Source organism: Mastacembelus armatus, chromosome 10 (genome assembly GCF_900324485.2).
Source record: "Mastacembelus armatus chromosome 10, fMasArm1.2, whole genome shotgun sequence".
NCBI lineage: Eukaryota > Metazoa > Chordata > Actinopteri > Synbranchiformes > Mastacembelidae > Mastacembelus > Mastacembelus armatus.
In genome coordinates this window covers 12,757,293-13,017,555 of record NC_046642.1, presented here as the reverse complement: position 1 = coordinate 13,017,555, position 260,263 = coordinate 12,757,293, and the positions used below count along the sequence as shown (strand labels likewise).

Here is a 260,263-nt window from a genome sequence, read left to right as displayed (position 1 = left end):
AGGCTGCTAATAAAAGACAGGTCCCCACCACAACAAAAGAGCACAGCGCTGCCTTTGAATAAACAGTTTATTTCACTTTTTTTTTTCTCTTCATCATACACCCTCCTCTCCTCTCCTCTCCTCTCCTCCCCTACACCCAAACCCCACCCCACCCCACCCCACCCCTGTGTGTGTTTTTTTCGCTCTTGGCTAAGGGGGAAATATGTGCACTTGCTATGTTTTTTTTCCATGCGATCACAATGCTCTGGAACAGATTAACAGAAGATGAGGGAGGGAGAGAGAGGGATGTAAAAGAACAGAGGAGGGAACGGAAAGAGAGAGCAGGTAACTGTGGCAACCTTGGCCTTCAGAGTAGACAGGTACTCCACGTGTGTGTATGTGTCAGTGTTTATCTGTCACTCGATCTGCGTCTCCGTATCGCCGTGCTGACTCTGACCAAATTGCTCAGGGGTCGTGGGACACATGCTCTCCTCCCACCTCAGCATCTTATCTTCTGAGAACTGCAACATACTCCTACAAGCACCTGTAGTCTGCACTCTGAGGTAAACTCCCAAAAACCACATTAGGCATGTGTACACTGGCAACACCTGCCTTTTCCCAAGGGGATTCAAATAAACACTGGCTTGAAGAGAGACCTGTTTTGTTGGATGAACTGGAACAACCTGGCTTCGAATCTGAGCATAATCCACCACATCCAGGGGAATCACGTCAAAGTTGAGTTGACAATTTGTCCTGTTTACATGTGTAGAAATATTTCTCTGGCTAGAAATGACTTTTAAGGCCTATTTGAAAAGGTGTATTTTCCCCCTGAATGTAAATAGGTTCTCAGTGTGTTGGAACTGGACCCAATGTAACCCTGCTAGATGGAAAGACACTGCTACTGAACGGAGCCCCGATACTCAGGCCAGGAACAGGCTGGGCAGGGCAGAGTGATCCCTCCAACAGACTTGGACAAACATAAATATAACTAAAAATATTTGAAATGCTTGAGGTGAACCTTAATTTCTCTCATCAGACACTTGCACAACCTCAACATGGCTGAAAAATCGCTTGGTAGATAAATTTATTAAACACCGGTAATGTGTGTTTTTAAGAGGTATGAGTGAATTCAGCTACTTTTTTTTTTTTTTTTGCCTTGGTTTGTTTGCCTGCTTGTTTCAGCCCAACCCACACAAGCCACAGCCAGACTGTTAACACAACCAAACGCTGCACCGGACCAGACCACAGCTCATTGCTCCACATCCACCAGCAACCACTCTCTCTCTCGCGCTCTCTCTCTCTCTTGCTCAACCTGTAGCTGTTCTCATTTTTTTTTCTTGTCTGTCCACCATTCCTCTGTCTGTCCACTTCATTTGTTCACCTACCGTTTGCCTTCCCACTCCCTCTTCTGTTCGCTCTTTAACTCTGTCCTTTTTTTTTTTTTTTTTTGCTACTGGCAGGCTGTGTTGCCGCAGCCCTAGAGCTCAAAAGTAAATAAATGGTCATTTTTCGGCCTCTTTCTCTTGGAAGAAAAATAACAGTGAGAGGAGAATGTGTGTAAAAATTTGTGTTAAGGGTGTAAGTTTGCGTGTGTACTCATGCAACAGTGTGTACATACGCGTGTGTATATATGCATGGGTATATGTACGTGTGTGTGTGTGTGTGTGTGTGTGTGTGTGTGTGTGTGTGTGTGAGAGAGAGACAGCAAACCACAGGCTTATTGGAGCTATTAGAGAGCTGGCTGAGCAGCACCAGATGGGCAACTAGCAGAAGACACACACTATAACAGATACAAAACACACACTGCATGCATTCATGAAGCCCACACTTTGTACACAGACACATGGTGCACATTAATATTGACAGATTGACAGAAGGATTATTAATGCGTACAATACACACGTGCATAAACAGACTTTGAAATGTATGCAAACACATTGATTACGCACGTACACTTGCACACAGCTGGCATGCACAGCTGCCACATGCTCTAGGATTCTGGGATGCTCCTGATGAGCGATGGACAGAGTGAGCGTAAGGATGGGTAACACCAGAGAGTACCCCTTCATGTCTGTCACTCAGCTAATCCCTCTCTCCTCTCTCCTCTCTCATCCATTACGTCACCATACCTCTCGCCAGCCCCCGTCACCCTAACCCCACCCCACCCGCCCTCCCAAAAACCCTCATCCCGCTCTGTGCGTCAGTCGTTTACTCTTTCTACTAGTTTCCTTCACAAGATCTTTCTCTTGATGCCCCTTTAATGCTGCTTTATTCGGTTCTGATTTTTAACAACGGAAATCTGGTTTATGTTTCCAGTTTTTGTGCATGACATACTTTAGACTGTGTGTTGTATTAAGCATGGTAGTGGAGGAAATACTCAACTCCATAATTTAAGCAGCACTAAACTGTAAAAATACCAAATTACAAAGTAAAAGTTGTGCATTCAAATTTGAATATGTATGAAAGCACATAGGTATTCCCAGGAAAATGATTACAAATTGTAATATTAATAAACTAAAATACAATGACATCATTAGCATTAACATGTCAGCAGCATTTTAGTGCTTCAGCTGGTTGAGGTTGAGGAACAAGAACACATCATAATTTATAGCTAATGGTACATTTTGAATATTAAAAACTTCATGTACAAAGTAACCAACAAATGTTAAATAAAAATAGTAAAAAGGGGGCGTGGAGTACACATTAAAATATAAAGGAAATATTTAATAAAAGTATATCAATGCTTGAAGTATACTACATGAATATATCATTACTTACTTTCCATTATTCTACTCTCATGGATATACATATTTGTATCCATAGATACAATAGTCATATAGTATGACTCCAGATATTAACATAATGCCTAAAAGATATTTCCTCCTAACTTAGTTTTTAACTAAAATTCTTTTACCTTTTCTTGTTTTTAGCATTTGTATCTGTTTTTGTACTGACTGCATATTTTATTGCAACTATTTTGTCCAGCGTCCAGCACTGCTGTGAAATTCATACTTCTCAGAATAAATAATTTATTCCCTCCACATGTGTGTTTTACACCTCGCAGAGGTGTCCAAAACCTGTTCAAAAACTTGCCTTATTCAATCCCGGTGTTTTGAATCCCACCAAACAGTACAGCTCATACATATTTGCTTCCCAGAAGTCACAGCAGCTTGTCTAGAATTTCATATTTTTTCTGCAATATTCCCTTTGCATCTCTCTTGGCCGGCAGGAATTTACTACAAGCTCCAGCGTTACCCCTAATGCTCTCCCATTTGCCATCCATCAGGCCCAGCAGTTATTGGAACATTGCAGCAGTGCTTCCCATGGCGTGGATGCGGCCGGCGGGCACGTTCTTGGGGTTGCAGTAAAACAAGCATCTAATGACACCCCCTGTAACCACAGCAAACGGGGGGGGGACGCGTCAATAGTGCTAACCCAGGAAATGCTTTGGTTGGCCACAGGGTAATTGGGACTGTCCCATGTAATTTGGGCGAAGAGGCAGGCGAAGTTTGGCCGGCACTCTTGCACTTGTCTCTCCCTGGCTGTTGGTCAACCACACAGCACCACAGAAATGACAAAGGGATGGAGGGAGGGGGAGAGATGGAGGAGATAGGGTACCAGAAAGAGATAAGGTGAGAGTAGAGGAAATAGGGAAAATGAGTGGAGACAGACTACTGAAAGGCTGTGTGGAAAGAAAGTAGCGAATAGAAAACAGAGGGAAACTGTGGAGATTTACAGAGTGGATTAGCTGTGTGTGTGTGTGTGTGTGTGTGTGTGTGTGTGTGTTTTTTTTACAGACTGTCACAGCAAGAGTAGCGAAGTGTGGCATGTGTATGGTGGGCATTATTTTTCCCCACGCAGGTTCTCCTACGCTGAGGCAGATGGAAAATAGGAAAGGGGAGCAGGGAGAAATTCAGCTTAGTCAGGTCTTCTGCTCCAGCAGTGTACTCATCGCAGTGTGTGTGTATGTATGTGTTTTCTCTTTCTGTCAGGTCCTCTTCACAGGCAGTGTTCACTCTAAGTGGGACAGACAGCTCAAAAACTAAAGACTTCTCTGTGTGCATGCCTGAAACCACAGGTGTGTGTTTCTGTGCACGCATCTGTATGTGTGTGTGTACATTGTCTTTGTGTATGCATTCCTTGTTTTGATCTGAGTAGGTTTAAATGTGATGTTCATGCATCTGTGTGTTAATACTAGTTTGTGTATAGCATGGGTGTGTATTTGGAACTGTACTCCATGCATGTGACTAGTTATCAGATGTTTTGGGGTGTGTGTGTAACTGATATAACTGCATAGACGTGTATTTATGTGTTAGAGTTGAACCTTAAACACTGCAGAGTATGTAATGTCTCTCTTTGTGTTTGTAGTGGCGGCTGCGTCATACTTGTCTGTGTCTGCAGATTTCTTCGTCTTAGTGGAATTAGACGGCTTCTTCCGCATCTCGTCTGCCTGTGCGTGTTCTGTCTGCCCAGCTGTCTGTGTTTTCTTGGCTCACTTGTGTGTGTGTTTGTGTGCACAAGCATGCATATAGAAATGAGCAAGAATGCGTGTGTGTGTTAGATGCTATGGGGTCACGGGCAGGTCCTCGTCTCCTCAGACCAGACCAGACGACGAGGAGGGGAGCAGTTCAGCACGGTGCAGAATACAGCAGTGTGTAGCAGTCTCCAATCTGGGACATGGCCTTAGGCTGCGACTAAATGAAAAATGAAACGGCGCAGCAGCGGGGCCTTAAATGTTTGTAAATCAGAGACTGACTAAACCGTGCTAAACTCAAAAACACACACAGAGAGCAGGCTTTCAAACAGATCTCCTGCAGAACAGCAACCCTTGACCTGCTTTCTTGGTCTGGTTCTGGCCTCAGGCCAAAACCTGGTCAGGTACACACTAAAGGCGATTTCTCCACCTGTGGCCTGCCTTGGGTTTATTTTCCTTTCAAATGCTGCGTTGTTTTTATGATTAATCAGAGTGACGGGTTGTCAAGCAGGATTCGTGACCGCAATTGAATGCATTTTTAACTTCAATAAACAAAATGTTTAGCAAGTGTTGTTGTGCTTTGCCCCAGATTCTTGCATAACAGTAATATGTTTAACAAAGCACAGATGCTGTATAAGCCCAGAGACATTGGTCTGCATTACAAAGAGAGCAGAAGACAGGGAGAGAGACTTTTTTTAAAGAATGCCCGTATAGTTCAGCCACTACAAATATATCCTCATGCAGGCAGGGCCAAGGCTGGCCAAGCCCCAAAACACTCTGACCTTTCTTTGGACAATGCTGACCTATTAAATCGGTATCATATTTTCATTGTGACATTTGGGCTCTCCACACGTGGACTGGTGGGGGTTTTGGGATAATAGAGAAATAAGCTTAAGTAAGAACACACGGGAGGCCCGGAGGAGGAGGAGGAGGAGGTGTAAAATGTGATGAAACAGCAGATGAGGAAAGACAAAATGGGAGAGATACACAGCGTTCAAGACAAAATTGGGTGAGGTGAGGGAGAGAGGGTCCTGCCATAAACAAAGGAGCTACCAATCCACTTTACACTAGAGACCAATAGAATTTTAGGTCTTTTGTGAAGCAGTTGAGGTTACGAGTCGTTTCAATTTGCGAGGGACTCTCTGAGCCAAAACAGTTCCAGTATCCTTGCACCAGTAGAGCAGTCAAAGCCAAACCTCTGCACAGCTGGGAAAGTCCAATCTGACTCATTTGTGGATTCCATTCAAAGTCTATGCATCTACAGATGGAGAAATACTGCTGCAAATAAGACTAGAATAGTGAAATACAACACCATGCAGCCCGTCCTCTCTTCTCATCCATTTTGAAATGTTAGCCCGACTACCAGTAGCTGCTGACCAAATGTCAATCGTGTGTGACCTAGACCGCATGACTGACATTTGAACTGGGTTTCCCCCTTTAAAAAAAAGTGATTTACCAGAGTCTTTAATGAAAACACTGACTAGCAAGGAATTGCTTAAAGAATAACAGTGAATCAAGCAGAGGGATGGTGGATGGTGAATGCAGGAGACCACTGAAGCTTAAGCTGTAGCAGTACTGACTGTTTCGCTACAATTATTGTTGTGAATGAAAAATAATTACCATGTTTTTTTTTTTTCGCTTACTTTCATTCATTCTATTATTTCTGAGGAAGAAAACAAAGACTTAAGTAGCAGTGGGAGGAAAAAGAATGAAAGCAATGACTGGGACACATTATGTGAAGTAAACTACTGATGACACTCTTTCAGCCAAGTGTGTTCCCATCCATCCATCCATCAGTCTGTATAGTCCTCACTCTTCTTGGTCTCCTTCTCTGCTCTCCTCCCTCCTGCTCCCTCATTTTCTGTCCTCTTCCTCTTTCATCTCAGGCCAGACATGCCCAACTGCAGCCAATTAGCATTTTTCTCCCTCTCCTCTTCTCTTTCTCTCTCCCCCTCTCTTTCCCTTCCATTTTTGCCCTTTTTTCTCTCCTCTCTGTTTGTTGTGTAAATTAGATTTGGGGGCTCTAGACAGATTTTGTACTGTTTAAGCTCTCTCCTTCTTCTGCTCTCTGTCTCTTAACATGAATAAACCTGCTGGCAATTAAACATTTATGGAACTGGCATGCCCCCATTTATCCCATCTCGGCCCGTCTTTCTCTCTCTTCCCACCCACTCTCCCTGTCCATTCAACTCTAACATGCTTTTATCGCGCTCTCTTTCTTTCTGGGTTTTCTCTGACACTCACATTGTCCCCTGCCTCCTCACCTTTCAACACCTGCTACACAGGTCGTCCAGTCCCTGCGCTCATCTGTTCCCATCCTTCAGTTCTCCACACCGCTTTTTTCTCTCTCTCTCTCTCTCTGGATGGAATAGGGGAATGATTAGTGAGAACACATTCAGATTTTCCTTCCATGTGTTGTGCCAGTGAAACGCCCGTGTGCCCGCAGCATTTGGGACAGCTGTGCCAGGGAAGAAGTGGTGTTTGAGCGTGTGTGTTGTGTGTGTGTGTGTGTATGGGGAGAGGGGATGCATGCATGTGTGTGTTAAAGCTAAGAAAGACTGGAGTTAAAAAGCAGAAAAGTGTGATACAATAAGCAGCACTTGCATAACCTAAATGACGAACTGTTTAACTGGTTGTCCAATGTGTGTGGTAGGACGAGTGTGTGTGTGTGCATGTGTATGTTCTGTGAAGTGGTGTCTGTGGTGGTGCTGAATGTGCACATGCCCGCTGCTTACACATCGCAGATGTTTGTGTACGGACTGCGGTTTATCAAGGTGTGTTCAGATTCGTGTGTGTATGTGTAGGTTATGTGTTTTCAGTCGTGGGAACTCTAATTCTGCTCTCAGCCCAGATGTGCTGCTTGGTGCTATGAAACCTGAACTCCCCCCTCCCCACACATACACACACACACACACACATCCCCACCATCACCACCACCACACACTACAGCAGCCCCCTCTCCTCTCTTGTCCTCCAAACCCGCCCAGAACTCTGCATTAAGACACATGTGGAAACAATTCAGTCAATGCCCTGAGCAGGGTAGCCCTCACACACACACACACAAACAGACATAAACACACACTTCAGTCATACACACACATACAAGATACACACTTATTTCACCCCTCTCATATGCTAAACACAGATATACACACGCCCAACATACGCTCACATGCTGCTCTCATCTTTCCCCCTGTTGAGGTGCTCATTGCATGGCATTTGACAGTGAGTTAACTCCGCTGTGATCCTAAACTGCTATCAGGTTGTCTACACTCAATCAATAAGTCATGTGTATCCCCGGGATAGCTGTGGGTTTATGAAGGAGGTGAGCAGAGGGTTACACGCCCAGAACTATACATGCAGAAGGGAAAGGTGTAGTGCTCTGGGGGTGTTGCAACACTGATGTCATATTGCAGGAGATATGATATGAAACTGTGGAAAAGATTCAGTTGTGTTGCTGACATATATCTTGTTGCTTGTCATTACTAAATATACGAGACAGAATGTAAAGGACCTATTAATTTAGGGAAAAAATAAGATTTTTTATTTAGTTTGTTGGTAAAATATATATATATATGTATATATATATACATAAGTTCTCTGCAGTAGACTGACATGGTTTTAAACTTAAATAATCAATCTAATGTCTGGTCTAGGACTGTTTATATATTCTATTTTGTATATTTTTAACCTGTCTTGTTTCAGTCGAAGATCTGTTATCTTTCTCAATCTCAAACAAGTACCACTGAGGATCTTATCTAAAAAACAAAATGTAAAATCTTCACTCAGTACCAAGCCTGAGTGTTTCTGACTTTAATCTGTCTTTTTAACTGGAGTCACTAGTAGTCATTGTGGAAGACTGGTTGCTTGCCTTTTGAACTGCTCTTGACTTGTCATGTGTTTTATATCAGTACTCATCAGCAAACTTTTACGCATACTGACAAGTGGCTAGAAAAAAAAATAAATTTGGTTTAGGAGTAGCAGTGATGGCCAAATACATTCCTGAAACATTGTTTTTTCTGGCTGTATTGAAGAATATACTGACTTCAAAATGTTCCTCATAGAAACCATTCCCTGTGTGTGTGTTTAATGCAACATAGAACAGAACCCGTGACATCATAATATATTCTGTGACGTCACAATCACATCATTATTCTAATTATTTGTGCTATTCATCTTTATGTAGATAATTCAGCGTGTACAGCCTTGCTTTGGTAATAGTTTTCCACATTTTCCACAACCAAACTCTTGACAGTGTGCAGCCTTTAGGTCTTAATGTTTTGTGAAAATATGCTCCTTGTTATTTAAAGGTCCAGTGTGTAATATATAGAGCCATCTATTAGCCAAAATGGAATATAGTATTCATAAATATGTTGTCATTAGTGTGTAAATACCAGCTGCTGCACTTTTTTAGATTGACCCTTTTAAATCATAGGAGTGGGTCTCTTTTCATAGAGGCAGCCATGTTGTGCCACCACATTTCTACAGTAGTCCAGAATAGACAAAAGAAACACTGGCTCTAGAGTGGGAATTATTATTTTTGGTGATGGACACTGTACCCTCCCTTGCACCTTAAATATTACAGATTGCACCTTTAACTAAAATGATGTATGGTAGTCTGAAATTATTTGCCAAAAAGGCAACATGATTTTTTTCATTAAACAACCTCACTCTTAGCCCTGTGATAGACAGTATTACCTGTCCAGGGTGTGCCCCACCTCTCACCTTGTCATGAATAATTAATATACAGTAGCTAATGGATGGAGGGTCAAGCTCACAGTCAGTGACCATTTTGTTAAGCACACTGGTGGAATCAAATGCAATCCAGTATAACTTTTGTTCTTTTATAGTTCCTTTACTCTTCAGTTTTTGTTGACATTGTCATAGCACTAATGAATTATATGTTTTATACTGTAATTCTGGATGGTGTTTCTGTACTGCACTGCATTATATGCATTAATTCAGAGGCGTTTCTTCCTTCATATGTTGATATGAAGGACGAAAAAAAGTTCGATTTTTTCAGAGTTGAGTTTGATAATCACGTTCAGTTCCCTTTAAGACTGAGATGCTGCTGAAATGTATCACGTTATATAAGACAGGCGTTTCTGTTATTTAGCTTAGTCTCACTGATATACTGTGGATAAATCAAGCAGACATAATAATAGAAACATGTGTCAGTGTAACGCAATACAAATCATAAACTACCCTAAACTGTATGTTCCAAAACGACCATACAACTGGATCAACACCTCTCTAAACAATCTGAGCAAAAACTGGAAACTGAATCATTGCTATTAAATGGAGGATTTATTGCAGGACCTGCATCTTAGCTTAGTTTACCAAATAATCAGCTAACAGAATAGTATATATATATATATATATATATATGTTATTCTGAAACATGAAACACTTTGAGTCCAATTTTAATTCCTGTCAGCTACCACGCTCTAGCAAGAAATAAACATGGACCCATGTGAAATGTTTTGTTGACTTCAGTATAGTAAAAGTTTTCCTAAAACCAGCATCTAGTGGCGTTTAGAGGGACTGCATCTCAACACAGTTTTCCAAGATCCATGTGGTGGTTGTAGAGTTTGTACTGTAAAACGAAGTGAACATGAAATGTTTTAAAATTGAAAAATATGTGTGAACCCACAGTCAAACCACTGACTACACAAATATTAAAAATAGACCGGTGCACTCTTTAAGTAACAAGCAATACAGAGCTGCGCTCCCTTCACCTCCATACACAGTTTCAAATGTGATTATTAAAGTGTGAGAAAATGTGTGTGTGTGTGTGTGTGTGTGTGTGTGTCAGGTCAGGAGAGAGCAGAGGCTGGGTTGTTTTTGATACAGCCAAAGTGCAGAAACAAGCCCATTTCTGTAATTTAATATTTCACCGCCTTCACATCTGGAGCTGCATGTAAAAATGGAAAATAGAGGGGTGGGATATAACAGTGACATGGAGAGAGGGAGGAAGAAAGAGGAGAGAAAAAAATACACACTCTTCTCCAGCACACACGTTCATAGTCCTTCGCTCACTCACTCGCCCCTCACACCATGACCACATGCTTGTCCGTGCACACACACACTTTTGTACAATAGGATGCATACTTGCTGCATGCACATATACTACATGTCTTTTTCTTTCTCTGCCTTCATCAGTCTCCTTTTTTGTTTTTTTTTTTGTTTTGTTTTAGACACACACTCACACACATACATGCACCACTCTCGGGTGACTGGTGTTGTAAGTTGGCGTGAGCGTGTAGGTGATCTGGGTGTGATTACTGCTTGGCTCTCCGACAGCTCTGATGATGACATTCAGTGCTTTGAGCTCCTCTGGCCTGGGCCCGCTCCAAACACAACCAGGCAGTACACTCTTTCTACCTCACAACCATGCATACATATGGCCTAGATACTGCTGAAACACGCTCTGTGTATTCCACCTAATGTTCAGCTGCACATTTTATGTCTTTGTATGAGAGTGAGGTTCAGAGACCAAAGAGAGCTTGATGTTGTTTACTTTGTGCCGAGCGAAGTGTGTCTCTAAAGGTGAGATATAGCTACCTTCTCTGTGATACCTTACACACATTTATGCGCCTGTCCTTTTTATATTGTTTCCTGTATTTTATTTTTATATCCCAAGCATAAGTGCAACCTGCTCTTGATTCTGCTGCTGATCCTCAAATCTCTTCTGTGTTGTCACCGCCTCTATCTGTATTCCATTTGCTCCAATTGTCTGTTTGCCTCATTTAAATGCCAAGCTTAGAGAGCAGCTGTGTCTTGGATCGTTGCTATCAAGACAGCGTCAACATATGTACACACACACACACACGCGCACACACACACACAGAGTTGTGGGGCTTCATGCCCAGATTGTGTTAATCCTCTCTGTCCTCCACACATTTCTCTACACCCATCAACGTCAACGGCGCTTTGATGAAGACGCACACACACACACACACACACACACACACACACTTACTACTCTCCATCATTATCATTGTTTCAGCTGGAGAAGAGTCAGCGCTTTTGTTTGTAATTACAGGGGTTTGAAGTGAAAGGGAAGAATTTTCAAGAAGAGAGCAGAGGATGGATGGAAAACGGAAAAAAAAAAGAACGAGTAGGTCAGAAAAAAACATACCAGAATGTCTGTGACATATTAGTCACATTTTACCGTAATTGTTGTTCGACCCCATCCCACACTTGTAAAAGAAGAAAAAAGAAATAGTTTGGGAATGTGATTTGCAGTGGATGGCTTCCAAGGTTTTGTCTGGTGTGTTCTGTGCAAAGGGCAAAAGGAGCTTTGTGGTTGGCTGGTATGGCTTTAAAAACATTACAGCTATGGGTAGAGGCCTGTTTCACTTCCTAAGCCGGGGGCTTCAGTTAGGATTGACCCCATCAAAGCAGAATAGGTTGTGCCATTTGTAGAGGTACTAAGAAGTCTTCAGCTGTAGTCTTTCCCTAAAATCAAAATGAATTCCTCGATGCAAACCCCAAGATAAAGGGAACATAAAAACTGACTTAGTTCCCTTCCATCTGGACATGTGGTGGTAAGCTAACATGAGGATCTTACAGAAAATCCAGCTGACTGATGGACTGATTGATTTATTTTTCAACAGCTCTATCTATTCAACACCAAGAGGAGTAAGCCTGTATGTCAGAAGCATAAGCTTGTTTGACTGAGGCACAGAAATGTTCAAAAACAACAGCGGTGAATGATGACAGGCACGTGGCTCACAGCAACATCCACACAGCTTGCTGCAATCCCTCAGGGTTCATAAAACACAAGCCTCATTAAATTCTGCAGCCCCACTGTGATGAGCAAGCTAAGGTCACAGTTCAGTGGTTAGGGTCGCTATGAGTAAAATCAGAGGACGAGGCTGACTTATTGTAGTAAACAATACTCGTCTGTCTTACCTTTTACCCAGCAATGTTGAATCTCTGGGCTGTGGACATGATGCTGTGTGCTCGCTGGATCCCTTGTTTCGTTGACAATATACACACACTCCTATGGCGCCTTCAACACACATTTTTCATGCAACATCTGTGAAATGAGTACTGCATTTACTTGTTTGTGTGTGTGTGTGTGTGTGTGTGTGTGTATGTGTGGGTGCGTTTCTAGGTGAAGCATATGCACGAAACACACAAACACGCTTACACACATTCACACATGCAACTGCTTTCAAACTCGTAGAGCTCAGGGAGGCGTGTGACCCAAGTGCGTCCTCTCCTGACTCCCAGTGTTGCCCAACAGGGAGTGTTTGTGTGGTATCCAAGGGCAACGGGTAGAGAGGGTGGGGGTGGGGGGTGGGGGAAGCTGATGTAGAGAGGCAGGGCTGCAGCCACACTTTCTCCTCTGGTTTGTTTGCATGTCTGATTGCACTGTGTGTGCGTGTGTGTGTGCAGAACATGCAGGTGGGCTTCTGCACAATGTGATTATGTGGCTATGTTTGTGTATGGCTGTATGTGCATGTGCATTAGTGCATGCATCTGTGCGCAAGTCCTGTGTGGAAAGCGTTGTTGTCTACACGCTAACGTTACTGACAAGCACACACTGACTACTGGAGTCAAAAAGTTAAACGCACTCTATGCTCTTTTCTCTCCCCGGAGGCTCCCTCTTTCTGCCTCTCTCCTCCCAGTTTTATTTTCTATATTTTTCTCTCTGTCATACTCTCTTGCTTTTTCTCTCTCCCTGACGATTTCTTTCTTTTGCTCCCTCCTCCCTCCCTCCATCCCTGATGATTTTAGCAGAGGTGTGACTCATTGGGCATCAAGCCACAATGTCAGGTAGCGAGGGGAAGGGAGGGCAAGAATGAGGTGGAGAGAGAGAGAGAGAGAGAAGGAGAAATGGACAGAATGAGAGTGGGAATGAGAGTTGTTTTAAAAGTGGTGAGGTGGTGGTGGTAGCGGGGGGGGGGGGGGGGGGCAGTCAGAGATATGCAAAACAGAGTGGAATGTGCAAGAAGGAAACTGAGAGGGAAAGACTGGGGAGAGAGGGGTGTACAGTCAGCACAAGGAAAACATAAAAAAGGAGGGAAATGAATAATTTCTGCAAACGGTTTCCGTCACAATTGAGTTTTTTTCCTCCTTGCATGTTTTCTCGATTGCTCCTTGTGTTTTGGCCATGTAGCACATTCTGTGAGCTGACCAGCGTGTTTATGTGCAAACCTGCTCATGGGCAGGCCTCCATTCATGACTTTTTTTTTTATGCTTTAAAGTAGGTAATTACCAAGGGGGTCATTAATATATACCTGCCTCACACAAAAAAAAAAAAAAAAAACTCGAGAAAAAGAAAAATCGAGACATGGAGGAAGGAGGGATGGTTAGGAGAAGGGTGTAGTGGATGAAGAGGGGAAATGGAGGCATGGATGGGTGGAAAGGAGGGACAAAAGAGGAGAAGTGGTGCGATTATGAGGATTTGATAGAGAGAGATACACAGGCACATTCATGTTCATGTGGCATGTCAATCAAATGTGTTCATCGCCCCTAAGGCAGGGCCTCTCCACTCTCATCTCAACCTTGGCACTCACCCATGCCCGCGCACACACACACACACACGCACAGACAGACACACATACACAAACATAAACACACACACACACACACACACACACACACACAAACATAAACACATACACACACACATAGCCTTGGCTGATATGAGGACAAGTTAGTAATTTCTTCATTGTGATGAGACATTGTACTGAATGACTTTTTTTAATATGTCTTAAGGTTCAGGTCACAAATATACACAGACACACACACACCCGCACACACGCACACACACACACAAACTTGATCTTTGACTTCTGTCCTCAGTAGACACTGCATTTGTGCCAGAATCATATCTCTGTCTCCTCTCTGTCTCCCTTTTCTCTGCCTTTTTTCCTTCCTCATGTTTTTCTTCCCTCCCACAAATCTCATCAAAGATCATGTTGTTGACAATTACAAGAAATTATAAACATTACATGATTAAATGTGCCTGCACTCACCATGATGAGGCCTGTCGTTTCATTTCACCCGTCCAAACCAAACGTTTCCATGATGTTCTTTGTAATGTTTCAGGTGCAACGCAACTCTCAGGAGCGTCACTCAACACTAAACCATTCAGATAATTTTCTCTCACTCAACACGGCACTCAAAACAAGGAGATGCCACCGCTCCTCTATCTCTGCTTTACTTTGGACTGAACACAGGGAAGCGTGGGTAGACAAACAGACAGTCAGCATTTCGTTACTAAGAATGCATCTAAGCTTCATTTCAGCGTGCACTGTAAAACCTGATGTGCACCCGCTCCATCAAAAATAACATTTTACTTAGCAAGTACTTTGGTGCGGTGCAGTTATTACATCTTGGCATGCGTATGAACATTATGATTAAATAGAGACCGGCCTGATCCATCCAGTGTATTTCAGTGGTGGTGACAGAGGCATGGAGAAGATCAAAGTCATCCTGATAGATTGCTATCGCCTCTCCCACCTGTTCCCTCTGGAATTTCCTCTCTTCCCAGCATGTGTGCATGCGCGTGCACGTCTGTTATGTCTATGGGACTGTTTGTGTTTCTGCATGTGTGCCCGAGTTTGCGTCTGTTACCAGGTGGATGTGGATCTGTTTGCGTGCGTGTGTGTGTGTGTGTGTGTGTGTGTGTGTGTGTGTGTGTGCGTGCAGTCTGTTTCAACACGTCTGCAACTTGCGGGAATCTTATAATCTGGAGCTGGAATATGTACTCATGTCTGTGTCTGTCTAGCCCAGCTCCACCTCTCTCTCTCACTCTCTCTTTCTTTCTCTTTTTCTCTCTCTCGTTTCTCTTCCTCTTTGACAGCTCTAATAATTTCAGTAGATCAGGTTACACCCCTCGATACATGCCAACTTCTCCCTGTTTTTCTCCTCTTTCTCTAATTCTGTATTCTCGCTTCTTTCTTCTGCTCGTTTCATGTAAATGCTAAGTCTCACCAACAGACAGTTTCTCACGAACATGAAGTTATAGACACACACATGCAGCAGTCACAGACACACACTGACAGGCAGTGAGACACAGCACATGTACGCACTGTCTCTGCAGGCCTCTCAGGTTGCTGACATTTTCCATTTTTGCGCATATAAAGTAATAATAATAATATTAGTGGGTGTGACAGAGCAAGGGTCCATTCACTGCCACTGCCAGTCTCCTATAAATATCCCCCTTCTTCGGGGGAATCCGAGAAGCAGCAGAGCTTTTCAGTTTACACAGCTGAGGAGCATGTGGACGAAACCCTCTATTCTGTCTCTTTCCCTCTTTTTTCCTCCCTCTACTTTCCCCATCCCTGCTCTTCATTTTCCTATCACTTCACCACTTGGTCTGCTACTGTGTGTCTTCAGTATGTTTCTGTGTTCTTTCTTTGTCTTGTCTCATCTCCTCTCCCCCGCCTTCCTCCCCCATGACACTTTTTTTTAATCATCTATCTCGTGTGACCTCCCACCTTTCCTCTCGCACTTACATCTCTCCTTTTACTATTTATTCCTGCTGATAGATACCATGGTGACATAGTGGAAACAGGTCAGCGGGTTATTATGGTAACCGCACAGCCTGATGACGTGAAGCTAATTGCAGGTGGACGTCACCCTCCCTATCATGAAGTCTCTGTGTTTTGTTGTTTCTTCCCAAGTCTGTGCTTCTCTCTCTCTCTCTCACACACACACACACACACACGCACACACACACACGCACACACACACACACACACACACACACACACACACACACACACACACACACACACACACACACACACACACACACACACAGTAACATCTGCTGAAGTAATCAAAATAATCTTTGGGGATACACATGCACATGTATTTACCACAAACACGTACTTCACAGCAGAGGAGACTAGTGCATATACACAAACAAATATGACATTATACATCTGTGTGGCAAGAAATACACACAGCTGCTTCGTCATGTATGTGGGCCTTAATTCGTATGTGTACATCACTATTGGAGACAAACTGAGAGGAAGTTACACTTTGGCCTGTGTATTATTGGTCTTTAGCTCCTCCTAGTGGATTTTCAGTGCTATTGTGACAGAGCGCCTATTACTTTTGACAGAGAAAGAGACGTCATTCAGAGCTCAATCCGGGTAAGATATGAACTCTCCCAGTTTCACCTTTAATATTTCGCAATGTAGTGAACTAAATGATGACTTGGTAGTAAACAGTGTCAGGCATGTTTTTGGTATAACATTTAAAGAACTGAAATAAACTCAAGGGTGACAGAATAAATAAACATCTTTTCTGTAATCTTAATTATAGTTAATCCTCTTTCACTGCTCACTTATATTAATGTTATTTATTATCAGTCAGTAAGTTAAAAAAACACGATAACCAGGTGTAGAGCGACTTATAAGCACGTGATCTGTAGTCCGGAAGTGAATCACCTCTTTGGCCCCTTTGTGCCGGGTAAATCCTGTTTTTTAATCTCTATTGTGCCTTTTGCACTGTTGTGTTTATTCATGATGTGTTTGTTAAACCACCCCCATTCAATTCTTGACATTGACATGACCAATGGCCGAAAATGTTACTATATAAGAAAGTTGTAGCGTTTAGTTTCCTGCATCGGTTTAGCTCAGTGGTTACTTCCTACCATAGAAAGTTTCTAACTCACGGTCTGCAGACTATGAGGTTCAACCACGGGCGCTGTCCGATGCGTTTTGTCACATTCGTGTCGTACTCCGGGATGGTCTTTATTTTCTTAATACACGTCTAAAAAAACTTTTGTCACAACAAAAAGTGCTGGAGAAATAATCTGCTGCTCACAAATGCCTTTTTATTGTTCGTGTCTATGTATCTGGTGACGGCAGCTCAGACATTACCAGCTTGTCTCCAATAGTAGTCGCTGTAATATGGGTCAGCAGTTTAGATTTCCTCTGCTGTTATGGATTCAGCATCTCTCCAGCACTAAAACAAAACGTCTTCAAGTGGAAACTGCACAAAACTGCCAATGATAAACCGATTACTGATAGTCTGATGTAATTTTGTGTAGTTTGGTTTTGCTCATTCACCAACATAATAGAAAATAAAAGTCAGATGTTAAGTCTAAAATTGTACATATTAAGTAAACCTCTACAAAAGGAGCATAATAATAAACACTGTGCACAAAACTGTACTACACACACTGTAATAACCAGTCAGCATTATAATAGACTACCAATAACAGCAATAGGTCTGTTAACATCTACTGAAGTAATCTGAATAATCTTTGGGGATACACATGCACATGCATTTGCCACATACACAAACAAATATGACAGTGGTCTGTGTGGCAAGAAATACACACAGCTGCTTCGTCATGTATGTGGGCCTTAATTCGTATGTGTACATCACTATTGGAGACAAACTGAGAGGAAGTTACACTTTGGCCTGTGTATTATTGGTCTTTAGCTCCTTCTAGTGGATTTTCAGTGCTATTGTGACAGAGCACCTATTACTTTTGACAGAGAAAGAGACGTCATTCAGAGCTCAATCCGGGTACGATATGAACTCTCCCAGTTTCACCTTTGACCTTCCGGAATATAGTGAACTAAATGAAGACTTGGTAGTAAACAGTGTCAGGCATGTGTTTGGTATTAAATTTAAAGAACTGAAATAAACTCAAGGGTGACAGAATAAATAAACATCTTTTCTGTAATCTTAATTATAGTTAATCCTCTTTCACTGCTCACTTATATTAATGTTATTTATTATCAGTCAGTAAGTTAAAAAAACACGATAACCAGGTGTAGAGCGACTATAAGCACGTGATCTGTAGTCCGGAAGTGAATCACCTCTTTGGCCCCTTTGTGCCGGGTAAATCCTGTTTTTTAATCTCTGTTGTTGCTTTTGCACTGTTGTGTTTATTCATGATGTGTTTGTTAGACCACCCCCTTTCAGTTTTTGATATTGACATGACCAATGGCCGAAAATATTACTATATAAGAAAGTTGTAGCCTCTGGTTTTCTGTATCGGTTTAGCTCAGTGGTTACTTCCTACCTCTGTAATGTTTCTAACTCACGGTCTGCAGGCTATGAGGTTCAACCACGGGCGCTGTCCGATGCGTTTTGTCACATTCGTGTCGTACTCCGGGATGGTCCTTATTTTCTTAATACACGTTTAAAAAACTTTTGTCACAACAAAAAGTGCTGGAGAAATAATCTACTGCTCACAAATGCCTTTTTATTGTTCGTGTCTATGTATCTGGTGACGGCAGCTCAGACATTACCAGCTTGTCTCCAATAGTAGTCGCTGTAATATGGGTCAGCAGTTTAGATTTCCTCTGCTGTTATGGATTCAGCATCTCTCCAGCACTAAAACAAAACGTCTTCAAGTGGAAACTGCACAAAACTGCCAATGATAAACCGATTACTGATAGTCTGATGTAATTTTGTGTAGTTTGGTTTTGCTCATTCACCAACATAATAGAAAATAAAAGTCAGATGTTAAGTCTAAAATTGTACATATTAAGTAAACCTCTACAAAAGGAGCATAATAATAAACACTGTGCACAAAACTGTACTACACACACTGTAATAACCAGTCAGCATTATAATAGACTACCAATAACAGCAATAGGTCTGTTAACATCTACTGAAGTAATCTGAATAATCTTTGGGGATACACATGCACATGCATTTGCCACATACACAAACAAATATGACAGTGGTCTGTGTGGCAAGAAATACACACAACTGCTTCGTCATGTATGTGGGCCTTAATTCGTATGTGTACATCACTATTGGAGACAAACTGAGAGGAAGTTACACTTTGGCCTGTGTATTATTGGTCTTTAGCTCCTTCTAGTGGATTTTCAGTGCTATTGTGACAGAGCACCTATTACTTTTGACAGAGAAAGAGACGTCATTCAGAGCTCAATCCGGGTACGATATGAACTCTCCCAGTTTCACCTTTGACCTTCCGGAATATAGTGAACTAAATGAAGACTTGGTAGTAAACAGTGTCAGGCATGTGTTTGGTATTAAATTTAAAGAACTGAAATAAACTCAAGGGTGACAGAATAAATAAACATCTTTTCTGTAATCTTAATTATAGTTAATCCTCTTTCACTGCTCACTTATATTAATGTTATTTATTATCAGTCAGTAAGTTAAAAAAACACGATAACCAGGTGTAGAGCGACTATAAGCACGTGATCTGTAGTCCGGAAGTGAATCACCTCTTTGGCCCCTTTGTGCCGGGTAAATCCTGTTTTTTAATCTCTATTGTGCCTTTTGCACTGTTGTGTTTATTCATGATGTGTTTGTTAAACCACCCCCATTCAATTCTTGACATTGACATGACCAATGGCCGAAAATGTTACTATATAAGAAAGTTGTAGCGTTTAGTTTCCTGCATCGGTTTAGCTCAGTGGTTACTTCCTACCATAGAAAGTTTCTAACTCACGGTCTGCAGACTATGAGGTTCAACCACGGGCGCTGTCCGATGCGTTTTGTCACATTCGTGTCGTACTCCGGGATGGTCTTTATTTTCTTAATACACGTCTAAAAAAACTTTTGTCACAACAAAAAGTGCTGGAGAAATAATCTGCTGCTCACAAATGCCTTTTTATTGTTCGTGTCTATGTATCTGGTGACGGCAGCTCAGACATTACCAGCTTGTCTCCAATAGTAGTCGCTGTAATATGGGTCAGCAGTTTAGATTTCCTCTGCTGTTATGGATTCAGCATCTCTCCAGCACTAAAACAAAACGTCTTCAAGTGGAAACTGCACAAAACTGCCAATGATAAACCGATTACTGATAGTCTGATGTAATTTTGTGTAGTTTGGTTTTGCTCATTCACCAACATAATAGAAAATAAAAGTCAGATGTTAAGTCTAAAATTGTACATATTAAGTAAACCTCTACAAAAGGAGCATAATAATAAACACTGTGCACAAAACTGTACTACACACACTGTAATAACCAGTCAGCATTATAATAGACTACCAATAACAGCAATAGGTCGATTAATAGTTACAGAAATGACGTTTTAGAGGACCAGCTGTCTGAGTCTTCAGTCATTCTCAAATGACGAGAAACAATTTAGAAAGCTATTTTGTTATTTTGTCAGCTGAATTCCAATTTTGATTAAAAAACATTTATTGCCTGAGCGTTCATATTCTTATTTTTTCACATTGGCTATTGTGCCGATAAATGCCCAGTAGATGGCGCGCTAACATCACAGATTGAAAACAATGGGTGCAGCAGACAATAAATAAATGACTGTATGGGACAAAATAAAAACTAGACAAACTTAACTGAGCAGTCCTGATTTGTGCTGCGTGGCATTTCAATTAATGGCCTTTTATTGAGCCTCCTCCTATTTGTGAGAGGCTTATTTTCCTTGACAGTTGTATTAAATCTTGTATATTCCCATAATAAATCTCAGCAGTGCAGACTAATCCAACACTAGTACTAAAACTCATCCTCACTGAAATCAACAAACCCCATGCTTGGCTTATTAATTGTGGTATGTTTACTGTGTGAAAATCATGGCCTTTAAAACATGTCACTGGAATGTTTTTGCATGATATTAAATATGTTCTACATATTCAGTGCTCTTTCAGTATGATTTTTCCAAATGAACCTGATGCAGGTTGCATACTGATGCATACTGTTGAAACACACTGGTTCTTCATACTCTCATGAACCCTCAGTCCTCAGTTTTGACTAGTCAGCATCCTCAAACAGCTCCACATTTAGAATTAAGGGCAGCAGGTCCTGTGTAGAAGGGCTGCATATCACGCAAGAGTGTTTTAATATTTTGTATAAGTAGTACAGGGCTACTTCTTTCAAACAGTGGTGGCAATGTAAATTGTTCCTTTTTCGGCAGCTAAGCAAAACTGATTTTCAGTGAAAAACCTGTTGACACTCAGAATCAAACTAAATCAAACTCCATAGGAGTGACACTTCTACGCTTGACCAATAAAGTTACATTCTTAAATAATGTAATTGTATTGCTCAGCACCGAGATCACAATAGGCCTGCTTATTCACATAGTTTTACAATATCAGAAAACACCCAGTAGATGGCGCCACAAGATCAAGAACGAAATGAAAGGATTCAGTTCGTCTCCTTTGTGCACAGTGTTGGTTAAATGAAAGAGGATGTAACTGAAAACCTTGAAGAAAAGAAACATATGCATCTTCGTTTTAAAGTGTGTAAAAGATTAAATAAAAAGGTTTCCAGGCAACATTTAGCATCTTTGATCCGCCACCTCTTCACCCTGTGACACCCACGCAGACAGCAGAGCAGCTTCACGGGCAGGTGGTTGCTGAGCGGTAGTTCAGAGAAAGTAATGGCTGTCTCTCTGTCGGACAGCGGGGTGAGCGAGGTGATAGGGGCGGATGAGACCGGCTTAATGCTCCGTGTAAGGCATGTTAATGTAACAGGCACCGAGGGACCGCCGGCCGGAGTGCTTTGGGATTATTTATCACAAAACATTTGTATTCTTGCTTCGGAGAACGGTTGATCCCGGATAGCTGCACACTAATCCTTCACTCCGTTAATTAAAAAGAAGGGGAAAGCAATGGAACTGGTGGTGGTGATTTTTTTTTTCTTTTCTAGAAATGTAATCATTTCTGGAGAAGCTTAACCATCTGCTTGAGGTTAAGTCTGCAAGCAGATTGTGTTTTCTGCTTATTTAAACCTGGGGATTTTCGTTTTAAAAAAAAAAAAAAAAATTCTTTCCTGAAAAGGGGAGGGGTTGTTGCATGTCGGGGGGCTGCTTGTGGGAGAGATAGGTCGCAAACAACTCTTGTTCCCAGGCAAAGTACAAGTGGCACTTATGTAACATCTTCTTCTCTAATGAGCATGTTAATTATTTGATAGCATGTGCAGGTTTTATTAAGCAATAAGCTGTGACCTTTGTTATAGCCTATTTAAATACCACGCTGAACATAAATTCAACAGAAACTACATCTCATCTCCACCCCCTGATTCCTAAAGTAGTTATTCTCTGAGAGGAACAAGTAGAAGTATTCCCACTAGCCCGTCTGATCTTTGCTCACAACATTAGACATTAACGTCGGATCAGTCTCATAAAGGAACAACTACTAACACCATTTAATACAGAGGATGCAATCCCTGAGTTTTAGGGGTCAGTTTAATAAAAAAAAAAAGTGGCGTCTAGTGTAAAAGATAATGCTGCCCCAAGGTAGTAGAAATATTTGGTTCTTTTTGTTTCTTTCTCTCTCTCTCTCTCTCTCTCTCTCTCTCTCTCTCTCTCTCTCTCTCTCTCACTCTCTCATCTGCCTCTCGCCTTTTTCTCTTTTGTTTTTTTAGTAGCTAACAAGCCCGGCGCTGCCCTGGGGCCAAGGACGTGTCGTCAGTCCCAAGAAGAGACTTTAAGATTTCAGTCACAGTTTTGCATTAGGATGCCACTCGTGTCTGTGTGGAGACGAACCCGAATTGACAAAGGCATCCTTTAGTTTCTCCCTCCCCTCATTCTGTGGTTCAGTGGCTGTCTGACACACCGGGGTTAACAGGAAAAACATTAACAAACACTCGCCGCGCTGTAACGAAGCCTGATTTGTCCTTATTGTCCTAGACTGGTGCGGTACTTTGATCAGTTATTGTCTGGTCAAAGCTTGTAGTCCTCGAAAGCACCGCGAGAATCCACGCACGCCTTTTTTCCCCCTGCTATTCCCAAACTGTAAACACATCATCTATGTGACATTTATCTAATCCTAAGTATAATACCTGATTAGAGACAAGTATGATTATGGCTTCATGCTTTTATGTTGATTGTGTTTATACGTGTTCAGACCTACTTAAGTGAATTACACTCGTGTAATGCGTGTCCTTATGAGTGTGTCGTCCTCTCATGATTGTCACTGTAATCATGTTAAGCTCCAAAAAAATGTAGCTCCCACTCATTTAAATATTGATTAAAACTGACTATCTAGACCCATCAAAGATTCTTTTTGGAAAACGCAACTTCACGCCTGATGATTAATGAATGGGGCTATTTTTTTTTTTGCAATATGGGCATTTATCTTCAAAGGGCTCTCATTAAAAAGCATAAAAGACTCCCCAGGGGCCTACTGGCTGAGGTCACTAGCCCAACTGAGGCCAAGCGAAAGAGTGTTCAGGTCTATGTGTTTTTGTTTTCTGCATTGCAACATGAAACCCCGGGAAAAAATAGTTTAGTCTCTTCTGAAGCTAAAGAGAGTTATGATAAATCAAAGTAAAATAGTGATAGACCTGTAGGGCACTGTGGTCATCAGGGCAAATTCCTCATCTGTTAAATGCAGCCTAATAAACGACACCCACAACATAATTTGTCTCCAGATCCAAATGTGGCTCTGACGTCTGCTGTCAAACTTACGCCTTCTCTTCTCCTTAATGGGTCAGAGGAACAGACAGGAGGATGTGAAAGGGTTAAACGTCTACAGTAATTAGAGTCGCGCTTCGCGTCGGCGTCCTCCAATACGGAGCTGCGAGAAGCTACGTCCACCCCCTCAATCTCTCTCTCTCTCTCTCTCTCTCATACACACACACACACACACACACACACACACACACACGCGCCTCCTCACCAGCTCCTCCGAGTGTCTAACACACTGGAAAATCAAAGCGCCAGCCTCCCCCGTTCACACACCACGGGTGTTGCGCGTGGAGTACAACAGAGAGAAGTGCTTTCTCTCCCCTCTCCTGCCTCTCAACCTAACTATCCAGTAAAGTTATATATAGAAACAGATGTTGCAAACTTGTAGCTGAAGACTTTTTTTTTTTTAGACTGGGGACAGGCTGTGGTTCTACATATACTTTTTAAGTTGAATGGCTTTATGAGGTGAAAGATGTCTGCGTGAGGCGACTTTACGCACGGCGCTGAAATGGATCAGAGATTTTCCAGAGGCAGCTGGGTACCGGTGACTGGGCTGGTTATATGTCTGCTACTGTGTGCATGTGTAGTGGACTTGGTTCTTGCACAAATTCGATACTCCATCCCAGAAGAGCTGGAGCACGGGGCGTTTGTGGGCAACATCGCCGAGGACTTGGGCTTGGATGTGGCCAAGTTGTCAGCCCGGCGGTTTCGCATAGTCTCGGGCGCAAAGAAGCAGTATTTAGAAGTGAACTTGGAGAATGGCATTCTCTTCGTCAATGAGAAGATAGACAGAGAGGAGCTCTGTGAACGAAGCCCGAGCTGCTATTTACACTTACAAGTGGTTATTGAAAACCCATTAGAACTGTACAGAGTGGAAGTGGAGATTTTAGATGTGAATGATAACTCTCCCAGTTTCCCATGGAGCGAGTTTAATCTTGACATCACAGAATCGGCTGCGCCCGGCTCCTGTTTCCCGTTAGAGAGCGCACAGGACCAGGATGTGGGCATGAATTCTCTGCGTTCCTATCAGCTAAGCGCGAACGAACACTTCATACTAAACATCCAGACGCGCAATGACGGAAGCAAGTTCGCTGAGCTGGTGCTGGATACCCCACTGGACCGGGAACAGCAGAAAAAGCACGAAATGGTTCTGACAGCATTTGACGGGGGGTCACCGGAGCGCTCCGGGACAGCATTGATAACTATTACAGTGTTAGACGCAAACGATAACGTGCCTGTGTTTGACCGCTCTGTTTATCGAGCGAGCCTGGTGGAGAACGCACCGAGGGGGACCCTGGTGCTAAAGCTAAACGCCACAGACCTGGATGAGGGCGCTAATGGAGAGGTGACCTACGCGTTTAGCGGGCACGCACCACTCAAGGTGCGCGAACTGTTCAGCGTAGACCCGTACACGGGTGAAATCCGAGTGAAGGGCATTGTGGACTACGAGAAAGCCAGTGTATATGAGTTGTACGTGCAGGCAAAAGACAGGGGACCCTCGGCTGTGGCAGTGCACAGTAAAGTGCTGGTAGACATCCTGGATGTGAATGACAACGCGCCCGAAGTCATCCTCACATCAGTGTCAACTCCTGTCCAGGAAGATGCGCCACCGGGCACAGTGATAGCTGTTATCAGTGTCATGGACCGAGACTCGGGAGAGAACGGCAATGTTGACTGCCAAATCCCCAACAGTGTCCCCTTTCAGCTCCATTCATCATTTAAAAACTATTACACGCTGGTGACAAACGAGTTCCTGGACAGGGAAGCGGTTTCAGAATACAACATCACACTCACAGCCCGCGACCTGGGTTCTCCTTCGCTCTCCACCAGGAAAACCATCCTCGTTCAAGTGTCTGACATTAACGACAACCCCCCGCGGTTCTCTCAACCTTCATACACGGTTTATGTGACCGAGAACAATGCCCCGGGCGCTTCCATTTGCACTGTAACTGCATTCGACCCCGATTCTAACCAGAACGCCTATCTGTCGTACTCTATTCTCGAGGGTCAGATTCAGGGCATGCCCGTGTCCACTTATGTCTCCATCAACTCTGACAATGGCAACATATATGCACTGCGCTCTTTTGATTATGAGCAACTTAGAAACTTTCAGATTCTGGTCCAGGCACAGGACGCTGGTTTCCCCCCTCTCACCAGCAATGTCACCGTTAATGTCTTTGTCTTAGACCAGAACGACAATGCACCTGTTATTGTATCCCCGCTGCCCAAAAACGGCACCGTGGCTGCGGAGGTGGTCCCCCGCTCGGTAGATGCTGGGTATCTGGTTACCAAAATAACTGCGTTAGACGCGGACGCCGGGCAAAACTCCCGGCTCTCCTATCAGGTGTTGCAGGCTACGGACCCGGGGCTGTTCAGTGTGGCTCTGTACACAGGTGAAATCAGGACTATTCGCCGGTTGATGGAAAAAGACGCAACAAGACAAAGACTAGTAGTCTTAGTCAAGGACAACGGGCAGCCGCCACTCTCCGCCACGGTGTCTATTGTCCTCACAGTGGTAGACAGCGTGCCGGAGTCGCTGTCAGATTTCGGAGACCTCACGCTCAGCCCACAGCCCCCCTCAAATCTCGCTCTCTATCTGATCGTGTCACTGAGCACGATATCTTTAATATTCCTGGTGGCTATTATTGTGCTGGCAGCAGTCAAGTGCTACAAGGACAGAGAGACTCTCAGCGGGTACAACCTACCCCCATTCGCCTGTTGCTGTTGTGGGGGATTTCAGCCAGAGCCGCCCCCGGAGGTGTTCAAAAAATCCAACCTCAACCTACAAATTTCATCTGCAGCCAAAGTACCCACGAACTGCATGGAGGTGAATGGAAACAGCAGTCTCACTCAGTCATATTGCTATAAAGTGTGCCTCACCCCCGAATCTGCCAAAAGTGACTTTATGTTTCTGAAGCCATGCAGCCCTGGCAGCACACCTAGGAACAACGAAGCGAAGAGCGCTGAACACTCGTGGAACGGGCAAAGCCGGAGCGCATCAGTGAACAACGGAGCAACTACTCCCAGTGAGGTACAGTGAAATCACCGTATAGTAATAAGACAAGAGGGAGTGTGCTTTTCACTGAAATCCGTATGTTCCACTCCCTGCCACAACAAAATCCATCTCACTTTTCTCTCTGATGAGACTCTGGCCGGTGACATTCTCCCATGAAGGTCAAATCACGCATGACAGACAGATTTTTACACAACTTGAGCAAAACTGAGCAAAGCCACCATCTTCTTCTCTCCTCTCTTTTGTTAGTAAGTGCGTTCACGCTATGTCATTCTGACTGTTTTTTATAATTAAGCTATAACAATAACAGCGTGTCCTAATTGTCCTGCCTATGCTGGTGTTTCGCACCCGGGAAATAAAACCAGACGACGTGAGATTACATTTTAATTGACACGTTAATGAAAGTGTAAGGCTGTATCTGCGAGCAGCATATGCTGTGTGCACACGGAGCCTTACGTAGAATAAAGTAAGATATCAGTTACTGTGTGAGGGGAAGACGGGGTGTAGTTCAAGTTGACCCCCCTGTTCAGCCTTAATAACATATCCAGGTACCTCACCACACGTTTTTGCAATAAGTAAACAAATAAATAAATACAATTATAGGAAACATCCTTCAGTAACGTACTTATACTAATAGTTTTTGAGCTATTGTCTAAATCATTGTTACTGCCATATACTTTCATGCAATAAGGGACACACGCAGCTGCTTCCATCACATCTACCTGAGTTTGGAGGAAAAAAAAGTCAAGGTTATGTATGTGGCAGAATGAATGGCAGTTATATGAATGAATGTGATTTAGGTTCAGACAATTCCTGTTTGACCAGTCGAGATCGCGACGCGCCTTCTTGTTCTCAAACTAACAATATAGGACAGATAACCTCACTAAGTATCCCTCAAGGGCAAAAGCACGGCCGAACCATTATACTACACACAATGTGGCATATTCGCTGGGGGTGGGGGGTGAGCTTTCCATTATTGATGAAAAATGGCAAATGGCCGGTTTTGGGGAGACAGGGGAGGACATCGAAAGGGAAGGGGGCAAGGAGAAGGAGGGGGCGCAAGGACATGGCTGGACTGAGACGTGGGCCGCCTGTAGATCGGCTCCGGCGTTGTCCTCTGAATGCGAGGAGAGAGAGAAAGAGAGAGAGAGAGATGTGGCTTCGTATTTGTAAAGCCAGGGTGGGGAAGAGGAGGGGTGACATAGAAGGAAGGGGGATGAAGGAAACAAGGAGAGAGGGAATTTACGGAGGCAGGATGTCCACATCAGTGTTTTCTAATTCTAACAGACGGGGCAGTGGACCGTGAATGTTTGCGCATTGCTCATTGTCGGCTGCCTGTTTTCACCAAAAGGCAGAGGGATAAAGACTCAGAGCTCCGATACCAGACTCCACCAGACAGACGGAGAAATGTCACTCCGGTCACCGCCAAATGCATCTCTGGCCACAAGGAGGATTTCGAGGTCGTGGTGATTGTTGAGCCTGCAGCTATGCTCCGTCAGGATAAAGTGTCCTCGCTGTCGTTAATTGGTTCCCTCTAATTCACCCACTGGTGTCCCTCAGCGTCTCCACATGAGTAGTCGTGAGGTCGCCAGTGACACATTAAATCTCACACACAAAGCATCAGATTGGAACCGCTTTCCACAAAGCAAGCATCAGTCGATGAACTGCAGGTGAAAAGAGAGATTAAACGTAGATTCAAGCGTGCAACCCACGCAGGACAGGTGCCTGCACGTAGATGCAGATGAGATGCTTCGGGCTGCGCATATAGGCCCTACAGCTGCAAGGACCGCAAACTTTTCAAGGATCTCTCTGAGACTTTTAATTAAAAACCTTGCTCGGGGAGCATCAGGCAAATATTAATGTAAAATGATGCATAAAATCCACAAAACAATGACGTGTGTAATTTTCTTAATTTCCTCCCTGGCGCGGTTTCCTTTGAAGATTAAAATCATGTTTCGTTTCATCCCGGTGGGGTTCTAATTGGTTTTGTGCGTATAGCTGGCGTGCAGTATTTTTTTGAATACCGACTCTTAACACGCTTACGTCGCGTTGTCCTTGTTAACAGCTTTAAGTGAATTAATAGAGCGTGCAATCCATACTATGAGACTCGGCCCAAGCAATAAATACCACTCGGGCGCTCTCCATCACCCCTCCTGCTGCGCCACAGAGGATAAAAGCAAAACTAAGTGACAGGCGAGTCTTAGCTGAAGGCAACGGCAATGTCGCTCTTAAAATGCCTACTGTGCCAAACATCCACAGGGCGGCAGCCACGATCCGCCTTCAAAATAGTCATGTATCTATTTAAGGACTAGGATAGACTGCTCCTCGTGTCAGCTATCACTGACCTCTACTGATTCAAGAAGGTAGAATGAAGAGGGATTGTTTGCTACCATGGAGTACTTGACTGAGGAGAGAAATACATTGTGATCTTGTGCCAGTGTGTGCACTGACACGAAATGTTGTTTAATTTAAATTGTGTGATTCTGTTTTTTCTTCTGCAGCTGAAGCAGCCGAACACAGACTGGACTCTCCCCAAGAATCAGAACTCCTCTATTAAGAGGTACCGCTTGAACTTTGACCTTTCCATTCTGCCAGGCTAATGCAGTTAAAGTGGATAGAGTTGAATTGACATATGAGTGAAGGCTGTGATCACAGACCGGAATCTTCTTTGCAGTTATAACTCTATCAACATGGATGGGACCCTCATGCGTAAGGCCATGCATGCAGACCCAGAAAACTATGTCACATCCATGGCCCCTGGACAGTACTGGACCTGGGGTACACACATGAAAGGCATGAAAGGTAAAGAGAGGCCAGACATCTCATCAAAACCACACACATTCAGGGATACATATTGCTGTGTACACCCAGACGCAAGTAACACTGCACACCTTGGTGCTTCTATGTAATGACTTTGTTTTCCTTTGTTGTTCCCTTAATTAGAGGTTACTGTAGCTTTACTTCATCTCCAATATCACCAGCATAAGCAGGGTTATATTCAGCATTATTAGGGCTCTGTCTCTGCATTTTTGCTGTTAATCTCTTGTTAGCTAGAGAACTAGATGAACTATTGTCAGTGCCCATTGTCCTGACCGCAAAGTGCTCAACTTAGTTTTTAAAAAGTGTAATGCAATGAAAGTATTGTATAACTGAACAGTTGCTCTGTTTTATTACAGAATATAAGATGTCTCCTTCAACCAGTGGGGTCCATTCTCGCCCCTGGACTCCCCGGTGCACACCTCCCCCCCAACAGCAGCAGCCATCAATCCCACCCCACCCTCACCCACACCCGCCACCCGACTACCACCACAATGTGTACATTCCCGGGACACCATCAGGCTTTTGCACACTGAGGCCCACTGCACAGCGAAGTGAGCTAGATGTCCATAATTCCTTCTCCACCTTTGGCAAGAAGCGACGTCTTCAGATGTCTCCCCAGGGAGAGGCTGCGATTATAAATAATGATCTGTACAATGACTGACTTTAAAATGACTGTCTGAATGATTGAGTAACATGATGGATATCCCCGTATGAATACAGAGGGGGAGAGACCTTTCAGTACATAAACTAATGAACATATGATTTACAGGCGGTACAAAGAAAAACAGAGGATGTTCAGTTCACAGAGAAATGATGAACGAACAATCCATTTTGGCTAAAATATTGAAAGGAAAATAAAGTCTGATGGTTATTTATGTGACATGCCGCTGCAAAGTGGTCAATGTCTGTCTGTCTATTATTAATCTTATCATTATTATTATTATTATTAGTATTATTATTATTATCATTTTCATTATTATTATTTAGACAATCAAACTGGAGCAGGAGTTACATCCAAAATGTTTTGAAAAACATTCGTGGACAATAATTTTGCACATCCTTATGAATTTATATTTTCAGGTTTTATGAAAAGTTTTTTATGTTTGTGTGCTAATATGTCAAATAGTCTGATAATGTATATGCAAGCTGCAACATAATGCAGAAAACTGTAAAGACAGGGGAATTCCCCCTCACATGTACTATATACATTTATGAAAATAAAGTATTTTTTTCACATGGTCTTTTACATGTTTCTTAAATGTGCAAGTGTGGCCTGTTGTGTTTTGTAAAACTCTATGCCTATGCACCCATTTGGATGATCAGCATTCATAAAGCATTTAGATGTAAGTTTTCTAGATCTATGTTTAATTAGTTTGAGTCAATTATTTTGGGGTGGAAAAGTTCCACAGCCACTGTTATAAGGGTGGAAAGCTTTTCGCCATGGTAAGCTGTTTTCCAGGGTAAGGAATAAACACAGTAAAATGCTAACATATGCTAATTGGAGTGCTTGCATTTCCATTTGCCCGCAGAGAATAGTGGGGTTCATTAACTGAACAAACAGAACCTCCTCTCTCGAAATATCACTTTAATTAAGACCACGAACATGAATACAAGCATCAGGGAAGGGAGGGCTCAGCTCCAAATGCCACACCTGGATGTGAGCTAGAGGGGGCTGTGGTTTCTCTCTCTGTGCCCTTTTACATCTTACTTCTCAGGGAATAACTGCGTACCATCAACAGATGAGAGTTGGCCACTGGCCAGAAATGAGCAGGGTAATTAGGTCGTCCTATGGCTCAGATTGAAAATAATTTTTTTAATAAGGATACGGGCGTCCATGGAGAGCATAGATGGGAGCTGGCTAACCTTTTCTGTGGTAAGGTGATCCATAGGGAAGGGTGTAGGGGCAGCCATATTTAGGTCAGCTTGACTTACTTTCAGCTGAATGGGGAATGGAGATCTGTTCTGAAAATGTTATGTAGGATTATTTATAATTTCTGCTACAAGAAAAACCTTACAGTTTAAAATGAGTTATTTCCGGGTCATTGAAGAAAACACATTCAGAAATATCAAATTCATGTATATGTTAGCACCTGGGAAACATGGTGGCTTAGTGGTTAGGCCTGTTACCTCACAGCAAGAAGGTTGCTGGTTCAAAACCCAGCAGGGGCCTTTCTGTGCGGAGTTCGCATATTCTCCCTGTGCTTGTGTGGGTTTTCTCAAGTGTTGTGATTAGTGAATGGAGTCATGAAAAGCGTAAAATCTTTCACTCTCTCACTTTTGAGAGTCGAAAGAACACTGATGAAGCTTTGTCAATTCCTATAAACATGGCTTATACAGGAGCTGTCCATCTCCATGGTGCTGAAATTGCTGTGACCAGTCGTTCTTTTTCAGCCACCTGCAAGATTTTCAGATGTCCACCAGAGGGCGCCTCCGACAGGCCTAAATGAACACTGATGCAGTATATTGAATTTTATGTTTTGGTGGTACTCCTCTACCTATATACGACATGCATTTAAATTTTAAGCACAGATTAAATCATTCTTAACACCTTTATCACCTACTGTACATGTCTTAGCTTTTTTCTTTTATTTTAAAGCAAACACAGCCATAAAGTAGTTATGTGCATAGATAATGAAAGTATATATGGTGGGAAACGCCAGAAATGAAAAAGAGGTGGATCATTTTATCTACAAAGAAGTACAACAGCAAAAAATAACGAAAACTCTTTTGCACTACAATCTTGAACTACAATTTCCTAAAAAAAACATTTAACCATTGCATAAAGTATAAAAAGTAAATATAGTGATTATGCAGAAAAAGTACCTGTTAATATTAATCATTAATACATGGTTAAATTTGGTTACTCATGTACTGTCTCTAGAGCCTATTTTCAACTGCTTTATATACTGTTAGATACTTGAATCTATAACAATGCTTACATTTTTATATGCTGATGTTTTGTATGAAAATGTTTTTTCTGTGGCGCTTCCTAATAAACATCACCCTGACATGTACTGAATTAGAAATTAAGTAAATCACTGCAAATCTTAATTTAAGTACTTGAGTAAATGTATTTAGTTACACTCCCCAACTGTTTGGAGCCCAGACCTGTTATATTAAGTGATGTTAGGCCTGCCATATGGATCCCAGAAATAACCTCACAGCATGATAAACAGTACAAAGATATGGTTAAGGGGTATTAATTTCATTCAGATAATGTATATGCTTTGGGTTATATAACAGGTGAATATTACATAGTGGAAATTGTATCCAGAATTGATTAATACTCAGCCAAAATAGACAAACCTATGATGAGCATGTTCACCTCATTTTAACACTGAGTTGGCAGGTTTCCCCAGCAGAGGGCATCATTGAGAAAGAATCATTTCAAATCAAATACAGAGGCCTAGAAGAGTAGATTCATTTTAGACTTTAAAAAAGAAAAAAAGGGAACTTGGCTGACTACTTTATGGGAAGAAAACCTGAAGGGGGAACCAGGACTCATGTTGCTTTCTTGTCTCTTTTTGAGTCCCTTGTTGAATCAGATACGCACAGACAAAAGAAAAGTAAATAGCATTTCATTAGTACTATGGTTTGTTGCAGGATCCTACTTTTACATATGAATATAGACCATAAACACCTGTAAAATTTTTAGATGTAGGTTTATACACATTCAGATAATGCAAATGCAGACAACATTAGAACGACTGGCCAGATGTTACTAGCTCGCAGTGTAATTGATCTCAGCTGAGTCACTGTAGCTGAGCTGCTTTATTGCCACCTAGCGACAATAGAAGGTAACTGCAATTCTAGATCTTGGTGAATATAGATGATTTTGGTGATTTTCTTAAATGCCTCCCAAACCATAATGTGCGCCCTTGAACTTTTCCTAATATTTTTTTGAACAATCACATTGTTAATGTGGGTTGTGCCTTGGTTGTATGAAACTGAATATGAGTTCAAAAAATGTATATGTTTTATATTCAGAAATATTGTTTTTTTTCTCATTAACTAACACATTATTTCCAAATTCAGCTTCATGATGTGGGAGCAATTTGCTAAATTTTGCTAAAATTGGCTAAAACTTTTCAATTAAACACATGCAAAAGCAGAAGAAACTGGAACTAAAATCTTCAGTACATTATAGAACCCAAGATAAACATAGATCTGACTACTGTTATCTTTGTTAATAGCTAATATGAACAACAATAAGTGTCTATGTAGAGATAAGACAAACTGAGCATAGAAATCACACAGGACCCAGTGAAATATCCAAGTGTGACGACCCCCCCCCACTTTGATTTGACTGCATGTCTTGCTCTGCTCTGTTCTCCCTCTCTACAGGCTCAGGGCGGGGATTGCAGGTGAAGTGGGCAGGTCGTCTGCATATGGGCATGGCCTGCAAGGCTATAAGAGACTGCCCACCTGCATTGTGTCTGTCTTTCTCTGTCAGCCAGGCTGGTTGCAGGCCTGCTCGCCTTTTGCTTGGTTTGCAGCACCTTACAACACACATTTTACCACATGTCCACTCGTCCATCCACTTCAGACATGACTGACTGCTCTTATACTGTCACACCCTTGAGTTTGAGTTTACTTTTTGTGATGCTTATTTGGTTTAAGAGTGCTGAGGCCTGTTTTGTTCTGAGTTCTTTTGGATAAAGTGCACCTTGTTGTAGGCCTGTAGGTGAAATTGATTGTTTCCACTGATCCTTTTTTTGTTTTAGCTTGTTATTTCTGTGCAGTGAGTAGTTAGAGCTTTGCTTCAGGGCACTTCCATGACTAACATGACATGGCATTGAGCATTTGGAGGGTTTCTGCACTTTGTGCTTAATCCATACTACAGACCTGCATGAAGACTAGGGTTGACAGAGTTGGCTAGAACTGGTTAGGCAGTTAGCTAGAGGGAAAATTCAATTCAATTCAATTTATTTGTATAGCACCAAATCACAATACAAATCATCTCAAGGCACTTTACAAAAAAAACAAACCAAAAAACCTCACCAAATCCCTTATGAGCAAGCACTTGGCGACAGTGGAGAGGGAAAACTCCCTTTAATGGAAGAAAAAAACTCCAGCAGAACCGGGCTCAGTTTGGGCGACCCTCTGCCTCGACCGGTTGGGGTGAGTTGATAGAAGAGAGAGAAAAGAGGGAGAGAGGGAGAGAGCACAAATTATGGTAATTAATCATTATGGTATAGACCTTCCAAAAAAGCTAAACAAAGATGAACTGCTGGCTACATCATGTCTGAGAAGTTAGCAGAGGCATGAGGCTGGTCTGATGGTGAATGCACCTTACTGCTGCCCAGTGTGTGCTCACTGGAAAAGCTCAGGAGGCTTTTTCAGCTTTGAATGTGGCAGACAGTGGTAGGTATTGCGTTGGTTGGGTAGTTTCAGTGGTACTTCCAGCTGCTGTTGTGACTCGTGCCATGAGGCATGTTCAGGCTGATTCCTATCAGGACAGCTCTGATAAGTAAAAGGCGTTTGTATTTCCGGTGCCTAACTTTTTCTTGTGCCTTTGTCTCATAGTGACTTGGTCAAAGAAAAAGATGACCCTGCACTGTTGGCTCCTTTAAAAGAAGTTGTCCCTAATAAGATAGAGTGTGCAGTCCATGGTTATTTTCTTTAAAATGGCTTGTTGGTGAGAAAATGGGTTCCACATAGTGAATGTTTCGTGGGGGATGAAGTCATTCAGGTAGTGGTGCCCTTTAAGGTAAGATCTGCTGTACTCACAGCAGCTCACAGTAAATTGCTCACAACAGTGTTACTGCTCATTTAGGGTTGAGGAAAACATGTGATTGTGTTCATTTTTGATTGGCCTCATATGAAGACATTGTTGCTTTCATTAAAACATGTCGTACATGCCAGTTTACAAGAAAGCCAAATCAGGTAATCAAGCCTGCTCCTCTTTGCTTTATTCCTGTTGCTGAACAACCATTTGAGCATCTGAACTCTGGAGAGGTTTCATCAAACCTTGAAGTCCCTTCTGTGCTTAAACTACCTTTACTGTGTCAGCAAGCCTACCTCTCAGAAATCACCTTGACATATTTGTTAAAATATAATATATAATAATATATATGCTCACTGACAATGTATTTGATCATAAAATACAAAATCCTTTTGCAGTGAGCAGCAGGATTGAATGGAGAATATTTTAGGTAGAAAATTATGAATGGTTCTATATTTCACTGCAAGTCACATTTCATATTTAATACATATCAGTCACACTGCATGTCATAACCTACATGGACTTCCTGTTTGGGGGACTTTTATTGTGTTGCATTTCCTGTCATGTGATTCTGAGCTATGTATATATACCTGCCATTTTCTGTCTCACCTCTCGGTTTGTCTCATTGACTCGTTGTCTTAGTTGTTTCACATTCTCTCACTTTGGATATTGTCACTGTCACTCAGGTCTTTGTTGGACCCTGCTAAACACTCTGGACTCTGTTGGACCGTTTTCTCTGAAGTCAGCTCGGACTCATGTGGTGTGTGTCAGGTTGGTGTTTTGTCGAGTCTCTCACCCTGGTGTTGTATTGGAGTCCTGTGTGTAGTGTTCTGGCCCCCTCCTGTCCTGGAATAAAAGCTGTGTGTTCACCACTTGCCTGTCTATGTTGTCTGCATTTGGGTCCTACTCTTTATATAAACTTCGACACTGTAGCTGAAAATGTTAAGTACGTGAATAATCTACACACCTTCAGTACAAGCCAAGAACATGCATTAAATCACTCTCTGCGCCTGCAGGCCTAACGTTATTCTGTGGGCTCATTTCTGGGTTTTAATGACTTGATTCACTTTGAGGCGGTTATTTAATTCTTTATTTGGTCGTTCCCTGTAAATGGGACTTTAAAAGAATTGCATGATTGGAGTTTCGTGTTTTTGCACGAAGATTAGTTGAGAACAGCATCTAGACCATTATAAGATAATGACATTCAAAGAAATTATTCCTCCATTAATTTATTAAAGCAGAAGAAACAAACTTACAATTTCTAAGGGTATATTACTTTTTTTAAGTGGTACTTAAATGCAAGAAAGGGTTAACGTTTATCACTTTTTTCCCCTAAGATCCACATGCCTTACTTTGCTGTAGGTCATCCGACCCGCAGCAGCATCTCTGTTATTGTTGTATTTTTCTGCGGCACACTCTTCCAGATTAATAATTTTGTCCCACAGTTTCTCCACACCCCCTAATGTGCTTTCTTTTGGCCTATTTCCACGCCTCCATGCTTCCTCAGATTTCTGCAATTAAGACTAGAGAGGACAAAGGGTAAAGTTCGGGACATTGAAGAAAATGGAATTGTACAACAGATTACTAGTCCAGTCCTGGTACAGTCTGACGCACGGTGTCACTGTTAACCACTAAAGCCTAATGCAACGCGCTCGATGAAGTCATGACACAGCCCATTTGTAGAGGGTGCAGGACGCAGCTTTCTGAGATACAGACGTTTATTTTTTACAAACAATACCACCCTATGACATGCCTTGAGATATTTAGTCAGATCATAAGAATAAACAAAAACAACAAATGTCTTTAGAAACTGGATTATTTTTCCCTGCAGATGAAAGGATGCCTTTTTGGGCCACTGTCTTTGTCTTGTGTTCAGTATGGCCCAGTGCTTTGTCTGTGACAAGGTACTCCATAGCCGAGGAGATGGAGAGGGGCTCTGTTGTGGCGAATCTCGCAGCGGATTTGGGAATTGAGCCCGGAGGTCTGGCACAGCGAGAGGTAAAACTTGATATTTTCACCAATAAAAAATACCTAGACGTTAACAAAAAAACTGGGGAGCTGTACATCGTGGAAAAGATGGACAGAGAATATCTTTGCCCGGCGAAACCTACATCCTGTTTTCTAAAGCTTGACGTTATCATAGAAAGCCCCTTGCGCATCTTCAACATTGAACTGGGAATAACGGACATTAATGATAACGCGCCACATTTTCGACGAGACAGAGTAGAGCTCGACGTTTCGGAATCGGCAACACCGGGGGAGAGGTTCTCTCTGCCTAATGCTGTGGATCCAGATGTCGGTATTAACACAATTAAAACGTACAAACTCAGTGTCAGTGAACATTTCACCATCGAAATTCAGACGGGCAGTGATGGAACTCAGTATGTTGACTTGGTGTTGACCAAATCTTTAGACAGAGAGAGGAATGCAGTTCATAATTTAATATTGACTGCTATAGACGGAGGGGTCCCCGTGCGCTCCGGCACAGCCAATATTATTGTGAGAGTCCAGGATACAAACGACAACCCTCCACGGTTTGATAAACAGACCTATACAATTAACATGACAGAAAATAACCCGATCGGAACCTTAGTGATGAAGCTTAACGCTACAGATCTAGACGAGGGGCTGAATTCAGAGATAGTGTACTCATTCACCCTTTACACATCAGAAAAAACACAAGATGTATTTGCATTGAATGTCAACACAGGGGAGATAACTGTAAAAGGAACAATAGACTATGAAGATATGAAATTTTACGAGATGCACATTGAGGCCAAAGACAAAGGAAACTTTCCCTTAATGGGGCAGTGTAAAGTAATAGTCCACGTTACTGACATGAATGATAATTATCCAGAAATTACCATTCAGTCCGTTAAAAACACAGTGGAGGAGAACATACCAGTAGGAAGCGTCATTGCACTGGTAGGAATAAGCGACAGAGACACTGGAGATAATGGAAAAGTAAACTTACTCATTCACCAGACAATGCCCTTTATTCTCAACAAATCATCAGATAGACCAATGTTTTATAATCTCATAGTGTCCGAGCCTCTGGATCGTGAAACTGTAGCCGAGTATGACATCACGCTGATTGTGACAGACGCAGGAACACCCCCGTTATCTGATAATGAAACAATAACTGTGCATCTACTGGATGTTAATGACAACGCGCCACAGTTCCCACAGTCTTTTTATACCATACGTGTGATGGAGAATAACGCACCTGGGGCCCTGCTCAGCTCACTCACTGCGTTTGACCCTGACCTCCATGAAAACCAGTATCTAGTTTATTTCATCTTAGAGAAGGAGATAGCCAACACCTCCATGTCCATGCTGTTCTCCATCAATCCAGAGAACGGGAACCTTTACGCGCTGAAAACCTTTGACTACGAGATCGAGAAGGAGTTTCTTTTCCACATCGAGGCCAGAGACTCTGGTTCTCCTCCCCTCAGCAGCAACGTGACCGTCCACATCATTATTGTGGACCAGAACGACAACGCTCCTGTCATCGTGTCTCCGTGGCGCGCCCACGGCTCGGTGGTGGAGGAAAAGATCCCCAGATCCACCGATAAAGGCTCTCTGGTTGCTAAAGTCATCGCCTTAGACACGGACTCTGTGCACAACTCTCGGATCACCTACCAGTTTCTGCAGGTGACCGACGCCACCTTGTTCAGTTTGGACCAGTACAACGGAGAGATCCGGACTATGAGGATGTTCAGTTACAGGGACCCGCGCCACCAGAGACTGGTGGTTGTTGCCAAGGACAACGGGGAGCCCGCTCTCTCTGCTACAGTCACCATCAAGCTGTCCACAGTGGAGACTGCTGTTAAGGCCTACTCTGACATGACTGAGGTGCCTCTAGAGTACGACATCTTCTCAGACCTCAACCTGTATTTGGTGATCGGTCTGGGCTCGGTGTCCTTCCTCCTGCTCATCACCATATTGGTCACCATCGTGCTCAAGTGTCAGAAAGCCAAGCCCAGCAAAGCGGCTCCTCCCTGCAGGAACAGTGTGATCAGTGAGAGGAACTCCACCATCGCAGACTCCACTCTGGTCTCCAATGATGCCTACTGGTACAGTCTGTTTCTAGCAGAGACCAGGAAAGGAAAGCTGGTGGTTAGACAGCCTGTGCCAAAGGGCTCCAGGTACATCGTGTCCAGTATACCAAGAGGTACGGGACTGACAGAGACTAGTGACTCAGCTGCTTCCACTCTGCAGGTAAGATTTAAATATGTATTTGTATTGGAATATACTAATTATCAGAATTATGACAATGTATTTGTAATCATGGAGATTTTAAGTTTTCAGATTTTTATTAGTGTAAAGGCTCTTATAAGTTATATCTAAACAATTACAGTCATGTAAAAAAATAATTTGATATAGTTTTTTTTTAAACCTATGGTATTTAAAGTGCAAAGGCGGCGCTGTTCTCTAAATAAAAGCGAGGCAGTGAGCGCCATAACAGACTCGTCAGTAGGACGAACTGAACCAAGCGGACAGCTCCGTGGTACTGAACATTTATTCTGAAAACGCGATCAGCAAATTTCTGCGTCTAAATAATCTGAGGATTAAAATGAAATGAACATGAGGGAAAGAAACGGCACATAAACAGCTTCAATATCACAGGAAGTCTGCATTATATTTCCTGATTTGCGGTGAACCGACACACAACAACGGGGCCTTTTGTAACAATGGAGTCTTTCAAAAGGTACGTGCTGCTCGTTGTGATTTTTTCTTTTATTGGCGACATATCGAGCTCAGTGACTCACTATTCAATACCAGAGGAGATGAAGGAAGGATCAGTCGTCGCTAACATTGCTACTGATCTCAGCCTGGATGTTAAAACACTGAATCAGAGGAAGATGCGTCTTGACATCATCGCTAATAAGAAATATCTGGATGTGAACAAAGAGACTGGTGAGCTGTATGTTGTTGAGAAGATTGACAGGGAATATATTTGCACTACGAAGTCATCAGCGTCATGTTATCTTAGACTAGAGGTCGCCCTAGAAAACCCATTAAGAATTTTTAACATAGAATTAGAAATTTTAGATATGAACGACAACGCCCCACAGTTTCGAAGAGACGTCATACATTTAGACATATCAGAATCGACGTCAAAAGGGGAGAGATTTTCTCTCAGCAACGCGGTAGATCCTGATGTTGGAAGCAATTCAGTTAAAACATACCATCTGAGTGAAAGTGAACATTTTAATATCGAAGTTCAGACTGGAAGAGAGGGGTCGAAGTTTGCTGAATTGATATTAACAAAACCTTTAGACCGAGAGCAGCAGGCTGTTCATAATTTAATCCTCACAGCTGTAGATGGAGGGACACCAGCTCGGTCTGGAACTGTTAGCATTATTGTCCATGTTTTAGACACAAATGACAACGCACCTAAATTTGACAAAAGTATATATAATGTTAAGATAATGGAAAATTCTCCCATTGGGAGCCTTGTTCTTCATTTAAATGCAACTGATTTAGATGAAGGCTCAAATTCAGATATAACTTATTCCTACAGTTTATATACGTCAGAGAAAACCCAGGAAACATTTAACCTGAATCCTTCTACTGGTGAAATTAGTGTGAAAGGGATGTTAAACTATGAGGACTTCAGGATTTATGATATGGAAGTTATAGCAACAGACCATGGAGCCAATAGTTTATCAGGACAGTGTACCATAAAGATTGTGGTTGAAGACATGAATGACAACCACCCAGAAATATCCATCAAATCATTTCAGAGTCCAGTCAATGAAAACATAGAGCTGGACACAGTGATAGCAGTAGTTAGTGTGAGTGATAAGGACTCAGGAGACAATGGAGTGGTTGACCTTCATATTCCACATAATATGCCTTTCAGACTGAGGGAGTCCTCTGATAACTATTATGAATTAGTGGTGTCAGAGCCGTTAGACCGTGAGAAGGTTCCTGAATATGACATCACCTTCACTGTTACAGACAAAGGTTCTCCTCCTTTATCTGACAATGAAACTATGACTTTAGAGCTGCTGGATGTTAATGACAATGTCCCACAGTTCCCTCAATCTTTTTATACCATACGTGTGATGGAGAATAACGCACCTGGGGCCCTGCTCAGCTCACTCACTGCGTTTGACCCTGACCTCCATGAAAACCAGTATCTAGTTTATTTCATCTTAGAGAAGGAGATAGCCAACACCTCCATGTCCATGCTGTTCTCCATCAATCCAGAGAACGGGAACCTTTACGCGCTGAAAACCTTTGACTATGAGATCGAGAAGGAGTTTCTTTTCCACATCGAGGCCAGAGACTCTGGTTCTCCTCCCCTCAGCAGCAACGTGACCGTCCACATCATTATTGTGGACCAGAACGACAATGCTCCTGTCATCGTGTCTCCGTGGCGCGCCCACGGCTCGGTGGTGGAGGAAAAGATCCCCAGATCCACCGATAAAGGCTCTCTGGTTGCTAAAGTCATCGCCTTAGACACGGACTCTGTGCACAACTCTCGGATCACCTACCAGTTTCTCCTGGTGACCGACGCCACCTTGTTCAGTTTGGACCAGTACAACGGAGAGATCCGGACTATGAGGATGTTCAGTTACAGGGACCCGCGCCACCAGAGACTGGTGGTTGTTGCCAAGGACAACGGGGATCCCGCTCTCTCTGCTACAGTCACCATCAAGCTGTCCACAGTGGAGACCGCTGTTAAGGCCTACTCTGACATGACTGAGGTGCCTCTAGAGTACGACATCTTCTCAGACCTCAACCTGTATTTGGTGATCGGTCTGGGCTCGGTGTCCTTCCTCCTGCTCATCACCATATTGGTCACCATCGTGCTCAAGTGTCAGAAAGCCAAGCCCAGCAAAGCGGCTCCTCCCTGCAGGAACAGTGTGATCAGTGAGAGGAACTCCACCATCGCAGACTCCACTCTGGTCTCCAACGATGCCTACTGGTACAGTCTGTTTCTAGCAGAGACCAGGAAAGGAAAGCTGGTGGTTAGACAGCCTGTGCCAAAGGGCTCCAGGTACATCGTGTCCAGTATACCAAGAGGTACAGGACTGACAGAGACTAGTGACTCAGCTGCTTCCACTCTGCAGGTATGAAAAATCCCCAGTTAAACATGTTTTACTCAGAGATGTTCATAGAGGATGTGCATCAAATCCAGACATCACTGACCATGTCCAGCACTACATTTTACATTAGCTGCAGTTTGACCCCTGTAATGTGGATGATTTTGACTTATTAGTCTAGTTTTATTCCCAATAGTTCATCAAAATTCTTTAAATTAGTGACACGTTGTCTTCACTTCTTCAGGATTGAGAAAAATATCCATTTAACATGTGTCACACATACATTTACTTAATGAATGTCCATCAAATCTCCTAAGTGACTTTAGTAACGATGCTGATGTTGATGTTATTCCTTGACCCTTGGTACTGCCTCCTTTTTACGCACAAAGAGTAAATAATCTCCCAAAATGCATCAGCAATAAAGCTGCAAATGTGGACATTATCATATTGAATCAGACGTCTCTCACTTGTTACCAATATATTTTTTAACTTCAATATAATTTTAAGATCCTGAGAAATGGTTTGATACATTTTCTATATCTCCTCTTTCCCACATCGACCCTTATTGTTATTTCAGTCTGGATTATTGTTCTTGCATTAGCTACACGTCGCAGGAGGTGACGAGGTAAAATCTTTCGCACATTGATTTCACAATAAATACAAAGTAAATGATCCTGTGTGATAAACATTGAGTCAGCTGCTTCCACAGTGCAGAAGTGAATTAAAAGTATTTTATGGCCTCAGTTTAATCAGTCGATACTGAATTACGTTTCTTATCATTGAAATATTGAGATTATTTATCCCCTGAGTTACAATATTATATTGTGTCAACATGTGATTATTAATGTCAGCAATGCTGATTGAATCTCGAATGGATCTTGTTAAACATATTTTCAAGGTACACGTTAACACTGTTCAAAACAGTCGTATAAAATCTAAAAGGTGGCGCTGTTCATTTAGTAAAAAGCAACTGGGGAAACCCATGACCGTGATTTGACGCCATTTGAGCAGATCGTGAACCAAGCGGACAGCTACGTGGTGCTGAAAATCTATTCTGAAAACGCGATCAGCAGATTTCTGCGTCTAAATAATCTGAGGATTAAAATGAAATGAACATGAGGGAAAGAAACGGCACATAAACAGCTTCAATATCACGGGAAGTCTGCATTATATTTCCTGATTTGCGGTGAACCGACACACAACAACGGGGCCTTTTGTAACAATGGAGTCTTTCAAAAGGTACGTGCTGCTCGTTGTGATTTTTTCTTTTATTGGCGACATATCGAGCTCAGTGACTCACTATTCAATACCAGAGGAGATGAAGGAAGGATCAGTCGTCGCTAACCTTGCTACTGATCTCAGCCTGGATTTTAAAACACTGAATCAGAGGAAGATGCGTCTTGACATCATCGCTAATAAGAAATATCTGGATGTGAACAAAGAGACTGGAGAACTGTACATTGTAGAAAAAATAGATAGGGAATACCTTTGCCCTACAAAATCCTCAACCTCTTGCTATCTTAAACTCGAGGTAATACTCGAAAACCCATTAAGAATTTTTAACATAGAATTAGAAATTTTAGATATGAACGACAACGCCCCACAGTTTCGAAGAGACGTCATACATTTAGACATATCAGAATCGACGTCAAAAGGGGAGAGATTTTCTCTCAGCAACGCGGTAGATCCTGATGTTGGAAGCAATTCAGTTAAAACATACCATCTGAGTGAAAGTGAACATTTTAATATCGAAGTTCAGACTGGAAGAGATGGGTCGAAGTTTGCTGACCTGATATTAACAAAGTCTTTAGACCGAGAGCAGCAGGCTGTTCATAATTTAATCCTCACAGCTGTAGATGGAGGGACACCAGCTCGGTCTGGAACTGTTAGCATTATTGTCCATGTTTTAGACACAAATGACAACGCACCTAAATTTGACAAAAGTATATATAATGTTAAGATAATGGAAAATTCTCCCATTGGGAGCCTCGTTCTTCATTTAAATGCAACTGATTTAGATGAAGGCTCAAATTCAGATATAACTTATTCCTACAGTTTATATACGTCAGAGAAAACCCAGGAAACATTTAACCTGAATCCTTCTACTGGTGAAATTAGTGTGAAAGGGATGTTAAACTATGAGGACTTCAGGATTTATGATATGGAAGTTATAGCAACAGACCATGGAGCCAATAGTTTATCAGGACAGTGTACCATAAAGATTGTGGTTGAAGACATGAATGACAACCACCCAGAAATATCCATCAAATCATTTCAGAGTCCAGTCAATGAAAACATAGAGCTGGACACAGTGATAGCAGTAGTTAGTGTGAGTGATAAGGACTCAGGAGACAATGGAGTGGTTGACCTTCATATTCCACATAATATGCCTTTCAGACTGAGGGAGTCCTCTGATAACTATTATGAATTAGTGGTGTCAGAGCCGTTAGACCGTGAGAAGGTTCCTGAATATGACATCACCTTCACTGTTACAGACAGAGGTTCTCCTCCTTTATCTGACAATGAAACTATGACTTTAGAGCTGCTGGATGTTAATGACAATGTCCCACAGTTCCCTCAGTCTTTTTATACCATACGTGTGATGGAGAATAACGCACCTGGGGCCCTGCTCAGCTCACTCACTGCGTTTGACCCTGACCTCCATGAAAACCAGTATCTAGTTTATTTCATCTTAGAGAAGGAGATAGCCAACACCTCCATGTCCATGCTGTTCTCCATCAATCCAGAGAACGGGAACCTTTACGCGCTGAAAACCTTTGACTACGAGATCGAGAAGGAGTTTCTTTTCCACATCGAGGCCAGAGACTCTGGTTCTCCTCCCCTCAGCAGCAACGTGACCGTCCACATCATTATTGTGGACCAGAACGACAACGCTCCTGTCATCGTGTCTCCGTGGCGCGCCCACGGCTCGGTGGTGGAGGAAAAGATCCCCAGATCCACCGATAAAGGCTCTCTGGTTGCTAAAGTCATCGCCTTAGACACGGACTCTGTGCACAACTCTCGGATCACCTACCAGTTTCTGCAGGTGACCGACGCCACCTTGTTCAGTTTGGACCAGTACAACGGAGAGATCCGGACTATGAGGATGTTCAGTTACAGAGACCCGCGCCACCAGAGACTGGTGGTTGTTGCCAAGGACAACGGGGAGCCCGCTCTCTCTGCTACAGTCACCATCAAGCTGTCCACAGTGGAGACTGCTGTTAAGGCCTACTCTGACATGACTGAGGTGCCTCTAGAGTACGACATCTTCTCAGACCTCAACCTGTATTTGGTGATCGGTCTGGGCTCGGTGTCCTTCCTCCTGCTCATCACCATATTGGTCACCATCGTGCTCAAGTGTCAGAAAGCCAAGCCCAGCAAAGCGGCTCCTCCCTGCAGGAACAGTGTGATCAGTGAGAGGAACTCCACCATCGCAGACTCCACTCTGGTCTCCAACGATGCCTACTGGTACAGTCTGTTTCTAGCAGAGACCAGGAAAGGAAAGCTGGTGGTTAGACAGCCTGTGCCAAAGGGCTCCAGGTACATCGTGTCCAGTATACCAAGAGGTACAGGACTGACAGAGACTAGTGACTCAGCTGCTTCCACTCTGCAGGTAAGATTTAAATATGTATTTGTATTGGAATATACTAATTATCAGAATTATGACAATGTATTTGTAATCATGGAGATTTTAAGTTTTCAGATTTTTATTAGTGTAAAGGCTCTTATAAGTTATATCTAAACAATTACAGTCATGTAAAAAAATAATTTGATATAGTTTTTTTTTAAACCTATGGTATTTAAAGTGCAAAGGCGGCGCTGTTCTCTAAATAAAAGCGAGGCAGTGAGCGCCATAACAGACTCGTCAGTAGGACGAACTGAACCAAGCGGACAGCTCCGTAGTACTGAACATTTATTCTGAAAACGCGATCAGCAAATTTCTGCGTCTAAATAATCTGAGGATTAAAATGAAATGAACATGAGGGAAAGAAACGGCACATAAACAGCTTCAATATCACGGGAAGTCTGCATTATATTTCCTGATTTGCGGTGAACCGACACACAACAACGGGGCCTTTTGTAACAATGGAGTCTTTCAAAAGGTACGTGCTGCTCGTTGTGATTTTTTCTTTTATTGGCGACATATCGAGCTCAGTGACTCACTATTCAATACCAGAGGAGATGAAGGAAGGATCAGTCGTCGCTAACATTGCTACTGATCTCAGCCTGGATGTTAAAACACTGAATCAGAGGAAGATGCGTCTTGACATCATCGCTAATAAGAAATATCTGGATGTGAACAAAGAGACTGGAGAACTGTATGTTGTTGAGAAGATTGACAGGGAATATATTTGCACAAAAACTTTGACTTTGTGCTACCTGAAAATGGAGGTAATACTCGAAAACCCTGTTCGGATTTTTAACATAGAAGTAGAAATTTTAGATATGAACGACAACGCCCCACAGTTTCGAAGAGACGTCATACATTTAGACATATCAGAATCGACGTCAAAAGGGGAGAGATTTTCTCTCAGCAACGCGGTAGATCCTGATGTTGGAAGCAATTCAGTTAAAACATACCATCTGAGTGAAAGTGAACATTTTAATATTGAAGTTCAGACTGGAAGAGATGGGTCGAAGTTTGCTGAATTGATATTAACAAAATCTTTAGACCGAGAGCAGCAGGCTGTTCATAATTTAATCCTCACAGCTGTAGATGGAGGGACACCAGCTCGGTCTGGAACCGCCAGTGTTATAGTTCGAGTTTTGGACACAAATGACAACGCACCTAAATTTGACAAAGGTATATATAATGTTAAGATAATGGAAAATTCTCCCATTGGGAGCCTCGTTCTTCATTTAAATGCAACTGATTTAGATGAAGGCTCAAATTCAGATATAACTTATTCCTACAGTTTATATACGTCAGAGAAAACCCAGGAAACATTTAACCTGAATCCTTCTACTGGTGAAATTAGTGTGAAAGGGATGTTAAACTATGAGGACTTCAGGATTTATGATATGGAAGTTATAGCAACAGACCATGGAGCCAATAGTTTATCAGGACAGTGTACCATAAAGATTGTGGTTGAAGACATGAATGACAACCACCCAGAAATATCCATCAAATCATTTCAGAGTCCAGTCAATGAAAACATAGAGCTGGACACAGTGATAGCAGTAGTTAGTGTGAGTGATAAGGACTCAGGAGACAATGGAGTGGTTGACCTTCATATTCCACATAATATGCCTTTCAGACTGAGGGAGTCCTCTGATAACTATTATGAATTAGTGGTGTCAGAGCCGTTAGACCGTGAGAAGGTTCCTGAATATGACATCACCTTCACTGTTACAGACAGAGGTTCTCCTCCTTTATCTGACAATGAAACTATGACTTTAGAGCTGCTGGATGTTAATGACAATGTCCCACAGTTCCCTCAATCTTTTTATACCATACGTGTGATGGAGAATAACGCACCTGGGGCCCTGCTCAGCTCACTCACTGCGTTTGACCCTGACCTCCATGAAAACCAGTATCTAGTTTATTTCATCTTAGAGAAGGAGATAGCCAACACCTCCATGTCCATGCTGTTCTCCATCAATCCAGAGAACGGGAACCTTTACGCGCTGAAAACCTTTGACTACGAGATCGAGAAGGAGTTTCTTTTCCACATCGAGGCCAGAGACTCTGGTTCTCCTCCCCTCAGCAGCAACGTGACCGTCCACATCATTATTGTGGACCAGAACGACAACGCTCCTGTCATCGTGTCTCCGTGGCGTGCCCACGGCTCGGTGGTGGAGGAAAAGATCCCCAGATCCACCGATAAAGGCTCTCTGGTTGCTAAAGTCATCGCCTTAGACACGGACTCTGTGCACAACTCTCGGATCACCTACCAGTTTCTGCAGGTGACCGACGCCACCTTGTTCAGTTTGGACCAGTACAACGGAGAGATCCGGACTATGAGGATGTTCAGTTACAGAGACCCGCGCCACCAGAGACTGGTGGTTGTTGCCAAGGACAACGGGGAGCCCGCTCTCTCTGCTACAGTCACCATCAAGCTGTCCACAGTGGAGACTGCTGTTAAGGCCTACTCTGACATGACTGAGGTGCCTCTAGAGTACGACATCTTCTCAGACCTCAACCTGTATTTGGTGATCGGTCTGGGCTCGGTGTCCTTCCTCCTGCTCATCACCATATTGGTCACCATCGTGCTCAAGTGTCAGAAAGCCAAGCCCAGCAAAGCGGCTCCTCCCTGCAGGAACAGTGTGATCAGTGAGAGGAACTCCACCATCGCAGACTCCACTCTGGTCTCCAACGATGCCTACTGGTACAGTCTGTTTCTAGCAGAGACCAGGAAAGGAAAGCTGGTGGTTAGACAGCCTGTGCCAAAGGGCTCCAGGTACATCGTGTCCAGTATACCAAGAGGTACAGGACTGACAGAGACTAGTGACTCAGCTGCTTCCACTCTGCAGGTATGAAAAATCCCCAGTTAAACATGTTTTACTCAGAGATGATCATAGAGGATGTGCATCAAATCCAGACATCACTGACCATGTCCAGCACTACATTTTACATTAGCTGCAGTTTGACCCCTGTAATGTGGATGATTTTGACTTATTAGTCTAGTTTTATTCCCAATAGTTCATCAAAATTCTTTAAATTAGTGACTCGTTGTCTTCAATTCTTCAGGATTGAGAAAAATATCCATTTAACATGTGTCACACATACATTTACTTAGTGAATGTCCATCAAATCTCCTAAGTGACTTTAGTAACGATGCTGATGTTGATGTTATTCCTTGACCCTTGGTACTGCCTCCTTTTTACGCACAAAGAGTAAATAATCTCCCAAAATGCATCAGCAATAAAGCTGCAAATGTGGATATTATCATATTGAATCAGGCGTCTCTCACTTGTTACCAATATATTTTTTAACTTCAATATAATTTTATGAACCTGAGAAATGGTTTGATACATTTTCTAAATTTCCTCTTCCCCACATCGACCCTTATTGTTATGTCAGTCTGGATCATTGTTCTTGCATTAGCTACACGTCGCAGGAGGTGACGAGGTAAAATCTTTCGCACATTGATTTCACAATAAATACAAAGTAAATGATCCTGTGTGATAAAAATGAATGACTCAGCTGCTTCCACAGTGCAGATGAGACTGTGTTGTTGCTTCAGCTCTTCTATCGTTTTAAAACTAAAGTACATTTTTTTTACTTGAGTATGGGACATATTTTAATTCCAGACATAAAAATATATAAACTGTACAGCTTTTCTAGAAAATGTATCCTCTGAGCTATGCAATTCAGACCACGCAATGCACTCATCTATATCTCAAAGGTGTTTCTTCTTTCTGTTTTTATGCATATCACACACGGTGTGATGACAATTAATTTAAATATCAGTAAAGTGTTAAATTATTTTTGAGGCAACCACCCACGTTTTTTTTCTATCGCTTAAAAAACCCTAAACCCTCATTCCCATCGTTCACGTTTAATTAAGGTTTTTTCACGTCTATCATTGCAAAGAAGGATGAAATCGCGTAAGATTCTAAATACAATCAATACAATCAAAACAACAACAACCAAACATAGAAAAGGACAACAAAAAAACAGCTTATAGTCTTACATGGAAGATAATAATTTGATTATTATTCTGTTTTAATGTCAAAAAGTCCACTTTAGCGAGAAAGAGACAGTTTAAAAAAAGAAGCCAGCCACCATGTAACAAAATAAGACGAGTAGAAGAAATTTCGCATTGTATAGGTATATTCTTTCTCTGAAGTTGCCTAGTGGCTTTCCATAATACCTTACGTTTTTATAAGTCAACATTTACAATGGGGTACGTGTCTTAACCACAGCGTCGCTGTTCCCCAGTCATGTGTCCCTCCTTGACATCACTGTCCCCATGACAGTCAAGGTTTAAATGAAAGGGAGGAAACAGGGAATGAACAGCTCCTGGTGCTGAATCCACTTGCATTTCAGCGATATTTCATTTGCTTTACCGAGATGACTGGGAATTTAACGGAAGAGTGACAGTAAACTTAAATCGTGCGCCGAAAGGTTTTTACTACGCTGAAGAAAATAATATTAGAAGAGATTTTGGTTAACAATGGAGGGTTGTAACTGTGCTCAAAATGTGAAAAGGTATGTCACGGCAATTCTCCTTTTCATTACCATCTTAAATCTCACATCAGCTGTAACACACTACTCTGTTCCTGAGGAACTAGAAGAAGGCTCAGTCGTTGCCAGTTTAGCTGGAGATCTAGGACTAGATGTAAAGACGTTGGTCGAACGGAAAATGCGCATAGATATAATAGCGAGTAGGAAATATCTGGACGTGAACAAAGAAACGGGGGAGCTGTACATTGTTGAACGAATGGACAGGGAGGCTCTCTGTCTCGCCAAGACATCCTGTTATCTGAAAATGGAAGCAGTGATCGAAAACCCCAAAAGAATATTTTATATTGAACTAGAAATATTGGATATAAATGACAACGCGCCTCATTTTAGGAGGGACACCATAGATTTAGATATTTCGGAAGCTACGCAAGCTGGTGAGCGCTTCTCTGTGAGCAATGCAGTTGACTCAGACGTTGGTTCAAACTCAGTTAAAACATACCACTTGAGCGAAAGTGATTATTTTACAATAGAAATTCAAACGGGAAGAGATGGATCCAAATTTCCCGATTTGATCCTTAAAAAATCTTTAGACCGAGAGCAGCAGGCTGTTCATTATTTAGTACTCACTGCTGTAGATGGCGGCGTACCGTCTCGTTCTGGTACCGCCAGTATAATTGTTCATGTTTTAGACACAAATGACAACGCCCCTACATTTGATGAAGAGAGCTACCACGTCAGTGTAATGGAAAATTCACCCATTGGAAGTCTTGTTATTCAGCTAAATGCAACTGATTTAGACGAAAGAATAAATTCCGATTTAATATACACTTACAGCCTGTATACATCAGAGAAAACGCAAGAAACCTTTTACTTGAACCCTAACACGGGAGAAATTAGTGTGAAAGGCACGTTAAATTATGAAGATTTCAGAATTTATGATATGGAAGTTATAGCAACCGATAAAGGAGCGAGCGCGTTATCAGGACAATGTAAACTAAAAATTCTCGTCGAAGACATGAATGACAACCACCCAGAAATATCCATCAAATCATTTCAGAGTCCAGTCAATGAAAACATAGAGCTGGACACAGTGATAGCAGTAGTTAGTGTGAGTGATAAGGACTCAGGAGACAATGGAGTGGTTGACCTTCATATTCCACATAATATGCCTTTCAGACTGAGGGAGTCCTCTGATAACTATTATGAATTAGTGGTGTCAGAGCCGTTAGACCGTGAGAAGGTTCCTGAATATGACATCACCTTCACTGTTACAGACAGAGGTTCTCCTCCTTTATCTGACAATGAAACTATGACTTTAGAGCTGCTGGATGTTAATGACAATGTCCCACAGTTCCCTCAGTCTTTTTATACCATACGTGTGATGGAGAATAACGCACCTGGGGCCCTGCTCAGCTCACTCACTGCGTTTGACCCTGACCTCCATGAAAACCAGTATCTAGTTTATTTCATCTTAGAGAAGGAGATAGCCAACACCTCCATGTCCATGCTGTTCTCCATCAATCCAGAGAACGGGAACCTTTACGCGCTGAAAACCTTTGACTATGAGATCGAGAAGGAGTTTCTTTTCCACATCGAGGCCAGAGACTCTGGTTCTCCTCCCCTCAGCAGCAACGTGACCATCCACATCATTATTGTGGACCAGAACGACAACGCTCCTGTCATCGTGTCTCCGTGGCGCGCCCACGGCTCGGTGGTGGAGGAAAAGATCCCCAGATCCACCGATAAAGGCTCTCTGGTTGCTAAAGTCATCGCCTTAGACACGGACTCTGTGCACAACTCTCGGATCACCTACCAGTTTCTGCAGGTGACCGACGCCACCTTGTTCAGTTTGGACCAGTACAACGGAGATATCCGGACTATGAGGATGTTCAGTTACAGAGACCCGCGCCACCAGAGACTGGTGGTTGTTGCCAAAGACAACGGGGAGCCCGCTCTCTCTGCTACAGTCACCATCAAGCTGTCCACAGTGGAGACTGCTGTTAAGGCCTACTCTGACATGACTGAGGTGCCTCTAGAGTACGACATCTTCTCAGACCTCAACCTGTATTTGGTGATCGGTCTGGGCTCGGTGTCCTTCCTCCTGCTCATCACCATATTGGTCACCATCGTGCTCAAGTGTCAGAAAGCCAAGCCCAGCAAAGCGGCTCCTCCCTGCAGGAACAGTGTGATCAGTGAGAGGAACTCCACCATCGCAGACTCCACTCTGGTCTCCAACGATGCCTACTGGTACAGTCTGTTTCTAGCAGAGACCAGGAAAGGAAAGCTGGTGGTTAGACAGCCTGTGCCAAAGGGCTCCAGGTACATCGTGTCCAGTATACCAAGAGGTACAGGACTGACAGAGACTAGTGACTCAGCTGCTTCCACTCTGCAGGTATGAAAAATCCCCAGTTAAACATGTTTTACTCAGAGATGATCATAGAGGATGTCCATCAAATCCAGACATCACTGACCATGTCCAGCACTACATTTTATATTAGCTGCAGTTTGACCCCTGTAATGTGAATGATTTTGACTTATTAGTCTAGTTTTATTCCCAATAGTTCATCAAAATTCTTTAAATTAGTGACTGGTTGTCTTCAATTCTTCAGGATTGAGAAAAATATCCATTTAACATGTGTCACACATACATTTACTTAGTGAATGTCCATTAAATCTCCTCATAAGTGACTTTAGTAACGATGCTGATGTTGATGTTATTCCTTGACCCTTGGTACTGCCTCCTTTTTACGCACAAAAAGTAAATAATCTCCCAAAATGCATCAGCAATAAAGCTGCAAATGTGGACATTATCATATTGAATCAGGCGTCTCTCACTTGTTACCAATATATTTTTTAACTTCAATATAATTTTATGATCCTGAAAAATGGTTTGATACATTTTCTATATCTCCTCTTTCCCACATCGACCCTTATTGTTATTTCAGTCTGGATTATTGTTCTTGCATTAGCTACACGTCGCAGGAGGTGACGAGGTAAAATCTTTCGCACATTGATTTCACAATAAATACAAAGTAAATGATCCCATGTGATAAACATTGAGTCAGCTGCTTCCACAGTGCAGAAGTGAATTAAAAGTATTTTATGGCCTCAGTTTAATCAGTCGATACTGAATTACGTTTTTTATTATGGAAATATTGAGATTATTTATCTCATGAGTTAAAATATTATATTGTGTCAACATGTGATTATTCATGTCAGCAATGCTGATTGAATCTGGAATGGATTTTATTAAACATATTTTCAAGGTACACGTTAACACTGTTCAAAACAGTCGTATAAAATCTAAAAGGTGGCGCTGTTCCTTTAGTAAAAAGCAACTGGGGAAACCCATGACCGTGATTTGACGCCATTTGAGCAGATCGTGAACCAAGCGGACAGCTACGTGGTGTTGAAAATCTATTCTGAAAACGCGATCAGCAGATTTCTGCGTCTAAATAATCTGAGGATTAAAAAGAAATGAACATGAGGGAAAGAAACGGCACATAAACAGCTTCAATATCACGGGAAGTCTGCATTATATTTCCTGATTTGCGGTGAACCGACACACAACAACGGGGCCTTTTGTAACAATGGAGTCTTTCAAAAGGTACGTGCTGCTCGTTGTGATTTTTTCTTTTATTGGCGACATATCGAGCTCAGTGACTCACTATTCAATACCAGAGGAGATGAAGGAAGGATCAGTCGTCGCTAACCTTGCTACTGATCTCAGCCTGGATGTTAAAACACTGAATCAGAGGAAGATGCGTCTTGACATCATCGCTAATAAGAAATATCTGGATGTGAACAAAGAGACTGGAGAACTGTATGTTGTTGAGAAGATTGACAGGGAGTATATTTGTCCTGCAAAATCAACATGTTATCTTAGACTGGAGGTAATACTGGATAATCCAGTTCGGATTTTTAACATAGAAGTAGAAATTTTAGATATGAACGACAACGCCCCACAGTTTCGAAGAGACGTCATACATTTAGACATATCAGAATCGACGTCAAAAGGGGAGAGATTTTCTCTCAGCAACGCGGTAGATCCTGATGTTGGAAGCAATTCAGTTAAAACATACCATCTGAGTGAAAGTGAACATTTTAATATTGAAGTTCAGACTGGAAGAGAGGGGTCGAAGTTTGCTGACCTGATTTTAAAAAAGTCTTTGGACCGAGAGCAGCAGGCTGTTCATAATTTAATCCTCACAGCTGTAGATGGAGGGACACCTGCTCGGTCTGGAACCGCCAGTGTTATAGTTCGAGTTTTGGACACAAATGACAACGCACCTAAATTTGACAAAAGTATATATAATGTTAAGATAATGGAAAATTCTCCCATTGGGAGCCTTGTTCTTCATTTAAATGCAACTGATTTAGATGAAGGCTCAAATTCAGATATAACTTATTCCTACAGTTTATATACGTCAGAGAAAACCCAGGAAACATTTAACCTGAATCCTTCTACTGGTGAAATTAGTGTGAAAGGGATGTTAAACTATGAGGACTTCAGGATTTATGATATGGAAGTTATAGCAACAGACCATGGAGCCAATAGTTTATCAGGACAGTGTACCATAAAGATTGTGGTTGAAGACATGAATGACAACCACCCAGAAATATCCATCAAATCATTTCAGAGTCCAGTCAATGAAGACATAGAGCTGGACACAGTGATAGCAGTAGTTAGTGTGAGTGATAAGGACTCAGGAGACAATGGAGTGGTTGACCTTCATATTCCACATAATATGCCTTTCAGACTGAGGGAGTCCTCTGATAACTATTATGAATTAGTGGTGTCAGAGCCGTTAGACCGTGAGAAGGTTCCTGAATATGACATCACCTTCACTGTTACAGACAGAGGTTCTCCTCCTTTATCTGACAATGAAACTATGACTTTAGAGCTGCTGGATGTTAATGACAATGTCCCACAGTTCCCTCAGTCTTTTTATACCATACGTGTGATGGAGAATAACGCACCTGGGGCCCTGCTCAGCTCACTCACTGCGTTTGACCCTGACCTCCATGAAAACCAGTATCTAGTTTATTTCATCTTAGAGAAGGAGATAGCCAACACCTCCATGTCCATGCTGTTCTCCATCAATCCAGAGAACGGGAACCTTTACGCGCTGAAAACCTTTGACTACGAGATCGAGAAGGAGTTTCTTTTCCACATCGAGGCCAGAGACTCTGGTTCTCCTCCCCTCAGCAGCAACGTGACCGTCCACATCATTATTGTGGACCAGAACGACAACGCTCCTGTCATCGTGTCTCCGTGGCGCGCCCACGGCTCGGTGGTGGAGGAAAAGATCCCCAGATCCACCGATAAAGGCTCTCTGGTTGCTAAAGTCATCGCCTTAGACACGGACTCTGTGCACAACTCTCGGATCACCTACCAGTTTCTCCAGGTGACCGACGCCACCTTGTTCAGTTTGGACCAGTACAACGGAGAGATCCGGACTATGAGGATGTTCAGTTACAGGGACCCGCGCCACCAGAGACTGGTGGTTGTTGCCAAGGACAACGGGGAGCCCGCTCTCTCTGCTACAGTCACCATCAAGCTGTCCACAGTGGAGACTGCTGTTAAGGCCTACTCTGACATGACTGAGGTGCCTCTAGAGTACGACATCTTCTCAGACCTCAACCTGTATTTGGTGATCGGTCTGGGCTCGGTGTCCTTCCTCCTGCTCATCACCATATTGGTCACCATCGTGCTCAAGTGTCAGAAAGCCAAGCCCAGCAAAGCGGCTCCTCCCTGCAGGAACAGTGTGATCAGTGAGAGGAACTCCACCATCGCAGACTCCACTCTGGTCTCCAACGATGCCTACTGGTACAGTCTGTTTCTAGCAGAGACCAGGAAAGGAAAGCTGGTGGTTAGACAGCCTGTGCCAAAGGGCTCCAGGTACATCGTGTCCAGTATACCAAGAGGTACAGGACTGACAGAGACTAGTGACTCAGCTGCTTCCACACTGCAGGTATGAAAAATCCCCAGTTAAACATGTTTTACTCAGAGATGATCATAGAGGATGTGCATCAAATCCAGACATCACTGACCATGTCCAGCACTACATTTTACATTAGCTGCAGTTTGACCCCTGTAATGTGAATGATTTTGACTTATTAGTCTAGTTTTATTCCCAATAGTTCATCAAAATTCTCTAAATTAGTGACTCGTTGTCTTCAATTCTTCAGGATTGAGAAAAATATCCATTTAACATGTGTCACACATACATTTACTTAGTGAATGTCCATTAAATCTCCTCATAAGTGACTTTAGTAACGATGCTGATTGTGATGTTATTCCTTGACCCTTGGTACTGCCTCCTTTATTACGCACAAAAAGTAAATAATCTCCCAAAATGCATCAGCAATTAAGCTGCAAATGTGGACATTATCATATTGAATCAGGCGTCTCTCACTTGTTACCAATATATTGTTTAACTTCAATATAATTTTATGAACCTGAGAAATGGTTTGATACATTTTCTATATCTCCTCTTTCCCACATCGACCCTTATTGTTATTTCAGTCTGGATTATTGTTCTTGCATTAGCTACACGAAATCTTTCTCAAATTGATTTCACAATAAATACAAAGTAAATGATCCCATGTGATAAACATTGAGTCAGCTGCTTCCACAGTGCAGGAGTGAATTAAAAGTATTTCATGGCCTCAGTTTAATCAGTCGATACCGAATTACGTTTTTTATTATGGAAATATTGAGATTATTTATCTCATGAGTTAAAATATTATATTGTGTCAACATGTGATCCATCATGTCAGCAATGCTGATTGAATCTCGAATACATCTTACTATACACATTTTCAAAGTACACGTTGTTAAAATCAATCAACACAGTCGTGCAAAACGTGGCGCTGTTCCTTTAGTAAAATGCAACTGGGGAAACATATGACCGTGATTTGACGCCATTTGAGCAGATAGTGAAACAAGCGGACAGATCCGTGGTGCTGAATTTTATTCTTAAAATACGGTCAGGAAATTTCTGCGTCTTCATCATCTAGTTATCATAGTGATATGAATTTGATGGATAGAAAAAAAAAAACAAGAGAAGAAAAAAACAGCTTCAATATCACGGAAAGCCTGCATTATATTTCCTGATTTGCTGTGAACCGACATACTACAATGGGACTTCATTTCAGATAATTGATAATCACATTGAAATTATAGACTTTAATTTTCTTTGTGAAATATTATGGTAATTTCGGTTTTTGTAGTTCTCAAATTAAGTAGTTTAATTTTATTATGTAATATACTGCATTGCGATTTCAACTTTGTCATCTAGAATTATTTCTAAACTTCTTAAAGCAATATCTGCAGCATTTAAAGACTAGCACATTTCTTATTTCAGGATTTTATTATTTTGCCGTATATTGACTTATATAATATATCTCAACTGTAAGATCTTATAATACGCAAAGAGCGGCGCTGTTGACTTGAAAAAATACCGGGCTATGATCAGTGAATCTTTTAGTCATCAAAAGCAGACAGCTCCGTGGTGCTGAATTCAATAGCAGTGGTAAGCCGCATAATTTTCTTCCACCTCAGAGTAAAATTATTCGAATTTAAATCCTCCAACAAGGCTTTGATCTAGATTAATCGTACAAATCTGCGGAAACATGAAATACATATGCTGAACTACTCCAATCGGTGAACGTGCATATAACAATGGGGACCTTTGTAACCATGTGGTCATATAGAAGGTACGTGGAGAGCATTTTCCTTCTTTCTATCGTGTATTGTATAACTGCTTCAGTCACTCACTATTCAATACCAGAGGAGATGAAGGAAGGATCAGTCGTCGCTAACCTTGCTACTGATCTCAGCCTGGATGTTAAAACACTGAATCAGAGGAAGATGCGTCTCGATATTATCGCTAATAAGAAATATGTGGATGTGAACAAAGAGACTGGAGAACTGTATGTTGTTGAGAAGATTGACAGGGAACATTGTCCAACCAAGATGTCAGCATCGTGCTATTTAAAACTAGAGGTGATACTTGAGAACCCATTAAGAATCTTTAATATAGAGCTTGAAATTTTGGATATTAACGACAACGCCCCGCAGTTTCGAAGAGACGCCATACATTTAGACATATCAGAATCAACGTCCGCTGGAGAAAGATTCTCTCTCAGCAACGCAGTTGATCCTGATATTGGAATTAATTCAGTAAAAACGTACAATTTAACTAAGAGTGAACATTTTAATATTGAAGTTCAGACTGGAAGAGATGGGTCGAAATTTGCTGACCTGATATTAACAAAACCTTTAGACCGAGAGCAGCAGGCTGTTCATAATTTAATCCTCACAGCTGTAGATGGAGGAAGGCCTGCTCGGTCTGGAACCGCCAGTGTTATAGTTCACGTGTTAGACACAAATGACAACGCACCTAAATTTGACAAAGGTATATATAATGTTAAGATAATGGAAAATTCTCCCATTGGGAGCCTCGTTCTTCATTTAAATGCAACTGATTTAGATGAAGGCTCAAATTCAGATATAACTTATTCCTACAGTTTATATACGTCAGAGAAAACCCAGGAAACATTTAATCTGAATCCTTCTACTGGTGAAATTAGTGTGAAAGGGATGTTAAACTATGAGGACTTCAGGATTTATGATATGGAAGTTATAGCAACAGACCATGGAGCCAATAGTTTATCAGGACAGTGTACCATAAAGATTGTGGTTGAAGACATGAATGACAACCACCCAGAAATATCCATCAAATCATTTCAGAGTCCAGTCAATGAAAACATAGAGCTGGACACAGTGATAGCAGTAGTTAGTGTGAGTGATAAGGACTCAGGAGACAATGGAGTGGTTGACCTTCATATTCCACATAATATGCCTTTCAGACTGAGGGAGTCCTCTGATAACTATTATGAATTAGTGGTGTCAGAGCCGTTAGACCGTGAGAAGGTTCCTGAATATGACATCACCTTCACTGTTACAGACAGAGGTTCTCCTCCTTTATCTGACAATGAAACTATGACTTTAGAGCTGCTGGATGTTAATGACAATGTCCCACAGTTCCCTCAGTCTTTTTATACCATACGTGTGATGGAGAATAACGCACCTGGGGCCCTGCTCAGCTCACTCACTGCGTTTGACCCTGACCTCCATGAAAACCAGTATCTAGTTTATTTCATCTTAGAGAAGGAGATAGCCAACACCTCCATGTCCATGCTGTTCTCCATCAATCCAGAGAACGGGAACCTTTACGCGCTGAAAACCTTTGACTATGAGATCGAGAAGGAGTTTCTTTTCCACATCGAGGCCAGAGACTCTGGTTCTCCTCCCCTCAGCAGCAACGTGACCGTCCACATCATTATTGTGGACCAGAACGACAATGCTCCTGTCATCGTGTCTCCGTGGCGCGCCCACGGCTCGGTGGTGGAGGAAAAGATCCCCAGATCCACCGATAAAGGCTCTCTGGTTGCTAAAGTCATCGCCTTAGACACGGACTCTGTGCACAACTCTCGGATCACCTACCAGTTTCTCCTGGTGACCGACGCCACCTTGTTCAGTTTGGACCAGTACAACGGAGAGATCCGGACTATGAGGATGTTCAGTTACAGGGACCCGCGCCACCAGAGACTGGTGGTTGTTGCCAAAGACAACGGGGAGCCCGCTCTCTCTGCTACAGTCACCATCAAGCTGTCCACAGTGGAGACTGCTGTTAAGGCCTACTCTGACATGACTGAGGTGCCTCTAGAGTACGACATCTTCTCAGACCTCAACCTGTATTTGGTGATCGGTCTGGGCTCGGTGTCCTTCCTCCTGCTCATCACCATATTGGTCACCATCGTGCTCAAGTGTCAGAAAGCCAAGCCCAGCAAAGCGGCTCCTCCCTGCAGGAACAGTGTGATCAGTGAGAGGAACTCCACCATCGCAGACTCCACTCTGGTCTCCAACGATGCCTACTGGTACAGTCTGTTTCTAGCAGAGACCAGGAAAGGAAAGCTGGTGGTTAGACAGCCTGTGCCAAAGGGCTCCAGGTACATCGTGTCCAGTATACCAAGAGGTACAGGACTGACAGAGACTAGTGACTCAGCTGCTTCCACTCTGCAGGTAAATTCATTTTTCTATGAAATGGAGCTCTTTGACTTTTCTTGTTTTATGAACATTGTTCAGAGTAAGCCATGTCTTATGTATCTTCAGGATGTAGAAATTGTGAAAATGCTGAAACAGAAGAAAATTTTAATTATGATCACAAATTGAGATGTTGGTCAACCATTGGTCAAATCGATGGCATAGCCGATTTCTCTGCCCCCCTTTTTTAGTGTTTCCTGACACAATAATATGCAGCAAAGGAAAAACTCAGACTTACAAAAAACTTCATGTGAAAATGAAATGCTATTCAAAAGTTGAAAATTAATGTCAATTTCAGAGATCACGTAAAGTTTGTCATGTTTTCTATAACAATGGGAGTAAGTAAGTCATGAAAATTTAGAACATTTCTTACACATCAGCTGCTGTTGAGAAGGATACTTTAAACAAACTGCACAAAGGCTGTGTTAGAAAAGACTGCATTACTACATCCTTTGAAGCATTGTTTAGATAATACATCTCAGCAGGAAATAGTACAATATATCGCTATTTTCATGGTGGGAAAAGGTTAATCAACAAAGCAAGTCAGGACAAGTTACCCTAATATCTGTCTTTAGGCTGTGTAGAAAAGAACAAATCCTTTTCTTCATATGAAAGAATGAATAACACAAAGCTGAGTTCTTTTTAGATGAAGAGTGAAATTAAAGAAATCTACAGTGCAACACATTTTTGTCAAATTTTCCAGCACTGCCAGTTAATCTAGTAACACTTGAGTTTACTGGAATAAACTGGTGAATGACTCAAACCTGTAGATTGAATTTAGTTAAACCCAGATTCCATCACTATGTTTTACTGTCCAAATGTTTGCTTCATGCTGTCCCTTCATCTATCCTCAAATAATTTAGCATTGTCTCTGCGAAAAGTTACAGCGAAGTACTGACGCTTGCTCATTATACTTCAGCGTCGCTGTTCTCCAGCTAAACGTCCTAATCTGTGACTTCTCATGCGCCATGATACTGTCTCACGGTGAGGGAGCTGACAGCGACGAAACAGGGTGGACAGTTCCGTGGTGCTGAACGGGGTCAAAGGATTTATTTTGCGCTCATTTCTCTTAATCTAACCCTTTTCTTCATAGGCGTCTTCAACTTGTAGCAGCCTATATTTGACTTTTTTCCCCCTGCTGCATCTGTACTGACTCACCGAATAAGGGAACACTTAATTAGCAGTGTAGCAATGGAAATGCATAGGACGAGGTATGTGTCCGCCCTGTTGTTTATCGGTACATGTGTGACCACGATTAACGCCGTAACCCATTACTCGGTGCCAGAAGAATTGGAGGAAGGTTCGATTGTGGCAAATTTAGCTTCCGATTTAGGTTTAGACGTGAAAACTCTGAATAGGCGGAAGATGCGGATAGACATAATATCCAGCAAACGATATCTGGATGTGAACAAAGACACAGGGGAGCTTTACATCGTTGAGAGGATTGACAGGGAATATCTGTGCGCAGTAAAGACGGCAACGTGTTACTTAAAAATGGAGGCCATTGTGGAGAACCCTCAAAGGATATTCTATATCGAAATTGAAATAATAGATATCAATGACAATGCGCCTCATTTTCGCCGAGACACCATAAACTTGGACATTATGGAATCAACTCCAGCTGGTGAGAGATTCTCTGTTAATAACGCCGTTGACCCAGATCTCGGATCAAATTCAGTTAAAACATACCTTCTGAGCGAAAGTGAGCACTTTGACATAGAAATTCAAACCGGAAGAGACGGATCCAAATTTGCTGATTTAATATTGAAAAAGAGTTTAGACAGAGAAAAGCAAGGAGTCCACAATTTAATACTCACTGCTGTGGATGGTGGAGTCCCCACTCGCACCGGCACAGCCAGTATCATTGTTCGTGTTATAGATACTAATGACAACGCCCCAAATTTCCCTAAAGATAATTATGATATTAATATTATGGAAAATTCACCGGTTGGAACTCTTGTTATTAAGCTGAATGCTACAGATTTAGACGAGGGAACAAATGCTCAGATCGAATATACATATAGTCTGTATACATCAGAAAAAACACAAGGAACATTTAACCTGAAATCTTCTACTGGTGAGATATCAGTGAAGGGAACGTTGAACTATGAAGACATTAGGAATTATGATATGGAAATCATAGCAACAGATAAAGGAGCAAACTCCTTATCAGGACAGTGTAAACTGACCATACAGGTGACAGACATGAATGACAACCACCCAGAAATATCCATCAAATCATTTCAGAGTCCCATCAAAGAAAACGAGCCCATAGACACAGTGATAGCAGTAGTTAGTGTGAGTGATAAGGACTCAGGAGACAATGGAGTGGTTGACCTTCATATTCCACATAATATGCCTTTCAGACTGAGGGAGTCCTCTGATAACTATTATGAATTAGTGGTGTCAGAGCCGTTAGACCGTGAGAAGGTTCCTGAATATGACATCACCTTCACTGTTACAGACAGAGGTTCTCCTCCTTTATCTGACAATGAAACTATGACTTTAGAGCTGCTGGATGTTAATGACAATGTCCCACAGTTCCCTCAGTCTTTTTATACCATACGTGTGATGGAGAATAACGCACCTGGGGCCCTGCTCAGCTCACTCACTGCGTTTGACCCTGACCTCCATGAAAACCAGTATCTAGTTTATTTCATCTTAGAGAAGGAGATAGCCAACACCTCCATGTCCATGCTGTTCTCCATCAATCCAGAGAACGGGAACCTTTACGCGCTGAAAACCTTTGACTACGAGATCGAGAAGGAGTTTCTTTTCCACATCGAGGCCAGAGACTCTGGTTCTCCTCCCCTCAGCAGCAACGTGACCGTCCACATCATTATTGTGGACCAGAACGACAACGCTCCTGTCATCGTGTCTCCGTGGCGCGCCCACGGCTCGGTGGTGGAGGAAAAGATCCCCAGATCCACCGATAAAGGCTCTCTGGTTGCTAAAGTCATCGCCTTAGACACGGACTCTGTGCACAACTCTCGGATCACCTACCAGTTTCTCCAGGTGACCGACGCCACCTTGTTCAGTTTGGACCAGTACAACGGAGAGATCCGGACTATGAGGATGTTCAGTTACAGGGACCCGCGCCACCAGAGACTGGTGGTTGTTGCCAAGGACAACGGGGAGCCCGCTCTCTCTGCTACAGTCACCATCAAGCTGTCCACAGTGGAGACCGCTGTTAAGGCCTACTCTGACATGACTGAGGTGCCTCTAGAGTACGACATCTTCTCAGACCTCAACCTGTATTTGGTGATCGGTCTGGGCTCGGTGTCCTTCCTCCTGCTCATCACCATATTGGTCACCATCGTGCTCAAGTGTCAGAAAGCCAAGCCCAGCAAAGCGGCTCCTCCCTGCAGGAACAGTGTGATCAGTGAGAGGAACTCCACCATCGCAGACTCCACTCTGGTCTCCAACGATGCCTACTGGTACAGTCTGTTTCTAGCAGAGACCAGGAAAGGAAAGCTGGTGGTTAGACAGCCTGTGCCAAAGGGCTCCAGGTACATCGTGTCCAGTATACCAAGAGGTACAGGACTGACAGAGACTAGTGACTCAGCTGCTTCCACTCTGCAGGTATGAAAAACCCCCAGTTAAACATGTTTTACTCAGAGATGTTCATAGAGAATGTCCATCAAATCCAGACATCACTGACCATGTCCAGCACTACATTTTATATTTGGTGTGTTTTGTTCCTTTTTTTAAAAAATATATTATAACATTGCTCTTCTCATGAACCATTTAGTTATAGTCATAGGTTTCCAAACTTTTCAAATTAGTGACTAAAACAGCTGACTGAAATGGTATAAAGCTGTGCTGTAAAGTGCTAGAGGTGAAAAATAGTCTAGGCTTCAGAACCTTAAAAATAATGTACATTTCAGAGTTATGCATGAAGGTCTTTTTAATGGGAGAAATAATGGTTTAATGCCTACTGCTGCTCTGCAGGACTGGGAATAAATGAAGCCTTGAAAGTTGATGCTCACAAGTCCTATAGGTGTCCCAGCTTTTGTCTGGAACAAACTGTGTTACTGCACCTTCTTAAGCAGAGGTGGCAAAAGGACTCAGATTCTGTACTTTAGAAGTACAGATATTTGTGTGAAAAAAAGATTCTGGTTAAAGTAGAAGTACCGACTCAACTTGTGTACTCAAGTAAAAGTAAGAAACTACAGGGTCTAAAATGTACTTAAGATAAAAAGTTTTTTTTTTTTTTCTTTTTTTGCCGTCAGTCAAACCAATACATCTTTTGATAACTCCACAAAACTAAAGAGGTTTGACGCACAAAAAAAGAAATTCTTCATATTTTATTAACAACTTGCACAGTGCTGGTACAGGGAACAAAACACAATGCATTCACCATGAAGCATTCTTGGAGCTAACAACATCGCGCAGTTATTTAAAATATAGCCATGGATGGGGAATGTCTTTGTTTTCCAAATCTGGTGCATTGTCGTTGGACTCTGCAACACTCCCTGGATCCCTTTTTCCCTCCATGTCACACTGCAAGTTTTCTCTCTATCATAAGCTGTACACTCACTCAGTTTCCCTCTCTAGTTAGTTACATCTTTTACGTCGTGTCATCATTTGCGGAGGTTGAAAAAGTATCAAGCCTGTTTTGATAATGTAAGGAGTAGAAAGTACAGATATTTGTGTTTCAACGTAGGGAGTAAAAGTAAAAAGTTGTCAGAAAAATAAATACTCTAGTAAAGGACAGATACCTGAAAAATCTACTTAAGTACAGTAATAAAGTATTTCTACTTTGTTACTTCCCACCTCTGGTCTTAAGGAATATTTGGACTGTACTGTTCTGCATCAAATAGTGTATTGTTCTCAAAATTGTTCTCTCTAACAAAGGAAGACAGACAGACCATCATAATGTAAGTCTTTACTTTAGAGAAAGTGCAGAGAAAGTCGAGGTGTCAGTGAGTTAGGTTTCCTATTCCATTAAACGGCACCTGGCACAGTCTCCAGACTTAAACCCATTCAAGCATAAAAATGAATAATATTTCATAATGTTAGAGAGAATGCTATCGGTGTGTTTGGCTGCTATACAGTTGTGCTAACAAATTTAAATTCCCTGCCTGGCAAAGTTTGAGAAACACTGGCCATGTTAAAAAGCTGTACATTATCTTGCAGAACCTTTCTTTATAAGAAAAGTGGTCAGATAGTATCTTTAGTAATTGCTGTCATCACTATGATTTTCAAAATTTAAAAACATTTCATGTTCAGTTGTTTTTTCAAAAATTAGGAGAACTTCTCAGATAGTGGCAGGGGAATGTAAAGTTATTGGCACAACTGTATCTGCAAAAGGTGGCTATGTTGATAAAGCAGAAACTTAGATTGAATTTTGTTAAATAAAATGATTTCATGGTCATTTTTGTCCAACTATTTTTTTTTGTTTATGGTTTAATTTCAGAGTAGGCCTAGACTGAGACATTAAACTGTGTAAACTTGAAAAAAAAAAAAAAAACTGGTAAAAGGCAGCTGTTGTAAAACTTTTGACCGGTAGTGTATATCTGCTTGGTGAACATACTTTAAATCCATTCATAAGCGACATTAGTAACAATGCTGATTGTGGTGTCATTGCTTGACCATTGGCACCTCGTCCTTATTACGCATAAATAGTAAATAATCTTCTAAAAAAACCAAATAAACGCATCAGCAACAAAGCTTAAATTGTGCTCATCATCTTGATGTCAGTCCTCTTACACTTACGACCAAGATAGTTTTTATTTTAAATTTAATATAACTTTAAAAAAGTTGAACAAATAATTTGATAAATGTTCTATAGTTCAAATTCCCCACATCGAACTTTGTTATTTCAGTCTGGATTGTTGTGCTTGCATTAGTTATTGTATGGAGTAATGTGGTGAAATGTTTGGGACATTGATATCACATTAAATATAAAGTAGCGATCAGTAGCAATGGTCGATAATACACACACGCTTTTGATTCCCTCGTTTGGCAGCGTTTTTACGCAGAGACACCCGTGCGTAAACGCCGCCTTCACCATCACTGTGTACATCTGTATTAAACAAAACAAGAAAAACGCTGACAGAGAAATGCTAATATACGATGAACGGAAATTAAAAATGAATATCAACTTGTCAGAATACCAGACTCCACCCAGGGAATCAAACTTTAAACATCACCATTAACACTTCTTCCCAGTTTCTTATACGCTGTTTATGCTCCACACAAAATCTTTTTGTAATTGTTTTAAAACGCTGCAAAAACTCAAACTATGTTCGTCGCTGCTCTCCAGGAAAATAAAATCCCTCGCTGATGAAGTCATTGTTGTCGTGATAACTGATTGGTGGAAGGAAAGACAGAGGTGGCGTAAAAGGCACGTCACTTCTGGTCTAAGCCTAGAAAAACGCTCTATCGTAAGCCCCTCGTTTCGTATATTTCGTTCAAGAGGAGGACGGTTTTCCACGTTTCAGTGCTTTAAATAGGGAATCTCAACCATGGCGCATCATATCCGACAGCTGTACGGGAGAGGGTACGTTTCCGTGTTTTATCTTTCTGCCATCATGAACACGGTCCTTACCGTCACGCATTATTCTGTTCCCGAAGAAATGGAGGAAGGGTCTGTTGTTGCTAATTTAGCAACTGATTTGAGGTTAGATGTAAAAACACTAAACGAAAGAAAAATGCGCGTAGATGTAGTGGCCAATAAAAAATATATTGATATCAACAAGGACACGGGAGAGCTCTTTATTTTGGAAAGGATAGATAGAGAGTTTCTGTGCCCTTCGAAAACAACCACATACTGCTTTCTTAAATTAGACGCTACAATTGAAAACCCAGTACGAATGTTTAATATCGAGGTGGAAATCACGGATATTAATGATAACGCTCCTCATTTTCGCAGAGGAACGATGCGTTTGGACATTTCTGAATCGACTTCTATTGGAGAGAGATTCTCACTAAATAACGCCGCAGATCCAGATGTTGGAACAAATTCAGTGAAGAATTACCACCTGAGCTCAAGTGAACATTTCTCAATCGAAATTCAGACCGGCAGAGATGGGTCAAAGTTTGCAGATTTGATTCTGAAAAACGCTTTAGACAGGGAGCAGCAGGCTGTTCATAATCTAATACTGACTGCTGTGGACGGTGGGGTTCCCACGCGCACAGGTACAGCCAGCATCATTGTCCGCGTGCTCGATGTGAATGACAACGCCCCTTCATTTGAAAAAGACAGATATGTCGTGGATGTGATGGAAAACTCCCCGATTGGCAGCCTAGTAATCAAACTAAACGCCACAGATTTAGACGAAGGGTCCAATTCTGACATTGTTTATTCCTATAGTCTGTATACATCAGAGAAAACGCAGAAGTTGTTTAACTTGAATCCAGAAAATGGTGAAATCAGAGTCAGAGAGATGATTAATTATGAAGATTTAAAACTTTATGAAATGGAGGTTATTGCCAGTGACAAGGGGCCAAACTCCTTATCAGGACAGTGTAAACTGACCATACAGGTGACAGACATGAATGACAACCACCCAGAAATATCCATCAAATCATTTCAGAGTCCCATCAAAGAAAACGAGCCCATAGACACAGTGATAGCAGTAGTTAGTGTGAGTGATAAGGACTCAGGAGACAATGGAGTGGTTGACCTTCATATTCCACATAATATGCCTTTCAGACTGAGGGAGTCCTCTGATAACTATTATGAATTAGTGGTGTCAGAGCCGTTAGACCGTGAGAAGGTTCCTGAATATGACATCACCTTCACTGTTACAGACAGAGGTTCTCCTCCTTTATCTGACAATGAAACTATGACTTTAGAGCTGCTGGATGTTAATGACAATGTCCCACAGTTCCCTCAGTCTTTTTATACCATACGTGTGATGGAGAATAACGCACCTGGGGCCCTGCTCAGCTCACTCACTGCGTTTGACCCTGACCTCCATGAAAACCAGTATCTAGTTTATTTCATCTTAGAGAAGGAGATAGCCAACACCTCCATGTCCATGCTGTTCTCCATCAATCCAGAGAACGGGAACCTTTACGCGCTGAAAACCTTTGACTATGAGATCGAGAAGGAGTTTCTTTTCCACATCGAGGCCAGAGACTCTGGTTCTCCTCCCCTCAGCAGCAACGTGACCGTCCACATCATTATTGTGGACCAGAACGACAACGCTCCTGTCATCGTGTCTCCGTGGCGCGCCCACGGCTCGGTGGTGGAGGAAAAGATCCCCAGATCCACCGATAAAGGCTCTCTGGTTGCTAAAGTCATCGCCTTAGACACGGACTCTGTGCACAACTCTCGGATCACCTACCAGTTTCTCCAGGTGACCGACGCCACCTTGTTCAGTTTGGACCAGTACAACGGAGAGATCCGGACTATGAGGATGTTCAGTTACAGAGACCCGCGCCACCAGAGACTGGTGGTTGTTGCCAAGGACAACGGGGAGCCCGCTCTCTCTGCTACAGTCACCATCAAGCTGTCCACAGTGGAGACTGCTGTTAAGGCCTACTCTGACATGACTGAGGTGCCTCTAGAGTACGACATCTTCTCAGACCTCAACCTGTATTTGGTGATCGGTCTGGGCTCGGTGTCCTTCCTCCTGCTCATCACCATATTGGTCACCATCGTGCTCAAGTGTCAGAAAGCCAAGCCCAGCAAAGCGGCTCCTCCCTGCAGGAACAGTGTGATCAGTGAGAGGAACTCCACCATCGCAGACTCCACTCTGGTCTCCAACGATGCCTACTGGTACAGTCTGTTTCTAGCAGAGACCAGGAAAGGAAAGCTGGTGGTTAGACAGCCTGTGCCAAAGGGCTCCAGGTACATCGTGTCCAGTATACCAAGAGGTACAGGACTGACAGAGACTAGTGACTCAGCTGCTTCCACTCTGCAGGTATAAATGTCCATTAATTTTACTGCAGTTTAAATAAATCATTTTGCTAAGAACAGCATCTGTCTCACTCTCAATGCAGTTTCATAGTGCAATATTTTCTTTCTTTATAGCTGAAGTGCATTGATAATGTATCTTTTATAAGTAAATATCGTCTTTGGCAGTTCTAAGTAATAACACTAATACAGTAAACAATGAGATCTTAATGTTGCAAATCATAGGGAAAATAACACAGTCCATAAATCAGTTTAAAACTTCAGCATCAGTGCACAACATACCCCACCACAAACCCTTTTTTTTCTTTTCCTCTAACGATGTGTGTCTTTGTGTTCATTAATACTGAATGCAGTTTTACTGTGTATGACACACATTTCTTCTGTGACAGTATAACCGCAAAGTTTCATGTCACTCAGTCTATATATATTACTCTAAAAATGTCTTTAGAAGGTCTGTTATTTTATCCATACAGGGACATATCTTCTATAGATACTCAACTCATAGTATTATCAATTGCACACAATTTATAACAAACTTAGACCTCTGCTTTATAAAATACCTTGCAGATTTTTTTGATTGTTTTTAAATTCTTTCTCTTGATTTACAGAGCATAATTTGCAAAAAAATCACTTTCATTAGTTTCACTTATTTTTGTGCCTAAGTCTATTTTGTATGTGTGCCCCAGTGTTTGCCTTTTTAATACACATTAACTTTGCTATATATTATTTCATCCAACTAAAAAAGAATGCACTATACTGTTTTCCTGGGTTCTGAGCAATGACAATGCAGTGCCCCCCCCACACTGTGGTGAGGTCTCCTGTCACTGCCAAGAGTTAAAGGTCGAGCACAGAATCTTTTTGAAGAAACCTATTTGTGCCATTGTCATTTGGTTTTTAAATGTTTATCTATCTATCTGTCTGTCTATCTATCTATCTGTCATGGTAGGTATGCTGCTGGAAAAGTGAATAATCACACAGCTATCTGTAACACTGTTTTAACCCATTTCTTTTAAAGCCGAAGTATCACGCTAACCATGCTTAATCTGTGGTATGTCTTTCAACATTTTACTCATAGTGCCTCGACATCGGTTCAGTGATCATAGGATGCTTGCACAAATAATCCTTCTTGTGCTTTCAATAACCTGACCATTAAATTGTTTTTTTTCCTTTCTTCCCATTCTAAAGTACCCTAAATGAGGGAAGTCCACTCTGCAGTTGGAGGTATGCAGGATTCTCATTCCCTCACCCCAGATGCCCTTTTTTGAATGATGTTACAGAACTTAGTGTTTTAATTATTTATTTTGTTTTGTTCTCAGTGGGTGTTTTTTCATTTGAATTGTTTTGTCTTGTTAAATTTCTCTTGGAAAATTATTATTATTATTTTTAATTGCAACAAATCAATTAGTTGACATGACATGCAGTTTGTCAAATCTCTTCTGGCCACATTTTGATTACTGTTACTCATATTACAATCTCATCCTTAAAGCACACTATAATATGTCTATACAATCTAACTATAACAGCAAATAACACTAAATCTGCCAGTATTTCAGAAATATGCCCCTTCCCCAAAGTTTTTAGAGTATAACACAACCATAAAACCCATCCATATCATTGATTATTGTTCCTTGAGTGAACAAAGATATACTATAACAATGATAATGGTATTGATAATATACTGAGCTGGACAATCTGGGTCAGTTTTGCAGACAATCAAGCAAATGTGATGATCCAGATGAAGCAGTGTTCCTGTCCTAGTCATTACTTTTGATGAACAAAATGAGAAATACAGACAGTCCCTGAGACACAATCTAGTATTAATTGTGAATTTAAAAACAATCACTCACCTCAACTAACAATGTTGCTATTTGCTGGCCTTGCTTCTTTTACACTGACTATGTGTTTTTATACATTAACAAAACACATATATGTATTTAATGGAATCACTATGTTCTGAAAAAGATGCTGTGCATGTGAAGATTGTGTGTTCATCCCCTACTGACCAAACAATACTGGAATACAAGGATATCCTGTTTTTGAGTGGTTATGAGTAGGATTGAACTGTGTTGTGTGTGTGTGTGCGTGTGTGCGTGTGTGCGTGTGTGCGTGTGTGCGTGTGTGATTGGCTAAAATGTGATTCGACTGTGTTTTACCGACTTTACAGAATGACACTTTTGAATTCCAGTCTGCTGTAGTGTGAATTGTGACCTAATTCTTTGTGCAGGAAAGGCGCAAAGTGAAACCAGTCACCCTGTTACCTAGCAACCACCTTCCCTCACATAATCTTGGAGCATGGTGTGTATTCATTGATAGACCCACTACCTCACCAGTACATGTTCAAGGATGTGCCCAACCCCTCCACCCACTCTATCTTCTGCTTGAAGCCCTGAGTGACAGACGTCGGCTGCATGAGCTATGTCAGTTTGACCAGTCACAATGCTGTCAGTGTTCTGGTTGTTTTCCAAATGTGTCTAATTTTCTTGTCTCGTTGACAGGCATCCACCACCAGCAGCAGCAGCTCCACATAAGTCTGTACCTCCAACTGCGTTACTGGTTTCATGCTGACAGGAAAGCTTCACAGAGGAAAAGAGAATCCCCTGCTCAATAACAGGCCCCAGCATTTTCCTCAGTCTGGCCCCTGCTCCTTACAATGTGTAGTTGTCATATTTTAACACCAAATGGACTATGGTGGTTAATTAAGGACATGACCCCCCCCCCCCTTTGTTTAAGCACATGGAATATGTCTCTGTCCATTCAGTATGCACGACAAGACTGCATGGCTTCAACCACATACAAATAAGTTTTAAGAGGAGATACAAAGAAAAAAATGCACAAAGAAGCCACAATAAGGACTATTGGAGTGGACATGGAAGTGTTGAAATGCCTTTAAAAGACTGTTTTCCCTCTCTAAAAAAGGAAACATGTGATTTTACATTTTTAATCTCTGTGCTTTGCTCCATAACAGCATTGATGTGTTATATAAGTTAACTTAAAGACGTGAAACAGCACAAATATTTAGTGTAAATGTCAGAAAAGCACCAACCTGTGATTTTAAAACGCAAAACAAAGGGGAATCAGTATTTTATATGTGTGGTGGCTTTTTTTTGTTTTTGTTTTGTTTTATACTTGACTGTGCTTTAAGTGTGAGCTAAGTCTAAATATACTGCGAGGGCTAAGAGACTGAGCTAAGTACATTAAACAGATAAGAAAGAGGCCTTCAGTTTTAATGTGTGAGCATTTCTGTTGTTGTTGCATGGAATAATCAAAGTGATCACATAGCTTTAGATATTTTATTATACTGAACAATCCATTTTCTGCCACTTGGCCTCAATGTTTTGTCTGTTTGGAAGATTACATTTTCATGGGACCGCACCAGATTATTAGAAGCAATGCTAAGATAGGGTCAACACATTCTTAACCCTAATGCATGTTTTCTAGTTTCTAGGTAAGAGGAAAATGTTTGGCAGTAGTGGATTATTTTGTTATGGATTCAGAAAGTTAAGTGTACAGTGGCTTCAGTGTTACTGTATGTCTTCTTGGAGATAACTGGAGAACATGAGTCTATGGCATTGAACTGAACACAAGTGGACAAAGTGAGCTTTTGAGAATGGATTAATTAATGTCTCCTTATGAATCCTGTATATACACTACAGACATGACCATGTACTTTTATCTTTTTTCATTTTAAAGCCAGACTCTGGATGTTCCTTAGTTTTGACATCTTCTGAGACTGTATATTAAGTTCAAACCTCAGAGTGGAACATGAAGATTTACTTAAAAATACTGAAGCAGCATTATGCTTGATTTCCCTCAATGAAAGCTGTGCTTCTGTGTATTTCTGACTATATATCTGCACATGCAACACATACATATGAATACAGATGTGACTGACATATACGGTATATCATATGTCTGTATGTATAAACATGCCTTTCCATTTCAGTATCAGTGCTGAACCTTTTAATGTGAACAAAGACTGCGAAACTCCTGTGCCATCAGATTTATGGGCCAACTAGTGTGTGAAACAGTGAAATAATCAACCATGTAGTCAAATGCTTTAGCACAGCTCACATTGCATTAATTGTATAAAGTCGTAATGTGTTACAGGTTAACATATACAGTAAGTGCTTTTGTACAGTGGTACTTTTTATGGTGCAACATGTAGTAATGTGTGTAATGTGAGCTAATTGTATGTTATGGCCTGGTCTGTGTAACCTATTAAATACAAAAGCAAAGTCAAAACGCATTTAGTGATGAACCTCTGAATCTCTCTGGTTTCGCATCATACAGCGACATTACTGTAGAAGGAGTTTGATTCTGGTTTGGTTAAAATTAACTTTGTGTTGACATTCTAATGGATATGACCAAAATATCAAGTCATATTTAAACTAAATCACAGACACTTCTACTCTTAGAATATCAGTCCAATCCAACAGATATCGGTCTATCAGTATTGATTGACCTGTCAGTTAACAGTAATTTAGCTGAATGTGTACATTGCAGTTCAGTTTATTAGAACAATAATGCAGGATATTAGGTTTTTCTACTATCCAGTCCTCTAAACATCCTCTTTTTAGTTTATGAATTCATTGTGTGCCAAATGGGGAATTGTAATGCAAGCACACCTTATCAAGACTTTCTAGACTTGACTTCCTTTGATTCAGAAATAGGCCTAACAGGCACAGGCAGTCTGAAGTTATAAGTATAAAAGCATTGACGTGCTCATGAAATGTCTGATTTTCTATCCTGGAGGAGGGATTCTTTTATATGCTTGCATTCAAATCTAGCTCGTCTGTCAAAGGATGTTGTGGAGAGTATTAGTGTATCATAATTAGTGACTACACCAGCCTCAGAAACATACATATGTCTCGCACAAGAGAATATCCAAGGCTGCTCTGTACGTAATTTCTTATTCTCTTCTCACTGACAGGTCCTCAGAGCTGAATGTCGTTGAACACAACTCCTTACTGTCTTCCAGAGAGCGTATTATAGCTGACATACACAGACTTGTGTACAGAGCTCTGTTACATAACCCTGTTTATATAGTTTTATTTCAGTTCAAGTTCAACTGTCACTGCTCAGTTCTTGAAAAGATAGATGATAAAAGGCCAACACCCTATTATTGTGCCACAAAGTAGATCTGTCTGTAGGATACTCAGATGCATAACAAAACAACAACATTGAATTTTAGTGTCAAGTAAAAGAAAATATATATATTTCTGTAGTATTGCAATTCTGTTCACATAATAATGATTTAAATATTTCAGATGCATGAGTTTTTAAAGCAATCAAATAATTTAAACATTTTAATTAACTAACTCAACCTGCATATGGGAAAACATGAGGGACATATTCATAGATAGGCATTTGAGAAAATACATAATAGTACCTCCCTCATGGCAGTGTAGAGTGGCTCCAGCTCAGTGTCCCTGCTGGGCTGTCTACACTGTCAGCACATTGTCAGCACTGTGTGTGAGGACATAATGACCAGCTTTATGCTACAAACAAATGCAATGTTAAATATAACATCAGGACATATATATGGGGCAGTCACATCATGTCTCACATAAATCTCAGTTGGAAGAGTTGTGCTACAGGTCAAAGGTTGCCTAGCTGTATAGTGTATTCAGATACATTTTATTGTAATTAAATTCGAAACTTTAGGTTAACACTGTTTAACAGACATGTACACGGTGTTTTGTAGGATTTATTCTGATGGTGGTCTAGTTGAGTCTGTCTCTCTTTCCTTTGGGATGTGCATAAATATGACCTCATCTCTCCAGAGAGAGATGAGGTCATATGTGACCAGGAGAGACTGACATTCAGGCCCACAGGACAAGTGGCTTTTATTTAACACAACACATGTCCTACTTTTAGTAGCACTCTTTAGCACACAAAAGGTTTGTGCTTTTGTAATATCTTTTAAATAAAGCAAGAACAAAAATGTTTATATAGGGCTGGTTTTGATAATATCATAATGGAGCAATGTGAAATAAGCAACAAGCCTCACTTTCTTTTCTCATCACCATCTGATCCTGAGAGGAGACTCTTACACTCCCTGTTGTCTGCCCTGCTGGCCCATCAGCAGACAAGCACACAGCAATGCACCAGTGTGAAACACAACTGTAGAACAGCCACCAGCTGCCACTAGTAGGCTAACACATCACACTCTATATCATGCCGTATTCTTCACCAAATAATTATTGTGAATATATAATGAAAAAGAGAGAGATGTGACTGCAACAGGACTTTGCATCTCAGATATTTTAGAAAACTGTCGCGATCTGTTGGACAGAGTTGCCTTTCACTCTCTGCAGCATTCACACCCTTTTTGCATCCCTCCCCCATCTGTTTCCTTCTTTCTTAGGCGCATGCTCGCTTTGCTTTTCAGCACCACGGACAGTGGCCTGCCTAATGGAGCTGCGTTGCCATAGTGATGTGAGGTCTGCTCTGGAGCCGCCTGTAATTTAATATTCTGACAACCCCACCCCCCTCCACTTCACAGTGCAGCATCCTTGCAGACGTCAGAAGAGCTGTTTGTGCAATGCACTGTGGATACTGTGGCTTAATAATAGAGCTGATGACAATGAGAAACGGGTGCTGGGTTAAAATAGACTGGTATCATTGTCGCAGCATGGGGGGGGGGATAGACGTGCTGCACAAATGCGGCAGCACACGTGCACGCGCACACATATCTTTAACCTAAATGCGTACACATAGCATGTGGAAGGGGTGGGAAGATTTAGGCGGTTTCACTCTTCAGGTCACTTTATTTCTCAGTTGTATGGTCGTCATTTTCTTTTCATAATTAATTCTGCATTTTCCAACGCTGTCAGAATTGCACAGAGAACAATACAGAGCTGGCGTACGAGTGGGCTCATCATAACTGCATCTGTAGGCTTGCTCCATGAGATGTCGCTGCTCACCTCTGCAACAAGAGAGAGACTGTGGGAGTGAGCTGAATAAATAGAGTTTAAGCAGATACAGTTTCAACAAATGTTATCTGTATAAACGCCTGAAAAAAGGATAACGTTTAATTTTACAAGTTCATCATTTCCGAACGATTTCCAAAAATGTATCATGTAAGAAAATACAGTAAAAAAATCTATGCTTATGCTTTGGCAACGGTGATTTTGATGATAAATATTGACTCCGGTGGGAAACATGGCAATGCAAGGGGACACGAATTTTAAAAAAAATTACCAACACTGACCAGTTCTCACAACTGTTGTGCTTGTAACTTAAGAACTTATACTTGAAGCGTCTACTGCCTGAAGTTAGACGCGGCAAATCATTCAAGCCGCAACATCGCTGCAGAGACAATGGGTGGTGCTGTTACATTTTAAATCGTGACAAAGGTTGTGTGCGTGTGTGTGTGCGTATATATGTGGGTGTGTTTACATGAGCTTTCAGTAACAAGCCGAAGAGACGTGTTGGAAACCCGGACCAAACCTTCATTATTCTGCAGAAATGATGGTTCCTGTGGACATTTATTGTTTATTATATGTAAGAGGAAACTGAAAGTCCCGTAAGATTTATTTTTATTGTTTTTTTGGTCGACGGGTTTGAGACCGCTGAGTAAAAGGCTTTTGGCCAAACAATGGCGATAACGAACACCAAAGGACAATGGCTGGACGTGTGGATTTCTTTCCATCTGGCGCTGCTGATTATGATTATATTACACGGAACCTCTGCTCAGATTCGGTTTTCCATTCAGGAAGAATTAAAATCAGGTACTGCCGTCGGAAATGTGGCCAAAGATCTTGTATTAGATCTTGGAAGGCTAGCGGACAGAAATCTCCGTGTCGTGTCAGGTGCCAAGCAGGATCTGTTTGTGGTAAATCCCAGAGATGGAGTTTTGTTAGTGAACCAGAGACTAGACCGAGAGGAGCTGTGTGCAAAAACTGTTCCATGCATCATAAACCTGAAAGCAGTTGTAGAAAATCCTCTGGAGATGCACCAGGTCATAGTTGAGATACTCGATGTAAACGACAATCCGCCGAAATTTCCCGAAGAAAATTACACATTAGAAGTGCTAGAGTCCGCTATGGTGGGGTCACGATTTCAAATAGAAGGAGCACACGACTTGGATGTTGGTCTGAATTCCCTACAAACCTACAGGCTAAACGCCAATCAGTACTTTCGCCTGGAAACCGAGGAATTTGAGGAGGATGGGAAGGTGCCATTTCTGATTTTACAGCGACCTTTGGATAGAGAACAAACTGCTCAGCACTTGTTACAACTAACTGCTGCAGATGGAGGGAAACCGCCCAAATCTGGCAGCATTAATATCACTGTTATTGTGTCTGACGTTAACGACAATTCACCAGTGTGTGACAAACAGAAATACACCATAACAATAAAGGAAAACGCACCTGCAGGGACACTGCTGCTGACAGTGAAAGCCTCTGACACGGATGAAGGGATGAACGGTGAGATCGAGTATTCTTTAAAGAGTAAACATAGAGGACTGTCGTCTGAGCCCTTTGATTTGGACAGTAGAACCGGCAAACTAACTGTGAAAGGAAGCCTCGACTATGAGGAAAAGCAACTGTACGAGGTGAAGGTACTGGCAGCGGACAAAGGTGTCGTGTCTCTCTCCACACACTGTAACGTGATTGTTAGGGTTGAAGATGTGAACGATAACCAACCTGAAATTGAGATCACATCCTTTTCAAACCGCATTCCAGAGAACGCACCTCTTGGCACGGTGGTGGCGTTGGTGGGTGTGACGGACCTGGACTCAGGTGTGAACGGAAAGGTGGTCTGCAGCCTGCCCAGTCATTTACCTTTTGACTTAAAGCCATCTCCTGATGGACAGTCATACTCTCTGGTCACTAAGAACTACCTGGATAAGGAAACAACACAGATGTATAACATTACAATAACGGCTAAGGATTTAGGGAACCCAGCCTTGTCGTCTACGAAGGTGATACAGGTAGACGTGCTGGATGTTAATGATAATAGTCCGTTGTTTACTGAAAGACCATATACATTTTATGTGCCTGAAAACAACAAAGCTGGAATGTCAATTTTTTCAGTGAGTGCGACTGATGCTGATGGAGGTGAAAATGCTGCAGTTACATATTCACTCGACCGAAAGAATCCGCAGCACAGTATAACCTCCTTTCTGAACATTAATGAAGCCGATGGTACCATTACGGCTCTGAAAAGTTTTGACTTTGAGAGCGTGAAAATGTTCCAGTTCCAAGTTGTGGCCACAGACTCTGGAGCTCCGTCACTGAGCAGCAACGTCACAGTGAACGTGTTCATTCTGGACCAGAACGACAACGCTCCAGTCATCCTGTATCCAGTCAGCTCCAACGGTTCTGCTGAAGGGCTGGAGGAGATTCCCCGCAATGTGAACGCAGGACACTTGGTGACTAAAGTCAGAGCCTATGACGCTGATATAGGATATAACGGCTGGTTACTGTTTTCACTGCAGCGAGTGACTGACCACAGTCTCTTTGGCTTGGACCGCTATACAGGACAGATCAGGACACTTCGCTCATTCACAGAGACAGACGAGGCTGAGCACAAACTGGTCATACTGGTAAAAGACAATGGCAACGTGTCACTGTCAGCGACAGCTACTGTGCTTGTCAAAGTGGTGGAGCCCAAAGAGGCTTTTGCAGCTTCTGATGTGAAAAGTGCAGCCAAAGACGATGAGGAGAATAATGTGACTTTTTATCTGATGATCACTTTGGGCTCAGTTTCTGTCCTTTTCCTCATCAGTATCATCGTGCTGATTGCAATGCAGTGCTCCAAATCCACAGACTATACTTCCAAATATCTCCAAGAGACTAATTATGATGGGACACTGTGTCACAGCATCCAGTACAGATCTGGGGACAAACGCTACATGTTAGTTGGACCCAGAATGAGTATAGGATCTACTATAGTCCCAGGCAGCCATGCGAACACACTAGTGCTTCCTGACAGGAGACACACATCTGGAGAGGTAAGAGTTCATTTTAAAATTAAGAATAAAATCATCATGCAGTAGTGAGGCAGTGACTTTGAATCCTGTTGAAATCACTTGTACAATTGACGAAACTGGGAGTCTCTTCTCTTCTATGTATAGGAAAAAGCTGAAAAGTCTCATTTTGTGTTATTGTTTTGATCAGAGCCATAGTAACATCCTGACGTTGGTTCCTTTACAAGTCCAAAATAAGTTCATGATTTTTAGTGAAGTACAAGAATCATCTTTCATCTTTCGTTGTGTTGCTGTCTGTGGTACTTAATTCTTGCGGTGATTTTGATCACGATGTAATTTTCAGTCCAAGCATTAACTGATTTATTCGTGATTATGGGGTTATGTTTATTTTAAAGAAAAAAAAGTAAACATCTCTGAGACTCGGCCGGATGTTGTAATGTACTCCTTCCACAGGGTGTCAGTGTCATATAGGCTTCAAACTATGGTGTTATAGTGTTGGACCTGCCCCTTCAAGAGAGGTTTTGCTCAGATCGTTAGAAAGGAGACAGTTTGCGTTCAACAGAATCGAGTGTTGTAATTGTGACAATTGTATATGAGATAAGGTGAAAACATCACGTATCAGTTTCTAGTATTTCTTTAGTTCAGGCGGTGGTTTTCATCTTTGATAAGAGGTCTAAGTGGATACAATGGGAGCCGGAGGACAAAGACGAGGAATACAGTATTGGTGGGTAGCCTTCTGTCTCTACGTGACACTCAGCTGCGTGGAGCTGGTTTCAGCGCAGATAAAATATTCCATACCAGAGGAGGTAAAAGTGGGATCTGTTGTTGGAAATGTCGCCAAGGATCTAGGACTGGATATCAGCACTTTGGAGGAAAGACGGTTTCGTATTGTTTCAGGATCTGAGGATGCTCAGTTTGAAGTAAATCAGAACAATGGCGTCTTGTATGTGCATAAAAACATCGACCGAGAGAAGCTCTGTGAAAGCGTTTCGCCATGTTCAGTAAACCTGAAGATGGTAGCTGAGAACCCAATGGAAATACATTATGTAGCAGTAGAAGTCCTAGATGTAAATGATAATTCACCCAGTTTTCAGGAAGAGGAAAAAATATTAGAAATCCCTGAGTCAACTCTGTTAGGCAGACGTTTCCAGTTACCAGCTGCCCGCGATCCAGATGTAGTCGCTAATACAGTACGTGTTTATAAAATAAACCACAACGAGTATTTTAACATACAAATCCGAGAGAGAGCGGACGACAAGGTGCCATTCTTAGTTTTGCAGAAACCTCTAGATCGGGAAAAGCACCATGAGCACAAACTGACTCTGACAGCAGTTGACGGTGGAAATCCACCCAGATCAGGGACTCTCAATGTCACAGTCATAGTCCTCGATTCAAATGATAACCATCCTATATTTAGCCAGGAAGTGTATTCAGTAACAATACCTGAAAATGTAGATGCAGGTACTAGCGTAATTAAGGTAAAGGCAACTGATTTGGATGAAGGTGCAAATGGAGAAATTGAATATTTTTTCGGTGGCGAACTTGACCCCAGTATATATAATATATTTATCTTAGAGAAAGAAACAGGTGAAATTAGAGTTAAAGGTGAAATCGATTTTGAGAAAGTTGACGTTTATAAGTTAGACGTCCAGGCCACAGACAGAGGACAACCTCCAATGAGTACAGACTGCACTGTAATTATTAAAGTGCTGGATGAAAATGACAACAAGCCTGAAATAGAGGTGACATCCTTGTCAAAGATGGTATCTGAAGACTCAAAAGCTGGGACTGTAGTTTCGCTTATTGGTATTACAGACCAGGACTCTGGACTAAATGGTAAGGTAATATGTAGTGTGTCGGATAATGTCCCATTTGAGTTAAAACCGTCATTTCAAGAGAACATGTATTCATTAGTTATAAAACAACATTTGGATCGAGAATCGGTTTCGCATTATGACATCACAATAACAGCTACAGACTGCGGCCAGCCTCCACTGTCCACCTTCAAAACTCTCAGTATTGATGTATCAGACGTGAACGACAATAGTCCAGAATTTTTGCATAATCCAGTTGAGCTATATCTGGTAGAAAATAACGTGCCAGGTAACCCAATATTTTCTGTCACTGCTACTGATAGAGACTTGAATGAAAATGCAGCTTTAACTTATCATATAGTTAGAGAGGACAACAGTCACCTTAAAATTGCAGCTTTTTTAAATATCAATCCAGATAATGGACAGATATCGGCTCTGAAAAGTTTTGACTTTGAGAGCGTGAAAATGTTCCAGTTCCAAGTTGTGGCCACAGACTCTGGAGCTCCGTCACTGAGCAGCAACGTCACAGTGAACGTGTTCATTCTGGACCAGAACGACAACGCTCCAGTCATCCTGTATCCAGTCAGCTCCAACGGTTCTGCTGAAGGGCTGGAGGAGATTCCCCGCAATGTGAACGCAGGACACTTGGTGACTAAAGTCAGAGCCTATGACGCTGATATAGGATATAACGGCTGGTTACTGTTTTCACTGCAGCGAGTGACTGACCACAGTCTCTTTGGCTTGGACCGCTATACAGGACAGATCAGGACACTTCGCTCATTCACAGAGACAGACGAGGCTGAGCACAAACTGGTCATACTGGTAAAAGACAATGGCAACGTGTCACTGTCAGCGACAGCTACTGTGCTTGTCAAAGTGGTGGAGCCCAAAGAGGCTTTTGCAGCTTCTGATGTGAAAAGTGCAGCCAAAGACGATGAGGAGAATAATGTGACTTTTTATCTGATGATCACTTTGGGCTCAGTTTCTGTCCTTTTCCTCATCAGTATCATCGTGCTGATTGCAATGCAGTGCTCCAAATCCACAGACTATACTTCCAAATATCTCCAAGAGACTAATTATGATGGGACACTGTGTCACAGCATCCAGTACAGATCTGGGGACAAACGCTACATGTTAGTTGGACCCAGAATGAGTATAGGATCTACTATAGTCCCAGGCAGCCATGCGAACACACTAGTGCTCCCTGACAGGAGACACACATCTGGAGAGGTAAGAGTGTTTGTTTTTATTTCTTATTAACCATATACATGTACATTTATTAAAGTATCATTCAAATCTTGATCATATGTTTATGAAGAAGCTGATTGTTTTTCTGGTGTGTTGTTGGATTATTTTAATTATTGTTTGTCTCTTTTGACTGTGCTGATGGTGAATTGCGCTGTCCATGGTGCTGAATATTTGAGTTTTTGCTTTAAAAATAAACGTCTACAGTTCATCTAAATATTTGTTTTAATAAAATACAGAGTACGACAGGTATAGCTGAATAAATAATCAGTCCACTTGTTGTTGTGAGTAAAGTTTGTATTCCTCATTCAGTTAGTATTCTTACGTCCAGCAACTTATTTGTGTAAATCAAAGTGAATCCCTAATGATACAAAGGAAACCTGGGTAGTCGATTTACAGTATGTTTCTTCTGATCTATCCTGCCTCGATTAGTATTTGCAAGTGCTATTGTTCGTTCTATTAATTGCTCAATAACCACGCATGTTAAGAAATAGACAAACAGGGCAGCTGACTTGATGGGATAGGCAAACACAACTCCGCAGTGAGACTCTGGGGGACGTTTTCAGGGCATCACGCATCCTTTCCTCTTTCATTAGCCCAGTAGACTATGTATAATGAAGGTATATAAAAGTCGAAATGCAATATAAATCCTAACAAAATCAGGTAGTGAAGTAAAATCCTTGTGATCTCGTATGGCATCGTAGCGCACAAACCACATGGTGTCAGTGTGGACTAGATAACGGGTGTGTTGCTGATTCTCTAAAGGTCCTGCCCATATCAGGGTCCTGTCTGATAGAGGTGGTTTACTGACGGAGTATACATCGCAGGCTATAATAGCGATTAATTTTTATGTGTAAAAGCGCTTATTGGATGAATTTGCGATGGAGGTAATTAGACTGGTTCGATGAACAAACAGATCCCCGAATGTGCTTCAAATAAAACCTTCTTTTTGTTTCACCATGAGAGGACGAGGACAAAGGCGCAGCGTGAATTGCTGGTTGGTTGCCGGAATCCTGTTGTTGTGCTTTGAGGAGCGGATTTTGGCTCAGCTAAGATACTCTGTACCAGAAGAAGTCAGAGTGGGATCCACTGTTGGAAATGTTGCCAAGGATTTAGGGCTTGACCTAAGCACCTTGACAGATCGACGGTTTCGTATTGTTTCGGGTCCAAATCATGCTCTATTTCTGTTAAATCCGAACAATGGTGTATTGTCAGTGGGAAAAATGATGGACCGCGAAGAGCTCTGTGAAGGAACCAAGGTTTGTTTGATAAACCTGAAAATTGTAGTGGAAAGCCCCCTGGAAATACATTATGTTGGAGTGGAAATATCGGATGTTAATGACCATTCACCGACTTTTCCAGAAAGCGAGCAGCGACTGGAAATAGCAGAGCATACTCCTCCAGGTACCCGTTTCCAAATTCATGCCGCAAGAGACCCAGATATCGGTACACTGTCAGTGCGATTATATAAATTGAGCCAAAATGAATTTTTTGATATTGAAGTCAGAGACAGCGAGGAGGACAAGATACCTTTTTTAGTGCTGAAAAAGTCTTTGGACAGGGAGCAGAAGGCAGAACATCGTTTAGTGTTAACTGCTCTTGATGGGGGCAGTCCGTCTAAATCCGGGAGCCTTAATTTAACCATCACTGTGCTAGATGCAAATGATAATCGCCCTGTGTTCAGCAAAGATATATATACGGTGTCATTAGATGAAAACTCCCCAATTGGAACTCTTGTAATACAGCTAAACGCAACAGATTTAGATGAAGGTTCAAATAGCGACATTGAATACAGTTTCGGCAAAACACAAAAGAAGAAAGTGCATGACACGTTTGAGTTAGACAGAGTCACAGGTGAGATTCGGGTAAAAGGAAATGTGGACTTTGAAGACACAGAGCTTTACAGGTTAGATTTGCAGGCTTCAGATAAGGGTCAGCCACCTTGGACAGCGGAAAGTAGAGTTGTGATAAAAATTAAAGATGTAAACGATAATAAGCCAGATATTGAAGTAACATCTTTGTCCAACGTAGTCCCCGAGGATTCAAAGCCTGGCACTGTCATCTCCCTCATTAGTGTTACGGACAGAGATTCTGGTGTTAATGGAAAAGTTATTTGTAAAATCTCGGATAATGTGCCGTTTGATTTGACACCATCCATTGAGGAAAACATGTACGCTCTTGTCACAAAGGGACGTTTAGACCGAGAAACAGTGTCTCATTATGACATCACCATAACAGCTACTGACTGTGGGGAACCTCCACTTTCTGCCGTAAAAGCACTGAGTGTTCAGGTGTCGGATGTAAACGATAATAAACCAATTTTCAGTCGGGATCCGTTTGAACTTTACTTGGTAGAAAACAATACACCAGGCGCATCAATATTTTCTGTAAGTGCTACTGATGATGATCTGAATCAAAACGCAGCGATAACATATAACATAGTGAGAAGCGATGGGCTGCAAGGTGATGTGACATCGTTTCTAAATATCAATCCAGATAATGGGCAGATATCGGCTCTGAAAAGTTTTGACTTTGAGAGCATGAAGATGTTCCAGTTCCAAGTTGTGGCCACAGACTCTGGAGCTCCGTCACTGAGCAGCAACGTCACAGTGAACGTGTTCATTCTGGACCAGAACGACAACGCTCCAGTCATCCTGTATCCAGTCAGCTCCAACGGTTCTGCTGAAGGGCTGGAGGAGATTCCCCGCAATGTGAACGCAGGACACTTGGTGACTAAAGTCAGAGCCTATGACGCTGATATAGGATATAACGGCTGGTTACTGTTTTCACTGCAGCGAGTGACTGACCACAGTCTCTTTGGCTTGGACCGCTATACAGGACAGATCAGGACACTTCGCTCATTCACAGAGACAGACGAGGCTGAGCACAAACTGGTCATACTGGTAAAAGACAATGGCAACGTGTCACTGTCAGCGACAGCTACTGTGCTTGTCAAAGTGGTGGAGCCCAAAGAGGCTTTTGCAGCTTCTGATGTGAAAAGTGCAGCCAAAGATGATGAGGAGAATAATGTGACTTTTTATCTGATGATCACTTTGGGCTCAGTTTCTGTCCTTTTCCTCATCAGTATCATCGTGCTGATTGCAATGCAGTGCTCCAAATCCACAGACTATACTTCCAAATATCTCCAAGAGACTAATTATGATGGGACACTGTGTCACAGCATCCAGTACAGATCTGGGGACAAACGCTACATGTTAGTTGGACCCAGAATGAGTATAGGATCTACTATAGTCCCAGGCAGCCATGCGAACACACTAGTACTTCCTGACAGGAGACACACATCTGGAGAGGTAAGACAATCAAAACAAACTATCGCATTCAACTCACAAGCGAATCCACACATATTTTAGTGATGGTTAAGTGATTTTATATAAATGTATAAATTATTTTTCTTATGTGGTATTCTTTACTCTACAGTTTCCATCCAGTCATGCCACCAATAAATGAATATTAAATATATAAATACAAATACAGTACTTCACATCTCAGTGTTCATTTTGAAGAAGACATTCTTTTCCTGGTGATGGCGCTGTCCATGGTGCTAAAATGCCTTCTCTTCTGTACAGCGAAACCGATTAGGCAACCTAACAATTTAGAAATTGTGGTTCTTGAACAGATTGTCAGTTCTGTGTCAGTTCAAGTGTCTCAAAGGTATCAAGTTGGCTCTGTTTCTGTCAATTAGTGAAGACGGTTTGTTTATATGTGCTCTCTTTCACTTTTGAGCTACATCAAATTATGAACTACAGTATCTATGCGCCGTATTATTTCTGCTTTTCATGGTCACTGAAAAATGATAGTTTGTGCTGAAACAGAAGACAATTCTGCAGTTATATTATACATTTATATTATGTTCTATTGGAAATAAAGACACAGTCAATAAGAATACTGCTAAACACATGTATGGTAACATTCCTCTTCGAATATAGTGTCACACACACACACACAATGATAAAAAGGTCAAAGACTTGGAAATATTAAATTCCAGAGCAGCTTTCTACGTTACACAACAAAATGTTAGTAACTCTGATTTAGCGGAAACCATAGTTTTCTATATCTTTTTTTTTTTCTTCGTCATTTTGAATTCCTTTAAAGTCCTCCGGGTGTCACTGTCACACTGGGGAAACGATAGAGGACTTTGTTTGTGCCTCCTTTAAAAAGCTTTTGTTCGACTCGCAGAAGCCGAGAGACGTTTGAGGAAAGCACGACAGCCGATGGGTTTAATTGTGCGTTTTCTAATTATGTGATAGTCAAGGGGCTGGACATAAAGATTTTTGTCGCAGTATCGGCCTTATTGGGGATTTTCCTCCAAGGTTTAGTATAATGATGGGGACCGAAATACAAAGTCAGAGAAGAGGACACTGTTTGTTTGTGTTTCATATGGCTTTTCTGGTTTTGTTCGGAAATCAGGCTCTGGCTCAAATAAGATACTCTGTTCCAGAGGAGGTGACAGAAGGAACGGTTGTTGGAAATGTTGCAAAGGATCTAGGCCTGGACATTACCTTGTTAACTGACCGGCGATTCCGTGTTGTGTCCGGATCTAAGGAGACATTTTTTGAGGTAAATCAAAAAAATGGAGCACTCTATGTCCATAAACAAATCGATAGAGAGGAGCTCTGTCAGGGTAGCGGTGCATGTTTAATGGAGCTAAAAATCCTCGTTGAAAACCCTTTAGAAATGCACTATGTAACTGTGGAAATTACTGATGTCAATGATCACTCCCCCAGTTTTCCTGAAAAGGATCAGAGGTTTGAAATATTTGAAACGACATTGCCAGGGAGGCGATTTCAGCTGCACACTGCTCGTGATCCTGACGCAGGAATTAACTCTATTCGTACATACACTTTGACCTCAAACGAATATTTTACTCTAGATATCCGTCAAAGTGATGAGGAGAAAATACCGTTTTTAGTGCTGAAGAAATCCTTAGACAGAGAGCAGACGAGCAAACACACATTACTAGTTACAGCAGTCGATGGAGGTAAACCTCAAAGATCAGGGACATTAAACGTTTCTATTATTGTTCTGGACAGTAATGATAATCGTCCAGTGTTTAGTCAGGAGATTTATCAAAGCTCAATAAAAGAAAATGTCCCAATTGGTAGTTCAATATTTGTTATGAATGCGACGGACCCAGACGAAGGCATCAATAGTGAGATTGAATACAGCCTTGTAAAAACTCTTAAGAAAAAAGTTTATGACATATTTGACTTAGACAAATTAACTGGAGTAATAAGAATAAAAGGAGCAGTGGACTATGAGGAAAATGACATTTATAAACTCGATGTTGAGGCATCAGATAAGGGAACACCGCCATTAACAGGTGACTGTAGAGTCATTATAAAAATCATAGATGTCAATGATAATCCACCGGAAATAGAAGTGACGTCACTGTCAGACACAGTGCCTGAAGATTCAAAACTTGGCACAGTCATTTCACTTCTTAGTGTGACAGATAAAGACTCTGGTGTCAATGGAAAAATAATATCGAGCATAACTTCAGACGTACCTTTTGAATTAAAACCTTCCTATAAGGAAAATATATATTCAGTTGTCACTAAAGAATTTCTGGATCGAGAGCAGGTGTCACATTATGAAATAACAATAAAAGCCACTGATTGTGGTGACCCTCCCTTATCTACATTTAAAACCCTGAGTATCCAAATAGCAGATGTAAATGACAACAGTCCACAATTCTCCCAAAATCCACTGCAGTTTTATCTGGTAGAAAATAATGTTGCAGGTAATTCAATATTTTCTGTGAGCGCAACGGACAATGATTTGAATGAAAATGCAGCAATTTCGTATCATATTGTGGGACAAGGGACTGAAAGTGGAATAATATCATTTCTAAATATTAATCCAGATAATGGACAGATATCGGCTCTGAAAAGTTTTGACTTTGAGAGCGTGAAAATGTTCCAGTTCCAAGTTGTGGCCACAGACTCTGGAGCTCCGTCACTGAGCAGCAACGTCACAGTGAACGTGTTCATTCTGGACCAGAACGACAACGCTCCAGTCATCCTGTATCCAGTCAGCTCCAACGGTTCTGCTGAAGGGCTGGAGGAGATTCCCCGCAATGTGAACGCAGGACACTTGGTGACTAAAGTCAGAGCCTATGACGCTGATATAGGATATAACGGCTGGTTACTGTTTTCACTGCAGCGAGTGACTGACCACAGTCTCTTTGGCTTGGACCGCTATACAGGACAGATCAGGACACTTCGCTCATTCACAGAGACAGACGAGGCTGAGCACAAACTGGTCATACTGGTAAAAGACAATGGCAACGTGTCACTGTCAGCGACAGCTACTGTGCTTGTCAAAGTGGTGGAGCCCAAAGAGGCTTTTGCAGCTTCTGATGTGAAAAGTGCAGCCAAAGATGATGAGGAGAATAATGTGACTTTTTATCTGATGATCACTTTGGGCTCAGTTTCTGTCCTTTTCCTCATCAGTATCATCGTGCTGATTGCAATGCAGTGCTCCAAATCCACAGACTATACTTCCAAATATCTCCAAGAGACTAATTATGATGGGACACTGTGTCACAGCATCCAGTACAGATCTGGGGACAAACGCTACATGTTAGTTGGACCCAGAATGAGTATAGGATCTACTATAGTCCCAGGCAGCCATGCGAACACACTAGTGCTCCCTGACAGGAGACACACATCTGGAGAGGTAAGACTGGTTCACCATTTTCATATCACATCATGTTATATAATAATATATGTTGGCTTACTCGTAATTCATGTACAAAGAATTTGGTCTTATTTAACCAAATGTTTGAAAAATGATAAAACATTGTCGTGTGGTTTTGACCAAAGATTTAACAATGTTCAGTGTTTTTCATTTCTTGAAGTTATTTTTTCTCGGGTTATTTAGTATGGTGGTTTTTACGAATATGACGGGTTGTACCATTGTCCAGGATACTGAAATTTAGTTTGAGTGAATTGTAAGTGATTTTTTTAGTCTAGTAGAAAAATGGATTCTCTTTCTGCTGCAGGTGCTGTAAAACAGTAAAAACTGTTTTCGCTGTCCTTGGTGCTGAATATCTCAAGTCTTTTTGATAGTGCTGCAGTGTAACCATTCAAATTCTCCAGTGGTCGCTATGTCAGCTACAACCTGGTTGTTTCATTTGGATTTAACATCCCAGCCTTATGAACAGAACCATCAGTTGAATATGGTTGACTTGGGCAAATTGTGGAGCTTTATACGTCAGTCAAAACTTTGCATATGTGAGGTCTCTGTCCAGTGGTATCGCTTATTCCTTCATGCTGTTTGTTAGCACGGAATGGTCCACTGGGTGTCAGTGTTACAGTAGGGACGTGATGAGGCTTCAGTCAAAATAGACTCTGCCCCTCTCAGTGTAAGATCGTGTCAGTCCGGTCAGAAACAGTGATATAGTGTGTCGGATTTTAATCTGTACCTTTCCAACTCGACCTAATATTCCAAAATATAATCACTGTATGAGCGCGGGTACTTGGAGTGGAATATATTTGTGGATGCTGTTTTAACCTGATGACGCCAAAGGAGACAAAGGACAAAGAGGAAGAATGATGTCTTGGTCTCGTCTTCTGCTTTTCTCTCTGCTGTTTTGCTTTGGTGAGCTGATTTTCGCTCAAATAAAATACTCCACTCCAGAGGAAGTTAAAGTGGGAGCTGTTATTGGAAATGTCGCCAAGGATTTGGGTCTAGATGTCAGTACTTTGATGAACCGGCGATTTCGGATTGTGTCGGGAGCTCAAGATGCGCTGTTCGAGGTAAACCCGAACAATGGGGTTTTATATGTTCATAAAAATCTCGACCGAGAACAGCTGTGCGATAGAAACGGTGCTTGTTTAATAGATCTGAAAATCGTCGTTGAGAATCCACTTGAGGTCCATTATGTCGCAGTAGAAATCACGGACGCTAACGACCATTTCCCGAGCTTTACCGAGAAGGAGAAAATACTAGAGATAGCAGAATCGACGGTGCCGGGAGCACGATTTCAGTTACCAGGCGCACGGGATCCAGATGTTGGTATAAACTCAGTCCAGCGGTATAAACTTAGTCAAAACGACCATTTCCATCTTGAAATTCGAGATAGAGGAGAGGATAAAATTCCTTTCTTAGTGCTGCAGAAACATTTGGACAGAGAACAGAAAACAAACCATAGTTTGATTTTAACCGCTGTAGATGGAGGAACACCGTCAAAATCTGCAAATCTTAATCTCACCATAAAAGTTCTAGACAACAACGATAACAGACCTACTTTTTCTAAAGAGGTCTATAATGTTAAATTAGAAGAAAACGCTGCATTAGGTACGATTGTTATTCAAATCCAAGCAACGGATCTCGATGAGGGAGTTAATGCAGAGGTTGAGTATGCCTTTGGGGGTGACACTAACTCCGACGTGTTACAATTATTCAGTCTGGACAGACATGTGGGAGAAATTCGAGTTAAAGGACAAATTGACTACGAGACAACTGACGTTTTCAAGTTAGACGTTCAAGCTTCTGATAGAGGTCAGCCGCCGATGACAACTGATTGTAGAGTCATAATCAAAATTCAGGATGTTAATGACAATAAACCAGAGATCGAGGTGACATCTTTATCCAGCACAGTCCCGGAAGATTCAAAACCCGGGACCGTGATTTCTCTCATTAATGTTAGAGACATTGATTCTGGCCTGAATGGCAAAGTCATATGTAGTCTGATGGGAAATGTACCGTTTGAGTTAAAACCGTCCTTTAAAGAAAACATGTATTCATTAGTGACAAAGGAACCACTGGATAGGGAAACTGTGTCACATTATGAGATTTCGATAACAGCTACAGACTGTGGTGAGCCCGCTCTTTCCGTCTTCAAAACATTAAGTATTCAGGTGTCTGATGTGAATGATAATACACCAGAGTTCACACACAGTCCCCTGGAATTATATCTGACGGAGAACAATGCTCCTGGCGCATCAATATTCTCTGTGTCTGCTTTTGATAAAGACTTAAACGATAACGCTGCAGTGTCCTACAATATCATCAGAGGAGAATCAGGTCATAATGATATGGCATCTTTTTTAAATATCAATCCAGATAATGGACAGATATCGGCTCTGAAAAGTTTTGACTTTGAGAGCGTGAAGATGTTCCAGTTCCAAGTTGTGGCCACAGACTCTGGAGCTCCGTCACTGAGCAGCAACGTCACAGTGAACGTGTTCATTCTGGACCAGAACGACAACGCTCCAGTCATCCTGTATCCAGTCAGCTCCAACGGTTCTGCTGAAGGGCTGGAGGAGATTCCCCGCAATGTGAACGCAGGACACTTGGTGACTAAAGTCAGAGCCTATGACGCTGATATAGGATATAACGGCTGGTTACTGTTTTCACTGCAGCGAGTGACTGACCACAGTCTCTTTGGCTTGGACCGCTATACAGGACAGATCAGGACACTTCGCTCATTCACAGAGACAGACGAGGCTGAGCACAAACTGGTCATACTGGTAAAAGACAATGGCAACGTGTCACTGTCAGCGACAGCTACTGTGCTTGTCAAAGTGGTGGAGCCCAAAGAGGCTTTTGCAGCTTCTGATGTGAAAAGTGCAGCCAAAGATGATGAGGAGAATAATGTGACTTTTTATCTGATGATCACTTTGGGCTCAGTTTCTGTCCTTTTCCTCATCAGTATCATCGTGCTGATTGCAATGCAGTGCTCCAAATCCACAGACTATACTTCCAAATATCTCCAAGAGACTAATTATGATGGGACACTGTGTCACAGCATCCAGTACAGATCTGGGGACAAACGCTACATGTTAGTTGGACCCAGAATGAGTATAGGATCTACTATAGTCCCAGGCAGCCATGCGAACACACTAGTACTTCCTGACAGGAGACACACATCTGGAGAGGTAAGTTACCTTGTTACCATGCTGCTTCATTTTGTGTTTTCCTAAAGAGTTCTTTGTAAAATCAAATCTATAAATCTTTTTACACAGTCTGTGGCTTTGAAATACACATTCTAATAAGTTATTTATATTTTCATTGACTCATTTATTACACGAGATGCTTCTTACATAGTAAAAGTTGTAAAAATGCAAGTCTGTGTTGTGAATTTCTGGACGTAGATACCTCCACGTAGAAGAGCCAGTCTGTGCTCCCTGCTACATTCCTACAGTTTGTCTCTATTGTTCAGACACACATATACTGAGTGATGATGAATAGCCTAGTTTGTTAAGAAAAGTCTTCCCAGTTGATTGTGGCCACTGTCTATGGTGCTGAAATTACTGCTGGTTTTTTGCTCATTATGTTCTGTTTTTGGAAATAAGTGAACAGTGAGTTTTTAACAGTGGTATCTCCAGGGTCTAACCAATACCTGATTTGATGCTTGAAGATAATAGTGTTTTGAGGAGTGATGTGAACTGACTGTATGGACTTTGTTTTAAAACTAAAGTGCGTTTGTCTTCAGACGTAGAGGCTCTGTTGCTGTTTGGATTGCTGTCCATGGTGCTGAAAGACATGACTAGGCCAAACAGTAAATACTAAAGCAACACAATGAATCGTTTTATTTTACTGCTAAATTGATCAACATTTTGACTGGTCTCACTCATACAAAATAAGGTAAATATTTTTTTATTGATCAGGGAAAATTGATTCGAAGAAAATCTTTTTTTGTATAAATATTTTTAAAATATTAAAAATTTAAAATATTTTTTTTTGAGAAAAATAAATACTATATAGTGAGGCGTGATCTCAGTACGAACCTCTGGGTGTCACTATTTAATGGAGAAACGTGAGAGGACCTTATCCCTCCCCTTATGAACCTTTTGTTTGTCATCTTAGTAGAGCAAAGACAGCATTTGAATCCAGCGCATCAGTCGGTGATATCACGTCGTGTGAGCTACACACATCCAATACCAAGAGAACTGATAAATAATTATCCTGTAAGCAGACTATGAACTGAACAACGATGGAGACCGATACAAAAACTCGAACAAGGAATTGCGCCTGGATTTCTTTTCATTTTGTTCTACTGCTGCTGTTCAGAAAAGAGGCTCTGGCTCAGATAAGATACTCCATTCCTGAGGAGGTCAAAGACGGAACGGTTGTTGGAAACGTTGCGAAGGATCTTGGCCTGGACATCAATTCTTTAATTGAAAGACGGTTCCGGGTTGTGTCTGGAAGGAAGGACCCTATATTTGAAGTAAACCAGAACAATGGGGCATTGTACGTCCATAATCATATAGATAGAGAGGAGCTCTGTCAGGGCAGCGGTGCATGTTTAATGGAGCTAAAAATCCTCGTTGAAAACCCTTTAGAAATGCACTATGTAACTGTAGAAATTACTGATGTCAATGATCACTCCCCCAGTTTTCCTGAAAAAGATCAGCGGTTTGAAATATTTGAAACGACATTGCCAGGGAGGCGATTTCAGCTGCACACTGCTCGTGATCCTGATGCAGGAATTAACTCTATTCGTACATACACTTTGACATCAAATGAACATTTTGAAATAAATATCCGTCAAAGTGACGCGAGTAAGATACCGTTTTTAGTGCTGAAGAAATCCTTAGACAGAGAACAAAACGACAAACACACATTACTGGTTACAGCAGTCGATGGAGGTAAACCTCAAAGATCAGGGACTTTAAACGTTTCTATTATTGTTCTGGACAGTAATGATAATCGTCCAGTGTTTAGTCAGGAGATTTATCAAATCTCAATAAAAGAAAACATTCCTGTCGGTACTTCTGTATTTCAGATGAATGCGACAGATCTCGATGAAGACACTAACGGGGAAGTTGAATACAGCCTTGGGAAAACCTTACAGCGAAACGTTTATGATATTTTTGAATTAGACAAATTAACTGGAGTCATAAGAGTAAAAGGAGCAGTGGACTATGAGGAAAATGATATTTATGAGCTGGACGTTGAGGCATCAGATAAGGGAACACCGCCATTAACGGGTGAGTGTAGGGTCATTATAAAAATCATAGACGTTAATGATAATCCACCGGAAATAGAAGTGACGTCACTGTCTGACACAGTGTCTGAAGATTCAAAACTTGGCACAGTCATTTCACTTCTTAGTGTGACAGATAAAGACTCTGGTGTCAATGGAAAAATAATATCGAGCATAACTTCAGACGTACCTTTTGAATTAAAACCTTCTTATAAGGAAAATATATATTCAGTTGTCACTAAAGAATTTCTGGATCGAGAGCAGGTGTCACATTATGAAATAACAATAAAAGCCACTGACTGTGGTGACCCTCCCTTATCTACATTTAAAACCCTGAGTATCCAAATAGCAGATGTGAATGACAACAGTCCACAATTCAATCAAACATCTTTAGAGTTTTATCTCGTAGAAAATAATGTTGCAGGAAAATCAATATTCGCTGTGAGCGCAACAGACAATGATTTGAATGAAAATTCAGCAATTTCTTACTATATTAAGAGAGAAGGGAATCAGAATTCAATAATATCTTTTCTCAACATAAACAGTGAAACTGGAGACATTACGGCTCTGAAAAGTTTTGACTTTGAGAGCGTGAAAATGTTCCAGTTCCAAGTTGTGGCCACAGACTCTGGAGCTCCGTCACTGAGCAGCAACGTCACAGTGAACGTGTTCATTCTGGACCAGAACGACAACGCTCCAGTCATCCTGTATCCAGTCAGCTCCAACGGTTCTGCTGAAGGGCTGGAGGAGATTCCCCGCAATGTGAACGCAGGACACTTGGTGACTAAAGTCAGAGCCTATGACGCTGATATAGGATATAACGGCTGGTTACTGTTTTCACTGCAGCGAGTGACTGACCACAGTCTCTTTGGCTTGGACCGCTATACAGGACAGATCAGGACACTTCGCTCATTCACAGAGACAGACGAGGCTGAGCACAAACTGGTCATACTGGTAAAAGACAATGGCAACGTGTCACTGTCAGCGACAGCTACTGTGCTTGTCAAAGTGGTGGAGCCCAAAGAGGCTTTTGCAGCTTCTGATGTGAAAAGTGCAGCCAAAGATGATGAGGAGAATAATGTGACTTTTTATCTGATGATCACTTTGGGCTCAGTTTCTGTCCTTTTCCTCATCAGTATCATCGTGCTGATTGCAATGCAGTGCTCCAAATCCACAGACTATACTTCCAAATATCTCCAAGAGACTAATTATGATGGGACACTGTGTCACAGCATCCAGTACAGATCTGGGGACAAACGCTACATGTTAGTTGGACCCAGAATGAGTATAGGATCTACTATAGTCCCAGGCAGCCATGCGAACACACTAGTGCTCCCTGACAGGAGACACACATCTGGAGAGGTAAGACTTAAAGAAAACATTATTGGTAAAATATTTTGGTTTCTTGTCTCTAAATCTTTTGCGCAAACAGTAAAACCAAAACATATAATAATTTTTGACTGGCTAGGATTGTGTACACGTCATACTGGATTTGGTTTGAGTAACACATAGTGATCACTCCTATAATAAAATGTGTATGATTGTAAACAAATGTACTCAGGAAAACAGTACAGTCTTATGACAATTTGTTGGAGATATGTGAGACAGTAAGTCTGTGTCAGTTCTCACAATCTTCCAACTTCTAACCAAGACTTGAGGAAAAAGTCTGAACGTTTTGGATTTTTAAATTGTGCAGTCTGCATGGACTTGCCAGTTTCAATACTTTACTAGTTGTTTCACTACAGGCTGGGCTAAAAGGGTTTTTTTCCATTTCTATCCATGGAGCTGGAAGGCATGAACAGGACAAAGCGAAATGCAATGTTAAGCAACATATCTTACAGCGCTATGTTCATGATCCGTGTGTGTGCGAAGTTAAACATTTGATTATTAAGCTTCATTAAAGACGCAACAGATCAGTCTGTTTGGTTTGTGAGATGGAAGAAGAGCGCGATTACACAGCGAACTAAAACTGTTGGATGTTTCCATATACAAGTACATTGTTTTAGGGAATGCCTTCTGTAAAAGTACATACATGTAGTGAAGTCTGTCTTTGGCAATTACCTCTGGGTGTCAGTATTACATCTGCAAAATATGAAGGACTTTGTCCCTCCCCTTCCGAGGCTTTTGTTTCCTACTGAAAAAATCGAAGAAGGCGTTTGGAGGAAGCACAGCAGGCGGTGGACGCATCGTGGTTTAAAAAAATCTGCGATGTTCAGCGGCTTGACGTAAATAATTGTTTGTCGCATTAACAGGCCATCGTGTGTATGCTGTTGGATAATAATGGGGACTGAAAGAAAAACCCGAAGGAAGGAGTGTTCATGGTTTGGTTTTTATTTGGCTCTGTCGCTTGTCGGAAAACATGTTGTTGCTCAGATAAGATACTCTGTTCCCGAGGAGGTCAAAGACGGAACGGTTGTTGGAAATGTTGCAAAGGATCTTGGACTGGACATCACCTCTTTGACCGATCGTCGCTTCCGGGTTGTGTCTGGAAGTAAAGACGCCTTTTTTGACGTAAACCAGAACAATGGAGCCTTGTATGTAGGTAGGAATATCGACAGGGAAGAGCTCTGTCAGGGCAGCGGTGCATGTTTAATGGAGCTAAAAATCCTCGTTGAAAATCCTTTAGAAATGCACTATGTAACTGTAGAAATTACTGATGTCAATGATCACTCCCCCAGTTTTCCTGAAAAAGATCAGCGGTTTGAAATAGCAGAACATACATTGCCAGGGAAGCGATTTCAGCTCCACACTGCTCGTGATCCTGATGCAGGAATTAACTCTATTCGTACATACACTTTGACCTCAAACGAATATTTTACTCTAGATATCCGTCAAAGTGATGAGGAGAAAATACCGTTTTTAGTGCTGAAGAAATCCTTAGACAGAGAGCAGACGAGCAAACACACATTACTGGTTACAGCAGTCGATGGAGGTAAACCTCAAAGATCAGGGACTTTAAACGTTTCTATTATTGTTCTGGACAGTAATGATAATCGTCCAGTGTTTAGTCAGGAGATTTATCAAATCTCAATAAAAGAAAATGTCCCAATTGGTAGTTCAATATTTGTTATGAATGCGACCGATCCAGATGAAGGCAACAACGGAGAAGTTGAATACAGCCTTGGAAAAACTCTTAAGAAAAAAGTTTATGACATATTTGACTTAGACAAATTAACTGGAGTAATAAGAATAAAAGGAGCAGTGGACTATGAAGAAAATGACATTTATAAACTAGATGTTGGGGCATCAGATAAAGGACAGCCCCCACTGACAGGTGAGTGTAGGGTCATTATAAAAATCATAGATGTCAATGATAATCCACCGGAAATAGAAGTGACGTCACTGTCTGACACAGTGTCTGAAGATTCAAAACTTGGCACAGTCATTTCACTTCTTAGTGTGACAGATAAAGACTCTGGTGTCAATGGAAAAATAATATCGAGCATAACTTCAGACGTACCTTTTGAATTAAAACCTTCTTATAAGGAAAATATATATTCAGTTGTCACTAAAGAATTTCTGGATCGAGAGCAGGTGTCACATTATGAAATTACAATAAAAGCCACTGACTGTGGTGACCCTCCCTTATCTACATTTAAAACCCTGAGTATCCAAATAGCAGATGTAAATGACAACAGTCCACAATTCTCCCAAAATCCACTGCAGTTTTATCTGGTAGAAAATAATGTTGCAGGTAATTCAATATTTTCTGTGAGCGCAACGGACAATGATTTGAATGAAAATGCAGCAATTTCGTATCATATTGTGGGACAAGGGACTGAAAGTGGAATAATATCATTTCTAAATATTAATCCAGATAATGGACAGATATCGGCTCTGAAAAGTTTTGACTTTGAGAGCATGAAAATGTTCCAGTTCCAAGTTGTGGCCACAGACTCTGGAGCTCCGTCACTGAGCAGCAACGTCACAGTGAACGTGTTCATTCTGGACCAGAACGACAACGCTCCAGTCATCCTGTATCCAGTCAGCTCCAACGGTTCTGCTGAAGGGCTGGAGGAGATTCCCCGCAATGTGAACGCAGGACACTTGGTGACTAAAGTCAGAGCCTATGACGCTGATATAGGATATAACGGCTGGTTACTGTTTTCACTGCAGCGAGTGACTGACCACAGTCTCTTTGGCTTGGACCGCTATACAGGACAGATCAGGACACTTCGCTCATTCACAGAGACAGACGAGGCTGAGCACAAACTGGTCATACTGGTAAAAGACAATGGCAACGTGTCACTGTCAGCAACAGCTACTGTGCTTGTCAAAGTGGTGGAGCCCAAAGAGGCTTTTGCATCTTCTGATGTGAAAAGTGCAGCCAAAGATGATGAGGAGAATAATGTGACTTTTTATCTGATGATCACTTTGGGCTCAGTTTCTGTCCTTTTCCTCATCAGTATCATCGTGCTGATTGCAATGCAGTGCTCCAAATCCACAGACTATACTTCCAAATATCTCCAAGAGACTAATTATGATGGGACACTGTGTCACAGCATCCAGTACAGATCTGGGGACAAACGCTACATGTTAGTTGGACCCAGGTTGAGCATAGGATCTACTATAGTCCCAGGCAGCCATGCGAACACACTTATGGCTTCAGACAGAAGGTCTGCTTCTGCAGAGGTAAGATATGTCTTAATATTATTTTGCAGGCTCTAATACAAAATATTAGATTACAGAAACTACTCTACTTACATTAATGAAAATGTACGCAGCTTAATCTCAGTGTTTTCTGTGACAAGTGACTAATCTATAATGAACTATTCTTATTAGTGTTCTTGTTTAGCAGTTCTAACCACCATTGTAATGTTTTATTCCATTCCCACACTCATCATTTTTTAATGGGAACACCCCTCCCTTTCAGCTTATATATACATAGATAGATATAGATATATTGTTTTTATTTTGTCTCTACCTAACTTGCTGTAACATGAAACACCACCTTGTCTACAGTGCTTGGTTGTAACAAGATTTGAGGCGAATCAGTTTTGTAGTAGAATCTCATGGTGGCACTAAACAACAAAAAATCAGCATCATAACCGCTCACCACACGTAGGTCTGTGAGACTGTCTCTGAAGCATTCAGCAGGACAGACCATTGTCCTCCGACCTTGATTTGATTTGAACAGTTTCCTCGTCCATACGAGCTAAACGCATTGTCATATGTGGATCTTGTTGAATTATTGGATATCTAAACAGTCTGCAGATCAGTCAGTACTCGCTGGATTCATTAATTGACGCCGAACAATGGAACAAAGCGGACGGAAATCCAAGCGACATGGGAGGATATGGGTTGCTTTCGTGCTGGTTTTGACTGTGCTTTTCAGTAAGGCATCAGGACAGATAAGGTATAGTGTGTCAGAAGAGATCAAAAAAGGAACAGCGGTTGGAAACATAGCAAAGGATCTGGGAATAGACCCAAATGTATTAAAATCAAGGGGGTTTCGTATTGTTTCTGGTTCCGGTGAAGCCCTTTTCCAGATCAACGAAAATGACGGGATTTTATATGTAAATGGTAATATTGACCGAGAGGAAATATGCCAGAGGACCAATGTATGTCTGATAAACCTTAAAAGCGTGTTGGAGAACCCGCTGGAGATCCATTATGTTGCAGTGGAGGTGTTAGACATAAATGACCATTCTCCCTCTTTCCCGGAGAGCAACAAAAGGCTTGAGATTTCAGAGTCAACTTTACCGGGAACGAGATTTCAGTTGCATGCTGCTCTCGACCCTGATGCTGGTGTGAATTCCGTTCAGCAGTATAAACTAAGTCCAAATAATAATTTTAGGATAGAAGTGAAAGATCGCGGGAAAGATGGCAAAGTTCCTATTTTACAATTACAGAGTCTGTTAGACAGAGAAGCTTCTAGCCGTCATAAACTGCTGCTTACAGCCCTGGATGGGGGCAAACCCCCTAAATCAGGGACCATGGAGATATTAATAGATGTTTTAGATATTAATGATAACGCTCCAGTTTTTACAAAAGATTCCTATTCCACAGACATAAACGAGAACTCACCTATTGGCACAACAGTCGTACAGGTAAACGCTACAGATTTAGACGAAGGTTTAAATGCAGAAATCAGCTATTCTTTCGGTAATGTGAACAGTAAGGTGCGAGAGATGTTTGATATAAACCCGAGCACTGGTGTAATAACTGTGAAAGGACAAATAGACTATGAAGTGGATGACAGTTATGAGATAGATATTCAAGCATCTGACAGCGGTGCTGTTCCGCTTAGGACTGAAAAAAGCGTTACCGTAAATATTAAAGACATGAATGATAACGCTCCTGTAATCGATGTAACATCCCTGTCTAATAAAATATCAGAAGACTCTAGACCAGGGACGACAGTGGCACTTATTAGCATAACCGATCTGGACTCTGGAGTGAACGGAAAAGTTATCAGCTTTGTAGAAGGTGATGCGCCTTTCACATTAACGCCGTCAATACAAGACAACATGCACGCTGTGGTGACGAAGTCACAGCTTGACAGGGAAAACAAATCGATTTATGATGTAACTGTAATCGCGAAAGATGCAGGTGAACCAGCTCTGACATCTGAAAAAACATTTAGAGTTCATGTATCCGATGTAAACGATAACAACCCAGAGTTTTCAATGAGTCGTTATAACTTTTATCTCACTGAGAATAACCCTCCAGGCGTGTCAGTGTTTTCCTTGATTGCGACTGATCGTGACGAGGGAGATAATTCTCGTATTTCCTATAATATTCTGAGAGACGGATTTGAAGATAAAAAAATGTCTTCATTTCTCAACATAAACAGTGAAACTGGAGACATTACGGCTCTGAAAAGTTTTGACTTTGAGAGCGTGAAAATGTTCCAGTTCCAAGTTGTGGCCACAGACTCTGGAGCTCCGTCACTGAGCAGCAACGTCACAGTGAACGTGTTCATTCTGGACCAGAACGACAACGCTCCAGTCATCCTGTATCCAGTCAGCTCCAACGGTTCTGCTGAAGGGCTGGAGGAGATTCCCCGCAATGTGAACGCAGGACACTTGGTGACTAAAGTCAGAGCCTATGACGCTGATATAGGATATAACGGCTGGTTACTGTTTTCACTGCAGCGAGTGACTGACCACAGTCTCTTTGGCTTGGACCGCTATACAGGACAGATCAGGACACTTCGCTCATTCACAGAGACAGACGAGGCTGAGCACAAACTGGTCATACTGGTAAAAGACAATGGCAACGTGTCACTGTCAGCGACAGCTACTGTGCTTGTCAAAGTGGTGGAGCCCAAAGAGGCTTTTGCAGCTTCTGATGTGAAAAGTGCAGCCAAAGATGATGAGGAGAATAATGTGACTTTTTATCTGATGATCACTTTGGGCTCAGTTTCTGTCCTTTTCCTCATCAGTATCATCGTGCTGATTGCAATGCAGTGCTCCAAATCCACAGACTATACTTCCAAATATCTCCAAGAGACTAATTATGATGGGACACTGTGTCACAGCATCCAGTACAGATCTGGGGACAAACGCTACATGTTAGTTGGACCCAGAATGAGTATAGGATCTACTATAGTCCCAGGCAGCCATGCGAACACACTAGTGCTCCCTGACAGGAGACACACATCTGGAGAGGTAAGACATTGTCACATCTGTGTCGTTGTTCTGTCATTCATAGAAATTACTGCTGTTCGGCTGGGCAATGCTTATTGTTCTCATAGCTCATATTGTTTATATCTTTTATAAATAACTATATATCCCAAAGCCCATTATGGTTATGATATTTCACTTCTACTATTACTACTACTACTACTACTACTACTACTATTACTAATAATAATAATAATAATAATAAAAGTAGTACGAGGTGCAGCGATTGCAGCCTTTGATGTTTCATGTTTGTGGCTTTGTGTGGGCAATATGTTCGAAGCAAGAAAAGTTCCTGCCAACCCATGCTCATAAATGTAGTTGGTGTCATGTATTACTTTGTTGGGTATTTTGCAGGTGCTTTGAAAATTAAGCTTCAAAATTCGTTTAGAAAATCCTTTATGTGAGGAGCAGATCAACTAATCAACTGACACTGAGATATTTCGGCTTTACAGTTTCGAGGCAAAATGGAGTGAAAGCCAATATTATGTTACCTAGATGGGGCACATAGTAATATTGCTTCAGAGCGCTGAATTTGTAGTCAAACGTAAACGAGCCAGTTGTTCTGTTAGAACTGACTTCTTTTAGTTCAAAGAGCTGTGGCGAGTTTGGAAGTAATTTTTTTTTGTCCTCATGTCTCCAGTTAAATGTGTTGACAAACTGCTGTATATAACTTAATAGCGAGGCAGGCATATACAAATTATAATGGTGCACAATAATGTCCTCTTGGTGTCACTGTAACATCAACGAGCCACCGAAGAACATCGACCCTCCCCTGGCAAACCTTTTGTTTGGTATCTTGTAGCAGAGGACTGAGTTGAGAAGGACTAGAGTCGGATGGGACCGTGTGTTGGTTGAATTCATCATTCGACAGAAGGTCTATTTCTTGTTAATGTTGGTGGATAATGATGGGGAGCGACAGGCAGTGTCGACTAACTCGGTGCTGTGGGTTTGCTATTTTTTTGTCTCTACTGCTGATTTTCGGAGGGCAGGCTTTGGCTGAACTGAGGTACTCAATTCCAGAGGAGGTGAAAGAAGGAACCGTTGTGGGAAATGTGGCTAAAGATCTTGGTCTGGACAAAACATCTTTGGTTGATCGACGGTTTCGTGTTGTGTCTGGATCCAAGGACGAGTTTTTCGAGGTAAACCCGGACAATGGCGCTTTGCAGGTTACTAGGAAAATCGACAGGGAAGAGCTTTGTCAGGGAAGCGGCGCGTGTTTAATGGAGCTTAAAATCCTTGTTGAAAACCCGCTGGAAATGCACCATGTTCTTATAGAAATTACAGATGTAAATGATCACTCTCCTAATTTCTCTGAAAAAGAACAGACATTTGAAGTAGCTGAGCATTCATCTCCGGGAACGCGATTTCAGCTCCATGCAGCCCGTGATCCCGATGCAGGAATAAACTCTATCCGCACATACACAATAACGTCAAATGATTATTTTGAAATAGAAATGAGCCAAAGCGACGAAGATAAGATCCCATTTTTAGTGCTGAGGAAATCCTTAGACAGAGAACAAAAGAATAAACACTCACTGATTGTTACAGCAGTTGATGGAGGCAAACCTCAAAGATCAGGGAGTTTAAATGTGTCTGTAATTGTTCTAGATAGTAATGATAATCGTCCGACATTCAGTCATGAAATTTATCATATTGACATATATGAAAACGTCTCAATTGGAACAGTTTTGACCAAAGTGAGTGCAATAGATCCAGATGAAGGGACAAATGGAGAAATAGAATACAGTCTGAGCAAAACACTAGGACGTAAAATCTACGAGATATTTGAATTGGACAGTGTGAATGGACAAATTAAACTGAAAGGATCAGTGGATTTTGAAGACACAGATATTTATAAACTTGATGTTCAGGCATCTGATAAAGGGCAACCGCCATTAATAGGAAGGTGTAGAGTAATTATCAAAGTTAAAGACGTCAATGATAATCCCCCAGAAATAGAAATCACATCACTGTCAAATACAGTGTCTGAAGACTCCAAGCTTGGAACAGTTATTTCACTTATTAGTGTGACAGATAAAGACTCTGGTATGAATGGAAAAATTATTTTGCGTGTAAACGATGACGTGCCTTTTGAATTAAAGCCTTCTTATAAGGAAAATATATATTCTATTGTCACTAAGGAAATTTTAGATCGAGAACAGGTGTCAAATTATGAAATCACAATAAAAGCCACTGACTGTGGTGACCCTCCCTTATCTAGGTCTAAAACGCTTATCATCAAGATATTGGATGTAAATGACAACAGTCCACGTTTTGATCAAAACCCGTTACAGTTTTACATAGTAGAAAATAATTTCGGTGGAGCGCCAATATTCTCTGTGAGCGCAACGGACAATGACGTGAATGAAAATGCCGCTATTTCATATCACATTGTCAGGGGAGGTGTAGAGAATGATGTAACATCGTTTTTAAATATCAATCCAGATAATGGACAGATATCGGCTCTGAAAAGTTTTGACTTTGAGAGCGTGAAAATGTTCCAGTTCCAAGTTGTGGCCACAGACTCTGGAGCTCCGTCACTGAGCAGCAACGTCACAGTGAACGTGTTCATTCTGGACCAGAACGACAACGCTCCAGTCATCCTGTATCCAGTCAGCTCCAACGGTTCTGCTGAAGGGCTGGAGGAGATTCCCCGCAATGTGAACGCAGGACACTTGGTGACTAAAGTCAGAGCCTATGACGCTGATATAGGATATAACGGCTGGTTACTGTTTTCACTGCAGCGAGTGACTGACCACAGTCTCTTTGGCTTGGACCGCTATACAGGACAGATCAGGACACTTCGCTCATTCACAGAGACAGACGAGGCTGAGCACAAACTGGTCATACTGGTAAAAGACAATGGCAACGTGTCACTGTCAGCGACAGCTACTGTGCTTGTCAAAGTGGTGGAGCCCAAAGAGGCTTTTGCAGCTTCTGATGTGAAAAGTGCAGCCAAAGACGATGAGGAGAATAATGTGACTTTTTATCTGATGATCACTTTGGGCTCAGTTTCTGTCCTTTTCCTCATCAGTATCATCGTGCTGATTGCAATGCAGTGCTCCAAATCCACAGACTATACTTCCAAATATCTCCAAGAGACTAATTATGATGGGACACTGTGTCACAGCATCCAGTACAGATCTGGGGACAAACGCTACATGTTAGTTGGACCCAGAATGAGTATAGGATCTACTATAGTCCCAGGCAGCCATGCGAACACACTAGTACTTCCTGACAGAAGACACACATCTGGAGAGGTAGGGGCATACAGCAAGTTTGGTGTTATCTATTTGAATGTGTATCGCCTTGTTTTAATTTGTGGATTTGTTCTGTTTCAGTAGGTTTTAAAGTTATTCTGATTTGATTAACACAGATGATAATGTGTGCTGGTTTTCATAAAAATAACTTTACTGTAATCACGTGATGGTGAGGTTGTATTCAGCTTTCTGCGCCTGTGTGCAATGACCGTTCTGTGATGTACAATTTTTCACATTTTCTCATTCTTACACGTTGTTATACACAGTCTCAGTCATTCTGAACACCTCTGATTTTTACGTAATGAGGTAAACATCTCTCCGTCCGAGAGAGAGAGAACAGACTTAAGAAATGCTTTGTGCCAGATTGGCTTCTCTGGGGAAAATGTGAGCAATGAGCTTTTCTACTGATCATAATTATTGTAATATTGTAATCATTGCCTAACAACACAGCGATGCTGTTAGTAATTTTTATTGCTAGTTTATTTTATTCTAGTCCAAAACCATTCGTAATCAAGGACATATATAATGTTAAGACTGTAGCATGCGACCAGTGGTATAGTCGCTATCCATGGTGCTGAAACTGAGTGGTTTTGATGCTTTCAAGCAACGACACGAGCTTAGAAAATAATAAAAATAAATCTTTGTAAACAAGATTATTTTTTTCAGATCGTTCACCTATTGCACAGTACCACTTAGGAGTATGAGTTTTTTGAAAAAAAAAAAAATCATTAATTTACATTGATTTGCTGAGAGAGGTAAAGAGAGAATACACATTAAGCAGATGGACCCAAGGGTGGAGGAGCCTGTTGTATATAGATGTTGATTAACATGATTTATTTTTTTATTTGTGTTTTTACAGCCTACCTGCTATGTCATTCTAATGACTTCAGTCCTCTAAGCTTTTCCCCCTTGGTGTCACTGTTACATCAATAGGGCCGTTAACGAGTAAGTCCCTCCCTTTAAAAAGCTTTTGTTTGGTACCACATAGCGGCGGAAACGTTTGATTTAAGGGTGTGAGTCCGCTGAGCTGCTGTGGTGTGTTTTCTGCACCGCTGATACTAAAAGGTCGGATATACACGTTTGATTTATTGGCGAAACTGTCCCCAGTTGCGTGTTGTTTTGGTGGATAATGATGGGGAGCGACAGGCAGTGTCGACTAACTCAGTGCTGTGGGTTTGCTATTTATTTGTCTCTACTGCTGATTTTCGGAGGGCAGGCTTTGGCTGAACTGAGGTACTCTATTCCAGAGGAGGTGAAAGAAGGAACCGTTGTGGGAAATGTGGCTAAAGATCTTGGTCTGGACAAAACATCTTTGGTTGATCGACGATTTCGTGTTGTGTCTGGATCCAAGGACGCTTTTTTCGAGGTAAACCCGGACAATGGCGCTTTGCAGGTTACTAGGAAAATCGACAGAGAGGAGCTTTGTCAGGGAAGCGGCGCATGCCTCATGGAACTTAAGGTTCTTATTGAAAATCCGCTGGAAATACACTACGTAGTCGTGGAAATTACAGATGTAAATGATCACTCTCCTAATTTCTCTGAAAAAGAACAGACATTTGAAGTAGCTGAGCATTCATCTCCGGGAACGCGATTTCAGCTCCATGCAGCCCGTGATCCCGATGCAGGAATAAACTCTATCCGCACATACACAATAACGTCAAATGATTATTTTGAAATAGAAATTAGCCAAAGCGACGAAGATAAGATCCCATTTTTAGTGCTGAGGAAATCCTTAGACAGAGAACAAAAGAATAAACACTCACTGATTGTTACAGCAGTTGATGGAGGCAAACCTCAAAGATCAGGGAGTTTAAATGTGTCTGTAATTGTTCTAGATAGTAATGATAATCGTCCGACATTCAGTCATGAAATTTATCATATTGACATATATGAAAACATCTCAATTGGAACAGTTTTGACCAAAGTGAGTGCAATAGATCCAGATGAAGGGACAAATGGAGAAATAGAATACAGTCTGAGCAAAACACTAGGACGTAAAATCTACGAGATATTTGAATTGGAAAGTGTGAATGGACAAATTAAACTGAAAGGATCAGTGGATTTTGAAGACACAGATATTTATAAACTTGATGTTCAGGCATCTGATAAAGGGCAACCGCCATTAATAGGAAGGTGTAGAGTAATTATCAAAGTTAAAGACGTCAATGATAATCCCCCAGAAATAGAAATCACATCACTGTCAAATACAGTGTCTGAAGACTCCAAGCTTGGAACAGTTATTTCACTTATTAGTGTGATAGATAAAGACTCTGGTATGAATGGAAAAATTATTACCCACATTACCGAGAAAGTTCCTTTTGAGTTAAAGCCTTCATACAAAGAGAACACGTTTTCAGTTGTCACGAAGGAAATGTTGGATCGAGAGCAAGTGTCAAATTATGAAATCACGATAAAAGCCACAGATTGTGGTGACCCTCCCTTATCTACTTTTAAAAGTCTGACCATTCAGGTATCGGATGTAAATGATAATAGACCAGCGTTCTCTCAAAATCCACTAGAGTTTTACCTAGTAGAAAATAACATAGCTGGAGCGTCAATATTTTCTGTTACTGCTACGGACAAGGACCTTAGTGACAATGCTGTAATTTCTTATCATATAGCTAGAGACAATGATGTAACATCTTTTCTGAATGTCAATCCAGATAATGGGCAGATATCGGCTCTGAAAAGTTTTGACTTTGAGAGCGTGAAAATGTTCCAGTTCCAAGTTGTGGCCACAGACTCTGGAGCTCCGTCACTGAGCAGCAACGTCACAGTGAACGTGTTCATTCTGGACCAGAACGACAACGCTCCAGTCATCCTGTATCCAGTCAGCTCCAACGGTTCTGCTGAAGGGCTGGAGGAGATTCCCCGCAATGTGAACGCAGGACACTTGGTGACTAAAGTCAGAGCCTATGACGCTGATATAGGATATAACGGCTGGTTACTGTTTTCACTGCAGCGAGTGACTGACCACAGTCTCTTTGGCTTGGACCGCTATACAGGACAGATCAGGACACTTCGCTCATTCACAGAGACAGACGAGGCTGAGCACAAACTGGTCATACTGGTAAAAGACAATGGCAACGTGTCACTGTCAGCGACAGCTACTGTGCTTGTCAAAGTGGTGGAGCCCAAAGAGGCTTTTGCAGCTTCTGATGTGAAAAGTGCAGCCAAAGATGATGAGGAGAATAATGTGACTTTTTATCTGATGATCACTTTGGGCTCAGTTTCTGTCCTTTTCCTCATCAGTATTATCGTGCTGATTGCAATGCAGTGCTCCAAATCCACAGACTATACTTCCAAATATCTCCAAGAGACTAATTATGATGGGACACTGTGTCACAGCATCCAGTACAGATCTGGGGACAAACGCTACATGTTAGTTGGACCCAGAATGAGTATAGGATCTACTATAGTCCCAGGCAGCCATGCGAACACACTAGTGCTCCCTGACAGGAGACACACATCTGGAGAGGTAAGCTGGTTTAAGTAGTTAAGTAGTCGACTTGAAGTCTCTTTTGAGGTTTTAAATTGTGAAATGCCTCTCTTAATCACTCTCACCCCTTGTTCGGGTTAACAAACACACACACACACACACACACACACACACACACACACACACACACACACACACACAGAGTTTCCTGTCTAAATTCAGAGTTCGGAATGCCCCTTCCGACGGGTCTAAGTGAATATGGCGCTATCCATTGTCCTGAAACCACATTTCCATGTGTATTTTATAAATCTGTGAATTTTAGTTACCTGCATCTTCATGCGATGGCAGTTATTGTTTTTAATGAGCTAGACTAGCTGTATAACGTTTTAGGGGAACATACTAACTAGAAATTGGTCACTTGGTGTCAGTATGTGAGCAGAAAAATGTTTCAGGTGCAGTCTTTTGTCACAGATATGGGTCCTCCCCTTTATGGGATGGGTTTTAATTTTTCAGTACTGGGCACATCCTGTGCTCTGACAGCGAAGATTCATTGTTTGCGACCGGGATTAGAAAGAATAAATAGTGCTTATCATATGTGGAAAACAAATTTATTACTTCGTAAGTGAGTCATTATTCTTGATAATCGGAATCTCTTTGTGTCTGATAAATATGGAACCGAGAGGACTTGGAGCATCGAGAGAGCAATGGCGATGGACCGCTTTCATTGTATTAATTTTGCTGTGCAGCGGAGCTGAGGCGCAGATCAGATATTCCATTGCTGAGGAAGTCAACGAAGGAACTGTTGTTGGGAATATAGCGAAAGATTTGGGATTAGAGAAGAACACACTGAAAGAAAGGGGATGTCGTATTGTTGAGGGTTCAGCAGAATCTTTTTTTCATGTAAACCAGAACGATGGATTATTGTACGTTGACCGAATAATTGACAGAGAGAAGGTTTGCGAGCGGAGCAGTGCGTGTTTGATCAACCTAAAAACTGTGTTGGAAAACCCCCTTGAAATTCATTATGTGACTGTAGAGGTGCTGGATGTGAATGACCATTCTCCCAGCTTCTCAGTCAAAGAGTCCCATTTAGAGATCTCGGAATCCGCTGTACCAGGTTTGCGCCTGCAGCTGCAAGCAGCACACGACCTTGATGTTGGTCAGTTTTCTATACAGGAGTATAAGCTTAGTCCTAATGATCATTTTCGTTTGGAAGTGAAGGATCGGGGAAAAGATGGGAAAATACCCATATTAATTTTACTGAAGACGCTAGATAGAGAAACAAAGAAAAGTCATAAGTTGCTTCTTACAGCGATTGATGGAGGGAAACCGAGTAAATCTGGGACAGCTGAAATTACTGTTAATGTCTTAGACGTTAATGATAATATGCCAGTTTTTACCGGTGACAGTTACTCAGTACATTTGGACGAAAATATTCCAATTGGCACAACAGTTATAAAAGTAAATGCCACTGATTTAGATGAAGGCACAAATGGGGAAATTATCTATTCTTTAGGCAGTAACGTCAATAGCAGAATACGTCAACTTTTTCGTGTAGATCCAGATACCGGTGAAATCATTGTCCAAGACCTGATAGACTTTGAAATAGGAGAAAGTTATGAAATTGATATACAGGCTTCTGATAAAGGATCGGCTCCTTTCAGGACAGACAAAAGTGTGTTAGTGAACATTGTTGATGTGAATGATAACACCCCGCAGATAGAGGTTACATCATTTTCACGGGCAATACCAGAGGATGCAAGACTTGGGACCACTGTTGCATTAATCAGTGTTCATGATAGAGACTCTGGTCTTAACGGTAAAGTTATTTGCTCGTTTAATCAAGATGTCCCTTTTACGTTATCGCCTTCCACACAGGACAACATGTATGCCGTAGTCACAAAGTCGCCCCTGGATAGAGAAAAGCAGTCCATATATGATGTAACCATCGTTGCAAGGGATGCAGGTGTACCCTCGTTGTCTTCTGAAAAAAGTATTACTATTGTTATAGCAGATGTGAATGACAACAGTCCAGAGTTTTCATCAAATCCTTACACATATTATATTATTGAGAACAACTCCCCTGGAGAGTCACTGTTTTCTGTGCGGGCATCAGACAGAGATGAGGGCGATAATTCTCGTATTTTATATCATATTATAAGAGATGGAAAAGAGACTAACAACCTCCATTCATTCAGTCTCAACATAAACAGTGAAACTGGAGACATTACGGCTCTGAAAAGTTTTGACTTTGAGAGCGTGAAGATGTTCCAGTTCCAAGTTGTGGCCACAGACTCTGGAGCTCCGTCACTGAGCAGCAACGTCACAGTGAACGTGTTCATTCTGGACCAGAACGACAACGCTCCAGTCATCCTGTATCCAGTCAGCTCCAACGGTTCTGCTGAAGGGCTGGAGGAGATTCCCCGCAATGTGAACGCAGGACACTTGGTGACTAAAGTCAGAGCCTATGACGCTGATATAGGATATAACGGCTGGTTACTGTTTTCACTGCAGCGAGTGACTGACCACAGTCTCTTTGGCTTGGACCGCTATACAGGACAGATCAGGACACTTCGCTCATTCACAGAGACAGACGAGGCTGAGCACAAACTGGTCATACTGGTAAAAGACAATGGCAACGTGTCACTGTCAGCGACAGCTACTGTGCTTGTCAAAGTGGTGGAGCCCAAAGAGGCTTTTGCAGCTTCTGATGTGAAAAGTGCAGCCAAAGACGATGAGGAGAATAATGTGACTTTTTATCTGATGATCACTTTGGGCTCAGTTTCTGTCCTTTTCCTCATCAGTATCATCGTGCTGATTGCAATGCAGTGCTCCAAATCCACAGACTATACTTCCAAATATCTCCAAGAGACTAATTATGATGGGACACTGTGTCACAGCATCCAGTACAGATCTGGGGACAAACGCTACATGTTAGTTGGACCCAGAATGAGTATAGGCTCTACTATAGTCCCAGGCAGCCATGCGAACACACTAGTACTTCCTGACAGGAGAGCATCTAGCGAGGTGAGTAAATATTTATATTTTCTGTATTTACTGCTGTCTCAAACCATAGGGCTGAACATTAATAAGTATGGGATATTTCCTATTGGTCAGTTTAAGATGATGGGATGCGTTATCTCACACAGTCACACGATGGCAGTACTTTATCTTTATAATGCCTGGCAGCGTCAAAGCACAGAACATACATGAGTCCGCCCCTGCTACGTTCAGTGTGTTAGACAACATCTAGCCGACAGTCTCAGCATAACACACGGTGACTGCTTTTTATATTCCGTGGATTAGATTTCAAAGCAAAGTGAATGTGTTTCTTACTGTGATGGCCACAAAAATCTAGACCAGTGGAAAACGATGGCCGCGTTTGGATTCGTACTTTTACGTCTAAATATGAGACAAAGAGGACGAGAATCATGGCGGCAAGGATCACTATTCCTCATCAGCTTGGTTTTGCTGGTATTTTTTACAGCAGCCTCGGCACAACTGAGATACTCAATATCCGAAGAGCTCAAAGAGGGGAGTTTTGTTGGGAACATAGCTAAAGATTTGGGAATAGACCTGAGCGTAATGAAACAGCGGAGATTTCGTATTATGTCTGGCTCGACTGAACCTCTTTTCAAGGTAAATGAGAATGACGGCGTGCTATATACAAGCCGTAAAATAGACCGAGAAGAAGTATGTAAAGAGAGCGCTGTGTGTTTAGTTAACCTGAAAACTATGCTCGAAAATCCGCTAGAAGTGCATTATGTTACCCTGGAGATAACAGATCTAAACGATCACTCTCCCACATTTCCAGAGAAAACAAAACGACTAGAGGTCTCTGAATCCGCGTTACCAGGGGCTCGCTATCAGTTGCAAAATGCCCACGATCCAGATGGTGGAATAAACTCTGTCCAACAGTATAAACTCAGTCCGAATGACAATTTTCGTTTAGAGATTAAAGATCGCGGAAGAGATGGGAAAACTCCGATTTTACAATTACAGAAACCATTAGACAGAGAGGCCAAAAGTAGCCATAAACTGGTGTTGACAGCTATGGATGGCGGAAACCCCCCAAAGACAGGCACAGTTGAAATACACATAGATGTTCTAGATGTTAACGATAATATGCCTGTGTTCACCAAAGACACATATTCAGCGGTGCTGCGAGAAAACGCCCCAATTGGCACAACAGTCATTCAAGTAAACGCAACGGACTTAGATGATGGTTCCAATGGAGAAGTTATTTACACATTTGGCAGTGACGTAAAAGGTAAAATTCGAGACCTGTTTGATATTGACTCTGTGACTGGGAAGATAATAGTGAAAGGTCATGTAGACTTTGAGGAACAAGACAGTTATGATATTGACATACAGGCCTCTGATAAAGGAAGCATCCCATTCAGAACAGATAAAAGTGTTATCATTAAAATTGAGGATGCAAACGATAATCCTCCTGAGATTGAGGTGGCATCATTGTCAAGTGCAGTTTCAGAGGACTCTAGACCAGGAACAACCGTAGCGCTTATCAGCATTACTGATTTAGATTCAGGCATGAATGGGAAAATAATTAGCTATGTAGCGGAAGACAGTCCGTTTACTTTAACCCCTTCAATACAAGATAACATGTTTGCTGTAGTCACTAAGTCACAACTTGACAGAGAACAGCAGTCAAAATATGATATTACAATAATCGCTAAAGACGCAGGTGAACCAGCCTTGACATCCGAAAAGACAATAAGTGTGTTTGTGTCAGATACAAATGATAATGGCCCAGAATTTACAGTGAGCCCCTACACCTTCTACCTCATTGAAAACAACCCTCCAGGAGCCTCTGTGTTTTCTGTCAGAGCGTCTGATCGTGACGAGGGAGATAATGCGCTTATTTCATATCATATTCTCAGAAACGCACGTTATGAGGGTAAAGTGACGTCATTTCTCAACATAAACAGTGAAACTGGAGACATTACGGCTCTGAAAAGTTTTGACTTTGAGAGCATGAAGATGTTCCAGTTCCAAGTTGTGGCCACAGACTCTGGAGCTCCGTCACTGAGCAGCAACGTCACAGTGAACGTGTTCATTCTGGACCAGAACGACAACGCTCCAGTCATCCTGTATCCAGTCAGCTCCAACGGTTCTGCTGAAGGGCTGGAGGAGATTCCCCGCAATGTGAACGCAGGACACTTGGTGACTAAAGTCAGAGCCTATGACGCTGATATAGGATATAACGGCTGGTTACTGTTTTCACTGCAGCGAGTGACTGACCACAGTCTCTTTGGCTTGGACCGCTATACAGGACAGATCAGGACACTTCGCTCATTCACAGAGACAGACGAGGCTGAGCACAAACTGGTCATACTGGTAAAAGACAATGGCAACGTGTCACTGTCAGCGACAGCTACTGTGCTTGTCAAAGTGGTGGAGCCCAAAGAGGCTTTTGCAGCTTCTGATGTGAAAAGTGCAGCCAAAGACGATGAGGAGAATAATGTGACTTTTTATCTGATGATCACTTTGGGCTCAGTTTCTGTCCTTTTCCTCATCAGTATCATCGTGCTGATTGCAATGCAGTGCTCCAAATCCACAGACTATACTTCCAAATATCTCCAAGAGACTAATTATGATGGGACACTGTGTCACAGCATCCAGTACAGATCTGGGGACAAACGCTACATGTTAGTTGGACCCAGAATGAGTATAGGATCTACTATAGTCCCAGGCAGCCATGCGAACACACTAGTGCTCCCTGACAGGAGACACACATCTGAAGAGGTAAGATCAGTAGTTTTACTTTGTATTTCTTAGTTTTTATAGTTTATTTTTGTGTAAATTGCATCATATCAGCTTTATAAATTCTAAACATAATGGCATCCTCTCGAGTTTTATTCCTCTGTGCCTATCACTAATCCAAAATGTGCTTTGGTTTGGCTTTAATGTATCAAATTGATAAATGCCCATGGTTAAGAGGAAGCCCCGTTTGCTGATTCTGTGACAAACACTCGAAGATAACTGGGAAAAGAGAGAATTTATACAATTCAACTCTTCTTCTGCAGAATACAACACTAATCAGCATAGAAGATATTAGTTTCCTTGTTCAATTTAATATGGTTATATGAAACTGATACCTAGAGACATCAGTAATTTAATAGCAATTTTAAATAATAATAAGATATAGATGGAACGTCACTGTTCATACACATACACTTACAAGCAGTAGCTGTGTTGCACCAGATGTTCTGACGTCTGGTGGCCAGAATAGTCCGATTACCTCCATCTCTTTAATCACCTTCTTATGAATCAAATAATTATATGGCAGACTGGATATTTTTTTTTCCAATCGCATTGTTTTGCATCGTTTTTGTGGTCTAGGTTTGAAAATATGCTGGTGGTTTAGTTGCGTGCAGACTATCGCTCTCCGTGGTGCTGAAGTCGTCTTAATCAAGCGCATCTACTTGTTTTCTTTTTGTTGTAGATGCTTTTAAAATTCACCACTGTCATTTTAAACATCTGTAAGATAGATGTTAAGTTTAGGGACATGCTTTTTCTTAGTGCCTTTTAAACGGCAACATGACAGGTCGCTTTTTTCTTATTTTTTTTTTTTAAGCTTTATTTGTTATGCAAATTACACGTTATTTATATATATCTTACCATTATTTTAAATGTAGTGTAGTGTGATCCCCGATCACTTGGTGTCAGTATAAGGACAACTAATGCTTCTACATGTTTTCGTCCCAGCAACTAGACCCATCCCCTTCCTCTCACACCATCATTAAAAGAAGCTTTTACCTGCTGAGCGCTTGCATACCCAGTTTGGCTTCTAAAACATCCAGGGGTCTTTTGGAAAATGACTGGAATATAAAAAAAAAGATCGATACGGATAAGTATTACTTCTACATATGAGTATAGCTCCTTTAATGTGGCTTTTATTTTAAATGTTTCACCCCCACATCATGGAACAAAGAGGACGCCAGGCATGGAGGTCGCGGACAAAGTGGATTGCCCGTATGGTGGTTTTAGTTATATTTTGGAGCAGAGCTGCAGCGCAACTGCGATATGCTATATCCGAGGAAGTGAAAGAAGGAACGGCTGTTGGAAATATTGCGAAGGATTTAGGTCTTGATAAAAGCACACTGAAAGAAAGGGGGTACCGTGTTGTGTATGGCTCGACAGAACCTCCTTTTCGAGTAAACCAGGATGACGGTGTCTTGTATGTGAACCGAAAAATTGACAGAGAGGAAGTGTGCGACCGGAGCAAGGTTTGTGTAATCGACTTAAAATCCGTGTTAGAAAACCCACTGGAGGTTCACTATATAGCAGTGGAGATTCTGGATGTAAATGACCACGCACCAAGCTTCCCCGAAAATGAAAAGATTTTAGAGATCTCTGAATCCGCATTACCCGGAGCGAGATTTCATTTACAAGCTGCGCGTGATGCTGATAGTGGTTCTTTATCCGTTCAACAGTATAAGTTAAGTCATAATGAAAATTTTCGTTTGGAGGTGAAAGATCGTGGCGAGGACCGTAAAACTCCTAGTTTAGTTCTTCAAAAGCCCCTTGACAGAGAATCCGTCAAGACCCATGTGTTACTGCTGACAGCCACTGATGGAGGTAAACCTCCACGGTCTGGTAACATGACAATTATTGTTGATGTTTCTGACGTTAATGATAACCCCCCAGTTTTCACGCAGGACTCCTATACTGTGCAGCTAAAAGAAAATGCTCCGATTGGTTCGATCGTTCTCCAAGTCAATGCAACAGATTTAGATGAAGGCTCAAATGGTGAAGTTGTATATTCATTTGGCAATGATGTAGATGCGCGAGTACTCGCACGTTTGGATTTGAATCCAGAGACTGGGGTCGTTACTGTAGCAGGGGTCATAGATTTTGAAGAAGCTGGCAGATATGAAATCGATATCCAGGCATCCGATAAAGGTACGGCTACACTGACGACAGACAAAACCATCATCATAAATATTGTTGACGTAAACGACAATGCCCCGGAAATGGAAATAACATCTTTCTCACGTGCCCTACCGGAAGACTCGAAACCAGGAACCACAGTTGCATTAATTAGTGTTAAAGACGCAGATTCTGGCCTCAACGGAAAAGTGATGTGTTACATTAATCCAGATCTTCCTTTTCTGCTCACGCAATCTTTACAAAATAACATGTACTCTGTCGTAACAAAAGTGCTTTTGGATCGAGAAAAGCAATCAGAATATAATGTAACAATTATTGCTAGAGACGCAGGCGAGCCGCCATTAACATCAGATAAAACTATAACTATTGTTGTGTCAGATGTGAATGATAACAGGCCAGAGTTTCCACAGACCCCTTATATGTTCTATATAAATGAGAACAACAAACCAGGAGAGTCTATTTTATCAATAACAGCCAGTGATCGTGACGAGGGTAGTAATGCACTTATTTCATATCACATTTTAAGAGACAGAGGGGGTGAAAATCTCCTTACATCCTTTTTAAATGTTAACTCTGAAACTGGAGACATTACGGCTCTGAAAAGTTTTGACTTTGAGAGCGTGAAAATGTTCCAGTTCCAAGTTGTGGCCACAGACTCTGGAGCTCCGTCACTGAGCAGCAACGTCACAGTGAACGTGTTCATTCTGGACCAGAACGACAACGCTCCAGTCATCCTGTATCCAGTCAGCTCCAACGGTTCTGCTGAAGGGCTGGAGGAGATTCCCCGCAATGTGAACGCAGGACACTTGGTGACTAAAGTCAGAGCCTATGACGCTGATATAGGATATAACGGCTGGTTACTGTTTTCACTGCAGCGAGTGACTGACCACAGTCTCTTTGGCTTGGACCGCTATACAGGACAGATCAGGACACTTCGCTCATTCACAGAGACAGACGAGGCTGAGCACAAACTGGTCATACTGGTAAAAGACAATGGCAACGTGTCACTGTCAGCGACAGCTACTGTGCTTGTCAAAGTGGTGGAGCCCAAAGAGGCTTTTGCAGCTTCTGATGTGAAAAGTGCAGCCAAAGATGATGAGGAGAATAATGTGACTTTTTATCTGATGATCACTTTGGGCTCAGTTTCTGTCCTTTTCCTCATCAGTATCATCGTGCTGATTGCAATGCAGTGCTCCAAATCCACAGACTATACTTCCAAATATCTCCAAGAGACTAATTATGATGGGACACTGTGTCACAGCATCCAGTACAGATCTGGGGACAAACGCTACATGTTAGTTGGACCCAGAATGAGTATAGGATCTACTATAGTCCCAGGCAGCCATGCGAACACACTAGTGCTCCCTGACAGGAGACACACAACTGGAGAGGTAAGATTGCTTTGACAGTACCTGATTATGATACTTGTGTTTTGTAGGAGAAGTCAGATATAGCTTGATAAAATAGTGTTGTTTTTACCTGTTGTCACTGTCCTTGGTGCTGATTTCTTCAATAGTATCGTTTGTTTTTTTCAGCTTCAGAGCATTTGGCTAAAGTTAAAAATTGATTTTTAAATTTTTCTGATACAGACACCCTTGATAAATTTAGCACACTTGGCCTGGAATCTCGTGATTGCCACCCTGCATTTGCTTTACTGACTTTTAATTTAGAGTGTAGAGATTTTTGGACTTACTCAGTTTTGCATCACATCAAGTTTTGAATAGTGATTATTGCATGAGTGGCTCTGTAAAGTTTTTACCGTTTTGTTCATTAAGTTATTGATACACTCCTATTACTTGGACTGTAACGCTGCAACAGGTGTATATGCCTAATCTGTTTGAATATGTTGACATCAATTTGACGACATATCGCTTCACATTTAAGATTTCTTTTGAATTGTGAAAAAAAAACAAACAAAAAACTAGTGTGGTCTGTTTGAATAACATTTGAACGCTTGGTGTCAGTGTAGTTCGGTGATTCCGTGCATCTGCCAGCACCTCACGTCACGAGCTCTATTTGTTCCGAGTCGTTGCATTTTTTACTCAAACAGCATACATGAGTGTGATCGAGATTTGTAGCAACGGGAGCGTTTCATTCTCGGCAGTGTTTGTAAAAACATTGACTGGGCATCGTACAGGATCACGATTCACTAAATCCATATACTAATACGACGTGTTTAATGGACTACAGTATCTTTTATCATCTGTAAGTCATGGAACAAAGAGGACGAAACGCATGGAGGGAGCGACAGTGCTGGTTGGCCTTTATGGTTATTTTGGATGTTTTGTGGAGCGGAGCTGTGGCGCAGATCAGATATTCCATACCCGAGGAAGTTCAAGATGGAACCGTGGTTGGGAATATAGCCAAGGATTTAGGACTAGATAAGAGTGCACTCAAAGACAGAGGATACCGCATCGTAACAGGCTCGAATGAACCCCTGTTTCAGGTGAATCAAAACGACGGTATCCTGTATGTGAAAAGAAGAATAGACAGGGAGGTGGTGTGCGAACGGAGCAGCACATGTTTGATCAATCTGAAAACCGTGCTAGAAAACCCGCTGGAGATTCACTATGTGGCAGTTGAGATACTTGATATAAACGATCACTCGCCCGTTTTCCCAGAGAAAGACAAGAGGTTTGAGATCTCTGAGTCGGCTGTAGCAGGAGCGAGATTTCAACTACAGGCTGCGCGCGATCTCGATGTAGGCCAGTTCTCCGTTCAGCAATATAAACTCAGCCATAATGAGTATTTTAGAGTAGAAGTCAAGGACAGAGGCGAAGACCGTAAAGTGCCATTTTTGGTTCTGCAGAAGCAGTTGGATAGGGAGACAGCTGGGAAACACACGCTACTTCTAACAGCCGTGGATGGAGGGAAACCACCGAAGTCTGGAGATGCAGAAATAATAGTTGATGTACTTGATGTGAATGACAACTCGCCCGTTTTCACTAACGAGTTATATTCAGTGACAATTAAAGAAAACGTCCCAATTGGTACTGTAGTTATTCGGGTAAACGCAACTGATTTGGATCAAGGTGCAAACGGTGAAATTACATATTCATTTGGTAACGAAGTTGATTCAAAGATAATGGATCTCTTCAGTTTAGATCCCAACACTGGAGAGATTCATGTAACAGGTCCGATAGATTTCGAAAAAAGTAAAACTTATGTAATTGATATTCAGGCATCTGATAAAGGACCGGCTCCGCTAACAACTGACAAAAGCGTTTTGATAACTGTTATCGATGTTAATGATAATGCTCCTGAGATAGACGTGACGTCATTTTCGAGCTCTATCAGGGAGGATTCAAAAATAGGAACCACGGTGGCGCTGATTAGTGTCAGTGATTTAGATTCTGGAATGAATGGTAAAGTCACCTGCACAATTAAAGAAGATGGTCCTTTCACCTTATCTCCATCATTACAGGAGAATATGTACGCTGTTGTAACCAGATCACAGTTGGACAGGGAAATGATTTCTCAATATGATGTTACTATTCTGGCAAAGGACTCGGGTATCCCTTTGTTTATGTCTGAAAAAATTATAAGCGTCATTGTGTCAGATGTGAATGACAACAGCCCAGAGTTTTTAACAAACCCTTACGCATTTTATATCACCGAGAATAACAGCCCCGGAGCCTCTGTATTTTCAGTTAAAGCGTCTGATCGTGATGAAAGTATTAATTCTGTAATTTCATATCAGATTTTTAGAGATGTAGGTGGAGATAGCAAAATGTCTTCATTTCTCAATATAAACAGTGAGACTGGAGACATTACGGCTCTGAAAAGTTTTGACTTTGAGAGCGTGAAAATGTTCCAGTTCCAAGTTGTGGCCACAGACTCTGGAGCTCCGTCACTGAGCAGCAACGTCACAGTGAACGTGTTCATTCTGGACCAGAACGACAACGCTCCAGTCATCCTGTATCCAGTCAGCTCCAACGGTTCTGCTGAAGGGCTGGAGGAGATTCCCCGCAATGTGAACGCAGGACACTTGGTGACTAAAGTCAGAGCCTATGACGCTGATATAGGATATAACGGCTGGTTACTGTTTTCACTGCAGCGAGTGACTGACCACAGTCTCTTTGGCTTGGACCGCTATACAGGACAGATCAGGACACTTCGCTCATTCACAGAGACAGACGAGGCTGAGCACAAACTGGTCATACTGGTAAAAGACAATGGCAACGTGTCACTGTCAGCGACAGCTACTGTGCTTGTCAAAGTGGTGGAGCCCAAAGAGGCTTTTGCAGCTTCTGATGTGAAAAGTGCAGCCAAAGACGATGAGGAGAATAATGTGACTTTTTATCTGATGATCACTTTGGGCTCAGTTTCTGTCCTTTTCCTCATCAGTATCATCGTGCTGATTGCAATGCAGTGCTCCAAATCCACAGACTATACTTCCAAATATCTCCAAGAGACTAATTATGATGGGACACTGTGTCACAGCATCCAGTACAGATCTGGGGACAAACGCTACATGTTAGTTGGACCCAGAATGAGCATAGGATCTACTATAGTCCCAGGCAGCCATGCGAACACACTAGTGCTCCCTGACAGGAGACACACATCTGAAGAGGTAAGAGATATTTTAGTAGAGACTGTGAGGTATGCAGTGTGTAGGCAGCGTTGTTTGTTTACTTAACATATCACTATGCTTCCCAGGGTAATGCTTTGCATAGCATAGGAGTGAATTTATTGGTCTCCCTAGACTTCCGTACAGGCTCTGATGTGAAATATATATATATATATATATTTTAAATTAGGTTTAGCTAAACATGAGCTTGCAATTTAGGTTGGCATGTCATAATGGAATAGCACTGCATGCTTTGTTTTACCTTCATCAATTTTATCATAGCAAGTTTTAATAAGTTCAGTTTGGCATTCTTCACTGTCTTACACCACAATGAGTGTTTGAAGGGGTTTTGTTTTGCTCCAATATTTTTGGTGTGATTTTATAGTGATTTTCTATCTTGGCTGATAGTTCGTCTCCAACAACCTTAATCCTAATAGTTGATAAGAGCTCTACATTTTAAATCTGCGAAAGAGCAAATGATAGTTTCCTTTTTCAGATCAGTGAGTGTGCTCTATTAATAATGCACATAGCCATGAACAGCTATCAGCTATCAAATCTAGTAGTATTATAAGTACAGTATTGCATATTGAATGATCTGGGAAAAGATATATAACACCCTAATTACAAAGAGTATTCTAAACTGCAACATGCTGGGAGCACTGTCCTTTCTGCTAAAAGAATTTGTGATAAAATCTTTATCAGCGTTTTTTTATACATAAAATAACAGTAAAAAGTATCAATATTATTATTATTATTGTAATTATTGGTAGTAGCAGCAACAATTGTATTTCTTATCTAAGACTTTATTAATAAGGTTATATCTGTGTAATCTCTTCGTTCTATAGATTAACTGTTTAGAGATTTGCAATAGCCAAGCGACTTAACTACCATGACACTTTGTGCAACAAAATCCAGTTGCTGCAATGAGAAATAAAGTCTCATGGTGTCAGTATAATGTAAAAAGTCAGCGTTGCACGAGCTTTGTCGTCACTGCAGTTTGGTTCCACCTTTTACCAAGATTGTCGCTACTGCCAGGATCGTTTTTATCCTGGTTCTGTGTAGAAGGGAGGTTTACGGCACTTTCTGATTAGATAACGCGTCGATCGGTATTTACTACGTAGCAGAGTGTTGGACAATATCTTTAAAAAGCAGCTATTTTCCTTGTAATGGATTTTTGACGCCTTCGGGTTTGACCATGGAACAAAGACAACGCGAGCAACGGAGGGCGCTAGGGTATTTTGCCGGTTGCGTGGTTGCTGTGCTTTTGTGGAGCGTGGCTTCGGCGCAGATAAGGTATTCAATATCTGAAGAAGTTAATGAAGGAACTGTGGTTGGAAATATAGCAAAGGACCTGGGATTGGATAAAAGCACGCTGAAAGACAGGAAGTGTCGGATCGTTTCTGGTAATGCGGATCCTCTTTTCCAGGTGAATCAGAACGATGGTGTCCTATATGTGAGCAGGAAGATTGACAGAGAAGAGGTGTGCGCACAGAGCAGTACGTGTCTAATAAATCTAAAGACGGTGTTAGAAGACCCACTAGAGATTCACTATATTGCAGTGGAGGTGCTGGATATAAATGATCATTCCCCCAACTTTCAAGAGAAAGAGACGAGGTTGGAAATTTCAGAGTCTGTCCTGCCTGGAGCTCGATTTCAACTAAAAGGTGCACGAGATCCAGACAGCGGCCAGTTCTCCGTGCAACAATATAAAATTAATCACAATGATAATTTTCGCTTAGACGTTAAAGACAAAGGAGAGTATGGAAAAATACCTATACTGGTTGTTCAAAAATCTTTAGACAGGGAAGCAGCAGGAAGCCACTCACTGATACTAACAGCACTAGATGGAGGGAAACCCCCGAAATCTGGCGAAATGAAAATTCTAGTTAATGTTTTGGATAATAATGATAATGCTCCTGTTTTTTCTAGTGATGTTTATTCTGTGATGCTCAATGAAAATGCTCCAATAGGTACAACAGTCATACAAGTGAATGCAACTGATTTAGATGATGGTCAGAACGGAGATGTAGTTTACACTTTTAGTAAAAGCATGAATCAAGATATTTTAAATCTTTTTGATATGAATCCATTAACAGGTGACATAAGTGTCACAGGCTTAATAGACTATGAGGAGAGGGAAAGATATGAAATAGAAATTCAGGCATCAGATAAAGGTCTAGCTCCTCTTACAACAGAAAAAAGTGTCATTATTAAGATAGTTGACATTAATGACAACACACCTGAGATTGAAGTTACTTCGTTTTCCAGTTCGATCCCTGAAGACTCCAGACCTGGAACTACAGTTGCTCTGATCAGTGTAAATGATTTGGACTCTGGTCTCAATGGAAAAGTTATTTGCTCCATCAATGAAGATGTTCCTTTTGATTTATCACCGTCTTTACAAGACAAAATGTTTGCATTAGTTACCAAATCTCCCCTGGACAGAGAGAAACAGTCACACTATGACCTGACAATAACTGCAAAAGACGCTGGTCAACCTACATTATCCTCTGACAAGACAATAAGCGTTGTGGTGTCAGATGTGAACGACAACAGTCCAGAGTTTTCACTCAGCCCCTACACTTTCTATGTCACAGAGGGCAATGAGCCTGGTGCTGCTGTGTTTTCAGTTAAAGCTTTGGATCGTGATGAGAATGACAATGCGCGTATTTCCTATCATATATTTAGAGATTTGAGCCAAGACCATAAAATGTCTTCATTTCTCAACATAAACAGTGAAACTGGAGACATTACGGCTCTGAAAAGTTTTGACTTTGAGAGCGTGAAAATGTTCCAGTTCCAAGTTGTGGCCACAGACTCTGGAGCTCCGTCACTGAGCAGCAACGTCACAGTGAACGTGTTCATTCTGGACCAGAACGACAACGCTCCAGTCATCCTGTATCCAGTCAGCTCCAACGGTTCTGCTGAAGGGCTGGAGGAGATTCCCCGCAATGTGAACGCAGGACACTTGGTGACTAAAGTCAGAGCCTATGACGCTGATATAGGATATAACGGCTGGTTACTGTTTTCACTGCAGCGAGTGACTGACCACAGTCTCTTTGGCTTGGACCGCTATACAGGACAGATCAGGACACTTCGCTCATTCACAGAGACAGACGAGGCTGAGCACAAACTGGTCATACTGGTAAAAGACAATGGCAACGTGTCACTGTCAGCGACAGCTACTGTGCTTGTCAAAGTGGTGGAGCCCAAAGAGGCTTTTGCAGCTTCTGATGTGAAAAGTGCAGCCAAAGATGATGAGGAGAATAATGTGACTTTTTATCTGATGATCACTTTGGGCTCAGTTTCTGTCCTTTTCCTCATCAGTATCATCGTGCTGATTGCAATGCAGTGCTCCAAATCCACAGACTATACTTCCAAATATCTCCAAGAGACTAATTATGATGGGACACTGTGTCACAGCATCCAGTACAGATCTGGGGACAAACGCTACATGTTAGTTGGACCCAGAATGAGTATAGGATCTACTATAGTCCCAGGCAGCCATGCGAACACACTAGTGCTCCCTGACAGGAGACACACATCTGAAGAGGTAAGGGGAATTTAAAGAGATATTTTATCATCACAGACTACAGTCCCACCCCAATCTTACAAATATCACGCTTTGAAAAATGACTATGCTAAAGTCTACTTTTACATGTAACTAGTGTTGGTATTTCTTGCAGAAAAAATACTATCAAATATCAAATTATACTAATATAACTTTTAAAAATTTTCACATTAAATAAACAATAGCTGAAGTTTTTTAGGCTTACAGTCTATTTTTAAATCATCCTCATATGCATTTATGAAATAATTAGGCCTTTATTCTCATTGAGTTGTTAACAAAAGTAAAACTTTCTATTCAGGATGGTTTATTCACTTAAACCTCACACACTCTCATATTTCAGATTAGTTGCTTTTGGACAGAATTTGGAGTAAACTGTAATTTCTGGACGCTGTGTTGTTTGATTCTTGTATTGGTTTCCCTGCACATATGCTGTAGTGTATGCTTCATGGGGGTCTTATTATGAACTTTCAATGTGTGGCATTTGGTCTAGTGACTTCTATTTATGCAGTTTGAGCAACATATTTTTCAGGGTGGAGGTGGGGTGTACGTTGTTTTTGACAACATGCATGGAGAAATAATGGAAATGGATTGTGTGTTATCACTGCCTTTTGCCAGAAAAGAGCTGAGATGAGCTCCATCAGATCCCTGTGACCCTATAGAGGAATAAGTGGGTAAAAGTAATAGATGGAGCGATGGATTGTTCATGAACAAACCTGAACTGGATCATAAATGCAGCTGGATAGAAGAGGAAATTGTGATGATCTCTGTCCATGGTGCTGAACATGTCTACCTTCATTTCCCAGTATGGCTTTAAGCGTTGTGACTCCATATCAAACCACAGTGACCTATACACAGTGATTTATTTATGCTACTGATGTATCAAACCCAATTTCATAATTAAACTGGATATTTTCAGTAACTAAAAATATGGTTTACAGTTTATTAGGCAGAGTTTCTGTGTTGAGTGAGCAGCCTCCCCGTCTATGTCCATTCACGCCAGTGTATTTGAGAAATGTTTCAAATATATAATTTGAGAAACGCCTGCAGGCCATCTGCGATAAAACAAACATGCTACTGGGTTGTGATTTTCTGTAGTGAGAATTTAGATCGCATGGTGTCACTGTAATTGTAAGAGTCAGCATTTGATGTGGTTCTTGCTATTACGTTTTGGTTCCACCTCTTGATAACGTCCGCAGTCGACCCTGTGACAGTCTTCTTACAGCTGGCTGCTGCCTTTGGAAATACTCCATTTTCGCTCATGTCCATCAATACACGAAACGGATGAATAATACTGCACATGGAAACGCGGTATTCAGTCACTGCAGTGTAGTTTTGTTCTTGTGAATGGTTACTGAGGATTACGGCTTTGACCATGGAACAAAGAAGATACGACAAGCGAATGGCGAGAGGATTCTTAGTCGGCTGCGTGGCTGCTGCGCTTTTGTGGAGCGTTGTCTCGGCTCAAATACGATATTCAATCACTGAGGAAGTGAACGAAGGAGCTGCTGTTGGAAATATAGCCAAAGACCTGGGATTAGATAAAAATACACTGGCAGACAGGAAGTATCGTGTTGTTTCCACAAATGCGGATCCTCTTTTCCATGTGAATCAGAACGATGGTGTCCTGTATGTGAGCAGGAAGATTGACAGAGAAGAGGTGTGCGCACAGAGCAGTACGTGTCTAATTAATTTAAAGACGGTGTTAGAAAACCCACTAGAGGTGCATTATGTTGGAGTGGAGGTGCTGGATATAAATGATCATTCTCCCATTTTCCCAGAAAAAGACAAAACTTTAGAAATTTCCGAGTCTGTCCTGCCTGGAGCACGAATTCAGCTAAAAGCTGCACGAGATCCAGACAGTGGTCAGTTGTCCGTGCAGCAGTATAAACTCAGTAACAACGATCACTTCCGATTGGAAATTAAAGATAAAGGAGAAGACGGTAAAATTCCTATACTGGTTGTTCAAAAATCTTTAGATAGGGAGAATACAGGAAGTCATTCGTTAGTGCTGACAGCACTAGATGGAGGGAAACCCCCGAAATCTGGCGAAATGAAAATTCTAGTTAATGTTTTGGATATTAATGATAATGCTCCTGTTTTTTCTAACGATGTTTATTCTGTGATGCTCAATGAAAACGTTCCGGTGGAAACAACAGTCATACAAGTGAATGCAACTGATTTAGATGAAGGTCCGAATGGAGATATCGTTTACTCCTTTAGCAACAGTGTAAATCAAAGGTTATTACGTATTTTCGACATTAATCCAGCAACCGGAGAAATAATAGTTAAAGGTTTAATAAACTACGAAGAGAAGGACAAATATGAAATAGAAATTCGGGCATCAGATAAAGCTCTAGCTCCTCTGGCAACAGAAAAAAGTGTCATTATTAAGATAGTTGACGTTAATGACAATGCACCTGAGATTGAAGTTACCTCGTTTTCCAGTTCGATCCCTGAAGACTCCAGACCTGGAACTACAGTTGCTCTGATCAGTGTAAATGATTTGGACTCTGGTCTCAATGGAAAAGTTATTTGCTCCATCAATGAAGATGTTCCTTTTGATTTATCACCGTCTTTACAAGACAAAATGTTTGCATTAGTTACCAAATCTCCCCTGGACAGAGAGAAACAGTCACACTATGACCTGACAATAACTGCAAAAGACGCTGGTCAACCTCCATTATCCTCTGACAAGACAATAAGCGTTGTGGTGTCAGATGTGAACGACAACAGCCCAGAGTTTTCACTCAGCCCCTACACTTTCTATGTCACCGAGGGCAATGAGCCTGGTGCTGCTGTGTTTTCAGTTAAAGCTTTGGATCGTGATGAGAATGACAATGCTCGTATTTCCTATCATATATTTAGAGATTTGAGCCAAGACCATAAAATGTCTTCATTTCTCAACATAAACAGTGAAACTGGAGACATTACGGCTCTGAAAAGTTTTGACTTTGAGAGCGTGAAAATGTTCCAGTTCCAAGTTGTGGCCACAGACTCTGGAGCTCCGTCACTGAGCAGCAACGTCACAGTGAACGTGTTCATTCTGGACCAGAACGACAACGCTCCAGTCATCCTGTATCCAGTCAGCACCAACGGTTCTGCTGAAGGGCTGGAGGAGATTCCCCGCAATGTGAACGCAGGACACTTGGTGACTAAAGTCAGAGCCTATGACGCTGATATAGGATATAACGGCTGGTTACTGTTTTCACTGCAGCGAGTGACTGACCACAGTCTCTTTGGCTTGGACCGCTATACAGGACAGATCAGGACACTTCGCTCATTCACAGAGACAGACGAGGCTGAGCACAAACTGGTCATACTGGTAAAAGACAATGGCAACGTGTCACTGTCAGCGACAGCTACTGTGCTTGTCAAAGTGGTGGAGCCCAAAGAGGCTTTTGCAGCTTCTGATGTGAAAAGTGCAGCCAAAGATGATGAGGAGAATAATGTGACTTTTTATCTGATGATCACTTTGGGCTCAGTTTCTGTCCTTTTCCTCATCAGTATCATCGTGCTGATTGCAATGCAGTGCTCCAAATCCACAGACTATACTTCCAAATATCTCCAAGAGACTAATTATGATGGGACACTGTGTCACAGCATCCAGTACAGATCTGGGGACAAACGCTACATGTTAGTTGGACCCAGAATGAGTATAGGATCTACTATAGTCCCAGGCAGCCATGCGAACACACTAGTGCTCCCTGACAGGAGACACATATCTGGAGAGGTAAGGGGAATTTAAAGAGATATTTTATCATCACACAATACAGTCCCACCCCGATCTTACAAATATCATGCTTTGAAAAATAACTACGCTAAACTCTACTTTTACATGCAACTAGTGTTGGTATTTCTTGCAGAACAAATACTAATATCAAATACACACAAATATCACTTAGTCATACACATCCTTTGCTTTTTCCAAGAAAAATATTTGTACGACTTGCTCCGAGATCAGACTGGTTATTTCTTTTAAAGCAAGAAGCATTAACATATACATGTTGGTAAAGCCTGCATGTTTATACTAATATAACTTACAAAATCTTCATATTATATAAACAAAAGCTGCAGTTTTTTAGGCTTACAGTGTCTGTATCTAAAATGTTTTCCCTGTCTATTTTTAAATCATCCTCATATGCATTCATGAAATAATTAGGCCTTTATTCTCATTGAGTTGTTAACAAAAGTAAAACTTTGCATTCAGGATGGTTTATTCACTTAAACCTCACACACTCTCATATTTCAGATTAGTTGCTTTTGGACAGAATTTGGAGTAAACTGTAATTTCTGGACGCTGTGTTGTTTGATTCTTGTATTGGTTTCCCTGCACATATGCTGTAGTATATGCTTCATGGGGGTCTTATTATGAACTTTCAATGTGTGGCATTTGGTCTAGTGACTTCTATTTATGCAGTTTGAGCAACATATTTTTCAGGGTGGAGGTGGGGTGTACGTTGTTTTTGACAACATGCATGGAGAAATAATGGAAATGGATTGTGTGTTATCACTGCCTTTTGCCAGAAAAGAGCTGAGATGAGCTCCATCAGATCCCTGTGACCCTATACAGGAATAAGTGGGTAAAAGTAATAGATGGAGTGATGGATTGTGCATGAACAAACCTGAACTGGATCATAAATGTAGCTGGATAGAAGAGGAAATTGTGATGATCTCTGTCCATGGTGCTGAACATGTCTACCTTCATTTTCCAGTATGGTTTTAAGCGCTGCGGCTCCATATCAAACCACAGTGACCTATACACAGTGATTTATTTATGCTACTGATGTATCAAACCTAATTTCATAATTAAACTGGATATTTTTCAGTAACTAAAAATATGGTTTACAGTTTATTAGGCAGAGTTTCTGTGTTGAGTGAGCAGCCTCCCCGTCTATGTCTATTCACGCCAGTGTATTTGAGTAATGTTTCAAATATATAATTTGAGAAACGCCTACAGGCCATCTGCGATAAAACAAACATGCTACTGGGTTGTGATTTTCTGCAGTGAGAATTTAGATCGCATGGTGTCACTGTAATTGTAAGAGTCAGCATTTGATGTGGTTCTTGCTATTACGTTTTGGTTCCACCTCTTGATAACGTCCGCAGTCGACCCTGTGACAGTCTTCTTACAGCTGGCTGCTGCCTTTGGAAATACTCCATTTTCGCTCATATCCGTCAATACACGAAACGGATGAATAATACTGCACATGGAAACGCAGTGTTCAGTCACTGCAGTGTAGTTTTGTTCTTGTGAATGGTTACTGAGGATTACGGCTTTGACCATGGAACAAAGAAGATACGACAAGCGAATGGCGAGAGGATTCTTAGTCGGCTGCGTGGCTGCTGCGCTTTTGTGGAGCGTTGTCTCGGCTCAAATACGATATTCAATCACTGAGGAAGTGAACGAAGGAGGTGCTGTTGGAAATATAGCCAAAGACCTGGGATTAGATAAAAATACACTGGCAGACAGGAAGTATCGTGTTGTTTCCACAAATGCGGATCCTCTTTTCCATGTGAATCAGAACGATGGTGTCCTGTATGTGAGCAGGAAGATTGACAGAGAAGAGGTGTGCGCACAGAGCAGTACGTGTCTAATTAATTTAAAGACGGTGTTAGAAAACCCACTAGAGATTCACTATGTTGTGGTGGAGGTGCTGGATATAAACGATCATTCTCCCACTTTTCCAGACGAAGAAAAATCGTTGGAAATTTCAGAGTCTGTGTTACCTGGAGTGCGTATTCCGCTGCAGCCCGCACGAGATATAGACGGCGCGCTTTTCTCCATTCAACAGTATAGACTTAGCTCAAATGATCACTTTCGTTTGGAGGTTAAGGACAAGGGAGAAGATGGAAAAATGCCTATTTTAGTTGTGCAAAAATCCCTGGATAGGGAAGCAGCAGGAAGCCACTCACTGATACTAACAGCACTGGATGGGGGGAAACCTCCAAAATCTGGTGAGGTAAAAATTCTAGTGAAGGTTTTGGATATTAATGATAACGCACCTGTTTTCTCTCAAGATGTTTATTCTGTGATGCTCAATGAAAATGCTCCAATAGGCACAACAATCATACAGGTGAATGCAACTGATTTAGATGATGGTCCAAACGGAGATGTAGTTTACACTTTTAGCAGAACTGTTAATAGTAGGTTGTTAAATCTTTTTGATATTGATCATTCGACAGGTGAAATAACCGTGAAAGGTTTAATAGACTATGAACTGAAAGACAGATATGAGATTGAAGTTCAAGCATCAGATAAAGGTCTAGCTCCTCTATCGACACAAAAAAGTGTCATTATTAAGATAGTTGACGTTAATGACAACGCACCTGAGATTGAAGTTACCTCGTTTTCCAGTTCGATCCCTGAAGACTCCAGACCTGGAACTACAGTTGCTCTGATCAGTGTAAATGATTTGGACTCTGGTCTCAATGGAAAAGTTATTTGCTCCATCAATGATGATGTTCCTTTTGATTTATCACCGTCTTTACAAGACAAAATGTTTGCATTAGTTACCAAATCTCCCCTGGACAGAGAGAAACAGTCACACTATGACCTGACAATAACTGCAAAAGACGCTGGTCAACCTCCATTATCCTCTGACAAGACAATAAGCGTTGTGGTGTCAGATGTGAATGACAACAGTCCAGAGTTTTCACTCAGCCCCTACACTTTCTATGTCACTGAGGGCAATGAGCCTGGTGCTGCTGTGTTTTCAGTTAAAGCTTTGGATCGTGATGAGAATGACAATGCGCGTATTTCATATCATATATTTAGAGATTTGAGCCAAAACCATAAAATGTCTTCATTTCTCAACATAAACAGTGAAACTGGAGACATTACGGCTCTGAAAAGTTTTGACTTTGAGAGCGTGAAAATGTTCCAGTTCCAAGTTGTGGCCACAGACTCTGGAGCTCCGTCACTGAGCAGCAACGTCACAGTGAACGTGTTCATTCTGGACCAGAACGACAACGCTCCAGTCATCCTGTATCCAGTCAGCTCCAACGGTTCTGCTGAAGGGCTGGAGGAGATTCCCCGCAATGTGAACGCAGGACACTTGGTGACTAAAGTCAGAGCCTATGACGCTGATATAGGATATAACGGCTGGTTACTGTTTTCACTGCAGCGAGTGACTGACCACAGTCTCTTTGGCTTGGACCGCTATACAGGACAGATCAGGACACTTCGCTCATTCACAGAGACAGACGAGGCTGAGCACAAACTGGTCATACTGGTAAAAGACAATGGCAACGTGTCACTGTCAGCGACAGCTACTGTGCTTGTCAAAGTGGTGGAGCCCAAAGAGGCTTTTGCAGCTTCTGATGTGAAAAGTGCAGCCAAAGACGATGAGGAGAATAATGTGACTTTTTATCTGATGATCACTTTGGGCTCAGTTTCTGTCCTTTTCCTCATCAGTATCATCGTGCTGATTGCAATGCAGTGCTCCAAATCCACAGACTATACTTCCAAATATCTCCAAGAGACTAATTATGATGGGACACTGTGTCACAGCATCCAGTACAGATCTGGGGACAAACGCTACATGCTAGTTGGACCCAGAATGAGTATAGGATCTACTATAGTCCCAGGCAGCCATGCGAACACACTAGTGCTCCCTGACAGGAGACACACGTCTGGAGAGGTAAGAGATATTAATACAATATAACCACAGACGGTCTTTATTTGGGGCATTATTTAGTCATCAGTAATCCGATTGATTGTCAAATAGCTTTCACATTTGAAAAAAAATGAGTCTTGGTATTGTAGTGTTATGCTCTTAATTGTGCCCCTGAATAAACTGTTGCAGATATTAGTTAATTGCATTTTAGTCCTCTATCGTTTTATTCCAAGGGCTAATTACAAAATGTACTCACCTTCTTGTAGAAAAACTCCTAGAAGCAGTTAAATTTTAAAACCTGAACAAGCTGACGTCAAAAATCTTTGAGAACACGGACACTTTCTCACCCGTTAAAAGCGTAGCGTTATAATGTTTACCTAGCATGTTAACGTCCTTTTGCAAACACATAGTGCTGTGTTCTTGGTGTTTACCCCAGCTTCGAAGAAAGATACACAACAACGTATGTTGTCAAAGCTGACTGCACTAAGATGTGTTGCTGTCCGTGGTGCTGAAAGTTACCATTACGTCTTCTTTCTTCCTTTTAAAGCATTAGTTTCTCCATGAAACATCGCATACATCTTCATAGTTGTTTGAATTTTGAATCGTAGCTTTTGGAAGAGGGAGGTGATTGTGACTCCAGTCACTGGATTCCTACAAATGCAGGTTAATTCACCTATGTTTTTTTTTTTTATAATGCTAACAAGCTGCCTGAATCAACCAACTGTTTTCGTTTCTGTTTAAGCCTTTGATTGTATAGCTTTGAAGAGCGTTGCAATAACGTCCTGGATCAGACGGTGTCAGTATAATTGCAAACAGTCTCTAAATGCTTTCGTCATCATCATGACGTCCAGCCCTGATTTTTTTTTTTTTTTTTTGCATTACATGTAAAACGCCTAGGCACGAAACTGTCACTCCTTCATTCGCAGCTGTTCTGGCCATAGAGCGCAGTTTTTCAGGAAATAGGGTTGGTTATCATTCTTTTCTCAAACTATTATAGTCCCCGGAGCTATTATTATCATTTTTATTATTAGTTTGCGTAGACAATGGAACAAAGCGCGCGGGAGGCGAGGATAAAGAGATGGAGATGCGTCGCTTACATGGTGGCTGTGGTCACATTGTGGAACGGAGCTTCAGCTCAGATCAGATATTCCATCTCCGAAGAGGTGAAAGAAGGAAGTGTTGTTGGAAATATTGCGAAAGACTTGGGTATTGATAAGGCGACGCTGAAAGATAGAGATTACCGCATTGTTGGCAGCTCAACGGAACCGCTTTTTCTGTTAAATAAGGATGACGGTATTCTGTACGTCAGTAGGAAAGTGGACAGGGAAGAGATTTGTGAACGAAGCAACGTGTGTGTAATTAACCTTAAAACTGTGTTAGAAAATCCTCTGGAAATCCATTATGTCACCATAGAGGTGCTGGACGTAAACGACCATTCCCCCATGTTTCCAGAGAAAGAGAAACGACTAGAGATATTTGAATCAACATCACCGGGCGCGAGGTTCCAGATCCAACCTGCTCGGGATCCAGATGGTGGTCAGTTTTCTGTTCAGCAGTATAAACTAAGTCACAACGATCACTTTCGTTTGGAAATTAAAGAGAGAGGCGAAGATCTTAAGATGCCCTTTCTGATTTTACAGAAGCAATTAGACAGGGAAGCTATTACAGTACACAAACTATTGCTTTCAGCTGTTGACGGTGGGAGACCGGCGAGATCAGGAACGATAGAAATACTGATTAAGGTCCTCGATGTTAATGATAATTCACCCGTTTTTACAAAAGATGTGTATTCTGTTATTTTAAATGAAAATGCAGCCCCTGGCACAATAGTTATTCAGGTTAATGCGACAGATTTGGATGAGGGCGCAAACAGCGAAATTGTTTATTCATTTGGTAAAGAAGTGGATGTAAATTTGCAAAAGATGTTTAACATAAATCCAACCACTGGTGAAATTGCAGTAATTGGTGTAATTGATTATGAAGAAAAGAAAAGCTATGAAATTGATATACAAGCTTCAGATAGGGGCTCCGTGCCTTTGTCCACAGATAAAACTGTAACAATAAAGGTAATTGACCTTAACGACAATCCTCCAGAGATAGAAGTTACATCCTTTTCTAAATCAGTTCCAGAGGATTCTAGAATTGGAACAACAGTAGCTTTGATCAGTGTCAGTGATTTAGATTCGGGTCTCAATGGAAAAGTTTCCTGCTTTGTAACTGAGGATGTCCCGTTTGCTATAGCTCCATCATTGCAGGAGAATATGTACGCCATAGTGACTAAGTCCGAACTGGACAGAGAAGAAAGGTCCATTTATGAACTTACTATTGGCGCCAAGGACACTGGTGAGCCATCACTTTCATCTGAAAAGACAGTGGTTGTTGTAGTCTCAGATGTAAACGATAATAAACCACAGTTTTCACTGAGCCCATATACGTTCTATATTAGTGAAAATAATGACCTGGTAGCACCAGTATTTTCAGTCAGGGCATCTGATATTGATGAAAGCGACAATGCGCATATTTCCTATCATATTCGGAGAGACAGTAATGTCGACAGTTATATTCCGTTTTTAAATATTAACTCTGAAACTGGAGACATTACGGCTCTGAAAAGTTTTGACTTTGAGAGCGTGAAAATGTTCCAGTTCCAAGTTGTGGCCACAGACTCTGGAGCTCCGTCACTGAGCAGCAACGTCACAGTGAACGTGTTCATTCTGGACCAGAACGACAACGCTCCAGTCATCCTGTATCCAGTCAGCTCCAACGGTTCTGCTGAAGGGCTGGAGGAGATTCCCCGCAATGTGAACGCAGGACACTTGGTGACTAAAGTCAGAGCCTATGATGCTGATATAGGATATAACGGCTGGTTACTGTTTTCACTGCAGCGAGTGACTGACCACAGTCTCTTTGGCTTGGACCGCTATACAGGACAGATCAGGACACTTCGCTCATTCACAGAGACAGACGAGGCTGAGCACAAACTGGTCATACTGGTAAAAGACAATGGCAACGTGTCACTGTCAGCGACAGCTACTGTGCTTGTCAAAGTGGTGGAGCCCAAAGAGGCTTTTGCAGCTTCTGATGTGAAAAGTGCAGCCAAAGATGATGAGGAGAATAATGTGACTTTTTATCTGATGATCACTTTGGGCTCAGTTTCTGTCCTTTTCCTCATCAGTATCATCGTGCTGATTGCAATGCAGTGCTCCAAATCCACAGACTATACTTCCAAATATCTCCAAGAGACTAATTATGATGGGACACTGTGTCACAGCATCCAGTACAGATCTGGGGACAAACGCTACATGCTAGTTGGACCCAGAATGAGTATAGGATCTACTATAGTCCCAGGCAGCCATGCGAACACACTAGTGCTCCCTGACAGGAGACACACATCTGGAGAGGTAAGACATTTTAAAACTAGTTTAGTTTTTCATAAGGCTTACCTACAAGTATTAGCAATTATAAACTATGTTTTGAAGAAGCCCCTGCTTTAACAATACTCCTTAGGCAATTTAACAAAATGTTTTATAGAAATTGCTATTTGCGGCCAGACATTGTCCACAGTAATATATGCTTTAATGGAGCCTTGGTATGGTTTTGTTATAGTTGATTTGATAGACTGTTCTTTGGTTATGTTTACACTCCAGCTGCTGGTGTAAAGGTTTGTTTCAGGACACATTTTCCTAAATAATGTCAGAAGTTAACCCAGGTTGGTTAAACATCAACAGCGGTTGACTTTATGAGTAAACTGTAGTACACAAATGTTGTCATACTATGCAAAGCCCTATAAGTATTCTGACTTTTATTATAAACAGCTTTTACTTCATTTTCTACTTATACTGACTGATGAGTGTTGGTCTCCATGTTACAATGTTATATAAATTATTATTCTATGTATTTAATGATTCTTCTCCATACATACAGCTCATTTTAACATATGTTGGATTTTTCAGATGTTTTTGAGTTTGAAACTCAAGCCCAATTAAAACGATAAACAGTAGCTCAGTGATTACAAATAAAGGAACAAGCTACCCATAGCACACACAGCCATAGCTTATACTACGCTAGGCCTCCAGTAAATGAGTGTGGAGACATTATGCAGTATTTTCTGGTGCATAATTGGACAGTAAATTTGAAAGATCATTGAAATACTTTCACAAAATATGTCTAGACTCAGTTGAAGTCAGTGATAATTGCTGCTCATTGCAGAATGTTTTTGGCCTCCTTTTCTAACACCTGATCATAAAAACATAACAAATGTCATACCACAAAATGATATAATCTCATTGTGCAATTACAATAATTACTTATTATTCACAGGTTTTATAGCCTATAGTGTCGGAAAGACATTTTCATTCACTTCGTTCTTTTAATTACATTTGAAGGAATATTTCAGATTTCCTGTGTATTGAATCCACGTCCTCACGTCTTTCGAATATCGCCACTACGTTTGATCTATAATATGGACACAGGATATTTTACTGTCTTTATATTGAGCTACAGATCTGTTTAGTTTTCTGTAGAGAGACGTTTGTTCGCATGGTGTCAGTGTTATGTCAAATGTAAGCGGTACATGAGCTTGGCGTCACTGCATTGTGGTTCCACCTCTCGGCTTCAGTCTGGCTTTGGCGATAAAGCAGACTTTGCTCTTCTTATTGCTGAGAAAACCCTGGTTGCCACCATTGTTGACTATGTAGGAACAGTCTGAATATTCACATAGAAGGAACTACTGGATTCTGTTTTCCATCGCAATTGGTGTCTTTGTGATTGTGTAATAGTTAAATCGGGTTGGCCATGGAACAAAGAGGACGCGAGCCGCGAAGGGCGAGAGGATTTTTGGTCAGCTACGTGGTTGCTGTGCTTTTGTGGAGCGTGGCGTCAGCGCAGCTAAGATATTCAATCTCTGAGGAAGTCAACGAAGGAACTGTGGTTGGAAATATAGCAAAGGACCTGGGATTGGATAAAAGCACGCTGAAAGACAGGAAGTGTCGGATCGTTTCTGGGAATACGGATCCTCTTTTCCATGTGAATCAGAACGATGGTGTCCTATATGTGAGCATGAAGATTGACAGAGAAGAGGTGTGCGCACAGAGCAGTACGTGTCTAATTAACATAAAGACGGTGTTAGAAAACCCACTAGAGATTCACTATATTGCAGTGGAGGTGCTGGATATAAATGATCATTCCCCCAACTTTCAAGAGAAAGAGACGAGGTTGGAAATTTCAGAGTCTGTCCTGCCTGGAGCTCGATTTCAACTAAAAGCTGCACGAGATCCAGACAGCGGCCAGTTCTCCGTGCAGCAGTATAAACTCAGTAACAACGATCACTTCCGACTGGAGGTTAAGGACAAGGGTGACGATGGAAAAATACCAATATTAGTAGTTCAAAAATCTTTAGACAGGGAAGCAGCAGCAACCCACTCACTGATACTAACAGCACTAGATGGAGGGAAACCCCCGAAATCTGGCGCAATGAAAATTCTAGTTAATGTTTTGGATATTAATGATAATGCTCCTGTTTTTACTAACGATGTTTACTCTGTGATGCTCAATGAAAATGCTCCAATAGGCACAACAATCATACAGGTGAATGCTACTGATTTAGATGATGGTGCAAACGGAGATGTAGTTTACACTTTTAGCAAAAGCATGAATCAAATTTTATTAAGAGTATTTCATATAAATCCAATAACAGGTGAGGTAACAGTGAAAGGTTTAATAGACTATGAGGAGAAGGACAAATATGAAATAGAAATTCAAGCATCAGATAAAGCTCTAGCTCCTCTTACAACAGAAAAAAGTGTCATTATTAAGATAGTTGACATTAATGACAACGCACCTGAGATTGAAGTTACCTCCTTTTCCAGTTCGATCCCTGAAGACTCCAGACCTGGAACTACAGTTGCTCTGATCAGTGTAAATGATTTGGACTCTGGTCTCAATGGAAAAGTTATTTGCTCCATCAATGAAGATGTTCCTTTTGATTTATCACCGTCTTTACAAGACAAAATGTTTGCATTAGTTACCAAATCTCCCCTGGACAGAGAGAAACAGTCACACTATGACCTGACAATAACTGCAAAAGACGCTGGTCAACCTACATTATCCTCTGACAAGACAATAAGCGTTGTGGTGTCAGATGTGAACGACAACAGCCCAGAGTTTTCACTCAGCCCCTACACTTTCTATGTCACCGAGGGCAATGAGCCTGGTGCTGCTGTGTTTTCAGTTAAAGCTTTGGATCGTGATGAGAATGACAATGCGCGTATTTCCTATCATATATTTAGAGATTTGAGCCAAGACCATAAAATGTCTTCATTTCTCAACATAAACAGTGAAACTGGAGACATTACGGCTCTGAAAAGTTTTGACTTTGAGAGCGTGAAAATGTTCCAGTTCCAAGTTGTGGCCACAGACTCTGGAGCTCCGTCACTGAGCAGCAACGTCACAGTGAACGTGTTCATTCTGGACCAGAACGACAACGCTCCAGTCATCCTGTATCCAGTCAGCTCCAACGGTTCTGCTGAAGGGCTGGAGGAGATTCCCCGCAATGTGAATGCAGGACACTTGGTGACTAAAGTCAGAGCCTATGACGCTGATATAGGATATAACGGCTGGTTACTGTTTTCACTGCAGCGAGTGACTGACCACAGTCTCTTTGGCTTGGACCGCTATACAGGACAGATCAGGACACTTCGCTCATTCACAGAGACAGACGAGGCTGAGCACAAACTGGTCATACTGGTAAAAGACAATGGCAACGTGTCACTGTCAGCAACAGCTACTGTGCTTGTCAAAGTGGTGGAGCCCAAAGAGGCTTTTGCAGCTTCTGATGTGAAAAGTGCAGCCAAAGATGATGAGGAGAATAATGTGACTTTTTATCTGATGATCACTTTGGGCTCAGTTTCTGTCCTTTTCCTCATCAGTATCATCGTGCTGATTGCAATGCAGTGCTCCAAATCCACAGACTATACTTCCAAATATCTCCAAGAGACTAATTATGATGGGACACTGTGTCACAGCATCCAGTACAGATCTGGGGACAAACGCTACATGCTAGTTGGACCCAGAATGAGTATAGGATCTACTATAGTCCCAGGCAGCCATGCGAACACACTAGTACTTCCTGACAGGAGACACACATCTGGAGAGGTAGGGAGATTGTCTCTGTCCCTCTTTTAATATTATAGACACACACCAATACATATCATGTACAGTATCTGTGCACAGTTTTTTTTTCCTGCCTATGTGTTTGTCGTTTGTGGTTGGAGGTAGATGGATTATTTCATATATTTTCTGCACCACATGTCCTGATCGCATGATGTCACTGCAAGCAGGGCTACCTTTCTACAACAGACCACAGTAACAACGCCCTCCCCTTAAAATAGATATTTTGACAATTATTCGGAAAGGGCAGCCATTCTACCATCACTGTGGATGTCGGATCTAGATGTGTAAATTTTAGAACATTCTTTCCTGGAAATTAGTTTAGAAATGCTATCCGGCGACTGACGTCTTTTTAAAAGATATTTATAGATTTTTGTGGATTTGTATAATTTTTGCCTTTCAGCTATGGAAAGAAAACAATGGAGGAGGCGACTTGTCCATCTCGTAGCAGCAACAATTATGTTGTGGGATTTTTGCACTGCGCACACAAGATACTCCGTTTCTGAAGAGGTCAAAGAAGGAACTAGGATTGGAAATGTAGCTAAAGATTTAGGTCTGGATCTCAGTAGTTTAAAGGCTAGGGGTTTTCGGATTGTGTCTGGGCCGAACGACCCAATGTTCCAGGTTAACCAGAACGACGGCATTATGTATGTAAATAAGAAAATAGACAGGGAGGTTGTGTGTGAGCGGAGTAGTACATGTTTGATCAATTTGAAAGCTGTGCTAGAGAACCCACTGGAAGTCCATTATGTCTCGGTAGAGATTCAAGATATAAATGACCACAGTCCCACCTTTCCCGAAAATGAGACGCGTTTAGAGATATTTGAGTCAGCGCTGCCCGGTGAACGCTTCCAGCTCCAAGCCGCGCGTGATCCAGACAGTGGGATATATTCTGTTCAACAGTATCAGATAAGTCAAAATGATCATTTTCGTCTGGAGGTAAAAGATAGAGGAAACGACGGTAAAATTCCTATTTTGTACTTAAAAAAATCACTAGACAAGGAAACAGAACGACATCATAGACTTTCGCTCTCTGCCATAGACGGAGGCAAACCTCCGCGGACAGGGACCACCCAGCTATTAGTTGAGGTTTTGGATGTAAATGACAATTTACCCGTATTCACAAAAGATTCGTATTCTGTGTTGCTACCTGAAAATTCACCACTTGGTACGACAGTCATTCAAGTGAACGCTACTGATTTGGATGATGGTTTAAATGGCGAGGTGGTTTATTCATTTGGGAGTAATGTTAATGGTAAATTGCGTGAACTTTTCGACATAAACGAAAAAACAGGTGAAATCACCGTTAAAGGCTTGATAGACTTTGAAGAAAAAGCTCGATATGAAATTGACATAAAAGCATCTGATAAGGGCATCGTCCCTTTAAAAACGGACAAAAGCGTAATCATTAATATTGTTGACTTAAATGACAACATTCCCGAGATCGAGGTTACTTCCTTTTCAAGCGCTATAACAGAGGACTCTAAACCTGGAACCACAGTCGCACTGATTAGTGTCAGTGACGTGGACTCTGGTCTGAATGGAAAAGTCATTTGTTTTATTCGAGAGAATGTCCCTTTTACCTTAAATCCATCCTTACAAGATAATATGTATTCTGTTGTCACTAAATCGTCTCTGGATAGAGAACATCGGTCTCATTATGATATCACAGTGGTTGCAAAAGATGGAGGTGACCTGGCTTTGTCGTCTGAAAAGACAATAAGTGTTGTTGTTTCAGATGTGAATGACAACAGTCCAGAGTTTTCACTCAGCCCATACAGTTTCTATGTCACGGAGAACAACAGCCCTGGAGCATCACTGTTTTCTGTCAGGGCATCTGATTATGATGTAAATGAGAATGCACTGATTTCTTATCACATTATGAGAGATGGAAGTGAAGATAAGAAAGGTGCTTTATTTTTTAGCATTAACTCTGAAACTGGAGACATTACGGCTCTGAAAAGTTTTGACTTTGAGAGCGTGAAAATGTTCCAGTTCCAAGTTGTGGCCACAGACTCTGGAGCTCCGTCACTGAGCAGCAACGTCACAGTGAACGTGTTCATTCTGGACCAGAACGACAACGCTCCAGTCATCCTGTATCCAGTCAGCTCCAACGGTTCTGCTGAAGGGCTGGAGGAGATTCCCCGCAATGTGAACGCAGGACACTTGGTGACTAAAGTCAGAGCCTATGACGCTGATATAGGATATAACGGCTGGTTACTGTTTTCACTGCAGCGAGTGACTGACCACAGTCTCTTTGGCTTGGACCGCTATACAGGACAGATCAGGACACTTCGCTCATTCACAGAGACAGACGAGGCTGAGCACAAACTGGTCATACTGGTAAAAGACAATGGCAACGTGTCACTGTCAGCGACAGCTACTGTGCTTGTCAAAGTGGTGGAGCCCAAAGAGGCTTTTGCAGCTTCTGATGTGAAAAGTGCAGCCAAAGATGATGAGGAGAATAATGTGACTTTTTATCTGATGATCACTTTGGGCTCAGTTTCTGTCCTTTTCCTCATCAGTATCATCGTGCTGATTGCAATGCAGTGCTCCAAATCCACAGACTATACTTCCAAATATCTCCAAGAGACTAATTATGATGGGACACTGTGTCACAGCATCCAGTACAGATCTGGGGACAAACGCTACATGTTAGTTGGACCCAGAATGAGTATAGGATCTACTATAGTCCCAGGCAGCCATGCGAACACACTAGTGCTCCCTGACAGGAGACCTAACTCTGAAGAGGTAAGAGATATTGCTTTATATCCAGGCAGTTCTGGTATGATTTCTCTGGTGAAATATAAATCCTAGAGGTTTTGGATCATACTGTCTATTTGTCTATTCAAAAGTTGTTGCATTACAGGTGGTTGTAGTGTCTGTTTTCACACAGACCTGATTGTTGAGTGAGAAAGAAATTACCCACTGGACTGCACTTGGTATCTGTGTTTGTTCAGTGACGCATTCAGTTTAGAAACTTTATTGTTTAAACACAAGAGATTTATCAAGGAAATATATAGTTTAATATTATGTAGTAGGTTGCTATGAAATTCCAGACAAATTCATTTTTAAGTTAAGGAATATCTACCCTGTAGTTTCTATCACAGAAGAAACCCTGACTTTTTATTCTCTTTACCAAAATGATTGTTACATCCTCTGCGTCTGTTGAGAAATCTGTATTCAGTGCACTGACTTTGAATTGAATTTGACTGTTTAAAATCTGGGCAGCACAGTGGCTGAGTGATTAGCACAGTTTCCTCACAGCAAGAAGTCCCCAGATTTGCAACCCGTTAGGAACCTTTCTGTGTGGAGTTTGCATTTTCTCCCCGTGCTTGTGTGGGTTAACTCTTTGTGTGGCCCTGTGATGGACTGGTGACCTGTCCAAGGTGTACCCCTGCCTTTCACCCAAAGAAAGCTGGGATAGGCTCCAGCTGATCCTTGTGACCCTGGGGGGGTAGTAATTTACAAGAGTATAACACACTGAAAAATATATTTTGTACTCTTTTTTTTCTTTTGTTTGTTTTTTGATTCAACTGACTTTTTCTTTGGACTTAGAAATCACAAGGTCATAATATAAAATGGTGTATTCTGTTTATGTACATCCCATAAGCTCACTAGCTTCCGATCAGATCATCTCTTTTCACTCACTGAAAAATAGGTCATACTTTCTCTCACACGTGAAGGTCTGCAAGCAAGGCTGCTTGACTGTTGAACATTTTGCGTTGCCCATAGCAACAAACAGGGGGGACCCACCTCTCTGAGTCTACTGGTTTCCACAGACTAGCATCCACTCAGTGGGCTTAGCAACAGCAGCAGAAGAGGATGAAGGAGAGGGAGGGATAGAGAAAGCAGCAGAGGAGGGGGAGGGGAAGTGGCTTTTGTATCACTCATCTATAGATATCTCAATATTTCATGGAAATGTGTTTATTTATGTAGAAATACATGGATCATGTATGTTAAATCTCCATTGTAAATCAGACAGCAGATGGTGCAGATAGAGAAATAAGTGAAGGTAGGAATAGATGAGCTTCTAATTAGATGTTTTATGGAATGGAGATAATCTTTGCCCTCAAATAACTGGGTCAACCTTAAAATTCCTACATAGAAAATGTCAGAAAAACATGTTTTTTTTTTAAAACTGTCATTAAATGTGTCTTTGTTGGAAGCGGATGACGTATTTGGACCAAGTAAGAAGCATGTGGAATAAAGCAATAGGCCAGAATGGGATATGAATACATGCAGGTAGGGAAACTGTGCTCAGATTCAGACTAAATCAACAGCTGAGCTTCATCAAGTGTAGGCTCAAAACACATTCTCTGCAGTTCCTCTGTCCAGCTGTATTCACTGCTCTACAGGATGGCAATAGCTGCCTCTTAATGTGTGTGTTTGCATATTTCATGTGCCGGTGCTAGTGTGTGAGATAGATGTATGAGAGACATCGTGTTTTGTGACACATAGGCAGTGCTAAGCTGTGCCTGGACAGCAGATGCGTGGAAAAGATTTACCGTCATGATTAAAATTGAGTGCACCTCATTAAAATTAACAAGTGTGCAGTGAGGTCATTGGATCACAGTGGTTCTCTCTGGTTCAAGTGTGAGCAGGTCATATGGGGAAAAAAATTTAATTAAAAATTAAAACTAAATTGTGCATCACTGAGATCGTATAATTTCACATTGGCATTTTGCTCGCATGGTTGAGAGAGAAGAAAGAAACAACAGACAGAGAGAGAGATGTGAGGAGTGGATGAATTTTGGCTACAGTCATGAGCTGCATGCAGAATGCAAGCCTATGGCATGTCACTTGGTCCATTGATGAATTAATGTATTATGTTTGAGATCAAGCAATGATGCAGGCATACAGCCCACAATTAAATTTAGTCTGCATTATAAATACAAAATATACTTCTACTGCATATAAACATGTATATGAAAATAAACATGTATATATTGTATATTTTCGCTGTCTTTGATGGGGGCGTGGCTGTTTGCTCCAGGGGCTTTGTCTCTCTGCTTGGTTGGCACAGCAGATACAGTACATGCAATTGCGTTTGTATACTGAGGGTCTGCACATGTTGTCTTTGTTAAGCAGGTGAGAGCTTTTGAGTTGTAAGTGTTGTAAGGACAAAGGTTAAGAGGACATGAAATGTGCACAAGAAATGAGGCAAAGCTGTTACAGCGGCAATGTAATCCTGCAATTTCAGCAGCTTGGAAGTATTGGCCTTATTTTTATGTGGTTGCTCTTCTTCATTCACACATACTGTACAAAATGTTAACTTTCTCCCAGACTATCTTTTCTATTTTCTTTTTATTTCTTTGTATATGTTCAACTCTCTCAAAAAACTGTACTTTGTCCTCAAAGTAAAGCTATTGTCATACTCAGTGTTTTTTTCTGCTCTGTTCAGTTTCATGCAGTGTCCTGCTTTTTCCTTCTTCTGTTTCTGTTGCTCCTCGCAATGTCTACTCGCTCTTCCTCTCCTCCTTCCTCTGTTTTCCCCTCCCCCATCACACTCTTGGCCTCCTTTTCCCGCTCATATTCCCCCTTTTTTTGTGTTTCTTCCTAAGGTCTGTCTGCTTTCGTTCTGCCACATGCTCTTTAGCTCTGTGTTGCTGTGCTTCATGCCTGTAGGCTTGTGGCTGTGGATGCATGTGCTGTTGTGTGTCAGCAGGGCACATTCTGTTTGTGCTCCAGCTTTTTGGAGGTTGGCACACATTGAGGTCAGAAGCAACAACAGTAATCTAATTTACGCACACACACACACAAGGGTACAACAAAAACAGTTACACTTGTGCCAGTAGAGACACACACAACAAATCTTTGCACACAAATAAGACTAATGCACTTTGAAAGAAGAAAGGGGGTAAATAGTTGGAGGGAGACATGAATTATATAAAGCCCCATTCCAGCATTAACTGAAATATTTCTTAGGATATCAGTAGTAGAATAGACAACAAGCATGCAGTATTGACCAAACAATTACACTGGCTGTCCCTTGCCGCTCACTTACTGTATGTTTAATTACAAAGGTAATATAGCTGTTCAATGTTTAATTCTGATACTATAGATACTGTATCTTATCATTTATTGCTCAATATACCCCCCCCCCCACACCCCCACCCCCATATACCCATATATGTTCTTGTTGTGCTTTTGTTTGTTTCCTTTTGCAGTTTCTAATTAGAAAACAATATATATATCATGAGCATTCAATCTTGTATTCAAGAACTATGCATGATTTGAAACTTTAATAAGCTGAACTGTGGAGCTGGGTAAATAACCTTGTACAGACTGTTCAACAGGAATATTTAACCTGCTTAAGCACCATATGTAAAAAGGGAACAGATAAACCTGTATCAGCTTAGGCCCACTGCTGATTAGTTTACAAAAAAAAAAAAAAACCCTTTTATTAAGCAAAGCTTTTCTCCTGCTCTGGCACAGCGCACAGATAACGCTGAGTTAGAGCAACAACACTCTCAGCAGAGAACCTAAACAATGGCAATTAAATTTTTTTTCTATGTTGTATTAACATATAACTATTTTCTGTTACCTGGTGTGGATTTCTTATCACTAGTCAATGATAGTTGACATTATTTGCTGCAGAATGGTTTTTCCACTAATCGAGCTGATGTAGCTCTGTGGATGGGTGGGAGGAAGTGGTACATTCATTTTATCTGTTGAGTGATTCCATAGGTGTGTAGTTAAAGAAATACTTGATATTTCAGGTTGTGTTGAACCACAAAACTACAATGCTACCCAGACTCTGCTGAATTATATGTTATCTGAGAGGATACTGTATGCGTTCACCCTGTGTGTTTGTGTACCCCTGAGCATGAGGGTTAATCAGGAGGGTGTTATTGTTGGATGTCAGCAGGCTGAGGTACTACTGCAGTGCAGCTTATGGACACAGTCAGGCTGTGTATCTCTGCACAGTGCTGTACTTTGAATGGCAGAGAAGTGATGGACAAAGAAGTGAACTAACTCATCTATATGGATTAACTGTAAATAACTATTTCTCAGTGTTATAGCATTTACATTTTGTGACTTCAATTTTGAACCTTGTGGTAAGTTTAAATCATGCACTATATTTCAAATATTTTATTGAAAGCTACATTCACAACTGTGGGCCAAGACTCCCTGGCACAGCTTATTTCAATCTTGTCATTTGTCCTAGAACATGAGGGGACTGGTTCAGAGCCATGTGTAACTTTGATGCAAACTGGCCCAGACGACTCACTACTCTTCAGTAAATGGGTCAAACCTGTTTTTTTTTTTTTTTGCATGTTGATGAAGAGACAGCAGTTTTATCCATGAGCCCAGCAGGTCTGACCTGTGTATCATAGCAAATCGTTAAAACAAATAGCAAATACTTAAAAAAAAAAAAAAAATCTGTAAAACTTTGTGTCATTCCTGAATCTTTCATGGCTGCCACTGTGTGAGCAGGTCTGACCCTTTCTCCTCTCCACCACTCAGTTATATAAGCCCTCAGTTTCATTACATCTCAGTTCACTGACTCATGGCTTTGTAGATGAGTCCTATAGGTTCGACTTCCCATTTTAGAACCACTCCACTGCACCTGAATCAAGGCGCCGAGGCCTTTCCTCAGGGTGTTTTGAGCCATTTGCACTCAATTTCTTTTTCAGTCCTTGCTCAATGATATACTCTTGGTGCTGCATTATGCAGATGTGTTCTTTTAGTTTATTTTTGAATGGACTGCTCTGTTAACAATGTAAAAATCTACCAGCACAAAAATATGAATATGATGATAGTGCTGAACAGCATGTATGCCTACTTATATATCTATCTGTCCACAATATTGGTCTTGGATAGCTTTATTAAGAGCAATTAGCACTGTGCTAGGTTTGAACTATTTTTTCTTGAATCAACAGAGATTAGAATGGATGTAGGTCTGAACTGCTTTTGTTGGCGTAAGTGCTCATACAGCCACAACATCTGCTGCTCTGCTTAGGTCATCACTGCACTGGAGGATTGAACTGACTGAGGGGTCAGCGTGAGGCTACCTACGAGACAGCCAGCCATTAGTGGGGAAATGAATGAAGACACAGCTGGTTGAGAGTCTGCTTTAAGTACAGCCTTTAGTGCAACCTTGCAAAGTGTCCAGTGTAGTATCCTGAGATCTAGTTCTAGGGGATCACTGCTTATCCTTGTGATCTCTCTGTGAAAGAATGTGGGAATGGTTGAGAAAAAATCCAGAGTTGGATGCAGCCTTAGTAAGAGGATTGCCTTCTTACAGCAGTATCCTTGCACTAGTCACTGTGGGGTAGATGGGGTTATACAGCCCCAACTGACATACACTTGTTTGATTACTACCGTATGTTGTATTTATTTCTGGGCATGCATGGTTGAGATCAGACTTTGGCTGTTAAAAGGATCCCGTCTTTAGCTGCAGGGTTCGTCTTACCCCTGCGGCGATGTGCCCCTACTAAGCATCTTGGGTAACTGCTTATCCTTGTTTATGGCAAGTGTATCCTTATTTGTCCAAACTGTCTCAGTTTATTTACAACAATACAGTTATGCAGCCAAACTTTATGTTGTCAGCTTATCACACAGTAAGCACTCAGCTTATGTATTTACATATAACTGAATGGTCTGTGGTCTCTCCGGGCTGCACGCTGTGCTCACATCACATATGTGATAAAATGACATCTATATTAAGATAAACAGAGGTAAAGTTGTTTTTGTTTTGTTTTTTCCAAAGATTTAAGATACGACATGAAATGTTGACTGTTAAAACGATCTGTGCATCATGTGGCTCCTTCTGGTCATCTTTCTGAGTGTGAACCATGGAGTTGTTCTGTGCAGTGGGTGAGTCATCTCATCCCACATGCAGCTTTTCATTTTGCAAAGTTGGTCTGCTCTGTTTATTTTTAGGTGAACCATCTGTCATAGAAAAACTAAATCTGGATCAACACTAGTATTATTTTATAAGAATATTAGGAAAATTAGGTTATGTGTTGCCCTGTAAGCACACAGTTGTGTACGCATGTGTTTACATGTGTATCAGACAGTAAAGGTTCCTCTTATGTTTCCCACCATCTTATTTGGTGGGTGCAGAGTATGAATAAAACAATGAGACATGGGTGTGGAAGATGAGAGTTAATGCTGGAAGCCTGACTCATATCCCACTCTCTCCTCCTACTCTCCTCTCTTGCAGCCTCTTCCCCTGCCTTTGTTCTCCTTATCACTCCCCCACTTTCCTCCAGCTACGTGTGCTTTTGCTCTCAATTTCAACTGGATTCCTCTTCTTTACTCACTTGCTTCTTTCAGTTCATGAATCTATTTTCACATTTTTCGATTTTCACCTTTACACAAAGAACCCCTTTCCTCTTGATTTTCTTCATCCCTCTCCTCCTCCTACACATCCTGATTTACTCCCACTGGTATTCTCTCACATGCCCCCTCCTGTCTTTATTTGTAATTGCAAGCTGACAGAAAATGGCTGACATCTTTTGGAGGCTGGGTTGCACCATCCTTCCCTCTCACTCACATCTTTCTCATTTTAAATTGATATATTTAGTTTGTTTGCTCAGTATGTGCTTTGCCCAGTACTCTACTCTATCTTCCTTTTTCCTCTTTCTTTCTGACCAGAGTGACAGCCTCTCCTGACCAGCATTGAGCTGTTGATGTTAAGTTGCTTTCTTTTAGTTGCTGTTTTTTCTTAAATAGTATTTGGGTCATGTCAGATATAACATAATTGAGCAATTAATTTCTTAGAAAACATGCACATGTAAGTGATAACTGTCTTTCTTTTGCACCTGTTTCTCACGTCATTTACAGCCACGCACAACCTGCAATCCAGGCCTCAGTGCATCACTGTTAATGTGTCACATGTTGTTTTGATGTGGTTTAAATGACAGTCTCAACAAAGTTAAAATAGCAGATAAAAACATTAGGTTTCACATAGGACATTGAAAAGAACTCTGTAGTTCATTCAAACCAGAACCAAATCATTTGCAGTAGATACAGGATTAGATCATTTATGCATCACATTACCATAAATGAAGTGAATCTGCTTAATGTGAGGAAGAGGAGCAAAGTGGATCAGAGACAACAAGGGCTTTAAGAAAACATGATACCAAAATAGCAAGGAATTTGGGTTGCTTGTTTACAGACTTCGGCAAACAGGGTCTTTGCGATCAGACTAGAGTATAATTGTTCCCTAAGCCCTTCTTTACTCCATAATGTTTGTCTTAATCCTTACTCACTTTGTTTTGCCCTTTAGCAGAGAAACAGAGTAGGAAGTGGTATCAGTGGTGATTCTTATGGAACAAGGAAATGTACTGAGGATGTAATATATGGATGCAAGATTCCATGCTATAATATCAGCATTAAAAATATACATTGTATTATATCTGATTGTACTGCATGGAAAGGAATTATTTGTTGCTCTGAAATCACAAAATATTATCTCCGTTCCTTCAGGTGTTCTAAATCACAAATTCCTGTCAGACTATTCTTTCTATTCTGCCACTGCTGGCAACATTCCCAGTGGTCCTGGATTAAGGCCTCTGTAACGTGTGTAAGGTAATAATTCTACTGTGTTGCTCCTCTAATGCGATTAGGTGGAATCATCTTAATGATGCCATGAAGAGTGGCTTTGAAAAGCAGAAAGGCAGCAGCACATAAAATGAGTTAGGGTGCTGCTAACCCCTAAATTCCAGTTTAATGTCCATGTCATGTTAGCACTCCTTTAGATTCTCAAGTTTGTCCATGTTTATTTCTTACTGTTATTATTGTTATGAATTTGCCTTGACCTCGTCTGGGATACAATGTGTTACATTTTCTATGATGCACCTTCTGTATGATTTAATGTTAGTGGCCATATTTCAGTCAATATTAAGCCAGAGTGAGAGGGGTGATGATTTAGTTTCATAGCCTTTAGGGGGCTGTAATTTGTAATTTGTACATACACATTCACCCAGCATATGAAACACAGAGGCTACAGACTAAAATACATACTGATGTTGCACTTATATCCTTACTGTCATCACCACACCACACCACACAGAATCTGCTGTTGCTACAGTTACTGCTTTTATGTTTTGATACTGATGAAAGTGTTAGATGGTATTTAGTATTCTCAGAGTGGCAGTGACAGTGCTCAAGCTTAAATGATTGGTAGGGGTGTCATTACATTATAAATAGTTGTCTTCATTTTCTGTGGAAAGTGGAGCAACCTGACAAAACCATTTCAGCTGCTTCTAACATCAGATTCTCTGCAGACCAGCACTCTCCTCTATTATTCAGACCTTTTTTTTTTTTTTTTTAAGAAATGGGCCAAGCCCTAGTGCAGCAGGCCTGCACCTGCAATGCACTTCCCATGCAGCACTGCGTGATGCATATCCACTGCTGCATTACTAATGCGAAAGTAAAAATAGACATTACACAATGCAACGTTGGTATATACATGTATAATGACCTAATGTGTGGACAATTAAATAGTTCACATATGCATGAGAGATGCTGATGATACTGTATATTCAGCTTAATCTTCAGCTTCAGCTGTGGCTGTTGGAATTATCTCCTGTCTTTGCCTCTTTGTTTTGATATATATCAGGCTGGTGCAGGTATTATTAAATACTCTATATCCACATCTGCTATTTCATCTGAGAGAGTTGACAATTTAATTTCCGCAGGCAGAGATAGTGTGTGTGGAAGACACCAGGGCTGCTAGTGTATCTGTACCAGTGATACAATTTTTGGAGTGTGTGAGTGTGTTAATCTAATATAAGGCTTTACAGTCTGGCCTGCCTCCGACATCGCCTGTCTGTGCATGTGCAAACTGCTGTAGGGAACAAAGAAAAGGATGAAAGGCTCCCCCTTGTGGCAAAAGGTGGAAATGACTTGTGCTGTATGTGTGTCTGTGTGTCAATACATTCACTCTTTTAGTATGTTACCACTCAGTATGTGGTAAGGTATTGACTGGTGCTGTTATTGAAAGTCTGTATCAGTATTGATTCACATATAGTGGGTCCTGCCCCATTTTCCACACACTCTTATTTAGGCCCATGCCCTCTTCCCCAATAAACAGTTTGACTGACAAATCTAGGTTATACATGGCCGGCTATAAAGCTAGATTTATTCTTAATCCCACAAAAAATAGTTTGGGTCATGCTGTTTCTGCACATAGGAAACAGAGAAACACAATGAGAGATGTGCACATTAAATGGTTGAATGTAGACACTAAAATATGTGCATTTTACTGATATGTAACCAGTATTTTTGAGTTTATATGTGTGTTTGTATGGTTGTGATTAGGGAAAGATAAATACCATGTCCTTGGCATACAGTGTACTGAGTGCTCAAAGAGAGGGATGTGGAGGAGGGGGCCACAGGGAGGGGCACTGACGAGCACTGCATCTGCGTCACCATGGATACAAGAGGGGAGATGTGAGTCAATTATGGGTGCTCCCTGTGAAAGCAAAGATCTGTCGGACACTGGCTTGTCGCTAGGCACTATGTTAAGCCAATCAGAGTTTCTATTACAGTCACATTGATTCTAGCTAACCAATCAGATTTCTATGCCGCCTTTGCTGTTACCAAAGCTTATAGTACATCCTGTTTTATTGACAGTTTTGATTAATGGTCTCTTGCTGCAAAATGAACCACCTGACTGTGACTCAGCCATCACAACCTGTTGGCTGGATCAGGTTTTTATATTAAGACACTCGAGACAACTTCAGCGATCTACAGCTAAATTTATATGAATTAAACTGCACAGACACACATTGTATCTCTTTTTCCGCTCTCCTATTTTTTCTGTTTCTCACCCTCACACCTCTCTTACACTGAAACACATGCAACTTGCACAAACCCAGATCATTCCATCCTGCAGTTACAGAGGTGGAACAGTTACAGAGAACATTCAGAGATGCTGCAAGCTCATACTGTATACTTACTTGCTATTAATTGCTGTAGATTCACTATAACATATTCAATAACACACCCTGTTTTTGATCATTTTGTAAAATTATTGGACTTGTGTTAGCACAACCCTACACTACTGATCATTTGTAAACTGACACAATCATAAGAATGACCTTACACTCAGTGGAAACAATAGCAGGAATGGATGCATCAATAGAGAGGTAAAAACATCAACTATATTGTAATATTATCTTTAAAATTAGAAAAAAATATATACACAGTACTGCATGGAATTTTTAAAGGAATACTGGGCGTTAGTAATTACATGTATGGATAATATCTAAATCCAACCTGTCATTTCCTGTCATCCCAGGAAATCAGTGACAGCTCCTGACACTGTAACATGGAACAAACGCTTTGGCCACAACAGCATGCTGTTTCGCCTGCTTGTTGTTTCACAGTAGAGTAACTAATTATGTGATTATTGGGCATTGTGCCATCACTTTCCAAATGAGTGAACACTATGTTAATGTGTCTCTTGTTTTATCTCAAGGGTATGTGTGGCATGTGTGTGTTTGGGCATGCTCCATATTGGAGTGTCCTGGTTTTCACCCTCTTCCGGCTCATGTTTCCCTGGGCCCGCCCCTGTCCTACTTATTCTAAAAACCAATGCAGCCTGGTGCAGATTTGGAAATAAATGATTAAGTGGCAGTTGGATTAAACACTATGAGTGATTGATTCTCCCTGCCCGTTGTCAATGAAGCGTATCCCTTAGTACCCATAATTGTTTAATTGTTAATGAAATTGATAGTATTATATTGGGCTCCATTTCTCATTTGTGTCTGCATAACTGGTCATCCTTATTTAAAATACAGAAAATTGATATTTTAAAAATCTCAATATTCTATCGTATGTAAGAAGGTAATTATTCCTGTTGAAAAACATCTCTCTGTAAAAAGCAACTACATTCATCTCTATTTATAGACGTCTTCATCTTCCAAGTCCCATTTCACTCCCTGCCTCACATTTCAGTTCCTTTGGGTCACTATTCTGCAATTTCACTTCCCTGTGGTCTGTTTCTATTATGGTTTGTTATTATGCCAGTCATTTTAGCTTCTTATCTCCATTCATCACTTCACATTATGAGATAATCTTGTTCTTTAATGTACTGCTGCATTTGGTTGTGGTTATAATCACACTGTTCCTAAAATAAAATGCAATTTGAGCCATATCACAGCTGTTTTTCAGAGCATAAAAAGAGCATGTAGATCTGTGAGTTAGACCCAGTACCTCGGCACACAAAGAAAGGACTAGACTTGAGTAATACAATTGATAAAGTACTAGAAGAGAGATGTTGAAGAAAAAGGAATTATACAGAAGGAGTAGGTTGCCCCCTTGTGTTGTGATGAGCTCTCCTCCCAACAGAAAACAGCACAAAGAAATCAGTACCTTATGACATGAAGCAGGATGTAGTGTGTGGACTGCAGAAGTGGGGGTGGTCTCCAGAGTCCTGGCCCAGAGAGGGTACAGTGGGTTGGGCGTGGCTGAATACAAAGGTCAGGCTGTCTGTGGGGCTATGGAGATGGATATAGAAGCAGGCACTGTGCATCTGGCATAGTGAATATGCTGCAGCAGTGCTACATTACCAATGCATGAGCAGCCCAACTGCAATCCTGGGCAGCTTGGTCTGGTATACATAGGAGTGTGGTTTGCGTTTGCTTGGGTGAATTTGTTTGTGTGTGTGTGTGTGTGTGTGTGTGTGTGTGTGTGTGTGTGTGTGTGTGTGTGTGTGTGTGTGTGTGTGTGTGTGTGTGTGAGAGAGAGAGAGAGTGTATGTTTTGCACCTGTCACTATGATCTGCTCTGATTTTGTTTAGAGAATTAGAGAAGAAAGGGCTATGGAAAACTGAATAGTAGTAATGAAAAATGTGGAAGTGGGTAGTGTAATAATTTTTATACTCTCACATGCATTTGTAAAAATAAACCCATATCTGCATTACTGTGTGTGTTTGTGCATAAATGCATGATGTCTGTGCTTGAGATGGCGTTGCTATGGAAATGAGAGAGCTGTGCAGAAGGAGAAGGGAGGGGACTCGCCTTGGAGCATGTTCAGATAGCACCCTTCCCCCATCTATTCACACACAGATGAACAGTACAGTACACGCCCTTGGAACACACACTCACAAACACCCACGTACACTGTTGGCTATGCAAAGGACTGACATGTAATCATTATTATGGAGGAGATACAAAAGCTAATTTAGTGACTATATGTCGTAGTAGTCCTTTAATAATTCGGTGAGAAAACCCTGCTTCCGCCCCTGCCACACTCTGCCCTCATCTAACACACACCGGTCTCTTGTCCTCTTTAATTACATTGTTTTGTGGTTTCTCCTGTTTTACATTTAACTTGACATGTAACATAACCTTCAGACAATTAAGCAGGTTAACAGACACACATCTATTTTACCACTAGATTTATTAGAGGCAGTTCCCTGTGTCCAAATAGCAAATACTGTGTATTTATTCACTATTAATTATTCAGCCAATTCAATTATCATAACCAGAGGAAATGTGACTTTCATTAATGCATATAGAGTTCAAAAATAAAAACTGTTATGAGGGTCTGGTTGATTGAGAAATGATTTACTAATTAAAGCAGCACTTGTGCATCCATGTGTTTATGTGTAGTTGTCATTTACTGTTTATGCATTAACATATTGATTAATCGACTTCTCTGCAGATGCTTCCCAGAGGAGCTATGCCTGACACTGAAACAGGAGGCTGTGTGTGCTCAGCATCTTTTATATCTGCATGACACAATCAGTGTTTCCTCCATATGGCATGGACTGAGCCCACACAGTAATAGTCCCTGACTTTTCTCTCATGTTGGATTGAGTGCTATATCCGCTTATATTACTAATACAATGTATGTGGACTTTGCTGTACTAGATGCACTTATAGATTATGCCTTATTTTCTCAGGTGTGACTAGGACTAGTAGATGTGTCTCCAACTCATTTAAACAACTTGTTTGTTAAGCCTACAAAATGAGGTCATAGTGTCAGCAGGCCACCAAGCACAGCTGATGCCTTTTAAAAGATGGATTCTCTTTCCAGTGCTGAGTAAACTGTAGCATCAGTGGTCCATGTGGATTTTATGAAAAAGATTGGTGCAAAACAGACAATAACCTACAAATAAACTACGAATCACTGAATTTCATTATAGGTTGATGGGTCAGGGGTTGTTGTTTGTGCATGCTTGTATGTAAATAACTTAAATGTGCATTCTACCCAGTGCCCAGGTATACAGAACATGATATTTTCTTTATCCATACATTAGAGAAATTGAGAACAGGTCATCGTTAGTAAGTTATCATTATTATTGTTGGGCTAAAAGATGACTGTGGCTCAGTGTGTGATGGTTATTAATATTTTCAAATTAAATCATGTCTCCTACTGAATAGAAATAGGACAGGAGTTTCTGAATCCAGCGCTTAATCCTGGGATTACATATGAGGGAACGTTCCTAAGCTTCCGACTGCAGTCTCTGTGGAAATGTGGAGAAACACTAAAATACACTGCAATATACCCACAGCACCTGGATGTCTCTTCTGAGTTTGTGATTAAAATAATAAAATAGGGCCCAATTAAATTTATTTATTGTCCTCAAGGCTGATACAGAAAACACAAAAATAAGAAATGAAGTGTTGTGTGCACAGACAAATATATTTATTTTTATTTTTTGCCCTTTGTTATACTGTTATACTAGCATATGACTGAAATAATCATCTATGAAGGCTGAGGTAATTTGATACAATAATAAGAGAATAAATGCAAGCTGAAAGCCTTAAGTACTGGGCAAAGAATGGATCATGATTTATCACAGAGAACCATGGTATTATTTAGAAGTTGCAGCAATAGAAGCCCAGTAATCGCCAAATTTGGAAACTAACTTAACTGAGTCTACACAATTATGCAAATTTCTGGCTGAATGAATCCGTGAGGGAAGGAGTGGGATAGAGAAGTGGAAAGAGGTCGAGTGAGATGTGTGTGTGTGTGTGTATTTGGTAGGGGGTGTCCTATGTCTTATGTATGAATAATCCTGACACTGCCTCACTGTGCTGTCCATGGTGCTGAAATGCAATTTCTCATGTTTTATCTGTTGTTATTTTGGCTATTTAGCAGCAAAACATCATTATTAATATTGGTTTGGTGTCACCTAAAGACTGTGTTAAAAGGCAACATATTATTTTCACTTCTCTTTGCACAGTACATGTTTAACCACGTGGAGCCACTGTTGATCCATCAGAGGCAGTGCTACTCTTTGATACAACTAGGCCCCTCCTGTTTTCAGGCGATAGGGCTGTATCTTCAGTCTTTGTTATAAACCGAGAGGGACGGTGGAGGAAACAGAATTTTCCAATCATATTCAAAGCTCATCTCGGCTGTTCTTCATCCATCCATCTTCCATACCATCTACAGTATATCACTGAAATTGGATGATATTAGTGAAATTTGTGCTTTGGACATTTTGGACATAATTATGTCTTCGCGTTATAAATGGAGCAGTTTCGGGATATATCTAGGGCTTTTTCTGCTGGATTATTTCTGTGCAACGGTGTCTGGGCAGCTCTCTTATTCTGTCTCAGAGGAGGTAAACCCAGGGACTCCTGTTGGAAATATCGCTAAGGATCTAACCCTTAATTCACAGGACTTGGAATCCCGCATGTTTCAGATTGTTACTGGATCAAAAAGGAAATTCTTTGAGGTAAATCTAAAGACTGGTGTTCTGTATGTCAGTGAGAGGATAGACAGAGAGGAGCTCTGCGCAGAGGAGCTTAAATGCTCAGTAAGTGTAGAAGCCGTAATAAATAACCCATTGAAGCTTTACCGTATTGATGTAGATATTCTAGATGTAAATGACAACGCCCCTTTGTTTAGCACCAAACTGCAAAATTTGTATATTGCAGAGAGCACTTTATCAGGAGTGAAATTCGCATTATCTGAAGCAACGGACGCAGACGTGGGGAAAAACGGAGTCAGTACTTACAAATTAAGCCAAAATGAGCATTTCTCTTTAGCAGTGCACAAAGCAGGAGACAGTGTGTCTGCGGAGCTGGTGCTACAGAAAGCTTTAGACCGAGAGAAGCAGCCTGTGATCACCATGACTCTGACCGCTGTAGATGGAGGGAGCCCTCCGAAAACAGGCACATCACAGCTCGTCGTTAATGTTTTAGACATTAATGATAATATTCCTGTATTCAGCGAAACGTTGTATAAGGCAAAAATTACTGAAAACACACCACTAGACACAATAGTTATCGCAGTCAACGCCACCGATGCAGACGAGGGTCTAAATAGTGAGATTGTGTATTCACTGAGAAGCAAGGATCAAAATCACGTGCTTGACATGTTTGAAATCGAAAACCAGACTGGTTTCATCAAGGTAAAAGGTAATATAGACTTTGAAGACAGAAAGGCCTTTGAGATCCGTGTAGAGGCCAGTGACAAAGGGCAGCCTCCCATGTCTGCTCATTGTAAGGTGCTGGTAGAAGTGGTGGACCTAAACGACAATGCTCCTGAGATCACTGTGACGTCACTACACAAGACAGTAAAAGAGGACGCCAGTGTGGGCACCGCAGTTGCTCTTGTGTCAGTTCTCGATAGAGATGGTGGAAAAAACGGCGAAGTGAAAATCCAACTTCAAAACGAGGTACCATTTAAATTAGAAACAAACTACAAGAATTATTATTCCTTGTTAGTTGACGGGGCCCTCGACAGAGAGAGCGTTTCCAACTATAACGTCACTATAATTGCCATTGATAAAGGAGCACCGCCGCTTTCCAGCATGGCTGTAGTGTCTATACTGGTTTCTGATGTCAATGATAACGCACCTCTGTTCCCAGAGCCCATAATTAATGTTTATGTGAAAGAAAACAGTCCAGTAGGAGCAGTAATTAAAACAGTGACTGCAGCTGATGCTGATATTGGAAAGAACAGTCACGTGACCTATTCATTTCTACAGAACAACAATAATAATGTATTGCCCCTCTCGACAATGATAAACATCAACTCAGAGACAGGAGACATAGTCAGCCTCCAGTCTTTTAACTACGAGGAGCTAAAGACGTTTCAGTTCAAAGTCCAGGCCACAGACTCTGGTGTTCCTCCGCTCAGCAGCAACGTGACCGTCAACGTGTTTATCCTGGACGAGAACGACAACAGTCCCGCCATCCTCGCGCCCTATTCTGAGCACGGCTCCGTTAACAGTGAGAGCATCCCCTATTCTGCTGAAGCGGGATACTTTGTGGCAAAGATCAGGGCTGTAGACGCTGACTCTGGATACAATGCGCTGCTTTCTTATCACCTCTCTGAGCCCAAAGGAAACAACCTCTTCCGGATCGGAACCAGCACCGGGGAAATCAGGACTAAGAGGAGAATGAGTGACAATGACCTGAAAACCCACCCCTTGGTGGTGCTGGTTTCTGATAACGGAGAACCCTCCCTGTCAGCTACCGTGTCTATTGATGTGCTGGTGCTTGAAAGCGCAGCTGACATCCCGACTCAGTTCAGACATGTGCCCATAAAGGAGGAGAGCTTCTCTGATTTAAACCTGTATCTGCTGATCGCCATTGTGTCGGTGTCCCTCATCTTTCTGCTCAGCCTCATCACTTTAATAGCTGTCAAATGCCACAGGACAGACGGCGCTTTCAGCAGGTACAGCGCCCCCATGATCACCACCCACCCTGACGGGAGCTGGTCTTACTCTAAATCTACTCAGCAGTATGACGTCTGTTTCAGCTCAGACACGCTCAAGAGCGACGTAGTGGTTTTCCCTGCCCCGTTTCCGCCTGTAGATGCGGAGCTGATCAGTATTAACGGAGGAGACACGTTTACCAGGACTCAGACTTTACCCAGTAAAGAAAAGGTAAGCGCAGCAAGAAATAACAGTATATGTTTCCATGTATACAAAATAATATATTTGCATACAAAGGTAAGTGCACAACCACATTAAGATATTACTGCGATGTTTCTACGTTAAAAAATGTGATTGGTCGTGTATTTGTCATTTGAAAGTCTTTTTTATTTGTAGCTGGCAAAACAATACTGAACTAACGTTTAACTTCATATATGAAGTGTAAGTGTAGCAAATCTATTTGAAGTCTATCCTGACGTGCATTTCTTGATGGATTACTGATTTATTTCAATATTCACTATCTATTAATAGTCTTATTGCGCGGGTCACCATCCGTGGTTCTGAACACCAGTGTCTGAATGTGTGGAATTTCCAATTTCAGTACATTAAATATAATTAATGAACATGTTAAAGGGAACATTATATATCTGTATATTTAGAAAACAGTCGGATTTGTATATGTTAGTATTGCTGACTAAAAGGTGTTGGTCATTTGGGGACATATTGTTATTATTTAATGTTTGGTCATTTTTTAGGCCTGTCGCTGTCCCTGGTGCTGAACACAACTTTTAGTTATTGTAATTCCCGGAACATGATGCTAAACAAAACGTTTTTGAAATACACTGTTCATAAAATATACATTTACAGCTATTGTTCTTAGTAACAAAAGAAAAAAATATAGATTTCATATTGAAGGAAATTAGTTTGAATAAACCTTTGCAGTCACTGTTCTCAGTGAAGAAAAAATTCGGATAGTGAATATTTGCTTTTAAACCACTGCCAATCCTGTTGAAGGTTTAGTCAAGTTATAAAAGACTTTAGTATAAAGTTTATAGGGCATACAAATACAATTTTAGTTATTGGTGGGATAAGCTGTTCTGTTTATAATTTGATTTTTTTAAAACATTTGTAATGACTTCAGATTTGAAGAGAAATGATTATGGCACTTTCAGGTGATATTGTAGTTGATGTAGATTGTAGTTATGACCAGTGTCCACATGGAGACAGTGTAGACCGTCACTTCTGGACGTTGTCTTTCGTGGCTTAGGGCTCCTCCCAGATTCAGCAGATCATGTGTCTGTGGGCTTTGTTACAAAGAGAGGTCCGACGACACGGAGCGATTGTCTTCTTCTGTCGTGAAAATGACTAAAAGAATGTTTGGAATATTTTGGCCTTGGTCTTGATTTCATTGTCGTGATATTGTCCAGATCTGACTACAGTACATGCGCCTTCTCGATGAATGGAATAATGAATTTACCGAGCAGGGCGAGCTCTGTGTGGATCTACCTCTTGTTCGTGCTGCTGGATTGTTACTGGGAAGCCGTGTCTGGGCAGCTCTCTTACTCCGTCTCAGAGGAGGTAAACCTGGGGACTGTTGTTGGAAATATCGCTAAAGATCTGAGCATCAATGTCCAGGATTTGGAGTCCCGCATGTTTCAGATCGTTGCTGGATCAAAGAGAAAATATTTCGAGGTAAATCTAAAGACTGGAGTCCTCTACGTTAATGAGAGGATAGATCGAGAGGAACTGTGCGGCAATGAACCAAAATGTTCCCTCAGTGTAGAAGCGGTTATTAATAATCCATTAAAACTCTACCGGATTGAAATTATTGTTTTAGATGTGAACGATAATTCTCCGTCTTTTCTCAGAACGCCAATATTGCTGAACATTAGTGAAAACACAGCAGCAGGGGCCAAATTTCCTCTGCACCCAGCTCGCGATGCAGACGTCGGTAAAAATACTGTAAGTACATACAGACTCAGTCAAAATGAGCACTTCTCTGTCGAAACACATAAAGGAGAGACTGTAACACCTGAACTGGTGCTTCAGAAAGTTTTAGACAGAGAAAAACAGTCTGTGATCCGACTCACACTGACCGCTATTGATGGAGGAACTCCTGCTAAATCTGGAACAATGGTCATTATAGTCAATGTTTTAGACATTAATGATAATCCCCCGGTATTCAGTCAAACGCTGTACAAAGCCAGTGTCTATGAAAATGTTAAAATTGGCACATCAATAATAACTTTAAATGCTACTGATTTGGATGCAGGCGACAACGGACGTGTGTCATATTCTTTCAGTGCAGGAAGCCTAGGTGAACAAACAGATCTGTTTGCCATAGATGAGAAAACAGGGACTGTAACAAATAAAAAGAACATCGACTATGAAGAGAATAATGCGTTTGAGATTCGAGTACAAGCCAGTGATGGAGCTTCTTCTCCTCTCACCTCTCACGCCAAATTACTGATTGAAGTTTTAGATGTCAACGACAACGCTCCTGAAATTTCTGTCACGTCACTGTTAAATGCAGTGAAAGAGGACGCGTCCATTGGCACTGCCATTGCACTAGTTTCAGTGTTTGATAAAGATGGAGGCAAAAATGGGATGGTGAACTGTAAAATATCCAACAACGTCCCGTTTAAATTAGAGTCAAATTATAAGAATTACTATTCACTGGTGGTGGACGGTCCTCTAGACAGAGAGAGCGCACCTCAATACAATCTCAGCATCACAGCTACTGATGAGGGAAGTCCACCTCTCTCCAGCACAAGCGTTGTCACTGTGCACGTCTCTGATGTGAATGACAACAAACCTCAGTTTACAGAAAATGTAATGAGCGTCTATGTGAAAGAAAACAGTCCAATAGGAGCAGTTATCAAAACAGTGTCAGCTGTGGATGCGGATAGCGATCAAAATGGTCACGTGACCTATTCATTTCTACAGAACAACAATAATAATGTATTGCCCCTCTCGACAATGATAAACATCAACTCAGAGACAGGAGACATAGTCAGCCTCCAGCCTTTTAACTACGAGGAGCTAAAGACGTTTCAGTTCAAAGTCCAGGCCACAGACTCTGGTGTTCCTCCGCTCAGCAGCAACGTGACCGTCAACGTGTTTATCCTGGATGAGAACGACAACAGTCCCGCCATCCTCGCGCCCTATTCTGAGCACGGCTCCGTTAACAGTGAGAGCATCCCCTATTCTGCTGAAGCGGGATACTTTGTGGCAAAGATCAGGGCTGTAGACGCTGACTCTGGATACAATGCGCTGCTTTCTTATCACCTCTCTGAGCCCAAAGGAAACAACCTCTTCCGGATCGGAACCAGCACCGGGGAAATCAGGACTAAGAGGAGAATGAGTGACAATGACCTGAAAACCCACCCCTTGGTGGTGCTGGTTTCTGATAACGGAGAACCCTCCCTGTCAGCTACCGTGTCTATTGATGTGCTGGTGCTTGAAAGCGCAGCTGACATCCAGACTCAGTTCAGACATGTGCCCATAAAGGAGGAGAGCTTCTCTGATTTAAACCTGTATCTGCTGATCGCCATTGTGTCGGTGTCCCTCATCTTTCTGCTCAGCCTCATCACTTTAATAGCTGTCAAATGCCACAGGACAGACGGCGCTTTCAGCAGGTACAGCGCCCCCATGATCACCACCCACCCTGACGGGAGCTGGTCTTACTCTAAATCTACTCAACAGTATGACGTCTGTTTCAGCTCAGACACGCTCAAGAGCGACGTAGTGGTTTTCCCTGCCCCCTTTCCGCCTGTAGATGCGGAACTGATCAGTATTAACGGAGGGGACACGTTTACCAGGACTCAGACTTTACCCAGTAAAGAAAAGGTAAGAACGGTATAATAAAAGAATAATGTTACATGTTAAATACGATCATATTAATGTGTGCTGGAGCTGAGGATATGTCTTTTTAAATTGTATTTAATTAATAATTGTTTTATGTGATGTAAAATAACTTCCTTTTAACTTTCCAACTGTGCAGTGCAAGTAAAATGTGTGTCTGGAAATTAATCAAATTAATGGTGGCCGAGTGGAACTGATGTTTGGGGTTATGGATTTCCGGCCGGAACCATTGGTGAGTGCACCGGCGGTGATGGAGAAATGAGGAGCACTTGTGAAAAAACATGGTTATTCTTTTCGGAGTTTGTTTTATTTACGTGAAGTTGACGTGAGGTGTTGTCGACGCTACAAAACATGAGCTGATTTATCTGCACCTAAAGACTGAAGGTGTCCTGGTTCCGGAAGTGTCTTGTCCTGATGTCTGTGTGTCAAAGGACTATTTTCTGAAGGTATTTACGTGTTTTGTTGCATTAGATTGATTATATATTTAATGCTGGTTTGATACGTTTGTCATCCTCGTCAGTCTTGGTGTATGAGAGCAGGTGGGGGGTTTGGAGTAGTTTGTGTTTGGCTTTGGGTTTGTTTGGTTTCAGAAAACAATTGTATGAAGTTCATTTATGTTTTGTTTTGTTTGCAGCTGGTGAGCTGTTGCCTTGGTGCTAAGTTATTTTGTTTTGTTGCTTTAGTTTATTTCTGAGCCCCATGCTGTGTGAGCTGCTTTGGTCACTGATGCTGAAGGCGGTCAGTGGGATATGTCAGGCTGATGTGTTTTGTGCTTCTTTAATGACGGCTGATTTTTCCCCCAAACTATCCCTGCCTTACCAATGCTAATTTCCTTGGTCAGGCTTGTTCTGCTAATCAAAAGCTGGAAGGTACCAATTCATTTTGTCTTCCCCCACTTCCACCCTCATCTGAGATGGCATCTTCCAGCTTGTGATTGGCTGAACACACCTGATACAGATAATCAGCAGTGGATAAAAGCAGGAATAGATGGAAAACAAGCAGGGCAGTGATCCCCGAGGACCATGGATTTCCCTCCCCGTCTTAAAGTTTACATTGACCAACTAACACGTCTTTGTTCTTAATGTTTAAACTATTTCAACTATATGTTAGTATAATTAAGAATGGTACTTTTAATACAATAACGTGTTGAAACTGGCTGCTTTCACGGCATCTGGGCTTGTCTCTACATGTTGCGTTGCTATATAAGGACGACACACAATTTAACAAGCAGCAGTCACCTCGCTGCGTCTTCACAGCACTAGTGCAGTTAGTGTATGTCATTGTCCATGGTGCTGAAATAAGCTCCAGTCTGAAGAGTGTAAAACTAATATTTAGTCCACCCAACTAGTGCTTAATGATTGTTTTCCTTGTGTTACCCAGCATATTCATTGGTATTTTCTTAAAATTATTTTCCCTTAAGTAACCATGAGTTACTGTATGACAGATTTCATCAAATATAGAGATTTTACTGTAAATCGTATCTAAAACTACAAAAGTGATTAAAAAAATCTCTACATATTTTCCCATGCTTTATATAGGCTATTTTTGTAGTAACTCTGAAAAGAACAAAACATATATATTATTTTTATCTGTATGTTTACATGAACGTTTAGAAGAGGTAAGTCCCTGGTTTGTGCTTGAGTTATAATGGAGCTATATTTTAAATGACCACACGGGGACATTGTAGACCATTACATTTTGATGCTGCTCTCGTTTGCTTGACGCTCCTCCCAGATTCAGAGGATAGTGAGGTTTCTGTGTGCTTTGTTACGAAGAGACGCAGTGCTAGAGTGGCCATCGTTTTGTTTGTTTGATCCTGGATTCTGGCATATCAATTTTGTTCTGAAATATAATAACGAATTCTGAGGGATTTCCACCCATATGCTCTGTTCACGTTGGATAAAAATATGCCGATACGGAGCCCTTTCTGGATTTATTTTGTCGTCGTTCTTTTAGATTGTTACTGGGAAGCCGTGTCTGGGCAGCTCTCTTACTCCGTCTCAGAGGAGCTAAACCTAGGGACTGTTGTTGGAAATATCGCTAAAGATCTGAACATCAATGTCCAGGATTTGGAGTCCCGTATGTTTCAGATCGTTGCTGGATCAAAGAGAAAATATTTCGATGTAAATCTGAAAACGGGTGCACTTTATGTCAGTGAAAGAATAGACCGGGAAGAGCTCTGTGCGAGGGCTACAAAATGTACAGTCAGTGTAGAGGCCGTGATCAACAATCCCCTAAAGCTGTATCGTTTGGAGATAAATGTAGTCGATATAAATGATAATGCACCATTTTTCCCTGAGAACGTGCAGTCTCTTAACATCGCTGAAAGCACTGTGCCAGGAGGGAAATTTGGATTCATCGGGGCGTCGGATCTCGACGTTGGTAAGAATAATGTTAATACATACAAGCTGAGTCCAAATGAGTATTTTTCTATAGAGGTTCACAAGAGTGGGGAGAGTGTGTCTGCCGAGCTTGTGCTCCAGAAGGCTTTAGACAGAGAAACACAGCCTATTATAACACTTATTGTAACTGCTGTCGACGGCGGAAATCCGCCCAAGTCTGGGACATGTCAAATCATAATAAATGTCTTAGATAATAACGACAACGCTCCAGTTTTCAGTAGTTCTTTATACAAGGCAAGTATTACTGAAAATTTACCCGTACGTAAAACTGTTATCGTGTTGAATGCTACAGACGCAGATGAAGGTTTAAATGGTGAAATAGAATATTCACTGAGAAGTAAAGGTCAGGATCAGGTTTTAGGATTATTTGAGATCGATTCTATAACAGGCGCAATTTTAGTTAAAGGTAAGATCGACTATGAAGAAAATCCTGCGTTTGAGATTCATGTGCAGGCCAGTGACAAAGGGCAGCCTCCCATGTCTGCTCTTTGTAAAGTGCTGGTAGAAGTGGTGGACCTAAACGACAATGCTCCTGAGATCACTGTGACGTCACTTATTAACACAGTGAAGGAGGACGCAGAAACAGGTACAGCTATTGCACTTGTCTCTGTGCTGGACAAGGACGGAGGGAAAAACGGGGCAGTAAAAGCCGAACTGGCAAACGAGGCCCCCTTTAAACTGGAGACAAATTATAAGAATTATTATTCATTAGTAGTTAATGGTCCGCTCGACAGAGAAACTAAGGCCCAATACAATGTCACTATTGTAGCAACCGATGAAGGGACTCCACCTCTCTCCAGCACAAGCACAGTTACTGTTCAGGTTTCTGATGTCAATGATAACCCTCCGCGCTTCTCTGAGCCGCAGTTTAAGGTTTATGTGAAAGAAAACAGTCCAGTAGGAGCAGTTATTAAAACAGTGACTGCAGCTGATGCTGATATCAACCAAAATGGTCACGTGACCTATTCATTTCTACAGAACAACAATAATAACGTATTGCCCCTCTCGACAATGATAAACATCAACTCAGAGACAGGAGACATAGTCAGCCTCCAGTCTTTTAACTACGAGGAGCTAAAGACCTTTCAGTTCAAAGTCCAGGCCACAGACTCTGGTGTTCCTCCGCTCAGCAGCAACGTGACCGTCAACGTGTTTATCCTGGACGAGAACGACAACAGTCCCGCCATCCTCGCGCCCTATTCTGAGCACGGCTCCGTTAACAGTGAGAGCATCCCCTATTCTGCTGAAGCGGGATACTTTGTGGCAAAGATCAGGGCTGTAGACGCTGACTCTGGATACAATGCGCTGCTTTCTTATCACCTCTCTGAGCCCAAAGGAAACAACCTCTTCCGGATCGGAACCAGCACCGGGGAAATCAGGACTAAGAGGAGAATGAGTGACAATGACCTGAAAACCCACCCCTTGGTGGTGCTGGTTTCTGATAACGGAGAACCCTCCCTGTCAGCTACCGTGTCTATTGATGTGCTGGTGCTTGAAAGCGCAGCTGACATCCCGACTCAGTTCAGACATGTGCCCATAAAGGAGGAGAGCTTCTCTGATTTAAACCTGTATCTGCTGATCGCCATTGTGTCGGTGTCCCTCATCTTTCTGCTCAGCCTCATCACTTTAATAGCTGTCAAATGCCACAGGACAGACGGCGCTTTCAGCAGGTACAGCGCCCCCATGATCACCACCCACCCTGACGGGAGCTGGTCTTACTCTAAATCTACTCAGCAGTATGACGTCTGTTTCAGCTCAGACACGCTCAAGAGCGACGTAGTGGTTTTCCCTGCCCCGTATCCGCCTGTAGATGCGGAGCTGATCAGTATTAACGGAGGAGACACGTTTACCAGGACTCAGACTTTGCCCAGTAAAGAAAAGGTAAGCGCAGCATGAAATAACAGTATGTGTTTTCATGTATCCTAAATAATATATTGGCATATGAAAATATACATCTGTTTTCGAGAGCGGAGGCTGGAAACAGCAGTATCACGTTTGTTTAGGGTCATTGAGGCTCTGTTTTTCTTTGACGAAGTATAAGTACTTTGTGATACATTTTGACACAGGATACACATAAACATGTTTGTGACTTTGTGCGTTTGTGTTGAAATGTACAATGTTATTGGAGCCAGAAAAATGACAGCGTCTGAGTTAATTACACTATGTAGAAAGTCTATGTCCTTGTCCATGGTGCTGAAAGTACCACAGCACTCAGTTCGGCCTGGAGAGTGCAACACAAAAACTGTTTCTTTTTATAAAAGAAGAAGAGACCAATTTATTTTCCTGGCACATCTTGGATTTCATGACACTTGGTTTTATTTCCTGGTAAATCATATAAACTACGTTTAATAAGACAGGAAAAAATGGGTTGCTATAGTTGTTTAACTATCATTTCAAGCGTTTTTTTTTCTTACAGAAAAAGGAGAAATTATACCAGTTATTTGCAATAAAAGTGGTATACTGTTGTATCTAGATATTCTACACTGTCTTTAGTGTGGTGTAATGTTTTACTCCTAATCATCTTCCCCGAGTTTTTCCTTATGTAGCTGTTTAGAATACATATCAGCAACAAGCCAAGGTCTTCTTATAGATGTAAAACGTGAAATAATACAAATTGTCCCATTTGAACACTCGCTATTGTTAGAAAATAAATGCAGTCATTTTGCATCACCACGCGGGGACACTATAGACCATGACATCTGGACATTATATCAGGAAACACAAGACTCCTCCCAGAAAGAGATGGTGATATTGCTTCTCTGGGCTTTGTTACAAAGAGACGCAGGGCGTGAGAGAGAAGGGTGAAAAACAATATCCAGCTGCCAGATAAAAATGCGAGGATTTGGATTTTTGTACTTTACCTTTAAAAAGACATTTTGACTGGAGTGATTGATCTGGGATTTATGTCTTTTCCTGTTGGATATAATTATGTTTTACTTGAGCAAAACGAAGCTCATTCGGATATATGTTGTGTCCGTGCTGCTTAGTTATTGTTGGGAAGCCGTGTCTGGACAGCTCTCCTATTCCGTCTCAGAGGAGGTAAACCCGGGGACCTCTGTTGGAAATATCGCCAAGGATCTAAATCTCAGTGTCCAGGAGTTAGGGTCTCGTATGTTTCAGATTGTTGGTGGCTCAAAGAAGAAATATTTCGACGTAAATCTAAGAACGGGTTTTCTTTATGTAAACGAGAGAATAGACCGGGAAGAGCTGTGTGCAAAGGGTATAAAATGTACTGTCAACGTAGAAGCCGTGATCAACAATCCACTGAAGCTGTATCGTTTAGAGATAAATATAGCAGATATAAATGATAACGCACCCGTTTTCTCCGAGCAATTGCAGTCACTTGACATTGCAGAAAATACTTTACCAGGAGTGAAATTTGGTCTGATAGAAGCATCGGATTTGGACGTAGGAAAGAACGCTGTACATACTTACAAGCTGAGTAACAATGATTATTTCTCTGTAGAAATTCACAAAGGAGGAGAGAGTGTGTCTGCGGAGTTGGTACTGCAGAAGCCGTTAGACCGCGAGCAGGACCCTGTTATAAAACTCACACTAACTGCAGTAGACGGAGGTAATCCATCTAAGTCAGGGACGTCACAAATCATTATTAATGTTTTAGACAATAACGACAATCACCCTGTTTTTAGTAAATCTTTGTACAAAATCCTAATTCCTGAAAATCTGCCACCGGGGTCTACGGTGATCATTCTGAACGCAACAGACGCAGACCACGGTTTAAACAGTGAAATAGAATACTCTTTGAGAAAAAAAGGTCAGGACCGCGTTTTAGATTTGTTTCAAATTGACAGTAACACCGGCGTCATCTCAGTAAGAGGTAATGTTGACTATGAAGAAAATCCTGCGTTTGAGATTCATGTGCAGGCCAGTGACAAAGGGCAGCCTCCCATGTCTGCTCATTGTAAGGTGCTGGTAGAAGTGGTGGACCTAAACGACAATGCTCCTGAGATCACTGTGACGTCACTTATTAACACAGTGAAGGAGGACGCAGAAACAGGTACAGCTATTGCACTTGTCTCTGTGCTGGACAAGGACGGAGGGAAAAACGGGGAAGTAAAAGCCGAACTGGCAAACGAGGCCCCCTTTAAACTGGAGACAAATTATAAGAATTATTATTCATTAGTAGTTAATGGTCCGCTCGATAGAGAAACTAAGGCCCAATACAATGTCACTATTGTAGCAACCGATGAAGGGACTCCACCTCTCTCCAGCACAAGCACAGTTACTGTTCAGGTTTCTGATGTCAATGATAACCCTCCGCGCTTCTCTGAGCCGCAGTTTAAGGTTTATGTGAAAGAAAACAGTCCAGTAGGAGCAGTTATTAAAACAGTGACTGCAGCTGATGCTGATATCAACCAAAATGGTCACGTGACCTATTCATTTCTACAGAACAACAATAATAACGTATTGCCCCTCTCGACAATGATAAACATCAACTCAGAGACAGGAGACATAGTCAGCCTCCAGTCTTTTAACTACGAGGAGCTAAAGACCTTTCAGTTCAAAGTCCAGGCCACAGACTCTGGTGTTCCTCCGCTCAGCAGCAACGTGACCGTCAACGTGTTTATCCTGGACGAGAACGACAACAGTCCCGCCATCCTCGCGCCCTATTCTGAGCACGGCTCCGTTAACAGTGAGAGCATCCCCTATTCTGCTGAAGCGGGATACTTTGTGGCAAAGATCAGGGCTGTAGACGCTGACTCTGGATACAATGCGCTGCTTTCTTATCACCTCTCTGAGCCCAAAGGAAACAACCTCTTCCGGATCGGAACCAGCACCGGGGAAATCAGGACTAAGAGGAGAATGAGTGACAATGACCTGAAAACCCACCCCTTGGTGGTGCTGGTTTCTGATAACGGAGAACCCTCCCTGTCAGCTACCGTGTCTATTGATGTGCTGGTGCTTGAAAGCGCAGCTGACATCCAGACTCAGTTCAGACATGTGCCCATAAAGGAGGAGAGCTTCTCTGATTTAAACCTGTATCTGCTGATCGCCATTGTGTCGGTGTCCCTCATCTTTCTGCTCAGCCTCATCACTTTAATAGCTGTCAAATGCCACAGGACAGACGGCGCTTTCAGCAGGTACAGCGCCCCCATGATCACCACCCACCCTGACGGGAGCTGGTCTTACTCTAAATCTACTCAACAGTATGACGTCTGTTTCAGCTCAGACACGCTCAAGAGCGACGTAGTGGTTTTCCCTGCCCCCTTTCCGCCTGTAGATGCGGAACTGATCAGTATTAACGGAGGGGACACGTTTACCAGGACTCAGACTTTACCCAGTAAAGAAAAGGTAAGCGCACAGCCGCATTAAGTTTTTACTGTCTTTTTCTACGTTAAAAATTGGATTGGTCGTGTATTTATGTCATTTTATTTATTTATTTATATGTAGCTGGCAAACTGTATAATTTCATATCGGTATTATATGAAGTGTAAGTGGAGCAATTTGATTTGAAGTATATCGTGATGTGCACGATTAATGTTAATGGATTCTTGACTTAATTCAATATTCACCACCTATTTATAATTTTATTGTGCGGGTCACTATCCGTGGTGCTGAATTCCAATGTCTGGATGTTTCTGTTTTAGGAATAAAACATAATTAATGGTCACGTTAAAGCGAACATTATGTATCTGTATATGTAAAATAGTGTTGAATAATGCAGTATTTCAAATATATCACTAAAAGAACATTTGCATGTAGAATTAGTGTTTTATTGGTAAACATGGTAAACATGTTTTTGCCAAAATAGTTATGGTGTTTACACGGAGTCTGTTTATAGTGAATAGTTAATAAGATACATTCATAAACCTCTCGGACGTTATAGGTTCGTAGTGCCGACAAAACGTGTTGGTCATTTGAGTTTTTTTTTTTATTTTTTTTATTTCTGGGCAATATTTTGATCTGTCGCTGTCCCTGGTGCTGAACACAACAATTCACAGAACATGATACAAAACAAAAACCGTTTTTTTCGGTGAAAGTAGAAACAAATACAATAGATTTCATAATAGGACATTACTTTGAATACGCCTTTGTAGTCACTGTTGTCACTGAAGAAAACGGTCTAATAATGTATTTTTATTTTTAAAGCACTGAAAATCCTGTTAAACTTTTTCTTAAAGGTTCAGTCAAGTTAGAACAGATACTGTAGCTTATTGTACAGAATAGTAGGTCATATTAGTAAAATTTTGATTATTGGTCGGCTATGCGGTTCTGTTTATATTTTGACCATTTTTTAAACATTTGTAATGACTTCAGATTTGAAGAGAAAAGATTATGGCACTTTCAGGTGATATTGTAGTTGATGTAGATTGTAGTTATGACCAGTGTCCACATGGAGACAGTGTAGACCGTCACTTCTGGACGTTGTCTTTCGTGGCTTAGGGCTCCTCCCAGATTCAGCAGATCATGTGTCTGTGGGCTTTGTTACAAAGAGAGGTCGGACGACACGGAACGATTGTCTTCTTCTGTCGAGAAAATGACTAAAAGATTGTTTGGAATATTTTCGCCTTGGTCTTGATTGCATTGTCGTGATATTGTCCAGATCTGACTACAGTACATGCGCCTTCTCGATGAATGGAATAATGAATTTACCGAGCAGGGCGAGCTCTGTGTGGATCTACCTCTTGTTCGTGCTGCTGGATTGTTACTGGGAAGCCGTGTCTGGGCAGCTCTCTTACTCCGTCTCAGAGGAGGTAAACCTGGGGACTGTTGTTGGAAATATCGCTAAAGATCTGAACATCAATGTCCAGGATTTGGAGTCCCGCATGTTTCAGATCGTTGCTGGATCAAAGAGAAAATATTTCGAGGTAAATCTAAAGACTGGAGTCCTCTACGTTAATGAGAGGATAGATCGAGAGGAACTGTGCGGCAATGAACCAAAATGTTCCCTCAGTGTAGAAGCGGTTATTAATAATCCATTAAAACTCTACCGGATTGAAATTATTGTTTTAGATGTGAACGATAATTCTCCGTCTTTTCTCAGCGCGACACAGGTTTTGAATATTACTGAAATCACAGCAGCGGGGGCCAAATTTCCTCTGCACCCAGCTCGCGATGCAGACGTCGGCAAAAATACTGTAAGTACATACAGACTCAGTCAAAATGAGCACTTCTCTCTCGAAACACATAAAGGAGAGACTGTGACACCTGAACTGGTGCTTCAGAAAGTTTTAGACAGAGAAAAACAGTCTGTGATCCGACTCACACTGACCGCTATTGATGGAGGAACTCCTGCTAAATCTGGAACAATGGTCATTATAGTCAATGTTTTAGACATTAATGATAATCCCCCGGTATTCAGTCAAACGCTGTACAAAGCCAGTGTCTATGAAAATGTTCAAATTGGCACATCAATAATAACTTTAAATGCTACTGATTCTGACGAAGGCCTAAATGGGCAAGTGTTTTTTTCATTCAGTGAAGTAGGACGAGGGAAACAAACAGATCTGTTTGCCATAGATGAGAAAACAGGGACTGTAACAAATAAAAAGAACATCGACTATGAAGAGAATAATGCGTTTGAGATTCGAGTACAAGCCAGTGATGGAGCTTCTTCTCCTCTCACCTCTCACGCCAAATTACTGATTGAGGTTTTAGATGTCAACGACAACGCTCCTGAAATTTCTGTCACGTCACTGTTAAATGCAGTGAAAGAGGACGCGTCCATTGGCACTGCCATTGCACTAGTTTCAGTGTTTGATAAAGATGGAGGCAAAAATGGGATGGTGAACTGTAAAATATCCAACAACGTCCCGTTTAAATTAGAGTCAAATTATAAGAATTACTATTCACTGGTGGTGGACGGTCCTCTAGACAGAGAGAGCGCACCTCAATACAATCTCAGCATCACAGCTACTGATGAGGGAAGTCCACCTCTCTCCAGCACAAGCGTTGTCACTGTGCACGTCTCTGATGTGAATGACAACAAACCTCAGTTTACAGAAAATGTAATGAGCGTCTATGTGAAAGAAAACAGTCCAGTAGGAGCAGTTATCAAAACAGTGTCAGCTGTGGATGCGGATAGCGATCAAAATGGTCACGTGACCTATTCATTTCTACACAACAACAATAATAACGTATTGCCCCTCTCGACAATGATAAACATCAACTCAGAGACAGGAGACATAGTCAGCCTCCAGCCTTTTAACTACGAGGAGCTAAAGACCTTTCAGTTCAAAGTCCAGGCCACAGACTCTGGTGTTCCTCCGCTCAGCAGCAACGTGACCGTCAACGTGTTTATCCTGGACGAGAACGACAACAGTCCCGCCATCCTCGCGCCCTATTCTGAGCACGGCTCCGTTAACAGTGAGAGCATCCCCTATTCTGCTGAAGCGGGATACTTTGTGGCAAAGATCAGGGCTGTAGACGCTGACTCTGGATACAATGCGCTGCTTTCTTATCACCTCTCTGAGCCCAAAGGAAACAACCTCTTCCGGATCGGAACCAGCACCGGGGAAATCAGGACTAAGAGGAGAATGAGTGACAATGACCTGAAAACCCACCCCTTGGTGGTGCTGGTTTCTGATAACGGAGAACCCTCCCTGTCAGCTACCGTGTCTATTGATGTGCTGGTGCTTGAAAGCGCAGCTGACATCCAGACTCAGTTCAGACATGTGCCCATAAAGGAGGAGAGCTTCTCTGATTTAAACCTGTATCTGCTGATCGCCATTGTGTCGGTGTCCCTCATCTTTCTGCTCAGCCTCATCACTTTAATAGCTGTCAAATGCCACAGGACAGACGGCGCTTTCAGCAGGTACAGCGCCCCCATGATCACCACCCACCCTGACGGGAGCTGGTCTTACTCTAAATCTACTCAGCAGTATGACGTCTGTTTCAGCTCAGACACGCTCAAGAGCGACGTAGTGGTTTTCCCTGCCCCGTTTCCGCCTGTAGATGCGGAACTGATCAGTATTAACGGAGGAGACACGTTTACCAGGACTCAGACTTTACCCAGTAAAGAAAAGGTAAGCGCAGCATGTTTCCGACAGCCGGCAACTTTAGACATGACAGGTAGCCTTACCCAACGCTGACCTATTTGTGTTATGAACCTTATTTATTTTTTATTTTTTTGCTCCATCTCTTTATGTATTGTCAAATCATTTATAAATGTGATATTGTTGAAGGTAGTTTTGTCCATTGTATGATCTTAATTTTCCATGGATTGTGAACCTCTCATCGATGTGAGTTTCTTATCCTATACACACAATGAAGGCCTGTCGTATTTGCAAACAGAAGAGTCCTTCATTACAAAACTACAAACCTAAAATAATGTATCCAAACGATATCAGTTCCATGACCTAGCAGCCCGGTCCACAGACGCAGTTGTTTTAATCCAAAACACGGTCAGAAAACGTTGCTTAATCCGTGGCTGATGTGGAATTACGACCGTCAAACTACTGCCGTAAAGTGTTTGTTGTTGCTAAACATTGTCAGTCGTCCTATATTTGAAATAAATCTCGAATCACTACAAATCATATTATAAAAAAAAAAACATAATTGCAAATATGCATAAAATCATGTTGCATAATCTTAACCATAGAAAAACAAGACAGACAAATGTACATTTTGTCATGCAAACATGTAATAATATTTAACATTAAAGCCCTTTGAAGAGAGCGACTTTTGTATCGTCACCAGATAAACCTTGTGAGCTCGTCTATGCTGACAAGGTACAATAGTCCCTGTTCTTGGTGCTGTAAATAACTAAGGCGGGTGTTAAGAGGACCATTATAGCGTTGTTCTGTTTGAAAACACGCAGAGGTTGAGTTCATACCTCCATACTACTTGCATCTCTGCCAGTTCTTTAATTGTGCTTCCAGTCTAGTTGGAACGTAAGAAATATTTACTGTTATTTCATTAAAGTTCTTGTCTTGGTTACAACAGTTTACCTTTATTACCTGTTAGTCATAGGCATAAACATGGGAACAGCAAATATATTTAACCCCAGTTTGAAGTACATCTTACATATCAGCAAATAATGCGACCTGTTAAATCATTTTTTTTAATCAGGCTGATGTTGCCTGTGTTCATCCTCATTTTAAACTCGGTGATTGTTGTACTTAAGGTTAAAGAAAGATTGTGTGTACAATGCTATATTCTTTTCCTTTTGGTTTGTAATAGAATTAGCTCGAAAGACCATAAGGGGGCACTACAGACCGTAAGACAGAGGTGACTGTATGTAAATCTGGAGGCCCCTCCCAGAGTAAGAGCGTGATGATGTCTTTTTGGGCTTTGACACAAAGAGACGCAGAAGCACAGACGGAAGGCTGGGGCACAATGTGCAGTGTGGACAAATCAGAATAGAAAAAGAACACACTGTGTCAATACTCGCATTGGACTTGTTTCTATGTTGGTTTCACGCCGCTTTGGATTATGTCTTCATTTAACAGGAGCCCTGTAGTGGCATGCGTGTTATTTATGCTGCTGGATTGTTACTGGGAAGCGGTTTCAGGGCAGCTCTCCTACTCGATATCAGAAGAGGTGAATCCAGGAACCTCTGTTGGAAATATAGCAAAGGATTTAAACCTCAGTGTCGATGATTTGGAGTCTCGTATGTTTCAGATTGTTACCGGATCAAAAAGAAAATATTTCGAGGTAAATCTAAAGTCTGGTGTTCTCTTTGTCAATGACAGAATAGACAGAGAGGAGCTCTGTGCCAAGGCGTCAAAATGCACCGTGAGCGTAGAGGCTGTTTTAAACGCTCCACTAAAGCTTTATCGTTTAGAGATACATATTCTAGATGTTAATGACAATTATCCGTCATTCAGCACTAGTTCACAAAATATTGAAATAGCTGAGAGCACATTACCCGGGACTAAATTTCTTGTGTTGTCGGCCTATGATGCCGATGTTGGGAAAAATGGTATCAGCACATACAAGCTTAATCAAAATGAGCATTTTTCATTGGTAGTGAACAAAGGAGAGAGTGTGTCTGCAGAGCTAGTCCTCCAGAAACCTCTGGATCGAGAAAAACAGCCTGTAATGAAACTTACGTTGACTGCTGTTGACGGAGGGACGCCACCAAAATCAGGTACATCACAGATAATAATTAATGTCTTAGATGTCAATGATAACACCCCAATCTTTACTAAATCGCTGTATAAAACCAGTATCACTGAAAATGTCCCGCTTGGCACGTCAGTAATAACAGTGACTGCAAGTGACGCCGATGAGGGGCCAAACGGGGAGATTTCATATTCACTGAGCAGCAAAGATCAAGACCACGTTTTAGAAATATTTCAAATAAATGAGAGCACAGGTCTATTGACAGTTAATGGAAATATTGACTTTGAGGAGCACTCGGCTTTTGAAATCCGTGTACAAGCTAGTGACAGAGGCTCTCCTCCAATGGCAGCACAGTGCAAAGTGTTAATCGAGGTGTTGGATTTAAATGACAACGCCCCGGAAATATCTGTAACATCACTAAGTGACACAGTGAAAGAGGACGCAAAATTAGGTACTGCTGTTGCACTTGTGTCAGTCCTGGACAGAGATGGAGGTAAAAACGGAGTCGTTCATTGTGACATAAAAAATGACAGCCCGTTTAAATTAGAGACCAATTATAAAAACTATTATTCTTTAGTAGTAGACGGGCAGCTAGACAGAGAGAGTGCTTCACATTATAATATCACCATCACAGCTACTGATGATGGAAGCCCAGCTCTCATAAGTACCAGAAACCTTACTGTTTATGTTTCTGATGTCAATGACAACTGCCCCCGTTTTTCAGACCCTTTGATTAATGTTTATTTGAAAGAGAACAGTCCCATTGGAGTAGATCTAAAAAGAGTATCCGCGTCTGATGCAGACATTGGTAAAAATGCTCAAGTGAGCTATTCAATTGTCGAGAGTAACAGTAACTCCATGCCCCTCTCGACAATGATAAACATCAACTCAGAGACAGGAGACATAGTCAGCCTCCAGTCTTTTAACTACGAGGAGCTAAAGACGTTTCAGTTCAAAGTCCAGGCCACAGACTCTGGTGTTCCTCCGCTCAGCAGCAACGTGACCGTCAACGTGTTTATCCTGGATGAGAACGACAACAGTCCCGCCATCCTCGCGCCCTATTCTGAGCACGGCTCCGTTAACAGTGAGAGCATCCCCTATTCTGCTGAAGCGGGATACTTTGTGGCAAAGATCAGGGCTGTAGACGCTGACTCTGGATACAATGCGCTGCTTTCTTATCACCTCTCTGAGCCCAAAGGAAACAACCTCTTCCGGATCGGAACCAGCACCGGGGAAATCAGGACTAAGAGGAGAATGAGTGACAATGACCTGAAAACCCACCCCTTGGTGGTGCTGGTTTCTGATAACGGAGAACCCTCCCTGTCAGCCACCGTGTCTATTGATGTGCTGGTGCTTGAAAGCGCAGCTGACATCCAGACTCAGTTCAGACATGTGCCCATAAAGGAGGAGAGCTTCTCTGATTTAAACCTGTATCTGCTGATCGCCATTGTGTCGGTGTCCCTCATCTTTCTGCTCAGCCTCATCACTTTAATAGCTGTCAAATGCCACAGGACAGACGGCGCTTTCAGCAGGTACAGCGCCCCCATGATCACCACCCACCCTGACGGGAGCTGGTCTTACTCTAAATCTACTCAGCAGTATGACGTCTGTTTCAGCTCAGACACGCTCAAGAGTGACGTAGTGGTTTTCCCCGCCCCGTTTCCGCCTGTAGATGCGGAGCTGATCAGTATTAACGGAGGAGACACGTTTACCAGGACTCAGACTTTACCCAGTAAAGAAAAGGTGAGTCAATTAAAGTTTCTATACTGTACATCCTGTCTATAGCAGGCTACATCTGGGTTTTAGGGCCATGGTAATCTATACTCCACATTTGACAAAGCCTTCCATTTGAAGTTTGAAACAAAACACAAAGGTGGCCTTGCCTCTTTGCAATCTAATTACAGAACTGTTTGTATGCACTATACCTGATTGTGATTTAAAAAAAAAAAATATCTCGTGAGGTATGTTGAATGGTGGAAGATAATCAGGTGATAACTTATGAATTTATGTGAAATAATATTTTTTTGAACATTTTATCTGCTCTTAGATGTTACAGTTCGTTCCTGACATCGCCTTGTTTTTATTCTTTTGGCATAAACCAGCTTTTTTTCAATTTGGAAACATGTAATCATCATTTCTACATTAACTGAATTTGAGTGTAAGTTACTGATTTCACCTGCTTTCTTTTAATCACGTATCATTTCTTGCCTGATTGAAAAGTGTCCCGTGCTCTCCATGGTCCTGAAATAGGAACCAGTCGCTTTGATGACTAATATACTGAGTGTTATTGAGCTTTCAGAAGATTTATAGATTGCTTTCGGCAGATTTAAATCGGGGGAACAGACAAATCACTAGATTTGCTATTGTAGAGCCTCTATCTGTAGAGCTATGAAACCACCACAAGGCGACAGCGTAGACCATAACATGGAGGCCTTTCGTTTTTAACGCCCCTCCCAGAGACAGTTCACTGAGCTTTGTAACAAAGAGACGTAAGAGGAGAGGGTACAGCACAACAGCCGCCTTTTCTGTTCCCGACAGAAACCTGCAGAAATAGATATTTAAACAACTATCTTCGTTTGGATTGTTTTATAGTAACTGTCACAAGAGAATCTATGTTGTGTTTACGTCGGAAGGAAATATGTCTTCACCGAGAATCAAGCGTTCTGTCTGGATATTTTTAATGCTTTTGATACTGGGTTACTGCTGGGATGCAGCGTCTGGGCAGCTCTCTTATTCCGTCTCAGAGGAGGTTAATTCGGGGACGTTGGTTGGAAATGTCGCTAAGGATCTACACTTAAATGTACATGAGTTGGAATCCCGGATGTTCAGGATTGTTGCTGGATCAAAGAAAAAATATTTCGAGGTAAATACAAAGACTGGTGTCCTCTACGTTAGTGAGAGAATAGACAGAGAGGAGCTCTGCGCGAGAGCTGCAAAGTGTAGTGTAAATTTAGAGGCTGTGATAAATGAACCTTTAAAACTCTACCGTATAGAAATTAATATTCTTGATGTCAATGACAATTCTCCCTATTTCATCGCAAAATCACAGACTATAGATATTGCTGAAAGCACGTTACCCGGGATAAAATTCCCCCTCCTGCAAGCCTATGATGCAGATGTAGGAAGGAACGGTATAAACACGTATAAACTCAGCTCTAATGAACATTTCTCATTAGCTGTAACCAAAGCTGGAGACAGTATTTCAGCTGAGTTAGTGTTACAGAAAGCCTTAGACCGAGAAAAGGAGTCTCTGATCACACTCACTTTAACAGCATTAGATGATGGAAGTCCGCCAAAGTCTGGCACATCAGATATTATAATAAATGTTTTAGATAATAATGATAATACGCCAGTGTTTGCAAAGTCACTGTACAAAACTCGGGTGTTTGAAAATATCCCCATAGGCACGACTCTGCTAACTATAAATGCTACAGACGCAGACGAAGGAACAAACAAAGAGATCGTATATACACTTAGCACAAAGGAGCAGGATCACATACTGCAGATATTTCAAATCGACCCAAACACAGGGACACTGACGGTTGAAGGTAATATAGACTTTGAAGAAAATCCTGCTTTTGAGATTCGTGCACAGGCCAGTGACAAAGGGCAGCCTCCCATGTCTGCTCATTGTAAGGTGCTGGTAGAAGTGGTGGACCTAAACGACAATGCTCCTGAGATCATTGTGACGTCACTTATGAACACAGTAAAGGAGGATGTGAAAGCAGGTACAGCTATTGCACTTGTCTCTGTGCTGGACAAGGACGGTGGGAAAAATGGTGAAGTGCATTGTACAATAGATGACAAGACTCCATTTAAATTGGAAACAAACTATAAAAACTATTATTCCTTAGTAGTTGATGGAGTCTTAGACCGAGAGAGCGTTTCTCAATATAATGTCACCATAACAGCAAGTGATGCTGGCAGCCCCTCACTCTCTAGCACCGGCGTAATTAATATACAGGTGTCCGATGTCAATGATAACGCGCCAACCTTCTCTTCGCCATATATTAATATTTATGTAAAAGAGAACAGCCACGTTGGGTCAGTTCTCAAATCCGTGTCAGCATTTGATGCTGACATGGATGAAAATGGCCACATGAATTATTATGTTTTAGAAAGTAACACTAACTCAGTCCCGCTGTCTACAATGATAAACATCAACTCAGAGACAGGAGACATAGTCAGCCTCCAGTCTTTTAACTACGAGGAGCTAAAGACGTTTCAGTTCAAAGTCCAGGCCACAGACTCTGGTGTTCCTCCGCTCAGCAGCAACGTGACCGTCAACGTGTTTATCCTGGATGAGAACGACAACAGTCCCGCCATCCTCGCGCCCTATTCTGAGCACGGCTCCGTTAACAGTGAGAGCATCCCCTATTCTGCTGAAGCGGGATACTTTGTGGCAAAGATCAGGGCTGTAGACGCTGACTCTGGATACAATGCGCTGCTTTCTTATCACCTCTCTGAGCCCAAAGGAAACAACCTCTTCCGGATCGGAACCAGCACCGGGGAAATCAGGACTAAGAGGAGAATGAGTGACAATGACCTGAAAACCCACCCCTTGGTGGTGCTGGTTTCTGATAACGGAGAACCCTCCCTGTCAGCTACCGTGTCTATTGATGTGCTGGTGCTTGAAAGCGCAGCTGACATCCAGACTCAGTTCAGACATGTGCCCATAAAGGAGGAGAGCTTCTCTGATTTAAACCTGTATCTGCTGATCGCCATTGTGTCGGTGTCCCTCATCTTTCTGCTCAGCCTCATCACTTTAATAGCTGTCAAATGCCACAGGACAGACGGCGCTTTCAGCAGGTACAGCGCCCCCATGATCACCACCCACCCTGACGGGAGCTGGTCTTACTCTAAATCTACTCAGCAGTATGACGTCTGTTTCAGCTCAGACACGCTCAAGAGTGACGTAGTGGTTTTCCCTGCCCCATTTCCCCCTGTTGATGCGGATCTGATAAGTATTAACGGAGGGGACACGTTTACCAGGACTCAGACTTTACCCAGTAAAGAGAAGGTAAGGTTACTCCTTCCACCTATACAAGTAAATTATTTTCTTTTCTAGTCTTGATGTCAGCTCCTGCAGTATCCCTTATAAACAGGCTTTACATACGTAGTCGTTATTTGAACTTGCTTGTTTCCTCGTCTGTGCGTTTGCACATCTTAATTTCTTTACAATAATGTGTGTTGCAATATCGTTTTAATATAGACTTGTTAAAAGATGCTTAAGAAATCAATATAACAGATTTTTTAATTTCATACACTACACAAACACCTACAAAGGAGACGATAGTTAGTTCACAATAAGCCTGTAAATATTAGATAATAAAATTTGATTCAAATCATATCGCGTTGAACTTTATTGCTTAGTGTCCAGTTAGCATATTCTTTGAGATAAAAGGCATTACAAAATGTTTGTACATGAAATAATTCATTCATAGATTTAGAATCACCATTTCCTTTTAGCAATGCTTTCTTGGAGTCTGCGTAAATTCAATTATAATGAATTCAAACTTTGAAGAACGTCAATGTCATTCGTCTTTTTTTGTGTCATCAGTGTCAAATCGTATTCTGTCTCTTTGTAGCCTGTTTAAAACGCCTGAGACACTCAATTCTTTCACTTACTCAGTATTCTGCAAATTGGTTCAATCAGTTCACTTGCCTACAAACTTTGCTAGGAAATCTGTTTTGTAAAGAGTCATAAGGTGCGCATACTTCCCTCGTATATGCCTAATATGTCGCTGTTAAATTTAAGGTTTAGATGTAGGTTCAACATATAAACTGTAGGATGGAAAAAGAGCATACTGTGTAGCTGTGATCATTTGTATGTTTTTTTTTTTTTTTTTTTTGGAAGAATAGCCAAGTGGGATCTGGAAAGTAATTGGTCATGTGCTTTGTCTATGCACGCATATTGATTTTAACAAGTTCACTACTGAGTATTACTCTTCTTACAACCTGCATGGCTTCAGCGTGCTTTGAATATCACAGTGCATCACCACAATCATGATCTTTCCCTATAGTTCTGAAACAGGTGACCAATACTCTCTGCTGAGCTGTGACGGCTGGCAATACTCTCAGCAATAAATATCTTGTTTAGTCATTTATCACTGCTAAGAATTATTTAAATTGTGGTAACTCTTAATAAGAAGCAGTGTTGGTCTGTGTTTATTTAAAAGCATTGTAGTTAGTTCACATGGCCATGAGGCGACACTATAGACCGTAACACCGCCGGTGTGTGGCTGGTGTGCAGACGCCCCTCCTACATTAACACAATCAGCATTTCTGTCGGTGCTTTGTTAGAAGGAGACACGGGGCGAAGGAGAATGGATATAGGAAATATACTGACACATAATATGGTGTTTCAAACGATCTTTTGGCCTTAGAAGCCAAAGACACATCGAAATACGGATCTATGCTTTGTTCTCGTTATATGGAATTATGCATCCGCCGGGAAGCAAGTCCTCTATTGGCCTATATCTAGTGCTGGCTGTCTTGGAGTATAACTGCGGAGCGGTATCCGGGCAGCTCTCCTATTCCGTGTCAGAGGAGGTAAACCCGGGGACTTCTGTTGGAAATCTCGCCAAGGATCTGAATCTTAATGTGCAGGATTTGGAGTCACGTATGTTTCAGATCGTTACTGGGTCGAAGAGAAAGTATTTCGATGTGAATCTGAAGTCAGGTTTTCTCTACGTCAGTGAGAGAATAGACAGAGAGGAGCTCTGTGCGAAAGCTTCAAAATGTACAATAAATGTAGAGGCTGTGATTAATAATCCGCTGAAACTTTACCGTGTTGAAGTCACTATTCTCGACGTAAATGACAATCCGCCCTCTTTCAGTGGCAAATCACAAACTATCGACATAGCAGAAAGCGTATTGCCGGGAGCTACATTCGCTGTGCTGTCTGCCTACGATGCCGACGTAGGGAAAAACAGCATTAGTACATACAAGTTAAATCCTAATGAATATTTTTCCTTAGCGGTGCACAGAGGAGAGAGTGTGTCAGCCGAGTTGGTGCTTCAGAAATCATTAGATCGAGAAAAACAGGCTTTAATAAAGCTCACACTGACCGCGTTAGACGGGGGGACACCACCGAAATCAGGCACATCTGAGATTGTAATAAATGTCTTAGACATAAATGATAATATCCCGACTTTTACCAAAACGTTATATAAAACAAGTTTAACAGAAAATGCACCCATTGGCACAACAGTAATAGCAGTGACTGCAACTGACGCTGACGAGGGGACAAACAAAGACATCGTGTATTTACTAAATTCGAAAGATCAGGACCATGTTTTGGATGTTTTTGAAATAGATTCAGAAAAAGGAATAATAACAGTTAAAGGAAAGATTGACTTTGAAACAAATCCTGCCTTTGAAATTCGTGTGCAGGCTGCTGACAAAGGCCAGCCTCCATTAACATCACAGTGTAAAGTGCTAGTGGAGGTGGTGGACCTGAACGACAATGCCCCAGATGTCACAGTGACGTCACTGCTCCATACAGTAAAGGAGGACGCTGAAATTGGCACTGCCATTGCACTTGTTTCAGTTCTTGACAGAGATGGGGGCAAAAACGGTGAAGTCAAATGTGAGATACTAAATTCAGTTCCCTTTAAATTAGAGACTAACTATAAAAATTATTATTCTTTAGTAGTTGGTGGAACTTTAGACAGGGAACTCATTTCTCAATACAACATTAGTATTAAAGCTACAGATGAAGGTAAGCCCGCTCTCTCTACAACCAGGCTGGTGATAGTTCAGGTTTCCGATGTAAATGACAACGCACCTCTGTTTTCAGAAACAGTAACTGACATATACGTGAAAGAAAATAGTCCAGTTGGAAAGGTTTTGAGAGGGGTAACTGCAACTGACGCTGATGTTAGTGAAAATGGGCGAGTGAGATATTCATTAGTTAATGATAACAACTTATTGCCCCTCTCGACAATGATAAACATCAACTCAGAGACAGGAGACATAGTCAGCCTCCAGTCTTTTAACTACGAGGAGCTAAAGACGTTTCAGTTCAAAGTCCAGGCCACAGACTCTGGTGTTCCTCCGCTCAGCAGCAACGTGACCGTCAACGTGTTTATCCTGGATGAGAACGACAACAGTCCCGCCATCCTCGCGCCCTATTCTGAGCACGGCTCCGTTAACAGTGAGAGCATCCCCTATTCTGCTGAAGCGGGATACTTTGTGGCAAAGATCAGGGCTGTAGACGCTGACTCTGGATACAATGCGCTGCTTTCTTATCACCTCTCTGAGCCCAAAGGAAACAACCTCTTCCGGATCGGAACCAGCACCGGGGAAATCAGGACTAAGAGGAGAATGAGTGACAATGACCTGAAAACCCACCCCTTGGTGGTGCTGGTTTCTGATAACGGAGAACCCTCCCTGTCAGCTACCGTGTCTATTGATGTGCTGGTGCATGAAAGCGCAGCTGACATCCAGACTCAGTTCAGACATGTGCCCATAAAGGAGGAGAGCTTCTCTGATTTAAACCTGTATCTGCTGATCGCCATTGTGTCGGTGTCCCTCATCTTTCTGCTCAGCCTCATCACTTTAATAGCTGTCAAATGCCACAGGACAGACGGCGCTTTCAGCAGGTACAGCGCCCCCATGATCACCACCCACCCTGACGGGAGCTGGTCTTACTCTAAATCTACTCAGCAGTATGACGTCTGTTTCAGCTCAGACACGCTCAAGAGTGACGTAGTGGTTTTCCCTGCCCCGTTTCCGCCTGTTGATGCGGAACTGATCAGTATTAACGGAGGGGACACGTTTACCAGGACTCAGACTTTACCCAGTAAAGAAAAGGTAAGGACCGTGCCATTTATTTTATCCCACCATTGCCTGTAATTTAACCTGGTAGTTATTTAAACTAAAGGGTCTGTGCTGCATAAGACATAACAAACTTTCACTGTGATATACTTTAGGTTTGAATCACATTAGAAATCACCGAGATTGTTGTCGTACAGCCTCTCCATATTTGACTAACTCCGTGTTTGTATGTCGCTCTCCGTGGTGCTGAACATGTTTCTGAATCTGCCCTGTCTGGATTTCTTACCTGTGCAATTATGTTTTCTTTTTTTTTCTTTTTTCTTTTTTGCAAGAGTGCAAATACTTATGTCGTCAGTATGTCTGAAAGGAAACTCATTTATAGAAAATCGTGGATTTTTGCCAGCAGCTTTTCTGTTACAAATTGCAGTATATTGCAAAAGTAACGTGGGAATATGGCAATTCATTCCGAATGTGTCAGGTCAGTCTGAGATGAGTAATTAATTAATTCCCCTCCTTTAACATGTTATCTGTTGAAACGTGAGTTTCTAGGAGTTTGTGGTATACCTAACTTACACAGACTGACATCCTTGAAGTGACAGTTCCATTGTTTATCTATTATTTGACAAACTATATCACAGACTGTCAGAGAGACAAGTTCTGTTTTTTTCCCAGTTATGCCCTGAAAATATTGTTTGCAACTTTAGACATATCGTGTTCCAATTGTCAGTTGTGCATCTTGATATTAATATGCAATATCCTTTCAAAACATTAGTCGTTTAAATAATTTAAAAAGAAATCAGTATTATTGCAGTTCTTCTCTTCAGTGATATTTAAACCCACATTATGTTCATGTTGCTGCAGAAAGTGTGGGGTTTTCCACATAGTTTAAATACACTGAGTGTTGAAGATGTCTAAAGCCTTACAAATATTCATAGTTCGGTTTGCTAATCAGCTGTTGTCATTTCTGAATGAGCAGGTCTATTTTACAGTTGTTGAAACATGTGTAGTTTCTCAAAACTGCCACACAGCGACGCTTTAGACCGTAACACAGAAACGTCGAGGCCCCTCCCAAAGTAAAAACGGAATGACTGTGGGTTTTTATCACAAAGAGACACGGGAAGAGAAGCGACGGCGTAATGGAGTATTTGTCTTTAAAGATATGAAGAACGAAATAGCGTTGCGTTGTATTTTGACACATCTCATCATTCCATGGTAGAAACACCGTTGTGGATATTTTGCTTTGTTCCTTATCGGCGGAATTATGCCTTCACCGAGTAGCTGGAGGTCTATTGTTACATATCTTGTGCTGGTGCTGTTGGATTTGTACTGGGAAACGGTGTCTGGGCAGCTCTCCTACTCTGTCTCAGAGGAGGTAAACCCCGGAACTAATGTCGGAAATATTGCCAAGGATTTAAACCTCAATATGCAGGAATTGGAGTCCCGTTCGTTTCAGATTGTTACCGGATCTAAGAGGAGGTTCTTCGAGGTGAATCTAAAGAGCGGATTTCTGTATGTCAGTGAGAGGATAGACCGAGAGGAGCTGTGTACAGATGAGCCCAAATGCACTGTTAGCGTAGAGGCTGTGATCAACAATCCATTAAAGCTTTACCGCCTAGAGATAGAAGTAAAAGACGTGAATGACCATTCTCCGACTTTTAACACAAAATCACAAATACTGGACATTGCGGAAAACACCGTACCCGGATCTAGATTCGCCTTATCCGAGGCAAGCGATGCTGACGTGGGTAAAAATGGTGTGAGTATGTATAAGCTCAGTCCAAACGAATATTTTAGTCTTGAGACACACAAAAGAGGGGAGAGTATATCTCCAGAGTTAGTGCTGCAGAAATCCCTAGACCGTGAGAAAAAGCCATATATCCAGCTCATTTTAACTGCTGTAGACGGGGGGTCGCCGCCAAACTCAGGAACATCAGAAATAGAAATAAATGTACTAGATATTAATGATAATGCACCATTGTTCAGCAGCACTCTTTACAAAGTCCAAATATTTGAAAATATTCCAGTTGGAACAGCGGTTTTTACCTTAAATGCAACCGATGCTGATGAGGGAACAAACAGTGAAATAGTATATTCTCTTCGTAATAAGGATCAGGACCATATTCTAGATATTTTCAAAATCGACTCAGATACAGGAGTAATTTCAGTGAAAGGCAAAATCGACTATGAGGATAGAAAAGCTTTCGAGATCCGGGCAGAGGCTAGGGACAAAGGCCAGCCGCCTATGTCTGCTCACAGTAAAGTGCTGGTAGAAATAACAGACGTAAACGACAACGCTCCTGAGATCACAGTAACGTCATTGCTCAGTACAGTGAACGAAGACGCTGCTTTGGGTACTGCTATTGCACTTGTTTCAGTTCTAGACAGAGACAATGGGAAAAATGGTGAAGTGAAATGTGAGATCTTAAATGCAGTCCCGTTCAAATTAGAGACAAATTACAAAAACTATTTTTCTCTAGTGGTTGACGGACGTCTAGACAGAGAGCTAACTCCCCAATACAATGTGACAATTTCAGCCACAGATGAAGGAAATCCTTCTCTTTCGAACACCAGTGTTATCACAGTTTATGTTTCTGATGTCAATGACAACGCGCCATATTTCCCAGAACCTACAATAAACATTTATATGAATGAAAACAGCAAAGTAGGGACAGTTATTAAAACTCTGACTGCAATCGATGCTGATAGCGGCAACAACGGCCAGGTGAGATACTCGATTTTAGAGAGTAATGATAAATCAGTGCCCGTTTCCACGATGATAAACATCAACTCAGAGACAGGAGACATAGTCAGCCTCCAGTCTTTTAACTACGAGGAGCTAAAGACGTTTCAGTTCAAAGTCCAGGCCACAGACTCTGGTGTTCCTCCGCTCAGCAGCAACGTGACCGTCAACGTGTTTATCCTGGACGAGAACGACAACAGTCCCGCCATCCTCGCGCCCTATTCTGAGCACGGCTCCGTTAACAGTGAGAGCATCCCCTATTCTGCTGAAGCGGGATACTTTGTGGCAAAGATCAGGGCTGTAGACGCTGACTCTGGATACAATGCGCTGCTTTCTTATCACCTCTCTGAGCCCAAAGGAAACAACCTCTTCCGGATCGGAACCAGCACCGGGGAAATCAGGACTAAGAGGAGAATGAGTGACAATGACCTGAAAACCCACCCCTTGGTGGTGCTGGTTTCTGATAACGGAGAACCCTCCCTGTCAGCTACCGTGTCTATTGATGTGCTGGTGCTTGAAAGCGCAGCTGACATCCAGACTCAGTTCAGACATGTGCCCATAAAGGAGGAGAGCTTCTCTGATTTAAACCTGTATCTGCTGATCGCCATTGTGTCGGTGTCCCTCATCTTTCTGCTCAGCCTCATCACTTTAATAGCTGTCAAATGCCACAGGACAGACGGCGCTTTCAGCAGGTACAGCGCCCCCATGATCACCACCCACCCTGACGGGAGCTGGTCTTACTCTAAATCTACTCAGCAGTATGACGTCTGTTTCAGCTCAGACACGCTCAAGAGCGACGTAGTGGTTTTCCCTGCCCCGTTTCCGCCTGTAGATGCGGAACTGATCAGTATTAACGGAGGGGACACGTTTACCAGGACTCAGACTTTACCCAGTAAAGAAAAGGTAAGCGCACAGCCGCATTAAGATATTACTGTCATAACTCTAACTCTACGTTAAAAAAATGGATTGGTCGTGTATTTATGTCATTTGTGATAGTAGCTGGCAAAAAATATATTTGCTTTAACGTTTGACTTCATATAGAAATTATTTAAAATATGCGTGAAGCACGTAGATTTTAACAGTATCCTGTTGGTCATTGTTGCTGGTCTCTGTTTTAATTCAATATTCACTGACTATTATTCGTTTCATTGTACGGTCCTCATCCGTGTTGATGAACGCAATTGTCTGAATGTTTGTGGTTGCTAAACATTAAGACATTAATGGTCATGTTAGAGCAAAAATTGTATATATGTATGTTTATAACACAGAGTTAAATGATAATGTATTTGAAAAATCTCAATAGAAGAGAGCTAGTGTTTATATCTCACTATAAGAAGTGTTTTTTCGAAGGAAAGGGGACTTTATATATGGAATTTACATGGACTTTACTTTTTAATGAACACAGTTAATAAGTAAAATTCAACAATATTTCGACTTTGTATTTTGCTGTTGAAGACTATGGCTTCTCGGTCATTTATTGATCTTTTTCATTTTCATTGTAATTTGTATTCATCCTTTTTGGTCTGTCGCTGTCCGTGGTTCTGAAAACTTTTAAATCTTTTTTTTTAATTCCCAGACCATAATGCAAAACAGAATGTTTTTGACAGACACAGTTTGCAAAATATACATTTAGCGAAAGACATAATGACTAGAAAAATGTAGATTTCATATTGATGAAGAAAGTTGTGTTGCATTTGTCTTTACATTCACTTTGCTCTTCAGTAAGGAAGAATATGCGATAGTTTATATCAGCATTTAAAACACTGTCAATTTTACTTGATGGCTCATTCAAGTTATAAAAGAAAAGTATAATGTCATATAATTAGAATTTCACCAGTCATTGGTCAATTTGACCATTCTGATATTTGTAATGACTTCAGATTTGAAGAGAAATTATTATGGCACTTTCAGGTGATATTGTAGTTGATGTAGATTGTAGTTATGACCAGTGTCCACATGGAGACAGTGTAGACCGTCACTTCTGGACGTTGTCTTTCGTGGCTTAGGGCTCCTCCCAGATTCAGCAGATCATGTGTCTGTGGGCTTTGTTACAAAGAGAGGTCGGACGACACGGAGCGATTGTCTTCTTCTGTCGTGAAAATGACTAAAAGATTGTTTGGAATATTTTCGCCTTGGTCTTGATTTCATTGTCGTGATACTGTCCAGATCTGACTACAGTACATGCGCCTTCTCGATGAATGGAATAATGAATTTACCGAGCAGGGCGAGCTCTGTGTGGATCTACCTCTTGTTCGTGCTGCTGGATTGTTACTGGGAAGCCGTGTCTGGGCAGCTCTCTTACTCCGTCTCAGAGGAGGTAAACCTGGGGACGGTTGTTGGAAATATCGCTAAAGATCTGAACATCAATGTCCAGGATTTGGAGTCCCGCATGTTTCAGATCGTTGCTGGATCAAAGAGAAAATATTTCGAGGTAAATCTAAAGACTGGAGTCCTCTACGTTAATGAGAGGATAGATCGAGAGGAACTGTGCGGCAATGAACCAAAATGTCCCCTCAGTGTAGAAGCGGTTATTAATAATCCATTAAAACTCTACCGGATTGAAATTATTGTTTTAGATGTGAACGACAATTCTCCGTCTTTTCTCAGCGCGACACAGGTTTTGAATATTACTGAAAACACAGCAGCGGGGGCCAAATTTCCCTTAAAAAGAGCTCACGATGCAGACGTCGGTAAAAATACTGTAAGTACATACAGACTCAGTCAAAATGAGCACTTCTCATTAGTCACACATAAAGGAGAGACTGTAACACCTGAACTGGTGCTTCAGAAAGTTTTAGACAGAGAAAAACAGTCTGTGATCCGACTCACACTGACCGCTATTGATGGAGGAACTCCTGCTAAATCTGGAACAATGGTCATTATAGTCAATGTTTTAGACATTAATGATAATCCCCCGGTATTCAGTCAAACGCTGTACAAAGCCAGTGTCTATGAAAATGTTAAAATTGGCACATCAATAATAACTTTAAATGCTACTGACTTGGATGCAAGAGAAAATGGACAAATATCATATTCCTTTATTGAAATTGACCAGGGGAAACAAACAGATCTGTTTGCCATAGATGAGAAAACAGGGACTGTAACAAATAAAAAGAACATCGACTATGAAGAGAATAATGCGTTTGAGATTCGAGTACAAGCCAGTGATAGAGCGGTTTTCCCAATGTCTTCACACGCCAAATTACTGATTGAAGTTTTAGATGTCAACGACAACGCTCCTGAAATTTCTGTCACGTCACTGTTAAATGCAGTGAAAGAGGACGCGTCCATTGGCACTGCCATTGCACTAGTTTCAGTGTTTGATAAAGATGGAGGCAAAAATGGGATGGTGAACTGTAAAATATCCAACAACGTCCCGTTTAAATTAGAGTCAAATTATAAGAATTACTATTCACTGGTGGTGGACGGTCCTCTAGACAGAGAGAGCGCACCTCAATACAATCTCAGCATCACAGCTACTGATGAGGGAAGTCCACCTCTCACCAGCACAAGCGTTGTCACTGTGCACGTCTCTGATGTGAATGACAACAAACCTCAGTTTAAAGAAAATGTAATGAGCGTCTATGTGAAAGAAAACAGTCCAGTAGGAGCAGTTATCAAAACAGTGTCAGCTGTGGATGCGGATATCGATCAAAATGGTCACGTGACCTATTCATTTCTACAGAACAACAATAATAATGTATTGCCCCTCTCGACAATGATAAACATCAACTCAGAGACAGGAGACATAGTCAGCCTCCAGTCTTTTAACTACGAGGAGCTAAAGACGTTTCAGTTCAAAGTCCAGGCCACAGACTCTGGTGTTCCTCCGCTCAGCAGCAACGTGACCGTCAACGTGTTTATCCTGGACGAGAACGACAACAGTCCCGCCATCCTCGTGCCCTATTCTGAGCACGGCTCCGTTAACAGTGAGAGCATCCCCTATTCTGCTGAAGCGGGATACTTTGTGGCAAAGATCAGGGCTGTAGACGCTGACTCTGGATACAATGCGCTGCTTTCTTATCACCTCTCTGAGCCCAAAGGAAACAACCTCTTCCGGATCGGAACCAGCACCGGGGAAATCAGGACTAAGAGGAGAATGAGTGACAATGACCTGAAAACCCACCCCTTGGTGGTGCTGGTTTCTGATAACGGAGAACCCTCCCTGTCAGCTACCGTGTCTATTGATGTGCTGGTGCTTGGAATCGCAGCTGACATCCAGACTCAGTTCAGACATGTGCCCATAAAGGAGGAGAGCTTCTCTGATTTAAACCTGTATCTGCTGATCGCCATTGTGTCGGTGTCCCTCATCTTTCTGCTCAGCCTCATCACTTTAATAGCTGTCAAATGCCACAGGACAGACGGCGCTTTCAGCAGGTACAGCGCCCCCATGATCACAACCCACCCTGACGGGAGCTGGTCTTACTCTAAATCTACTCAGCAGTATGACGTCTGTTTCAGCTCAGACACGCTCAAGAGTGACGTAGTGGTTTTCCCTGCCCCGTTTCCGCCTGTAGATGCGGAACTGATCAGTATTAACGGAGGGGACACGTTTACCAGGACTCAGACTTTACCCAGTAAAGAGAAGGTAAGATGTTCCAGTTTAATACATATAAACAGTTGAATCTTTTCACTTTTGGGTGTTAACATAACGCGCCTCTTCATTGTTAAATGCACTGATAATGGAGCACATGTCCCTGAATAGAGGTGTTTACATTTTAAACCTATAAATCTATTAATGTTTGTTTTTGTTTTTACCAACTTTACCTACAAACAATTATAATGTCCGTCTGTTCCTACACACTAAGATTCTGATAGGTGTGATAATTCAAACGCTTATTTAAAGACTGTGTTTCTCCCTGGCAATTTCCTCTCTGCCACATACACGATGGTCTGATACGCGTTAGAAAGATGACCTGTGAATTACTGAGTGCGAGTGCTGAGGATAGGTTTTAAGACAAGGAAATTTTCAGTGCAAACAAGCTGAAACCCTTTCACTGGCTTTTACGGTTTCTGGGCTAAAATGCTATGTAATCAGTCGAGTATGAAATAGCAGCTGTAAAACCCGCACTGAGTCGCTGTCCGTGGTGCTGATACTACGAAGCTCAATTTCTGCAGATTAAATTCAGTTTCTTAATGTTCAGTAACTTAAAACAGAAAATAATGAATAATTACCTAAATATATATTATATTCACAAATCCCAATAATAATTTCTTAAATTGCGTACTCATTATTTATTTATTTTTTGTCAATATAGATTCTTATGCCTAGTATAAGTTATAATATATATTTTGGGGTCGTCGCTATGTGTATTACAATTGTCTTTTTAGGTTTATTTGGTTATATGTATATTTACGTACTTTATGTGTTTTTCCTTATTTTGTTCTTTGCTGTAACGACATAAACTACATAAGAAACATAATTTTATTTTTTTCTCTGTAAGTGTACTCAGTGAAATGACAATAAGGTTAAATTGAATTGAACAGAGTCACAAGATGTCGCTAGAGACCATACAACAATCTTGTGCTCATTGCTTAGAAACTCCACCTTTAGGCATGACCAGGAAAAAAAAAACAAAAAAAAACGTCATGATTGGGCAGTGCTTTGTGAATACAGCGTAGAGTCGAGTGAAGCTCTGAAGAGAGAGGAGCCTGAGCGAGAATGGATACATGAAAAGCTGTTATTATTTGTATTTCTTTCCGTATGTAGTCCATAAAACAGGAACCAGGATTAACAGCTTTTGTTTAAAGAGCGATGGCTGCTCGGGAACAATGGGATAATATCGGGCGTCTGTTTTTCACTCTGCTTTGTCTCTGCGACTGGTCCGTGGCTCAGATATCCTATTCAGTTTCAGAGGAGGTGGACAAAGGGACAGCGGTGGGAAATCTCGCTAAGGATTTAAATCTGAACGTGCAACGACTCGAATCCACTGGTATCCAGATTACCTCTGGGTATAACAAACAATATTTTGATATAAAGCATGAATCTGGAGTTCTTTTCGTTAATGAGAGGATAGATCGGGAGGAGCTTTGTCCTAATACGGTAAAGTGTTCTTTAAATATAGAGGCCATACTCAGTAACCCTCGCAGTCTTCATCGGATTGAAGTTGTGATTTCCGATATTAATGACAATGCGCCGTCTTTTCTTGAAGAAATAACAACAATAGATATGTATGAATCTTCATACGTCGGAGAAAGACATCCACTGCCAATAGCTCATGACGCAGACGTAGGTGCTAACTCGATAAAGACCTACAAATTAAACCCAAACGATTATTTCTCTTTAGATATACAGAGCACTGGTGACCATAGCGTGTCTGCTGAGTTAGTGCTGCAGAAAGCGCTGGATCGAGAAAAGCAGACCGTTATTGAACTCACTCTGACTGCGATAGATGGTGGAAAACCTCCCAAAACGGGGACTTTGCAAATAAAAGTTAACGTGCTGGATGTAAATGACAACTCACCGGTCTTCAGTAAATCACTCTACAAGGTCCAAGTGGTTGAAAACGCAAATATTGGCACACGGTTATTGACGCTGACGGCTACTGATTTAGATGACGGTGTTAATGGTCAGCTTGTATTCTCTTTCACAGAAAGCGGGAGGTTGAACCTGGATGGGAAGTTTTCCCTGAATGACAACACTGGAGAAATTAGTGTAAAGGGCGATTTAGATTATGAAGAAAACCAAGCATATGAAATTCGTGTTCAAGCACGAGATAAAGGCACGCCTCCTCGCAGTGCGCACAGCAAGGTTTTAGTCGAAGTTATTGATGTTAATGATAATGCACCGGAAATCTCTGTCTCATCATTAATGAGTCCAGTCAGAGAGGACGCTGAAGTGGGCACAGCGATTGCTATGGTAACTATTACTGATAAAGATGGAGGCAAAAATGGCCTGACAACCTGCAAGATAACAGGTTCTGTGCCATTCAAAATAAAATCCAACTATAAAAACTACTATTCATTGTTAGTGGACGGGCCTCTTGACAGAGAGAGTGTTTCCCAGTATAATGTATCAATTACAGCTACAGATGAAGGGACTCCTTCTCTGTCCACCACCAGCGTCGTTAATGTGCAAATTTCTGATGTCAATGATAATCCGCCGAGATTCCTGGAGGCTTTGATTAATATCTATGTGAGGGAGAATACCCCAATTGGAACTACTATTCATACACTGACAACGTTAGATTCAGATTTAAATGAGAATGCAAAATCTGCCTATAACTTAATAAATAGCTTTTCCAAGACCACACAGGCAGGTCCAATGATAAACATCAACTCAGAGACAGGAGACATAGTCAGCCTCCAGCCTTTTGACTACGAGGAGCTAAAGACGTTTCAGTTCAAAGTCCAGGCCACAGACTCTGGTGTTCCTCCGCTCAGCAGCAACGTGACCGTCAACGTGTTTATCCTGGATGAGAACGACAACAGTCCCGCCATCCTCGCGCCCTATTCTGAGCACGGCTCCGTTAACAGTGAGAGCATCCCCTATTCTGCTGAAGCGGGATACTTTGTGGCAAAGATCAGGGCTGTAGACGCTGACTCTGGATACAATGCGCTGCTTTCTTATCACCTCTCTGAGCCCAAAGGAAACAACCTCTTCCGGATCGGAACCAGCACCGGGGAAATCAGGACTAAGAGGAGAATGAGTGACAATGACCTGAAAACCCACCCCTTGGTGGTGCTGGTTTCTGATAACGGAGAACCCTCCCTGTCAGCTACCGTGTCTATTGATGTGCTGGTGCTTGAAAGCGCAGCTGACATCCAGACTCAGTTCAGACATGTGCCCATAAAGGAGGAGAGCTTCTCTGATTTAAACCTGTATCTGCTGATCGCCATTGTGTCGGTGTCCCTCATCTTTCTGCTCAGCCTCATCACTTTAATAGCTGTCAAATGCCACAGGACAGACGGCGCTTTCAGCAGGTACAGCGCCCCCATGATCACCACCCACCCTGACGGGAGCTGGTCTTACTCTAAATCTACTCAGCAGTATGACGTCTGTTTCAGCTCAGACACGCTCAAGAGCGACGTAGTGGTTTTCCCTGCCCCGTTTCCGCCTGTAGATGCGGAGCTGATCAGTATTAACGGAGGGGACACGTTTACCAGGACTCAGACTTTACCCAGTAAAGAAAAGGTAAGAAAAAATTCAAACGTTTAGTTTTCTGTCCTAAAAATAATTCATTTTCTTAAAACAAACAAACAAACAAATCAGAGAAATTTAAATTCTTAGAAGTGTGTGGCTTTCTGCTGGTTTCTTACGTTTTTGAACCCTGTAATTTGGTTAATGAAATGCTTAGCTGGAATCAAAAACATGTTGAATGGTGTGCCTGACTGCATGTTTTAATCGAAAAGTGGGTACAAAATGATTTGGTAGCATTTCAGAGGCATTGTTATTAACAGGAAAATGTCGTTCCCGATTATAGCCTACTTTTCCATACAAATTATATTAATGCAGTTGGGGCAGCTCTCCGCGCGGTGACACTATAGACCGTGACATGAAGAGTTCCTCTGTAGTATTTTCACGCTCCTCCCAGCTGAAGAAAACGACTTAGCTCCCCAGGCTTTGTCTCATAGAGAGAACGAAAGGGCAGAAGGAAAATACGTTTGACTCCTGTGTAAAACTGTCCTATAGATGTGAAATAGTATAAAGTTGTAATATGTAAAAATCATAATAATCGTTGCTGGGTTTACTTTTACTGGATCTCCGTTGAAATCGGCTTACGGAATTATGCCTGTACCAAAGAGGACGTCTATTGTTTCATATCTGGTGCTTGTGCTGCTGGAGTGTTGCTGGGAAGCGGAGTCTGGGCAGTTCTCATATTCCGTATTAGAAGAAGTGAATCCGGGGACCTCTGTTGGAAATATCGCCAAGGATTTAAACCTCAGCCTTCAGGATTTGGAGTCTCGTATGTTTCAAATTTTTAGTGGCTCAAAAAGAAAATATTTCGAGGTTAATGTAAAGACTGGTGTTCTCTACGTGAATGAGAGAATAGACAGAGAGGAGCTGTGCGCCAAGGAGCCAAAATGCACAGTCAGCGTAGAAGCCGTAATAAACAATCCTGTGAAGCTGTATCGCATAGAAATAAACATACTAGACATTAATGACAACGACCCGTTTTTCACCGAAAAATCACAAATTGTACACGTAGCAGAAAATACTCTGCCTGGAATGAAAATCGCTTTGTCTGAGGCTGTCGATGCAGATGTCAGTAGGAATACGGTTAATTCGTTTAAACTAACACCAAATGAATATTTTTCTCTTGCTACAATCAAAGGAGGAGAAAGCATGTCTGCCGAGTTAGTTTTACAAAAACCGCTGGATCGAGAGAAACAGCCTGTGATGCATCTCACCGTGACTGCTATAGATGGAGGGTCCCCACCGAGATCTGGCACGTCACAGGTGATTATACACGTAGTAGACATAAATGATAACCCTCCGGTGTTTAGCAGTGCTTTGTATAAAAGCCGTGTATTTGAAAATACTCCAATTGGGAAAACTGTGATTACTCTAAATGCAACCGACGCAGACGAGGGGACAAATGGTGAGATAGTGTATTCTTTAAGAAGTAAAGGCCAGGACCGTATACTGGAGCTTTTTAATATTGATCCCATAACGGGTGCGATAACTATCAAAGCAAATATCGATTATGAGGAAAATAAAGCATTTGAGATACGGGCAGAGGCAAACGATAAGGGTCAACCACCGATGTCTGCTCACTGTAAGGTGCTGGTAGAAGTAATTGATGAGAATGACCATGCCCCTGAGATTATTGTGACGTCACTGGTTAATACAGTGAAGGAGGACGCTGAAGTAGGTACTGCTATTGCATTAGTGTCATTTGTTGACAAAGACGGTGGGAAAAACAGCGAAGTGACGGGAAAAATCTTAAATCAAGTCCCCTTTAAATTAGAGACAAACTACAAAAACTATTATTCCTTAGTTGTTGACGGGGAACTTGACAGAGAAATTGCCTCTAACTATAACATCACAATATCTGCTACCGATGAAGGGACGCCTCCTCTCTTCAACACTAGTGTTATCACTGTTCACATTTCTGATATAAATGATAACTCACCTAATTTTCCAGAACCAGTGGTTAATGTTTATGTTAGAGAAAACAGTAAAGTTGGGGGAATAATCAAAACGGTGTTTGCATCTGATGCTGACATTGACAAGAACGGCCAAGTGACCTATTCATTTCTACACAACAACATTAATAACGTATTGCCCCTCTCGACAATGATAAACATCAACTCAGAGACAGGAGACATAGTCAGCCTCCAGTCTTTTAACTACGAGGAGCTAAAGACCTTTCAGTTCAAAGTCCAGGCCACAGACTCTGGTGTTCCTCCGCTCAGCAGCAACGTGACCGTCAACGTGTTTATCCTGGATGAGAACGACAACAGTCCCGCCATCCTCGCGCCCTATTCTGAGCACGGCTCCGTTAACAGTGAGAGCATCCCCTATTCTGCTGAAGCGGGATACTTTGTGGCAAAGATCAGGGCTGTAGACGCTGACTCTGGATACAATGCGCTGCTTTCTTATCACCTCTCTGAGCCCAAAGGAAACAACCTCTTCCGGATCGGAACCAGCACCGGGGAAATCAGGACTAAGAGGAGAATGAGTGACAATGACCTGAAAACCCACCCCTTGGTGGTGCTGGTTTCTGATAACGGAGAACCCTCCCTGTCAGCTACCGTGTCTATTGATGTGCTGGTGCTTGAAAGCGCAGCTGACATCCAGACTCAGTTCAGACATGTGCCCATAAAGGAGGAGAGCTTCTCTGATTTAAACCTGTATCTGCTGATCGCCATTGTGTCGGTGTCCCTCATCTTTCTGCTCAGCCTCATCACTTTAATAGCTGTCAAATGCCACAGGACAGACGGCGCTTTCAGCAGGTACAGCGCCCCCATGATCACCACCCACCCTGACGGGAGCTGGTCTTACTCTAAATCTACTCAGCAGTATGACGTCTGTTTCAGCTCAGACACGCTCAAGAGCGACGTAGTGGTTTTCCCTGCCCCGTTTCCGCCTGTAGATGCGGAGCTGATCAGTATTAACGGAGGAGACACGTTTACCAGGACTCAGACTTTACCCAGTAAAGAAAAGGTATGTGTCCTTCAGTTTTCACTGAACTAATTTCACTTTACAAATACCTTGATTTACATATTGTGTTAATTAGTGTAAATGTGTATAAGCAAGTTAACCTGAAAACAAAGCATTGAATCCAGTGGTTCTAGTGGTTGACATGGCAACTACTTCTGCTTTTCACGTGGCCACGTGTGGTATTTAATAAACTAACAGATCAGAAAAAAATCCCAGTGTTGAAATTCACGTCAACTTAATAACACCAGATAGAGCACCTCTCTTCATATTTGTTGCTTTTTAACGTCCTGAGGTGAACCTCTTTGGCAGGATGGTTTAAATTTGTGCCCTAAAAAACAGTTGAACACACTGGATCCCAGCTGTTCAAAGCTTTAATATACAGCACTGTCTTTGGTGATGAAATTAGTCCATGTGATCTTTGGATTCTGTGTCTACTGTGGATCCTCCTAATGTGATGTCAAGATGCCAATTTTTGTTGTAAAATCCACTAAAGGTAGTAAAGGTAGCCTATAATAATAATAATAATAATAATAATAATAATCCAAAATAAAATGTTTTGTTTTTTTGTTTTTTTGTATTAATGCATCAGTGGGACTTCACTGTAACCTTCAGTTGCTCCATAAATGTTCAGATTTTACAGATGGAAACGTCCTGTAATGAAATTCTACATGAATCTAAACTTAAAAAATGAAGCCATTATGCCGTAATTCTTTACATATGAAATGTTTACAATACTGCAGAACATTGTTCACGTTTATATTAAGTCTACAATAATTTGCCACATGGTGTCGCTGGAGACCGCAGATGCAATTGTTAGTCTGGGTACAACTCCTCCTTTAACGGGAAACCTAAAACCGTCAGTGGCCATCGGTTTAGAGAGACACTGGGGTTGTACTGTAGAAGGAAGGGCTGCTGCTACCGCTGGATTATCGTCCTTAAGGATGTATATTACTAAACCGTAAATAAATGATTATTGAGGATTTACTGTTGATTTCACGACAATGGGAAACGAGGAATACGCCTGGATTCATATTGTTGCACTGCTTTGTCTTTGTGACTGGTCTGCTTCGCAGTTGTCCTACTCCATTTCCGAGGAGGTGAACAAAGGCACCGTAGTGGGGAATATCGCAAAGGATTTAAACCTTAATGTACAGGAGCTAGAGACCAGGGATCTACGTGTTGTGTCGAGTTACAGTAAGAAATATTTTGACGTAAATTTGCGGACGGGGAACATCGTTGTTAATGAAAGGATAGACAGAGAGGAGCTTTGTCCAAACACGGTACAATGCTCAGTAAGAATACAGGCCGTTTTAAGCAATCCAATGAATGTGCACCGCATTGAGATCATTGTTTTGGATATTAATGATAACTCGCCTGAATTCATTGAGCAGTTTTATTGGTTAAACATCTCAGAATCACTGTCAGCGGGGGAGCGTTATCTTCTCCCAGTAGCAGAAGATGCGGACATAGGAAGTAACTCAATAAAGAGCTATAAGCTGAGTCCAAATGAACATTTCTCGCTTGATGTGCAGAGCGGTGGAGAACACGGTGTGTCTGCTGAGTTAGTGCTGCACAAAGCCCTAGACAGAGAGAAAGAACCAATAATTAAACTTATTCTTACTGCTATAGATGGAGGAAAACCCACCAGATCGGGAACACTGCAGATAATTGTTAATGTAATAGATGCAAATGATAATGCACCGATTTTTAGCAAAGCCCTATTTAAATTGCGTGTGCGTGAAAATACGTTACCAGGGACAGTGGTGATACAATTAAATGCCACAGATTTAGACGAAGGCATGAACAGTAAAATTCTGTATTCCTTAATGAAACGAGGGAATACGAATCCGTCTGAAAAGTTCGTTCTAAATTCAGAAACAGGGGAGATCACTGTGAAGGGAACATTAGATTATGAAGAGACGCCTGCTTATGAGGTCAGAGTTCAAGCTATGGATCAAGGTCACTCTCCTCGTAGCGCACATGCTAAATTATTGATAGAGATAATTGATGTAAATGATAATGCTCCTGAAATATCTGTCACGTCACTGATGACACCTGTCAAAGAGGATGCAGAACCGGGGACAATAGTCGCTTTGGTTACAGTGAGTGATAAAGATGGAGGAAACAATGGTGCAACTCACTGTAATGTAGTTGGATCTGTTCCCTTTAAACTAAAGTCCAACTATAAAAATGATTATTCATTAGTAGTAGATGGACCACTGGACAGAGAAAACACTTCTCTTTACAATGTCACCATTAGAGCCACAGACGAAGGAAGTCCGGCTCTGTCCAGTATGAGGGTCATTACTGTTCAGGTTTCTGATGTCAATGACAACGCGCCATATTTCCCAGAACCTACAATAAACATTTATGTGAATGAAAACAGCAAAGTAGGGACAGTTGTTAAAACTCTGACTGCAATCGATGCTGATAGCAGCAACAACGGCCAGGTGAGATACTCGATTTTAGAGAGTAATGATAAATCAGTGCCCGTTTCCACGATGATAAACATCAACTCAGAGACAGGAGACATAGTCAGCCTCCAGTCTTTTAACTACGAGGAGCTAAAGACGTTTCAGTTCAAAGTCCAGGCCACAGACTCTGGTGTTCCTCCGCTCAGCAGCAACGTGACCGTCAACGTGTTTATCCTGGATGAGAACGACAACAGTCCCGCCATCCTCGCGCCCTATTCTGAGCACGGCTCCGTTAACAGTGAGAGCATCCCCTATTCTGCTGAAGCGGGATACTTTGTGGCAAAGATCAGGGCTGTAGACGCTGACTCTGGATACAATGCGCTGCTTTCTTATCACCTCTCTGAGCCCAAAGGAAACAACCTCTTCCGGATCGGAACCAGCACCGGGGAAATCAGGACTAAGAGGAGAATGAGTGACAATGACCTGAAAACCCACCCCTTGGTGGTGCTGGTTTCTGATAACGGAGAACCCTCCCTGTCAGCTACCGTGTCTATTGATGTGCTGGTGCTTGAAAGCGCAGCTGACATCCAGACTCAGTTCAGACATGTGCCCATAAAGGAGGAGAGCTTCTCTGATTTAAACCTGTATCTGCTGATCGCCATTGTGTCGGTGTCCCTCATCTTTCTGCTCAGCCTCATCACTTTAATAGCTGTCAAATGCCACAGGACAGACGGCGCTTTCAGCAGGTACAGCGCCCCCATGATCACCACCCACCCTGACGGGAGCTGGTCTTACTCTAAATCTACTCAGCAGTATGACGTCTGTTTCAGCTCAGACACGCTCAAGAGCGACGTAGTGGTTTTCCCTGCCCCGTTTCCGCCTGTTGATGCGGAGCTGATCAGTATTAACGGAGGGGACACGTTTACCAGGACTCAGACTTTACCCAGTAAAGAGAAGGTAAGAGGCACTGACTGTAACGTCTAAAACTTATATAATAATATTTTAAATAGACAATTCACGAAATCCCTGAAGATGGTTTCGGTGGGATTTTCTTCACTATTGACAGCACATTAGTGTTGATGCTTTTACATCACAAAATGCACATGTCCACAGTTAAATTCTCTGATACTAGAATAATAAGGGCGCTGTCCATGGTGCTAATATCTATCCGAGGTCGAGGCACTCTCCATGGTGCTGGTATCTAGAAAAAAATAGGTAAAAATAAAACACGGTAGCAGGCTTCTATATGCTGGTAGAGTAAGGAGGAAACACATGAAGGGATCTAACATGAATGAAAACATGAGATCAGAAAAAAAACATGCTTTGTAAAATTTAGCTTATTTATTTTGGTGGTAAAACGTCTTATTACATAATTTTTCAGCAAAAGGGCTAGGGATCCTCATTAATCCATGATTCATTTATACACATTTTAACTGATAAGCATATCATCAGTTATTTCCCTCAAAACATAAAGCTTGCTTCTCTGCCTAATTTTTCTCTAGTAATTTGGCTACTAACTGGTTCAAACCGCTTTGATTTTTGCAACAGAAAACGAATGTGTCACGCACTCTGGTTTTCCATCATATAGTTCTGAACATATGAGATACAGTTGGTAAAGGATCCACAGTGGTCTGTCAAAGCAACGCAAGATGTCGCTGGAGACCACGCATTCACTCGTGCTTATTAATGGTCGCAAACGCCTCCTCCACTGTTGGTGATGTAAGAAAGCCTGAACCTTTTGTAGGGGTTGGGTTAGTAAACCACAGCGACTTCAGAGATGATTCCTAAATGAAGGGAGCTTGGCTGCGTTTCGGATATTTTCCGGTTTTTGTGGATAAATGACGTTTGATTGTTTAAATTCTCTGTGTAAACTACAAGGATGAGTCGTGGACACTATAGAGGGGCCGAGTGGATGCTGTACGCCATTATTCTTTGTTTATCTGACTGGTCTGCAGCTCAGATTTCCTATTCCGTTTCCGAGGAGGTGGACAAAGGCACAGCGGTGGGGAACCTCGCTAAGGATTTAAATATCCATACACAGCAATTTGAAGAAAGAGGATTTCGGATTGTATCGGGATACAGTAAAAAATATTTAGACGCAAATTTAAGAACAGGAGCTTTGTTTGTTAACGAAAGGATAGACCGTGAAGAGCTTTGTCCGAATTTGCCAAAGTGTTCCTTGAATATAGAAGGATTATTGAGCCACCCTATGAATATTTATCGAATTGAAGTGAACATTCTTGACATTAACGATAATGCACCATCATTCTTGGAGCAAACCCATGTGTTTAATATCTCCGAGTCTTCTTCACCGGGAGAGAGGTATCCGCTGCCAACAGCTCAAGACGCAGACACTGGCAGTAATTCAGTGAAAACCTACAAGTTAAGTCCGAACGAGCATTTCTCCATAGATGTGAGCAGCGGAGGAGACAGTGTATCGGCTGAATTAGTGCTGCAGAAAGCCTTAGACCGCGAGAAACAGCCTATTACTAAACTAACATTAACCGCTGTAGACGGAGGGAAACCAGTGAGATCTGGCACGATGCAGATTCTTGTTAATGTCATAGATGTAAATGATAACACGCCTGTATTTAGCAAGTCGCTTTATAAAGTAAGTGTGAGTGAGAATATACCTGTAGGTACAACTATACTGAAACTAAATGCAAGTGATTTAGATGAGGGTCAAAATTCAGACATCAGATATTCTTTAATGAGAAGAGGAAATGCGGACTCCCCTGATAAATTTGTTGTTATTCCTGAAAGCGGTGAAATCATCGTAAAAAAGAACTTGGATTACGAAGAAAGCAATGCATTTGAATTACGAGTACAAGCAACAGACCAAGGCGCGTCCCCTCGCAGCGGTTATTCTAAAGTGTTGATCGAGGTTGTCGATGTTAACGACAATGCACCAGAAATTTCCATAACTTCAGTTATGAGTCCAGTTAAGGAAAATGCTGAAATCGGAACAGTTGTTGCATTGGTGACTGTGACTGACAGAGATGCAGGGCACAATGGTCAAACCACATGTACAATTAAACATTCGGTCCCTTTTAAATTAACGTCTAATTACAAAAACTATTTCTCATTGATAGTTGACGGTGTCCTAGACAGAGAGACTCTATGGCAGCACAATGTAACCATCGCTGCTGCAGATGAAGGGAGCCCGCCTCTTTCCAGCACTGCTGTAATCACTGTGCAAATTTCTGATGTTAATGACAACGTACCCCGTTTCCCAGAAGCCAACATAAATGTTTATTTAAAAGAGAACAAGAAAGTGGGAGAAATTATCACGAGAACGACAGCCCAGGATGCAGATGAAGATGAAAATGCTAAATTGACGTATTCTTTAATAGATAACTCTAAAGCTTTTCCGATTTCATCTGTCGTAAACATCAACTCAGAGACAGGAGACATAGTCAGCCTCCAGTCTTTTAACTACGAGGAGCTAAAGACGTTTCAGTTCAAAGTCCAGGCCACAGACTCTGGTGTTCCTCCGCTCAGCAGCAACGTGACCGTCAACGTGTTTATCCTGGATGAGAACGACAACAGTCCCGCCATCCTCGCGCCCTATTCTGAGCACGGCTCCGTTAACAGTGAGAGCATCCCCTATTCTGCTGAAGCGGGATACTTTGTGGCAAAGATCAGGGCTGTAGACGCTGACTCTGGATACAATGCGCTGCTTTCTTATCACCTCTCTGAGCCCAAAGGAAACAACCTCTTCCGGATCGGAACCAGCACCGGGGAAATCAGGACTAAGAGGAGAATGAGTGACAATGACCTGAAAACCCACCCCTTGGTGGTGCTGGTTTCTGATAACGGAGAACCCTCCCTGTCAGCTACCGTGTCTATTGATGTGCTGGTGCTTGAAAGCGCAGCTGACATCCAGACTCAGTTCAGACATGTGCCCATAAAGGAGGAGAGCTTCTCTGATTTAAACCTGTATCTGCTGATCGCCATTGTGTCGGTGTCCCTCATCTTTCTGCTCAGCCTCATCACTTTAATAGCTGTCAAATGCCACAGGACAGACGGCGCTTTCAGCAGGTACAGCGCCCCCATGATCACCACCCACCCTGACGGGAGCTGGTCTTACTCTAAATCTACTCAGCAGTATGACGTCTGTTTCAGCTCAGACACGCTCAAGAGTGACGTAGTGGTTTTCCCTGCCCCGTTTCCGCCTGTAGATGCGGAACTGATCAGTATTAACGGAGGGGACACGTTTACCAGGACTCAGACTTTACCCAGTAAAGAAAAGGTGAGCGCACAGCCGCATTAAGATATTACTGTCATATTTCTACGTTAAAAATTTGATTGGTCGTGTATTTATATCATTTTAAAATGTTTTTATATGTAGCTGGAAAAATAATACATCTGAACTAATGTTTCACTCAATATCTAAATGATATTAAGTATAAGGGGAACACGTGGTTAGAAACTCTATCGTATTAGTCATTTGTTAATAGATTTCTGATTTAATTGTGGGGAAGCTGACAAGTAACGCCAGTGTTTCTGCGTGTCGTTTCTAATATTTAGGACAAGAAGCATAATTAATGGTCATGTTAAAGCGAGCATTGTCTCTCTGCATATTTACAACACAGTGTTGAAAAATACAGTACTTTACAGATCTGACATAATGTTTGCACCAAGAATTAGTGTTTGTCTCGTAAAACTTTTTTTTTTCTTTTTTTAATGATCATAGAGTTGGTATATAGAAAAAACTCAATAACATTTCAGAGTTTGTATCTAGTAGAAGATTATGTTTTTGATGATCATTTTAATTTCTGTTTAATGATTGGGCATTATTTTAAACTGTCGATGTCTGTGGTGCTGAACAGAACTTTTAAGTCTTATTAGTAATTCCTAGCACACGATGGAACACAAAAAGCTTTTTGAAATACATTTTTATTAGAAAATACAGATAGGGATTGTAGTAACTGGGAAAAAATAGATTTCATATTGGTGAAGAAAAGTGTGTTGCATTTGATTTCGCATTGACTTTGCTCTTCAGAAAGGGGGAAAAAATCAGCTAGTTCCTTTCTGCATTTAAAACTGTCCCTGTTTATTCTTGATGGTTCAGTCAAGGTAAAAAAGACTGTATTATGACAAGTCCTGTGCCATATAATTAGAATTTCACTAATCATTGCGCTAAATGGTTGTTTATAATTGGATTTTTTTAAAACATTTGTAATGACTTCAGATTTGAAGAGAAATGATTATGGCACTTTCAGGTGATATTGTAGTTGATGTAGATTGTAGTTATGACCAGTGTCCACATGGAGACAGTGTAGACCGTCACTTCTGCACGTTGTCTTTCGTGGCTTAGGGCTCCTCCCAGATTCAGCAGATCATGTGTCTGTGGGCTTTGTTACAAAGAGAGGTCGGACGACACGGAGCGATTGTCTTCTTCTGTCGTGAAAATGACTAAAAGATTGTTTGGAATATTTTCGCCTTGGTCTTGATTTCATTGTCGTGATATTGTCCAGATCTGACTACAGTACATGCGCCTTCTCGATGAATGGAATAATGAATTTACCGAGCAGGGCGAGCTCTGTGTGGATCTACCTCTTGTTCGTGCTGCTGGATTGTTACTGGGAAGCCGTGTCTGGGCAGCTCTCTTACTCCGTCTCAGAGGAGGTAAACCTGGGGACTGTTGTTGGAAATATCGCTAAAGATCTGAACATCAATGTCCAGGATTTGGAGTCCCGCATGTTTCAGATCGTTGCTGGATCAAAGAGAAAATATTTCGAGGTAAATCTAAAGACTGGAGTCCTCTACGTTAATGAGAGGATAGATCGAGAGGAACTGTGCGGCAATGAACCAAAATGTTCCCTCAGTGTAGAAGCGGTTATTAATAATCCATTAAAACTCTACCGGATTGAAATTATTGTTTTAGATGTGAACGACAATTCTCCGTCTTTTCTCAGCGCGACACAGGCAATTGACATTAGTGAGAACACAGCAGCGGGAGCGAAATTTCCTCTGCATTCTGCTGAAGATGCAGACGTCGGTAAAAATACTGTAAGTACATACAGACTCAGTCAAAATGAACACTTCTCTCTCGAATCACATAAAGGAGAGACTGTAACACCTGAACTGGTGCTTCAGAAAGTTTTAGACAGAGAAAAACAGTCTGTGATCCGACTCACACTGACCGCTATTGATGGAGGAACTCCTGCTAAATCTGGAACAATGGTCATTATAGTCAATGTTTTAGACAATAATGATAATCCCCCGGTATTCAGTCAAACTCTGTACAAAGCGAGTGTCTATGAAAATGTTAAAATTGGCACATCAATAATAACTTTAAATGCTACTGATTCTGACGAAGGCCTAAATGGGCAAGTGTTTTTTTCGTTCAGTAAAGTAGGACGAGGGAAACAAACAGATCTGTTTGCCATAGATGAGAAAACAGGGAGTGTAACAAATAAAAAGAACATCGACTATGAAGAGAATAATGCGTTTGAGATTCGAGTACAAGCCAGTGATGGAGCTTCTTCTCCTCTCACCTCTCACGCCAAATTATTGATTGAGGTTTTAGATGTCAACGACAACGCTCCTGAAATTTCTGTCACGTCACTGTTAAATGCAGTGAAAGAGGACGCGTCCATTGGCACTGCCATTGCACTAGTTTCAGTGTTTGATAAAGATGGAGGCAAAAATGGGATGGTGAACTGTAAAATATCCAACAACGTCCCGTTTAAATTAGAGTCAAATTATAAGAATTACTATTCACTGGTGGTGGACGGTCCTCTAGACAGAGAGAGCGCACCTCAATACAATCTCAGCATCACAGCTACTGATGAGGGAAGTCCACCTCTCTCCAGCACAAGCGTTGTCACTGTGCACGTCTCTGATGTGAATGACAACAAACCTCAGTTTACACAAAATGTAATGAGCGTCTATGTGAAAGAAAACAGTCCAGTAGGAGCAGTTATCAAAACAGTGTCAGCTGTGGATGCGGATATCGATCAAAATGGTCACGTGACCTATTCATCTCTACAGAACAACAATAATAATGTATTGCCCCTCTCGACAATGATAAACATCAACTCAGAGACAGGAGACATAGTCAGCCTCCAGTCTTTTAACTACGAGGAGCTAAAGACGTTTCAGTTCAAAGTCCAGGCCACAGACTCTGGTGTTCCTCCGCTCAGCAGCAACGTGACCGTCAACGTGTTTATCCTGGACGAGAACGACAACAGTCCCGCCATCCTCGCGCCCTATTCTGAGCACGGCTCCGTTAACAGTGAGAGCATCCCCTATTCTGCTGAAGCGGGATACTTTGTGGCAAAGATCAGGGCTGTAGACGCTGACTCTGGATACAATGCGCTGCTTTCTTATCACCTCTCTGAGCCCAAAGGAAACAACCTCTTCCGGATCGGAACCAGCACCGGGGAAATCAGGACTAAGAGGAGAATGAGTGACAATGACCTGAAAACCCACCCCTTGGTGGTGCTGGTTTCTGATAACGGAGAACCCTCCTTGTCAGCTACCGTGTCTATTGATGTGCTGGTGCTTGAAAGCGCAGCTGACATCCAGACTCAGTTCAGACATGTGCCCATAAAGGAGGAGAGCTTCTCTGATTTAAACCTGTATCTGCTGATCGCCATTGTGTCGGTGTCCCTCATCTTTCTGCTCAGCCTCATCGCTTTAATAGCTGTCAAATGCCACAGGACAGACGGCGCTTTCAGCAGGTACAGCGCCCCCATGATCACCACCCACCCTGACGGGAGCTGGTCTTACTCTAAATCTACTCAGCAGTATGACGTCTGTTTCAGCTCAGACACGCTCAAGAGCGACGTAGTGGTTTTCCCTGCCCCGTTTCCGCCTGTAGATGCGGAACTGATCAGTATTAACGGAGGGGACACGTTTACCAGGACTCAGACTTTACCCAGTAAAGAAAAGGTAGGCCATTTGCACTGAATATTTGTAGAAGTTATCGATGCTAATGTCAACATAAACACCACAGTGATATACAGAAACGTTGATATCTCCAAATAAACAGAACAAGGAAGGCAACAAATTACAAATTACAAATTAAAACAAATGTATGCATATAGTTTAACTGCACTTAAAGACATTTTGAACAACACTTTATGATTCACAGCTTGTAACACAACTTTTAACTGTTTCAAATTTGTGCCGTGTCTTTTCTAGAAAATCACCAAAACTTCACAATAGGTCCTGCGTTAGAACTGATCTAGTTTTCTGCCAGTATTTACTTAGCTCTGTCCGAGGTGCTGAACATATTTTAATCTGTCATGTATGGAAGCAGTTGTTCTATGCCCTTTGTGATTGTGTCATTATTGATTCCAATGATCTAAGCTGTCATAATACTGAAACACTAGTGGCCCTGGTGCTGAACAAGTAACTTTGGCTCTTTGTACCTTATATCGTTCTGTTGTGCATTTCAGTGATCCTGAAACTGAATGTAGTAGAAAGGCGCTGTCTGTGGTGGCAAACTTTGTGTTTGGCAAGGTACATAGTTATTGTACTATCCTGCAATGAATCCCATTCATATCTTCAATTCATAACTTCATGGAGCTTCGTCATATTCTAAAGGAATTACAGAAATAAATTCATGAGCATGTTTCTGGATTTATTACATTATATGCACGTTACAATAGCTTATCTTTCCCGTCGACTGTGGTTTGGCATAATGCAAATATTAAAATAAATATTTATATAATAATTCTAATAATTGATATCATTAATACTGTTCTATATTATTTGGTTATGTGATGCAATGGATTATGTTTCTTTACTTGTCACTGACCACATGATGTCGCAGGAGACCATAGACATGAATGTGTTTTTGTGTCCAAAACTCCTCCTCCCTGCATGGGAGAAATGAACCCGTCATCAGTCACTAGTACAGTCGCGGAAAGTGCCATGAGGAGACGAGCAGGAGCTTCTCTGTAAAATGCTGTTTTAGATGGAATATCTGCTGTGGGGATACATGGTCGATTTGGCTCGGATCTTTTGTTACATCAACAATGTATATTCGACGACAAAAGGAGCACGTCTGGATTCCTGTTTTTGTGGGCCTTTGTCTTTGTGACTGGTCTGCTTCGCAGTTGTCCTACTCCATTTCCGAGGAGGTGAACAAAGGCACCGTAGTGGGGAATATCGCAAAGGAGTTAAACCTTAATGTACAGGAGCTAGAGACCAGGGATCTACGTGTTGTGTCGAGTTACAGTAAGAAATATTTTGACGTAAATTTGCGGACGGGGAACATCGTTGTTAATGAAAGGATAGACAGAGAGGAGCTTTGTCCGAATGCACTAAAATGCTCCTTAAATATCCAGGCAGTTTTAAACAACCCAATGACTGCACATCGTATAGGAGTTAATGTTTTAGATATAAACGACAATTCGCCTGTTTTTATTGAAAAAACATATTCTTTGAATGTTTCGGAATCATCCCTAACGGGAGAGCGGTATCTTCTCCCAATAGCGGTAGACGCAGATATAGGCAGCAACTCAGTGAAGAGCTACAAGCTGAGTCCAAATGAACATTTCTCGCTTGATGTGCAGAGCGGTGGAGAACACGGTGTGTCTGCTGAGTTAGTGCTGCACAAAGCCCTAGACAGAGAGAAACAGTCGGTGATCACACTGCTCCTGACCGCTATAGATGGAGGTAAACCGCCTCGATCAGGGACTCTTCAATTAACTGTTAATGTTATAGATGTTAATGACAATATACCCACGTTCAGCAAATCGCTTTACAAAGTCCGCGTTAAAGAAAATGCGGCTCCTGGTACAGTTGTAATGAAGTTAAATGCCACAGATTTAGACGAAGGCATGAACAGTAAGATCCTGTATTCGCTGATCAAACGAGGGAATATTGATCCATCAGATATTTTTGATCTAAATTCAGAAACAGGGGAGATCACTGTGAAGGGAACATTAGATTATGAAGAGACGCCTGCTTATGAGGTCAGAGTTCAAGCTATGGATCAAGGTCACTCTCCTCGTAGCGCACATGCTAAATTATTGATAGAGATAATTGATGTAAATGATAATACTCCTGAAATATCTGTGACGTCACTGATGACACCTGTCAAAGAGGATGCAGAACCGGGGACAATAGTCGCTTTGGTTACAGTGAGTGATAAAGATGGAGGAAACAATGGTGCAACTCACTGTAATGTAGTTGGATCTGTTCCCTTTAAACTAAAGTCCAACTATAAAAATGATTATTCATTAGTAGTAGATGGACCACTGGACAGAGAAAACACTTCTCTTTACAATGTCACCATTAGAGCCACAGACGAAGGAAGTCCGGCTCTGTCCAGTATGAGGGTCATTACTGTTCAGGTTTCTGATGTCAATGACAACGCGCCATATTTCCCAGAACCTACAATAAACATTTATGTGAATGAAAACAGCAAAGTAGGGACAGTTGTTAAAACTCTGACTGCAATCGATGCTGATAGCAGCAACAACGGCCAGGTGAGATACTCGATTTTACACAGTAATGATAAATCAGTGCCCGTTTCCACAATGATAAACATCAACTCAGAGACAGGAGACATAGTCAGCCTCCAGTCTTTTAACTACGAGGAGCTAAAGACGTTTCAGTTCAAAGTCCAGGCCACAGACTCTGGTGTTCCTCCGCTCAGCAGCAACGTGACCGTCAACGTGTTTATCCTGGATGAGAACGACAACAGTCCCGCCATCCTCGCGCCCTATTCTGAGCACGGCTCCGTTAACAGTGAGAGCATCCCCTATTCTGCTGAAGCGGGATACTTTGTGGCAAAGATCAGGGCTGTAGACGCTGACTCTGGATACAATGCGCTGCTTTCTTATCACCTCTCTGAGCCCAAAGGAAACAACCTCTTCCGGATCGGAACCAGCACCGGGGAAATCAGGACTAAGAGGAGAATGAGTGACAATGACCTGAAAACCCACCCCTTGGTGGTGCTGGTTTCTGATAACGGAGAACCCTCCCTGTCAGCTACCGTGTCTATTGATGTGCTGGTGCTTGAAAGCGCAGCTGACATCCAGACTCAGTTCAGACATGTGCCCATAAAGGAGGAGAGCTTCTCTGATTTAAACCTGTATCTGCTGATCGCCATTGTGTCGGTGTCCCTCATCTTTCTGCTCAGCCTCATCACTTTAATAGCTGTCAAATGCCACAGGACAGACGGCGCTTTCAGCAGGTACAGCGCCCCCATGATCACTACCCACCCTGACGGGAGCTGGTCTTACTCTAAATCTACTCAGCAGTATGACGTCTGTTTCAGCTCAGACACGCTCAAGAGCGACGTAGTGGTTTTCCCTGCCCCGTTTCCGCCTGTAGATGCGGAGCTGATCAGTATTAACGGAGGGGACACGTTTACCAGGACTCAGACTTTACCCAGTAAAGAAAAGGTAAGCCATGTGTACTGAATGTTTGGAAAAGTTAACGATTCTAATGTCAACATTAACACTATAGTGATATACAGAAACGTTCATATCTATAACTTTCAATAAACAAAGATAAGATAAGAAAAACCTTTATTTGTCCCACAATGGAGAAATTGCATTGTTGCAACAGCGAAGTACAAGTACACAGCAGAGTGCCAAAAGTAGCAAAGATGTGAGATAAATAAGACATTTTAAGTATTAAATAAGGAAGGAAGCAAAATACGTTGAAAACAAAGTTATTCATAGTATTTTAACTGCACTTAAACAATGACATATTTTTTGCTGATACACAACTTGTAAAATACGTTTTCAATCTTTCAACCTTGGGCCATGTGTTCTCTAGCGAAATACCAATCTTCACTTGTTTAACAGGTCATGTGTTACAGCTGAAAACTGAACTAGTTTCTAGCCAGTATTTACTTAGCGCTGTCCGAGGTGCTGAACATATTTTAATCTGTCATTATTGTGGGAATTATAGGACAAACAAAACGAAATTAGCACAATATAAAAAAAATCCTCCATTAACGAAATAATAAATACATGGAAAAACCTTTACCCTTTGAAGAGATAACACCTGTCTTAAGGGACTTGATTTACTATAGCAAATACTGGACAGTTATTCCAAACGCGTTTGTTGTCTACTCTCCGTTGTGCTGAAACTAACAGGTCATCTTAATCTCACAATCTGAAACTCTGACGTGACAGGATAGAATTGTGGCATCACTTAAAAACCAAACTGCTAATTATGTCGGTGCCATTGTGATTGTTTTTTCTTATGTAGTGAAAGGTATGAAAATGTTTATTGTGCGCTGAATAGTCTTCAAAGTGTACATTGTGGACGTATTTCTGAGGTTTATTTTTATCCCGGTAGCAACGAGGATGAGGTCTATGGCTGTGAACTCATGTTCTGAACACGTGGTTTTTCCATGGACTACATTCATTTCAGCGTATTGTAATCTCATTGTCATTTTCTGTAGTGATCAGTGGACATTTAGCATGATCTTTCGCCTGCACACATCTTTTTTTAGTGTTGCTGGTTAATTTAAAACGACAAGGTACACTATAGTACACATGTATCATATGAAATATACTTAATTTCTTAAATTATTTTCATGTCTAAGATCTAACGCCTGGGGTCGCCAATGACCACGTGTTTTCATAAGCTCGATGTTTTCAGTCTCCTCCTTTCTATGTGAAACGTCGGCAGAGTGCGAGTGCTTTGTGAGAGGAACACGAATGGCGGTGAGAAGGAGAGGACCAGGGTGGATGGGATTTAAAATGCTGATCGATCGAGTGGTGCTTTATGGATAAATATTCTTTAAACCGCGTCATTTTCTTTGAAAGCAGCGATGGGAAGTGGAAGGAATAACCCAGCGCTGTGTTGGCTCTCTGTTCTGCTTTTATCTGACTGGGCTGCAGCTCAGATTTCCTACTCTGTTTCCGAGGAGGTGGACAAAGGAACCGTGGTGGGGAATCTCGCTAAGGATTTAAATGTCAACGCACGAGACCTGCAAACGAGGAACCTAAATATCGTGTCCGGGTATAGTAAGAAATATTTCGGGGTTAATTTTAAAACGGGGGAGCTTTATATTAATGAGCGAATAGACCGCGAGGAGCTTTGTCCAAACACCCTTAAATGTACACTTAACTTAGAAGCCATACTGAGCAGTCCTATGGTGTTACACCGCATTGAGGTGGTGATTGCTGATTTAAACGACAACGCACCCACGTTTATAGAGAAGTCACATTCACTTAACATCTCTGAATCATCACCTATAGGCGAGCACTTCTTGCTTCCTCTGGCTGTTGATTCAGACATAGGCAGCAACTCAGTGAAGACTTACCGGCTGAGCACTAATGAATACTTCTCGTTAGATGTACAGAGCGGTGGAGAACACAGTGTTTCTGCTGAATTAGTGCTGCTGAAAGCTTTAGATCGTGAAAAACAGGCTGTTGTTAAACTGACACTGACCGCCATAGATGGAGGCAAACCTCCAAAAACTGGAAGTGTACAAATAGACGTAAATGTTCTCGATGTCAATGATAACACTCCTTCATTCAGTAAAACACTTTATAAGGCACGGGTGAATGAAAATGCGCCAGCCGGTTCCTTAGTCATTCAGCTCAATGCCACAGATTTAGACGAAGGGGATAACGGGAAGGCGCTTTATTCGTTTGTCAAGAGAGCAAACTTCAATCCTGCAGATGTGTTTTTTATAAACGCAGAGACTGGTGAGGTCACGGTTAGAGCTAATTTAGATTACGAAGCACAGCCAGTCTATGAAATTCATGTTCAAGCAACAGACAGAGGTTCGTCGCCTCGCAGTGCAAATGGCAAGCTGCTGGTGGAGGTAGTTGATGTGAACGACAATGCCCCAGAAATTGTGGTGACGTCACTCGTGAACCCCGTTAGAGAAGACGCTGAAATAGGAAGTGTTGTCGCATTAGTGACAGTGATGGATAAAGATGGAGGAAGAAACGGCCACACTAACTGTAAATTAATTGGTTCTGCACCATTTAAGCTGAATTCAAATTATAAAAATTATTACTCCTTAATTGTAGATGGAACACTTGACAGAGAAGAATGCTCATCATACAATGTCACGGTTATGGCAACTGATGAAGGGAAACCTCCTCTGTCCAGCACAAATATTATTAATGTTCAGGTTTCTGATGTCAATGACAACAAGCCTCGTTTCCTTGAATCATTAATTAATATTTATGTAAAGGAAAACAGTCCAGTTGGAGCTCGCATCTATACAATAACTGCGGTCGATCCTGATGTAAATGAAAACGCCAAAGTAACATACTCTTTAGATGCTGAATCAAAAACTATTCCAGTCAGCTCTGTTGTAAACATCAACTCAGAGACAGGAGACATAGTCAGCCTCCAGTCTTTTAACTACGAGGAGCTAAAGACGTTTCAGTTCAAAGTCCAGGCCACAGACTCTGGTGTTCCTCCGCTCAGCAGCAACGTGACCGTCAACGTGTTTATCCTGGACGAGAACGACAACAGTCCCGCCATCCTCGCGCCCTATTCTGAGCACGGCTCCGTTAACAGTGAGAGCATCCCCTATTCTGCTGAAGCGGGATACTTTGTGGCAAAGATCAGGGCTGTAGACGCTGACTCTGGATACAATGCGCTGCTTTCTTATCACCTCTCTGAGCCCAAAGGAAACAACCTCTTCCGGATCGGAACCAGCACCGGGGAAATCAGGACTAAGAGGAGAATGAGTGACAATGACCTGAAAACCCACCCCTTGGTGGTGCTGGTTTCTGATAACGGAGAACCCTCCCTGTCAGCTACCGTGTCTATTGATGTGCTGGTGCTTGAAAGCGCAGCTGACATCCAGACTCAGTTCAGACATGTGCCCATAAAGGAGGAGAGCTTCTCTGATTTAAACCTGTATCTGCTGATCGCCATTGTGTCGGTGTCCCTCATCTTTCTGCTCAGCCTCATCACTTTAATAGCTGTCAAATGCCACAGGACAGACGGCGCTTTCAGCAGGTACAGCGCCCCCATGATCACCACCCACCCTGACGGGAGCTGGTCTTACTCTAAATCTACTCAGCAGTATGACGTCTGTTTCAGCTCAGACACGCTCAAGAGTGACGTAGTGGTTTTCCCTGCCCCGTTTCCGCCTGTAGATGCGGAACTGATCAGTATTAACGGAGGGGACACGTTTACCAGGACTCAGACTTTACCCAGTAAAGAAAAGGTGAGTGATTTGTAACTCAGGAGAATATTTGTGGTCTGAGTGATGATTGTGTTTTTGCGTTTCTGAAAGAGGTGTTAGATAATGAGAATATCGGTTGTGGGGCTTTCAACATTTGCTGAATTTTCGTGGTCGATATATTATTCATGATGGAGCAAGCAACATGATACAAAGTGGTATTTTGGGAGATAGCTGTCAGCAAACTTGTAAGATGATGCTGTATATTTGAGAATTTATAAAAGGCATTATTGGAAACAGTAGCTCAATAATGGTATTTAAGAAGAGAAGTCAGCGAGGACGCTGTCCATGGTGCTGATGGTGGTTTTGTGTTTCTAAAGTTCCGCTCACCACTGTAAATGTAAACTGAACCTTAATGAAAGACTGTATGACTTCTTTAATTTGTTTTGCTTTTGTAGTAAACAACTGTTTGGTACTAATGAACGTTTTATGTAGTTTTCCAATCAAGTGTAATCTTTCTCTGTTCAGATATTCTACACTCTAATAGGCTTTAGAGCCACGAACTTTCTGCATTTAATCATTCATCGGGCGAGGAATTACATACATTATGGTAAATATATTTATCTTCATTTTGAATATAACGATACAATAGTATTGTAATATCTCCTACTAACGATCTAGGGTAGAAATTTTGATATATTTTTTAAGTATTTTAATAAGTTGCCTGTAAAGCGTTAGCTCAGACATAACAGTCGGTGTCGCTGGAGACCACAGTTTTCGTGTGGCTCCTTTTTTTCCTCCCAGACTCCTCCTCCCCGGGCGAAGCTTCAGTAGTCCACCGCTTCTTTGTCAGACAGCACACGAGTGTTCACAAGGCAGAGAGGGCTTCGTCTGTTATTCACATAAAATGTAGACATGTTCCAAAATGATCATTTCTTTCATTCTGTGGCAGCGATGGGACGTGGAGGACTAAAAGTCACGATTTGGATACGAATCGTCTCTTTGCTTTGTTTGTGCCGTGGGTCTACAGCTCAGCTCTCGTTCTCCGTCTCCGAGGAGGTTGACAAAGGGACGGTAGTGGGAAATCTCGCTAAGGATTTACAAATTAATGTTCAGGAATTGGAAAAGCGGGATTTACGGATTGTCACTGGGAATTCTAGGAAATACTTTGACGTGGATTTAAAAACTGGTGCTCTGTATGTTTGCGATAGGATTGACCGTGAAGAGCTCTGTCCAAATACGGTAAAATGTTCTGTCAATATAGAAGCTATTCTCAGCCATCCAATGCACCTGCATCGCATAGAAGTACAGATCACAGATATTAATGATAATGCACCATCTTTTCGTGAAAGGGAAAAAACTTTCAATATCTCCGAATCGTCTTTAACCGGGGAGAGATATCTGCTCCCAATGGCAAACGATGCAGACACGGGCAGTAACTCGGTAAAAAGCTACAAGCTCAGTCCAAACGACTATTTCTCACTGGACGTACAGAGCGGCGGACAGCACAGTGAGTCTGCTGAGCTGGTGCTACAGAAATCATTAGACAGGGAGAAACAGTCTGTTATTCACCTGACTTTAACTGCTCTGGACGGAGGAAAACCAGCCCGGTCAGGGACATTAAAAATAACTGTATATGTAATGGATATAAATGACAATTCTCCCGTGTTTAGTCAGTCTTTGTATAAGGCCCAAGTAATTGAAAACGCTCCATTTCAGACATCTATACTTACTGTGAGCGCTACAGATTTAGATGAGGGACTAAATAGTCAGATAGAGTACTCATTTATTGAAAGGGGAAATTTCAATCCTGAAGCTTTGTTCTTTATAAACCCAGACACAGGGGAAATAACTGTGACGGGAAAAGTAGACTACGAGGACAGTACTGCATATGATATTCGTGTTCAGGCAAGAGATAAAGGTACGCCTTCTCGAAGCGCGCATGGCAAAGTGTTAGTGGAAGTGATCGATGTTAATGACAATGTACCTGAAATCATCATCACCTCTCTTATGAGTCCGGTTAAAGAGGATGCTGACATAGGTACAGTAGTAGCTTTGGTGACTGTGACTGACAAAGATGGAGGTAATAATGGTCTGACCAGTGCTAAAATTCTCGGTTTGGTTCCGTTTAAACTCAAGCTAAATTACAAAAATTATTACTCATTGATAGTCAACGGACCCCTTGATAGAGAGAGTGTTAATCAATATAACGTCTCCATCATGGCAACTGATGAAGGTACTCCGCCTCTGTCCAGCACCTCTGTTATTACTGTTCACATTTCTGATGTGAATGACAACGCCCCTCTATTCTTAGAGCCTCTGATTAATGTGTATGTGAAAGAGAACAGCGCAGTTGGAGCTACTATATTTACTATAACTGCAGTTGATCCTGACATTGAAGAAAATGCAAAAATCACATATTCGTCATTGGAAAGCGTCTCAAAAACTATTCCAGTCAGCTCTGTTGTTGACATCAACTCAGAGACAGGAGACATAGTCAGCCTCCAGTCTTTTAACTACGAGGAGCTAAAGACGTTTCAGTTCAAAGTCCAGGCCACAGACTCTGGTGTTCCTCCGCTCAGCAGCAACGTGACCGTCAACGTGTTTATCCTGGATGAGAACGACAACAGTCCCGCCATCCTCGCGCCCTATTCTGAGCACGGCTCCGTTAACAGTGAGAGCATCCCCTATTCTGCTGAAGCGGGATACTTTGTGGCAAAGATCAGGGCTGTAGACGCTGACTCTGGATACAATGCGCTGCTTTCTTATCACCTCTCTGAGCCCAAAGGAAACAACCTCTTCCGGATCGGAACCAGCACCGGGGAAATCAGGACTAAGAGGAGAATGAGTGACAATGACCTGAAAACCCACCCCTTGGTGGTGCTGGTTTCTGATAACGGAGAACCCTCCCTGTCAGCTACCGTGTCTATTGATGTGCTGGTGCTTGAAAGCGCAGCTGACATCCAGACTCAGTTCAGACATGTGCCCATAAAGGAGGAGAGCTTCTCTGATTTAAACCTGTATCTGCTGATCGCCATTGTGTCGGTGTCCCTCATCTTTCTGCTCAGCCTCATCACTTTAATAGCTGTCAAATGCCACAGGACAGACGGCGCTTTCAGCAGGTACAGCGCCCCCATGATCACCACCCACCCTGACGGGAGCTGGTCTTACTCTAAATCTACTCAACAGTATGACGTCTGTTTCAGCTCAGACACGCTCAAGAGTGACGTAGTGGTTTTCCCTGCCCCGTTTCCGCCTGTAGATGCGGAACTGATCAGTATTAACGGAGGCGACACGTTTACCAGGACTCAGACTTTACCCAGTAAAGAAAAGGTAGGCCATGTGCACTGAATAGGCTGCTTATAAAAGTTGATACTGATGTCAACATGAACAGTATGATGGTATACAGGAATGTTTACCAGGTCTCAGACTATATTTAATAAAGAAAAGGTCATGGTTATGAGGGTTGATGTTATGTTTCACGTATTATTATAATGCATTTTTTGTATATAGTAGCTGGCCTTTATAGGTTTATCATGGATGTATCTCTTAAAAAACTAATGTATTGTCCTTGAAAGTTGTGTAGTTGTGGGTGACCTACTCAGTAGGACAATTTAAGATTGTTCACTTATGCGATTTGTATTGGTGTGACACTTAGAAAATGAACTGTAAGTCTATTGTTTTAGCACTTATATGTGGAATGCAACACTTGTGAACTAACAACTTTTTCTTCTTTTTTTATTGAACCTCGTGCACATTCCTCTTCAAATGAGTCTTTTAAGACTATACGTGTACCTTTATCAACAGACCGCCAGGTGATCCTGTGTGTTACATTTCTGTTGGTATCATACAGATATGAATGCTGATCTATTTGATTTCGACAAAAAACACTTACAGGTTCATGATTTGTCTATTTTTATTTCTTCCCTCTTATTTAACTGTTACCACAAGATGTTGCTATCAGCTCAGTGTTGAAACAGGCTTTTTCTTTCTTTCCGACGCTCCTCCCTTTCCGCCTATGACAGAGGGTTTCTTATTCTTTGTTTGTCGTAGCAGTACAGCACAGTCCTCTGTGTATTAGGCAGCTCTGGTTTGGATGTATAGTTGCCGAGCAATGTTGCCGATGAAGTGATTTTCTGCAAATGAACGTGTTTGGTGGGGTTTGGACAGAATGCAACAAGGGAATATTTTCCGACACTGGGTTTATTTATTGTTCCACGCATCATATCTATGGAGTGTCGCAGCAGCACAGATCGTCTACTCTGTTACGGAGGAATCGAGCCCGGGTACCACTGTGGGAAATTTAGCCAAGGATTTCCATCTAGATGTACAAGAACTGGAAGCTCGAGGTTTTCAGATTTCAGGACCTAATACGAAATACTTTGAAGTAAATGTTAAGACTGGAATACTTCTAGTGAAAGACAGAATAGATCGAGAGGAGCTCTGCGCTCGTAATATCAAATGTTCTCTGGAAGTGGAAGCCATTGTGAACTCTCCGCTTAATCTTTATCGCTTTGAGGTGAAAATTCTCGACATAAACGACAACGCACCCTCTTTTCGGATACCTAGAATTATTTTAAATGTGTCGGAGTCGGCTTTTCCTGGTGAAAGATTTACACTGGCAAAAGCTTTCGATGCTGATGTCGGTAGTTATGCGGTTAAAGGCTACAAGCTGAGTCAAAATGAATATTTCAACCTCGATGTGCAGAACGGTGGAGAGCCGAGTATGTCTGCTGAAATGGTGCTGCAAAAAGCCTTAGACCGCGAGAAGCAGGCAGTTATCAAACTAACGCTAACAGCTGTTGATGGAGGGAAACCTCCTAAATCCGGCACCTTAGAAATCAACATTAATGTGCAAGACGTAAATGATAATATTCCAATTTTTGACAAGCTGCTATACAAAGCCACAGTGCCGGAAAACACGCCCCACGGTACAACCGTAATTTCTGTGCACGCTCAGGATTTAGACGAGGGTGTTAACGGAGAAATCCTGTATTCGTTCATCAATCACGACAGTGATAAAGATGTTGACAATTTTGCCATTAATCCCACAACGGGAGAGATTATACTAAAGGGTGAATTGGATCACGAAACAAGCAGTGCAGTTGAAATCAGGGTCCAAGCGAAAGACAAAGGGACCAGTCCTAGAGCATCGCATTGTAAAGTACTAATTGAAATCACAGATGTTAATGACAACCCACCAGAAATATCAGTAACTTCTTTAGTAAATGTAGTGAGAGAAGATGCGCCCTTAGACACAATGGTTGGGCTGATAACTGTGAAAGACAATGACGCAGAGAAAAATGGTATGGTTCACGTTAGAATAGTCGATTCTGTGCCGTTTAAGATTAAGAACACATATAAAAATCATTATGCTCTTGTAGTGGACGGAACTCTAGACAGAGAACGAGCTAATCAATACAATGTAACGATACTAGCGACTGACGAAGGGGACCCGCCTCTTTCAGGTACAAGCGTTATTACAGTCCACGTTTCTGATGTCAATGACAACGCACCTCTTTTTAAAGAACCTGTGATAAATATTTTTGTCAAAGAGAACAGTCCCGTCGGGGCTGTTATCTATACCGTGACTGCAGTTGATCCTGATGTTGACGAAAATGCAAAAGTAACGTTTTCAGTAATGACTACTAATCATAAAAACAATGTATTAGGTTCGACTGTAAACATCAACTCAGAGACAGGAGACATAGTCAGCCTCCAGTCTTTTAACTACGAGGAGCTAAAGACGTTTCAGTTCAAAGTCCAGGCCACAGACTCTGGTGTTCCTCCGCTCAGCAGCAACGTGACCGTCAACGTGTTTATCCTGGACGAGAACGACAACAGTCCCGCCATCCTCGCGCCCTATTCTGAGCACGGCTCCGTTAACAGTGAGAGCATCCCCTATTCTGCTGAAGCGGGATACTTTGTGGCAAAGATCAGGGCTGTAGACGCTGACTCTGGATACAATGCGCTGCTTTCTTATCACCTCTCTGAGCCCAAAGGAAACAACCTCTTCCGGATCGGAACCAGCACCGGGGAAATCAGGACTAAGAGGAGAATGAGTGACAATGACCTGAAAACCCACCCCTTGGTGGTGCTGGTTTCTGATAACGGAGAACCCTCCCTGTCAGCTACCGTGTCTATTGATGTGCTGGTGCTTGAAAGCGCAGCTGACATCCAGACTCAGTTCAGACATGTGCCCATAAAGGAGGAGAGCTTCTCTGATTTAAACCTGTATCTGCTGATCGCCATTGTGTCGGTGTCCCTCATCTTTCTGCTCAGCCTCATCACTTTAATAGCTGTCAAATGCCACAGGACAGACGGCGCTTTCAGCAGGTACAGCGCCCCCATGATCACCACCCACCCTGACGGGAGCTGGTCTTACTCTAAATCTACTCAGCAGTATGACGTCTGTTTCAGCTCAGACACGCTCAAGAGCGACGTAGTGGTTTTCCCTGCCCCGTTTCCGCCTGTAGATGCGGAACTGATCAGTATTAACGGAGGAGACACGTTTACCAGGACTCAGACTTTACCCAGTAAAGAAAAGGTAAGCTGTACTGCTCTCCAGGAAGTCCATACTAATCGTATAACTTTTGTATATATATCTCTTCCACTACCAAAATTACCAGCTTTGCTGGGCTGAGTCTTTCCCTTATATTTCTCTTATATACTAAATTTTGCGTCCCATCCTGTTGCCTGCTTTGAGAATTAGCGCTATCCGTGGTACTGAAATCTTGATGGCATATTAGAGTTTCCCTGTGTGCACTATATAATCCAGAAATGCACCACAGAGTAAAGATGGGTTAGGTAGTGCTGTCAGAAACTATAATTATATTTTATAATAATGAAATATCATTTAAAATATGATTAAGTATATTTGCAACGTATAGCAACAAATACAATAAAATTACAATACAAATACAATAAAACTCCTGTGAATGTCCTTAAAACCAAGAGGAAACAGAACAGTCTTTCATTATATATGTTAAATCGATGATGTGAATCATGTATCACCTAACATAATAATCACAATGTATGTTTATATATTTATATATTTTGTATATTAGCGGTCGCACCCGAGTGCCAGTGCCCGATAGCGTCCGATCTCGGAAGCTAAGCAGGACTGTGCCTCGTTAATACTTGGATGGGAGACCAACTTGGAAGACTAGGGCCCGCTAGTCTCAGCCACTGAGCCTGAGTCAGGAAGGGCATCCGGCGTAAAATCGGATCAATTGATCAAGCAACAATTGATCTTCCGAATAGGAGAAGCCGAAATAATACTAGTAGTATACTAGTGTGTATATATATATATATATATATAATCTGGGATATATATGTGTGTATATATACATACATACTAGTTATATTAGTGTGTGTATGTATATGTGTGTGTATGTATGTATGTATGTATATATATATATATATATATATATACACACTAATATAACTAGTATAATACTAATGCATTATACACTTGGTTGGCACTACATTAGTGCATGCATTAGTATTATACTAGTTATATTAGTGTGTGTATGAATATGTATGTGTGTGTGTGTGTGTGTGTGTATGTATATATATATATATATGTGTATATATATACTACATTAGGAGCATCTACCTAAAACCAATATCGTCCTGCTATACATCCTCCCTTCATGAAGGCGATAATGTTTTGGAGAACGTTTGATTGAACTGCATCATCATTTTAGTTTGCTCTGCTCTTTTATTGTACTGTACTAACTATAAGTGTTTCTATTTTCTCCACACATTTTTTTAAAATCAATGACAACAGGGATTCATTAAAAATGCATCAGTACCTTACCTGCCGCTGGCTTGAAAGTTGTTTCCGACAACGTTGTAACTTGCTCCACTCGGTCGACAACAATCCAAAATATATCCAAATATGCAGCAGCTTCTGAAACCATCCATGTCGCGTAATCCACCACTCCAAGATATGTCCGTTTGTTTCTCCACAGCGTAGTTAAATACACGGCTTCTGCTTTGCGATAGCCTTCATATAGCATCAGAGCCCAGCCGAAACCATTGCTACTACCCAGGGATTGAGTTGCACCGATCGAACTCAAAACAGACGCTTTTCAGATGTTTGGTGAATATAAAGTACCGAAAGTCCACGGCATTCGTGAACCATAATATGCTGAAAACAGACTCACTGGAGTTACGGTAAACGTCTGTCTGGAGATATAAGTTAATGTCATACATGTGATTATGTAACAGAAACACAACATTGGTCTTGATCTTGGTCTTGGTTATGAAAGGGTTCCATGATCTCTGGAAGCCATGTAAAACCCACAGTTGGCGCGCTTTTTCTTCTTCGAGCCCAGGCTGGTTACTGTGCTCCGTGCTGCCGCTGTCGGCTCGGGGCTGCATTTCACCCAATCTGCAGCAACTAACCACGAGTGTCTTTACAACATGCTGCGTGGGCGCTAAAGGTTAAGTGGACTAGGACCTGAAGTTGACAATGTTGATTGATGTTGATCCCTGTGTGACTTTACACTTAATAGGCAATTAATAACACCATCAATATTTCGTTGGTGTTCTGAGTCTCTTTAGTCAGTTACATCAATCCGTTCATCCAGGGCCAAGCAACAGACTGCGACTCAATATTTTCGTTTGATAAATATATATATATATATATATATTAATATGTAAGCTACAATCTGGGGAAAAAACAAGTTCTCAGGTTTCTTTGCATGTTTCTGTTTGTCATGAAGCTTTTCTTTGTGCTTTGTCAGTTATGTGAGGTCAGGTCACATAACAGGACATTCATTGGCCTGTTTCACAGCGAACATTTTGGTTTTGTCATATTAAAAGAGACATTAGTAAGAACAATAATGATGCATGGTAAAGTGTAATCTGCCAAACCACTTCAGGTACAATAGAAACGTACATACCCTCACTTTTCTGTTGTCAACAAAGCACGTAGCCACATTGTCTTCACAGGAAATCAAATTATTGGTTAAAAAAAAACAAGTGAAAACACTGTGATGCTTTAGCTTTGAAGGACCTTTAATTCTCTTGGATCTCGAGCTGTAAGGACTTTGTAGAGTCTAACATGGAATCATTTGTCTTTATCTCTGTCTGTGATATCAATCTGCTTCTATTTGTTCTTCTGTGTTTTTCCTGAGATAATACCATCAGCTTCTCCTGAGTCATTTTCTCTTTTATTTTACTGTTCACACTCACATTACTCCATCTAACCAAAACAACTGCTTACATATTTGAAATATTTTTTAATTCATTTGTCTGTAACATGGGCATATACTGTAGTTGTCCTAATATTGCAGCTGATAGGAACTGCTCTTCAAGACCCCAGTGTAATGTAAAACATGGTTATACTTCCATAGGGCACTGTCAAATGATGTATTTCTCTAATAGATTAGATTAACACCCTGACCCTCCAAGCAAACTTTTTTTCAGCACAAAATAATAATTCGGAGATTTAATGTGTGATGTTTAATATCTGCTTTAAACCTACATTTAAATATTATTTTCATTCTCCGGATTTTATATTGGGCAATTAGATCGCCGAGTTCAACCTCTAGTTCCTTTCTTTTTCTTCTCAATCCTGCCTTTCCCATGTCACTATTTGCTTTGCTCTCCAATAACAAGACCATATCATTCTTTATGCTGGTACCTTTTGCTTTTCCTTCTTCATGCTGCCAGACCTCTTTCCCCTCCCCCTCTCTTTCACCAGCACTCTTAGAGAAGGGGAGCAGCTGAGAGAATAACAAGGAATTAATGTCCATCTCTGCAGACGTGTGCCGTCAGCCTCTGAGCGATGTAAACACGATCTAATATATTTTCATTAATATCCCGAATGTGTGTTCCGAGCAGAGGCAACCGGGGTTTGCTTTCACCAAGCAACACAGAAGACACAGAAGCGCTTCGTGAATTCTGTTTAGTTTGAAATTGTCACTGGTTAAACAGCTTTAAATGCGTATTCGCGTGACATTGACATGTACTCAATGTCTCAGTGTTATGTCTTAATGTACTCAAACTATGTGTTTGTGAAGCAAACTTTATATTTTCTTGCAGTGGATCTGTGATGCTTTGAGTCACGCAGACTATATGACCTCATTTCAGGGAGTGGTCCGGCGCAAACAAACATGGCCTGATCTGTCAAAGCTCATCGTTTGGCTAGTTCGGTGTGAAGGAGACTGAATCAGGGCTTTCTGCGCTCTGAAGTAGACTTTGCATATTGCAGGCGATGCGAAGCTTGTAAGTGGGTCAGCTTGTGATTTAAAGATGGCAGCACACTCCATGCGCCATCTGAACCTGTGTTTGGTAGCTGCCTCGCTGTTCTTCCCATGCAGTCCCTCAATACTGTGATTCCTGAAACAATGCCTGGAGCTGTGTCTCTGCGTAAAAGTGGTTCAGCATGTGTTCTGTATGCTGCAGCTCTCTGTGAGTGAGAGTGAAAAGGGGGGAGGGGCAGGTAATTTTCCGCTAGTCGCTGCAGCAGTAGCAGGAGGAGAGCTTCAGTAGCGATGGAGGTATCAGCTCCTTTCGACTCAGCTCTCTCTCCTGCTCTGCGGCTAGGCAGGGCTGGCATCACCTTGTGTCAATCACAGCTAAAGCGATGGAGCTGGGCAGAGGGCCAGGGGGGAAATGAGGGATTGAGGGGGATGTTAATGCGAGGACAGGCTTCTGTCCACGCAGCCACGAGTGCGTTTTGTATTTCTATTCGTATATATGGATAATAATGTGCATACAAAACACCTGCAGCTGGTGTTTTTTAGAGACACAATAATATACACATTAAAAACGGTGGCAAGAGCGATAGTTTTGTGGCAGTGTGGGTAAGATGGTGACTAGGGGGTTCAATGTGTGTATCCGATAAAAGCTTCTATCTCTGCATAAAATTATTGATTCTACAGTACATTATCCCGGCTGAGGCCCACTGCTAAGTGCTTCACAATTCATAGATTGTAGCGCCATAGTCATTTTATCACAGATGGGTTCAACAGATGGACCAAGAGCCTAAAACAGAAATCCCCTTACCTCACCAGTTTTTATACAACGTTACAGAACAGAAGTGCTGTCAAAGGAAAATGTATTTGTTCTTCATTATCTATTTCTGTTTTTTCACACATTTCTTATTAAGCACTTCCTGTTTTCTCCCTTACAAGGGTGTGTCCTTCGGATGAGTGAGGTTAGTGCTGCTATCTGTGGTTACCATGGAGACAGCTCTGAGCTCTAATGAAATGATGAACTAGTCTGTTTCCAGGGAGCTGCTAGTACGTACCCGCCCCCACTCAGACATCTATCCCTGCATGTGTTGTAGATGCGAGGAAAAAAGAAAACGTGGTGTACACAATGGGAGACGAGAGAGACAGACAGAGAAAGATGCAGGCCAAAGATGTACAGCATCTTGAGCAGAAATGCCAAGTCAGGCAAAAGGATAAAGAACAGTGAGCAAAGAGGGGGGGAAATGTGTGGGATTAGAGAAGCAGTTCTAAAAAGGGAGAGGGTTTTAGAGGAAGTCACGAATACAGAAGCACAGACTCAAGCCTTGAGCATTAGATAGTGAGAAAATGGGAGCTTCTGAGTATGAGATGGGCAAAAAAAAAAACCACATTAAATATAGCCTACACCCTGTAGCTGTGTGAGAACATCACAGGCTTAGAATTGGTCACAGATAAAAGGAAGAACTTATCACCAATGCTCCCCTTCTCCCCCACTTCCACCAATCCATGCTCCCTCTTAGTGGCATCGGGATGTTGTTGCAGTCATTAGATTAGCTTTGTCATGCTCAGAAACACGGGTTCCATCATTTCCCATTCGGCAAGGATACAAAGCCAGGGCATCCTAAGAGGGAAGTATCCGAAGCCTGCCTGCATTTCCTGATAGCTTTGTTCAGTGCCACAACAAGAATCAGTTTGATTTATGCAAAGGCTGAACCAGGACAACCAAGGCTCAGTTTAACCCCTGCAGGGCCCCAGAAGGAGGGATTTTAACTACTTTTAGTTCTCTCATGCCCTTTATTTTGAAAAGCAAGGTACACAAGGGCTCAGCACAAACAAACACACCCGAAGAATGCCAAGTCCACCCGTTCACAGTGTGCACCTGAGTAAAAGGATTGTGGTTACCATGGGACTTTTGTTCTACAGATTTTAAAATGGGAAACTTCATGTGCATAGAAAGTTATCAGAAGAATGTGTAAATTGATAAAATAATACCAGTGACCTCCAATATTTTTTTTGCTAATACTATTTACCAGTGTTAAATATTTCAGGTTAGTTTCTTTGCATTATTATTATTATTAGAAAGAGTTGAGCTGAACTGAGTGACACCAACTGTGACTGTAATAAGCTATCTGTGATGGTTATTTCCTGTTTAGAGAGAATGATTGTGTTCAGATGTCTCCTGTGTATTTAACATTTTGCACTGCAGGCCTCCTTTAAGATCATGTGGATATGTGGATGTGTGTATGATGTGCATCATATCACTGTATAGATACTGTTTTGATAAATGCACACGACAGTGACAGTGTAGCCTACTGTATATTCTAACATCACTATGCATTATGGTACTCCTGTTTATGTCACCTCTGAAGGGCATGGTGGTCTTTGTATTAGTGATGAGAGAGAAAATGACTGCCACTGCAGCTTGACATCTGTGTCCTTCTCTCTCTCTCTCTCTCCCTCTCTCTCCCTCCCTCCCTCCCTGTCTCTCTCACTGATAGCAGGGATTATCTTTAAGTGCTTTAGCTTAATGGGAAAGCTTGTATGGCCAGGCAGTGGGGGTAATGATCACGTGTCCAACCCTTGTACTACCGATTTATTCCAACAGAGGGACCAATTTCACTGTCTCTCCCACCTCTGTTTCCTCCATCAGCCTGTCTCTCCCAATCTTTCTTACAGCAGGATTACATTTTCATTGGCTATTTACTTTTTTTTTTTTTTTTTTAACTGAGCCATAACTCCTGATATCCAGTATTTGGAAGCCTTATTCTGCTTTGCTGTCAGACATATTTTATATTTTGAGTTCTCTAGTGGCATGTCTAGTGTCTAGTGTCTAATGTCTAGTGGCAACATCAAAATACCTGAAAGAACTGTTAGTACATCAGTAAGGTAGTAGTTAAAATGATGAGGTGCATATGGTGACCAATAGTAACGTTAGTCACTAAAATACTTTCTTTGTAATATATTTGTAACTTACTGTGAATCTTCTAAAACACTTGCTGTTGTTTTCTTTCAGCTTCTTTATTTCTGTGCACCTTTTTAAACGACACCAGATTCCACTGCCCCACCTACACAACCACCACAACATTTCCTCTGTCTTTCTCACTCAGCTTCTCCATTAATTAGTTTGATAAAAAAATAAAAGTCATTAGTGCCTTTACCCCCCCCCCCCAATGTAACCCACAGTGGAAACAGATTTATCAAATTTCAAAAGGTGCAGTAAACTAAAATGTTTTGGATTAGAAGAGCAGAAGTCTGAAAAGTGTGGGCCACCATTCATTAAATATGGGAATGTGAATAGTAATATTTAGACTTGAAATTCTTTATAGTAGGGAACAGTGAGCCTAGCTACTTCTGCAGTGAATGCATATGTTCATAAAAGCCCTTTATGGCTGCTCTCTGACATTTAAGAATGAGAGCAGACAAATTCATTTCGTCCTAAAACATCATGTCGTTTGCGTTTCCTTGACCCTTGTCATGTTTGATAGTTTAAGTTGTTTTTGTTTACACACGTTATACGATTTATCTATATGTTTAAGTAACTTTATTGTGAAGGCTCCTTTGAGTTTGATCACATCCTGTCAGGCTACTCTCAGTGGGAGAGACGTATAAGGTATTGGTGTGTAGCAAGCATGGAAACTGTAGGCTCCATTGAAAAGTATATTCGCCGTAACGGGCTTTGACACGGACAATTAAGAAAACCTCCTTAAGCTTTAAGGACAGTTCCCTTCCTAGCATGCAGCCAACGAGGTATTTGTTTGTGTGTCCAGATTTTACTTTGGTAAACTGTTATTCCTCTTGCTAATCGTGTTTTGTTTCCCGTCAATGTTTGTGTGTAGTTTTCACGGTGAATGTGGACAGAACCATCGTCATATACTACACCAGTTGAAAGAAAACCACCTGTGTCTCTATTTGTAGTTGTGTTTTACACTGCGTGTTTGTACATGCCTGTAGGCTCAATCGCCCTTTAAGTTAGCATGACATGCTCTGTCTCGTGTTGACGGAGGGAGTGATGTAAGGAGTCTCGCTTTATGATGACCCCACACTGACCTGTTTCTCTTTGCTGTCATGTGACTCACTAACAATGAGGGGGATTCCGTGTAAGAGACTGTGAGAGTGGCAGTAATAAGAATGGCTTTTAGAGTGGTCCCTTACAGTATTAATGAGGTTGAGTCTTGTGAAGAGAATGTCATTAATATGGTCACCATCTTGCATAATTGATGGAGTGGGGGATCATATTCTGGCAGAGGGAATGAACAAAGAAGTTTCAGTTTTTAAAATCTAAATTATCTCGCTTCCCTAGTACCACAGGTCTGTCTTTACAAAGCCTCGTTTTTCCTCCATTGTTTTTTTTTCTTTTCTTTTGTCAGTCTGCAGAAGGCGTGAGGGTTGTTTTTTTTTTTTCATTTAAGACCCCACAATGCCCCTGAGCTTGCCCTCAGCTGGAACAGTGGGTGTCTGACAGGGGATCAGCTGGAGACACTCCAGAGTGGAGAGAGCATGGGGAAAGTGAAAATATGGAGGGTCAGGACAGGAACTGAAAACACAAAAAGGGTCAAGGTCAGGTAAATAAGAAGAAGAAGGAAGATATTTTTTTGATGGCGAACTGTTTTTTTGTTTCTTTTTAAGAAAAGATACAGTAAATATAAACACCAATTGGCCAATTAGTTCTTGGAAATCACTGTGTGTTGACGCGTAGCACGCATCTGTCTGCAGGTGGAATAATGGTGATAACTTTATCTGCAGCACCCTTGAGTGAAAAAAAAATGAAATAATCCACAGCTCAGCGGGGTGCAATTAACGCCGAAACAGATGGGCGTATTTGAAACAGGTAGAGCTGTAACATATCAGACCCCAGCGGAAGAGCGTGAGTGAGGAGGGGGCCGAGGGGAGGGGGCGTTGGGTTGGGGAGACGGGTGCAAAGGTTAGGTGGAAACGCAGCCAGGTCTGTGTTTGTTAACGAGATAAACGTCGCCTGTTTTCTTTGTGCGCCATCGCCAAACACGGAGGTTCAGACGTCCCTCCGGGAAAATCTGCTAAATGTCACGGTTAGCGAGGCAGACATCTAGAGCCACCTGAGCCCCGGTTGAAAGAAACCCGGTGTCCTCACTGCAGCTCAGTGAGATAACAATGCAGCGAGAGAAAATGGTGCCAAATACAGTAACCTTTTTTTTTCTAAAGGGTTTCATAGAAGCAGTGTGTTTTCCTATGATGTAATTTAAAAACACCATTTTTTTTTTTTTACTGGTTAGTAGGCCTGCGTGCACATTTTGGATGGACGGATGGAGATGAACCGCAAATAGAGTGATATAAACCCACTGCATGTAGAAGATATTTTTCGTGGCTAATCATTTGTCTTCCTTAAGCGGACACTGGGCTGCTACTGCAGCTCCCTGTTTCACCACCTCCCCCTCGTCGCCTTGGAGTGTGAAGATTCGCTGTGTATCTATCCACCAGCAGCTTCTGAGTGAGTCACCCCCTTCTCCCCGTCTCCCGGGATGCCAAGCGCTGTCATCGCCGTGGGCAGAGCGGGAGTGGGCGAGAGTGGCCGAGCACCAAGAGAGAGGGAAGTTATTATGTGGGCGGCGGGGCTCATCTTGGCCCAGTGGCCGGGGTCAACCACGGAGGCTCGGGGTCTCGCAGGGTCACTGCATATTTAGCTTGTGGAGTCACGATGAATCATTCAAGTACAGCTGTAATCTCGGTACTCTAGTGGATTCATTGTTGCGTTTTCAGAGAATGTATATTCTTGGTGGCACTGACGCTGCAATCGCTCAATTTCAATTGCTTGTTTTTTTTTCTGATTTTCAGACGTTTACCGAACACTACCCAAAGACCTCATTTATCTCTGCCATGTTGAGTGCATTCGTGTTGAGCTGCAATCCAATCAACCTGAATCCAATTTACATCGGAATTTAATTGAAGTACATGGGTACCCAGGCAGGAGTAATTTAAGGATAGGCCGAGCAGGATGATATGGTTGTTAATATCACCACCTGCTACAACACAGAGCATCTGCACATTGCTGCGTCAATTTGGAAAAGTGATCTCATTGTGCGCCTTGTCTTGTCACGTGAAACTGCCCAGCTGGTTGTTGTTGTTGGCTAAAGCTGATGAGTGAGGGAAACTGTATGTGTGCAAAAAATGGTTCAGTTATAGGGCCCATATTTTGTGGATAGTCGCATCTGGAGCATTTTTATTTTTGTCTGTGACCTAGCGTCATCATGCAGCGAACAACCTCAGCACATCACGGGCCTTGGATTGTCACGTGGGGATGAACCTGTGGCGCCAATGTGGCAGCTCAAATAGGAGCCGAAGTGCAAAAGCATCGTCAGCTGTCACTGTAGGGCAAAGTGATATCAGGAAAGAAAACAGAAAATGTATTCGTGCTGACACAGGTCTCCAGTGTCTCAGATATAGACAAGTGTCTCAGCACTTATAATAGACACAAGGAGAAACAGACAAATCTACCTCACTGTGTTGAAAACATACAGCCCGATGCCACCGCTCACATCACATGTAACGTCCCCGTATTTCCCTGACGTTTGTTTTAGTGTAAAATCGAAGATAAACTCTTTCTTTATATTGGCATATCAAAGTCATGCATTGCTAAGCTGCACTAAATTCACATGAAGCTCGCTCTCTCTTTTTTGTTATTTATTTATTTATTATTTATTCGATGTGTTTGCTTTTGCTTTTATTTTTCAAATTATGTAAAAATCAGCCTTTTCATTTGGCTAGAGGGTTCCTGGGTAATTGTGGATTTGCATTTGTGAGGAAGTCTAATCGCCAGGCAGGTTTATAAATGATTTTCCCAGCGCACAATGAAAAGGGCGGTGGCACTGACAAAAAAAAGAGGGAAAACGATTGTGTCGAATCTATTTCTCCGAAGTCCCTGTGCGGAAGACAGTGGCCACTGCGTGTTCTGACTCCAGATTTGTAGATAAACGATAAAAAATCTAGAGTTTCTGGGTCTTTTGGGGTTTTATCTTTATTAGATGGTGCTCGATCATTTTATCGGAGGTGCTGAAATGCAGCCAGCATCGTTTGAGCGAGAGATTCCCCCTCCCCTTTAGCCCACAGACAGCATCACCACATAGCAGGGAGAGAGAGACCAATAGGCAGCATCAGTGAAAGGAGTCAGCCTTAGGAGGATAGAGAAATTTAAAACCATCATCCAGGCAGACAAAAGAAAACATGGATACACAGGAGAAAATACCTTTTAAACAGGCAGCAGGGAGCATGCGGTGGTCGTCCTGCACATAGTCGGTGTTCTGCACGGACTATTCCCTCGTTTTTAATGAGGCGGGTGGGGACACACAGCAAGCTGAAAAGACGGAAAGATTTCTCCAATCCGTCTGCAAATTCTGCCTGCCTGCGATGGCTGTGACTGCGCGATGCTGTTACAGTACAAAGGAGAATGTGCCTTTTTCATTATATTTGGTTATTTTCGTACTCAGTGGCCTTACAAATGCACAAATTCGATACACCATTCCGGAGGAGCTGGAAAACGGGGCATTGGTCGGTGACATTGTTCGGGATTTGGGTCTGGACCTGAGGAAACTTTCCACCAGGCGCATCAGAATCACATCAGACAGCGCACGAAGATATTTCACCATCAATCACAAGACTGGCAAGTTGGTGGTGAGTGACCGCATTGACCGAGAGACAGTGTGTGAATTCAGTGGCACCTGTTCACATAACCTGGAGGTGGTATTAGAGAATCCACTTGAGGTGCACAACGTGGAAGTGGAAATTTTGGACGTTAACGATAACGCGCCACAGTTCCCTCGCGATGAATATCAGCTTGAGGTGTCGGAGTCCGCGCTCACCGGGTCCCGGTTTCACATCGAGGGGGCTCAGGATGCAGATGACGGCTCTAACTCGGTGAAGCAGTACAGGCTCAGCCCAAACGACCACCTCACTCTGGATTCCATAAAGCCCTTTTCCAACAATAAGCACATTGAGCTCATCCTCAAAAAGCCCTTTGACCGAGAGCAGATGCCCTCTCATCAGCTCATCCTCACAGCAATGGACGGAGGCACCCCGCAGCGAACTGGCACTGCAAAAATCAATGTACGCATCCTGGATGCCAATGACAACGTGCCTGCGTTTGACAACTCCGTGTACAAAGTAAAAGTGTCTGAAAACTCTCCAAAGGGCGCATTGGTGATCAAATTAAACGCAACAGACCCAGATGAAGCCTCAAATGGAGAAGTTTTTTATTCCTTCAGTAGTTACACACCAGAGAGAGTCAGACAGATGTTTTCCATGGATACAGACACAGGAGAAATCCGAGTGAAGAACAATATAGATTATGAGGAGACAAACTCGTATGAAATGTACATACAGGCTATGGACAAAGGGCCAGCTCCTGTGGCGGTGCACTGTAAAGTAGTTGTAGAGGTTTTGGATGTCAATGACAACATTCCTGAGATTGTACTGTCTTCACTCTCCAGCCCTGTGCGTGAAGATGCCCGGGCTGACACAGTTGTAGCATTGATCAGCGTGAATGACCGTGACTCTGGACCAAACAAACAAGTAACCTTAGAGATCATGCCTCATTTGCCTTTTAAGATCAAGTCCTTCCGGAACCACTACACCATCGTCACATCCGCTTTCCTGGACAGAGAAACTATCTCATCCTACAATGTCACCGTCAACGCTGTAGATGGAGGCACGCCACCTCTGTCATCTCAGATGACCTTTAAAGTGGACGTTGCAGACGTGAATGACAACCCACCTCGCTTTGAACAAACATCATATACTGTTTATATCACAGAGAACAACGCTCCTGGTGCACCCCTGTGCATCGTAAAGGCCACAGACGCTGATTCTGGAGAAAATGCACGCATTACCTATACTGTCCTCAATGACAACAATCATGGTATCTCTGTAGCTAGCTACGTCAGCATCAAACCTGATACAGGTGAGGCCTATGCCCTGAGAGCCTTTGACTTTGAGAAGCTGAGAGAGTTTCACTTTCAGATTAAAGCCCAGGACAATGGCGTGCCTCCTCTCAGCCGTGTGGCCACAGTGTATGTTTACATTATGGATCAGAATGACCATGCGCCCAGGATAGTCTACCCACCCACCAATGGGAGCCGCACCACAGAGATGCTAATGAGGAACACCGAAGCAGGAGTGTTGGTTAGTAAGGTGACAGCGTGGGATGGTGATGCAGGGCAGAATGCCTGGCTGCTCTATTCCCTGGAACAGACCAACACAGACACTGACCTGTTCAAAGTGCACGAGTACACAGGAGAGATCCGCACCACAAGGCGTGTCATTGAAGACAACTCCACTTCCTTCATTCTGACTGTTTCAGTGCGTGATAACGGCCTACCGCCGCTCTCCTCCACCGCCAGCATCCATGTGCATGTGATGGAGCTGCCACCTAAAGTGGCCCCTGACCCCAAGCGCATCATCAGGCCTAACAGCCCCCTAATGTTTTCCAATGTCACCCTCTACCTCATCATTGCCCTGAGTGCCACAACCTTTGTATTTCTGGTCACCGTCTTTGTGCTGGCAATTGTGCGTTGCCATGCCTATTGTACCCAGCCTGGATCCTGCTCCCCATGTTGTGTATCCAAGAAGAACATGCCAGAGGGGAACACATCTGCAGGTGGAGGAAGACCTGCAGGTGGAGGAGGCGGTGGTGCCGGTGGAGGGCAGCCTAACAGCAATGTGGCCCTCCGCCGTGACCTCAAAGTAGAGCCACATTATATTGAAGTGCGGGGAAATGGGTCTTTGACCAAAACATACTGTTACAAGACATGCCTGACTGCTACGTCAGGAAGTGACACGTTCATGTTCTACAACACAGGCCGGCCGCACAGTGGCACCTGGGGCTCAGGCTATGTCACCAGCCACAGTGGGCAGAGCCAGATATTTGTACGGCGCCTCAGTATGCCTGATGCAACTGCCATTCAGGTGTGTTTGGTGTGACTGTTTTTATTTTTGCCTCACAACACTAAGTGGCATTTTGTGGGCATCTTGTATGTCAAGATGACGATAAATAATTTAATGTATCTGGTTTCATAGCTTCACTGGTCATTACATTATGTATCATTTATATTTAGGTCTGCACCTTAATATCACATTAGAAAGCTGACCTGTGTGTGGAGTGTGGGTATACCTTATCTGCCTTGTGTGTTCATTTGAGTGGGTTGGCAGGCTTTTATTGATAGTGTCTGTAACGCTTAACACCAGTTGTTTTAGGATTCAGTGTGTAACATGTTAGTGCATCTGTCTATCAAAATTTTTATTTCAAACTCCTCTGTCTGTTGCTCTTTCTCCCTGCTTTTCCTCTGCTTTCTCCAATTGACTGTATTGTTCAACTATGACCCCATGTGACTAGGGTTATTTGTCCGCTGTGGGCTGTGTGTCACAATTTTCAGGTCCACTAGGTTCAGAGGGCATTCAGTGGTCATCTTTATAATGCAAGCTATGAGGGCCACCAGTCCCATTGCACCAAAATATTCTCTTCTGCTCACGTATCTCAGTGGTACTGAACGGTGAGCCATAGTATGGAGTCAGAGAAAGCCAGGAATACAGCAGACATGGTGTCTGAGTTTCATGTCGACTACAGCTTTATTTCACTGCATTTCTCCCATGCAAAACATTGACGACAATGTACACAGAGTTGTTTGAAACCAAAATCTTTCTTCAGCTAAAAATGTTGCAGTAAAACAGTACCATGGGCTGAACCAAATATGATCTGTTTTCTGCATAACTGTGTTTACCCCAGAGCCTCGGTTGGTCTGTCTGTGCAATGCAGAAAATGATACAGGAGAAAAGAAGTGATTAAATGGAGGAATTGAAAAATGTTGAAATGGTTCCGTTATCGCTTGAGGTGTTCCTCATTAAATGCCAGTCATGTTTGTTCTTGCTATGTAATTAAATGGCAGTGATGTGTTTCCCAGTACTGTGCATGGATTGGCTGGCTCTGTGAAGACGAGGCGGGGGATGAAAGGTGATTGGACACTGTGTTGATGGCGGAGGTGTGAGCTCTGTATCCATGGTAGGAGTGTTCACATAGAGGGAGAGGGAAGAATGGAGGAAAAGGCGAGAAAAACACTGAGTGGCCAAACCAAAATCTTTCTTCATTCTGCACATTATAATGCACATCTAGACCAGGACATAAACACATTATAACATCTATTTCCACTTAGTGTCTTCTCCCTTTCAAATGACGAATGCACTGATTTCTCTTTCCTCATATGGATCCAATTTTAATTTAATTTTTGTTTCTGTTTGCATTTACTGTGTGGACAAGTAATATTTTGCATTCTCTTGGGTGTACAGGACACTGCAAACATGCTTTGGTGGGTGCTGCATGGTTTTGTGTTATTTCTGTATGTTTTAATTTTTACCAGTAAACACCATGTGACAAAGCACAAAAAGCCATTTAATCACATTTATGGACAATCTAACTGTATCTTTAATAGTTTTTTATCTTTCTCCTCCAAAATGTAAAAATAGACAGAGGTTTAACTGTGTTTAATGCCTTAGTAACATCCAGCTATTGATCCATCAACCAATTGCTTTTTGATGAATAACTGTCTTTATATAATTAAGTTCACCTCCAGTTTCTTACATTTTTTTTCAGATGCAGCATTGCTCTGTATCCCTGTAGACATTTTGCTTCTGTTTGAATGATTCCAGGAGGAATACCAGGCTTCTCTCATTAAGACCAAATATTGGATTTCAAGGGTGATGAATGTTCACTGCAGACTTCTAGAGGTCAATGCAACTTCAGCAGCAAGTGAACATCTTTCATATCTGAAAGGAAATGGGATTGCAAATGGGTCTCTTCTGAACCACTTCGTCAAAGATGGAGAATTTAGTGTCCTCCATCAGATTGGTTTAGCTCTGTCTGTGGTTTAGGTTGAGATTAGACAAAGTGCAATCTCATCGCTGTTATCTTGTCAGGTTAACAGACCATTTTACTGCAACATGAGCATTATTTTACAAAATAATGAATTAGGATTTCACTAAGTGATTGTAATGTGTCTCTGTCTAGATGCAGAGCCAAGGGAGGTAAATCTGATACTCAAGTTCCTCCACCTGTGACCTTCACAAGAGTCAAATGATGGAGGGCAGTGGGTGTAGGGTAAAATGTAGACTGGGCTCTGCACAGTTACCATGGTGAGCTGTGTCAGATGGACTCAGACTGTGTTCTGATCAGTGTAAAGAGGATATAACAGGGAGAAAGAATTCAAGAGCACAAGAGAGGGGTGGTGAATATACAGAGACAGAGTAGACGAAGGGAGGGGGTATGATGAAATGGAAAAATACAGAAGATGATGGCAGTTGTTTTTAGAAACAATCCTCTAGCATTGCTAAAAAAATATCTTGATATTTCAGTAATTTTGTGATGACTGATTTTCCCATTGTGAAATATTTTGTTAGACTGATAGAAAATGTGGAAAAAGTAATGGTGATAATTATCAGCACGAACATCAAAGTGCATTTCTTCAATAATGGACTGTACCCTTGACCAGCCAAGTCCAGACTAATCAAGGCTATGTAGCCTCAGGACCTATGTCCAGCAGTTCCAAGGTCAGTGGGCCACTGGAGGGAAATCTCTCCGTCATTTTCTTTTCAACAGATATGGATGTGAGCAGGAGAAGGTGGAGAGGGTGTGGGAGTAGGAGGAAATGAGTGCACCTACAAGCTTCAATTCATCACTCACTTCTTTCCAAAGGCAGGGGCAAGCTGTCGCTGCCATGATTGTGTGTGTGATGGAGTTTGCGTGTGCATGATGCACATCCACTAGCAGTTCTCGCCATGACTTATTAATGAGATGGTATTGGCTTTCGCCTGTACTTAAGGCTCAATTCCTCTCACTCTCTCTTGCAGCCCAAGGCGCCGAATGCAGACTGGAGATATTCAGCCTCCCTGAGAGCAGGTGGTGTAATGCAGAGGTAAGCATCTAATTTTTTTTCTGTCACCTTGCAGTATCTCTTAATTTCCTCATCATTTAATTGAAGACCAAAAGAGATGTTCACTACGGTCCCACATGATTGTTTATGGAAAATTAAGCCTAAAAAAAAATGAAACAAAAAACAGAGTCATCTTAAGCACTACCCGGCTTTCATTAAGACTGATTGCTTCTCAGACACCTTACTAACAACAATATGGTGCTCTGTGTTGAGCTATAGGTTTTATTCAATATATAAAATCATATGAATGCACAGTGTCTCCAGAGACCTACCCATCTTGGTACCACAGACCCAGGTGAAGTATTTATGTTCATTCAAAGACCTATTACAGTAAAGATGTCTGAGATCATTGTTGGTGCAGCTGTTACTTTGCTGCCACTGCAGTGCAGTGGGGAAGGGTGGGTCTTAGTATCAGTCATTTCCAAAACAGAGTAATTAATATCCTTGTTTTACCATTTTTACTATTTGCATTTCCCAATGTAGAGAATTTCTTTTAAATAAACAGTTACTGTAAATTGTAAGAAAACTGTAAATGATCATGGCTATATTAAAATATGTACTTTCTGTAAAGCAAAAAAAAGAAATGTAAATTGTACTAATAATCACTGAAAACTACTGAATGTGAAATATGAAAGAAGCTACATAGTGAGCAAAAATGGAAATAGCTGTCTCAGTGCTAACAGACAGATGGAGAACTCACAGGAGGGATGGGCAAACAGAGAGGTGGTCAGTGGTGGATGAAGGGCAGGTAGTGAGGTGGAAAGATGGCCTATCAGGATGGGGCATGTGTTGCATGACAACACCAGTCATCATATAACCTGTAAAATCCTGGGCTATCACCTGCGGTAGATGTGACCAAATCAATGGTCACTGTAATGAGAGGGAAAAATAATTACACATAGTCTTAATGAATTGTAGTCAGCCAAGGTATCTCTCTGTGTGGCATCCACCATAGATTCATCATTTGTCTACACCCTATAGGCAGATTTAGAATAAATTGACAGATTAGAGAGATTAGCCTTGAACAGGAAGTACAGTAGCTGGCTTTCCAATCCATATCGGCAAAGTAGGATTTCTCTTTTAACATCTAAAACTGTTACTAAGATGTACACAAGCACAAAGAAGTGTGTCGCCGTGTCTATTGAGATGCTGTAGCAAAGACGACCACATAAAATGACAGAGTGGACAAGCCTTTGCAGCTCCTGTTAACGGTGTCTGTATATTGCTGCTCAGAGACATTGGTTTCCTGAGCTCTACATGTTATGCATGTCATATGATGTACTGCTTTATGTGTACTGATCCAGGCTTTAGTTATATTTTAGTGCTCATGTCTAGTCTGCAAACAAAATGGAGTGCCTGATGTCTCTATTTAAACTCATATGCAACCTTAGATCATGTAATGCAGTTTAGCTTTGATTCCTTAATTTATACATTATCTATTATAGGTACACATATATGTATGTATATTTTCTTGTGTACACTCAGATGTCAATGTCAGATTAAGAACAGCATACAGAGTGCAATTAATGTAGCACAGATTCCCTCATAATTACAGCAGGGATTATTGAGTTAACATGCTTATATATGAACCAGTCTAACATATTAAAGCTTTATCGTGACTCATTACCTCTGATGTGCCCCATTATCAGCCTCACCGAAAATGAATTTGTTTATACACTGACATGAGCAGAGCTTGTGTAAGAGATTTTGGATACCACACCCAAACACCATGTAATGGCTCTGACCTGTTTAATTTCTTTTAATCTCCTGTGGAATGCACACCATATCCTCTGAATTTGGTTTTGTAGGAGCTTATGCCTGGGTTAGGTTTGTGTATAAATAAGTTCACCCCCATGAGAAGGTTTATCACAGGAAAATGATGAGGAAGCATGTGGTCACAGACAGTGGAAGATGAGATGAGGAACGAAAGAGATCAACTGACATTGGCTGAAAAGTGTATTATTAGTCAAGTATTTGCCATTAATATTTGATCAGTGGACCCTAATGATGCTGGTGCTTAGCAACATTTAAATGGCCCCCATCACCAAATGACTTTTGCTCAATGAACAGAAACACTGTGAGTAGAGATCTAGATTCCTCTATGTTTTAAGTGTTTACCACTAATAAGCCTGTATTCTTATTAATAAAATTCAGTCTCAGTACTCCTTGGTCCCCAAGACCTTTAGGCAGGATTCAAAGCTTCTTGTTTTTAGGAAACAGAAGCATTGTCGATGCATGAAATGCACACAAATGACCAGGTCTAGTTTATACTTGGTCGGGACCAATTAGATTAAAGTTGAATAGCAGAAAGATTATGGTTTTAAAATAACATTTTAAGTAAGCTAATCTATTTTTGCTTGAATAAAATAGTCTATATTAAGATGTCTTTAATATGAGGCTATCACATGACAATTTGATTATTAACCATTAAATATAATTTCATATTGTCATCTAATATATATGGTATCCTGTTCTATGAGTATTGTTGCTAGGTTACTATAAAATGTTGAATTGACCCTTTAAGAAAGGTTTTTCCCTCTTTGCTTGGATCGTATCAGAAAGTTGTAAAATGATTTCACTTGGATCTTTATGACTAGAATGTTCTTGTCGTGGTAAAACAATATATTCCTTTCTTTGTAAAGATAAAGCAGAGGCGGTGAGAGATACGTGGTTTATAAAAGTGTTTCTGTTGGTTGTTTAGCGCTGCAGAGAATGTGGAGTTTTTCTAGAGTAGAGCGTGCTGGAATCCCACAGAGACTGTGTGAATATGTAACAACAGCCATCTGTAATCCATAATCCAGAGAATGTCAGGAAAATGTAGGATGAACACTTTAATCCTAATCTAAATTGTGCATTTCTGGGATTGTGGCTGCCCCATCCCTAATCACCCCCATACAAATAGTACTAAAGTTTGAATTTGTAATCTTGTGCATAATGGGAAACTTGGAGACAGGGGAATAGTTGCAGAATACACTGCATTTGGGAGAATATCTTTCCAGTGTGTAAAATGTGCATGTTGTTTTTTTTGTGTTCCAGCTCAGTGCACATGGAGGAGTCCTCAGTAATGCAAGGAGCCCAGGGCGTCCTGGTTCAGAACTGGCCCACTGCATCCAGTGCCGCTGGTAAGAATCAGTCAAGCTACTCTCACCAAAACAAGTTACATCTAAGCTAGACACTGGGTTAGACACAATGAAATAGGCTTAATTACACACAGAAGACTGCACATGGACTGGGTCTAATCCTTAAGGGTCTAATCCTTAAGGGTCTAAAGTACTGAAAAACATCCATTATTAATAATGGATTTCTGTGCAGCACATTCCATGACAGAGAATCAGACAAATCTGAATACCAGCTAAGGCCTATGTTACACCAATATCTGTACTAGCCTACCAAACCACAAGAGAGCAATAAAATTAAGAGAACAGAGAAATCAGCTACAAGATCATTCTGGCTCTCTATCACTTCCCACTGCTGCAGAGAGGAAATGACATGTGTTATGTAGGCGGAGATGGGTATCTCTGCTCTCTGTAACAGGAAGACAGAGAATACCAAGTGAAAGAGAGCAGGATTTGGGATGGGTGGCATTGGCAACAAATGATATGGTAGCATTTTATTTTAGGTCACCATATGTAAGATTTCTAAGCAGTATATATTTATAATAACTATATATTTATAACACAATGTATGTTAAAACCTCTTGGTGCCCACTGGATGGGATATATGCACTTGCTTTTTAGCAGATACATTAACAAATACTTATTTTAATACAGTACGCTTTACCACTATTTTGTCTTAAACTATTTAATAAATATTTATATGCAGCTTATTCACCGTAAATATGGGGACTTAAAATAAATCAGTACTAATGATATTTTGTTAGATATATTTAAATATTTTTCTAAGGTTTTAATGATTTCATCCTGTATAATATATAGTTGCTCAAGGTTACACCTAAACAATTTATTGCAGTTCAGTACAAAAGTTGTGCCATAAATGTTATTTTTGCAGATTGTGTATAATATTTTGTTTTTGTTTACATTTTAGAACTATGTAAATTCAATAACGTAAATAACTAATGTTATGACAGGAAAGGGTTGCATATAATGTATAAGAAGTCACTTCATTTACAAATGGAAAAAAGGTTGTTTTTTTTTTTTGTTTTTTTTTTTACTTTAATCAAGGGGCAAAAGACTTTTTAGAAAACAGTACTAGTGGAACCTTACGGAAGGAACACAGAAGCAACACAAATCTCTAAATGACAGTATACTCAATGCTAGATGACATTTCACAGACATTGTCATGTCAATGTCATTGCATATGATGCCATATCTACTGCCCTTAACCAAGCGGTGCAGTACATACACAGCATTAGTGCATTTCACTTGTACTGAGGTGAATTCATTTGTCATCTTTTGAGTTTCCTCATGACGACAGGAAAGCAAGGTCAAAAAGGATTATAAGTGAACTAGAGGAAAGTGTTGTGGAAGATTGTGCAATTAAGTTTAGGTAAAAAGAGGTTTGTTGTAATTTACAGTGTAGAGCTGGCTTGGCCTGGTGTCTTACATAGACAGGAGGCAGTGGGCTGGGCAGGCAGACAAACTACCCACACACGAACTACGTTCCCTTCCTATCCAAACGCACACACAGCCTCCTTGGTTCCGTCATCGATTTCTTGCCTTGGCTGAAGACTTACAGCCTGCAGGCACTTCAAAACATGAGATATAGAGAGATAGAAAGATAGATAGATGAACAGACCAGAACAGGCATCATGGTGGATCATTAGAACCAGATCAGCTTGTGAAGATTTAAACTGGCCTAATGAAGCTGTGGCAGTTCAGAAACAACACTAACCATGCTTTTGCCTAAGGGCTAACCACGCTGTTTATCTCATTCTCTGCCAGGTTAAGAATTGGAGTATTATCTGAGGGCTATATTAGCTTCAGGACAAATGTTAGGTTTAGTTTAAGGATGATTCTGTCAGATAATATGTAAAGCATTTATTTATACCACTCTCCCAGTAGAGGACAAGAATGGGAAGTATTTCTGCACAGATGTTCAAGTTATTATGTCTCAGAAATGAGAGAAATTGATATATTGATTCAATGTGGCCTGTCACATCATTATGAGTCATACACTGCGCTATTTATAACAACATTGCTTGCTATGCAGACTGTTGTCCTTAGGTGGAGAGCAGAGGTATATGGATGTTTGCATGTTCAGGGAATTGTATCGATGTGGGTGCCATACATACAGGGTGCTGTTCTGACCTGCAGTCTATTTTTGCCTTCAATGAGAGACACAGAGGTACAGCTGACAACGCCCCTGTTTCTTCCCCTCTGATTCAGAGCAGGCAGGCTTCTGTGTTAGTATCAATGTGTGTGTGTGCGTGCGTGTGCATGTGTGCGTGCATGCTTGGCCGTGTTGCTAAATGTGTTTTGGCTGCCTGGTTTGTGTGCTGCTCCTGCTGTGACAGATGGAGTGCAGCCCACGCCCAGATTAACAGACCCACATTAATGAAATCAGGGTTCTTCTCGCTGTCTCATTCTCTCTCCCTATTTCTTCCTCCTCGCACTCTGTTCTCAGCTCTGTCTCTAAAGCAAGAGCACAGTCAGAGAGAACCTGTACAGAACTGCAGCCATACCCTGAAGAAGCGAGCAGAGTGACAGGAGGGAGGTCGGTGGGGACTGACAAGAAACAAGGGCATATAAGCAATGAAAGATAAGGTGGATAGGAAGGTAGAGAAGCAATGAGCATAAACCATTTTGGAAACAGTGACAGTGAGTAAATCAGAGTGATTGACTGTAGCAAAGGAAAGAGAGGAAGCTGTATGAGGCTGCTGTTGCTAGGGGAAAGTGGTTAGACGAGAGAGAGAGAGAGAGAGAGAGAGAGAGAGAGAGAGAGAGAGAGAGAGAGAGAGAGAGAGAGAGAGAGAGAGAGAGAGAGAGAGAGAGAGAGAGAGAGAGAGAGAGAGAGAGAGAGAGAGAGAGAGAGAGATAGAGAGAGAGAGAGAGAGAGAGAGAGAGAGATAGAAGAGAGAGCTTGCAGCATTATTCTCCATCAGCACAAGCACTGTCACCATGACTCCTAGCAATGTCCTACTGCTTTACTGAAGGATCTTGTTTCCAAAGCAACCATTCGTGGCCCTCAATATTAAAGAGGGTGGTGGTGAGGGGTGTTTTATAGAGGGAAGTGCAAACATATGGTGTGGGACAAAGGGTTCAGAAGGAGGGGGAGAAAGAGAGGAAAGGATAAAAGCACACTAATGGTATCAGGTGAAGGACAAGCTAAAGCAGGACTGTAGGGAGTGAGAGTTGAAGGAGGGATGGATTTTTTTGGGAAGTTGGGTGTAAGAGGTGTAAAGAGAGGGAAAGAGCAGAGGACTGAGTGACAGAAGAAGAGTGACCTACATTTAATGAGGCGGTGGTGTATTGCAGAGGTGGATTCAGGTTTACTGTTTTCTTTATCGCCCCAGATCTCTCTCTCTCTCTCTCTCTCACACACACACACACACATATTTACATCGAAACACAGACAGAGGAACAGACGGATTTAATTAGGGTTAGCAGTAATCAACTGAATCAGGCACCTGTCGAGGCAGAAACAGACTGAATGGTGGAAGCAAAAGGCCGTGTAAAAGGGAGAACGTGCCATGTAGCATCTAAGACATTGTAATGTTTATATTTTTTATGTCTCAATCCAGAAGAACATTAATTTGGAGATGAAAGTAAAGTTAATTATCTGATTAAAAAATGATGAAGAGGTGCACAAAACTGGTTAAATTCAAGGTTGCCTGTTCTAATCTCTGGCTCCAAGCTTTAACGTGGATGTAATGTAAAGGAATTTTTAGCACAAGGTAAGGAAGGTAGAACAGTCTTGAAGTTGTCAGGCACTTTTCATTGTTTCTAAATCCCTCCACCTAATCTGTTTTCCTATTCTGTATATCAGCTATTTGTGTTTCTCTTTTGTCACTCTGTTTTTTTTGTTCCCTTCCTGCACAAGACTGTCTTTAAATATCTTGCCAGATTTCTCCCTCTTTCTCTCTCTCTGGAGAATAAATCCATCTTTCCATTATTTATTTACTTTTTTTACCAATGCGCCTACGAATACTTATGTACTTTACTGTGTACACAAACAGATACAGATAACACCTCTTCCGCTTCCACACATACGCACCGCCATTCTGTGTTATTGTCACTGTGTTAAATCCTGTCACTTGGGATTGCTTGTGTCCACCATCTGCCACATGATCCAGCTGAGAGCAGATGACAGGGTGCTCAACCAGGCATTTAACCCAAACAGAGACACACACACATACAACTGAACACTCAAATATGCATATGTTAAGGGATAGTTGCTTGACATTATTATAGTATGACAATTTTTTTTTTACATATGTATATAATTTTATTTAGTTTTAGCAGATTAGGGAAAATATGGTAATTAATGCAGACACCCACATGCATTCTTTTATCGGCACGCAGGCAAAGCAGTGAAAACAGACACATGAATAAGAATTAGCTGTGAATAGACAGCAATATCGCATTTAATCAAATGCACATACACATTGCACAGCAAACTAAGTAACAAAGGTGGGGGGGGGGGGTTGTTTTTTGGAGAAAGGTGTGGTCCCAATTGACTGCCAGTAGATTGTAAACAAAAAGAATCAACTTTCTTTTCCTTCCTCCCACCACCTGTTTTTTTTTTTTTGTTTGTTTTGTTTTTTTAGGGTCAGCATTGTGTTTCCTAACTGCATCCTTGCTCTTCCTAGCCCCTCTTCTTCCTTCTTGTCCTCCTCCTCATCCTCCTCCAGTTTATTATATAACACTGCACTGCGCTCCACTGCGCTTCTGCCCAACTGCCTGATGGTAGGGTAGGGTGAGACAAGGGGATGAATAAAGTAGACATGGCAAATGCAGCTTGGCCATGATAACCTCAGTTGACACAGGGGAGATGCTGGATTGAAGACTCCAGAGATCAAACTTAAGGAAAGATACTGAGAAAATCCTGGACTGTACCAAGAAAATATTGATTGTAGTGGCTTATGTCACTGTAGAACTTAATATGCAGAGGGTTAAATAACAATAGAATAGGAGTAATAACAGTAATAGTAACAGGGATGGGGGCAACAGTCATCACTATGACAATAGGACACCATCCTCGTCTGTAATGTGTCTGGTTGTTATTGTTGATGGACAAGTTGTTCAATACTAAATCACATTAATGTCTCTATAAACAATGATAGGCATGATTAGGATTCAGTCAGTAACTGGGAGGGATGGGTGTGGGCTGGCTAAGTTTTCACGCTAGATTAGATGAAAGGTCAGAGGAAATGAGAGATGGGGGGGGGGGGGCATGGAAAAGAGAAGGAGGAAGGTTGTGATGAGAAAGTGGAGAAGAGAGAGAGAGAAATTAGACTGAAGTGATGGTTGTGAAGACCAGTGCTGAGTGAGGTCTGTGAGTGAGTCTGTTACCAACACGATGTAAAAGCGGTGCAGAGAAAAGGCAAAGAGTAAATGCAATAAATGGAAGATATTATAAATGTTTTTTAGAAAGTACACAAACCTGCAAAACTGGTGAAGACTGTTTCAGTTTCCCAACAGTTTAACACACCCAGACTACATTATGTCCCATTATTTGTCATTTTCTGTTTTTTTTTTTTTTTAAACCAGCATAAAACGCTGACCCTTTCAAGAGAGTTCCACTGCCCTCCCCAACCCTTTTCCATCTGTCTGCTTTCAGCGTGACTCATCACTCTCTTGGGTGTTGTTTTGTTTATGAATATGTTTGCATGGGGGCACTAGTGTCTCATCAGGTTCGCACATGGAATTAGACAGGTAATGTGAGGCAAGACGATGAACACTTTAACACAAAAACCTACCAATGCTTCTGCGTTTTTCACTTTCTGTTTTTGTACTTGGCTGCTTCTTTGCCTTAGTTTTCAGATTATAGAATCAGGGTCATGTTCCTGCTGGGGGAGTCAGATAAGGACTTATCAACCAAGGGAAGTCTTTCGCCTTGTAAATGAATGTGACTGTAGCTGTCTCTATGTCTACATATAGAGGAAACAGTGAATGGATCTAGCCTGTCCTGATCTAGTCTGGCCTGTCCTAATCTTCTCAGTCTCTTTGTCAAATCCTGCCTTCTCTCTGCAGCTGTGTTGTCACAGTGGATGAAAGCCTGGAAGCTTTTTGGGGGAACAGTGAAATGTGGGGAAATGTGAAACAACTAAATGCATGACCCATTTCATTTTTCACACTAGGGAAGTTGGGTTCTGAGAATGTTTGTCAAGTCATGATTAGTCAGGTATCATAAAGTTAGAGTAATTTTCTCTATATCAGCCAATAAATTAAGATATAAATATAAAATGTTTCAGCTCTAACTAAGACGAGGTATTCTAAATACCTTTGCTTTAATTAGTGCATGTGTGTTCTAGTACCAGAAATTAAGTGAAATGCCCTTGTCAGCTTTCACTTGGTCAGTTTCCCTGCAGAAAGGGGATCTGTGCAGCAGTGCGTGCCTCTGTGACTGATTAGGATTGTATGCCAAAGAGGAGATGTCATGTTTGCCATGGATTTTCCCCATAAATCATTCCCTGTGGGCAGATTTCACTTGGACTTAACAGAAAACACTGAAATATGCAAGGGGAAACAAGACAAGTTTTCAAAATATGAAATCGGGGATAAAAGAGGGAATAAGATTGGATTATATTATATTTGAAAAGGGAGAGTAATACATTCCATCATCTCAAAAAGATTAAATATTATTGGTGCTAGCTATTTGTGCATTAATTTATTTTGATTATTCATCGTCCTGCATCTGCATAACAAGACAATTCAGTATTATAACTGCCAAACAAAAATGCATTAACTGCACTAGATACATGGTGACTGTCAGATGTAGTAGAAATGTTATTTATATAAATATGTAGATATAGCTACACAATTTGTTCATCCAGGTTATTATAATTAGACACATATCAGCTTACATCAGGCAGTACATTCATAGCTTAGTCAGAATTACATTGTATTTGCAGTCTCCAACTGTATCTGTGATCTATTATAAAGGGTCTTTTCGTGAATGAGATGGAACATAAAGTAAAGGAAACCAAACATACAGTGTCTATTTTGAGGCTGGCTGAATAATAAAAGGGTTAGATAATACTGGAAGATGGCATTGGCTGCATTGGGTACTTCATCGGGTCAGGCCTCTTTTTCCTGACACTGTTCCTTCTGGTTGGATGGATATCTGCTCCATGGAGTTAGAGCAATAAAAGGAATATATGAAGCGAGTGTGGCAAGTAGGTCACTGCTGTGAGGAAAGAACCAAAGTGATGGGGTCTTTTACTGGTAGAATGTGTTTATTCCTTATTTAGATATTGCAGACAGACGTTAATATGATGACACATAGGTACACAGTGAAGTAAGAGTGTAATCACCTGCCACTGATTAAAAAATGGCATGTTGGTTTTGTCTTAACAAAGATGTACATACATTTTCCCATTTAATTGAATGGTTGAAGGTATAAGACCTGTGCCAATAAGGAAAGGCATCTTACTGCCTTTCTATGTGTCTGCATAACTAAACCCAGTCATCTCAATCAGTGTAGTGATTTAACCTCTTCAACCCTAGAAATCACCTTAAGCAAACACCAGAACAAATATCTAAGGGATATATACGGTAACAAATTGGTAAAAGAAAAATGTTGCTTTTCTTGCAAAACATCAGAATTCCACCAAAACAGCACAGGTTTACTTCCTGACTTCTCTCAGCCTTTAGAAAAATGATAGAGTTTAGTCTTTCATCACACAGTGCCATGGATGTTAACTTTAGCCAGAGGGGGGGAGCCTTTGATTCATTGCCCACTTAACAGCCTCTTCTTTGAAGCCTCCAATTAAGTTCTACCACCTCCCGTGTTTTATAGCATGTCATGGCTGTTCGTCATCCAATGCCTCATTATTGACCGATTAGATTTTACAGTAGCTGCTGTGGAGATCACTGAACTCTCGCAGTGAAGGTTTTGACACAGTATGCCTGATTTATATACATAAAAACGCAGGGAACATTAGCACTGTGCGTTTCATTTAATTTGCAACAGATCATTTTATGGTACGCCACAGGGACTGCCTCCTACAGATGCTGTGACCTCTAAACATGCAGTTCAGTGGTGACATTTGAATGATAGCAGGTTGTTTTCAGGAGACAAAGATAAATTTATCAATTAAATACTAGTGGGCTGCTCTAAATATGTGATTATGAAAAATATGTCAATATTAAATTAAAATGTTAACACATATAATGTATGAATAATACATTTTAAAGGTTTGTGATGATTCACAAAAAGATTTAGAACAAATAACACCCACCACAACTTAGAAGATATTTGTTGCCTGATCCAGTAAACAGGGTGAACATTTGTAAATCCAGCAGAATGTGTAATCAATTCCCCTTATCATATCTTCTTCAGTTATTTTTTTATAAAGTTTCTTCAAACATCCATGAATGATAGTCAGACACAATCTGCTCCTCCTATTACAGGCAAACTGGGCTTCCAAGCTGCTTTGCCTGTTTCATAAATCACAATCTTAACATTCATTTACCTGCAGAATGCATTAGAAATGAAGTGCAATGGACATACAGTGTTTATGAATTTTTTTTTTCAAAGAAATAAGTGGTTTCAGCCTGTAATTTGCAGCTTTTTACATTACAAGTGGAATATAATGAAAGCAAATTGGATGTTCTCTATGAGCTCAAGAAGCATAACATTTGGTGTTGTTTAATAACCCCTTCTGTTTCAAGCAAATAAACAGCTAACCAATAACCCATCATGCATATTTGTTTTCTTTCAGATGGTGAAGGGGGAGAGGTGTCCCCCCCAATGGGTGCTGGTGTAGACAGTAACAGCTGGCACTTTCGCTATGGCCCCGGCGGTCCCGGAGCACCCCCACAACACCTGAAACCTGGCGAAGTTCCCCCAGAAGCCTTCATTATCCCTGGCTCCCCTGCAATCATTTCCATAAGACAGAACCAGGGAGGAGAGGATGACAAGAGCGATTTCATCACCTTTGGAAAAAAAGAGGAGGCCAAGAAGAAAAAGAAGAAGAAGAAGGAGAAGAAAGACAAGAAGGATAAGGGGAAGGATGACGGAGATGAGTAAAGGAGCAGAAAGAAAACAGCAAAGAAGAAAAGGGCGTTGTTAAAACAGAGGTACCAACCAAAGTCCACTGGACAAAAAGAAAATGTAAAAGCTATCATACATTTTTCATTTTATTATCGACTTTCACTGATACCATTTTAAAGCTCATTCTGTTATGAACCTGGCTTTACCAAAATTTATTTTAACTTCAGTCTTTGTTGAGGTAAATTGTTGATCTTGCCTTGATGAAGCATACAATGATTGATTTTCCTCCACACCCCTATGTGCCTATACACCCTGAGTCAACTCATGTGGATCAACATTTCTAATAGGGAAGGCCCTCATCTCGAATTTTTTCTCCCTTAACCTACTGGGCATGTTGGCACCTCTGTCTTACCCCCTCCCCAACCACAACATGTAAACCATTCTCTCTGAGAGAAGACAAATACTTTGTTCAAGAACAAGAAAAAGCTCTGTGCCAGCCAAGAAAAAGAAGATTGAGATGGATGTATACGATGTGGAGCTGGACACACACTACTTGTAAATAGCACAGGCGAGAGTCACTGAAACTAAGGCTAACCTGAAACTGTTGCAGATTACTCTGGTAATTACCGATAGTGTTTCCTGCGATCTCAATGAAACCACATGCACATACTCGCATGCTCACACATTCAAACCTACAGACACAAATACACACACTTATCATGACAAAGTGGACACAGAAATCACTTGAAACCGAGAGCAAGGGAGAGAAAATCGACTGACATCAAACAAATGTGCTTAAGACTAGACACTGCAAGCTTTTGCCCTGCACAGTCGCCCATGAGGCGCACATGTGGATATCAGCTCTCTCAGGATGGAAGCACCATCCTTTGTAATCACGCTTTATTTGTATTTGAGGGACACAGAGAGCTTAATCTCCTACCAGAACAACAACTGAGGAATGCAGAGAACACCGGAAAGACACCTCACATTCTCCTGATGATCACAAAGGGGAGAGTCCAGCTGAGCTGGCTTGTGACTTCACTTTCAGTCAGTGGACTCGTCTGAAACTATACAAAATAATAGGAGAATCTTGAGATTTTGATAACACCTTCTTTTCTCCCCCTGCTGCAGCAGTAGCCTGATGCTTTCTGCACTGAATGTTTGGTAGCAACCAGTCTTTACCTGATACCTTGAGTTTACAACTGCTCACCTGCTTGTACTTGCCCCAAGCTGCCATATGCCATTCTCCCACACTCCAAAAGCCTTTTTCCCTATGGTCACCCATTGCACCGACAGACTCTTCATGTGATTATGAAGTGTGTGGACTTGTTCTGTTTTCATTTATTCTCTAAAGAGATTCACTATTTGCATACTCTGGCTTTTTTTTCATTTCTTCCTCATAGCTTTAACTGCATTTTTTGCATGTCATGCCCACCCTGATTTACCCTCAGACAGTACCCCTATCCTCGGCTCTGAACCCCCGCCTAGGATTGATCCTGGGAATGGCCTGCTCTGAACATTGTGGTGTGCTGAGAACAGCATGGAGTAATGTGGACTTGGCCTGGGGAAACCCAGTCGGGGGGTCTCCGCCCTAAACTCTTGTCAGATGTCTCTCTAAAGTGCGAAACGGTTCAGTGCTTTTAACTTGTGCATACTACAGTACGCTGTTCATTTCCTCTATGTAGCCACTGATGAGAGGGGACCAAGTGGGATGAGGCAGATTACAGGAGTGGAGGACTGTGATGACGTGAGGAGACAGGTGCCATGGGCTGGCCCTTCCCCTCCATGTAAAAGAAAAGAAAAGAATGCTGTTCTCCAAATTGATTGTTGAGTCACATATTAGCTTTTATGTACGCTGTAAATGTAGCGTAGACTTCATAGATTGTCTCTATATTAGTAATTGAAACCTGTGAAAAACATGGGCATCTAGAGAGTCCAATTCCCACAGCTATATCCCACTAACCCTCTCTCAGGAGGTTTTGAAAAAGGGCCACAGATGCCTCAAGGTTTGCTTCTGTTGGTACGCCTCCCCTGCCTGTAACTTGTTGCCACATCCCCAAAGTTTTGCGGCTCAGTATGACGTCACTCCATTAAGTGGCTGCTGCATGTACTGCTCTAAGGAAACACATACTATATAGAGAAATATATATATAAATAGATAGATGGTTATGATTTTATTCTTTTGTATTATCATTTTTCTTCATTACTTGCACAGGAGATATTTGTATGTACTTCTGTCTCTGCCAAACATCTATGTACTACGATCTTCACGCTCCACAGATGTTGTATGGCATCTACTAAACCTCTTTAGACATTTGTAAATGCTATAGTGTGATACCTTTCAATGCAAGATTATTTTTTTTCTTTTACTAACTATGAGTTTTGCTTTTAAGAACAAGAAAAGCAAGAAAAAAAAAATCACTCTTTGTGTCTGGCTTTGACATGACGATCTAACTAGCACTGTATATTGTAACTGAAATATGTATGATCTACCACTTCCCTTTCACTCTTAAAAAAAGAAAAAAAAATGAGAGAAAAAAATATTCCAGTGTAAAAAAGGTATATGTAGTGTATGCTTGTGTTTAGTGAGTGTTCATACTGTCATTCTTTCCCAATGTATGGTGGTGAACTATGGTGGCAATGTGCTGTCCTAAATGGATCAGCCCAGATCTGTTTTTTTTGTACACCCACTCATCTACTGTGACAGTGAAGTAGTGAATTTCATTTATTTCATTTATTTTCTGACTTTTTTTTTTTATTATTTTACCTAAATGGATACAGTGGTAATGTGTTTTTGTTTATAAATCACTAATAAAGTTTTTTTTTCTTAAAAATTTCTTGGGAGCATCAATTTCTTGTGTCTCTTGGCCTGTTGCTTCATCTGTCTCCCATTTTAAGACATGAATGTATGGTAGTATGTAGTATGGTGCATGGGCTTTTAAAAAAAAAAAAAACAAAACACAAATCAATAGAGTGACATCGGTCATGCTGGCCAAGATAAAATACAGCATTGATAATCAATATTTTTGTCCAGTCATCTACTCAGGCAATCACCTAAACCTTTTTAAAAAGGGTGAGTTAAAGTTCTAGTAACTACAGCAAAACTCCCATTTTGTTATTTGTTAACAGGAATAAAAAAACTTTTCTGACCTAATTATAAAATAGATATATTGATATATCTGTGCATTTTAGTGTCTTTACTGAAGTTGTTCTTGAAGTGCTCGGTTTGTTAAAGGGAGTTTTTCCTCTCCATGGAAATGTGTTGGGTTTCTATGTAAGGTGCCTTGAGAGGATTTAATGGTAAATTGGCACAATACAAATTAACTGAATTGAATTGAATTACATTACATTAAATCTCCCTCTCTCCTGGTTTTTGCTTGAAGGGAGGATGAGTGTTTTGCTTGTAAAAGGTATTAAAGATTTCAAGTCAAATAAATAAATTAAAGTTTGTGAGAATGCTACATCCCTCTTTTTATTTCACTGTCTCCAAGAGACAGACAAATTAGTTTCTATGGTTACAGCTATTCAAAAATAGTCTCTATGGCAACAGCCTCATATATACAGTATAAAAACACAAGAGGGTTTAAACAGTGATGTCCTTAGGATGGGGTCAAAAGTGTGTGAGGGTGAGTTCTTTGAAATGCCACAGACAGCACATGTACCCATTGTTGCTAATTTCATGATACATTACCACAAAATGCATGACTTCTCACAAATACTTTACGGGTAAAAACAGCTGAAGCATGAGAGAAACAACACTTTAACAAAGACCACTAACACCCACACATTTAAAAGGCCTATAGTTACATATTCCCAAGAGCATCTGGATAATGTTTTCTGGCCTTTTTGAATTTTGAATAATTTTACTTATTCAAATAGATAAACAAATTGTGTGCAGTTTGCACAAAAGTAGCCTGCAGTGTTTGGTCTGCAGAGCAGTGAATCTTTGGCTAATGAATATGGATATATACAATGGCAGAGTGAACACGGCAAGCAAAACAGTAGGCCACTGTGCCCATACTCTTTAATTTGCCGAGTCCACAGGGACAAATTTAAACCAGATGAAACACAACATAGCCCAAATCAAGACAGCACCATATTGTTCAATGCATGGTCTATATTTTTTCATGCAACAGGAAGGACACAAAATTTCAAAATAAACATAAGCAACCAAAATAAAGTAATTGTATGCTAAATGATGGGTCACTCAAAGTTAAGTGCATGTGTTTGTCTTAGTGGTTGTGTAAGGCTGACCATGTGCCCAGCTGCAGTGACTCAGCAAAAAAACAACAACAAAAAAAAACATCATCATGCTGAGAAAGGCAAATGGAATGACTTGGATGCAAACAGGACAGATGTGCAGATGGAGATATTATTTGCACAATATGTTTGGCTTATGGCAGTAACAGCACTTCACATTACACTGTGGAAACACAGCAGTTGTGAAAAAGTGCAAGAGTGGAGTAAATGAGAAAGTGTGAGAGAGTTGGCTGAGTAGGCTAAGTACATCTGTTCCAGCCTGTCAGGAATCATGTAATTTATTTTAACTGAATTACTGGCAGTTGAAATATAAAGGAACAAGTAGCACCTAAGTATTAATTTGACCTTGATATTTAGTGTTTCAGGAAATTTGCATTTAGTGAAATAAATGCATATTATAAAAACCCAAAATAAATGTGTTATTTTGAATGGTTTCAGCTAAATGCTACATTTTCTGCATTGTAAAAAGGCCAGAATAATGCAGGGAACAAGCAACAAAACATAAGCCATGACAAGCATAAAAATGGGCCACTTTAATTGCAATTAGTCAATGAAAAGTGCCATCCAATGTCACACAGTAGGTTAGAAATAGGCATACAGTATGCACGTCTTGTTGGTTTACTAAGTGCAGGCTGCTACCACGTACTATAGCCTTTTGTAATGAGTGTGATTAGACTAACCGCCTGCGTTGGAAACGACGAAGGTTCAAGTTACCAGTCGTTGGCTTTTAGTCTGCAGGAGGTCACAAAAATGTAACGGCACTGAAATCTGTAGATAGACTTTTACCTTGTACATTTGTGTATGGGAATATGTCTTCAAGACTGACTAACCTCCCTTTAATCAATTCATTTTTTATGCTGCAACAAAGTGACTCCACAGTCTAATGTTTAACAGAATTAAGTTTAAGCAGCCTACATGTACCATGATGCAGCTTGTCCAGGACGTGGAATACCATTTTGGTCACTGTTTAATCCAACACCTAACATTTTCGGGTTAATTAAAGGCAGCACGGAAATTGGCATACATGGCTGTACATTTATAATAGCAGAGAAACCAAACAGTGAGGTTCGTATTAAACAACCTTACTGTTTAACTCATACTACATGATGGCAGCACATTTCCCCTTTTCATCCATTTCCACTTGCTATAGCCTACTTTTTCTATCTGCAGTAGTGCTGAACAATAGGCGCCATCTCCTGGTGAAAATATCACAGCACAGCAACAGCAGCAAAACAACAAATGAATAGATGAAGAATTGATTAGTTTTAGTTCACTTCTGCTTTCAAATTAATTATCGGAGAAATCATTGTAATTGAATCCCACTTATATATGGTTTTCATTACCTATTATGTCTTTTGGAGAGATGTCAAGTCAAGTCAAGTCAATAAGTTTTTATTGTTATTTCAACCATATATAGCCGTTGCAGTACAGTGAAATGGGACAACGTTTCTCCAGGACCATGGTGCTACATATAACAGAGCAACATATGACAACAGAAGACTACCCTTGAGACAATTTAACAAGGACTACAAACTACATAAGTGCATGTGTGTAAACTTGTGCAAACAGTGCAAGACAAACAACAGTGCAGATAAGAAACAGTGCAATACACGAGACAAGACAGTACTCTACATAATACACACAATAGCACCGAACTGTACAGGTGATGTGCAAGTATTGTTAGTGCAAAAAAAAAAAACAACCTCAGGATCAGAATAATACTGATCACTATACTTTGTATACATTGTGCAAGTATGATTTAAAACTGAAAAAACATTTGTGTACATTCATATGAAAACAATGTCAAAGCAGCAGCAATGAAGATACTCATATTGATGTGTGTATGTGTGTGTGTGTGTGTATCAGTCTAGTTCTGTTGAATTGAGGTGTCTGATGGCTTGTGGAAAGAAACTGTTACACAGTCTGGTTGTAAGTGCCTGAATGCTTCGGTACCTCTTTCCAGACGGCAGAAGGGTGAAGAGTGTGTGTGAGGGGTGTGTAGTGTCATCCACAATGTTGTTGGCCTTGCGGGTGCAGCGTGTATTGTAGATGTCCTTGATAGAGGGAAGAGAGACCCGAAGATCTTCTCAGATGTCCTCACTAACCTCTGCAGGGTTTTTCGGTCTGAGACGGTGCAGTTCCCAAATCAGGCAGTGATGCAACTGCTCAGGATGCTCTCAATAGTCCCTCTGTAGAATGTGGTGAGGATTGGGCGAGGTAGATGGGCTTTCCGCAGCCTGCACAGGAAATAGAGATGCTCCTGGGCTTTGCCGGTGATGTAGCTGGTGTTGAGGGACCAGGAGAGGTTCTTTGTCAGATGAACACCAGGGAATTTGGTGCTCTTGACGATCTGTATTGAGGATCCATTGATGTTTAATGGAGAGTGGTTGTTTTGCTCTCTCCTGAAATCAACAACTATCTCTTTTGCATGGGGTCCAGCGAGGGTGGCAGCAGGGTCTTAATATGCTGCATGACTAGCCTCTCGAAGCACTTCATAATGATGAGAGTGAGTGCAACAGGACGATAGTCATTGTGCATGACACTAGACTTCTTCAGGACGATGGTGGTGGATTTAAAGCATGCATGTTCAGAAAATGTAGGCTAGACCTATATGGCATACAAATATAGCATACAACAAGTTTCTTTTATGAAATAAAGAAAATATAAATTCCTCAAAAATGTCTGCTTGTTTTGTTTAGTTCATTTCCACGTGTTAGAAAACATAGGGCAGCTTGGGGATGGCTGTAATGAAGGGTTGGTTGTAACATTATCAGTTTCACCTAAAGGGGAAGATCCAAGAAATATTTGATCAATTTCATGTATAACCATTTCCATTCTGATCTTGCATGTGGCATTTCAGGTCTTTGTGAGGCACAGAGATTAAACAATGAGACATAGATTTTGCAAGTAAAAAAGTATTTATTTATTTTTTTTAAGACTAGAATTTCTTTAGATATTGTTAAAGATAAAATTATGAAACTATTAGTAGTCTCTGTAGATGAGGCATTTCATTTCTGTGAATTTCAAACCATCATGGAGCCAATGCTTACTAAACAATGGCTGACAAGGGTGGGGATAACTGTAGCACTTTTTTAAAAAAAAGTGGTACAATCAACCCTGCAATAACAATTAAATATATTTTCTCTAACTTACTCTTGTTTACAGCATGCCAAGACAGTGGGACAGGAAAGCTGATAGGGGTGTGTCTGTACACAGACAAATCTACATCAGATGAGGTGAAGCAGGGAAAGGAGAGGAAAAAGCCTCTCTGCCATGTGACACTGGGCAGATTTTTGCAAGAAATTACAAAACCTCAGAGAATAAGGATCAGGACAACTGCTGCATGTGGGCTATCACACCAGTAAAAAATCTTCAGTAGATATGTTGACTCGATTGAAGCAGTAGATTTGTATTTTCTTTTGTAGATTACTCCACATGGGGCAGGCCTACTGAGCATCTGACAACTGCAGATTAGGTATTAGATGTAATAGCAATTTTGAACTTTTGAAGCATAGTTCTCAATAAACTATGCAGAATTTGTGTTGTAGTCCCAATTTGTAACTCTTCACTCTTATTGCTACAACTTACCCCGGTAGTGTGGTAGTATTAATGAATTTTGTGATATAGTTAGAGAGATTGGGGATATGATTTTGTGTCAAAATTTCAAACCTCCAATATCCTATAAATATTATAAATACAATGTGAGTTACAGATACTGAGACAAATAGTGTTGTAAAGCCTGGTCCCCACATATTTGGTTGTAATTTCGGTGTGATTATTTTAGCTGTGGACAGACCTCCTCTCTTCAAATATTAAGAAGCGTGACGCTGCCTGTCCAACATGGCGGCCGGGATGACGTACGCGGTCAGCCGCGGGCTCGAGTGGCGTCTTGAGTGTGGTATCTATAGAAACTGCGCAGGTTCTGTCTGGTACGTCACACCAAAGGTTCCATTGCAGTGCTGTTTTCCCAGGTATGTTAACCGTACGCCGACATGTTCGGCTCTTCGTTTCCAGATGTCATTAAAATGTGAAAGTTCAGCAGTTTGTCCGGAATAATACGACAGACCGTTCCAGTCGATCGTGTTTTCAGT

At 41.6% G+C, this 260,263-nt stretch overlaps 33 protein-coding genes and 1 pseudogene across 39 annotated transcripts; all 34 read left to right on the top strand.

Moving 5' to 3' along the window:
• The first annotated feature begins 24,029 nt into the window (after positions 1-24,029).
• LOC113144183 (protocadherin-10) lies at positions 24,030-30,863 on the top strand. The gene is made up of 4 exons (XM_026330013.1): positions 24,030-26,827; positions 29,311-29,369; positions 29,484-29,611; positions 29,986-30,863. The coding sequence occupies exons 1-4, from the start codon at positions 24,305-24,307 to the stop codon at positions 30,288-30,290; spliced, it is 3,015 nt and encodes a 1,004-aa protein (XP_026185798.1). The 5' UTR covers positions 24,030-24,304; the 3' UTR covers positions 30,291-30,863.
• A 6,330-nt stretch (positions 30,864-37,193) lies between these two features.
• On the top strand, positions 37,194-39,704 carry pcdhb (protocadherin b). Its single transcript, XM_026330993.1, has one exon. The coding sequence runs from the start codon at positions 37,194-37,196 to the stop codon at positions 39,702-39,704; it is 2,511 nt and encodes an 836-aa protein (XP_026186778.1).
• Positions 39,705-40,048: 344 nt separating this feature from the next.
• On the top strand, positions 40,049-42,445 carry LOC113144180 (protocadherin alpha-C2-like). Its single transcript, XM_026330001.1, has one exon. It carries the CDS (start codon positions 40,049-40,051, stop codon positions 42,443-42,445), a length of 2,397 nt encoding a protein of 798 aa, XP_026185786.1.
• A 3,997-nt stretch (positions 42,446-46,442) lies between these two features.
• LOC113144768 (cadherin-related tumor suppressor-like) lies at positions 46,443-64,245 on the top strand. The gene is given in 7 exon segments (XM_026330991.1): positions 46,443-48,902; positions 50,282-50,340; positions 50,518-52,951; positions 54,090-56,534; positions 58,319-58,481; positions 59,142-60,563; positions 61,647-64,245. Coding segments are annotated over 7 exon segments (11,526 nt in total). The 5' UTR covers positions 46,443-46,498.
• A 2,882-nt stretch (positions 64,246-67,127) lies between these two features.
• Positions 67,128-73,181, top strand: LOC113144179 (protocadherin alpha-C2-like). Its single transcript, XM_026330000.1, has 2 exons — positions 67,128-69,533; positions 72,022-73,181. Exons 1-2 carry the CDS (start codon positions 67,128-67,130, stop codon positions 72,052-72,054), a joined length of 2,439 nt encoding a protein of 812 aa, XP_026185785.1. The 3' UTR covers positions 72,055-73,181.
• Positions 73,182-77,126: 3,945 nt separating this feature from the next.
• Positions 77,127-79,532, top strand: LOC113144767 (protocadherin alpha-4-like). The gene has a single exon (XM_026330990.1). The coding sequence runs from the start codon at positions 77,127-77,129 to the stop codon at positions 79,530-79,532; it is 2,406 nt and encodes an 801-aa protein (XP_026186775.1).
• Positions 79,533-80,149: 617 nt separating this feature from the next.
• LOC113144766 (protocadherin alpha-8-like) lies at positions 80,150-83,332 on the top strand. The gene is made up of 2 exons (XM_026330989.1): positions 80,150-82,507; positions 83,288-83,332. The coding sequence occupies exons 1-2, from the start codon at positions 80,150-80,152 to the stop codon at positions 83,330-83,332; spliced, it is 2,403 nt and encodes an 800-aa protein (XP_026186774.1).
• Positions 83,333-83,481: 149 nt separating this feature from the next.
• On the top strand, positions 83,482-85,990 carry LOC113144765 (protocadherin alpha-3-like). The gene is made up of 2 exons (XM_026330988.1): positions 83,482-85,833; positions 85,961-85,990. The coding sequence occupies exons 1-2, from the start codon at positions 83,482-83,484 to the stop codon at positions 85,988-85,990; spliced, it is 2,382 nt and encodes a 793-aa protein (XP_026186773.1).
• An 876-nt stretch (positions 85,991-86,866) lies between these two features.
• Positions 86,867-89,555, top strand: LOC113144764 (protocadherin alpha-3-like). The gene is made up of 2 exons (XM_026330987.1): positions 86,867-89,230; positions 89,547-89,555. Exons 1-2 carry the CDS (start codon positions 86,867-86,869, stop codon positions 89,553-89,555), a joined length of 2,373 nt encoding a protein of 790 aa, XP_026186772.1.
• Positions 89,556-90,099: 544 nt separating this feature from the next.
• On the top strand, positions 90,100-92,472 carry LOC113144763 (protocadherin alpha-8-like). The gene has a single exon (XM_026330986.1). It carries the CDS (start codon positions 90,100-90,102, stop codon positions 92,470-92,472), a length of 2,373 nt encoding a protein of 790 aa, XP_026186771.1.
• A 1,013-nt stretch (positions 92,473-93,485) lies between these two features.
• LOC113144762 (protocadherin alpha-3-like) lies at positions 93,486-96,135 on the top strand. Its single transcript, XM_026330985.1, has 2 exons — positions 93,486-95,840; positions 96,130-96,135. The coding sequence occupies exons 1-2, from the start codon at positions 93,486-93,488 to the stop codon at positions 96,133-96,135; spliced, it is 2,361 nt and encodes a 786-aa protein (XP_026186770.1).
• A 623-nt stretch (positions 96,136-96,758) lies between these two features.
• LOC113144761 (protocadherin alpha-3-like) lies at positions 96,759-99,282 on the top strand. The gene is made up of 2 exons (XM_026330983.1): positions 96,759-99,110; positions 99,274-99,282. The coding sequence occupies exons 1-2, from the start codon at positions 96,759-96,761 to the stop codon at positions 99,280-99,282; spliced, it is 2,361 nt and encodes a 786-aa protein (XP_026186768.1).
• A 451-nt stretch (positions 99,283-99,733) lies between these two features.
• On the top strand, positions 99,734-102,202 carry LOC113144760 (protocadherin gamma-A4-like). The gene has a single exon (XM_026330982.1). It carries the CDS (start codon positions 99,734-99,736, stop codon positions 102,200-102,202), a length of 2,469 nt encoding a protein of 822 aa, XP_026186767.1.
• An 809-nt stretch (positions 102,203-103,011) lies between these two features.
• LOC113144759 (protocadherin alpha-8-like) lies at positions 103,012-105,450 on the top strand. Its single transcript, XM_026330981.1, has one exon. It carries the CDS (start codon positions 103,012-103,014, stop codon positions 105,448-105,450), a length of 2,439 nt encoding a protein of 812 aa, XP_026186766.1.
• Positions 105,451-106,498: 1,048 nt separating this feature from the next.
• On the top strand, positions 106,499-108,862 carry LOC113144755 (protocadherin alpha-8-like). Its single transcript, XM_026330979.1, has one exon. It carries the CDS (start codon positions 106,499-106,501, stop codon positions 108,860-108,862), a length of 2,364 nt encoding a protein of 787 aa, XP_026186764.1.
• Positions 108,863-109,474: 612 nt separating this feature from the next.
• On the top strand, positions 109,475-112,058 carry LOC113144754 (protocadherin alpha-8-like). Its single transcript, XM_026330978.1, has 2 exons — positions 109,475-111,855; positions 111,995-112,058. The coding sequence occupies exons 1-2, from the start codon at positions 109,475-109,477 to the stop codon at positions 112,056-112,058; spliced, it is 2,445 nt and encodes an 814-aa protein (XP_026186763.1).
• Positions 112,059-112,204: 146 nt separating this feature from the next.
• On the top strand, positions 112,205-115,174 carry LOC113144753 (protocadherin alpha-3-like). The gene is made up of 2 exons (XM_026330977.1): positions 112,205-114,571; positions 115,169-115,174. The coding sequence occupies exons 1-2, from the start codon at positions 112,214-112,216 to the stop codon at positions 115,172-115,174; spliced, it is 2,364 nt and encodes a 787-aa protein (XP_026186762.1). The 5' UTR covers positions 112,205-112,213.
• A 575-nt stretch (positions 115,175-115,749) lies between these two features.
• LOC113144752 (protocadherin alpha-7-like) lies at positions 115,750-118,178 on the top strand. Its single transcript, XM_026330976.1, has 2 exons — positions 115,750-118,110; positions 118,158-118,178. Exons 1-2 carry the CDS (start codon positions 115,750-115,752, stop codon positions 118,176-118,178), a joined length of 2,382 nt encoding a protein of 793 aa, XP_026186761.1.
• A 776-nt stretch (positions 118,179-118,954) lies between these two features.
• On the top strand, positions 118,955-121,448 carry LOC113144751 (protocadherin alpha-8-like; annotated as a pseudogene).
• Positions 121,449-133,519: 12,071 nt separating this feature from the next.
• LOC113144191 (protocadherin alpha-C2-like) lies at positions 133,520-254,751 on the top strand. Of its 7 annotated transcripts, none has more exons than XM_026330044.2 (4): positions 133,520-135,877; positions 239,713-239,777; positions 242,832-242,917; positions 251,641-254,751. In XM_026330044.2, the coding sequence occupies exons 1-4, from the start codon at positions 133,520-133,522 to the stop codon at positions 251,946-251,948; spliced, it is 2,817 nt and encodes a 938-aa protein (XP_026185829.1). In that variant the 3' UTR covers positions 251,949-254,751. The 7 variants fall into 7 exon arrangements, with proteins under 7 accessions (XP_026185829.1, XP_026185827.1, XP_026185825.1 ...); XM_026330042.2 differs by lacking the exon at positions 133,520-135,877 and adding an exon at positions 199,898-202,518; XM_026330040.2 differs by lacking the exon at positions 133,520-135,877 and adding an exon at positions 210,456-212,933.
• Positions 137,271-139,658, top strand: LOC113144716 (protocadherin alpha-3-like). The gene has a single exon (XM_026330943.1). It carries the CDS (start codon positions 137,271-137,273, stop codon positions 139,656-139,658), a length of 2,388 nt encoding a protein of 795 aa, XP_026186728.1.
• LOC113144715 (protocadherin alpha-3-like) lies at positions 140,049-142,460 on the top strand. The gene has a single exon (XM_026330942.1). The coding sequence runs from the start codon at positions 140,049-140,051 to the stop codon at positions 142,458-142,460; it is 2,412 nt and encodes an 803-aa protein (XP_026186727.1).
• On the top strand, positions 157,072-160,594 carry LOC113144714 (protocadherin alpha-3-like). The gene is made up of 2 exons (XM_026330941.1): positions 157,072-159,456; positions 160,493-160,594. The coding sequence occupies exons 1-2, from the start codon at positions 157,072-157,074 to the stop codon at positions 160,592-160,594; spliced, it is 2,487 nt and encodes an 828-aa protein (XP_026186726.1).
• Positions 160,652-163,089, top strand: LOC113144712 (protocadherin alpha-8-like). Its single transcript, XM_033325414.1, has one exon. It carries the CDS (start codon positions 160,681-160,683, stop codon positions 163,087-163,089), a length of 2,409 nt encoding a protein of 802 aa, XP_033181305.1. The 5' UTR covers positions 160,652-160,680.
• On the top strand, positions 164,997-167,387 carry LOC117152698 (protocadherin alpha-4-like). Its single transcript, XM_033325413.1, has one exon. The coding sequence runs from the start codon at positions 164,997-164,999 to the stop codon at positions 167,385-167,387; it is 2,391 nt and encodes a 796-aa protein (XP_033181304.1).
• LOC113144711 (protocadherin alpha-3-like) lies at positions 168,293-170,825 on the top strand. The gene has a single exon (XM_026330936.1). The coding sequence runs from the start codon at positions 168,420-168,422 to the stop codon at positions 170,823-170,825; it is 2,406 nt and encodes an 801-aa protein (XP_026186721.1). The 5' UTR covers positions 168,293-168,419.
• Positions 172,071-174,544, top strand: LOC113144710 (protocadherin alpha-10-like). The gene has a single exon (XM_033325412.1). It carries the CDS (start codon positions 172,085-172,087, stop codon positions 174,542-174,544), a length of 2,460 nt encoding a protein of 819 aa, XP_033181303.1. The 5' UTR covers positions 172,071-172,084.
• On the top strand, positions 175,778-179,012 carry LOC113144708 (protocadherin alpha-8-like). Its single transcript, XM_026330935.1, has 2 exons — positions 175,778-178,262; positions 178,977-179,012. Exons 1-2 carry the CDS (start codon positions 175,887-175,889, stop codon positions 179,010-179,012), a joined length of 2,412 nt encoding a protein of 803 aa, XP_026186720.1. The 5' UTR covers positions 175,778-175,886.
• On the top strand, positions 179,341-182,116 carry LOC113144707 (protocadherin alpha-3-like). The gene is made up of 2 exons (XM_026330934.1): positions 179,341-181,539; positions 182,108-182,116. Exons 1-2 carry the CDS (start codon positions 179,341-179,343, stop codon positions 182,114-182,116), a joined length of 2,208 nt encoding a protein of 735 aa, XP_026186719.1.
• On the top strand, positions 182,890-185,378 carry LOC113144706 (protocadherin alpha-3-like). Its single transcript, XM_026330933.1, has one exon. It carries the CDS (start codon positions 182,961-182,963, stop codon positions 185,376-185,378), a length of 2,418 nt encoding a protein of 805 aa, XP_026186718.1. The 5' UTR covers positions 182,890-182,960.
• On the top strand, positions 186,457-189,006 carry LOC113144206 (protocadherin alpha-4-like). The gene has a single exon (XM_026330074.1). It carries the CDS (start codon positions 186,562-186,564, stop codon positions 188,962-188,964), a length of 2,403 nt encoding a protein of 800 aa, XP_026185859.1. The 5' UTR covers positions 186,457-186,561; the 3' UTR covers positions 188,965-189,006.
• Positions 190,247-199,180, top strand: LOC113144705 (protocadherin alpha-2-like). The gene is made up of 4 exons (XM_026330931.1): positions 190,247-190,471; positions 191,096-192,628; positions 193,877-196,174; positions 199,151-199,180. The coding sequence occupies exons 1-4, from the start codon at positions 190,247-190,249 to the stop codon at positions 199,178-199,180; spliced, it is 4,086 nt and encodes a 1,361-aa protein (XP_026186716.1).
• On the top strand, positions 203,331-205,834 carry LOC113144704 (protocadherin alpha-8-like). The gene has a single exon (XM_026330930.1). It carries the CDS (start codon positions 203,441-203,443, stop codon positions 205,832-205,834), a length of 2,394 nt encoding a protein of 797 aa, XP_026186715.1. The 5' UTR covers positions 203,331-203,440.
• LOC113144205 (protocadherin alpha-10-like) lies at positions 206,945-209,481 on the top strand. The gene has a single exon (XM_033325399.1). It carries the CDS (start codon positions 207,070-207,072, stop codon positions 209,479-209,481), a length of 2,412 nt encoding a protein of 803 aa, XP_033181290.1. The 5' UTR covers positions 206,945-207,069.
• Positions 254,752-260,263: the final 5,512 nt, after the last annotated feature.

Excerpts from the sequence above, each read along its gene's own strand:
- LOC113144183 (XM_026330013.1), top strand. The coding sequence starts at position 24,305 with ATGGATCAGAGATTTTCCAGAGGCAGCTGGGTACCGGTGACTGGGCTG. Across the intron at positions 26,828-29,310 it reads GAGCAACTACTCCCAGTGAG|CTGAAGCAGCCGAACACAGA; the intron begins GTACAGTGAAAT and ends TTTCTTCTGCAG. Across the intron at positions 29,370-29,483 it reads CAGAACTCCTCTATTAAGAG|TTATAACTCTATCAACATGG; the intron begins GTACCGCTTGAA and ends TCTTCTTTGCAG.
- pcdhb (XM_026330993.1), top strand. The coding sequence starts at position 37,194 with ATGCCTTTTTGGGCCACTGTCTTTGTCTTGTGTTCAGTATGGCCCAGT.
- LOC113144180 (XM_026330001.1), top strand. The coding sequence starts at position 40,049 with ATGGAGTCTTTCAAAAGGTACGTGCTGCTCGTTGTGATTTTTTCTTTT.
- LOC113144179 (XM_026330000.1), top strand. The coding sequence starts at position 67,128 with ATGGCGCATCATATCCGACAGCTGTACGGGAGAGGGTACGTTTCCGTG. Across the intron at positions 69,534-72,021 it reads CAGCTGCTTCCACTCTGCAG|GCATCCACCACCAGCAGCAG; the intron begins GTATAAATGTCC and ends TCTCGTTGACAG.
- LOC113144767 (XM_026330990.1), top strand. The coding sequence starts at position 77,127 with ATGGCGATAACGAACACCAAAGGACAATGGCTGGACGTGTGGATTTCT.
- LOC113144766 (XM_026330989.1), top strand. The coding sequence starts at position 80,150 with ATGGGAGCCGGAGGACAAAGACGAGGAATACAGTATTGGTGGGTAGCC. Across the intron at positions 82,508-83,287 it reads GGAGACACACATCTGGAGAG|GTCCTGCCCATATCAGGGTC; the intron begins GTAAGAGTGTTT and ends GATTCTCTAAAG.
- LOC113144765 (XM_026330988.1), top strand. The coding sequence starts at position 83,482 with ATGAGAGGACGAGGACAAAGGCGCAGCGTGAATTGCTGGTTGGTTGCC. Across the intron at positions 85,834-85,960 it reads GGAGACACACATCTGGAGAG|TTTCCATCCAGTCATGCCAC; the intron begins GTAAGACAATCA and ends TTTACTCTACAG.
- LOC113144764 (XM_026330987.1), top strand. The coding sequence starts at position 86,867 with ATGGGGACCGAAATACAAAGTCAGAGAAGAGGACACTGTTTGTTTGTG.
- LOC113144763 (XM_026330986.1), top strand. The coding sequence starts at position 90,100 with ATGTCTTGGTCTCGTCTTCTGCTTTTCTCTCTGCTGTTTTGCTTTGGT.
- LOC113144762 (XM_026330985.1), top strand. The coding sequence starts at position 93,486 with ATGGAGACCGATACAAAAACTCGAACAAGGAATTGCGCCTGGATTTCT.
- LOC113144761 (XM_026330983.1), top strand. The coding sequence starts at position 96,759 with ATGGGGACTGAAAGAAAAACCCGAAGGAAGGAGTGTTCATGGTTTGGT.
- LOC113144760 (XM_026330982.1), top strand. The coding sequence starts at position 99,734 with ATGGAACAAAGCGGACGGAAATCCAAGCGACATGGGAGGATATGGGTT.
- LOC113144759 (XM_026330981.1), top strand. The coding sequence starts at position 103,012 with ATGGGGAGCGACAGGCAGTGTCGACTAACTCGGTGCTGTGGGTTTGCT.
- LOC113144755 (XM_026330979.1), top strand. The coding sequence starts at position 106,499 with ATGGGGAGCGACAGGCAGTGTCGACTAACTCAGTGCTGTGGGTTTGCT.
- LOC113144754 (XM_026330978.1), top strand. The coding sequence starts at position 109,475 with ATGGAACCGAGAGGACTTGGAGCATCGAGAGAGCAATGGCGATGGACC. Across the intron at positions 111,856-111,994 it reads AGTAAATATTTATATTTTCT|CGTCAAAGCACAGAACATAC; the intron begins GTATTTACTGCT and ends AATGCCTGGCAG.
- LOC113144753 (XM_026330977.1), top strand. The coding sequence starts at position 112,214 with ATGAGACAAAGAGGACGAGAATCATGGCGGCAAGGATCACTATTCCTC.
- LOC113144752 (XM_026330976.1), top strand. The coding sequence starts at position 115,750 with ATGGAACAAAGAGGACGCCAGGCATGGAGGTCGCGGACAAAGTGGATT. Across the intron at positions 118,111-118,157 it reads GGAGACACACAACTGGAGAG|GAGAAGTCAGATATAGCTTG; the intron begins GTAAGATTGCTT and ends TGTGTTTTGTAG.
- LOC113144716 (XM_026330943.1), top strand. The coding sequence starts at position 137,271 with ATGGAACAAAGAGGACGCGAGCCGCGAAGGGCGAGAGGATTTTTGGTC.
- LOC113144715 (XM_026330942.1), top strand. The coding sequence starts at position 140,049 with ATGGAAAGAAAACAATGGAGGAGGCGACTTGTCCATCTCGTAGCAGCA.
- LOC113144714 (XM_026330941.1), top strand. The coding sequence starts at position 157,072 with ATGTCTTCGCGTTATAAATGGAGCAGTTTCGGGATATATCTAGGGCTT. Across the intron at positions 159,457-160,492 it reads CTTTACCCAGTAAAGAAAAG|GGCTCCTCCCAGATTCAGCA; the intron begins GTAAGCGCAGCA and ends TTCGTGGCTTAG.
- LOC113144712 (XM_033325414.1), top strand. The coding sequence starts at position 160,681 with ATGAATGGAATAATGAATTTACCGAGCAGGGCGAGCTCTGTGTGGATC.
- LOC117152698 (XM_033325413.1), top strand. The coding sequence starts at position 164,997 with ATGCCGATACGGAGCCCTTTCTGGATTTATTTTGTCGTCGTTCTTTTA.
- LOC113144711 (XM_026330936.1), top strand. The coding sequence starts at position 168,420 with ATGTTTTACTTGAGCAAAACGAAGCTCATTCGGATATATGTTGTGTCC.
- LOC113144710 (XM_033325412.1), top strand. The coding sequence starts at position 172,085 with ATGAATGGAATAATGAATTTACCGAGCAGGGCGAGCTCTGTGTGGATC.
- LOC113144708 (XM_026330935.1), top strand. The coding sequence starts at position 175,887 with ATGTCTTCATTTAACAGGAGCCCTGTAGTGGCATGCGTGTTATTTATG. Across the intron at positions 178,263-178,976 it reads CTTTACCCAGTAAAGAAAAG|AGACAGTTCACTGAGCTTTG; the intron begins GTGAGTCAATTA and ends CGCCCCTCCCAG.
- LOC113144707 (XM_026330934.1), top strand. The coding sequence starts at position 179,341 with ATGTTCAGGATTGTTGCTGGATCAAAGAAAAAATATTTCGAGGTAAAT.
- LOC113144706 (XM_026330933.1), top strand. The coding sequence starts at position 182,961 with ATGCATCCGCCGGGAAGCAAGTCCTCTATTGGCCTATATCTAGTGCTG.
- LOC113144206 (XM_026330074.1), top strand. The coding sequence starts at position 186,562 with ATGCCTTCACCGAGTAGCTGGAGGTCTATTGTTACATATCTTGTGCTG.
- LOC113144705 (XM_026330931.1), top strand. The coding sequence starts at position 190,247 with ATGAATTTACCGAGCAGGGCGAGCTCTGTGTGGATCTACCTCTTGTTC. Across the intron at positions 190,472-191,095 it reads CAAAGAGAAAATATTTCGAG|GGGAAACAAACAGATCTGTT; the intron begins GTAAATCTAAAG and ends GAAATTGACCAG. Across the intron at positions 192,629-193,876 it reads CTTTACCCAGTAAAGAGAAG|ATATCCTATTCAGTTTCAGA; the intron begins GTAAGATGTTCC and ends TCCGTGGCTCAG.
- LOC113144704 (XM_026330930.1), top strand. The coding sequence starts at position 203,441 with ATGAGTCGTGGACACTATAGAGGGGCCGAGTGGATGCTGTACGCCATT.
- LOC113144205 (XM_033325399.1), top strand. The coding sequence starts at position 207,070 with ATGAATGGAATAATGAATTTACCGAGCAGGGCGAGCTCTGTGTGGATC.
- LOC113144191 (XM_026330038.2), top strand. The coding sequence starts at position 234,229 with ATGGCTGTGACTGCGCGATGCTGTTACAGTACAAAGGAGAATGTGCCT. Across the intron at positions 239,778-242,831 it reads GCAGGTGGTGTAATGCAGAG|CTCAGTGCACATGGAGGAGT; the intron begins GTAAGCATCTAA and ends TTTGTGTTCCAG. Across the intron at positions 242,918-251,640 it reads CACTGCATCCAGTGCCGCTG|ATGGTGAAGGGGGAGAGGTG; the intron begins GTAAGAATCAGT and ends GTTTTCTTTCAG.